Below are 288,358 nucleotides of genomic sequence, written 5' to 3'. Positions count from 1 at the left end.
AAAATGTCCCAAACCAATATATGGAGTAATAAAAATGATGAGACAATAATTAAATAAAATGAGAAAAAAATAAGGATCTTTGAAGCCATTAGAAAGCAATATTCTAATAACAGGAAGAATTAAGATACAGAAGGGTCATCTGGGTTCAAGAGGGACCATCAATAGTGCCATTTAAGAAGAGTGCAAAGGAGATAAAGCCCAAAGCTCCTTGTCATTAGATATGATAATTAGGTCATTGAATAGCTTCATTAAATAAATTTAATAGAGTGTTGGAGAGAGAGAACCACTTGAAATTGTCTGAGGTGTAACAAAAGTTGAGAAAGTGAAGTGCAAGTAGAGATTATTCTTAAGGAATTCCATTTATGAAGAAAAGAAACGTAAGTGAAATTCTAGATAAGGCACAAATTTTAAGAAATGTACAGTTTGAAATATTTTTAGGTTTATTTAATGAATCAACAGAAGAGCCATTAAAGTAAAGGAGTCAAAAAGTAGTTCATGAAATAAAATCATGAAATAGAGACTGGGGGTGGGGGGGGGACACTGGTGAAGGATTGACCTTGAAAAGGAGAGGAGGCATCTCATACTGAGGCTAAGTAAGAAGGACAGTGGAGACATGCCTGTGTTGGAGAATGAGGTTTACTTGATGGAGTTCAGACCGGGTTGCTACAGTTTGTTTCACTCAAATAAACATAAGATGAGGATTGAGATTTTATTTAGAACACTTGATTTAGATAAATTTTTAAGAGGAATGGGAGAAGGGCTCTAGGGGAAAAAAATGTGGAGAATCTTTGAGGACACAGGTGTAGATCACATTTAGTGTCCTGTAATACTGAAAAGAACAAACAAACATGGTGAGTTAGAACAAGAAGCATTAGATTATTAGATCAAGGAGCATTAAAGGCCTAGTCAAAGTTGTGAATTTAAAATCATCCTTGTCAGTATGATGGTGTACTTTTTTCTCCAACTACATGTTGATATAGGAATGGAATAGGTACAGAGTTTGGAACTGACCTGGGGGATTGGGTTTAATGCTCTTAATGCCGTTTTTACCCTTCCTACTTAGGTGAAAAATTAGTTTCCACCCCTACAGCTGCTGGTACTCACATGTATCCATTTTCAATGTCTGGATTTAAAATTGTTAGACTGATTACTACCTACTTTAACAATCTGTTATTGATTTTTTACCTTAAGTATATCTGAAATCATCTATACCACTCCAATTACAAAGCTGCTACACCTGCAGCATACTGGGGACAGGTATCTTTCCTATAGTTTAATGGATTAGTCTTCTAACAACTGTTTTCATATTTAAACTTTCTTCTTCTTGATTGTGAATTTTTTAATACAAAACCATTGAGAATAATAGCACTTACTTTGTAATATATAGTGCAGAGCTTTTTATAGAAAATGAGACTAAAGTGTACTTAAACCCTTACCTATTTTTTTAATCTCATCTATATCATTTCCCTCCAGGAGGTAAGCAATACCCAAACTTGATGTTTATTGTTTCCATGCATACTTTAAAAAATATGTACTAGTATATATTCATTATAAATAAAGTACATACTGTTCTTTATGTTTTTTGAAAAATCGGTTGTATCATTTTATGCACCACACTAGGTTTTATCAAATGTATAATTTGATTCACAATAAAATTCAGACATATACATTACTCAGATTTTTTTCTGATTAGACATTATTCGATTAATATGTACTGTCTCTCTAGAGCTATTAGCAAAGATTTATGGTATAGGAAAAAGTTAGATAAAGCAATCAATTTAATATAATACAGTACAGAAATAGAACCATATTTGTGTGGTCTGTTATTAACTAAGAGTGAAACAAACAGCTTTATTTCTGGCCTAGAGAAAATATTAGTGGCCTGGATAGAAGACAAAATCTGCCTCAGTAGTTCTTTAGGACAAAGTCTTAATTTAGGGCAACTCCCAATCTCTCATCCATTCTATGAAGGTTGAGAGAAGTGAGGGAGCCACAGAGAAAACCTTTGAAGCAGACAGAATTGATTCAAGAGGCTTAAAGAAGAAGCTGTCTTCATGTTGGAAGAAAGTACATGTTGAAGCTGCAGCAGGTTATCCAGAAGATCTAGCTGTGATGGTTGGTGAAGATGAATGTGTTAAAAACAACAGTGTCAATGTAGACAAAACAGCCTTACTTGGATGAAGATACCATCTAGGGTTTTCATAACTAGAATGAAGGAAATGCCTGATTTTAAACCTTCAAAGAATAGTTTGCCTTATTAGGGACTATTTCAGCTAATAACTTCAAGTTGAGGCCAGTGGTCATTTACTATTCTGAAAATCCTAAAGAATTTTAAAATGATACTAAATTTACTCTGTGCTCTATAAACTAAACAACAAAGCCTGGATGACTGCATATCTGTTTGCCACATGGTTTACTGAATATTTAAAACCCATCATTGAGACTTACTGCTCAGGGGAAAAAAAGAAAAACGAGATTCCTTCCCACATATCATTGCTCACTGATAATGTATCTGGAAACCAAGATCTCTGATGGAGATGCTCAAGGAGGTTAATGTGGTTTCATGTTTGCAAATAAAACATTCTTTCTGTAGTCTATGGAACAAGGAGTAATTTTCACTTTCAAGACTTATTATTTAATAAACACATTCTATAAAGCTACAGCTGCAATGGATAGTTATTTCTCTGATGGATTTGGGCAAAGTAAATAAAAAACTTTCTGATTATCTAGCTTCCATTAAGAAAATTTGTGATTTATGTAAGAGAGTCAAAATACTAATGTTAACAGAAGTTTGGAAGAAGTTGACTCCGATTCTCATGAATGACTTTGAGTCATTGGGTTTAAAGAGTTGGAGGAAGGAACTACAGGGTGGTAGAAATAGCAAAAGAACTAAAATTAGAGGAGGTGGAGATATAACTAAATTGCTATCTCATGATAGAACCTTAATGAATGAAACTTATTCTTATAGATAACCAAAAAAGTTGACTTTTAAAAATAGAATCTACTTCTGAGAAAGATGTTTTGAACATTGTTGAAATGATGACAAAGTGCTTAGAATACTACATAAATTTACTGCTAAAGCATTGGTAGGGGATAAGAGGATTGAATCCATTTTTGAAGGAAGTTCCTCCTGTAGACAAAATGCTGTCAAAATGGTATTACATGCTACAGAAAAATCTTTTATAAAATAGTCAATGAATGCAGCATACTTTGCTATTTTCTTATCCTAAGACATTATCATAGCTCCCCCTGTCTTTAACAACTATCACCCTGACCAGTCCATAGCCATCAAAATCAAGGCAAGACCCTTTACCCGCAAAATGATTACAGATCAATTCACTGAACTCAAATGAGCATTAGCTTTTTTTTAGCAACAAAATATTTTTAAATAACATATACACATGATCATTTTAAACATTGCACACTTAATACACTAAGGTATAAACATAACTTTTATATGCATCAAGAAACCAGAAAATTCATATGGCTCATTTTCTTTGCTTTATTTTAGTGGTCTGGAATACAACATGCAACATCTCCAAGTTATGCCTGTATTTGGAACAGCTTTATTCATAAGAACCACCAAAAACAAGCCAAATGTCCCTGAGGAAGTAAATATATATATATATATATATATATATATATATATATATATATAAACAACATGAGATATAGCCATTCAGAATACCATTCAGCAATGTAAAGGAAAGAACTGTTAAATCACCAGAAAGTCTGGATACATTTAAAAACCATTTTGCTGAATCTAAGAAGTCAGACATAAATAGTGCCTACTATATTTTCAGGGATATCAATTCCAACACAAGTAAAATTAATATATAGTAATAGCAATATAGAGAGCAGTATTTGTCTAGAAAAGAAATTGGAAGGAAATACAATCCACAAACTATACAAGGAACCCTTCAGGAATGGTGAAAATGTATGTGTCTTGATTTTACACTTAAAATGGACTCAGTTTTTCATGAGATAAATGAAATAATATTGTTGCCAAAAACGATTAAAGGAAAAAGAAGCAAAAGTTCCAAGTATACATTTTACTCAGCTAATCAATAAAAGAACTTTAAACAACAACTTTATTGAACAATAATAAAGCTTTCAAATTGGATTAAGGAATAATAGGAACTAGAGTGAGTGAAGAAATTTTCATATTACATTGCATGTGTGAAAACCAATACTTAATACTGAGACTTCTGAAACCATGAGCCCCCAAATAAATCTTTCCTCTACAGTTGTTTTGGTCAGTCCTTTCAGTCACAGAAGCAAAAACAATTGACTAAAACAATAGTTATCTTTTAATTTTTAATAGATTCTATTACAATTTAACTTTTTCTTCCATAGTAATCTATTATATGATTTTTAAATTAATTTCTCCCCACTAATGATTTAGTGCTTTGAGACCAGTGCATGACTTTTCTTGCTGTTTGCTTAAACTCTGGACATTCACCCACATCCTGTAGTGGCACCCCCTCCTCCACAGAAAATCTTAACTAAGCTTCTCCAAAAATTTTCACCATAATTGATTATAGGACTATCACCAAAAGAGTCTCTACAAAAGAGTTCAATGTAGGTAAACTTCCTATTTTCCCGTTGCTCTATTTTACTTGGTCACTGGCCTGGTAGAAATCAGCACTCCAGGTGCTTACCGCCCCTTTACTAGTTTTTCATTTATCTAGTATAATAGTCTGTGGAAGTGTGTTTACAAATGCAAAATGTAATTAAAAAAAAAAAAAAGACAAATCCTTTAACAAGGCCTCTGGGCTTGAGCTGGAGCTTCACAGACATGTCTACATTTCTAAGAGAAGTTACCAATTGGGCTTCATGGTAACAGCTGACAGGAGGAGGAAAGAAAGGGGAGAAGAAGCTCTCCCCTTCTCAGGTGTTATCCTTGAAGGGTTAACTTGCCCAAAACACTGAAAGAAAAAGCTGCTTTAATGTGAACTTCTGCAGACTTGTGAGCCCCTGCCCTTACATGCTGGGTATAAAGTTCTGAAACTACCTGAGCTGGGGGTTCAGGGAATTAATTGATTACATCAAAAGCTTGTGTCCTCTGAGCCTGGCCACAACCAAATAAAACTGTTTCCTGCTATCTTTGTTGCTTTGCCTCATCTGTCCCCTACAACATTCCCTTGTGTGTTGTTTTGTTAAGCAGTAATAATTCTGGCTATGCAGTGAACTGAACACTTCCCAATAACCTTCATCATTTTCCCAAGAGTGTTTGCAGGGTATTTTTATGCAAATAAGATTCCATGTAGCCTTGTCTTTTTAACCTTGAGTTTACTAGTAAGTAATATCCTTTTCCTTTCCCAAGTTATAAAATTAGAGTACATTCAATATAATAAACCATGGAATTTCCTCCAAGTGCCAATGACAAAAAAAAAAAAAAAAGGTAGGGGAGATGTATGTCTGAGACAGACCTGACAGTTTAGCCTGTATATGTATTGACATGGGAATTTGATTTAACCAATCTTACAATCATGGGATGATAGAATCTACGAGAATCAGATTGGGCCAATCTGATTTAACTATTTCCAGAGTCCTGAGCATAGTTTGTTTTTCAATTGTTAGACACCAGCAGGTATTAGAAATAAACTTTTAAACTTAAATGTATATCTTTGTCTGAATTTCACAGTAAGACCCAGTTTCAAATAAGGCCTCACAAAGGAATGGGGTAGATTCCTTTATTGAGCTTCATAAATAATTATTTTTCTTTACAATTTTTGACATGTAAGAACTCCTGAGAGTTTTCCAGAATGCCTAATAAGATTGTTAAGCATGCCAAAATGCTAATAATCATTCTGTCTGGAACTACAAGTGGAAAGAGAAAAAAAAAATCCCAAAGGTTGTTAAGCTATAATAAATTTTTAGAAATAAAAAACAAGGATTTTAACAAAAAACATTTCAATGATGTACACATTGAAAAGAAACTATGTCTGAGTTTATTCCTGTACTTTAATACTAATGAAGTAGATAAACTGAATATAATATAAATCCACATAATAAAGAATAACTCTTTGTGTATAGGTGTTAATATGTATGCAATGCATGCAGACATCCATCTGAATAAACATTAATCATAAGAATGAGCAGATAGAGAAACATTTAATTTTCAAATTTATTTTATGATATGTTTATAATGATGTTAATTAAAACCTCAGAAGATACCTATACCTTTGTTTTGAATTCATGGTGATACCTGAAAAAGTATCATCAACTACTATTTAGATTTCATGCTGGAAAGACGAAAGATTTTGGTGATGTCAACTTCTCTTTAATTAAAAATTATTTCTAATTAGTCCCTTTTTAAAATGTGTGGCCCCCAGGACCAAGCTAAGTACCTGACACAAAGGTCTAATGCCACAGTAAATGCCTGATTAATTAACTGAATAAATAAATGGAATCAAGCAACTTCAATTTTTTAATTGGTTGTCCTTCATGCCTAAATTATTCTCTAAAAATAATTTAAGCACTGTCAGTAGTCATATTTGCATTTATAACAATTTGAACAACATGAAATAAAAAGAATTTTTAAAAATCCCTATTTATCCTAAAAAGTCAGTGGAGCACAAGTTTCCAAATTCAAGATGAAGGATACTGAATCAATCTATTAGTCTACAAAAATTATCTTTTTATTTTTTTCTATGAAACTAATGCTGGAATAATATTAATAATAAAATTACTATTGCTTTTAAAAGTAATATAATATTATTTATGGTACTAATATTAGAAATATAAATACTGTTTTTTCAACACTCACAAATATCCAGATAATTTTAATAAGAGTAGATAACTATTTCACTTTGCTTTTACAATGATCATTTTTTAATAAATACTCACTAAAAGAAATTTAATAAGTGAAGGTTAGGAAAGGGGAAATTGTTAAATCTTCAGTTTATGAATTGCTAATCCCTTCTGTGAAAGAATCAGCATATTTTTTATCAGAAGATTGAAAGAATTAAATCATAAGGGGAAAGGTTTTCATTATCTTCTTTTCAATATTCAAAATGAAGTAATGATTTATAAATTTTATGGTAGAAACTTTGACCACATTAAAAAAAATCTTTCTGAAAGGTGAGTCAGTTGACTGATAAAAACTTGAGCTTTTCCATATGGAGTACATTTTAAATTAGGGCTTAGATTTATCTACTGCATGGTTTTTATATAGAAATGCAAATTTGTAGATTTCTTAAATCTTGTTGAATTAATATGTCTGAGAATATTTTTCTGTCTGGGTATATTTAAATATGTCAATTTCATGTAAATGTCCATCTTGTTTTCATTTTAAGGGCAGAATGGAGTAATATACTATTTAATGAATTAATAAATCTCTAAAATAATCAATACTGGGAAGAAATCTGGTATAATATTAATAAAGTAAGATGCCTACATATTAGGCAAAATGACATTGGCTGTAGTTAAATGTCATCTTTATTTTTGTAAGCACAAAATCTAAAATAGAGAGCAGAGATGTTCACAAATTTACCCACCAAATATACAAATGTTATTGAGAAAAACATATTCAGGCACATTCCACAAGAACCTTATGAACTTTATCATGCATAGATAATGGAAAACACAGAATTCATGAAGTGACATTATGATTTAATTTGTAAATATGCAATGACAGATTTGTCATTGGTGCAGAGCCTAAAGATTTGTAACCAAAGTCATTCCTCTGAAAGTTTGCCTAATGGTATTTTTAGGAGGATGCTATATGTTAAATACATTCTGTCCCTGTCTTGTTTTTTAGTTCTTCCCTCAATTCTGTGAACTATATAATTACTTTCCAAAGAATTACTTATTTTTGTTCATGCTATCATGCTCAGTTAATCAGGATATGTTTCTGTTTACCAACTATTTATAGTTAATACCTAAATTAATAAGAAGAATAGGTTACAGGCAAAATAACATTGGAAATGTGTATATCTAGAATTGATTTTCAGGTTGAAATGAACAAAAGTACTGAAATTTTGGTTCGAGTCTTATTGCTTCTTTTGTTGACCTCAAGCCATACACTTACAAAAATGTTAAGATCTTCATAATTGGAAGAATTAATTGGAAATTAGAATTAACTGTATAACTCATAAATTAAGGAGGGGAAATTGAAAAATAGGCCAGAGAAGTGATAATAATCAATGTTATCTTTAGCAAAAAAAAATATTTTAATACACTTGTCATGGTAAAATTTTCAAAATCTTTCAATTAGGTTTTTGAAAAGTACAGTACACTTTTCTTTATTTATTCTAATTAGGTATATATTACAGCAGAATGCATTTTGATTTGTACAGTACATTTTTGGTATCTATAGTTACTCTGCTGGGCAATAGCACACCAGAACTTCTTGCTTCTATCTTACTATAGTTTAGTACTCATTGATTAACATTTAAAACTAGGGAAAGTTACATTCTTTGAGTGGGAAGAAGTATGTATATTCATTTGCTTCTGCCTTACCTGCAAGGTGAGATGAGCACACTTGATTAGATATTGAGTTTTGGAAGAAGCAAGATTAGGTTAGTGACAAGGAGATTTAGGGAATAGAAACTAGACCTCCCAGAATAGGGCTGGAGCCTGATCACATGTTAATATCTAGATGATTATACTAATCAGTGTTTTCCACCCCAAACCTTCTTTTAAAAAGAAATTCTCAACAATCCAGAAAACAGGGATCTCTCACAGCACATTGTCCTCCTCTTCTTTCATCAGATAAAAAAAAATTCTTTAATGGGCACATAACAATAGTTCAAGGAAAGCAATGGATACACAAAAAAAAAAAAAACATGTATTTTCATTCAATATTAACTTGGTTAATTTCATTGTTAAGCTTTTGATTTACTAGAAATAGAAACCAATATTAAGCCCCTTATATCAATCTTCAGGATATTTGGTGTTGGGTTGATTAATTGGAGGTAACAGAAATACACCTTTACTGGGACAGTCCCCCTTTTTTTTTTTTTGGTTAACAGTGACCCAAAAAGTCATGTCCATCTGAGGCATCAAAAGATGGCCTTTATTTAAAAAAAAAATACAGGGGGGGGGATGTAATTTAGTTAAAATGAGATCATACTTGATTAGAGTGGTTCTGAATTTAATATGGCTGGTGGCTTCATAAGAAGGTAATTTCTACTCAAAAAGAGACACATGGAGAACACACCACAGGACCAGAGGTAGGCAAAGCTGAGAGTGAAGCAAGGATGACCAAAGTTGTCAGCAAGGCCAAGAGCTAAGTAAAGGACATGGTGCTGATTCTCTCCTTGACCCTTCAGAGAGAGTACAGCCTGCCAACAACTTGATTTCTAGAACTGTCAGAGAACATATTTCTCTTCTTTTAAGTCACCCAGTCTGTGGTATTTTGCTATAGCAATGCAAAGAAACTAATGCAGCTTCCTTTAACAGCAGATGTCTGCTTTTACCCCCATCAGTGGATCAACTGAAGTATAGCAGTGTTTTTCCTGAGCAAAGAAGAAGCATAAAGACAGTTTGCTTCTGGGAGAATTTATTGTGATCACTGGTTCTTTTATTAGAGATTGAACACATTTTCAGTTGTGATGGGTAAGGGTAATTGATCAAAGAATGGTACATGGGGGAATGTCCTCTTTGGTGAAAATTATAGAAATAAACATGAAATGAAGGTCTTTTGATGTTGATTAGACTATGTTGTTTATAAAATGAACTGCAAAGTTTTGTTATGGAACGAGGAGGACTGAGCTGGACAAATAAGTGATAAAACCATTGACAAAGACACAAGTGGAACAACAACAAAAAAAAGTTTTATAATAAAACAAATCTCATAGAAGGTGCTGGGATAAACAGCATTCAAAGCAGAATGGAGGATATATTTTACACAGCATAATACAGGCATTTAATAAATATGAATATGTTTCATTATTACTTTTCTCTTGTTATCATTAATGTTATTAATTTATGAATCACTGCAATCTTAGAAAATAGATGATAATTGTAATGCTTAATTAAACCAGGAAAAGTATTAATAGAGTAAATGAATAAGTAAAACCTCCAAGTTTATTTTATGAAAACCTCAGCAGTTTTTCGTTATTAAAATCCATACTAGTAGGTTCTTTTGTAACAGATGAAATTTTTTATGTTTACCACATCAAATATGATTATTGTCCCATAATTCATGTAACCATGTTAGGTAACCAAATATATGTGTTTTTTGGCACATCATTATATATTTGACCGAAGTTCTACAGAAATTAAAGGACACCAAAGACTGTTAAATATTTTAGAAGAAAAAGACAAAATTGAGATTTAAATAGTACTTTTTTTTTACATTTTCTTATTAAACTGTGTTTTTTAGAAAATACATTTCAAGAAAAACTAGATTACAGGTTTATTTATAATTCAAGATCTCATCTCCCCCCGCAAAGATGCAATTATGCTGTAGCAAATTATGTATTATAAAAGTGTTTCAAAACTAATGAGTACTTCCTAGGTGCAGGGCACTATTCAATGCTTCTTTCATGCATGTGAGAGCTCACTTATGCTCAAAGTTCAGTTGAAAGGATAACTGATATTATCCTCATTTTACTATAGTATACTGTGGTGTAGGTAGGTTAAAATAACTTCTCCAAGTTTATAGAAAATTGAAGTAACATTCATTAATATTAATTGGTTAAAACTATAAAAAATAAGAGTTCTTATTACATTAATAATCTAACATGACATTTCTCCAAATATGTTCTACTTTCCCATTAAAAGTTATTTTTGTGTTTGTATGTACTGTATAAGTATATACATATGCTTCTACATAAATACATACATATTTACATAGCAATTTACTCTGCGTGTGTGTGTATGTTAGGGCTTTAGTTTCTAAGGCTAACATATATTTGATTTATCAAGCAGAGATTATAAACTGTTACTTTGTCAAAATATTTATTGAGGTCTCACTACATTCCTTATACTGGAATTTTAAAATGAAATGAAAGATAAGCATAGTATTGACAGCTAGATAAGTCATGTATGCTGGTGTCATGAAGATACACTTTGAACAAATAAAGGGAAATCTTGAAGAAAGTGACTTTTAAGATAATGGAAAGAAAAGGAGTAGAAGAATGATTTACTTAGCCGAAGGGAAGAGAAGATGTTCAAGGCAGAAGTACATATGCAAAGATGCTTAGCAATAGAGTGAATGACAGATTCAGGTGACATTATCCTCATTTTACTATAATAAACTGTAGGCAAGGGTCTAATGTGTAATCTCAATGTGGATGTTAGACCAATAAAAAGAAAATAATAAGTTGAAGGGGGATAACATGAAAATAGAAGGGAGATCAGGGAGTAGGAGAAGGGGAGGAAAGGGTAGGGAGGAATTAGGAGGAACAGGAAAAGAGAAACAGTGGAATGTGACATCAACCAAATTATGTTATGTACATGTATGAATATTCCAAATTGAGCTTCAACTTTATCATAGCTATAAAAGATTTATTTAATTTAAAAAAACTTTACATAAATGGACGTAAGTCCAGTTTAGAGTAGAAGAAGGGAAATGGGTAGGAGGAGGAGTGGGAAAGGGGAAGTTCTAGGGAGTGAAGTAGAGAAAATTGCAGTCCATGTATGTAAGATTATGTCCAAATGAACCCTGATATTATGCATAACTAGAATTCACTAATAAAATCATGAAAAATAGTATAAGCTAGATTAGAAGAGACTTCCAGAAGTGAGCTTCAAAAACAAAATAGGATCACAGATCCAATGAGATCTTTGAAGTATTTTGGATTTTATCCTAAGTGTAATCAGTCAAAAGGCAATACCAATTATTCATCATATGAAGATGAAGAGTAGTTGCCATTTACTTCATGGTCTGCTTAAGGAGTCTTATTCACTCTGCCTGGAGAATGTGTCTTAAATTTCTTTGCTTCTCTCCGTATCTATTGCAAGGGCCATAGCCTGAGTCACCATCTATCCTTCATATCTCTATTATATATTTATGGACTAAATGCTCTGTTATCAATTTGGGAAAATCTCCAACTTCTAGTTTTAACTCAGGACCCCAAATTATTTCCAAACATAGGTCAGAGTATATCCCTTCCCTGATTAAATGACCACCCAAGGCTAATAAAAAATCCAAGCACCTCCCAGTGGCCATGGAGCTCTTTCCAGCTTTTGTTTCTCTGGTCTTGCCAACTCTTGCTTTGAACCTTTGTACTCACTGTTCCCTGTTTATTTTTTCTCTAGATATCCTGTACTACTGGTATTATAAAGACACCTAGGCAAAGCCAAAAGCAGATCAGAACACATTTTCCATCAAACAATATAAGATTTGAAAAATTGTTGCTTTGTCTAGTTATATTTTCTCTTAAATTTCCAGAATTCTGGCAAGAAGCATTTGGATATCTTGAAAAATCTCAAATATTTCATATAACGTGGAAAAAAAATCCCACAAAGACTGAAATCGATTTTTCTCAGAAGTTAAAATAAAGTTTGAAATTGGATAATACCTAAAGCTTACAACTACCACAAATTCTTATTTTCCTTTTTATGAAAATGTAGAAATCTATATGGGTGAAAAATAAGGCTTTTTAAAGTGAGAATTAAGAGTTTCATTTCCTCAGTGAATGAGATATTAATTCTGAGGCATACTTTCCACTGCCCTCGTTAATTATGATGTTTTACTCTTGGGACTTTTAAAATGCTCTGTCAAACAATAGATGAGCTGCTAATGTCCTTGGATGTCTCTTTATACAGTGAATGCTGTGACCTGGGTGTGGTTCCTGAGTTGATTACTCAGTCTAAGTAAGTAGCACATTCTGTAAATAGCAAGCCAACACTGTCTGCAAAGGCTGTGTTTTTTCACTGTTCAGTGGCTACAGGAAATCAACTCTGCCCTAATTTCCTACATGATTCAATAAGATGGAAGCTAAAAGAATGCAGGCTAATGTGACCTTTGTAGACATTCCTATGATATAAAACTTCAGATTAAAAATTTTTGGAAGAAGTACACTGACCTATAATATTAGAAATGTAGATGCTTGCTGGTATTAGCAATGAAAACTCAACAATTTTGAAGTTGTTAGTTTTAGCAACAAGAATCCCGTTAAATTCTCAGAATATGTTGATCTTGCAAAGCTAAAAACTAGAAAGAGAGAATATTCAAAAGTACTACTACCTGGTGATTGGTAACCAATTTTAATATAATATGCTGATAATGAAACTCTTTACTATATTATTTTTAATTATTTTTAGTCTTTGCTTTGTTACCAGATTCTTGACTTAGCAGATTTCTTAGAAGCTTTCCTATTATTACATTTACCCATTATGTTCTCAATCTTTACTATATGCACATAGGAGTTGCAGTAACTGTTTAATAAGCATGAAAAATTCATAAAGCAGAGCATAAATTTTCAAAGGAAATATTGGTAATATTGATGAACCAATGTCATTGCCACTTACAGAAAAACAAACAAATCAAAACATCCAAACCACTTTAGCAGTTGCAGACCTCTTGGGTATAGCTAAAATTCTAAGGTAGGAATTATCACTTACATTTCCAGCTAACCATATCTTAATAACAGAATACAAAGGTGGCAGTGTGTCAGAGGAAACTTGGGCCATTTTTCTACCCAGGTAGAAAGAGATAACAACACATTTGTCCCAGTCCCAAAATGTACACATGGCAATGACCACATATTTTATCTATATTGAAATTTATTATGTTTAATGTGGCTTTAGCAAACTGTTTAACCCACTATTTTTTTTTAATGTCCACAAAATGCTATCATTCCAGTGGCAAGCTAATTGTTCTTCCTGTGATAACAAAAAAGCATAAAAACCTAAGAAATTCTAATTTAGCAGGGTAAATATTATTGAATGGAACAAAGTTAGTCTTTCTACTCCTCCTTGTTATTCATTTAAAAATATATTGAAAGGCATATGCCAACATTCTTCCCACTGAGCTTTCAGAGGTGGAAAGATTGTCCCTAGATTCTAGTTATAAGACTTCACTTGACTCCCATCCACAAAGGTGATCCTTCAGCAGTCATGTTTATATTTTGGCCCTGCTCCCTGACCTTGGCTGATGGAGGCAGTGATGAGTTCTCAATCCAAGCTGGAAAAATAAAATTCTCTTCCCTAGTAAACGTGGGAAGGGAGTTCAGAAGTATTCTCTATTTAGCTGAAATTGCAATGTGGTTATCAATATTGATGATCAGTATGTGGCCAGAATCATGGCAGCTGGTCTACAAATAGGGATAATATTGAAGAAGACAGAGACAAAGAAAATCCATGAAGTGAGAAACCTCCCTTGATCTCTGTCAGATTTTCATATCCTCCCTGTTTTTCCTGGTTCTTACCTTCAGTTCCTGGGTTCCCTTAGACATTTCTAAATCCTTATATTAGAATCTCCTCCATTTTTTATGTCCAAATTTTACTGTGTTCTATTAATTATAATCATAGGTTTAAAACTAATTTTAGTCTAAATCCAGAAAACAAAATCCAAAATTGTAACATAGGTGTTAAGTGGTAAAGCAAGCACTTAGAAGGAACTGTACTCTGAACTAAGCTAGAAGGTATAAAGGGTGTTAGCGGCAGGGCAGAAGGTAGAGCTAAAAATGGAAAAAATATTCTTGGAGTGATTCTCTTGTCATGGATTTGATGCTTGGCCCACATGATAAGATATACAGCAGAAAATGAAACCAGGCAGAAGAAAATATATGCACGGCCTGAGAGTGCAGATGGTTGACATATACCAGATTCGGGGTTCTCTCTGTATCTTTATAAGGTATGTCTGGGGAAAGAATTCCTACTAGCAATTACCCTATCTCTGAGAGGCCAGACTTGGTGAGGGTAAAAGGAGGAGGAACACCGTCTAACCCCACAGACACATGAGCATGCGCGCGCGCGCGCACACACACACACACACACACACACACACACAGACACACACTCTTTTTTGCCAAGACATCAGGCCAATCACCAGAATAGTGGTTGTTAATTCAGTTATCTGTATTTTTTGAGATGCTGCAGATGTACAAAACAGTTAGGTCAGCATAGGTGTTATCAACAGAAAATAAAATGCTTACAAACTTTGTTAAGATAATCTTTATCATTGCTGAAGAAGTAAAATTCCTGTTGTAAATACTCTTTGCCAATTTCTGTTAAGGAATGGATTTCTGTAGCAGTTCTAGAATTAGGAACTCCCCCATTTCGGTTGGTTGGGGATTTTCTGTGACTTTAGGCTTTCCAATAGATTGGTCATTCTGACCAAACTTCACACTACAATTTTCTTCCAGAATCTGTAAGATTCAAGTTAAATATCATTAGGCCTGCTGTTAGTTGGTAGTATCTGTTTCAAATGACTGACTGTCACATCATCAAAATCTACTACTACTACCTCCATTTCATGCATAAAACTTTAATACCACAAGAATATTAAAAACAGCATGTTGGCTTCTAAATTTTAGCCAGTTTTACCATGTTTTGTCCATTGTGATATGAAGATACTAAATTTGGATACCAAATATTTTGTATTAGGAGAAATATGTAGAGCAAAAATAAAAATGAAATTTTAAAAAAGTAAAAGTAAAGAAACAAATAAGACTACTAACATGAATTGAAGGAGTCCATATCTCATCCCAGGTCATAAGAACAGACAAGTTCTTTGACCCTTATGTGTTCCAAAATATTAAAGCCTTCCCCAACATTCTGCTGTCCCATCTTTCAGGTGAAACATAACCTGATGTGGATTTGGGGCAGCTTTTTCACTAATGTGACCAAAAGACCTGAAAAGAACAATTTCAGAAGAGGAGAAGTTTATTTAGGGCTTTCAGTTTCAGAGATCTCAGTCCATACATGGCTGATCCTGTTATTCTGGGGACAAGGTGAGGCACAATGTCAAGGTAAAAGGTATGATGGAAGAAAGCAGCTCAGGACCTGACAATCAGAAAGAGAGCGCGACTCCGCTCAGCTCACAGAATATAAACGCCAAAGGCAGGCCCCAAATAACCCACCTCCTCCAGTTACACCCTACCTGCCTACAGTTACTACCCACTTAATCCCTATCAGAGGATTAATGCACTGATTAGGTTAAGGGTCCCATAACCCAATCATTTCACCTCTAAACTTACTTGCATTGTCTCACACTTGATCTTTTGGGGGGACACCTTATATCTAAACTATAACATGGATACAGATCTAATATTTGCATTATTTCCAGTTCATATATCATAAAATTTTAAGTCTAAATGTTTCTTAGAAATTTTTACCAAAATTTTAACTCTACCTGAGTGTAATGGAGGTCTAGAGAAGTTATGAGATACTTAAAATAATCTATATGTATTCTGGCCAGCTCTACATCACAATTTATGTTCCTGCTACATCACTTCTAGAATTCTACAATCATTTTGTCAAAAGACTGCATTCTTCAGCCAGGGGTAGTGGCACAGGCCAGTAATCCCAGCAGCTCAGAGGGCTGAGTCAGGAGGATGGTAAATTAAAAGCCAAACTCAGCAAAGGCGAGGAGTTTAGCAACTCAGTGAGACCCAGTCTCTAAATAAAATACAAAATAGGGTTGAGGATGTGGCTCAGTGGTTGATTGCCCCCGAGTTCAATCCCCAGTATCAAAAAAAGACTGCATTCTTCAGGGATCTATCCCTTCACCAAAAATCATGGCTATGAGAAAATCAGAATGAATTAAAATTAATATTTTACTTATCTATAGAACTTCTAGAATCATATATCACTATGATACGCTACTCAGAACTATAATTAACCTGTGTGAATTTGCTTTGATATTGCTTCTCCAGAAGTTTCCAATAGCCTTAATCACCTTGAAAATCAAACTAAATCACATTTCTAAAGCCTAGAATTCAATTGCTCTCTCATTAACAATGTACTTTCACCTGTCATCAATAGTGCCTGAAGGTGTATTGAGCACCTTCCAAAAATTATGACATCTCCCAAAATAACAATATCTTCTGAACCAACTAATGTGGTATTTCTTCTAAATTCCTTCATCTAAGGTCCTACTAAAATCTGTCTTTTCTGTCCTTTCCAATTTATATCTCATTTATTTGTCCTGGGATCACAACTCATACAAATCCTTTCCAGGTTCTATTGTTAAATTTTTCCATTTCTCTGTTTAAAATATTACAAGTTTTAGCAATGTTGTTCACATACATTGTATCAGATAGCCTTTGACTTAAAATACTACTTTTTTCCTCCAAACCATGGTGGGTTGTGATACTCTAGCCATACATGATTGAGACCAATGATCAAACAGTGCAGGTTATGAGCCATAGTTTTTCTTCATCCCAAGCAAAATGACCAGTATGATAACAGACATCATTAGTATCTTTACCCAAATTCTCACTAATAATCTGTTGATCCTCTGTGACTGGCTTATATTTATGTTTAGGTTAATTATAGTTCTTTTATATAAATGGTGTGTATATGTTTATCACCTAAATTCTAAATTATCACATAGCCACATCAGGCATTATTTCCCTAACTCTCTCCAGTTCATTTTCAGGCAATATAAGAAATGGCAGGTGCTCTGACTATGAAATGAGTTATAAAGCAATGAAGTACATGACTCCCACTGCCACCCCCACCATCAAACACATTTTTGCATGCATGCATGTGTGCATTTGCAAATCTTCCCATCACTTTACAGCTAGCTCTAAAAATTCTACCCATGGAGTGAAGAGCTCCAAAAGAGCAGAAGTCATATTCTTGTCTTGGGATGACACACAGATCTGCATATAATCTTCCTAGGGATCTATAATGTTACATTTCTGTTGGTTTTTAAGTTTCCTCCCTTCATATTTCAGTGGTCTTCCAAACTATTTCCTGCTATTACAAAGAGCACTATGATTGCAAATTATTCTTTTATAGAAATTACAAGGCCCTAGTCTTTATTCCAAAAAAATATATATACAATGAATTTTAAAATAAAAGGTATTTTATAAGCATTAGGAGTCTCAGGAGAATGTGCTTCCACCCTAACCTCTATCTTTAATCTTTTATATTAAAAAAATCAAGTCCCTCCAAATTTTTTTCTTTGAAAAAAATTTGAAAATTGATGAATTTCAGTCTCACTGAATTATAAGCAGTTCCATTTTTATTCAGTGTCTGAATTATATTAGTTTTTCAAAACTATTAACATATTGAACAATAAGTAAATAAATTTGTTTTTACGAACTTTGGAAAAGATTGCTGAAAAGCTGACAGGATGAAGACAGTAATAGTTAATGAATATAGAGTGCAGGATGAATTGCATTCTTAATAGAAATTTATAGCAAATAATCTCTGAAGACCATTTCCTTTTATCAGGGAAAATCATCAGAACAGACTTTTAAAACAAAATAAAATTTTCCATAATTCTTAATTTAAGGGACCAGATAGAATATTTTAAAGTAAGGCTATAGTCCAAGTTACATGCTTAAAAACATACTTTGTTAATCTGTGACTTGAAAGAACCACATGTACTTCACTTGCCCTTGAATTCCAGCACCTCATTTTTAACTGTACTTAGTTTACATTTTACTTACAGAGATTAATCTTCTCTTTTGCTAAGTGCATTGGAAATCATGAACACTAACTATGTAAATGATGCTAGGAAATGTATCCCCCAAGTATGAAATAAAGCTCTAACTAGATAATGCTAATAAATATTAATATATGGAGATAGCAAAGGAATATTAAATGATTAAGCTGCCCAAAATAAGAATAATAATATACCTAAAGTCCTCTAGGCAGTCATTCAGTATTTTAGGGCTCTACAAATATTAACAAAAGCAGAGCCTGCAGAGAATTGTATGTCCTAAAGCTTTATGACTTGAATTGCCTTAAGAAGAGAAATGGACAGTGGCTACAACTAAACAGATGAGAGATTGACTCAGTTGGTTAAAGCTCATAATTAATTACAATATATATATAGGCTACATTTCAACATTAAATAGGCAGCTATTCTTTTATAGAAATTACCAGGCCCTAGTCTTTATTCCAAAAAATATATATATAATAAATTTTAAAATGAAAGGTATTTTATAAGCATTAGGAGTCTCAGGAGAATTTGCTTCCACCCTAACCTCTATACCCATTTTTTCAGATAATTGGATTATAAATACTGTAGTAAAGGTTATGGGTGGATGTTAAGCAGAACCTGGAAACCTCTACCACTAAAAGTGGAAGTGGAGGTCACCAAAAAACAATCTATGGACACCTTATATCTTTGTAGGTTCACAGAGCAAAAGATGAAATGAGTGGCAAGTTTCTGAATTCCCTATTGCAAGTTAGCATCATAGAACCAGCCTTATATTTATTTTTTATTGGTTTCCGTATTTGAGGAATATCATGCCCAAGCCATAACAAATAACATCAATTCAAGAAGCCATTCTCTCCAAGAACCTACATTGGGATTGTTTGCAATATACTCTAATATTGCTATCAAGTGACCTAACTGATGACTGGGTCAATGGGGCTTCCAAGAAATAATCTGTACCCTGTCATTTTTATGTTCCATATTAAAGAACACAAAGAGAGTAGATAGCTGATCAATGTTCAGGTTCCTCGTGGCACATTCCACCCCAACCTCACCTCAATCCCATCAAGAAAAAGATACAAAATTATATTGTACATATAATAGTAGTAGTGTAAGAACAAGCTCTAAATATTATTTTCAAGGTTATTTTGCACACCTGCAAGAATTTGAGAGGGATGCCTGTCCATGAGCCACTTTAACAGCTACTCTTTAGTCTGTACTATAATCAAGGAAACTGAGTTGGGGATATTAGAAGTCAGTATGCTTAATCACAGAACTACTGTTGCAGTTTAAGTTGCACTTCTTGCTTGTGAGGATTATGTAAAACCAATAATAAGAAAATGACCTGGAAACAATTGAATAGCTGTAGCATGAATGTAACCCTGCTTGCAAAAATCAGAGAACACAAAAAAGGGAAGAGGGAATTATCAGAAGAAGTAGTTCAAAGCAAATAGCACAAAGCAAAAGAGTCCATAGATGTGATTTCAAGTAATTCAGTGAGTTTCTATACAGTGCATAGCTTTCAGCCTCAATAAAAAGCCAATTATTAATCCGGCAATTACCCAGCCTTATCACTACTGCCCACACATGCTGACTATGGCTGGAGTTCTAGATGATATTCTTTTCATTAGTATGGCCAACAGGAAATTTAATTAGAGATACATTTCTTGAATGGACAAGAGAAAATATAAGGATTAACACATTAATTCTAACATTTAATTACATTTAAATGTTTACCATTCTGTATAGAAAACACTGACACTCTAACTGAGCCCCTTTTTATCAGTTCTTTCTTACATAACAGTGAAAACACTATTTTTGAAGGGGAAAAAAGGTGGAATTTCCTTCCTGCTAACTTGTGTACTGACTGAACAGGAAGAAATAATCAACCCAGTTTATTCTGGAGCCTATCAGTTCCTGACCACATTCCGTAAATGCAGACATTTGGAAAACAAACTGATCCACAGGTAACAGAAACCAAAATATGTACTGATGGAGAGATAAGAAACTGTGACTAAGTGAATCCAGGTAAGTCTAAAATAGAGTAATGGAAAAAAAAATCATAATGGAATATTTAAAGAGATAGTCATGCTCCCATCACACACCTCGATTAGCCAAGCCAACAACAAACTTCCTATGCCACAGTGTAATTTCTGCCTATCTCTAGTTTCTCTCTTTTTTTCCCCCTCTCTTTTCACTAAATGGCATGCGTGCATAGGTAAGATAATGTGTGTGCTTTTATGGTGGATTTTTCAGTTGTCCTCAAAATAAGGCCCAGTTCTATGGCTTTTCCAACCCACTCAAACCTTTACATGTGCATGCTATAAGTTCACTATTATTGTTTTGACATTTAAGAAACAGATGCACATTTTTCACTTGGAAGGCAGACATCTGTTCTTCAGAATTCTTTCCAGAAGCTGGAGTTTTCTAAGCAGGAGCATATTAAATTAAAGATGCTCTTTATCACCTCGCCCCCTTTTCATATCCCTCAATCCAAAATATTTTAAGAAACAGAAAAGAAAAACTTACCAATAAGCTTACAAGCATGAAGACTCTGCTGGCATTGATTATATATTATATAAGTCCACACAATGTTCCCTGCAAAGTAATCTATGCTAATGCAATTTACTAGGAAAGAGGAAGAAGGAAGTCGAGCTTTGAGCTGTGATAGATGGAGAGTTGCCTGAGGAGCCAGTTAGCCCAGCTCTTCAGAAAAATTGCATAATTCCCATGAAAAATATATTCTGTTTTTATTAAGAAAAATCTAACCTAAAATGTATGTAATCGTTTGTGTCTGTTTCTGGCATGTTGAATGCCATGCTTAAAAGGGAGAAAAAATTTACAAATGTGCATAGAGGGAATTCTTTTTCTGTGTTGTTTTGTTTAGGCTTTATTTTGGGAGGTGGTTCTGTTTTGATTTTACTCTGAAAAATAGAGATTGCCAGCTCCATCAAAGAGTAGTTTGCAAAATTCAAAATTGCAAAGCCCTCAGAACATATCTAGTTCATCTGGAATTTGTTAATACATTAACTCACTATTCTCTTGGGGGAAAATGGTATGTTTTAGACAAATTTTGGATGTAAATTCTAAACAGGTGGACAGAGCAGCAGGAGGGTGATATCAGGCTTCCCGCAGGGGGCCCACACCATATAGTTGTAGAAAATGAATCACAGGGATTGGTGCTAAAGGAAATCAGATTTGCCAAGCTGAGTATTTATACATGAAAGGAGCATGAATGCTCAGTAAATTATAGATCTGCGATTCAAAGCCATGCATCTACAACTTACAATCATGCAGACTCACTGCAGGCTACTAACTGTCCTTAGCAAGAACAATGCACATATTTTTAATTTAATTTTTAAAATCTTGGACACTAGTTTAAGTGCTCACATGACAAAGAATATTTCTTCCTATACACATATTGTACATATGCCTGGGAATAAAGTTGCTTTTTAATTATAAACAACATTTGTCAGCTTCCTGCTGGTGACACCATTTGTGACATTGGCAGAAATAGAGTTCAAATGGAGAGGTGATGAACTTTTTATCCATTCTGGTTAAATAATACAGAAGAGAACAGAGGATTTTCTGTGTCATTTTTAAGCAAGGTACAAATTGTCCTGAGAATAAGTAACAGATGTTGTTTATGGGTGCATACTCCCAGTAGAGACATAGATATTTTTGTAGAATTTCCATTTATTGCTGGCATGCCAAGAAATGGTAGGGTTGTGATTGTTCTTGTTGTTTTTTTCCTAATTGACAGTTTATTAGAAACTTAAGAAAATTAATTCTTAAATGAGTTTTAGCATTTTCAAAATCATTGTAGTTCAGTTTTCAAATGACCTTGGCTTACACATCTACTCTAGGTTTGATGAGTTCATTTATATTTCCCAGATGTAAAAGGATGCTCAGCAACATTTGCCCAACCTCCTCACAGCCATACTGACTGTCCCCGGTGTTTTGCTCTGCATGACAAGGAATATAATGATAATAATGTAATTAAGATTTACTGAGCATTTACTACTTACAAGGCACTGGATTAAATGTTTTACATTCATTATCTCACTTAATCCTCACTCTAACTCTGGGAGTTAGGTAGCATTATTATCCCCTTTACAAAATGAATGATGAAACTGTGGTTTGAAGAGGTTAATTAATTTGTCTATGATTACTCATTTCTCATCCTTGGTAGAGCCAAACATGAATTTAGACCTCCCTGACAACAAAGCTATATAAGACCTCTCCTTACAAAGTTTATTGACTGTTTCCCAAACTGATCATTTCAATTTTCCCTAATTGCAGTTGTAAAGCATTAGCATGCAACAGCTCTCTCAAAACAAAACAAAACAAAACAAAAACAATTAGTAAGCTCACTTCCACTTTGACTTCATTTGAACTTCTTTCCATAGACCCTGTGAAAGAGGCCTGCTGACATCTCTCCAGCAATTTCCTTGACCAGGAATGGGTGATCAGGGTGGTCACTTGGTACTCATTCATCAGCCCCGAGGTGGTCAGCTTTCAGGTTCTTCTTGCTTGGGTTTCACCCCTGGGCAGCCCAATGAGACAAAACCTAAGAAGCCACTTATCTTTCTACCACTGGTGACCCTCATCTTGTTAGAGTCATTCATTCTTGCTTAAGCAAAGTATAGGCTTGCAAATCCTTTCCAAGAATAGCACTTGATCAAACTAATTACCAATGCAGTTAGTCCATCCGCTTTATCATAGATGTTTGCAGGTGGGAATTGGACAAGAGTTGTGAGGGCCTTCTAAGTGTCACATATGCGCTTTCAATAGAACTCTGTAGAAAGAGGACTTCCATATAGGTTTGATGAAATAGGGAAGAAAACTTTCACCTTTGGAACACAGAAGAGGATGCTTCTTCAATCACAGTCTTTACAAACACAGCATCCTCATAAAAATTCTCTCATCCACTGTCTTTTTTTTTTTTTTGATACCCAGATAACACTATCTTGATGTGTCAGAGTAACAAAACCCAAAATAATTCTTAGACTACATTCTAAAGAATCTACATTGTAAATATGCATAGAATAATTTGACAAACAAGTCAAATTGTATCAGCAACTGGTGAAAATTTCAATATGTGTATCTTGTTATATCTACCGCTATCTATCTATATATTAATTATCTCCATTTATAGATCCTTTTTACTTAGCTGTGTACCAGTTTCTTCAGTTTACTAATCATATTTGGAAACTATTCTTTAAATTTACTCAGTATTCCATTTGTTGATGTACCACAATTAATATCTCCTCTGTTGTTCATGTAATTTACAATTTTTAAATAATACATACACAATATCAATTTATAAATATTTAACACATTAATTAAAAATACGGGATAGATACATAGAACTACAATGGTTAAGTCTACATGCATGAATTTTAGGATTTTGAATATATATTATCAAGTTTATCTCTTTATAAGTTGTATGATCCTATTTTCTATACCAATAGAACAACTGGATATAACAATTTTAAATATATTTGATATTTTACTAGATTAACTTTTATAAACAGGGATTACCACATTTATATTTAAGGCTTTTGCCTTCCTTTTTATAATTTAAGGTTTACAGCATTAAAATTTAACAGATAATTTCAAGAGAAGAAAACAGGTGTATGCCATAAAAATATTACTTATTTGTTGGAATATAATTCTAATATTATTTTGAATGAATAAGTAAAATGAAATGATCCTAGATATTAATTGTTAAAATAACCTATAGTTATTTCTTATTAAATTCAGAAACTAAAAGTCCTCACACAAAATGCAAAGTATCTCCTACCCATTTTATTAAGAAACTTCCTTTTCTTTAGATTGTCATTGCCCATTTTCTTTCTTTTCCGTATTTTTTTCTTTAAGTATGCAGAAGTCATTCTGATAGAGTTATTAGTGTGTCAGCATTTCCATCCTTTTTGAGAGGTTTATAAATCAGCCATAAAATATGTGATGCTGGCGTAAACTTGGCATATATTCTTAGCCCAGAAGCACTTTTTTTTTCACATTTTTTAAAATGAAATGGTTCGGCTGCTATGAACCTACAAAGGCAATATCTAAATGTTTCCTGACTCTGTATGTGTTATGCCTTTTTCCAAAAAAAAAAAAAAAGATCTGTTTAAAAAAAAAACGAAAGAAGAAAATTCAGAGACAGTTCAAGATAACAGTTCCAGGGAAGTCATTACAAGTTTATCCTGTCAAAGATTCCCATGTTAATAGCTTCATGTATACATCAATGCATACAGAATAGTAACCTTAGAACTTACTCCACTTCCACTTAGGCAGCCACCTAAAGAAAGTAAAGGAAATCATTCAAGATAGAACAAGCAGCAGAGAAGCTGCGGTCCTTATTTGAACATTGTAACTATGGAAATTCTGTTGATCTCCCACATTTTGGTAATCAAAGCTTACAGAATTTGGCTAATAAAGACAATATCAGGAGAAGTAGCAGCTTATTACTGAAAAGGAACAGTTCATATAACTTACAGATCTGTTAACAAGCAGAGAAGCTTCACAGTGCCTCTGGTCCTTGAGTGGTACTAAAAGACAAGAAGAATTACTTATTGTTGCCATTTTACATACTTCATACCTAAGAAAAAGCACAAGCCTTGTTGCATTATAATCCTTCTAAAATACAAAGGCATTATGTAAATAAATAAAGAAAAACTTCTTCACATCCAATTTCCCCATAGTTTTCTCAATAAAAAGCTTTCAGTATAGTATATTAGTATTGAAAAGCAATGATGAATAATTAAAATGATTTTTTATTTCTTTTCTTTTTCCTACTTTTAAAGCAAAAAGTGTCCAAGTAATGATAAATAAAAGAGAAATTTTACAGTGCTACCACACACCTGATAATTTAAAGTTAGTAATAATAAAAAAATATATGGTAATTGAAGAAATTTAGGTTTGTTTCCTCTATATTTTATTGACCTAAAGAGACACAGGGATGAATGTAATTAGTAATCACGCCTCAATGTAACTCTCTTTTTCAATGAAACATTTAGTGTCTTACAAGAAAATTATAAAAGTGCTCCTTGACAAAGTCCCTTAACCTCACAGAGATTATATTTCACTTCCTTGGACTGCCAGTTTAGTTTATCAAGAAGATATTCTAAGGAATATCTAATTTTATATTTATTCTTCAGAAAATGTCCTCCATATTAAAAATCATAGGAAATAAAAAAGAAACCCTTGATAAAGGATAATATCTTCTAAAGGCAGAAGGAAAGAAGTTTCAAAGTATAATGAAATATTACCCAGTTCTTTGTATCTCAGAGGACAGATAAGGTTTTCCAGATGGTTTTTGACTTGTTCTCATTTCATAGCGAATCAACCATTTCAGAATTACAGTATTCTATTCTCTGACTAACAATTACTCTTTGCCAAAGTCCTTTTGTCAATTAATGATATATAGTGCACTGCACATAAATCATTTTTGAGGGTCATATGAAAATAATTATGATTTAAGTTTTAATTCATGCTGTTGTGATCTATATAATTTCTGGCAAATACAACAATTTAAATAACTTGTTCATCCTATCACATTTGTCTTCTCATTTCTTCATAACAGAAACACTAAGGTCTATGATACAAAAAATGTTCAACTTGAATTTCATTTGATTTTACTACAGAAGATCTGATATAAAGAGTCTTTTTCAGTCTACAGAGACTATTTCAATTTTGTAGGTCTCAAATGAGAAAATGACATACAAAGTGAGTTACATCAATTATCTTGCTTACTGTCACTGAAACTCCTATTTCTATGTTTAGGAAAGACAAGAGAATAAGGTTTATGCCCATAATATGCAAAATTTTATGTGTGTGTGTTTGTGTGTGTGTGTTAAATTATTGTTATTATTATTTAAAGGGGAGAAAAGGCAGTATAGCAGAAGTGAGGACCATGGGAATTTGGGCCTTTCTTTATCAAACTTACTTGTGCTTTCAGAGTCTGCTCCATCCTAATTCTGTAGTACTGCTGTTTGGTGATGGAGTGCTGTTGTACATGCTCAACTTATGACTAGGTCAGATAACATCCAGTTCATGATGGACCACTCAGGTCACATGATAGCTTGACGACCCACAGTTACACATTCAGTTTCTAATGAGGTCCAGGAGCAGGCCAAGATTGTTTCTCAAAGGGAGAGAAGTTATCCACAGAGGAGATGAAGACTATGGCCCAAAACCCCCAGGACCTGTATGGCAGTTTCTACATGAGGCCTGTCAAATGCTCCTAACAGCATCCCTCTCTGACTCTGACACCACAAGCACCACTGGATCTGTTAGGTCTCATTGCTCAAGTATCAGAGCAGTTTGCACAGTAGCCTGAATCTGGTTCAGAACTTTCTCTCACTATGGGATCTTATCAAAACTAGCACTTAACAAATGGGCTAGAGTAAGGCACACAAATGAGGAACATGTTGTTCTCAAAGATCCAATAAAGCCCATGCACAAAGTGCTGTTTCTCTTATCTAGTACCTACAATCATATCCTCAGAAGTAGAGTCATCTTCTTTTTAAGGGAGATAAACTGAATTTTAGAGGGTTTAAGTACCCTGCCCTGGAACACTCAGGTAAGAAACAGCAGGACTAAAATTAGAACACAAGGTACATTTTACTCTTTTGAAAGCTTGAGTCCTTTGAGTTACATCATCCTCTTTTCCTTTGTACTTTCTCCCTCTGTGACTCTGAGAGAAACAGAGAATCTGACAATGCTTCAGGAAATGTTTAATAAATATTAGTTTAACACCATATACATATGCCTTATATTGATATGTATATAGTTTAACACCATATAACATGCTAGAGGAGTTGCAGCAAATATGACAATGATAAATACACTCACTCATTCATTCCACATATATTATTGATAATTTTCAATGTGTTAAGCTTATGTTTGGTATTCGGAATGTTAAAATTACCAGATACAATCATTTCTATTCTGAATAAATTGAGTCTAATGAAAAGAAAAATATTCAAATTAAAATGACTTCTTTATTGTTTGGTGTTAAAAAATAAACTAGTCTTATCTGTAGTGTTGGGAGAAGAGGGGAAAGAGCATGGTGGTAGTGGTGGTGGTGGTGGTATGTGTGTGTGTGTGTGTGTGTGTGTGTGTGTGTGTGTTTGGGAGCTAAAGTGAGATCTGTTATTAAAAGACAAAGAAGAATGTGTAAAATCTGCTAGCACTGTAAAAATAATAAGTGACTCTATTATTGTAATGTCAGTACAGGGAGGAAAGGGCCAAAATGAACATGGAAAATAGTCAGGGGCTAGAACATAAAGGGTAATGTTTGCAAGACATATTAGAAGGCTGAAAATATTTTGAACATAGGGATAGAAAAAGAATAATAGAATTTGGAAACTGAAAATAATATTCATATGGCAATGCAAGAATTGGCTTTGAAGGCATATGATCTAATGTAGATGGAATGTGCCCCATATAGCAATTAAAAAGACATAACCAGAAAATTCTTTGGTACTCTTGTAATGGTAGATGAGGTCTATGTATCCTGCTTTCAATCTGAAATGCAAAGAGGAGATCAACGTTGATGAGCTAATGTAATCATCCAGTCAAGATTATTGTATGAACCATATGTAAGACAGTAGGCTTAGAAATGAAAAGGAGATGTCAGATATAAGAAATGTTTACACTTTGTCTGTACAAAGTGTACAAGAAGCACACAATTTGGTGGCGACAGGCTTATAGATAAGACTATGTCAGAACGTAGAATATCATGGAGTTAAAATGCAGCCATAGACACAAGCCTTGGAGGACAGAGCAGATACTGTCCTTGCACCATCCCATCTGTTCTCCCCTGTAAATGGTATCCACTCTCAATTCTCCCTCTGTGGACTTTCTCATAGCCTTTCTTCAGAGCAGTTTGGAAATATCAAAAGTCAATGCTCTTAAAATCAACCTTTGGCTAATTACACAGGATAGTTCCAGGATAAATACCTCACCATACTCATTCTCTGGGTGAGATTAAATTATGAGGGCCATTTCAATCTGTCTTCCAAAATTCCCTAAGGGAACTGAACCTTAATAACCCAGAAGGGTAAGCTAACTCATCAAAACCACTTTTCTCCCTTCCTTAGAGTGATTTCTGGGATCATCTGTTTAAAAAAAAAAAAAAAAACTACTTTCACTCCAGTCCTAACCTCAGGTTCATCTTCTGTAATTTTCAACAAACAGGTAAAGAAATTGAATTAGTATTTGTCAAACTTTCCACAAAGAAAAGTCTAAGCACAGATGATTTCATCAATAAATTCTACCAAACATTAAAAAAAAATCAATATTAATTTTATGAACTCTCCCAAAAAAACAGAAGAGGAGGGAACCCTCCTCAACCCTCCTCAGCTTGTTTTACAAGGTCAATATTACCCTGACACCAAAATCAGACCAAGATATCATAAGGAAAAAAAGTCTATATCTCCTATTAAATATTAATGCAAAAATCTTCAAAAAATATTGTAAACCAAATCTAACGATATATAAAAGGGAATATAAATCATGAACAAGTGGACTTGACGTCAGGAATTCAAGATTGGCTTAACAGCCGAAAAGCAATCAATGTTCTGCACCATGTTAATAGAATAAAGGACAAAACCTGTGTAATCATCTTGATAGTTGTAAAAAGACAAATCTAACAACTTCACTTTCTAATACTGTTAGCAACCGTAATAGAAAGGAACTGTCTCAATCTATTAAAGAACACTTACCTCCCTCCCCACAACAGTAACAAAAAACCACAATCCACATTGACATGACATACAGTGGTGAGAGGATGGATACTTTCCTCCTGATTTTAGGAGTGAGATGATGTCATCTAGTTTCTTCTCTTTACATCACACCAGAGATCCTTCCTGGAGCAGTGATTTCTAATGGGTACAGGATTTCTATCGAGGTTGAAGAAAATAATCTAAACTGAGACAGTAATGATGATTATAGAACACAATGAATATACTAAAAATCTACAGAGTCATGCACTTTAAAAGGTGGATTTTATTACATATGGATTTTATCTCAAAAAATAAAAATGGTTAACCAAATTTAGTATCACATTTTTATATTTAAAAATATTTTAGTTAGGTTTTTCACTGCTGTGACTAAATGAGCTGACCAGCACAACTGTAGAGAGGAGGAAAAGTTTATTAGAAGGCTCAAGGTTTCAGAGTTCTTAGTCCATAGAAGGCTGGCTCCATTCCATGGGGCTTGAGGTGAGGCTGAATATCATGGTGGAAGAATGTGGCAGATGTTGATCTCACATGTTGATCAAGAATCAGAGAGAGAGAGAGAGAGAGACTCCACTCTCCAGATACAAAATATATACCCCATAGCCACACCCCCAATGAACCACTTCCTCCAGCCACAACCCACCTGCCTTCAGTTACCAATCAGTTAATCCTATTAGGGACTAATTTACTGATTATGTTAAAACAACCCAATCATTTCTTCTCTGAACCATCTTGCATTGTCTCACACATAAACTTTTGGGGGACACCTCACATCCAAACTATAACAAAAAGCAACCAGCAAAATAAAAATTCACCTATCTGATAAGGTACTCTCAAAAACAAATTTCAACTGGCACCATATTTATATATCTAATTATGAAATATTACATGCTTTACCCCCAAGATTAGGGACAAAGAAAGAATATTTGTTACATTTTCAACAATGCACTGGATGTAAATTCTCTTTATTCACAGATTCACCTTTGGGAGGATGAGAATTGACTGGTACTGGGCATGAGAGAACTTTCTGAATGATGAAAATTGTTCACAAAACAACTGGTGTGCTGGGTACACCAGTCTATTTATCAAAAGTCCTCCAATTGTACATGAAAGAGATGTAAATTTTACTTTAGTTTTAACAATCTCTGTATTAAGTCACTGTTCCTCCTTCTTACTGTAAATACAAAAGCTACAAGCACCTGAAACCTAAAATAGCCATCAAAATTACCTATAATTTTCTACTCACTTATAGTTGCCAACTGATAATTAACCTGTAGGACAACTGGGTTTGAACACAGGTATGTAAATCTTATCTGAGGGTTAACTGAACATGGTGCATGTGTGTACATTTGTGTTTCTCTGTGTGTGCATTTTAAGCATGTACTTTTGTATAACTACATGAATAATATACATGAATACAGACTTACCCAGTCTGTATTCCTATTAAGTGACATATTTTAAATAAGTCCAAGTGTGTTTACAGGGAAGATATGGAAAACTGACTTGAAGGTCCTCATCAATACACAATAAGGCGATCAATGTGCAGACACTTGACTCCATACCCAATTTATTTTTAGGGAAATAAGCACATTTAGGGTTCATGTAAAAGAATACTTTTTCCCACCTTCCTGGGAAAAAGTGATTTCTGGGATCATCTGGGCTGCTTTTCAAAGGAAAGTGCCCCTGTGCTGTTACAGTAGATACAGATTTGGTTCTTTTATACCAGTACTCCTACCTGGAAATTTTCCATCTATCATTCTAAGGTAACCTCTAGCTTAGGCAGTTAGTGTTTACACTCTTACACACACACACACACACACACACACACACACACACACAATGCTAAGCCAAGTTTCTTATTACTACTACTCCCTGTCTTGTATGATTAGTAGTTTGTCTTAGTGTTAAAAATTGCCCTGTTTTTGTTTATTTGCATATACATTTCTCTAGTGATCCATTCATCCTTTTACTTCCAGTGGTCATTAAGTACAATTTTTCATATATTCAGTACATGTCTTGTATAATTTATCATTTCACTTTGTTTGCAAAACCCTGATTCCTGAAGTCTCATATCTTCCTGCTCCAATATTTTAGCCTACAGTGTGGCTCTTCTCCTGGAATTTCTCTTCTCCATCATCTTTTCTCTTTCTTTTCTGATGGATTCTTGGTTTTCTTGTTATAATGTCTTGTTCTACCTTGTGAAGTTTCTCAACTTACTAGATTCCTGATAAAGCATGCAAAGATGGTGATTCTCTTTTGAGAAATTTTATATCTGATAATGGCTTTATCCTATATTCACATTATATTGATAATTTTTTCTCAATATATAATTCTGTGGTAAAACTATTTTCCTCAGAATTTTGAAATAATTAATCTTTTTAACTTCTAGTTGCCTATATTTTTGCTCTGATTCTACTGAATTTGCATGAAAACTTTGTTCAAGAACTGGCTTATGGCTCTGTAAGCTTTGAGGCTTTTCCCTTCATCCCTTTGATTATAAAAATTTAATGATGATTATTCACTTTAATCATCATCATTTTAACTTATTTGTCACAATACTTATTTGATGATTTTCTCCCATTTCTTTTCTTTATTTTCTCTTTCTGGAATTCATGAGTCAGATATTTGTACTCCTAAATCAAGTCTCTGATCACTTACAATACATGGTTTACCCCTGTTGTCCATCTCTAGATCCTTTTGTATTTTCCTCTGCAAGAGTCCCCTAAATTTTACTATTCTTTTTCCTCCTTTAAGTTAGTTTTGCATATTCTCTGATGCAATAGAAGTAATCTGGTAAGAATGCAATGTGTTTTAATCAACAATGCTACTGACATGTGCCCATCTGTTCAGATACAGCCTTCTTGTGCTACAATGAGAAGTCTACATGCTACCAAATTCATATATTCATTTTCCATTGATGCATTTGTTTAACAAATATTTATTGTGTCTATTACTTGCCTATCACCTATCTCTACTCTAGATGTGCAAGCAAATTAAAAAAAATTCTATCTACACAAATCCTTAATTGAGAGATCAGGAGACAACAAATAACAACAAAAATTATGTTATATACTAAATCAGAACATTAGAACCCCAGACCTTTTTACTTTTTAAGGAACTTTGCTCCAGCAACTAATCCTTTCTTTTCTTTCATCATCAACCTCAATGTTTATTGAATAGTTTCTATTAGCAAATAAATGCTCTGTACTTCAGAATGTTCTCACACGCCAATGTTCTCCTTTTATGTATCACTACAAAACTGCTAGAATTTATTATAGCTATTCATTGTCATCACTTCCCACTTCCTCACTTCTTTTTATTTCATCACATCATGAAATGCTATTGTCAAGGTCATTCTGATTTGCCAAAAATCCAACAGACAATTCTTAATCTTATGGTCACCTCACTGTAGCTTTAGAGATATTTGATCAAGCATTCTCTTTTGAAATATCTTCTTTTTGAAATACTGCAGGTTCTTGTTTGACTTATTTGCTAAGTACCTCTAAACACTGGAATGCAGGGGCTGAATTCTCAGCCCTCTTATTTTTCCTAGGCAAATGCATCCAATTTAACCATCTGTCCATTTTTGATACTTTCATGTATTAGCTTTTTGTCACTGAGACAAAATATCTAATAAATAATTCTTAAAGAAGCAAAGATTTATTTTAGTTCATAGTTTCAGATTAGCTGGTTCCCTTGGTTCTAGACCTATGGTGTGACAGAACATCACAGCAGGGAGAATGTGATGGAGAAAAAACAATGCTTGCCCCCTGGAGATAGGGAAAGAGAGAGAGGGTGAGGGAGTGTCAAAGGACAAGATATAGTCCCAAAAGGCATGCCCACAAGACCCATTCCCTTCAACTGGGCCCCACCTCCTGGTTTCCATCACCTCCCAGTAGTCCCATTCAGCTACAAACCCATCATTGAATCAATGAGATCAGTAGCCCTCATGATTCAATCACATCTCTTAAGCCCTGTGTCTAGGACCTAAGCCTTCCACACCACGTGAGCCTTTGGAGGACATTCCAAATCCAAACCATAACAATTCATTAGGATTGTTAACAATAATAGCTAACAGTAATTGAATTTTTTAATGAGCCAGAAACTGTTCTAGGAACAATTAGAATGTGAATTAATACATTTGATTTCCCAAGAACTCTTTTTAGAGATGAAAAAATTAAAGTATTGAGTGCTTAATTCAATTTTTAATATAATATAGCTAATAACTTATTTCTGTTTGGCCCCATCTGCCCATATTCTTACTGACTGCACTATTTCTTCTGGTTTATAAACAGCTGTCATTCTAGACTAATACAAGAAGTTTAATTTACATGGGATTTGTTTCTAGTAGGAACCAATGCCATCCCATTTTAGAAGATTATATAGATATGTGCTCAAAACACAAATGAAATAGCAGTTGATTTCCAAGATAGTCAACAAACATACACACTCCTAAAATAATATTTGTTTATTTTTTTGTGTTCACTCAGTTGAAAATATTATTACAATGTGAATATTAATGTTAGAGAACTGGGAGAGAAGAAAGAAAAACCTACAACTAGTGGTAGTTGTAGAATATAAGTTTATAAATATGAAGGTAAAAATTCTGTCATATATATATAAATGAAATGACTACCAAGAACAACTAGTGGTAGTTGTAGAATATACGTTTATAAATATGAAGGTAAAAATTCTGTCATATATATATAAATGAAATGACTACCAAGAACAAAACAACAATTTATATCAGCTTGCCAATCAATGAAACAGAAGACCATAATAGTAAGCTAAAAGCATATCTACAGAATAAATGAACATGTTTCTTGCCTCACTTGACATTTGTTTTTGAGTCTATGTAATGTGGAATGATATCACAACCGAAATAGTAATAGACTCTATCAATAACTGAAAGCAGCACAAATTGAGTACAAACAACATGAAAAGAGAAAGTCACCAGTTCACTTAGTCAATAAAGATCACAGCTTTCCAGATCATGCTTGAATTGCTGTTATTAATCACACTACTCACTTACAGCAGACAATATTGTACAACTGATGATTGATAATCATCTTGGGCATAATGTCAGGTCTTTCATGAACCAGGAGAACTTGGGGCATGTATCTGAGATCTCAGAGATTGTCAGAATCCACAATTCAATATATGGTCAAGTCAGTTGCTTTTTTTGTTATTATTGAATATTAGGAGAAAACAACTGGAGAACAATTCCTTAGATTTCTTAGGTCATTTTTGAAATTCAGGTGAATTTATGACACATTGATCATGAACATAAAAGTCATTAAAGGCAATTGTTCTATAATAAAAATTGAGTGCACATAATGTGCTTATAGCACAAACATCTGCCACTCATGCAGACATCATCCAGTAAACCCATCACCTAACTCTATTTTCCCTTCTGATTGTATCAGGATAGCTAGTGGCATGACAGTGATTTGAGTGACAGGCATCCACCCTGGTGCACAGTGATGCATACTTTAGTTTTGTTTATGGGAATCATCCCTCCTTGAAAAATGTAAATTTTTAAATTGGTTTTTATTGAAAAGAGGTATATAAGGCGGCAATGTTGTTGCCTTCACTCCTTAAAAAGTCAAAGTTATTATAGTCTCCAGCTTTCATAAAAATTTTACTAACTTTTTAAATTGACTTTTTGATTTTGTAATGAAAAAGAGCATGAATTATTTAAAAGTTCCAGACAGGTTTCTTTAAAAATATATATATTAGAGCCATACAGTACAATGGAAAAGACAATGTTAAAAAAAAAAGAGTACATTTAAAAGAGGTTAACATCCTCACATCTATCTCTACAGAAACACCCAAAGTCATTTTTTACATTTTAAAGTCATATTGGGGGCAGGTTTATTATGTCATTTAGGACAATAGTAAAATACCTGTTGTGGAATCCTTATTGAGAATGTTAGCATGTTAGATTTGCAAAGGACATTTAGGAACATCTACTTTGATCCTGGAAGCAATGTGGAAATTCCCCCAATGGTATTTCTATCAAAAGAATCTCCAGCATTTGCTCAAACACTTGGTAGGACACTGATAATTGCATTATGCAATAGTCTGGACTAGAAAGTCTCCTGTTATAGAAAAAAAATTTTCATCTTAGGACAACCCTCTACCTTGCCTTCACTTTCACACAGAAGCCCTCCAAAGCTACACATCCCAACAAACTGCCTTGCATTAGGGGCCCTTGAAATTTTCATACACAAATAAACAACAAAAACATATTTGCATAATTATCTGAAATAATATTTGATATTTCATGGTGATCAGTTGTTTCAGTTGTTCATAAGACCATCATAATGAAACATTGACAAATGTAAATCTTGAGAGAATTTTTGATAAAATAATTTCTATGTCTTTATACACTGAAATTACTTTTACCAGAACAAATGATTTTCCAATTGTGTCAAGACTGCGTGAAAAATGTTAAACACAAATGGGAAAAGAATGCATGAGGATAATTCCTGCACTTTCCTTTCCATCTCAATTGAGGGCATCTTCATTCCCTTACAAAGTAGCAGATGTAGTGGGTCATATATCAGACATTGTAAACATCCTTCCCACACCAGAGCTGCTTTGTAGGCGAAATGTGGTCTGATGCCAATAAACTCAAGTTTTGTCTTCAATTATATCAATCTTAAAGTTGACTTTATACATTATGTGTTTATTTGTCAAGCAGTAAATTGATCTGTGAGGAGGAGAGATCTTTTTAAAAGGAGAAAATAAAACGGACTCTAACAGGCTTAGGTTACTGTGCTCTGCAAAAAAAGAAACAGATTACTTTTGCTTTTATTTATTTATTTTAAACCATCTCGAAGAGAGCTGGGCCCTGTGACTATATTTTTGTCTTTGAATAGTTGGCATTTTCTGAGTCAAGTTATTAATCAGGACAATGTTCCAATGGATCACTTAACATTTTGGCTCAAAAGGAATAGGAATGCAGATTATTCCCACCATGTTACATCAACGTTTATTAAACTGAGAATGATGACTAGCCTCAGTTCTTCAGACTCAGAATTCCCCTTGAAAAGTAAAGGCAAAGCAAAAAGGGTTTGACTAAAAATTTTACTGAGTCATGTATTTTATATTTTTTTGCAGAAACCTCTTGTTATCTTTTTTTTAAGCTAGTGAAATATTCTTTCCACTTTGAATTAAGAGGAGTGAGATTGTAAACAGGAAGTAAGATTGTAATGTGAAAGGACTACCCCTTCCTCTGCCAAGCTTAGGTAATGAAAAAAACAGGTATGTTTTTAAGAGAATTTATATCTTTCTGGGTTGCTTTGGGTAGAGGAAAGAATTAATTCTCTCTAGCATCATAGAAAAGATTTCCACTCACCATCATAAAATATGTGTAATTATGTAATTAAATTAAGTATTGGGGAAGTATGAAGAAAGGAAAAATTACAAAACAGAGATTTTTTTTTAAAGACAGACCTTTTTTTATAGGAGAATGATACAGTGTAAAACGTGGAAACAAAATAAATTTTTCAGAGTGAAAAAAAAAAAACAACCAGAAAATGGCGAGTAAAACAAAACAAAACAAAAAGTATGTAGGGTACTAAGGATATGCACCCAGATGCTATGGTCAAGAATCTGAAAGGGAAACGAGCAAATCTGCCATTGATATATTATGCAAGAGAGACAAGGTTTATTCTGGAATAGCTAAATCACACATCCTGGGCTAGAAACAGAAATACACTGCACCTTTTCAATATGAAAATGAAAAAAAAAACACATCTGTTTATTAACTTGTTCAGTTGTTACTTAGAAGTCATTCCAAAGCAATTTCTAACTTCTTGCAACAGATCTATGTACTTTGAAAGGATTCAGAAAAGTCTGACAAACTATAGGATGAGTAACTTTTCTGACTTTCCATGAGCTAAGGTTGTTTCAGGGGATACAGAACTTGCTGTGTTAAAACTGTGAAATGGTCAAAATCCCTAATGAGTCTATTGAATCCTAGAGAATCCTAAATATAGCCCATATATACCAGTGGTAAAATAGAACTAAATAAACTCTTTCGTTACCTAAAAACCCAGGTACTGATGTCCTTCTCTATTTAATCATCTGCATGAAATAGAATGAAGACTATTAACTGCTGAAAAATGGGAACTAGCTTAGAGAAAGTACTTGTGTATGTGCAGGTAGTGTTTGCTTGCTTAGTTGTTTCTTAGTGGGTAATCTTCCTGGTAGTAGTCTATTCACAATAAAAACTTTTTTTAAGGAAAAGAAGTATTTCATGTCTCTACCCAGAGAATCAATAGAGGAATTCTACAGCCAGTATACGCTTTATATGGTTTGTTATGTAAGAACTTAGAATTTATCAGGATAAAACATACAAATAGTAGAAAAAAAAAGAGTGCAAGGCTTGTATTCAGTGAGAATAGGCAGGTAGGGAAACACTGTATGAGATACAGAACTTTAAAGTCGTATTCACTACTGAGAGAAGAAAATCTTTAAATAACAAAGGAAAGAAGGTAAAAGAATGTGAAGGAATATGGCAACTCATAAAACTGGAGAGCTCAGGTAAGCAAAAGTACAGGAAGAAAGGCTATTTATAATGATTGTAGGGGAGCAGCAAAGAGCAGCAAAGAGTGAATGAGAATGGAAATAATTTGGTACTTAGACACTGTAAATAGAGGTCTATGGTTCTGAGTTCCATGAGTTCTGTGAAACAAGAAAAAAATATTGCATCCCTATGATCTCCTACTAATATGCTCATTGTCTAGACCCTATAGGAAGAAGGAGGTAAGGGAGCCTGTGAATATCGTCTGTGCCAGCGCTCTTCCAAAGCACTGATAGGTGGGCACAGGATGAGGAAGCGTGGCACACCTGATATACAGGTTTCCTCATTCAATCTTCACTACAAGGCATCCATCATCCGTGGGTCATCTCCTCAGGGAAATCTTCCTTAAGTTGCTGATTCACAACATTCCACTATTCTTACTTTTTGTCTTCCTATCTACTGTCATCCTCTTCTTTCACAGGCACATGCAACTCTCAAAAACATCATATAGGTAAAAGATTGATGAATAGATGGATGAACTAATACAGGATATTTTTAATGTTCTGTTTCCTTCAACAAGTGGGACTCTAAATTCCATCAGGACTGGAACCTCTTCTGGCTTATTCATGTTGTATAATATTCCATTTCATAATATTTCACAATAACTATACACCTTCTAGTGGTGACTAGAACCTCTTTCCACCTTGGAGCTTTTAAAAGCAATCTTACTGTAAACATTCGATACGTGTCTCTTTATGAAAATGTGAAAGAGTTTCTCAAAATTTTTGCCTGGAAGTAAATGTTTTCATGTTAGAATATATGCATTCTCAGCTCTTCTAGTCATGCCAAATTGTGGCTTTGTTATTTGTTGTTTTAATAAGCACTACCTCCAGTGATAGAAGAGGTGGAAGATAGAAAAATGGCGCAGCAAAGAGTCACCCACCTTAAATCACTGGAACCTGTGAGTATATTATTTTACATGGCAAAAAGAACTAGGAAAGGTAAGTACATTGAGAACTCTAAGATGAATAGGTTATCCTTGGTTATCCAGTGGCTCCAATAAACCAAGGCCCTTCAAAGCAGAAGAAGGAGGTACAAATGTGTTAGAGTGACTATGTGAGAAGGTTTCGACCTACATTTTCTGACTTTGAAGAAGTCAGAAGGAGCTGCAAGCCAAGGAATTTAGGCAGCCTCTGAAAGCTGGAAAAGGGAAGAAAATAAATCTCCTCTAGAGACAGCAGAAGAAAAAGCAGCTGTGACATCACCTAGCAGTTAGGACAATGAGACCAATATTGGGCCTCTAAATCACAGAACTTAAGGGTAATAAATTCACGTCATTTTTAGTTTGTGACAATTTCTTACATCAACAATAGAAAAATAATACAATGAACAGATTTTTGTCACATCACACCTTCAACAAATCTTGGGTTTTTCAATCTTGGCTAGTTTTCTGTGTATAAAATATCTCCTTGTGATATTATTCTTCATTTATATATTTATGCAATTTTATTTATTTATGTTTCTCATCACTTCCTAACATGTTTTCTATTTTCATTATTTTGTTGTTTATGTTCTTTCTTTTCTTGCTAGACTGTAAGTTTTATAAGGGTTAAGATTTTCAATTATTCTTTTCACTGCTGAATGCCCAGTACATAGAGGATCCTCAATAGCTATTGGATAATTTATGAAAGAATTAGGCCTGGTTCCCAGCTGTCCTTGAGTTTTGATTAATTGCAAGGTACACATTTTCTATGAGTTACAGGGCAAAGGTATACTGCCCTAAAGAGGGTTTATATCTTTTTCCTATTAGGTAACTGGAGACACTACCCATTTGAGACAGCATTAGCATAATTGCTCAATCTCTTCAGATATACTCTTGGTATTTCGTATATTCTAAATTTATACTTCAAATTTATAACATCCTGCTTATTGTCATAACTTTTCAGGCACTTTTCCTGCTCAAAAACAAAATTCAATAGTTCATCTTTTGATGAGATAGGAAATCAAGGGTGAATATTTCTTGTCACTCGAAGGCTGAGGATAATAGGATGCCTCTTTGGAATAATACATTTTACAGTGAGGTTGCATAGTCACCTTACAATGAGGACTAGAGCTTTGTTTCTGGGCCCTGTGTCTCTTGAACTCCTGAGAAGTTTGAGTACCTCAAGTTTAAAATTAGCCTCAAGTCAGCATCAGTGTTCAGCAATAGTGTGTTGGGTTCCAACTTTTCCTTAATCACCATCCAGATAGATATTCTTTAATCTCTTAGAATTCATTAAATACTTCTAAGGGAATATTTTCCCTATGTTTATAGCAGATGCATTGACAGAAATGGAAGTTCCCCAGACCCCAAAAGATTACATCAGTACTCTACCTAAAAGAAGTGGGGCAATGTTGCATGACTAGACCCTGAACTGAGGTAAATACACAGCTATTCAACTAAAGCTGATTGCAAAATATTTCAATTTGGCTGAACTTTAAAATTTTTTATAATATTACAATTTTGTTATATTAATTTATAAACTATTATACTCATTATTTCTGCGTTCTTACTTTCTTCCTTTTCTATGTCATTAGAATGTGATTTCTGTGAAAGGAAGAGTTTTGTTATGTTCTTCTCAGTGACATAAATCTAGTAATTATAATGGTGACTAATACATAGTAAATATTCTAAACTAATTATATGAATGAATAATCTACTTCAATGTTTGATTAGAAGTGAATCCCCCCACCATCAGTGTTACTGGAGTACAATTCAGATTCCAAGATTTCTGATTATATATTGGTACTGACTTCAAAGGAGTTCATTTTGTTCATATGATGATATAACAACAGAACCAATTTGCATCCAAGTGTAGAAAGCATGCTCTCTGGCATTTTCCTAGTAGAAAGCTTTGAAACTCACAATTATTACACCTTCCAGTAGTAATGATTTTGCCATAAAAAACTAAAACAAATTTTTCATAAATAGAATCATACTGTTGACCCTCTACAGCTTTGTGAATTTTAAAAAGGAAGAAAAAGTTTTTCAGAATTCTGTTTAAGAAAATCTAATGCCTTGGGGCTGGTAAATGTGCATCACAAGGATCATAAAATAGTTTACTTCTGTCATGTCTCTCTTCCCTTACTTCAGTATTGGTTCACTACAAATTAAATTCAGTAGCCTAGACCCCTGGTGATACACAGACAATCATAAATGAATTCTCAATTATTTAGATTCTAGCTTAGGATTAATTAGCAACTGCCAGTTAACAATGGCAATGTTTATATTTGAAAAATACAACATATATCTTTGCTCTTTTCCTAAAAATAACGTAGTCATCTCTAAAACATAAAGAATTTTGTTGCAAGCAATGACAATTTACAAGTTGAAATCAATTATAAAGTATGTTAATCCACATAAAAATAATTTAAAAGAAATATGTAATACTGTAAAACCAAGAAAATTCCATGGTATAGAATTTCCTGAGCACTAGTTTGTGAACTCTAATGATATGCTAAATATCAAATATTTTAATTCAAACTAAGTTTTTGGAATGGTACTATTGTTGAAAAAGTGTACTCAATTTTTTTTTCTGCAGTAAAAATAGCTTGGTCTGGTTCAATGAGGTAATACCCAAATCTGTTCAAAAGCTTATGTTCTAAAGGAGATTGTGTTAGCATTTAGTCACTATAACCAGAATACCTGACAAGAACAGGAGGAAATGTTAGCGGAGGAAATATTTATTTTGGCTCATGGTTCAGAGATTTTAGTCCATAGTCAGCAGACTTCATTGCTCTGGGCCCAAGATGAGCCAATCTCTCATGATGGAAGGCCCTGGAAGAGGAAAGCTGCTCAGCTCAGGCAGCCAAGAAACAGGCAGATCACAAGGGGCCCAAGGGCATGCCCCTAGTCACCTTCTTCCTTCAGCCAAACCCTACCTGCCCACCATTACCACCCACTACAATATTCCTTTCAAATTATCAATCTGTGAAATAGTGGTTAAAACTCTCCTAACCCGATAATTTCAGCTCTGAAAATTCCTGCATTAACACATGAATTTTTTGGGGAAACACCTTATATCTAAACCATATAGAGATAAAATTAATAAAAACAAATGTGGAGATCTTCCAATTTACTACTTAAAAGTAAAGAACACTTAAATATTTGCCATGACTTTAAAGTTATTATTTTATTTTATTAAATGTCAGCAAATCCCTGTTTTAGCAAATTTAATAAAAAACATTTTTTGAATATTTCTAAAAGTGATACAATTTATAAAATCAACTTTCAAAGCTAATTTGAAAAAAAAAACTTATTTGCATAAGTTCTACAAAGTGTTCACAGGTATGGAATGCAGGCATATCATTTCTGGAACTTTATCCTGAAGAAATGATCTATATAAAATAGTTATATTAACATTCTGTTGCTCAGTAATAGAGAAATATTTAACTAAAGCATGGCACACTCACTCAGTGGAATATTTTGTAATAAATATAAATTATAATAAGTTATGTGACAGCATGAAAAATGATTCAACAAAAAATGAGAAATACAAACACTATAGGGACTAATCATGAATACCTAGATATTCACTTGAAGCTTTGCTTTACAGTGATCTGTAGGTAGATTATTAGAAAATGTAGTGTATAATGCTACTTTGGAAGTAAATTGATAGAATGCCCAGTCGAAAATTTAAATTTATTTCTACCTGATTCAAGTTTTCAAATATATACATATTTGACCCTTTCCCTAGGCCAAGTTTTATGCTCATACAAAAACAAGTATAATCTTTAATGAGGTTTAAATTCTAGTGGGGAAAAAAGAACTAACCTGATAAGATATATAAACCATGTAACATAAATGCTCAATGTGATTTTGGAACATTTTATTCACTCATTTATTACTGTATTCTTTGATATGGCATTATGATAGCGAGCTGAATTTCAGAGTCAGAAAAATCTATAATGCTGGTCAAGTTACCTAAACTTTCTAAACTTTTTGTCTCCTTGTTCAATAAATACTTCCAATAATATCATCAGATTTGAAGTGAAAACTAAATAAGAAAAAAATTGTCAAGAAAACCTGCCTAAATGTATATAGATATAGATACAAATGTATATAGATAGATATCTCTCTCTATATATATATGTGTGTGTCTATATATATACATATATACATACATGTTTGAATATTTATATATATATATATATATATATATATATATATATATATATATATATGTATATATAGAGAGACACACACATGTGTATATATAGACACACACAAAAAAAAACTCCCTCCAAAATGTTAATCTTCTTCCATCTTTTCCTCTTGATACTAGTGTCATCTTGAAATAGGATTGAAATTTCTTGAAACAAATGTACAACTTTATGTGTTTTTAATTTTAAAGTTCTTAACATGTATTTTCTTCCATAAAATACTATACCTTTTCTTACTAAGTGAAGATTTTAAAAGTTTCCTTCAAACTTCTTGAATATCAAAATGTAACAGTTTCAGGAATTCAGCATAAATGAAATGGGGATAAATATATAAATTTTTTTTAAATACACTAAGTGTTCACAGCTAACATTAAATACTAAAGGAGATATCCAGAATACATGCTCAACCTCCAACTTGATTTAAAAAAAATTAAAAGATGAGGAAAGTTAGCAAATAGCCACCCTTTTGAACAATATTCCAATGGAATAAAAATATTCATTCTTCAAAGGCAAGACCAATTTAAGACCTCTACTGATTTCCATTCCTGGGTATTCTTAAGAAGCACTGAATTAACCTTTCAAATCTAATAACTTTCAATTCTAATACCTGAAAGTACCTTTTAAATGTATTTTTTATGCATGGAAGGAAACAAACGTGTTTTCTCATTGGTTGGTTCCCATTGAGCGAAAGAGAGAGACAGACAGGAAAAGAAGGCACTAGCCTCATTAGAGGATATAGATGATTTCAGTATCACTAAGAGTGTTATAATTCTGAAAGAAAACATTCATGAATAAATGACATGTTATTTATTCAAGTAAGCTTTCCCTTTTCCCTTAAGTGATATGATTTAAAAATTATATAATTTTTATAAATTAAGTAATTCCTCTTAAGTGGGTACATATCCTGACTTGGATGTACATATAAATTCGTATTGTGTGACGTATTCTATTTTTCATTGCAAAAACCCCTTGATGACCATGAATGAGTTATCATGTTAAATGTATAAATAATCAAGAATACATTTCTAACTTTTCCAACTATTTATTTTCATTTTTATAACAATAGAACAAAATACTGGTCAGCAAAATACTCTTTCTTGGTTCTCAGAGAAGTTCCAAGCCATTTGTTCTCATAATGTCTCATTTATAACTGAAAATAGAAGAAACAAATTCACATAGAATTCAAAAGCGTTAATAAAAGAAAATTATGATATAATTGGCTCTTCCCTACATAATTTTGGGGATGGAGACTTGACCTTCCTGACATATAAGCTACAACTGGAATGAAAAAGGATTTTGAATGGTTAAAATGGTGGCACATGGTACAACCTAGAAATAAAGTTCAGCAAATCCTGCAAAAAATACAATAGTAAAGCTTTCTGCTCTATTAGTAGCTGGATAAAACACATTTTATTCCTGTTTCTAATAAAAATTGGAATTATAAGCTAGCTGATTTTCTTCAATGGAATATAAATGAAACTGAATTAGGATTAAAAAAAATTGAATTTTGGTCCTGGCTTTCCCATTAAGTCATAAGCTTTATGTTTTATGCAACTGGTATTAACTTTCTGGACTCAGTGTTTAATATGTTAAGTGATGGGATTACCTTAAGGTGTGCCTAAGGTACTTTCCAGATTTTAAATTCAGTAGCTCTATAATTCTAATACCAAGGCTGATACTCTCAGGGAAAACAAGTGGGTCTGAGCACTAGTTCTGAGACTTGTTTCCACCTGACATACATTGATATACTAGATACTTCCAGAATTCTTGCCCTTACTACTTCTCCTCCCATTCTTTCTTGCATCTCCCCACCTCTACACCCGTGCTTACTGAGCCTTTCAGTAGTATTTGAGGAAATAATTTTTATTCTTGAATTAGTGTATTTTTCTTAAAATACTGTTATTTACCCTAGAACATCACTTTCTTAAATCAGTCTTCCTGGCTCAATATGCATCTCCGTCAACACTTTTGCTTCATCCTCTTTTATGAACTTTGAAGGTTGAAGTGTCTTAAACACCAATTTTCAGATCTCACCACTGTTTCATCTACACTCATGACTCAAGTGATTTTACCAATTCTATAGCTTTCAACATACTGAAGTAACTCACAATAACATCTCCAGTCTGAAGTAACTCACAATAACATCTCCAGTCAATGAGTACCCATTTACCTTCAGTGTAAAAACCCAACTGCTTACCTACTATCTTTATTTCACTGTTGAGTAAGTATTTCAGACTTAACTATCCAAAAGCAGTATTTTGATTGACACCATCTACCTACTTCAAAATCCTTCCCATCTAGGTAAAGGATGACTGTATTCTACCAGTCTAGTCAAGAAATTCAAGATCATCCAAAACTCATTTCTTGAACAGAAACTTTATAATTAGAAAATCTTATTTTAATATTATATCACATTTTTTCATAATATAATAATGGCTATCTCTCAATGGATAATTTATATGTGCTGTCCCTGCACACCCCCCCATTGATCCCCCTGCCTCTTCTAAACTAAGTAATAACACTAAGATACTTCATTCACTATTTCCTTGTGATTGTGTTATGTATTGTATATCATGTATATGCATTCATGTATGTGTGTGTGGGGGTGTGTGTATATATATAATTTTTGAGTTGTAGTTGAACACAATACCTTTATTTTATTTATTTATTTTTATGTTGTGCTGAGGATCGAAACCAGGGCCCCACATGTGCTAAGCAGTGAGCACTCTACTGCTGAGCCACAACTCCAGCCCACATTCATATATATTAATTATTTACTAACTTCCTAAGAACACTTTCATAGTCTATGCACCTTTATTTTGTTACTTCATATTATGTAGGTGAAATTCATCCAGATTGTTATACAGACTAAGGATAATTCATTTCAACAGCTGCATAATATTCCCATGTGTGAATATCCCACAGGGTGCTCTCCAGATTTTAAATTCAGTAGTTCTGTAATTCTAACACAGATTCTGATTCTCTGGGGAAAAAAGTGGGCCTGAGTGCCACCATGACCTAATGGTTAAACCTTAGAAACCAGTGAGGGGCATAAAGGATTAAGAAAAGGTAAACAAAACATGTAGAGAGAGAAGGCTGGGACCAGGTAGGATACTGTCCTCTGATGAAAAAACAATGAACCACAGCTAGCTCAGCATATTTATTATATAGGTCTTATCATCAAAAGGGTTTCTGTGAGAAAGTTTCTTCAAAGTAGGCAGCCTTGAAATTCAAAGAGCTTGCAAGCAATTGTAATTATTTTACTATGCTCATCATTCTCTACTTCCAGCAGCTGGTATCTGAATTCAGGTTTAAGACTGATAGTTCCATGCTTTGCACAGAATCTCCTCAGGCAGGACATCACCATAGCAACCGGGCGATCTTGTTCTGCACTTTTGCACAGAAAGTTCCCAGAGCAAGTGCAGCCACAGTCCAGAGGCTGTCAAAGACCATGAACCGAGTTACCACTCTTTTCACCTGAGCATTAGCACACAAGAGTGGAATACATCCACTTTTGTGTCAATGAATTCTAATATTGTTTCCAGGTTTTGGTCACTATGAACAGTACATCAGTGAACAATATTGTTCATATGGAAAATTTCTCTCAGGTGGTAGCAGATGCTATCAGTGTCTCACCCAGATTCTCAGGAATTCCTTTTGCTTGCTGTCAGTGGTGCTGCTGCTAAAGGTTTACACTTGCACTAGGCCCTGGAAGATTGTTCTGGGGAAACTGGTGTAGGATAGTCCTGACTTACCAGATGGCTCTCTTCCTCACTACTCTCATCTGAGGCAGCTGGGAGTCAATGAAAGTGTATAAATGACATGCTTCTTTGTCTCAAGTGAAGATTACAGAGACCCACCTGAAATCACATCCTCCTGCCTGCCGCCCCTAGCTTTTCTGCTTGCCTTGTCCTGATCCCCAGGTCCCTGGGTATATACCACCTAAAAAATCACTGCTCAGCAATCCCTGCCTTGAGGATCAGACCTAAGGAAAATGTTCTACCTACACAACCCAAGCTGACAACAAATGGGGCCTTTATTTGAAGAGGGTTATTAAACCATAAAGCACCAAAAGTCTAATTGGGATAGATTTGAAATTCGTTTTCTAATTATCCATTTGTTCAACTAATATTTGAGGATCAACTGTGCATCATTATGGTTGTCTTAACATCAGCCATGATGTTATAATTTTAAGATTAAACTCAAGCATTTCTCTTACCTGTTCATATTGTAGCCTTGTTTAGATTTCAGAAGAAATACCTCCAGTTCTTCCATTATCTGAGCTGTGACTATAATTGATCAAAATGTTAGCTTATTTCTTGTGAAACGAAATAACTTTCATTTTAAATTTCTTCATTGAATAATCATATTACCAGATAACAAGCAGTCATATAAAAATAAATAAAGAGAATCAAGCACCTAACTGTCCAATTAAAGAGCAAAATAGTCAAATGGAAGATTACATTTCTGGAATGTATGAGTTTAATAATCGAAATCTGAATAAACATGCAGAATAAAAATATCAGATTATTATCAAGCCTTTAGAATAAATTCATTGATAAAATTATCTTCCTTTTATGTAATAGATATGACCTAGATAGTTGCATGCAAATTGAGTTCGTTGAATCAACCCATGTGCTAATGCTTTTTGTTAAGGAAATTTTTTATTCTTTTACCAAAGAATCGTCCAGAGTTTTATTCTGACTTTGCTTAAATCAAGGTGAATTTTCATAATGACATGTTTCAAAAATAAAACATGATGAATAATTGGAGAGCAAATCTATAATAATTAAATTCAAAAGTTAATTTGGCAGCTGTATTAATACAGTAGGAGGGGAAATATTTTAGTTCAAATTAATTTATCTAAATTTGTAAAATGTCCTATTTATTGATGAATATTTTACTATTTAATATATCTCAATCCTTTGTAATTTATATTTACTTTCAAGCAAATAGGAAACCAAATGAAGTAAAAAAATTTTTTATAATGTACATTAATAATCCCTTCTTTCCCAAAAATATTTTTATTGCAAACACACAAGCATACATACAAAAATAAAAATATTGTTACCTTAAATACTACTAATATGATGTTTTTAACTTGAAAAATTGATAAATTAGAGTTTATTAAAAGTTGACCTCTAGAAGAGCAAATAAGGTGAAGGGAAGATTATAGAGTTAGCTAGCTGTTGTGGAAGAAACTTGATTTGATAAGTAACAGCTAAAATTTCCAAATGCCAAAATCTCTCATAATCTAAAATAATCTCAAATATTTTCATCACCAGGATATATTTTCATGTTAAACCACCAAATTCTACTAAATAATTTCTTTGCTTTGGAATTCATTACTATTTCATAACAGAAATTAAACATTCTACTATCGAGTTATATGTATTCGTTCAATAAAAATATTTATATGCTAATTTCATGAATACAAGTTTCATATCATGATGAAGATAGGAAAAATTTGCCACTGTTCAGAATTAAGAACATGAAGTATTAACCAACAATATCCAGACAGTGATTTTAGAAATTCAGCTTTATAGAGTTTCTTGAACAGCTCTTTTTGATTTTGCAAGCAAGTTGCTTCAAAGGGACAGCTATTTCCCTGGAGTTCACTTAAGTATCTGCAAGCATGATCTTGATGGGTTCTGTGTTAGAAGTCTACTGATTATTCAGTTAGCTTCCCCAGGACACTGTCGTTAAGGGGTTACATTGACTTTCCATTCAAAGGCAGAGTTAATGCAGAATACAGAGTGAAACTCCCTTTGAATTTTCAGTCACTGTTAGCTTTTATAGCATGAAATATCATGTACTGTGGACATGAAAGGCATAGAAGCTGAGTCCACATGCAGTTTTCAAACAAAATAAAAATGAGAATTGTGAAATACCACATTGCTCTTACCTAGGCTTTAAAGCTATAGTACAAAGGCAGTGAAAAGAAATAATAATTAATGTAAACTATTTAACTAAACTCAACAGTAATCAGGCTTCCTAGTATAGCAATTAGATGGCAGTGTCCTGAGTTTAACTTCATTTGTATTTCAGAAATTGTTCCTTATCATACAGTCCTATTAAGCATTGTTTTGATTTTTTTGAGTGAGTAATGTCTCAAATTTTAATATATTTATTTTTATAAATATTATTAGAATAAAACATCTCATATCATTATTAAGTTTCACTGATAATATCATGGAGTTATCTAATTTATATAGCTACAAGTTGTCAGAAAACAACCTTTTATTGTTTCTTTTCAATCAGAATATAAAAGTTGGTTTCCTTGTTAGTTGGTTTCCTATTAAAAGAAATTTTTTTTTCCTGGAGAAAAAAAAATAAGAGAAACTTTTTGGGAAAATCTAGTGTTAAAAACAGGTGAGTCTACATGAAAATAACCCAGAAAAGATATATTTAGCTACTTTACCTTTGTTTAATGATTTCAAATAAAAAGTGTCTACAAGATTTTTTTTTGCAAACACTCCTCACAATTATGGGAGATCTCTCAGAGGCAGCCAAGTTCTTCACAGTTCTACATAGGGACTGTAAAAAGGTTCCCTTGTCTCCACTGTGTCCTCTTTCCCCCTCCATCTCAGGAAGTTCAGGTATCTCAGAATGCTTTAGTTAATCTTCCCCAGCTTTTTCTTAATGCCTACTAGGTAATTTCTGCTTTCAGTTCATTTCTCTTGTTTACTCTGTACTAAAGTCCTAGAGTTAAGGTCTATGCAATAATTAAAAAGACACTAGATTACTTTCTGATTTTTTTTACTTCTGGGAAAAGAAAAATATGTTAACAGATGAGTTTATATAATGATTTCTTTTCATACAAGGATTGGACATGTACTCCTTAAATGTGTATTTTAGGAAAGTCAGAGTGACCAATAACTGCTTCTGTGTGATAATTGCTATAATGGTGGAGATTTGAAATTTTGGTATCTCTAGAGGAGCACAGAAGAGGAGCAAGTAACTCCTCCTGGAGAAATTGACAAGTAATACCATCCTGACAGCAGATGATACAGTTGTATCCTTATCTGGTGAGATTTCATAATCTATAAAATACAGGAGTTAGGAGCACGGCACTCTGAAAGTCCCAAATCACTTAAAGGGTTATTTTAATTTTAGGGAAGTGGGAAGATTTTGAGAAGAACATTCTTGCTCTTGTTATTTTGGACATGAAGATAAAATGCAATAGAATGTGAATTCTGAAGTTGCTAATTTTATGGCTGAAGTCCTCAAGAGAGTAAACTCTTAGGGATTAAATTCTGCTGATTTATGTTTTTTTTTTTTTTAAAAAAAAAGCTTGTAGAGTTGATAGTTTCATGCATGTCTAAATTGTTCTGAAATACAATGTAGTGTTGTTGGTGCTACGGTTGTTTCCAAAATAAGAGAAACTATTATCTCTTGGATATGACTCAGTATTATTTCCATAGCATGAAAATGTTCACAAGGATCTGCTGATGAATTAAATTGTTTCCTGAAGACTCAGTTTCTTTGTTAAATTTCATCTGTAAACATGTATTCTAGTTTCAATTGATGTATTCTTTGCCATAATTTGTATTTTGCACCAGTAACCTATTACTTACCTAAAAATTACTCCAAAACTTAGAGAATTACTCTAAGTAACTCTAACCAAATTAATTATATTTTGGATGTGTCAGCAATTCAAAGAAAGGCTTAATAGTGTGATTCATCTGGCCTATGCTAATATTGAATGATGTTTCCTGATGTTATTCAGCTAGCAGATGAACTTGCCTTTGGGTCCAAGGTGACTTCATTCACACATCTGGAGCATTTGCAGGGATGGCTGAAAGGCTGAGTTTAGCTGAGACTGTCTACCAGAGCAACTTCACATTGCTTCATTTGCATATACTTTCTGTGAATTAAAGAGGAAAAATTTATTTTGGCTCACAGTTATAGTCCATGGTCAGCTGGCTCCATTGCTCTGGGCCTGAGGTAAGGAACAACTCATGGTCAAGAAGCCATACCACTTACTATTTCTCCCACCTCCCAGTAGTCCATTTAGCTATCAACAGAGTAATATACTGAGGAAGTCAGAGCCATCATGACTCAGTAATTCCTCAAAATCCCCACCTCTGAACATTGGTGCATTGAGGACCAATTCTTCAACATGTGAGAATTTGGGTGACGTTCCAAATATAAACCATAACAGTACTTGAAATTTTTATATGAATCTGAACAAGGGGAAAAATCATAATTTCTCATTCGTATGGCATGAGTGGAAGACGAAGTCTTCTTAGAATCTAGTCTTGCAAATTCCAGATTGCTTACTTTCAGCCTAGTTGGTGGGGGAATTAGATTCCACTTCTCAGTCAGAGAGACTTTACAGCCATCTTTTGTCTACCACAGTCTGAGATCTGGTCATCAGTTATTTTTGTTTCTTCCATTTTCAGAGGAAATTTGATACAAAAGGCACTTGACGCCTTCTCAAAAATCCTTGAAAGTGTCATCTCATTACAACATTGGGCTCAAGTTCAAATACCAGGATTTTGGCATTTAACTCAAGCATAAGTTGGAAAGTATACCCCAACTGTATTCTAGGTATATATTTCTGCATAAAATCTATTCAAAACCATAAAGTTTTAAACCATATTTATTATTATTTTTCAAGATTCTATGGATTTACTAGTTTACTTGGTTCCTTTTTATTGTTCAATACCTCTCATGCTGTCACTTTCAGGCAGGACCTGGGAATGGAGTTATCTAAAGGCTCCTTGACTTATTATCTAGAATGGAAGACTTTGAAAATCTAATATATGGTCACTTATATCTCTTTATGTGGTCTCCAAATGGCTACCCTGGGGTTCCTCAAAGCAGAAGAGCTTGACATCTTACATAATGGCTGATATCTCCATAGTGAGTATTCCTGAGAAAGGGAAGAGCTAAAGATGTCAATTTTTAAAGACTAAACTGAAAATTGGTGCAATATTATTTTCACCATATTTTAGGGGTCAGAAACTACCCAAATTAGAAGAAAGAGACATGCACCATACATTCATGAAAGAAATGTCAGATAATCTGTGGCCATCTCTAATCTGACACAATTCTACCTCTAGCCAAATGTGACTTAAACTCCACCAAAAGCCATGATACACTCACACCTGTAAAGACTCCCTTTAGTCTCATGGAATTACCTTATCACTCAGGCTCAAGAAGTAGAATCTTGTGACCTAAATTGTCTTCAGATATGGATAGGAGTCATAGGCATGGTTCCTCCAGTACATTTCTTCAAGTAAAGATCCACTTAATCTGAAGCCTTTGAAACTATTGAGACAAGTTATCTGCTTCTCCTATGTACACACATACAACAAACATTGATGGCAAAAGATTAATGATAATAGCAGTAGATACTCTTTTGCTTGGTGAGGAACCACACAGCAGTCATTATGGTCTGTGAAAATTCTGAAATGCATCTAGACACTTGTTGGCAATTTATTGAGCAGAGAACTTCCATCCTCTACAGGTATGACTCCTTGGCTCTACTTTCTGGGTTCTTTTTTATGCCCTTGGATTCACCTCTTTCTTCACACACACACACACACACACACACACACACACACAATGGTCAGATATTTGGGATGGAGATATAGTTCAGTGTTAGAATACTTCCATAGCATACTCAAGGGCCTGGGTTTGATCCTTGGCACCACACACACACACACACACACACGCACAAAAGCAATGATATAATTCTCTTTAAAAATGTGTAGTTTTCCTAAAAGCAATATCATAATTCACTCAATCAAAAATGTACTTATAAATTTGGGTGGGACAAGCCCTCTCCATCAATGGCTACCTGGGCACTACTGTGAAAGAACATCATAGAAAATAATTGTAAATATTGTCTGGAAAGGAAGGTCTACAAGTCATAAACTTAATTTTTTGAGGACTTAAAAAGAGGATTTTCAAAATGTTCATCATGCATAGCAATTAGGGAAATGAAAATCAAAAATACTCTAAGATTCCATCTCACTCCAGTCAGAATAGCAATCATCATGAATACATGAAATAATAAATGATGGAAAGGGTGTGGGGGAAAAGATACACTCATTCACTGCTGGTAGGACTGCAAGTTGGTGCAACCATTATCAAAAGTGGTCTGGAGATTCCTCAGAAAACTGGGAATAGAACCACCATTTGACCCAGCTATACCCAAAGGACTTAAAATCAGCATACTACAGTGACATAGCCACATCAATGTTTATAGCAGCTCAATTCACAATAGCTATACTATGGAACCAACCTAGACGTTCTTCAGCAGATAAACGGATGAAGAAAATGTGGTGCATGTACACAATGGAATATTACTCATTCTTAAAGAAGAATGAAATTATGGCATCTGCAGGTAAATGGGTAGAGCTGGAGAATATCATGCTAAGTGAAACAAGCCAAACTCCAAAACCAAAGGCTTAATGTTTTCTGTGGGAGGTGGATGCTGATCCATAATGGGGAAGGAGGGGCATGGAAGAATGAAGGAACTTTGGATTGTGCAGAGGGGAATTAGGGAAGGGGAGAGGGGTGGGGACAGGAAGGATGGTAGAATGAGACAGACATTATTAGCTATATACATGTATGATTGCAACAATGGTATGAATCTGAACTATGTACAGCCAGAGGAATGAGAAACTGTCCATCATTTGTATACAATGTGTCAAAATTTATTCCACTGTCATGTATAAAGAATTAGAAGAATTTAAAAAATGAAAAGGAGGCTTTTCAATGATATTTTGTACTTCTTCTTTATCCAAAGACCACATTTTACTGTGGCATTGAGCTCTTCCTTGAGCCCATGGCTTACTCTGAAAATATTTTATTAAGAGGGATGGTGATTCAGACATAGTTTTAATTTTAGTTCTAGCATGGCCTACCTTCTGTGTTTTCTCTACATTCTGGAATGTTTAACTTTTCTATTCTCTTTCCATACTCTATTTTGACACATATACAAACTTAGCTGACATTCCTGAATTGCCTGGAAATCTCCCCATTGAGATAGATGATTCATAAACATATCTTTTCTATTCTCCATATTATTGCCATTAACAGAGCTAACCAACTTTTTGTCACTATATTCAGTGAATGTTCTTTGCTCTAAGCTCTGCTTCATTACTGTCCTTCAATGCTTTGCTGAGTTTTTTCAAGATTCTTTAAGCATTCAAACAATGTCCTCAATTTTTTTTCCAATTTCTATCTTCCATCAATGTTCAAAGCCAGTGCCATATGCTTTTGGTTTGAGTAAAGATAGATCCCCACTTCCTACTGTCAAATTCTGTTCTGATTATGTTTTACAGAAAAAGACATGATCCAAAAATTAACAGAGTAAGATAAAAAGACCATATCTCATGATTTTGTGGCTCAGGAGTTCAATCACAAGCGAGTTTGATCACAAGGTTGTTTATTCACTGTGAATTTACAACATAGATTCAACCTAAAATCACTGGCACACGTCTTATCAGCTAAATAAGTACCATTGGCTATATCACTTACTTTTCGGATTAGTTGTTGAATATTTTTGTAGTTAGTGATAATTAATACAGAAATTGGTACTAGAAGTACAGTGGATGCCTTAAAAAATCTAAAACCTGTGGCACTGGTTTGGGGACCAAGTACAGAGAGAGGCTGGTTGAGACTTTAAGGTGAGAAAAAGTATAATCTACTTCCACGTGGGAAGAGCAGCAAATAATTTGCAACAATTATTTATATACAATACATTTCTACTGCACAGAATCATTTTCATAAAATATGTAATCTAATATAGGCTTTTCAGTATCTTTTCTAATAAAATTGTTTTTAAACTAGAAGTTAATTTCCAATAAATAATTTTGCTGTGGATAAAGTTTATATTATTGATTTTCATGAGCAAATTCTTTGAGTCATAAAATAATTAGCCTGAAAATGCATGTTTAAAATCAGCTCTCTAAATATTTCACGTGTGTGCAGTTGTGATTCTGTTCTTAAGTTCAGGTAAATCTTTGAGAAGATGAAATGTTACATAGGAAAAAAGAAAATAGTTTTGCTCACAATTAAACTTGGGAAGGTTTTCCATACTACAGAAACATTTCACATAAGCCCTGTATTAAGTTCTATAAATTATGTTTTGGTGGTAAGACTTTGTCATCTGCAGCCTAAAGTTTTACCCTTCCCAAATTCAGTTCTTACCAAGAAATTTCAGGTTACTTTACCATTACTTTTTAATTCCCTGTATTCTGACTTTGGTCTTGGCCAATAAAATTAGAAAATAGTATGTGTGTTCTGGACAATATGTTTGGCTTCATATATTTATGGTTATTGATTTAAGAACATGTCCATAATAACTTACTGAAGAAGAAGTGAAATAAAGGACATAACTGAGTGGCCCAAGTCACTCCAGCTAGAGTCAGACTGGATCATCTGACAGTCAGTGCACCTCAGACATGAGTCTGATCCTAAAATCACTGGCACACAGCCTCATCGGCTAAATAAGTACTATTAGCTATATCACTTACTTTTTGAATGATTGGTCATTGACCATCTTTGTAGTTAGTGGTAATTGATATAGAAATTTGTAATAGAAATAGGATGGATGCCTTAAAAAAATCTAATCTGTAGCACTTGTTTGGGGACCAAGTGCAGGGGGAGGCTGGATGAGACATTAAAAGGAGATTAGAAAATGGGAACTGAAATAGAGCAAATTTTTTTCTGATAAATATATGATTATGTCAAAATGAACCCCACTATAATGTATAATTAGAATGGACTAATAAAAACATTTAATAATACAAAAGACAAAGACATGAAATGGGGAAAAAGAGATTAGAAACATTTTCACTGGAGCCACCCTGGGTAGCTAAAATATGTTGACCTTGTTATGATTTTAGATTTTATTTCCTTTACCTTAAAAAATAAAAAAAATGGAATCAATAAACATTTTATCCATCATTTTTAAGTGTCCATGAGGAATTGGTTTCAGGATCCTCACAGGTACCAAATCCTGAGGAAGCTCAGGATTTGTATTGTCTATAAAAAATGGTACCTTATTTGCATATAACATATTCACATTCTCCTGAAAACTTTAAATTATCTCTAGATTATTTATGATACTTAATAGAATATAAATTCTATATAAGTTGTTAAGATGTATTATTTAGGGAATAATGACAAGAAAAATAGTCTATATATGTTTGGTACATGTTTTTCCCCCTGTATATTTTCAATCCATAGTTGGTTGAATCCACATGGATATGAATTCCATTGACATAGGGTTGAACATTATACGATAATAAAGAGATGAGTTAAGAATTATGTTGGCAGTGCACAAAATGAATTTAAAAGAAGACAAGGGAACTAGAACTACCAAGTAATAAGGCAAACTGTTTCTCATTTCTAACTTTTTATGTTTGCCATGGCCTCAGAGATAGGGTCAAATCAAGGGTGTGACAAAAAGTCAATTTATTATGACCTCTTAAAGGATTAAGTAGTTAATAATAAATTACTGCACCTAAAATACTGAATGACATGGCTCCATAGCAGTCTTCACAACCTAAGTGCCAGAACCTTGTAAGGAGAAATGCATATCTCAAAAAGAGAAAAGAAAGAGTAATGTGTGTGGCTTTGAAGCTTAAAATGCCCTGAATCGAAGTTTAAAACAGCAATTTTAAGAAGTGCATTGGCAGAAAACCAGTAAGGTGATCTAAAATGGACTGAGACTTTTAAAATGTAGATAGGCTTCCAAGAACCCAAACAAGTATTTTAGAAGCAAGCTGAACGATCCACACAGAGTATATTCTTACTTGCTATCTTAAGAAGTGGCAGAGGAGCTCACAGAAAAGGAAAGATATTTCAAAGCCATAGAGAATAATAGAATGGGAAACTCTTCCTAGGGTATCATAATTGTATCTAAGAGCATTCTCCAACACCAGAATAGAGAACCTGGCTGTAATCCTGGTGTAAATTCAGAATTCTTAAATGAGTGACTATACTTTGCCTTTTCAAATAATAGTTTTTATTACTATCATCCTGCTACTGTTTGTTTCACTTCTGTTTTCTGGACATCAGTGATCAGTGGAATCAGTGGGACAGAGATTTTTTTTTTCCTGTGTCCTAGGTCTCCAGATAAAGAGTCGCTACCTTGAAATTAATGTAGATTATAAGATACTAAAGTTGGAATTCGTGTGTTATTAAATGAGGAAAACATTTTGTATGAAGACAAACAGGAATAACTATGCCTTTAAGAACAAAGGTCTACAAAAACAAGGGTCTTGTAAAATCACTGTTGTAAAAAAATTCTTTACCTCTCTGTATTTACACTCTGATATATAAATTTGTGGTGAACTTTCTCCTGCTCTGACACTTGGCTCATCCATGTCATCTGTTTTAACTAATGGAAATGTGAGCCCAGAACTCAAGAGGCCGATAGAGTTGTGTCTTTTCTCTCTTGTCTTTTTGCCATCACTCTGTCAACCTGGCCAGTAAGATGATAGTTGAGTGGAGGGCAGTTGAGTCAGTTCAGTCTTCTCAGCTGAGTGTAGCCTGTATCAACTGCAGTCAGGCTCATCCCCAGATCACTGAAGAATCCAGCTTAGACCACATGAGCCCAATGAAAATAATCCTCAGCACAAGGCCTCTGGGGAGAGGGTTTTGCTTTAGAATAATGATCTAGAGTTATTTATTATCTAGTACTTTTATGGCAATAGATCTGATACACTATCTTTAAATTTTTGTGTGAAATATTTTAGAAAAACATAAAAACATTGGTAATCCTAAAAATAAGAACTTTATACCCAAACAAGTTAAGAAATAAACATCCCAAATACAGATGCAGCCTTTGTTGTATAACTTAACATCCAGCTCTTCTGTTCTCCAGAGATAACAACCATCTGACATTTTTTATTATCCTCAAGCATTTTCATATACTAAAATATAGTTATTTTTCCAAGAACAAAATATAGTATTCTTTTTCATTTTTAAACATTTTTATATGATGGTAACATTCTTTTTTAACATCAATGGCTTTTTATATTCAAGTTGCATATTTTTAATTTTGGCCATTATAAAACACATTGCTCCAGTTCAATATTGCATTACATTACGGGTATGACACAATTTATTAAGGAATTTTTGTCTATATGGACATTATGTTATCATTTTACTGAATACATTTTTATACATTGGTTGTATGTAGGAATTTGTTTTTAAATTTTATATTCTGCTGTTCTGGGTACTGAAGTAATGAAAAGTGCTTACAATGGCAAGTATTTTATTCATGTTTCATGATTGTGTCATGTATTCAGCTAACATACACTAAATGGAATATTATTTATGTTGACATAGTTTATGCAAACTAGCAAAGTTCACAGAAACACAGATCAGCTTTGATCACCAGGAACACAAACATTGTTTTAAATAACATATACTTAAGTATTTTATATAGACTTACATGCACTATCATCCCTGAAAATAATTTCATTTATTGTTCACAGGAAGAATCAAAACAGATGCCTTCCAATTTGCTATTTAGCTTAGGCCTGTGATCATTGTTCTAGGTGTCAATTAGTACACAGAGAAAAAGTGTTTTCTGTGAGATTGGTTAGCACTCAGCACTAAGAAGGCAACAGTGTTGAGATTTAAATTGTACAGCAAAGGTCTCTCTAATGGACTATAAATAAAACTATAAATAAAATTAATGTACACATTTATTTATTATTTTATTATTCAGAATATCTTTTGATTGATTCTGTATGAGGCTTCTTTCCCTAAATGGATACAAATATGTTACTTTTACAAAGCAAATCAAGTGAGAAATGCCAAATCAAATGACAGAGTAGAGGTAAATGGTTTTTTACCTCTGCTCCTTATCAAGCCAGTACTGCAAAGTGTTGGCCTGATCTTAACAGCACAATACCTTTCTTGAAAATATTCACACTTCAGGGGACTTAAATTTTTAAACATGAGAAATAAATGAACTAAATGTCCAGATAGACCTGTTAGAGAATCAAATAGATTCCTTTATATGTCTCAAGATAATGCTACTTTAAAAGACTGAGATTTGTAATTATTTTTGTAACAAACCAAATACTGATCTAACTTAACTCTCCCTATTTCAATTGTAACACAGTTTCTATTTTCATGGTCATAATATTATTTATAGGACTTACGGGTCTGAAAGTATTGAGGAAAGAAGTCATATAATTATCCTTAGAATACTCTTAGAATTTCCTCAGAAAACACTTTTAAAATACTTATCTATTCATTCTTTGATGAAAATGGTTTATAAGCATTTAGATTTTATACTGAATGTGCTTAATTTTCTCAACTTGTATTTTAGTCCGATTTTTTGCTGCTGTGACTAAAAGACCTGTAAAGAACAATTTGGGAGGAGGAAACTTATTTGCAGGTTCACGGTTTCAGAGGTCTCAATAAATGACAGCTGCCTCCATTGCTCAGGGCTACAGTTGAAACAGAACATCATGGCGGAAGAGTGGGATGGAGGGAAGTGGCTCCCATGATGATCAAAAACCAGACAGAGGCTCTACTCATCAGACATAAAATATATACCCCGAAGACATGTCCTCAATGATCCACCTCCTCCAGCCATACCCCATTGGCCTTCAGTTACCATTCAGTTAACCCCTATCAGTGATTAATTTACTGTTTAGATTAAGGCTTTCATAACCCAATAGTTTCTTCTCTAAACCTTCCCACATTGTCTCACACATGAGCTTTTGGAGGATACCTCACATTAAAACCATAACAATTTGTTGTACTATATATTTTAATTTTAGAACTGTTTTTATATATTTAGATTTAGTTCACTTTAAATAATCACAATTTTAAAACAACCCTACTTCCCTTCATTCATCTGGCTATATATAATATTTTATAAGGATTTACCCTCATTTTATCTTGAATCTGATTTCTCAAACTTTATGTTAAAATAATCCTAGGTAAACATTATTAGGAGTACAAGTTACCTAAAAATTTCAATATAATAATGTATCTGAATCATTACTACAAACTGAGCACTGAGTAAGTTCAGTAGTTTTCAGGTTGTAGACTTTACATCTTTCTCAATTTAAACATTAAAGTTTGGTTTATATTAATAATAAATGTTGGGGGATCCAACATGGTGGCGAGTGGGGAGGCAGCACTTTCAGTACCTCCTCAACAACGGGGTCAGAGAGACGCATGGATACGCTTAGATTCAACCTGCTGAGAAACTCCTAGCAAAATTCCACTAAAGAGAGACCGGCTGGGAAATGGAAGGATTTTTGGAGGTGACAGTTTGCCCTAGACGAGTGAATCTCCGCCACGCAGCGCAGAGGTCCAGCCCCGCCAGCCGCTGCCTGCGCGACTCGGCGAATGTCGGCTGCCTGCACGCGGCCCCCGCGTCAGGGCGGATAGCCTCCGAGGCGCAGCGCAGCAGGAGCGGTGCAGGGACTCTAGGAAGAGGTCTCTCGCCAAGCCTTCATGAAATAGCGAACCGGGAGCTGAAACCAACCAGAGACAGACCAGTCCCACCCCTCCCTTCAGACACTCCGGCAAGGAGCCTGGGGCCTGCCATAGCAGAGAGGTGACATCACCAGAGTTCCGCCGACAGAATTCCTTCCCAGCGGAATCCACGTTAACAGGTGTGTGACTCCCACCCCCTCCAGATACAAGCAGCCAGGAAACCTCGGGAATCTCTCTGGGGGCGTGTCTGTAGGGAAGCAGAGGGGATTCCACCTCCCCTTAACACCAGCGGCGACACCCAAGATCTTAGCCGCCAGTTTCTGGGGGCGTGCCCACCAAAGGGGTCCGGAAAAATTAAACTGTTGGTTCCCAGATCACCCCACCACAGCACTGGGGCTTAGATGAATGACAGAGAGGGTGTTCATCGTTCGGGATATAGGACATGCGGTGGGGCTGCAAGTGTAATCAGATCCTTGGGGAACCGCCTCCGGTGAACAGGACCTGGCTGGCTGGCTGGGAGGAGGAACAGGGGGAGGGGCCGGATAAGTGAAAGGGCTCTGGACTAACAGGATTGAGAGACTCCCAGGAGCCACCTTACAGGGATTTCTGTCAGCACATAGAGGGCAGAAGCTCGGCTCGGAGGGCACAGCTCCACCTATTGGAAGAGAAGAAAATGGGATTCAGCCATAGAACAGGGGATGCCAGCATGGCAGAGATCTGATGTCATCGGAGAGCGGCCGAGGAGAGAACTTCATTGGTGCCAGCAGCGAGGGAAACAGTTGGTCCCCTGGTAGGGAGGGTGAGTCACAGGTACCCGAGTCTCTCTCGCTTTGTCGTCGAGCCAGAGGGGAGGAGCGGGGCCGCCGCCAGCGCCCACAAGGTAGGCAGACCTGCGACCAACCTGCAGATCAGGCCCAGCGGTCTGCGGGCGTGGTAGGAGGGGCAGGGCAGAGCCGCCGCCCGCGCCGGCAAGGTAAGCAGACCTGTGACAGACCGGCGGATCAGGCCCAGCGGCCCGCCAGCGTGGTACACACTTCACCCCAACTGGAGTAGGGGCAGAGCAGAGCCTTCGCCCGCGCCCAGATCAGGCCCAGCGGCCCGCCTGTGTGGTGGTCAAGTGACCCCAATTGGAGTGGGGGCGGAGCGGAACTGCCACCGTGCCCGCAAGGTGGGCAGACCGGCGACCAACCTGCAGATCAGGCACAGCGGTCCCTGGGCATGGTAGGAGGGGCAGGGCAGAGCCTTCGCCCCCACCTGCAAGGTAGGCAGACCTGCGACAGAACGGCAGATCAGGCCCAGGGGTCCGCGGGCGTGGTAGACACCTCACACCAATTGGAGGAGGGGCAGAGCAGAGCCCCCGCCCACACCTCCAAGGGAGACTTTTCAACTATACAAGAGCAATATAAATATATGGGGGGGAAAAATTTTCAAAAACACAACAGTTTCACCAAGAAGAAAGAAACGCAAGCAGTATGAAAAGACAAGGAAAGAAAGGACTACAAGCAATGCAGGTCAACTCAACTTTAGAAGAGGTAACAGCTGCAGCAGATGGAATGTCAGATAAAGAATTCAGGATATATATGTTTCAGATGATCTGGAGTATCAAGGAAGACATTAGACAGCAAAATCAGACAATGAAAGATCACTTCGACAATGAATTACACAAACAAATCCAGGAAGCAAAGGATCAACTATACAGGGAGATAGAGGTTAAAAAAACAAACAAACAGAAATCCTAGAAATGCAGGAAGCAATAAACGAACTTAAAAACTCAATTGAGAATACTACCAGCAGAGTAGAACACTTAGAAAATAGAACATCAGACAATGAAGACAAAGTATTTCAACTTGAAAAGAACATAGACAGCTCAGCAAGACTCTTAAGAAACCATGAGCAGAACATCCAAGAAATATGGGATAACATTAAGAGACCAAACTTAAGAGTCATTGGGATACAGGAAGGTACAGAGCTCCAAACCAAAGGAATGAGCAGTATATTCAATGAAATAATACAAGAAAACTTCCCAGACTTGAAGAATGAGACAGAATCCCAAATCCTAGAAGCCTACAGGACGCCAAATGTGCAAAATCATAAGAGATCCACACCTAGACACATTATAATGAAGATGCCCAACATACAGAATAAGGAGAGAATTTTAAAAGCTACAAGAGAAAGGAAGCAGATTACATTTAGGGGTAAGCCAATCAGGATAACAGCTGATCTTTCAACACAGACTCTGAAAGCTAGAAGATCCTGGAATAACATATTTCAAAACTGAAAGAAAATGGGTTCCAACCAAGAATTGTGTATCCAGCGAAATTAAGCTTCAGGATGGAAGATGAAATTAAAACCTTCCACGATAAACAAAAGTTAAAAGAATTTGCAGCTGGAAAACCATCTTTTCAAAACATCCTCGGCAAAACATTACAGGAGGAGGAAATGAAAAATAACAATGAAAACCAACAGTGGGAGGTAGGACAGTAAAGGGGGGAAAATAATCAAAGAGGAAAACAAACCATGTTTAGTAACAGAAATAAACAAATATGGCTGGAAGAACAACCCATATCTCAATAATAACCCTAAATGTTAATGGCTTAAACTCACCAATTAAGAGACACAGGCTAGTAGAATGGATCACAAAACAAGACCCAACAATATGCTGCCTACAGGAGACGCATTTGATAGGAAAAGACATACATAGGCTGAAGGTGAACAGTTGGGAAAAACCATATCACTTATATGGACTTCGGAAACAAGCAGGTGTGTCCATACTCATATCAAATAAAATAGATTTCAAGCCCAAGTTAATCAAAAGGGATAAAGAGGGACACTACATACTGCTCAAGGGAACCATACACCAACAAGACATAACAATCATAAATATATATGCCCCTAACTATGGTGCAGCTATGTTCATCAAACAAACTCTTCTCAAGTTCAAGAGTCTAATAGACCACCATACAATAATCATGGGAGACTTCAACACACCTCTCTCACCAATGGACAGATCTTCCAAAAAAAGTTGAATAAGGAAACTATAGAATTCAATAACACAATTAATAACCTAGACTTAATTGACATATATAGAATATACTACCCAACATCAAGCAGTTACACTTTTTTCTCAGCAGCACATGGATCCTTCTCAAAAATAGATCACATATTATGTCACAGGGCAACTCTTAGACAATATAAAGGAGTAGAGATAATACCATGCATCTTATCTGATCATAATGGAATGAAACTGAAAATCAACGATAAAAGAAGGAAGGAAAAAGCATACATCACTTGGAGAATGAACAATAGGTTACTGAATGATCAATGGGTTATAGAAGACATCAAGGAGGAAATTAAAAAATTCTTAGAGATAAATGAAAACACAGACACAACATATCGGAATCTATGGGACACATTGAAAGCAGTTCTAAGAGGAAAATTCATTGCGTAGAGTTCATTCCTTAAAAAAAGAAAAAACCAACAAATAAATGATCTCATACTTCATCTCAAAATCCTAGAAAAAGAAGAGCAAAACAACAGCAAAAGAAGTAGAAGGCAAGAAATAATGAAAATCAGAGCTGAAATTAATGAAATAGAAACAAAAGAAACAATTGAAAAAATTGACAAAACTAAAAGTTGGTTCTTTGAAAAAATAAACAAAATCGACAGACCCTTAGCCATGCTAGCAAAGAGAAGAAGAGAGAGAACTCAAATTACTAGCATACGGGATGAAAAAGGCAATATCACAACAGACACTTCAGAAATACAGAAGATAATCAAAAATTATTTTGAATCCTTATACTCCAATAAATTAGAAGATAGTGAAGGCATAGATAAATTTCTTAAGTCATATGATCTGCCCAGATTGAGTCAGGAAGATATAGACAACCTAAACAGACGAATATCAATTGAGGAAATAGAAGAAACCATCAAAAGACTACCAACTAAGAAAAGCCCAGGACCGGATGGGTATACAGCAGAGTTTTACAAAACCTTTAAAGAGGAACTAATACCAATACTTTTCAAGCTACTTCAGGAAATAGAAAAAGAGGGAGAACTTCCAAATTCATTCTACGAGGCCAACATCACCCTGATTCCTAAACCAGACAAAGACACTTCAAAGAAAGAAAACTACAGACCAATATCTCTAATGAACCTAGATGCAAAAATCCTCAATAAAATTCTGGCCACTCGGATACAAAAACATATCAAAAAAATTGTGCACCATGATCAAGTAGGATTCATCCCTGGGATGCAAGGCTGGTTCAATATACGGAAATCAATAAATGTTATTCACCACATCAATAGACTTAAAAATAAGAACCATATGATCATCTCGATAGATGCGGAAAAAGCATTCGACAAAGTACAGCATCCCTTTATGTTCAAAACTCTAGAAAAACTAGGGATAACAGGAACATACCTCAATATTGTAAAAGCAATCTATGCTAAGCCTCAGGCTAGCATCATTCTGAATGGAGAAAAATTGAAGGCATTCCCTCTAAAATCTGGAACAAGACAAGGATGCCCTCTCTCACCACTTCTGTTCAACAAAGTTCTCGAAACACTGGCCAGAGCAATTAGACAGACGAAAGAAATTAAAGGCACAAAAATAGGAAAAGAAGAACTTAAATTATCACTATTTGCTGATGACATGATTCTATACCTAGCAGACCCAAAAGGGTCTACAAAGAAACTATTAGAGCTAATAAATGAATTCAGCAAAGTGGCAGGATATAAAATCAACACACATAAATCAAAGGCATTCCTGTATATCAGCGACAAACCCTCTGAAATGGAAATGAGGACAACCACTCCATTCACAATATCTTCAAAAAAAAAATAAAATACTTGGGAATCAACCTAACAAAAGAGGTGAAAGACTTATACAATGAAAACTACAGAACCCTAAATAGAGTAATAGAAGATCTTAGAAGATGGAAAAATATACCCTGTTCATGGATAGGCAGAACTAACATCATCAAAATGGCAATATTACCAAAAGTTCTCTATAGGTTTAATGCAATGCCAATCAAAATCCCAACGGCATTTCTTGTAGAAATAGAGAAAGCAATCATGAAATTCATATGGAAAAATAAAAGACCCAGAATAGCAAAAACAATGCTAAGCAGAAAGTGTGAATCAGGCGGTATAGCGATACCAGACTTCAAACTATACTACAGAGCAATAGTAACAAAAACAGCATGGTACTGGTACCAAAACAGGCAGGTGGACCAATGGTACAGAATAGAGGACACAGAAACCAATCCACAAAACTACAGCTATCTCATATTTGATAAAGAGGCTAAAAGCATGCAATGGAGGAAGGATAGCATCTTCAACAAATGGTGCTGGGAAAACTGGAAATTCATATGCAACAAAATGAAACTGAATCCCTTTCTCTCACCATGCACAAAAGTTAATTCAATATGGATCAAGGAGCTTGATATCAAATCAGAGACACGCCGTCTGATAGAAAAAAAAGTTGGCTACGATCTGCATACAGTGGGGTCGGGCTCCAAATTCCTCAATAGGACACCCATAACACAAAAGTTAATAACTAGAATCAACAAATGGGACTTACTCAAACTAAAAAGTTTTTTCTCAGCAAAAGAAACAATAAGAGAGGTAAATAGGGAGCCTACATCCTGGGAACAAATCTTTACTCCTCACACTTCAGATAGAGCCCTAATATCCAGAGTATACAAAGAACTCAAAAAATTAGACAATAAAATAACAAACAACCCAATCAACAAATGGGCCAAGGACCTGAACAGACACTTCTCAGAGGAGGACATACAATCAATCAACAAGTACATGAAAAAATGCTCACCATCTCTAGCAGTCAGAGAAATGCAAATCAAAACCACCCTAAGATACCATATCACTCCAGTAAGATTGGCAGCCATTATGAAGTCAAACAACAACAAGTGCTGGCGAGGATGTGGGGAAAAGGGTACACTTGTACATTGCTGGTGGGACTGCAGATTGGTGCAGCCAATTTGAAAAGCAGTATGGAGATTTCTTGGAAAGCTGGGAATGGAGCCACTATTTGACCCAGCTATTCCCCTTCTCGGTCTATTCCCTAAAGACCTAAAAAGAGCATGCTACAGGGACACTGATACATCGATGTTCATAGCAGCACAATTCACAATAGCAAGACTGTGGAACCAACCTAGATGCCCTTCAATAGACGAATGGATAAAAATAAGTGTGGCATTTATACACAATGGAGTATTACTCTGCATTAAAAAATGACAAAATCATAGAATTTGCAGGGAAATGGATGGCATTAGAGCAGATTATGCTAAGTGAAGCTAGCCAATCCCTAAAAAACAAATGCCAAATGTCTTCTTTGATATAAGGAGAGTAACTAAGAACAGAATAGGGTCGAAGAGCATGAGTAGAAGATTAACATTAAACAGGGATGAGAGGTGGGAGGGAAAGGGAGAGAGAAGGGAAATTGCATGGAAATGGAAGGAGACCCTCAGGGTTATACAAAAGTACATACAAGAGGAAGTGAGGGGAAACGGAAAAATAATACAAGGGGGACAAATGAATGACAGTAGAGCGGGCAGAGAGAGAAGAGGGGAGGGGAGGGGAGGGGAGGGGAGGGGGGATAGTAGAGGATAGGAAAGGCAGCAGAACACAACAGACACTAGTATGGCAATATGTAAATCAATGGATGTGTAACTGATGTGATTCTGCAATCTCTACATAGGGTAAAAATGGGAGCTCATAACCCACTTGAATCAAAGTGTGAAAGATGATATATCAAGAGCTATGTAATGTTTTGAACAACCAACAATAAAAAAAATAATAATAATAAATGTTAGTATTCATTAACAACACAGAATCTAAGGGTTTAGTGTAGTGAACTGTTTTCTTCATATTGTGATCCAAATCTGTTTTTCTCAAATTATATGTATTTCTGCAATCTACTTTGAGTGTTTGAGTGTTCAGTCCAGAGAGGCCCTGAGAATCTGACAGCCAGCTCCACCTTCTCACCATTGGCCTTGGGAAATAGAATAGCTGATCTGCCTGCAAATGGTGTCTCTGGAAAACAGTGGGATTTCCTATCCATCCTTCTAGGTTCCCAAGAATCGGCCAAGTAGTAAGTTCTCAGAAACCTGGCTGCCTGGGTATATTAGAGACAGGCAGCTTCACTGAGCCACTCTTAGTCCTGGAAAGCATCTGGGCAGCACACACTTCAACAGGTCAGTCCACTGAGACCCCATGAAATCATCCACACAGCCCTCAGACAATGACAAGTACCTTGGGTGGGCCCTGGTGCAGACTGACCCCTGTTCAGCTGTCAAAAATTAACAGGATTCCCCTCTGTGTTATTGACCATGCTGAGTCCTGGGCCTAGCAGATGAGCCTCACCACCACAGGACCCTCAGAAATTGATGGGGGGTCATGCTTCCATTGACTATATATAACATTTTATGAATATTATATTGTGCCAGCCAGTCTCCAGTCTTCAACTGCACAGGCTCCTAAGAATAGCCCACCACATGTGACCTACAGAAACTGGTTAGGAGCCATACCTGTTACCAAAGGCATCACAACCAAAGCCACCAACAATCTTTCCTAAGAAAGCTACATATGGTGGTATAATCCCACAATCCCTACAATTTATAGATATTGTTGATATTACAGCTGAAAAAGTTACATAGACACTAACTACACTGAAGTATATAACTAGAACCAAAGTCAATGAAACCTATTCAACTTATAACCTCAGATAGTTCCTGGAAGAAAATCTCTTCACCAATAAAGATATGCATAGACTGAAATTCAAAGGGTAGAATAGATGTCATGAAAATGTAAACTAAAAGTGAGCTATACTTAGATAAAATAGACAATAATAAAGACAAAAAAAGTTTATATAATGCAAAAGATATCAATTCAACAAAAGGCACAACAATTGTAAAAAATATTTGTGCCCAATACTGTAGTACCCAATTATATAAAGAGATTATCTACAAAAGTGACAAACTCTAATACAATAGTAGTCAGGGAATTTTGACGTACCATTTTTATCAATGGACAGATCAACCAGATAAAAAAAAAATCAAGAGAAATATTGAAGTTAAGTTATACTATAAACCAAATGGACCTAACAATATACAATATTCCATGCAACAGCTGCAGAATATACATTTTTATCATCACCACATAGAACATTATCCAGGACACACCATATGTTAGGCTATGAAGCAAATCTCAACTTATCAAAAAATATTGAAGTCATAATATGTATCTCCCCTTACCACAATGGAATAAAACTAGAAACAAACAATGAGAGGAACCTTAAAAACTGTACAAATACATGTCAATTAAACAGCATTCTCCTAAATAATCAATGGGCCCATGAAGAAATCAAAAAGGAAAATTTACAAATTCCTTGAAACAAATGAAAATGAAAACATACCATAATGAAACCTATGGGATAAACCAAAAGTAGTGCTAAGGAGGAAGTTTATAGCAATAGGTTCCTACATCAAAACTATATTAAGGATTTCAAATAAATATTTAAATATGCTCCTCAGGGAACTAGAAAAGCAAAAGTAAACTAATTCAAAATTAAATGAAAGAAATAGTAAAGGTCAGAGCAGAAACAAAAAAGACAGCAATTAAATATTAATAAAAATCAATAAAATGAAGCTTTTTGTGTTTTAAAATATGAACAAAATCGGCAAATGTTATCTTGAGTAACTAAGAAAAAAGAGAAGACCCAAATAAATAAAATCAGAGAAAATAATGACAATAACACAAATAATATCATACATATACAAAGGATCTTTCAAAGCTATTATTAACAACTATATGCCAAAAAAATGGAAAATCTAGAAGAAATACATTAATTTCTGGATAAATACAACCTACCAAACTTGAACCATGAAAACACAGAAGACCTGAACATACCAATAGTAAGTAACAAAATTGAATCAGTGATGTTAAAATGTCTCCCCAATATACAACCAACAAAAAGCCTGATAATGGATAACTTCCTTGCTGAGTTTTACCAAACCTTTAAAGAAGTAATGTAAATTCTATTCAAACTATTACAAAAATAGAAATAGGGAGAACCCTTCCAAATTTATTCTGAGTCCACCATTGCTCTGATACCAAAATAAGACATGGGCAAAAGAAGGAGAAAATAAAAGAGGGGTGGGTGGGGAGAGGGGGAGAAGAAGGAGAAGAAGGAGAAGGAAGAAAAAGAGATAGGGGGAGGAAGAGGAAGGGGAGGGGAGGGGAAAAAGAGGAGGAGGAAAAGAAGGAAGAAGTTGAAAAAGGAGGAGAAGGGTAACAACAGACTAATGGTCCTGATAAAATCTATGTAAAAACTCTCAACAAAATGGTAGTAAGCCCAATCCAATAGAATATGAAAAAGATTATACAACATAAACAAGTGGTATTTACCCCCAATATAAGAATTCTACAAATAAATAAACATAATACATCATATCAGCAGAAGAAAGGAAAAATGATAATCTCAAAAGATGCAAAACATTTATTTAAAAATTTGATAACATTTGACATCCCTTCATGATAAAAACACTCAAACTATTAGGTTTGAGGACAGTAAGATACAGGATATGTGACAATCGACTCCATTATACTGAATGAGGAAAATCTGAAATGATTTATCTGAAGATCAGGAACAAGACAAGAATGTCTATTTTAACCATTTATATTCAATATAGTATTGGAAGTCATAGCCAGAACAGTAGGCAAGAGAAAGAGACAAAGAACATACAAATAGGAAAGGAAAAGATCAAATTATCTATGTTTGCAGCTGACATGATTTTGCAAATGAAAAATCCTAAGGACTCCAAGAAAACATTGGAACTGATAAATGAATTCAGTGAGGTTGCAATATGCAAAATTAATTCACATGAATCAGTAACATTTTTATGCACCAAAAATAAACTTTAGAGAAAGAAATCAAGAAAACAATCTCACTCACAATAGATACAAAAATAATAAGATACCTAGGAATAAACTGATCCAAGGAAAGGAATGAAAATTACAAAACAGAGGTGAAAAAATGAAAAGAACTACACCTAGAAATGGAAAGACACCCCATGTTCATGAATTAGAAGAATTAATATTGTTACCTAAACTACCTAAAGTAATCTATAGATTCAGTGAAATTTGCATGATGTTCTTCCAAAAAAAAAACCCTCCTATTTTTATGTAACTATGAAATATCCTAAATAGCTAAAGCATTATTGAGTAAAAAAGAACAAACCTGTAAGTATTGTATTATCTTATTTGAAAATATACTATAAAACTATAGTAATGAAACAGCATAGTGCTAGTGTAAAAACAGATATATTGACCAATAGTATAAAATAAAGAACCCAGAAATATATCCATGTAGTTACAGACAACTGATATTTTACAAAAACTTCAAGAACTTACATTGGAGAAAGGACAGTCTTTTCAGTAAATGTTGCTGAGTAAAGTAAATTGAAGAAGAAAGAAACTGTACCCCTATGTCTCTGTAATCACAAATCAACTCAAAAAAGATCAATGACTTAGATGTAAGACCTGAAATTATGAAACTACTATAAAAAAAACAGAGAGGAAATGCTTTAGGATTTTGGTCTGCGCAAAAATTATTAGGATATGACCCAAAAGCATACGCAATAAAAGCAAAATGTTAGCTTCAGAACACTGAGGAAACAGTGAAGAGACAGCTTACAGCATGGGAGGAAATATTTGCAAACTTTTCATTTGATAAGGAATTAATATCCAGAAAATATAAGGAGCCTGAACAACTCAACAGCAAAAACCAAACAATCTGATATAAAAGTAGGCAAATGACCTGAATAGACATTTCTCAAAAGAGGATATATAAATGGCCAAGTAGATGAAGGGATGCTCAATATCATCAATCATCAGAGATATGCACATCAAAACCACATTGAGATATCATCTCACCCCAGTTATAATGGCTATTTTCTGATAAGGATATGTAGAAAAGGAATATATACAGTTGATGGGAATGTAAATTAGTTTACACATTATGGAAAAATAATGCAATTTCCTCAAAAATTAGAAATAAAATTACCACTCTATCAATTCCACTACAATATACGTATCTGAAGAAAATTAAATCACTGTTGAGAAAAACATCTGCACTTGCATGATTATTGCAGCAGTATTCTCAATAACTAAAATAGGCAATCAACTAGGTGTCTATGGACAGATGAATGAATGAAGAAAGGGTGTTATACATCCATGAAATACTATTAGGTCATTAAAATAATGAATTCTATCATTTGAAGAAACAAGGATGGAACTGGGGGACATTATGTAGAGTATGTCAAGCACAAAGAGACAATTGCATGTTCTCATAGAACCTAGATAATAGAATAGTGATGATCAGAGACTGGGAAGGACGTGGGAGCTGTTGAAAAATGAGGAATGAAGAGAGGATGATTAATGAGTTCTGAGGTACAGATTTGAAAGGAAGAATAATTTCTACTGCTCCCTGATACAGTAGGATAATTATGGTTGACAACAATTAAGTGAATATTTCTAAAGAGCTAGTAGAGAGGATTCTGAATGTTCCTAACACATGGAAATGGTAAATATCTGAGAAGATAGATATGCCAACAACCTTGATCTGATGAGCACACATTATATACATGTAATGAAATGTCATACTGCACTCGAGTATTTTTTCATATTTGTTTTTAAAAGTCAAACATTAAAAAAAAAACCCTAATGACATTGAGAAAAACACTAGATCAAACTTCTCCATGTGAAATGAGAAAACAAACAAATTTGGAGATGCATAAAAATATGGTATAAAATTACCTGCATATTATGGGTATAAGGTTTATGTGAAGCATAAAAGAATTTTGTATTTAGACTAGGGTCCTATCCCCAATACCTGACAGCATATATGTAGACATTCAAAATAATTCTGAAATACTGAGATATCATCTCACCCCAGTTATGATGGCTATTATCAAAAATACAAAAATAAAGAATTCTGATAAGGATATGGAGAAAAGGAAATTCTCATATACAGTTGATAGGAATGTAAATTAGTATGCACATCATAGGAAAATAATGCAAATTCCTCAAAAACAAGGAATAAAATTATCAAGTGCTCTATCAATTCCACTACAAGATATGTATTTGAAGAAAATTAAATCACTATATTAGAAAAACATCTGCACTTGCATATTTATTGCAGCTGTATTCTCAATAATTCACTAAGATAGGTGACAAGCATTTTAGATAAGGCACACTCAGCCTATGGTTATTTCATGTTGTCTGAAATCTATGGAGTTAATTATCCAAATCAAATATTCCTGAATAAATGTGAAATCAGTTTTTAAGAGTTAATTAACCACTTAAAATTTAATTAAATTATTTAATTAAATCAAATGTACTCTGCCATTTCTAACCTAGTTTATTTAATTTCCAAATCCTGATAAACCGTGAGGGGAATATTAAAAATTGGTAAATAAACAAAATTATCAAAAGGCATAGATTGAAATGAAAACTATATTTGGAAAGAAAAATGGAATCTTAAGGCAACCATGGTGATGTTTTATTAGACTATATAGCGATAGCTGCCAGACTTTATTATGAACAAATGCATGCGGGTGGGTGTGTATGGAGCTATTCCTTTTAAATAAAACAGCAGTGTAATCCCCAGACCCAATGCAAACCCCTGTAAAGCACAGGTATGATGTGAAGCTCAAGTGAAAATTATCCTCCATATATGCAAAATAGGCCAGGCTATTCACATGCATTTCTGACCTGGAGTTAAAGAGGACTATTTTGCTTTAAAGGGAACAGACAAGAAATATTTCCAAACCAAAATCTGTAAATATAAAGAACTAAGAAAAATATCTAGAGTTGTGTTATTTTCACGGTGATGTGTCTGTGGTGAGGGGGGCTCTCTCTTTGCTTCCTGGTGTCATGTCCTGATTTGCTTTCCACTGCAATGCTCCTCTGCATGTGTTGTTCTGCCTCATTTTGGGCCCAGAGCAATGGAGCCAGCAATTCTGAGACCTCTGAAACCATGAGCCCCAAATAAACTTTTTCACCTCAAAAATTTTTCTTTTCAGTTCTTTTGGTCATATCAGTAGAAAAGCTGACTAAAACAAATATATATTATTCTGATTCATATGAAAGCACTGACATAGCAATGCATTTTGACATAGCAATGGCAATTTCATAGGGTTCCATTCCAACAATGCCTGTGGTGTAGACTCTGAAATACGCTGCCTAGTTGCACCTTGTGAAGGATTTGCTGCCTTCATTGCTGACAGTGCTATAAACACTTAACTGAGAGCCCGTTCCCCAAGATCACACAGTTCCTAGATCCATGACTGATGCAAGAAGATAATCTCCTAGCCATCTACTACTCCCAATGAGGGGCAATGGTAAAAGGTACTTCCAGTTCCAGAGATTTTGATGAATTCAGCAGATGCTGTTGTCAGATCTGCATCATGGCTTGACTCCAATCTGCCAGTTCTGCCTCCTTTCCTTCTTTTATACAGTGTCGTCCTAAGGGCACTCATGAATAAATATCTTGTATTCTTGTCTCCCAGAGAACTAATACTTCAACAATGCAATTTAATGTGATGACACACCAAACTCTATTACATATAAGTACCTAGAATTGTGTCTGAGTAATGTAATGATGCCAAGGGACAGCTGAGAAATCATTATCAGGAGTCAACCCTCATGGGTCAATGTTGCTTCAACATGACTGTGCACATTTATTATTGCAATAGCAATTTATTAATAATCTATTAATAATATACATTGTGTTATTATTGGCTATGGTTTTCCATTTGTTTTATTAGTGCATTTTAGTTGTGCAGAATGGTGTGATTTGTTACTGCATGCCAATACATGCATACAATATAACTGCATTAATTCAGTTGACATCATTCCCCAGTATGTCCACTTTCCCTTCTGTCCTCCATCACCCCCACCATTCCTTTCCTCTACTCTCTTGATCTCCCTTCAATTTTCATGAGATCCTTCCCACCTTTCTTTTTTTTTTTCTCTCTCTCTAGATTCCACAGGAGACAAAATATGTGACTATTGACTTTTTTGAGTTTGGCTTGTTTTGCTTAACATAATATTCTCAAATTCCAGGCATTTTCCTGCAAATGGTAAAAATTTGTTTTTCTTTGTGGCTGAATAAAAATCCTATTAATAAATAAATAAATAGTCATTGCATCAAACATGCAGGAAAAGGGTTGATTTCAAGCCTTATAACCATTGTGTTAGTCTTAATTATACAAGACCCAATCATTACTTCAATAGAAAAGAAATGGATAGAAAATACTTTGTTTAAAAGGGACTTTGTCGGGCCTATTACTCAAAAGAATAAAAAACTCGACAAAGCTACAAGCTGCAGATGGTTTCCTGGTATCTTCCAATAGGAGTGCCAGGTTTTTGTTGTTATTGCAGTTTTTCCACTTGAGAAAGACAAAAGGGCAAAGGACAGCAAGGATGTCTGTTTCCAACTCCAGGGTAAATGAGGGATTGGCTCATTCTGCTGAGAGTGCACCAAAGAGAAGAAAACCCATTACTGCATGGGGGTGAAGAATCCAGGGAGAGGCCAGATTGCCAGAAGTGTGGATCTAACAGTTCTGAAAGCAGGCAGGAGACAGGGCCCCCCACAGCTTAGGACAGAAGGACTCCTTCCCTGCTCTGCACTGATCAAGAGCAAGGTTGAGGACACTTAACAGGCTGGACTTCGTGGGAATTCTCAGCTTTCCAGATGCTGTTTAATGCTGCCAGGTTGCATTATGTTAATTAAACCTCTTCCTGCAATGTGGTTATTCCAGGAGAAATCTGCCAGTGTCCAGCAAAGTGCGTATACCCAGAAAGAAAGGACAGGGACTCTGCCGAACAATGAGGGGAAACCCAAACAGCAGGAGTTGGCATTCGTTTTTGCTTTTTCGTAGTTTTTTTTTTTTTTTTTCCAAGTGTACTCAAAACTAGAATCAGTGGTTTCTGTACTTTCAAATGAAACAGAAAGCACAATTCCTGTAAAAACTCTGGGAGTAGTGGTTACCTTGGAGCCAAACTTACTAATTAGAATTGTTTCAAATGACCCTGGGTCTCCTGCCAAGGACACCAGTGAAGAGAGTAGTGTAGCTGAGTGCTTTTCTTTGCAGGGTTATTCTGCTCCCCTTACCCCTTTAGTGGTGTTTCACAGAGAAGGTTCACACTAGCATTGAGAGAAACAAAAAGACCTGGAAATTTTTGTTTAAGAAGATCCCATTTTTATAAAATAATGACAAAAAAAAAAAATACTTCTTTGTGTGACTCAGAGAGATGGTGATAATGATGAATGGGGTGGGGGGAGAACACAATCCATAATAGATTGGATCATTTTAGGAATTATATAAGGCTAGAGGAAAACAAAGTAGTGAACAACATGAGTTATGATATTGGGTCAGAGGTGATATGGGAAAGGGAGGGAAGAGAAAAGATAATACAAGGAAAAAATAAAACAAACCAAGAGTTATTTTTTAAAAGCTATCAAGCAAATTGTTCAACTCAAATTCTGTCTATGAGACTGAGGGTATAGCTCAGTGGTAGAACATATACACCTACAAGGTCCTGGGAGCAATCCTCAGCCACAAGAAAAACAAAAATCTTTATTTAAATACTACTGTGTGTACATTAATGAAAAATTTTACAAGAAATTTAAGTGCCTCATATAGTCTGACTCATTGATTCTTAAAGGAATGAAATTATTTCTATGATCCTTCATGTTAATATTTGAACAAGTAAGTATCTCAACAACCATTAATAGCTAAGATGTAATTATTGGAGCCAACTAAATGTTAGACATTATTCAAAATGTGGGACCCAACAGCTTCCTGCCAACTTCCTCCTTCATTAGAGCAGTAGACTCATATTCTGCATCATGGGCTGAGGACCAGAGGCCTTTCCTGGTAGAATCAACTCTAATAACAACTGACTATCCTGGAGATGAAGGACACTTTTCTGGAACAACAGAAGGAAGGTAGTGTTTATATATCCTTAGTGCAAATATGAAAGATAAAAAGTTTTGTAACAATGCACACAGACACACTCCTATATAGACAAAATTTTCTAAAAAAAAAAACATAATAAATTTTTATGAGGTATTATTTGATTTCTAAAACCTTTCATTTTCTTCATGAATGGAATGTGTTTTCTTTTGGTTGAGGTAAAGTATGATCTATTCTTCACAGCAATTTAAAAATCACAGAGAAAATCATTTTCCTCAAATGTGAATCCGCCTTATTTTTGTTTCTGTTTTGTTTTGTTTTCCCTAAACTTTGGTATGCAGCTGAAGGTGCAATCTGGCTCTTGGCTGTGCCATAAAAAAAAGTTAGCTTGAGGTTAGGAACCCAATCCAATTGTCCTTTCACTGGTAGAACTCCTAATGAGATCAATCAGAGCTTTTCTACTGACCTAAAGGGAGTGAAAATGTGTCCTGGTGCTGGAGATGTAGGCAAACACAGCAGCTGTTTGGTCTTCATTGATTACTCAAACCCAGTGAGGAGCATTTGAGTTTCTCTAACTCCCACTGGGATGATGACCTTAAATTCAGGCTGCAGAATATAAAGAAGAGAGGCCTTTTTGGAAAAATTCTGGGTCCTTTATACTGGTTTCCACAGATACATTTTGAATTCTCCTGTGTTCTTCCAAAGCTATGACAAAAATTAAATTCAAATGCTCTTCTGAGTGTAGCAGGATAAGAGTACAGGAGATGGCTGGGCTGATGGGAGGCAGCGAGCAGGGAACAATGAGCATTTGAGCAGAGGAGAAATTACAATGTGATAGAAAATAACTTTCCAATGGATATGTTTTTTTTTTTTTTCCCCATAGGTTCCATTATTGCTATGATTAATCCAATAAAAATTACAAAATAACCTAGTGAATTACATTTTACATTTTTATTCTCTAATGCATTTTAGGTATTCTCCAAGGCAACAAAGTAAGCCTACAAAATTTTGGATTTCTTCCTACAGTATGCCTTTTCAAAACAAATATAATATCTGAATTATTGCTTGAATCATGTGCCTTTGGTGATGTGGAAGCATAACTGGGAAAAAGTAGATTCGAAAGTATTCCAGGACTAAACTCTTGCTTTCCAATTATGGTATGCTTAATTAACTAATTTTGTTGATGATACTTTTTTCTCTGTGCATTATAGAAATTATTTTTATTGACAGCATTTTTTTGTTATTTTTCTCTAAGATTTAATATTTGCTCAAAAAGGCACACTTGAATTTATATTTTTGAAGGTTAAGTGATTTGTGGAGTCTTTTTGTTAATTGTGAAAATACCAAACATGAAATATACTTATTATTATTTATAGGGGCATTGCTGTTCAGCAGATCTGTAGAATACGTTCATCCCACATAACTGGAGTTTTAGACTAGTCCATAGCAACTCCCGTTCCCCCTCTTTCTAACCCCTGGTGCCACCATTCTACTCTGACTTCATGGGTTTGGCTACTCTAGATACCTCATGTAAATGGAATCATGCAGTGTTTGTCCTTCTGTGACTGGTTTATTTTGCTTATCATGAAATAATTAAGGTTCATCCTGGCTGTTGCATGTTGAAGGGTTTTCTTCATTTTAAAGGCTGAATTATTGACAAAGAATTAATGATAGAAAAACAGTAAAAATAACCAATTTTGATTATTAAGAAGTTAAGAATGCTACAAAGATTAATTCAAGGGCAAGAAAAATACTCAGCCTTGGAAAACATAGAACTATATACTAGACCAAGTAATCCAAGAGATCAAAGACTGAATATTTCTGTTCCTTTGCAGCAGGTTTATCAATTAGCTTTGATTTTTTTTTGTTACATTTTGTGTGTGCCCTGCTTGAGTCCATGATGATAGTTTATTCCGCAATTAACTATTCAGTCAATGACCCTTATTCTTGTTATTTTCATCACAAGCTACAAGAAGTCTCAAAACAACAGTTTCTTCTTTGTACTTTCATTCTTGAACTCACCTGGTTACAAAAATGGCACCCCCAAAATCCACATTGAATTTGAAATTAAAAACCTCAATCTGAAATTTTAATTTGCTCTCTTACTCAATTGTGCACTTACTAGACATAGGACTTGGGAATTCGGAGCTACTATTTCGGAGGTTTTTTTGTTTGTGTTTTTAATCATGCATCTATTAACACACTGTTCTCACAGATTTTCACTATTTTATTACTTTATTTTTTGAGACAAGATATCTTACTGTATTGACCCCGCTAACCCAGAACTCCATCTTTCTGTCTGAGCTTCCTGAGTATCAGGGACTAGAGGTGCTACAGAGACTGACTTTCTATAAATTTTAACTAACAGCTCCTGACACACTACAATGTGAATGAATATCAAACATCTTAAGTAAAAGAAGGCAGACACAAAGAATTCATACTGTATGATACAGCTTATAGGAAATTCAAGAACAGGCAAAGCGGATCCATGGTAAGGAATGTCAGAAGAGTAGTTGTTGGGAGTTGGGTGGGAAGTAGGTAGGGAATTAAGAATTGACTGGGAAGGCAATGGATGTTAAATGCCTTGGTCTTGTGCTATGCATTTGGCTGTATAAGTTAAAAATCATCCCATGCTTTATTGCTCTGCACATTTTCTTAGCATGAATTCTATCTCAATAAAATACTGTATGGTTGTGCAAAAGGGAGAGGTAAATGTAGAATAGCTGAGAATAACTTGAAGAAAGGTCCATGTTTCCTACATGTGAAGAGAGTACTGGACATCAAAAATATAATTCCAGGTCTTAGCATGCCTCCGCCTTGGAAAACATAGAACTATATACTAGACCATGTAATCCAAGAGATCAAATATCTTCTCTAAGTCAGATTTTTTGTTGACTAAAATAGGTAAAGTCCTCCTACATTGTTTTCATGACTCCTCAAAATCCCAAATTACTTTGCAAGTTATACTAGGGGTTCATCAAATAAATAAACAAAATCTCTTTTTAAAATAATCCCTATCTGAAATATATAAGAGAATAGTTTACAAATAATTTCAAATTTCATTCAAAGTCTCTGAAGTATATTGGTGTGTGCTGTTTGCATTTACAATATGATGTAAATATTATATGTAAATGATTTTATGTTATTTTGTCTTCTAATTCCAAAAGCTCTCAATCCCTGCTCCTCTCTTCAAACACACACATACAGAGTGCTGCTAGAAAAGTACACTTTTGAAGAAAGGGCACACTGAATGCAAGTACTTGTAAAGATGTGGTTCTAAAATAGAATATAATTATTCATTAATAATCACAGAAAATGAATCTGAGGCATCCAGTTCATCTCCATGCCATTTCAAGACTTTTCTCTCCATTAAGATACTCATATAGTAATATAAACAAGGGATATTGCATTTTATTAGTTCACATTTTAATATGACATTTATATTTCATTTTCTATTTCACTAGCTGTCATGTATATTCCTATTGTTTTCATATTCCTCCTTTTTCCAATAGTGTTTTTCTTAATAAGTTTTTTTTATAAAGTCAATTCTAAAATGTTTTGATGTTCTATATAATCAATTTTCCACAGTTCTGTAATGATTTCTTCATAACATCCTATGGTTGGTTTTATTGCCTTTGTTTTCATTTATAAAACTATTATCAGAATTGAAAATATAAATGCAAGCATAGGGCTTTCCATATCACTGCAAAGATTTAAATTCAGAATTTTTGCAGAGCCACATGTGAAAACATGATAATATAGAGTCAAAGGATGGTGACTTTCTGATGGAGTATTGCTTTTATAAAGCAAACTTAGGACTGGTTTTTTAAAGGACATTCGCAATCATGTTCCTGATTAATAAGAAGATTATTTATAAAGTCTCCCAGTATCATCATTGTCCACTATAATTAGTCAGTACACCTATATGTCTAATAATAGTCTTAAAACTATCAAAAAATATTAAGAAGAAACAAATCCACATATTACCCTAGTATTTGGGACAATTTTTAGTTGTTTCTTTTACTAAAAGATAATAAATACAAATGAGTCATGTACAAGTTAAGTTATGCTGAGGGCCATTGCTAAATAAGAATGATGCATGGCATGACCCAGGTCATTTGCAGTGTCATTGCATGTAAGGTGACCTTGCTCAAGGACCAAAGCGGATTGGGGTTTAGGGCGTTCCCGGTTTAGGGTTTAGGGCGGTTCCAGGTTTAAGGTGTACCCTGCTGGCAATAGGGCGTATCCTGCTGCCTCAGGCGCGCCTGTTCCTTGAGTTCCCGTTGAGTTCTCGTGGGATTGAGAGAGTATTTGGGATTTCGCCCAGAACGTGAATTGGGCCCAGAACGTGATTTCGCCCAGAACGTGTTTGTAGAGTGCCGGTGTGAGTTCGGGAATAAAGAATTGCTGTTCGAATCTACAAGCTGTGTGGTGGCTCGTGATTGTGTGCCCAGCCAGACTGCGGCATTTGTGCCCAGCCAGACTGCGGCAAAGTTAAATTGATTTCCTGACTGATAGTCCATCATTAAAGGCACTCATACACAAAGACATATGCACACACACACACACACACACAATGAGAATTTCAGACAAGAAAAGTTTGGAGCAAATTATAATGCAGAAAATAATATACTACAGGCAGAACTATTCCTAGAAATTATAAATATTCAGACTATGCATTTGGATATAAGACTCCAGGCCATTTGTTCTCAATTTCATTAACCTACTGCCTCCTTTAATATAATGAATATTTCACAATGCCACCTTTACTCTCCTAATGTGAAATTCACAGGTATTATGATCAACCAATACATGTGTTGAAATATATATAACATATAGACATATATGAAATGCCTAATTATAATATGAATAACAATAAACAATAAAATAATTTATAATACTATCTATACATTCAACATGTAAGTAATATGCATATTTAGACAACGCCACACTTGTAACCCTAATGAAATAGGTAGGTGCTTGCATCCATAGGTATAAACACTATGAATGGTACAAATACATTGTATATTAATTCATCTTATATTATTGCCTCAAAACTAGAGAAATGATGCCAAGGGTGTTATAATTTTAATGAGCAACTCTTGGTAGGTTCTTAACAAAAAAACGTACAAATCTTTCTTGAATTTACATGGCATTTTCATTTCTGGAAAAAATGTGCATGTACTAAAGCCAGATAGAAAAATGCTTCATTTTATTATTCTAACTTATTTATAAAAAGATCTTTCACTAACACGGTTGCTCAGTGGAGTTTTAGAAAGCTTTACAAAATAACCCAAAGGACCTCTAGGGGATCATACATCTAGTTTAGAACCACTGTTCTAAATAAATCACAATAGATTTGTTTTCTACTTTTTGTTTGTTTGTTTATTTTGTGTTGCTATTACTAAACACCTTAGACCAGGAAATTTATGAAGAAAATAAATTTATTTCTTATAATTCTGGAGACTGGGAAGTCCACAGTGGAGAAGTTATACCTCTGTGAGCCTTCTTGCTGCCAAATACTCTGCAGAGTTCCAATGTAGCTCAGGGTATCACAGTACCAGACAGGATAAGCTTGCTGAAGTCTCTTTTTCCATATAAGTCCACTAATGCAGTTAGGGAAATGCACCCTCATCACCTCATCTAATCACCTCCCAAAGGGCCTGCTTCCAAATGCAATTGACATATGGCTTTGGGTATTAACTTCCCATTGTAGGAAATTGTGGATATAGATTTATACCATAGCAGTTGCTATAGCCAAAGCATTGCTTTAAACAACAACAATTAAGTTAAATTGTTATAAAAGAGAATACCTATACTTTCCTGTTTCTCTTGTTTTGGGTTTTAAAGCCTTGAGTATAATGGAGAGATGATTCTACATGCATATTCCACTTTCTTTGACTTCATCCAAATCAGTGCTTGCTATCACTAGGCACAAATCATGTCTTATCTTTTGATTTCTTTTTTCCCCCAGAGGACAACTAACCATGTAAGAAGCTTATAGGTTTTTTTTTTTTAATCATAAACATGTACCTAGAGATACTCTTTCCCATTAACTCTGTGTCTTCAATAACAAGAGCTAAAACTGTAGACCACTGTCCCAAGTTTTGCTCTAGGCAGTATTATAGATATTCATGCACAGAATTCCCACAACCCTCTGAGGAAAGTGTCATCACACACTCTTGTTATAGTTAAGGAAAATGAAGAGTAGCCTAATGTTACACAGTGGTAAAGTAAGATGGAGAACCCAGAAGTCTGGTAGCCTGGCAGTCCAGTGCCAGAGTCCATGTGCTGACTTTCTTATGATACCCCATAGCAACCCTTTCTACTACATGTGGAGGAAGGAGAGAAAAGAGAGTTATGAACTGCTTATTTGTCTTAAAGCTTCAGGGTTTGGCTGTGATTTTCTTTAAACATCATCTCTATAAGCTTCCTTCTCTTATTACTACTGCTGTTCTAAAATAATACCCAGTACTCCTGGTACTTGGTCCCTGGAAATTACCCTGAGTTTGTTGATCTGATTGATGGCTCTGATTCTAGTCATATGAAGCCTTCTAGAATGTGCATTGTCAGACTGTGTTTCAACTTATAAATCTTAGCCCTCCACTGTTATGTCCTTAATTAAATTGTTCAATGAACATTTTTATTCCCCAATGAGCTCTAGCACAGTAAATTTATAGGTATTTTGGTAATCCAGAAATATCATGGGTCAAAAATAAATTCTATGATATTGCATTTGTCTTAGCACTTTATATCTATCTCCTAGTGCAGTGCCCGAAACCTAACAAGTAGTCAATAATGTTTCTGTTATGGTTAAATGAAAAAGGGAATGAATGAGTTATATATAAGATTTGATAAAATAATGTGGTTTGAATTTCCTCATCCTGATACTATTGCCCCGAATACTCTCTTCTAGTTCAAGTTCCTTTTACCTTTTATTGCTGTTAGGTTTGCAAGGCAGTCAACTGTCTGTGGTCTCTTCCAGACATGATCCAACTCATGATGCCCCATAGCAACTTAAATTAAGTACAGCATCAAATTTGTATGGAAATCATCCCTTTCTAATTCCAAAGTCTTTTTCATTATATTGAATCACCACTTACTACATATTTGTAATGAAAATCAAACTACTTAATAATAATCTTGCATTTTAAACATAGTTTTGCCACTGCAACAAAGTTTTGTATTTAGAGGACAAGTTGCTCTCCAAGTTTTAATATATATATATATATATATATATATATATATATATATATATATATGTGTGTGTGTGTGTGTGTGTGTGTGTGTGTGTGTGTGTGTGTATTTAAGGAACAACATTGTCAGCTCAGTGCATCAATCAGTTTTGTGTTCCCATAACAGACTATCACTAGCTGTGAAATTTATAACAAACAAAAATTTATTCAGCTCATGATTGTGGAAGTTGCAGTTTCAAGATAGAAGGGCCATATCTGTGGAGGGCCTCCTGGTTATATTATCATATGGCAGAAAGCATCACATAAGAGGAGATAGCCAAAGGGACAATGCTTGCTTTTATAACAAACCAATTTCCAAAATAATGACATCAATCTATTCATAAGGGCAAAGCTTCCTGACATAGTCACCTCTTAAAGGAACTAGGGACATTGTTGCATTGAGAATTAAGTTTCTAACACATGAACTTTGTGGAAAACATTCAATCCATAGCATTTAGTATTTAAAAATCATTTCCTTCATGTATATAATTTTTTTCCCCTTTGGTACCAGCGATTGAACTCAGGGGCACTCAACCACTGAGATATATCCCCAGCCCTATTTTGTATTTTATTTAGGGACAGTGTCTCAGTGAGTTTCTTAGCACCTCACAATTGCTGAGGCCAGCTTGGAGCTCGCAATCATCCTGTCTTGGGATTACAGGTGTGAGCCACTGCGCCCCGCCTTTCATGTATATAATTTTTATATGTCAACCACAATAGAAAGCATTTAAGAGTTTGTAAAATATAAATTTCATTATTAAATGTCATGCATATGTAAAGATTTAGCTTTTTTACTTGTTCTACTTAGTTATACATGACAGCAGAATGCATTTTTGACATATCATACATAAATGGAGCATAACTTCTCATTCTTCTGGTTGTACATGATATAGAATCATCTGGATCATGTAATCATATATGTACAGAGGGTATATATGTCCAATTCATTCTGCTATCATTCTGACCCTCATACCCCCTCCCTTCCCTTCATTCCCCTCTGCCTAATCCAAAATACCTCTATTTTCCCTAGCCCCACCCCCTACACCCTTATTATAAATTAGCATCCACATATCAAAGAAAACATTTGGCTTTGGGTTTGGGGGGATTGGCTTATTTTGCTTAGCATGATATTCTCCAGCTCTGTCCATTCACCTGCAAATGTCATAATTTCATTCTTCTTTAAGGCTGAGTAATATTCCATTGTATATATGTTGTAAGGAAAATAAAAGGAGACACAGAGAAGATGCAGAGGCAGGAAAAGAATTGGCTCCTTGTCCAAGCAGCCCTATTTAATTATACCAATAGGTTACATTAGGTCATTAGTACTACAACTATATTATTGTTGTATCAGTAAGGTACTTTATTCTGCAATTGCATTCCACAGTTATAATCTGCAATGTCAGGAGTTTTGTGCAGCTCTAAGAAGGTCCATTGTCTAAAGTTACTGTTATGCTTGCAGATCCAGAAGCATCAGAGCTTGGTGAAACATTGCGGTTACCTAGAAAGCAAGAGTTCCTTTACTCCCAGAAGCTATGCCTGCAATCAAGGTCCAGGCTGAATGAGGCTCTAGCATAGAGGCTTCTCAAGCAGGGCATTGCCACACCAGCTAGATATTACACATATATTTAGTTATTTTATTAGATCTTAGGAGAGATTGTAGGGAATTCTAAGGGTGGGAAACAGAGTACCTGTTACGCCGTGGGAGTTTGCTCACCAGGGGAATACTTCCCTGTACATTTCCATGGTCAAAATCCCTACAATGTGTACCACATTTTCTTTATTCGTTTATCGGTTGAAGGCCATCTAGGTTGGTTCCATAGTTTGGCTATTGCGAATTGAGCTGCTATAAACATTGATGTGGCTGTGTCACTGTAGTATGCTGATTTTAAATCCTTTGGGTATAAACTAAAGAGCAGGATAGCTGGGTCAAGTGGTGGTTTTAGTCCACGTTTTCTCAAGAATTTCCTTACTGCTTCCCAGAGTGGTTGCACCAATTTGCAGGACCACCACCAACGTATGAATTTACCTTTCTCCCCACAGCCTCACCAACACTTATTATTGCTTGTATTCTTCATAATTGCCATTCTGACTGGAGTGAGAAGAAATCTTACAGTAGTTTTGATTTTTATTTCTCTAATTGCTAGAGATGTTGAAACTTTTTTCATAATTTGTTGATTGATTGTATATCTTCTTCTGTGAATTGTCTGTTCAGTTTCTTAGCCAATTTATTATCATTTATTTATTTATGTATTTATTTACTTTGGTGTTGAGTCTTTTTGAGTTCTCTATGTATCCTGGAGCTTAATGCTTATCTGAGGTGCACATGATAGATTTTCTCCAAATCTGTAGGCTCTCTCTTTATGTTATTGATTGTTTCCTTTGCTGAGAAGAAGCTATTTTAGTTTTAACCCATCCCATCTATTGATTCTTGATTTTACTTCTTGAACTATAGGAATCTTGTTAAGGAAGTCAGGTCCTAAGTCAACATGATGAAGATTTGGGCCTACTTTGTCTTCTATTAGGTACAGGGTCTTTGTTCTAGTGCCTAAGTCCTTGATCCACTTAGAGTTGAATTTTGTGCAGAGAGAAACAGGTTTAATTTCATTTTCTTACATATGGATTTCCAGTTTTTCCAGCACCATTTGTTGAAGAGGCTATCTTCAATGTTTTTAGTGCCTTTGTCTGGAACGAGATTAGTGTGTTTGTGTGGATTTGTCTCTGTGTCTTCTGTTCTGTACCATTGGTCTACATGTCTGTTTTGGTGCCAATATCATGCCATTTTTGTTACTATTGCTCTATAGTATAGTTTAAGGTCTGGTACTGTGATGCTTTCACTTTTCTTGCTAAGGATTGCGATGGCTATTCTGGGTTTCTTATTTTTTCAAATGAATTTCATTATTTCTTTTTCTAGTTCAATGAAGAATATCAATGGTATTTTAACAAGAATGGCATTAAATCTGTATAACACTTTCAGTAGTATGGCCATTTTGATGCTGTTAATTCTGCCTATTAAGGAGCAATGGAGATCTTTCCATTTTCTAGGTCTTCTTCAATTTATTTATTTAGTGTTCTGTAGTTTTCATTGTAGAGGTCTTTCACCTCTTTTGTTAGATTGAGTCCCAAGTTTTTTGTTTGTTTGTTTTAGGCTGTTGTGAATGGGGTAGTTTTCCTATTTCACAAAATACAGCACTCCTTCATGTTCAAAACAGTAGAAAAACTAGGAATAGTAGGCACATACTTAAACATTGTAAAAGCTATCCATGCTAAACCCCAGGCAAACATCATTCTAAATGGAGAGAAATTGAAAACACTCCCTCTAAAACCCAGAACAAGACAAAGATATCCTCTATCACCACTTCTATTCAACATAGTACTGGAAATTCTAGGCAGAGCAATTAGACAGATGAAGAAATTAAGGGGATACAAATAGAAAAAGAAGAACTGAAACTATCACTATTTGCTGATGTCATGAATCTATGTTTGGAAGATCAAAAAAATTCCACAAGAAAACTTCTAGAACTAATAAATGAATTCAGCAAAGTAGCATGATATAAAATCAACACCTATAACTCGAATGTGTTCCTATACATCAGTAGCATGATATAAAATCAACACCTATAACTTGGATGTGTTCCTATACATCAGTGATAAATACACTGAAAGAAAAATTAAGAAGATTTACCTATTGATACTACGATATAACAGTGTAAGAATATGTGCTATGGAGCTGCTACACAGTGTGCCCCAGATATTTTGTCAGAAATCATAAACTTTTGAAATGATAAGCCAATTCTAATATAAAATTATATATAAGCCAGTAAAATAAAAGATAATTATATATATTAATTATCAAAAACAATTTGTTGAAAACCATAACATAAATCTAGAAGAACAATATTTTACAATCTGTTTTTCAGTGTATGCATAAATTGGAGCACATCTCTTAGTTAAACCCTAATAGTCTTTTCTCCAGTTTCAGTTACAACATTTGGTCTTTTCAAAAAGAAAATCATATTTTATAAGAAAAGGTAATATCTCAAACAAATTATAAACATCAATAAAAACTCCCACCTATGAAGACACCCTAAGTTAATGCTGTGGAAATAATTAATGGAAGGAAAATGAACAATAATCTCCAATATGGTAATGAAAAAAAAAAGATTCTCATCCGAGGAAATAAAGTAAACCTCAAAATTGACTCTGGTATAGGGAGTCTTAGAATGGCATTTGAAACAAGGGACACAAATGCTTAAAACCTTAGATAGATACACAAAAGAATTTAAAATGGAAAAAAATAGATAATAAGTGTAAGAATTTTAGATATTTGCAGGAATACCTTTAGAAAGAAAATTAAAATAATAGAAACATTTCATTGTATGATTGTGGACCATGCTGGGTTATAGCTCTCACTTTTGTCAAACTCAGAATTACAGCATACAATATTCATTGAGAGCTGTGTTCTGGCAGGCGGACTTGGAAAGAATGTTAACTAATGATGCTTACTAAAATTCTTCCAGAACTGCCTTGTCATTTTATAAGCCATTTTTCCTTTATTATTGTTATCTTGAAGCACTTACATTTGTTCTCCTTCAAATTTGTTTTTTCTCCTTACTTCCAAAAATCTTCCCTGATCCAAAAAGCCTCTATTCATAGTCACTTCTTCAATTAAAATGGAATGGATAGGCACTGCTGTGTCCACAGAAAGGCTTTCAGGCTCTTGTCACATCCCTCAAGGCTCGCAGATGTATTTTCCATTACTTGAAAAAAATATTTTCTTATAAAACTTCTGGGTTAACCAATTCCTAGTCATTTAATAAAATTATTTTATTAATAGATGGTCAAAAAACTGAATCACTCTGTGCTGAATAGAAGGTACAGTGTCAATATACTTCAGTCTCCTAATATTCAATAAAATTTATTTTCTAACTATTTTTAAGTAATTTGGGGAGAACTTTAGACTTTGGCTACCTAACCAGGAAGGAGAACCTTACACATTTTTAATTTTTTTTTTCTAAATTAGAGATATCTGGGGTTTTTTGAACTGCAAAAGAAGTATTGGATTAGTACAGGAGGAATGTCCTGGGTACAGCATTCTATCTGGAAAATCAGAAATATTCTCTTCTTAGTTTTTTTTTATTTTAACTTTAGAATTAAAAAATACAAAGTTTTTGAAATGATAATATTAAGCAGTGAAATGATTGAAAACATGGAGTAGCAACCACACTAGACCAATGAACTTGCCAGAACTACCTAACATCTCTGTGTATCAGGTGACTCATAAAATGATAAAACTGACAATTTCCATATTGGAGTGCTGCAGAGAGAATTAATTATACATAATTCATATGTATGTGTGTTATGTTCAAGGTCTGATATATAATGCATGCTTTATAAACACTGCCATTAAGATCCTGAGAATGATTCTCCAACCCAGAAATAAAACTTCAACACTATTAAAATATGACAAATTGAAACGTATTTATAGTAGTTCTTCAGTGTTTGTGGATGATTGATTTTAGGACTGTGGGGATACCAAAATTCAAGGGTGTGCTAAAGTCCCTTGAATAAAATGATATAGTTAAAAGAAGCATACATTGTCTCTTATGCTTCAAATTTTCTCTAGACTACTTATAAAACCTGATACCATGTAAATTTATTATTAGGAATGTAGACACTCATTATGCTATATTTTTTAGATAATTATTACATGAAAAAATAGTGTGCATATGGCCAGTACAGATGTAATTATTTTTTCTCCAAATGTTTTGGATTTGCTCTTGGTTCAAGCTGTAAATGTAGAACCCATGGACATGAGCCAAGTATAAGTTTGTATTTTGGATGGAGAGATGGATAGATAGATACAGAGATACAAAATGAAGCCTTTTAAAAAGATTTTCTATCAAGATTACAAGACATGAGGCACATATGTGTACTTTTTTTTAATATAACAAATATATCCCACTATTTTCTTCTTTTTTTTTCTTTCTAGACTGGACAATCTGAGGACATATCTCAGCTTTATGAAATAGGGGTCACCATGGGGAGAGCCATGCTGGAATTTATCTGTAAAGATGGCCCCATCTAGCCAAGGGCAGAGTTCCTATGTCCAGAACTGATTTCCCCAGAGTGGGCTGACTGGATATGAAGTTTCACTGAAATTCACACCCAATAGCAAAGGGCAGGGAGGGTCACCATTAACCACAATGTGTTCAATTCTTCAGGTGAGCTCTTTATAGAGACAGCTATATTTAACCTGGATGCTCTTTCTGCAACCACCAGGGATTCATATTAGTTGAAAATAGAAACCAGGGAGCTCTTGGATATAACTTAATAACTGAAGGAATTTCATATTTCTCTGTGTTGTTTGCTTAGATAGTCACCATTGGGAAAGGATTGCCCATGGGATTCAAGAAGCAACTCCTAATCACCAAAGCACATTTAAAGGAATGCTTACTGCAATGAGAAATATAGAATCAAACCATGTTGCTGCTCCAAAGACCAATCTTCAGAAAAATTAGAAATAAATAAGTAAGACTATTTTTCCATTTAATTATTCAATGAAATTTTTGAATGCCATTTTTCCAAATCTAGCAATTTTATTTATTTTAATAGAAAAAGTATTACATTTATATTTGTTCTATTTACAATTTATTTATATATTTGTTTTTCTTTTATTTATTGGTTCAGGATGATTACATTTGTGGATCTAGTGCATTTGATGCTTTGCTAAGTATACATATTCTTATTTAAAACCTGTAACAAATAAGTATACTGTAGCTTCTCAGTTTACAGAAAAGGAAACTGAAGATTTGCAAGTAATGTCCAATGCAAAGCCAACTACGAACCAAAAATTTAAACTTGATCCTGTTCTACTCCAAAATGACACTCTTCATTTTACACTATGCAGCTATTGTACCTGTCATGATTATTTTTTCTGAATCATATTTTGTTTTGTTTTAAAAACTGCTTGTTTTGAGAGTGGTCAACCAGGTTACGTGTTTATTTACCTTTCCTCTAAGTAATTCAGCCATTAAACTTTTTTTATTTTTCTGCTACATTTTGTCAGAGTATCATTTTTCCTTTTCATACTCTGGATTATGAGAGGGTATCCCTTAAGCAAGGATTCTGACTGAATCCTGAGTACAGAGACTTAGAAAGCCAGATTTGTGGCTATCAAGTGCCGATTGTGGTTTCCAAATAACTTTCTAGGTCCTTTGGGGAAATCCATATTGGAATATTTTCTCCATCTTTTATTCCATGAAAATTAAGGTTTTTATGTCTTTAAGTCATTTTAGCAAAAGGTCAGAAAGCTATACAAAAGGCCATTTTCAATAAGAAGTTTCTGTGCCCAAAGGGCTGCCTCTCGTCAAAAGAAACTTCCATGAAGCTGTGGCTAAATATGCTACTTTCACAGTTTCACAATGTTTGCAACAAGACCTTGTTCCCACTTATCAATCCTGAGGCATGACTACTCAAATAATAACAAAAACACAGTTCCTGGTTCTCTAAGTATTAAATGGAGGTTTTGCAAAGATTTTAAATACTATAAATAATATCAGTTTTCAAAACTATATGGTTTGAATACTATTAAAATGGAAAATGATATGATAGAAGGTAATCTATGAAATCTAAGAATCCCTGGGTGATATTTGTGAAATCTTGGACTAAAGGCCAAACAACATCCACAGAACCATGGATCTCACTCACTAAGAAAGAGTCATCAGTTTTCAAGTTTCTAGATGAACCACTAGTATAATTACTTTGAAAATAGGAGGTAGACTATTTGGGATTATTAAAATTAATCCTGTCTATGTCAATGAAGGCAGGGCCTCATCGTATTAGTCATTCCACCCCTAGCATCTTTTCTTATAAAGGAATGATATCAGCACTAAAAATATAATAGCCATAGGCAGTATTTACCACTTGATTTCAACATAGGATGAAAGACTGTCAGAAAGCAAGTAGACTGCAAACAAATAGCTCTTTTTCCAATTTGCCTACTAAAGTCTCTGGTGATATTCAATCCCAGCAGAGTGTGTTAGTAGTAGCTTTGCTAGCACTAATGCCCCATGTTTAAACCCCAGGAAAGATCTGTCTCTGTCAGACTGTGATTCTTCTCCTCAGTCTTCCAGCTTTTGGTCACTCCCTCATTCATCTTAATGTCACACTGAGTGCAGAGTACACATTGCAATGTTCTCAAATGCTCCACCCTAATAATCTTATATTAACTTTTAAGAAGAAAAAAAATGAACATTACAAACATTACATCAAGGCAAAGAGCATCAGTCATCATAGAATCTCTCCCGTAAATACACGTCTAGATTCCTTAATAAGTTCAAGTCACTGGGTGTCATTAAGTAGCCTTTTACTTGAGAGGGGAGAAGGCTATAAAACAGATGGGTTAAGTAATTCACCATCCTCTCACATGAATGCCCTAGAAGTCTACCTCAATAATTCATTGTGTCAACTTACTACAGGTTCTCAGATAAGTGGCATTCACTCAGAATAGTAAAGAAAAATTCCAAATAATTTCATAGTTCATATAAATTATGTAGCTAGAACTAAAGGAAATTGTAAGACATTCAGCCTACACAGTGTTAGCTCAGTTCAGTGACATGATGAGACCAGGGTGCTCTTTTCATGTGTTAACCTACACAGAAATGAGAACTTTGAGACCAGGACAGTTCAGTGAAGCCTAGAAATGTGATCATCACTTTAAATACAGCACTAACAAGTCTAATATTTTGTAGAGTCATATTTAGAATTTCATTCAAACTTTTACAATTCACCATGTATAATGAATATGTTTTTATTTTAAAAATTCAAAAATATATATAGAACGGTTTCTGGACCCCAACAGCTAATTGATTTGGAAATAAGATTAGTATGCAAATAGCATCAACACAAAGCACAAGTTACATTCAAGAAATAAAGTATTATGCACAATAGGAGTAGAATTAGAAAAAGCTTATAGATAGTTGGGTAGATTATTAGCTGTGCTATATGATGATTCAATTTTGAACATACAGAAAAGAGAGAAAAAGATCAGAGAGTCTAAGTTCATCTTAATGCAACTATTTAGTGTGTTTCTACAAAAGAGCAAAGGGACATGTTTGGAACAGTATACACTATTTTCTACACTGATTACTATGTGCTAAGCATACTCCTAAGAAAAAAACCAATTTAATTGAATACATACAACAGCAACATGAAGTTAAGATGTTGATATACTTCATCCTTTCAATGACAGAAATGTGTTGATCTGAACATCCTTACTCCATAAAACTTTCTTTTAAATATTAAGCACACTTACTTTTACATCTGTATAACAAGGAGAATGGTGGGAATGGTAAGGTCATTAAGAACATAAATGTTTCTGTTAACATTCGTAGGAAATACTGAGTTTATATTTCGGTAATTCAAATTATAAGATCTGATATGAATATTCATGGAGTTGACTTAGAGGTTGAAGAAAACTCCAATTTCAATTTGGAAACCAGCTTAATAAAGTAGAGTTAGAACAAATAAGGTAAGATGCAAAACAAGATGAGAAGTAGGCAGATGACTGTCATTTCCTTGTAGTCTGTGATGCCCTGTTGGGACATGCTTTTGCACAGGCTCCTCTGCCTTTGATGCTCACTGTTGTGGCTAGCACACAGAAAGTTTTTCAAAATGTTTCCTGCACCTGCTAGAAGAAAATGTAGGCCCAATATTCCAGCATATTGGCTCAGCAACTGACTTCCTCAACAAGACTCCTAAGCATAAAAATTCAGTAAATGGGATGACATCAAACTAAAAAGCTTTTTCACAGCAAAGGAAACAATCAAAAGAACGAAGAGAGAGCGTACATAATGGTAGAAAATCTTTGCCATCTGCACTTCAGATAGGGCATAATCTCCAGGATATATAAAGAATTTTAAAAATTTAACACCAAAAATATCAAATGACCCAACCAATAAATGGGCAAGGGAATGAAACAGACACTTCTCAAAAGAGGAAATACAAATGTTCAACAAATATGTTGAAGTATTCTAGAAATTAGATAAATACAAATTAAAACTACACTGAGATTTCATCTTACTCCAGTTAGAATGATAATTATCAAGAATATAAGTAACAATAAATGTTGGCAAGGATGTGGGGGAAAGGGTACACTCGTACGTTGTTGGTAGGACTGCAAATTGGTGCAACAACTCTGTAAAGCAGTATAAAGATTCCTCAAAAACTAGGAATGGAACCACCATTTGATCCAACTATCCCAATGCTCAGTATATATCCAAAGGATTTAAAATCATCATCCTACATTGACAGAACCACATAAATGTTCATAGCAGTGTAATTCACAATAACTAAGTTATAGAGCCAACCTAGGTGCCTTTCACAGATGAATGGGTACAGAGAATGTGGTATATATACACAGTGGAGTATTACTCAACTATATAGAAGAATGATTTTATGACATTTGCTGGTAAGTGGATGGACATAGAGACTCTCATGCTAACTGAAATAAGCCAGTCCCAAAAAGTCAAAGGACAAATATTTTCTCTGATATATGAAAGCTAATCCAAAACAAGGAAAGGGGAGTTAAAAATAAAAGAATAGAAAAAATATCTAGAGTAGCAAAGGGGAATGAAGAAGGGAGGAGGGATGGTTAAAGGAAAGACAGTGGAATGAATCTGACCTGATATTCCTATGCACATATATGAAAATATCACAGTGAATCTCATCAGTGTGTACATCCACAAGACAATTAAAAAAGAAGACTATAGTAAATCACAGAAAAATTAGTAGAGCAGAGGGAAGGGAACAGGGCATGGAAGGAAGGGGGGAAGGCAGAACTGGGGACCGATTTAGAACAATTTATATTCCATATATTATAATTATGTCAAAATGAATTCTATTGTCATGCATAACTAAAAAAAATTTAAAGAAATAAAATGTTTGGAAAACTGGATCTGAAAGAACTAACATTTTCTGCATCCATATAGTATGTGCTAACAAACTCTACCTCTTTGATTACACATTGTTTTATTTTCACTTTTTTTAGACATGAAGAACCTCACATACTCAATAGATAGAAAAACAAAGAGTCAACTTCAGATTTTTCAAATCCCAAATTGGTTTAAAGTTAACTGTGTCTAAGAGAAATATGTGTTTTGTCATTTGAGTTGCTATTAGGGTTGTCCAAGTTTCATTAAGGAGGCCTGAGGTTTATGTTTGAATGGATGAGAAGTCTTTACCTAACATGAACTAATGAGTGGCCATTCTTACATTCCAATTGATCTTATCATGAAACAATATTTATGTGGAAGGAAAAAAGTAACAACATAGTGAATAAAGTTTATGTTTATTAATCCACTTAAACAAAATTAACCAAGTAGTTTGGCAACATATATGATTGTTGACATAGTTTTGAAATGACACTGTAGGTAATTGTCCTAAGTGTGCATCCTCCATCTATCAAAAGAAAAATGCATCAAGAGTCAAGACTAACATATACACAAACACATATACATACACACATATTTTGTCTTGGTAATTGGGCTAAAAGTTTTTTTTATTATTATTTACTTTTTTGTTTGTTTTTTTTTCTTTTAATTGTATCTAAAGAAATTTACTTTTTGTCATTTGGGGCTTTGGGATGTATTCTAGACAAAAATCACCTGCTTTGGCCCCTGAGAAAATGGATTTAAATCTTCCTTCATAGTTTATAAATGAGGTAAGGAAGCATGTTAATTTAGGTGTATAAAACTCCAGACAGAGATGAACTATCTGATCTGCTCTCTAGCTTCTCTCCAAATCACAGGACATGAGAGGCAGGTCATACATTTTCAGAGGAAAGGGTGGGGAAGGGATATTTCCTCTTTTGTAAGAGAAAAAGGAAATCCATCCATTTAAGGTGTTTGGATTTGATCTTGATCCTTCTGATGTAGTAGTCATTTGCTAGATAGGAAAGAAAGTTGTGCCCTGACCCAATGGAAATCATGCCATCTGAATTATGACCCCATTCCTACCTCCAGCAGCCACATGAAAGAACCTCTGCATTAGTAACAAGTTGACAGGAAGCGTTTGAAAAGGAAGGTGATATAATACTCTAACATAAAAGATGGAAGTAAGAGACAAAATCCAGGGTAGCACTTGATTCTCTGTTAAGAGTTCTAATGAGACGAGAGTTTGAGAAAAGAATAATAGTATAAAAGCTAATATCAATGAGGTAATCAATTTTGACTTTTATTCTAGCCATTTGCCCTTTTTCAGTATGCTTTCAACCTTAAAAGTTTGTGTTCATGGTGAGTGTGGTTTTAATAATACATATGGAGTATTTTTGAAAACCAGAGAAAGAAATTATAATTAGAGTTTTTTAAAACAATTATTTAGATGTTAGTGCCTCATAAAGATACTATTATTACCTAAAGTACTTTAAATTGATTTTGTTATTTCATTCTAATGCCGTCAACATTATTGATCCATTATAATTTACAGATAATATTGATGTTGTGTGATTGTGACACAACAATAGAGAAAGGACTTCACATGATTTATTTTTTAAATGCAAGTTTCATTTTCTGTAGCATGACTTTCGTCAACATGTACTAACCTACATATTCAAGTAACATAGTAAAAATCAGTGAATTATGGAAGTACCAGTTTGATATGTAATATGTTTGCAAGAGCTATGTGAGTAGATTGATCTTTGCTGCTTTCTTCAAGCTTGACATGGTAGTTTAAATACTATGAAAAGAACATAGTTTTTGTAAAGTATCTCCAGTTTCATTATTTAAATGTTTGTTGCATGGTTTTACATTTTAATTTTAAAACTTTTTTTGCCTTTGATAGCATTTTAGATCTTCAGAACAAAATGTGGCACTACTGTTACTATAAAAACAAAAATAAAAATTAATATTCAAGTTCTTATTATGTGGAGATGTTAATTTTTATGATAACTAGTTAAACAAATGTGAAACTTGTTCTTTTTCTAAACAGACACTTCAGTTCTATATGTTATTGTAATTTATGTAACAGAAAACATGATTCTAGGGGTTGGGGATGTAGCTCAGTGGGTAGAGTGTTTGCCTTGCATGCACAAGGTCCTTGGTTCAATCCCCAGTACTGAAAAAAAAAAAGAATAAATAAAATTTTGATTATTATTTCTATTAATTAATTTTATTTATCATTTTGCACTGGTGAATGAATCCAGGGGTGCATAAACACTAAGCCACATCCCCAGCCCTTTTTATATTTTTATTTAGAGACAGGGTCTTGCTAAGTTGCTTAAGCCCTCCCAGAATTGCTGAGGCTGCCCTTGAACTTGTAATCCTCCTGACTCAACCATAACCCCTTAACCCCCCAAAACTCCCCCGCCAGCTATTGGGATTATAGGCATGTGCTACCATGCCCTGATAGTTAAATACTTTAAGTTTTCAAGTTATAGAAATACAGTTAAATAGATTAAAAAAAAAAAAAACAACAGAAGTGAGATTTCTTGATTCCATAAATCTCTGAAGTTCAAAGTTGATCCTCAGGAGGGATTTATAACCTGGATTTTATTTTTTGTTTTTATTGCCCCCCCGCCCCTGCCCCCCAATTTTTACTCTTGCTTTTCTGCACATCTGCCTCATTTTCTTCTTGTTGGCTTTGGCAGTGCCCAACATTCATCTGCTACCTATGTAATCAAGGCAAAGGAAGATATCTCTTTTCCTGAAGTTTCAAAAAATGTCACCATTTAATTTAATTGGCCAAGCATAAATCCTATAGTTAACCTAGATCTCAAAAATGAGGTCATCCTACATAAAGATTCAAGGAAGGGATAACTTCCCAAAGGAATATACAGATATTATTGACACAACACATATCTGCTACATAATCTCACCAGAGATAAATGCAACCTTTTATTATATTTCAATAATGGAATTTTACCAGCATTACCATTCTTCAAGGAGTGTCTAAACTATTTTTAATTGTCATCTGTAGTTTTGAAGGTTATTGTCTTAGCCTTTTCATATTCAATTGTATTTAACTTAAAACAGTATTTTATGTGAAGAAAGTAACTGTATGATTTTAGGGATAATCATTTTAGTGCAAATGGTAATTCTACCTGGAAAATCATTTTAATCATCTAAAAAATCCAATCAGGTTAACCTAATTAATGAAGTCAGTGCTAATGAAGGGATGGCAATACATTGCAATTGTTCTTCCAGAAGTAGGAATAATTTTTTTTGTTGTTGTTGATATATACATAGTAACTTATGCATTCTTTCATGAGTGACTTACATGAACAAGATACCTAGCTGGTCAGAATTAGGTATGAATCTGTGACCACTGTGCAAAAAAAAAAAAAAGCTAATGGCCCATACAAAGATCAAACCCCGGACCCTAGCTTCATTACACATAGATCCAAATTGACTGGGCTTACCAGGCAAAGACATGCATGAGTTTCATTAAGTGTCCCAGATTGCCTGACATAGGATCCTGCCTTACTGGGTCACAGCAGAGTTTATGGAGTCCAAGCTGATGACTCATCCAGAGGCAGCCAACCCATATCTCAGCTTCCTGTGGAAGGAAACAGAATAGCAGGCCAAACAAGCCTTAGAGGCTGATAAGGTTTTAATCAGCACCTTCTTCATCACCATTTTCCAGCACCCTCTTCTTTCCTTGGCAAATTGATGTATAACAGTTAAATAATTTCTCAGGTAATGGAGCCCAGAGCCAGAAGGTCCCCGAAGAATTAACATAATTGTCAAGATTATTTTGATATTATTAATCTTAGGGTTCTTAAATGTTTTCATAGGATGATGTATTTAACAAAATATAGCTCTGATTTAATCTTACTAGGATTTAAGTTTTTACTTCTGAATTCCAAGTTTATATGAGAAAATTTGAATGTCTTTAAAATTTTTTCAAAATGTTTCACCTGCTGCAAATCTTGTTCGGAAAGTATGCTAAGTGACTCCTTTCAACATCTAATGAATCTGCTCCATCTTCTCTGCTTCTAGTTTCTCCCTATATACTGTTTCAAGCCCTTGGCCTATATAATTCAAAAGATGTATTTTATATTGCATATTTTGTACACTTTATATTTAATATAATTTAGAAACTAATACTGTACATTTAAAGTATTTATTTATATGTAATTTAAAGATTTTTATAAGCTTTGTGCTAGAGCTTTCCAACACATGAGCCCTGTAATCATATCCACTTCAGATCATCACTTATTAAATATCTTTGATTATTAGTATTATGATGAGAATTTATATACCAATTCTGTCTTTTCAAAATTTATATATTATCTTACAAGTCTGGATGCTAAACCTTACAGGGTGATCTCTAAGTTAATTCAAGCTAATATGGGAGAAAAGAAGGAATGGAAACAAGAAGGAGGGAAGGGAGAAATAAAAGAAGGGTGGAAGGAAGGAAGAAGAAATGAAATGAGAAATTTCTTGTAGATTTAATCCCGTATACTTTTAAAGAGAAAAATAATACAAACCATACAACTTTTAAATAGCATAATAATATAAACCATACAAATCAGTCTAAAATAGAAAATTCTAAAAATAACTATAGCCTGTCTCTAACCTAAAGTTTTTGATAAAGTCAATATGATATAAAAACACAGCATTACATGCAGTAGATATTGAATGAATATTTGTTAAGGAACTTAGACAAAATATAAAAAAAATTGAGACATTTCTAAAATAGAGTCTCTCTATCTCTCTCTCTCTCTCTCTCTCTCTCTCTCTCTCTCTCCCCCACTCACACCCCTTCTCTGTCTGCTAAGCCAAAATACACAAGGAAAGCACACGACTGTAATAAAAAGAGAAAGGAAGTAGCCATTTTACTCAAAAGAACTTGGCAAGTCACTTTCCTCACCTTGTTTGGGAGGACTGTTTATGTGTACGCAGAAACCTGTGAAAATATTCTATGTTATGCAACTGAAAACATTATAGACATCCTGAAAAATAGCAAAAGTGAAACACAATGCTATTTCAATCACAGAAAGTTAAACATGAGGATTTATAATAATGTAATTTATATGGATTGTTATAAACATATAATTCTAGACACATATAGGAACAAGTATAAAATACCATAATTAAAACATCCACTAAAACACATATGGACTTAAGAGTCTTATTGAAATTCCACTATTAACTTTTAAAGGGTCTTAAACCACCAGTTCAGCTGTTTAAATAATGGGAAGACCTGTAATAGGAACATATTAGGTCATTGTATTACAAAAACCTATAATTTCATACCTCTTTAATGTTAGTTATTCTGGGATATTCCACACATATTTTATTAATAGCAGAGCGCTTTCCTACATGTTATTTTAACTACAAAACACCTTTTTGGAGCACATGTAAATACACTTGGTTGGGTAAGTAACATCAGTAAAAACATTTTTAAACGTCCTTAAATCTGATTATATGAAGTGTGCTTATGAAGGCAGTTTTTTTTTTTCTGTCAGAATTCCACATGGTCATCATTCTAGTGTCTGTGTTAATAAACTGTGATCAAAGGGCAAAAGTTGGAATGTAGTGGAATTATAGAATAGGAAAACCTCAAGTACTCATGACCTTTGAGAGTGGAATCCTAAAAGAGTTAGATTATTTTGAAATCAGTTCCAGTTGGAAGGTCACTTCTCAAAACTGTATCCGAAGATATTGAAAGATAGCCACTTTGTCTATGGAGACATGGATGGTAGGGAATGGACATTTGGATGCATCACAGGGTACAAGGTTATTGTGAATCAGAAGTCTCCACAATGACTCTTCATTGATTTTATTTACATTTATCTCCCTCACTGACCCATTTGGCTTCCTGAGTACCCACGTTAATTCTAGGCTTCCTATTTTCAAACTTATCACTCTTCTCTGCTGGAATGACCTCTCTCATCCATTGCCTTTCTGGATCTGTCCATCATTCAAGGAATCAACTGAAAGATCACCCTCCTGCCCACTACCCTGTTGAAAGATTTCCCTAACCACTTCCTGCCTTCCTGAATTCTTTCCCCTTTCCCTTTCTTCCCCTTCAATCCAGTGTTTTGTGGCTAGGTTTAGAAGAGGAATTGTAAATATATTTTATTTTTAGGGGTTATGCTCTTACTATATATTTAATCCAACTTTTAACATCCATCCATTGGTAGAAATTTTCTCACACACCTATGTACCCATTCAACACAACATTAACTTATTATTTTAAATAGGATTGATACAGAAATAGGGACCAAAATTTCAACTATTAAACTCTTTTCTAAAATAAGAGGCACTTTTATGAGTTATTTTATTGAAAATCTGCAATAAATCTCCCCCCAACAACCACTGCAGGACCATGTTGTCTGGCTAGAGACCAAAGCAAAGGCCTAGGTCCTGACCCTTCTCCATCACCTACCAACTGCTCAGTCACAGGCACCTCTCTCTACCATCTTCAGACATTGGTATTGAAAACAACAGGCAAAAGTAATAACCAAAGTTCACACAGGGCAATAGATGTGAAAATTGTTACAACATTTCAAAGTGTTATTCCAATATCAGGTATTAGAATCTCTCCCATATGTGCACATAAGACTACCTTCAATTTTTCACATCATTAACTTTCTAAATGCAAATTAGAAGATCCACTTGAAACTTGTCCCTGTAACAAGGTCACTATCATCTTTTCATGTTGTTTTTATGTAAGAGAAAAAAAGGGATAAGATGGAGATAGAAAGAATGGAATTATACACAGCCTCAATTACCACATGCATACATTTGGTCATGTTTTATTATTAACTCCTTCCCTTTAGGATGGTTAATATCCTTACATCTCTTCCCTGCAGTTTTAAAAATTATCAAGAATCAGACACTTAGGCTGTGCTGGGGAATAATTTTTTACACGTTTCAGGTGGAAAAGGCAAATTCCTCCTGGGAATGAAACTTTTAAAATTTAAAACACTGAAGCTGGGCATGATGGTGGACACTTGTAATCCCAATGACTCAGGAGGCTGAGGCAGAAAGATTGTAAGTTCAAAACCAGCCTCAGTTACTTAGTTAATGATGTGAAAAATTGAAGGTAGTCCTGAGAAATTTAGTGAGACCCTATCTCAAAATTAAAAAATAAAAAGGGCTGAAGTTGTGGCTCAGTGATTAATCATCCCTGGGTTCAATCTGTAGTACCAAAACAAAACAAACAAACAAACAAAATACTATGGAAATGTCTCAATATTCTGAGGGTAGAAAAAAAAAGGAAGTCCAATGTTGAATCACACAGTGTGGTAAAGGTTTGGCGGACTCAGATTAGGGGAGGTACTACAAAGTAAGTCTGAGAAAGAAGAGATGAAGTATGATTTTATTTGGGGTCAATGTAAAAGGCAAGTTAATGACAAGTTTATGGTTGGGAAAATAACTAAAGAACTTTTGAAAATGGTGTAACTCTAGAATATTTATTGAAACACTTGCAAATATTTGGAATTTAGCACAATTTTATCCTCCTCCAAATCACACAGTTTCTTATGGTAGTGGTAATGTGTAAAGTAAAGTAAATATAAAGACAGCATCAAATTTATGACAGCATGAAATGGGAAAGTAAACTAGATGGAGCAGGAGTCAACAGAATTCAGAGCTGAAGGAGGCCAGGGTATGTATGTGTATGCAATTATTAGTAATACAATCTTGAGGAAGTTTTTAATCCTTCCTGAGATATGGATTTATCAGGAGTAATTAAGGATGATGATAACTTCCACCATGAGAAATTGTTGACTAAATTAAATATTACTATGTATGTGTATATATGACTAATAATGATCTATATGGTTACACTCAATATATTCCAGTATCCTTAAGTCTTTCTGTCCTCTGTGAGTTAAATGATTGCTAAACTCCTCTTCTTCCTCATATTCTGTCTTCCAACAAAATACTTTTCCAGGGAAAAAAGGTAAGGACAATGCTCTAGAGAACCACATGTTGAGTGAAGTAATCATGACTCCACTCTGTTAAACCTCTTCTGAGTTTGAGCTCCCTTTACCCTATCTCTGACCATGTATTTGTACTTTTACGGTGAACTGGGTATAACTACACATGCTGATCTCATGATAGCAAAAGAGGCAATTAATGAATCTCTTTCCATCTTCTTAACAGTATCTAGGATTCTGCTTCCCAGCTTTCAAGATGAGAAATGACCCAATGAACTTGTCTGCATTACAATGTTATTAAATGGTAATAGTCTAATACATGAATTTTTCTGAGGGATATAGTGTATTTAAAATAATAAAATAGGCAACATTTACTAAGCACTTTATGTGTGGCAGGTACTCTTCTAAGTACCCTTTATTATAGTATTTAACCCTATGGTATCTATATGACAAAGCTACCCTTAATAGCTCTGTTTTGTTGTTGTTGTTGTTTTTCATTTTTATTGTTTTTATACTGGGGATTGAACCCGGGGGGACACATCCCAGCCCTTTTTATTCTTTATTTGTTAAATTTTGAGACAGGGACTCCCTACATTGCTTAGGGCCTTGCTAAATTGTTACCACTGGCTTTGAACTTGCAATCCTCTTGCCTCAGCCTCCAAAATCCCTGGGATTACAGGCACACACCACTGAAGCTGGCCTTAAGCATGTTTCTAACAATATAATCCTACCCAGATCCCTGTGACTTGGACTGTTACTTAATATTTCTAAGCTCTATATTTCCATATCATGTTAATCTCCGTTTAAAAATCCCTCACACTCATAGAACTTAAAAGTCTTAGAAAGGGATCTACATTTTTCTAAGTCCAGGGTGAATATCTTCTCCATCTCTATTTTGTAAACTTGTCAAAGGTGGTCCTAATTCTGTGCCTCCTCTGATGCATGCAATCACCTTGCCAAATTCCATTTATCTTTAGGACCAAATTATATCTAACTTTCACAGTAAAGAGTTCCGAGACAGCACTGAAGACAAGGTTAAATCTGCCTGTTAAAACCTGTTACCGCATACTCCATCAGCCTCTGTCATGCCACACTCCATGGCATACGAATCCATGGTAATTTATATAGGGGTTTATCTTTTCCCATAGATAGGCAAATCATAAGGGCAAGAGTGTTTGCTTTGTTTTTCTTATTTTTACCACTTTATTCCATTTCCTATCATGGCATACATTGTATCCCATAATGTGGTTAACTTTAAATGTCCACCCGACTAGATTAAGACACACCTAGAAAAGCAATGGAGCGTTAATACAGGGTGTGTTTGTGAATGTGTTCCACAGGAGATCAGCATGTGAGCAAGTGGATCGAATTGGGGAGATATGCCTTTGACATGGTAGGTACCACCAAATTGACTGATGGCCTAGGTAGAACAAAAGACAGAGGAAAGATGAATTCTCTCTCACCTGGAAGTGGAACACCATTTTTCAATTTATGGACATTAGAACTCCGGGTTCTCTGGCCGTTGCACTATGAAACTTACTCTAGATGTCCCTTAAGCTCTCAGGCCTTTGGCCTCTGAGAGTTTCTTCTTTGCTTCCTTGGATCTGAGCCTTTCAGATGTGAATTGAGCCATGACACTGGCATCCAAGAGTCTCCAACTAAATGACCTATTATGAGATTCCTCACTTCCATAACAACATGTGCCAATTTCTTTACTAAATCCACTCTCACGTATCTTTATCTGTTTATGTCCTATTAGTTCTGTCCATGTTCTCTTCATCCTTTCCATTTCTCTTCCTTTAGTTGCAACACTCAATCCATCTTAAAATACTTCCAAGACTCATCTGGACGTTTTGTCTCCAATATGCCCCTCAAGTATTTTTTTTTTTAATTTAAAAACACATAATTTAATTACACATAATCTAATTTAATCTTTAAAAAAATTAATTAGCACATAATGTATTTACGCATCACAGTGTAGCATTTCAATTCATGTACACTCACTGTTTAACGATAGGATCACGGTAAATGGTAACTCTGTCATTTCAAACATGTATCATCACTTAGTGTTGGAAACATTTAAAATTCTCTCCACTATCTGTTTGAATTATACAATTAATTGTAGCCAACCATAGTTCCACTACAGTGCTATACTGAAAACTATTCCTGCTATCCATCACTATCCTGTACCCATTAAACATCCTCTCTCCATTCCACCCCTTACCTTCCCCATCTCTGGTAACCACTACTCTACCTCTACTTCTATGACATCAGTTTTATTAGCTTTCATATACAAGTGAGAACTTGCAGTATTTGTCCTTCTGTGCCTGAGTTCCACTTAATATAATGCTCTGCAGTTTCATTACTATTGCAAACAACAGAATATCATACCAGTTTATGGCAGAATTATATATATATATAATTATATATATATGTATTATATATGCATGTGTATATATGTGTGACATACACATACACACATGCCACATACATGTATATGGATATCACATTTTAACAGATTTTTTTTCAAAAATCATTCAAAGAACTTTTCAAAGAACTATTTAAGTGTCTTCAAAATGCTGTTTCATATGTTTTCTCTTGTCCTTCCCCACATTCACTCCAACCTCTCACTGTGCTATGCGGTCTTCAATTCCCTACAAATGTCCGCATGTTTTATGGGTCTCTTTTTCTCTGCTTGAATTACTTTTCCTACTTTAGGAATATAGCTAGTACCTATTATTCTTTAAAAACTGCCTGTTGATTCCTCCAGAAAGCTTTCTCTTACTCCATTCTCTAGGTCTTGGTGCTTTCTTAGTGCCCCACAATTGAGTTTAAAATTTTCCTGTTGTGTTTTCATTGTCTGTGAGTACTGAGATGGGGGAGATCAGATTTGATTAAAACAAAATCCAATTTTCATTGCTTGCAGTTTTGTTTGGTATTCAATATTTCTTTCCTGTTTCAATATCACTTTAGAGAAAATCCAGACAACTCAAAAAGTGACTGAGAGTTGTGGCTTTGTTTTGGTTTCATAATGAAACACTTGTAATAAAATGTTCTTCATGGCATGAGGACGCCTATGGAACTGTAAAAAGACTCAACTCTCTAAGGCTATTTTTTAAGCTTTAAATTGTTGGTTTTTGAGATAAAAGCTTTAAAAGCTTCAAAAATGATTTGAGGCATTTCCTGCTTTTTAGAACTCCAAAAAACAGTATTCCAAACTGAATGGTACTTTTCCACATTAAGGGACCTCAAAGGAATCTCCACAGCAGCTAGTGCTGGTTTGTGAGACACCAGTGGTAACCCTTCCTTCCTCCATAAATCAGGTGGTAATTTCAAAAAATCAGTCTTTTCTTCTCAAGTTAGAGAAAGAAATAGAGATAGAGATGGAGCTGAAGATAAACAAATAGTGAAAGGGAGATATCCTTCTTTCCATCTGCTAGATTTTCTATTTAATCCTCTATATTTGTACTAATTACAAAACTAATTTTTTGAAATGCAAAAGAAAGGCACCTGATTTTTTTTCAGCCTAATCTCTGTCTTTTCATAATCACTGTGACTGAATTTATTATTTCACTCATTATTTAATTTTCATATATCAGAATAAGGTTGAGTCTATATTAAATATGCTTAAATTAACAAAGTTCACATATATTATTAGATGAGTTATTTATTAAAGATATTTATTTAGAGATTAAGTATTAACTATGTAAAATCAAAATTATATGTATAATTGTATATTATAATTTTATGTACATATAATGTTATATAATATATAAGTTATATTTATATTATTTGCATAATGTAACATAATTGTATATATAATTATACATAAATAATATAAAGACATATATTTATACATATTTTCTGTGGAATATCTCTTTATATGCAGAATTTTAAGTAAAGTTTTGCCAAGATAGAAATCTGCTGATCATATAAATCTGAGAAAAAAATCTTTCCCTGAAAAATGAAAAAAAAAAAATCTATCTTTACTAATGTAATTGAATTTCTTAATATTTCATACTTTCAGATTTTGCAGTAAATAATAATATGTAGGTCAGTTTTCTTTGTTGGTCAAAACTAACATGTGGAAAAATGTTTGAAATCATATTTTTTTAAAATATTTATTTTTAGTTTTCGGCAGACACAACATCTTTGTTTGTATGTGGTGCTGAGGATCGAACCCGGGCCGCACGCATGCCAGGCAAGCGCGCTACCGCTTGAGCCACATCCCCAGCCCTTGAAATCATATTATTCCTAAATATTTAATAATTGTTTTATATTTTCAGCCATGGTCATATATTTAAATGATCGGAAAAGAAAACGTAGTTCTTAAAATAAGTCATGTGCTTATTTTGACACATGTTTTAAGGTCCTGAGCATATTTCTAAATTTTATCTGCTCAGCAATTAGCATGGCAAATAACTGCAGCATAAAAGTAATACCTGTTTTAAAAAATATGATTGACAAGTTATCGTGTGTCCAGAGTGATAAAGCTGTTATGAATGGGAAAGAGAAGTTTCAGTTTCATAAATGGGAATTATGACTTATGACGTTTGAAATGTTGGATTAACAATTTACTTTCTTAATCTGTGCAGTGAAGATAATAGTACATAACCTATTTAACTTTCATTTTCTCCATTTTTTTTTAGTTCATATGTAACACAAAGCAAGGGGCTTATAGGATACTTTTGTGTTACATTATTTTATTGAGGTAAATTTGCAATGAATATTAAACTGTACATATTTTAATTTAAAATGTACTGTATTGAGACATATGTATACCTCTGAGCAACCAGCATCATGATGATGAAGACAGTCCATCAAAATCATCACCAGTAATGTTTCTTAGTGCCCCTTGATAATCCCCCTTATTCCCTGCCCTTCCCACTCCCCTCAGCAACCACAAATCTTATTTGTCTCTTTATCTTAGTTTGTGCTTTCTAAAGTTTTATATAAGTGGAATGACACAGGACTTACTCTTTATTATCTGCATTCACTCAATTTAATCATTTTGTTATCTATCGTAAATTGCATTAACCAATAGTTTCATTCTCTTTCAGTACTGGGGTGCATCCCATTATATGACTATCCACAAATCTGTTTATCTTTTCACCTAATGAAAGATGTTTGGTTTATATTGAGTTTTTGGATGTTGCAAAACACAGCTTTTTTGAATACTCTTGAACAAACCTTCACATTGATATGCGCTTTGACATATTTTGAATATCTAGGTATGGAATGACTACATCATATAGTAAGCCCATGGTTAAATGTTTTTAGAATATTAACAAACTACTTCCCAGAATGGTTTCATAATTTGACATTCTGACTCATAGTATGAAAATTCTAGTCACTAAAAAATCACTGGCAAAATTTTGTATACTTAAGTCTTTTCATTTTCTACAGTTTAATATGTATGTAGTGGGATTTCACTGTTTGTATGTCTAAGTTTTTTTTAACACTTTGAATTAACTACAAATTAACATCCAGTTGTAAGAAATAACTGGATCATATAGATCCTATGCATCCTTAAGCCATTTCCCCTAAAGGTAATGTGTTGCAAAATGATAGAGTAATATCATAAATAGAATAGGGGCATTGGCACAGTGAAGGTGCAGAATATTTCCAACACTGTAAGGATCCCACCAGTGACCCTTCTATTTCCATCTCACTTCAATTTCATTGTTTTCCATTTTCCCTCGTGTGTGTGTGTGTGTGTGTGTGTGTGTGTATCTGTCTGTCTGTCTACATGTTCGTGCAGTGTTGGAGATTGAACCCAGGGCCTTGAACACACCAGGCAAGCACTCTACCACAAAACTATAATCCCAACTACTATTTTTATTTGTTTCTTCTGGTTTAAATTTTCTGTATCTTTTTTTCTTAGCTTCTCATTAACAATTTGAGCATATTTTTGGCTTATATTATTATTTATTTATAGTATATTAGAGTTTATAGACTGTTATTTAACAGTGTTTTAACCCCTTGAGTGAAGTGTAAAAATCTTGCTTTCATTAGTTTCTTTTTACCCTACCACAATAGAAAAATAGTTATATTTTTTTATGTAAGTTGATCACAGAAACAAGAGGTTTTATAACTTTTGCATTAGCATTTAAAAAGCTCATGAAAAGGAGGATAAACTATCTTTTGCCCTATTTTTATCTATTCTGATGTTCTTTCTTTCCAGAAGTCCCAAGATTTTTTCTGTTATCATTTACCTCTGTTTAGAAAATTTTCTTTAGCCATTACTTTATGAACAAATTTGATAGCAGTGACTTCTCTTAGTTTTCCTTTGTCTGAGAATATTTTAATTTCTTATTCATTCCTGAAGAATATTTTGCTGGATATAGAATTTGTGGTTGATATTTAATTTATTTGGGGTCTTAGAAGTTCCACTACTTTTTTTTCTGGACTCTGCTATAATTCAAATTGATGTTCTATAATTAATATGCTATTCTTACATTGTTCTTAGTTTTCAGAAGTTTAACTGTGATGTATTGGCATGGTTTTGTGATACCATTTATTCTGCTTTCTGAAGTTATAGGTTTATGCATTCCTTCAAATTGGGGAAATTTTCAGCCATTAAGGCTTCAACTCTTGTTCAAATACTTCAAGTACTTTCCTCTTCTTTCATGACTCCAGTGATGTGAATATTTGCTTTTTAGTTACTGCCTGACAGGTCTAATTTTTTTTTTTCTAATCTGTTGTTCAGATTGGTTAAATTCTATTGATTTGTTCTCAAGTTCACTGATTCTATCCATTGTCATCTCCACTCTAATGTTGAGCCCATTCAGTGACATTTTTCAGTTTTTAGTCTTTCAGTTCTATAATTTCTGTTTAGTTCTTTATGAATTTTATTTCTTTAATAATGTTTTACAGTTTTTTCATTGTTTCAAAGTAATTTTTTCTTGAAGTATTTTTATATGGCAGCTTTAAAATTATTGTGAGATATAATTACAGTCTGATTCATCTTGATGTTGCCCTCTGTTGATAATGTTTTCTCATGTGATTTTCCTTTAGTCCATATAAGTGATTTTTTTTTTTTGTATTCTGGACATATATGACATAACATGAGGCTCTTGATACTCTTTAACCTTTCCTCAGCAAGCCCTGTCAAAGTGTAACAGGAAAGCCATTTGTATGTGCATGCTCACCTTCTTCCTGTACCCTGCTGACACCATCCTGCAAACAGGACAGCCTGACTCATGCTGCTTCACTGTAGACAGGCTAGGTGGCAGTTTGGCTACTCCAGACCTGTGGAAATCTTCCTAACAAAAGTAGGACACTTATTCACAACATTTTACCATCTTTGAGTGAAGGTGCGTGATGATCTCCCCCTTGGGCTCTGCTGCCTTTGGGTTAAGGAGCTCACATCTACATTGCTTTATATCTCCAGATCCAGGATGGAGTGGATGCTCAGCTCTCTACTTGGCCCCACTGGCACCAGAAGAAGGGAAACAGGGGAGCAGTGTGTTATCTGAACCTGCCTCCACCACCTCTTTGCACCTCTTGAAGTAGATGTTCAGCAACCCACTAAACCTGTGAGCTATGCTGGGATGTTAGAAAGCTATGGTCAGAAACAGGAGTGTCACCAGTCCTACTTCAGCCCTACCTCACTCATATAGTGTGATTGTTGCCTAGTGGATATGGAAATTCTGCTCCCAGTTGAGTCTCATTAATACCAAGGGTAGGAGAAATGTGTATTACAACTTGCTCTTGTTCCTTGTTTTGTTTTTTGATACTAAGTAGTGGGGGGACTTACCTCCTCACTAACAATGGAGAGGGGAATGTGAATTCTAGTGTAAGTCCTCATGCCTACACTGCCTCATTGCTGTTGGGTAGGGAATGGAGGTTTAGCAGGTCACTTGACCCCATTAACTAACACTGCCTTGGTGAAGTAATGAGTGTACAGCTGAATCCATGAGGAAGATTTTAGAAGATCAGCTTCCTGTTCGCTCTGTCAATACCAGACAGGGGGTTGGGTAGAAGGTCAACTCAATACCCCTCTATTTCTTGGAATCCTGTATCTTAGAAAACATTGCTTTTTGTTTACTTTCTAGTATTTCTGGCAAGAGGGTGAACATGGTCTCTATTATTTCACTTTGGCTGGAAGTAGGAGACTGAAATAAATCTTCGAAATGAATCACTAAATTTTTTGAAAAGATGGATTTAAGTCTTGCTAAATTTGTTACAGAATCCAATGTCACTGACATGCAATCAATTGTAATAAGGTGGATTATAACAAATCATAGGATAAGAAAACTGTCATGGTATCGTCTCATAATTTCAAATTTTTAAATTTTGGACTTCTCCTCAGTGAGATCCAATCAATACCAAACTGATGACTCATGCCTATAGTTTAGTAAGCAGTTTGTTTTAATGCAAACAGATAATAAAATGGGAGTGGAGAAACACTAATTGAAATAATTACCTGAAATTGGTTATATACAGTTGTGGATCAAATTTGAAGTTTAGTTATTGGTATTGCAAAAATGTAAATTTCTTAACTTTATTAATTACATTATGTAAGAGGTTAATTAGAGCAAGCCAGGTGAAAGGAATATATAAACTTTCTATACCAATTTTGCTGTTATAAGTCTAAATTCATCTCAAAGAGAAAGATAATTTTAAAAAAAAAACTGTTCCTAACATTCTTATTATTAGAATTAATAACTTAAAATGTCAGAGTCATTTCCATCCTTAATTCTTGCCCATTCTGTAACCAAAGTAGATCCTTTTAATTCTGGGCTGTCTTTTGTCTTTTACATCACATTCTTTGCTCCAATTCTCATGAGCTCTAGCTTGAATAATTACAATGGTCTCTGCATTAGTGTTCTATTTCTATAGCTGAGGAGAAATATCTAAGTTAAGTGGTTCCATCTTTGAGTTGGCTAAAACTAACTCATTTCATCACCAGATACTCACTTCTTCTGAATCGTGATGTCCTCAATTTTAAAATGAGAATAACTGAAGCTGTATTGTTTACAGATTGACTATGAGACACAAATAGGTGGACAGATGGATGAATGGGTAGATGGATGGACAGATGCTAGATCTTGCAATATGCAATTTACTTGGTCAGAAACAGGAGTGTCACCAGCCCTACTTCAGCCCTACCTTACTCATACAGTGTTATTGTTGCCTAGTGGATATGGAAGTATAATACAATTAACACCCAAACAGCGCCACTAAAATAATAATATGTTATTATTGCAGGAAAAAATAAACCGTTGCTTTCAGGAAGATCATTTTAGTCATGTTTTAGGTCCACAGACTTCCTGAAATCTGCTTACATAAAAATAGCTTTAGATAGTATCACTGAAACCCAAAGCACACTGACATGCTTCAAGCTGAGTCCATCTTGGGATTTGCAATGGTCTCTAATTTCTGCTTGGTTCAATTCCATCTGCATAATGTAACCATACAGGGTGAAAGCTGTTAATTCTCATTTTGTCACTTTCAGTAATTTCTTAAAGCCATATAACTATAGAACTGCCTACCAAGTAAAATAATTAATAATTAATCCCAAGTAAAATAAGTCACCCTTAAATGATTGAATTGCCTTGCTGAATACATGTAATAACATCCATTAATTAATGCACCTGTGAGTACATGAGTAAAACTAAAGTAATAAATGTTTCATAAAGAAATTTTTGCACATTTGATTGCAGGAAACAATGGGATATGCTCTTAAAATTATTCATGGTCTTTAAAAAATCATCATCACCTATATAATTTTGTCACATTGATTATGAGAATGAACACAAACATTAGCATGGTTTGCAGACTTTAAAAATTAATAGTATTTTTGCAGAAGACTTTTTTGCTTCACTAGTTATTGACTTAACCCAGCCCTCTCTGCTCCCAAACTTCCCACTTTTTTTGGCTTCATATAGATGAAATAAAACCCCAAGTTTATTAATGATAAATGTCAATGGCATATCTTAAACTATTAGTTATGAACTGAGCATATTTGTTAACAGTTAGCTTAGAAAAGGCTTGAAAAGCAAAAGTAAGTCTTGTATTTTAGTAGAATTTTCCAGTTTACAATGCAAGTAACACCCAAATAGCACTACATGTCAGCTGGGTAAAGGGTGAAAGATTAATGAATTATTGAGAATTATGGCCAGAACTTTAAAATCATAATGGTTTTCATACTGTTTGGCTATTCCTTGCTGGACTCATGTGACCAGTATGGACCACATTTCCACAGATTTTTATTCAGTAGAGAAAAAACCTATACTGAAATTCTAAGTCTTAACAAATTGCCAGAGGATGAGACTAGAGATGTCAGAGGATCTCTGCATATTCAAATATTCAGAAAACAGGCCTGAAAAATATGAAGAGTAAGGCAGGAATTTAAGCAGGGGGCGGGAAGGAATGAGTTATTGTTTGCATCCAGGTAGTTTGTCAGTTTCTGTGAAGTTAAATAAGAACCTTGGCTTTAAATATTGACAGATGAATGATCTGACTCTTGAGGGGGAGTTATTATCCAGTAAAGGCTGTGTGTTATACAAGCACTTCTGTTTTGGTTCTGGGCACTTGGCATAAGGACCCTCCACTATTATCTGCAGCTTGAGGATGCACAGCTGGAATGGCAATGGATTTGTTATTTGTAAAACATCCCTGAATTTTACCACAGGCCTTCTACCAACATGCAAGCATCTGTGAATCAAACTGTTCCCCAGCTGTTCATCCACTACCTGCAGGTTCTTGTAGTATAAAGTCCCTATTAATACTGCTGGTTACACTACACCCCTGATGGGTCTGTACAAAATCTTCCTCTTACCCTACAGTTTAATGCATGAAATTCCCCAAAGATAAATCCCTTAAGATTCTTTTAAAAAAATGTCTTTTTGGAGTTACAGCCAGGGTTTCTGGGGCAACTCTGCATTTTCATTTGAACCCTTTTAGTTTCCCAAGTTTTTGCAAAAGGTTCTCCCTTCCAGGAAGATACACCCTTAGTGCTTTACCACACAAAAAATAGAGAAAATTTCCATGAAAGCAAGATTCCAATGCTTAGAATAAAAATAAACGCCAGACTGAAGTTGTTTTAGGCCTTATCTTCAAAAGCACAATTGCTTCAGGACCCTTTAACAAATAGCTTTTCTTATGAAGGCTCAGGAAATTTTCATTTCTTTAACAGTGACACACATATTTTAGGTTTTAATTAAAAGCTTTGAGTGATAATAATTTGTATCATTGCACCACTGTACTTTTATTTTAAAAACAAATTACATTTATAAATCATTTGGCAAAGGGTATTTAAAAGCTTTACTTCAGGAAATGGAAAAACGAATAGACTTTCATATCAAAACCAAAATAATAATATGTTTGAATTCACAAAGTACATGTATTTTAACTTAAATGTCAACTAATAACAAATGAATGATTACAAGATTGTTGAACTCAATTCAGTTTTCCAAATGTTAATGGAACACATACAATGATTGGCTTCAAAACTCAGATATTATCAATGATTGCTTTGTTTAATGGCTCCAAAATTTCATTAATATCTTATTAACAACTATAATCCATGAACTCTCTCTTATTAGTAGTTTGCTGTTTTTCTGTTTTTGCACATTCAAGATCTAGGATTTTTTGTGGGGGAGGGGTGCTGCTGGGGATTGAACCCAAAAGATCAAAAGATCTAGAATTTATTAACATCAAATTGAGTGGTTCTTGTTTTTTCCCCCCAATACCCAATGTATGGTTTTCTATGGGGTTTATGTTTCCATGAATCTATAGATTTTAAACTCAATTCAATAAGAATGTACTCAGAATTATAATGTGTGAAAACTTAAATCTGATATTATGTGATTCACTCTACTAATTAGAGTTTCACTTCTGTGTGGATTTCTAGATTCCACTTAGATGCTGGTATATTTTTAAAATTTCATACAAGTATTTTTTTTAGATTTTGTATATGTATTTGCATTCATAAATGAACATAAATACAATGTGCTTTTAAAAATAAAATTTCTTTTATCTAAGCCACTTTCAAATGGCAAAGAGATACACTTGGCTTTGAAAGGAAATAATGTATGTCAAATATTTACTGTCTGTTCACAATATGTGAAAAATAACATCAAGTAGGAAGTGTTAGACATCATGTTATTAGTAGGTTCAAACCAGAGCACATAGAAAACAAATCACCAGTTCATAAGCAGAAGAAGAATTGAAGATGCACAAGGTGTCTGTAGATGGCAGGGGATAGCAGAAGTTGACCTACAGACAAAGCTTATCCTGGCTGTGACCTGGTGAGCCACAACAAGCAGTATTCCTCCAGAAAAATAGCTACTGTCTTCCCCAATTATTTCTTTTCAACATATCATGGCTTTATATTCCTTTTTCCCAAACCTAGTCTCCATTGAAGCACTTATTGGGGTGTCCACCATCAACCTACTCATAGTCATAGAGAATTTCTGCATAATTAATGACCCCACTGGTCAAGCTTATAATGAAACATAGTTCTATATTAGATTTCCTTCTGTTCAGAATGCTTTTTCATATATGAATAATGCTTTTTTCATACATATGCATATGAAAATATATGTATTTTTTCTAGTCATTGCTATGTCTTTTCATGCAAATGTACAGAAAACCCTTCCCTGTCAAGTGAAAACTGGCCTTCCCCCATCATTTTCTATATTTTCTATGCAGTAAAAACCATATTTTTCTGAAACTTACAGAAAACTCAATCAAAGAATGACTTATCTTAGTTAGGACTTTGTTTTTCCTAGACCTAGATGTATGTAGGCAATTGGTATATTTGCTTCAGGACCCTGGTCTTGTCTTTTTCAAATAACTACTAGTGGCTACTCCAGCTTCAGCTCTCATTTCCACATTCTAGCAAGAAAGAAATAGTAAGTGACCAAAAAGGGGTTACATCTTCATAAGGAATACAAAACTCTCTCCAAAATTTCAGAAGACTTCTCATATTTTATTGTTCAAAATTGTGCCATGTAACCATCCTAACCTCCAAAGGGAACTGGAAAATATTTTTTCCAAGAGTCTGTGGATCAAACTGTGGAACAACAGTGATCTCCTGCTAGCAATAAAGCAGTCAGGAGCATCTGCTAAATTTCATACCCTCCTTTAGTTTTATATTCTTTGCTGCCCTTATCAATTAGTATTTTTATTATGTATTTATTGGCTTATCTCCCCCTTACTAGAAGGTAAGCACCAGAAGAGCAGAAACTGCACCTGTCTTTTTCCCTGCAGCATCCCTACAATTGAGAAAACTATCTGGTCCCTCTTATATGCTTTATAAATATTGTTTTAGCAAAAGAATATTGACTTTTGAAGTTCAATTAAATAGCAACTTTAACTTACAAAATTGAAACTTATTAAACAAATACTTCCTGTCTTAAAATTGTCACAGAAAATATCTTCACTATTTTCAGTTAATTGTGTCAATGTTTATTTAAATTTTTGTTCTGAAGAATTTATCATGTAGAATCAGGGATTGCAAAGATTCAGTCAGTCAATACACTGTTTTGATTTGAAAGAATTCTAATACTTGAAATCCAACATGTAAAACTAACCCTATGAATTCACCACCCATCCTTATTCCTTCCCCTCAACACTTCCTCCCATAACAGAAATATCTTGGAGTCTGGTTTATCAAAGAAGCTGTTCCCTTCCTTAGGCAGGTGTTAGGAGGGTCAGTGAGAAGAATGAAGTAAATGTGTCCTTCTACAGGTTCGTACCATCATCTAAAAGAACAGCCACAATACACTGGGCTAGAATACATTTCCCTGAAACTGTCTCTATTAGTACAAAGTAGGAGTCACAAAAAAAAAAAAAGAAAGAAAAAATAAATAAATAAACCAATATAATTTTGAACAAATACTATATGCTAAAATATCTGCCAGATATCACATCTATAAATATTTCACAGACCAAGAAACTCATTTGTTTAATCAAGTTCTATAATGCTGTGAATGAATTAAAGATTATTGGTTTTGGCATTATAAATTCCCATGATTTAATTTCTAAAGTGCAGCATTCTATAATTGGCAATCTGTTATAGGTAAGCTAATGAGACTAGGCTACTTCTTTATTTAGCTTTAAAATGAAATTGTTACATAAACACCTGGTCAATATAGCATGCATATAAGTAGTTTAGTTAGAAGGTACTTAAGTATCTTACACAAGTATAGCTGGGAAATTTGGTAGTTCCATTCACCTGTAAGCAGAATGAAAACTTCCAGACTTGTAGCTCCTATCATCAAATTCCATTCTTTCTGGAAGTAAGTACCTGGAAAGGCAAAAGAAAAATAATTAGTTGCTCATTTTTTTTTTCCTAGAGACTCCAAGGAACTGCCAGTGTCATTTATTCAGTTCTCATCACTTGGAAAACAAATTCCAAAATAATAAAGACTTAGCAATTTCCACAGGTCCACAGGGAATTCTCTGGTGGTTTCCAAATCTGGTAGGTATTTTCAGAGAAAAAAAGATTATGAAAAACTGATGTAATATCTTTATGTTTCCATTATTGTATAATAATTATTAAAAGATACTATTTTAAAATCCCAGGTAATTGCCTTTCCAGTAAGATGCGTGAGAACTATCATTACTTAAGTTGCACAAAATCACAGGATTGGCCTAGAAGAAGTGTTAATACTACAATCCAAGTGTCCTGACAACAACCTTGTGTTGAGAGCATTCTTTCACTAGGGTTCCTAATAGATGGGCAACTGAAAAGGATCATTAATTCTCTCAGGCTTTGGGGTACCATTTAAATACCCAGGAAGAAACAACTTGCCAACTATCATGCGAACTTCCTAAAAGAGTTAAAAGGACTAAGAGTTTATTCCCATGAAGTCCTTTATACACCTTGAAACCAGAGTTGTCTTTAAGTTTAAAATAAATTTGGTTTTTATTAAATGTATGCATTTGTTTGCTGTTTGCTTGGAAAATCAGACAAATCATTTTAACCTGGTGTTTTCCGTGAATTCATCTGTTTGTATGAATTTTCTAGAATGGAATACTATGAAAATGATGGTAATCACAGACAATATTGGAATTTTAGAGTTTGGGGCTTTTCTATTTTAGATTATATTAATGCGTTTATTAGTGAAGGATAAGGGAGTTTTTTCAATATTCAAGACATCTCTGTAAATGACATAATTGAAATTCCTGACAGTGTAACTAATAAAATGTTAGCATGTAAATATATTCTTATATACTTACTGTTGTTTTAAACCAAAACGAATAACTCAATTCCCATGCCAAGTGATTTAATGATAAACATTTATATTCTTAAAGGTTATTTTCACTTAACACTGATGTAAATTTTATAGATGTGTTGTTGATACTGAAAAAATAATCATTTTTTTTGCATATGGCCAGATCAAAAATAAAATATGTTTCCATTTGTTTAAAGAATGAGAAAAAAAATCATAATGACAATATTATTAAGAATAGTCTATAATCATTGCCAGCCAGTTCCAAAATACAAAATTTTTCTAGAGTTCTTTTTAAAATTATACTCTAGATTTGAGGAATATATAAGAGAAAATTAACAAGGATGAAGGAGAGGAAGAGAGGGAGAGAGAGAAGAAAGAGAAAGAGGAGAAGAGGAAAGAGAAAGAAGGAGGAGGGGAAGAGCTCAGGGAAGGGAGAGGAGAGCCATGGGGAGCCAGGGGGAGCACTGAGTTTCCTGATACTTCTTGCTACATTTTACTTTTCTAAAAGAAGGAGATCTAAGCAAAGCAGAATTATGTAGTTTTAAAATTTTTATTTCCGAGGAACTCTGCATATAATACATATGACGCCTAATACATTAAGCGAAGGCCATGATCTCTTCTTTCTTCATCTTTTCTTCCTCTCTCACATCACTTTTTTTTTTATTCCCTTAGTTTTCTCCTTTCTGTTCTTTCAAAATTTCCAGTCCCTCATTTTCTAACCAAGTGTAATCTAGTCATCTGAGGCACAGTACCGTGCTGACTTAGGTCTTTCTGCTTCTTTATCTTTCAGAAAAACTCCACTTGTATAATTGAAAACTCAAATCCAGTAAGAAATATGCAAGTCATTAGTGGTTCAGATTTTGACCACCAATACTTTTGGGTTGTTTTTTCCTTTTAATAGATGGGTGATCTGCTGAAGACCAGTGGAATGTTTATCTTGTGGACAGATTGAGAGTAAGATTGATAGTTATGAGAAAACTTTAATCAGAGCATTTACAATTAAATTTGGTTCTCATATTTGTAGGTGACATATGAAATACTTCTAGTTAAAAGATTTGCACTATTTTAAGAGCACTAAAATTTTCTTCTTGCTGCATTTCAAGTTTGGGAGATTAAAAATATTGGTATATTTAACTTTGGAAATCTATTTTTCTCCTTTTGTAACATTTTCAGGTTAACAACTCTTATGTGTATTTTATTTTCTAATAAAATATTTCTAATATACCTACTGAGTTTTAAGTACTAAGAGAGTTTAATGTTACAAGAAATTTGTGGCTTATCCTTGAAGTAATTTTAGTGTTGCTTCTTTTTACTGAATATTTAGATCACTTATCATTTGTATTAATACACGTATTCAAAATGTTATATGTCCCTAAGAATCGGATTAAAAAATTATTTTATATCTGAAAATTACATTTCAAATTTTACTTTATGCAGCACCTTTTGCAAACATATTTCATTCTTTATCTATAGACCAGTATTAAGTCATTCAAATTATTTGTTTTTATTGAGAGATGATAAATAAAATAAAAGGAGTACTTGTCAATCTGCTTGATTCTTCTGTTTTTATTTTGGGAGGAAATTAAACTTGCTTAACATTTTTCATTTTGACAGATTGCAGCTAAACTTCTTCAACTTATGCCTTTAGTTTGCAAACATTAGGGAAAGTGCCCATAAATATTCAGCAACTGGAATAAATTAAGGCCAAATACACTTGAGAAAGATGATTTGATAATATTCCTTTTGGGGTGATATTCTTTCTAAATTACATGCAAGAATGTATCTGTATCATTTAAACAAATTTTCAAAATATTTGACAAAGAGCAACATTATCTTCTGTTCACAAGTGTCTTCTCTAAAAGAATTCACATTGTTTCTGGTAATGAAGCTTCTGGGTTTTAAGTCCTTTTAAGGATTTTAAAAATTTTTATATGGAATCAGACTGTTTTTCACATATTGTTAGACAAAAAGCCATGAATATTAAGCCATTATTTTTACATTAGCAAGTTTTCCCAAGGTGAGTTTTTATCATTTTAAGACATTTTGTTTTGTGTGTTACTCCCTTTTTGTCTAATCACCACTAAAATTATGAGCACTACAAGAATAATACATACTGAATAACAAAACAGCTTGAAATATTCATAACTAAGAAAGCAACTGTTAAATGTTCATAAACAAAGTTGTTTGGAGACTCCTTTATTAATTTTTAATTTATTTTCAGTCAATTTCTTATTACTTCCAAATTCCTGTAGGGGATTCTGTTAATTAGTCATGTGTAAAATATTCATTAAAACCAGCCTCCTATTTTCTTCTTTTATTGCAAATTTACATTTCTAATCTTATAACCAAAATAAATGCCATTGGGTAGAGGACCACATTAATTTTGATCAGCCATTTAAAATAGAAGCTTATACAACAAAAGATATGGTAATATAAGCTAGACTAATATTGAGGTGCTATGTTGGTAGATTCTGACATAAAATAGCAGGTGGTTATCTACTTCATTTCTGAAAAAAATAAAATAAAATCTACATAAAGTATAGCTTGTTTGAAATCAATAAAGTTATCTAACATGAATATACTGACTTCATGCTTTTATACCCATGCACATTAAGAATATTTCAGAAATTGCATTTAGTGTAGTTAGGGATTCACGGTTAATCAACAGTGGTTGTGTCAGCTCTAAAGTCAAATCAGTGAGTTTCTCAAGCTTTGTTAAATCAGTATTTAAGCCTCATGCTTTATTTTTAATAAGTTTTTTTAGAGGCTATTACTTTTAAAATATTTTAATGATCTTTATAATATGAATCATGTTGTTTTAATTCTGTTCCACAAATAGTAATACAGTGTAGCAAGTGACACATTTATGAGTTTGACATTATTAATGTAGCTGTTGATTTTTCCCCAATATAAGGATATACTAGTAAAACATTAGTGGAAATAGCTCTAAAAGAAATATACATGCCAGCATTGTAAAAAAAAAGTTTCCAATAGCAGTTATAGTGTTACACAGGAGAAATTCTTGTTCTTGTTAAAACCCTTTAACTTTGGATACATTTTACACTGTCCTGAATAACTTCAGATAAATTATATAACTGCATTTCTTCTGGAAATTCATGTCTAAATTTTAACTCATGTAATTGAAATATGTAAATACAACTCCTTATGGTTGGTCATTCTTCTAAAAATCCATTTAACCTAATCACTCTTTTTGCTTTTTTTTTTATCTTGACTATAAGATATCAAGGAAAGTCATTCCATAGTAACACACACATAAGCTAATTTATCAGTCAGGTATTGTGATTAAAAAAAATAAAATAAATTTCATTTAATATTTCTTGCTGGTTAAGGATCAGCTTGCCCTCTGGAATTTTCAAAAAAATTATTCACAGTCATGATTTCTGAGCCCCATGACTTTTTACTCTTCAGCTATGTAATTCTTCAGCATCAGAGTTTCCTAACCTAAATAAAGTCTTTTAAGAGATCCCAGAGTCATGTCTCACATCCTGAATATTGATCACACGTGTCCTCTATTCTCCAATTTGAAAATCAATTTCACATCTCAGATGATGAAGTAGGAAGTGAGCAAAGATCATGAAATTCAACCCTCTTTGCAGTGAGGACCTTAAAGTCAAGCACCTGTAAATTCAGTGAACAGGAGGCCAGCTGGACCTGCGGCCATTCTACATACTCAGTGTCTATGAAAATAAACTGAAAGCAAAATAGGAGCTGACTAGTATGTAAGCCTGAGTACCAGAAGAAAATTAAAAACATCAAGCTCTGCTTTGGGTTTAAGTTCTAGCTGAACCCTTTCCTTTAGGCCAATTTTTGAACATGTTTCCCTCATTTGAAAAAGAAAGAAAATCTTCTGCAGTGTTTCCACACTGCTGGGAGGCCCCAATAATACATATGTTAACATATTTTAGTATATAAGTGTATGTCATATTAATATTCTAAATTATACCATCTGTCCCTTGTGTGGGCTATGATTTTTTTTAGTTTCTTTTTTTCTAATTAATACATAAAAACATAAAAGTTTTGCATGGGTCCCTGTGTAATGGTTAGTGCATGTATACAGTGTATAATGTTTAAATCAGATTATACATAGTTATCTCCTCATTTATCATTTCTTTGCACTATGGGTAAAAATACTGTCTTTTAATAAATAATACCTAAATTTTATATTACTCTAAAAATGTACTTTGTATCACCCTTCAATATGAAAACAAAATAAAACAAAATGGTGTCATTTAACCTAGACAAATGATAAAAAAATTTTTTGCATTTATTGCATGCATTATGAAAAATCAATGAATGCAAACTACATGATTCTTATATATGTTTTCTCCAATAGATTTATGTGAAAAATTACTAATAAAGCTGTTATTTTAAAATAGTTTTAATATTATTATCCCCTATGTTTTTCAATGAAATGATTAGTGAATAAACTTATGTAAAAAGTCATAAAATGAGTTGGTATGAAGAAGTTAGTTGATTTTTTCTTCTAATCTTTAAACAATTTTTATCTATTACCTCCAAATATATTCACAGTAGGTCAAAACAATTAAATACAATTTAATATTAGGCTACACAATTGGGATGCTGTCATAGTAATAATCTTATTTTTATTTCACTATGCAATAGAAAAATGAAAGTTATTTTCCACTCTTCTTTCAAACACTAATCACAACTTATGCACAGAAAACATAGGTCCTGAAAAAAAAATTAAAAAAAAATATTCACATTCAAAACACTTTTTGAGTTAAGATTCAGGTTGAAAAGGGAGGAATTTGGAAGAGAATCAAAGATTAAGAATTCATCATTGCAGAATGACATTTCTTTTGACAACATAACTCAATTGCTACTCAAAAATAAATCATTTATGATTCAAATGCTGTGAATATTTATTTAGTGTCATACCTGTCATTTGTTTGACTTTTTTCCCCATGGATAGAGAAGAACAACTGTATATCTCTTATTACACAGTCAAAATGATTCCTGGTAGCAGAAAATCACAAACAGTGAGTGCAATAAAATGGCCAGCAAAACTTTTCATTCATTCAAATAAATCTCAAGGAGTGCCAATAGAATTCTCCAAAGACCACTCTACTTGCTCTGAGGCCATCACTTTATAAAATATAATTCAAATGCAGCATTAGAGAAATCTATCTAGGCTATGATGAAAGTTTTATTAGATTTAATAAAAGTGGAAGGAGTCAAACCCCCAGCTATTTTCACAACTTAAGTCTCTGTGGAGACCCAAACAGTCCCTTGCATGGATACTGTCATGCCGGTGCCAATATTTTCCTGAGGAGTTACCCACCGTGCTGATATCATGCTGGACCAGAAAATAGTTCAAAATTAAGAAAAACTTCTAGGAAGTTAAGGTAAACAAAACAGACTAGGTTCTGGGTGGAAATGAGTCATATCTTAATGAGACTACTGTTTCCTATAAGGTAACATTCTAATATTGTAAAACAACATTTTAAATTAACTTACTCCTGAACTCATATGTCTTCTATTTGATGACGTTTTTGGAGATCAGATTTAATGTCAAGAACATCATGCAGGATGAGTGATTTTTTAACAAAGGATTAACACTCTCTAAACTGCAGTGATAATTCCTATCTTGTACTATATTGGATAAGGTAGACTGATGTTTCACATGTAAATCACACTGTCAAATAAAGCTTTATATTAATGTAATGGATCACAATTCTTATGGTAGTGATTAATATGTTTTGACCAATTTAACCAGCCCCATGGTCATCCAACTTTAATGTATTTTTTGTAGTTAATCACCCTACCTAAACCAGATAAAGTGTCTAAGTTTATCAGAGAATTTAATCTTAATGGGAATCTATTGAAAATTAAAGTAATGAGTTAGCATACAAGTCAGATTATCATGTTAAGATGGAGTATACAGTGAAGCAAGTTAGCAATTTCAAGATCTAGTTCCTTAATAAATGTGGCACTTGATATCTTTTAGTCCATGAAAGGTATGGGCTGGAGTAGAGGTCCTCCAATTTTCTGTCTAGCAATAAATCTTTATATTTATAGTCAAAGTCAGATCACCAATAACATAATGTTAGGAGCCAAACATTATTCTTTATCCACTAACTCAAATGGTCTTCAAGCCCCTCCTCCTCTAAAAAGCTCTGAAGCAGCACAAACATCATCTCTGACATTTTACAGATAAATGAAGTTATGGAATTTGTCATGAATAAAAATATAAGATGTTCAACAGGGACTGGAATCAAATGTTTTTTATAATCTCAGAAAATGTATTTGCTTATTCCTCATTAAGTGTGGTAGGAATGTGAGTACTCTTTCAAGATTTTACATGTTAGGCATTATTTCTCCTTATCAAGTTATATTTGTATTTCAAACAAAAAGTCAGAATTTAAAAACTACATGTAATTATTATGATGTTTAAAAGTATTAATTTTTCCCTGGGTTCAAACAATAATAAATCATAAAACCTCTAGACTTATTAGAATCAAGTTCAAGCATATACACATTTTATTTTAAAACCAATTAATTCATTTAATAAAAGTGTACTCATACCATTAAGCTCTTTACTATTAAACTCCTTACTCATACTATTAACTCCTTCTAAATATATTTATTTGATTCAAATAATAAACATTTCTTGAGGTTAACATATGATACTAATATAAATAAGTATTTTAGAACAATGGTCTATAAAGCTCTATTCCTGAATTTTCATGTTATTTAAAACAGTATGTGGCCAGCTTTGATAAAGTTTATAAAATTTGAAGTACAATGATACAGACAGACAATCTTTTATATTCAAAGACATTTGATGTTAACTTTGGAAAATTTTCTACTACTGATCTCCTAGCAAAAAAAATAATAATCCACTGGAAAGAACTGTAGGTAGCTGATAGGATGTAATGAATTATGACTTGTAAAAACCTATTTACTTCTTTCAGTAAGCTCAGTTTAAGAGAAAGTTCATCACAATGTGTAAATTTTATTTTGTTGGTGGAGTGACAAGTATTATTATACAATGGCCACAAGGTTATTAGCATAAACACTGAGGACTATTTTTGATTTGATAAATAAATATTCTTGTGCAACTTTTACATTTATTCCAGGTTGGACTCTATTCCTTATTTCAGTAAACTGAAATTTTCTTTTAATTTAGAATACCAAGAACATATCCACTATATTTTAATATTTACTTTGTATCAGGTTTAGGGTGCATTATTATGATAATAGCTTTGGGGACCTTTACAACTTTTAAAAAGGAAGGGAGGAAGGAAGAAAGGGGGCCACAGGAACAGAAAGAAAAATAAGAAATAGGGGATCAGAGAAGAAAAGAAGGAAAAATATCTGACATCCTAATAAATTTACCTCTCATTCCCTCATATTCATTCCATCACATTGAGCAGGTTGTCAGTTGACAGACTGAAGTAATTCACAGATTCTGCAGATTCCAACCTATACTCACAGGAATGAATTCTGGCCTTCCTAAGAACTCTCTGAGAAGATGAAACTTGGCAGAACCCATGTGGAAATTCATTTCATCTGTTTTCATTTTATATGGTCTATCATGTATTTTTGATGACTAAATGGAAAGAAAAAATGAAATTCTACCATATGAATTTTTATTAAATATCATTTTAGCTATCAGTTGTCACACCTGCTATTTGATACATTTCAGTCAATTGACACAATTATGTATTTTTGCAACCTATATCATTCTCTGAAGGCTTGTTTATTTTTCAATAAATCCAATTTATTAAAAATTTATTTAAACATTTTAACACACACCAAATATTTGTTTCCAATACATTCAACTAATATTCATTCTGAATATATGAGGTATTGACTAATGTGCCTATTTTAATGTTATACTGAGTCCCTTTTTCCAGGATAGTGTCATGACAGCTCTGTGGGCACTATTTAGAAACATGCGGGTCAGCAGATGTTATTAGATTTGCACACAATTTCAGGAAGTCTGAGGCTTCCTTCCACCTCTTCATAAGCTCTTCCCAACTTCTGAAGCCCAAACTTCTAAATTTCATCATTAGACTCACAAATTTATTATTTTTTCAAATTATAAATACATATATATTTATTTATGTAAAATAACATATAATATTAATTTATTATATAAAATATACACATATAAATTCAGACTTTAAAGATGAAACAAAAATGCAATGAACCGGGCTGGGGTTGTGGCTCAGCAGTAGAGTGCTTGCCTTGAACATGCAAGGCCCTGGGTTCTATCCTCAGCACCACATAAAAATAAATAAATAAAAGAGAGGTATTGTGCCCAATTACAACTAAAACATAAATATTCTTTAAAAAAAAAGATGCAATGAACCATATTTTACTGCTTCCTTATTGAAATGGTTTCAGGAGACATGGCTTGTGTTCTAGTGAGTTTCTCAGTAAAATTATTTTATGTAAACCTAGTTTCAAAAAGAGTTCATGTTTTCTTCTTCTTTTTTTTGGCAAAATTTTTGTCAGATCCTATTAGATAGTCACTATTTTTCCCTCCTGAAATAACTCATACTGGAAATAGAACTGTCAAAAAGTCAGCAGTCAATATATTACTTTATACACACACTGGTTATTGTCTGCTTTAGAAAGATGGCTCATCAACCACACTTTCCACGTGGTAGAATCTTGCCCAAACAGGAATTCACCAGTGGAACCCTAAAAACAGAACTACTCACAGACATTTATTTCAGTTTACATACATTTCAACTTCTTCAGTTCTAATCAGCCTTAAATAAGCTTTTAAATGCTTCCCCTTATATTTAATTATTCCTAGATTAAGAACTTTGAAATTTTACACTGTCATAACAATATTTAAGATTATTTTCTGAACTTCTGGTTCTATATTTGCATGACAACTTATTCAGATCTCCTTGGCTGTATAATATGATAGAAAATAAAATAAAAGAATCTTTCCTCTGTTAACAAACATTTTCCCTTTTGGGGTTTTCCTGCCACATAATCTTTTTTAACATTATAACTAATATTTTATGAAAAAATATGTAATTCATTTCCCAATATTCATTTATTAAAAGTATATTTGAATGAATATTACTTATGAGCACCATGCTAGGTAATATAGATGTCCTTTTCAATAGTTACTATCTGCTTTCTTGCTTTATATAATAATTCTCTCTCTTCAATTTGTGGAATTGACAAGGAACCACCCAAATTTCCTCTACTGTTTTTTTTAAGTCTACTACAAATATTTTTTCCCAAGTCAATTGAAAAAAGGTAGTCCTTGCCACAAAGAATTATTTAAATTTGAGTAGATGAGCACAGAATCAGCCCCCACCCTCACAATCTGAGTTTAGAATCAATCCTGGAAATCATGCTCATTTTATCAGGGAATATAGATGTGGACATTTCCATACATAGTCTGCTTAGTCTTTGATAGTAATAGGGGTTAAAAAAAGACTGATCTAATATTAATCTTCCCAGTATTCCAAATTACATCATAGACAGTGATTCTTGAGATGAAAACACACCTCATTTCACAGACCTACTCTGTAAGGTTTATATTCTGTGCAGTGACATAGTATTTAGGGAGTGAAAATGACAGATGTATGGTACATTAGCAAAATGAATAGTCACTTCTTCCCACCAGATGAAGTGCTTTTATCACAGCAATTTATCATGAACTAGATTGTGATTTAAGAGGAAACATTTGACTATAGTATATATTGCCAAGGGAGTTGGCAATTTTGAAATTATGACTACAAAAAAGGTAAGCAGAAGCTTTTTAAGCTACAGTGTGTTCACAAAGCATTTTTGTTTCTTTTTTAATATTTTGAAATTAAATTTCATCATTTAAAGAGTGAGATATTATATATGTATATACATATTATATATGTATTATATGTATATACATATTGTATATACATATTATATATACACACACATATGTGTGTGTGTGTGTGTGTTTACTCAGAATATTTCAGGCAAAAGTTAGGGAAGAAAGAATCTTCACCCTGACTTGGTCAATAACTGCTTATAATTTTCACTCTGCAATTGCACACTTTTTTTTTTTATCATGTGCCTGCTTTCATAGCAAGCATGAACAATTGCCATTGTTGCTATTTATACATTTTAGGAATAATCACAAATGCTTAAAAAGCAAGCAGAGAAATTTTGATGAATTCTATTTTGCTTTATTTCATTTTCTTATTGACATTTAGAAGTGTTATCTTAAGGTCATGTGTGTCCAAGAAAACCTCTAGAGATAAATATCTATGATAAATTCTGATAAATGCCAAAATTATAGAAGGGCTGTTTGCACTGAGTCAGAGCATACCTGCAGCCCTTTAATCTTTCACTCCCTTTATTATGCATGAAAAGTTCCTCTACTAGGTTCTAAAGATGAAGAAATTAGACACAGTCCAGGAACTTAAGAGCTCACACTCTTTTGAGGTAACAATAGATGATTTGAATACAGTGCAGACATATTTTAATAAAAATACATTTAATATGCTGTGATAAAAAATAAAGACCAAGTATGTCAATTTTTGAGAAATCCTCAGGAAACACTGCCCAGAGAAAGATCTCTGTGAATGATAGACTAGCAGGACACAGAATGTTCCCCAAAGTGGAAGCCAGCCCTTCCCTGGCCTACATCAGAAGGGTAAATCTAGCTAGTTGGAATACTTCCATTCTTCTGACAATCCATCATATTTAGAAAGTATTGCATGAAATGATACTAGGCAGTAGTGAAGGAGATCTGTCGGCAAAAGGGATTCTCGGGAAAGTTGAAGAGAAATCTAAACATGTGCACACGGAGACAAACATCTTTTGGCCTTTGCACATTTTTTGAGAGGATAGGACAAGAGAGGCGATAGTTCTGTTATCATTCTAAAAAGAAATAGGGAGGAAAAATTGGGGGGGGTTCACATTAATTGAACACAGTCCAAGTCTTACATAGAGTTACATTTTGCATTTATAAACACATGCTTCTTTTGGGGCAAAGCAGGGGATGGAACAAGCAACTTAGAGTGATAACTGGTTCTCTACTTATCTGTTTAGTCCTAAACTTTCAACCTAAAAGATTGATTCCCTTGTGATATCAAAACTTAAACATCTTTGCAAGGGCTCAGTCATCATTAGCTAATGCAATAATTTTTATTAGTTACATTATTACATGATGCAATAATGCCAGTTGTCACATGTAGAAGAGTGTTGATGTTTGAGAGAGGACTAGAAATAAATAAAGGGTACATATCAAATGAATGATGAAAGTGGAAGTGAGAATAGACACCAAACTTACTTATTTCATTAATTTTGGCTAGTTCTGATTTTTTTTTTTTTTTAAGATAGGAGAGAGAGAGAGAGAGGGTTTTTTTTTAATATTTATTTTTCAGTTTTTGGTGACACAACATCTTTATTTTATTTTTATGTGGTGCTGAGGTTTGAACCCAGCGCCCTGTGCATGCCAGGCGAGCGTGTTACCGCTTGAGCCACATCCCCAGCCCTGATCTTAAGCACTATTTTTCAGTCAAATTCTATTTCTTTACAGAGCAAAATTTTATACCTAAACTTGACTTTTTATTTCTTTATTAATTAAGACTATTGTGGAAAGGGAGCCAGTTAGAAAATTTCTATTTTAATATTGGCAGGACTATTACAAAGTAATGATGAAAAATTGTGACATCATTGAAAATTACTATGTGCAGGTATAGTACTTGATAAGTATCATCTTATTTAATTCTCATTGCAAACTATAGACCGATAGATTCTTTATACTCTGGAACAAAATTAAGACTCTGTTGCCCAAGGCCACAGAACTTGTTAGTGGCAAAGCTGAGATTCAAATCCAACCTTTCTGAATGAAAAGCCTTTGTTCATTCTTAACCCCTAAGCGTGGACTGACTGCTCCCAAACTTGGGGTGTGACACCTCTATGCCTATGACATAGAGGTAATTATTCCAATGTTTTATTTTTGAATGTTAAAATAATCTGTTGAAATTGCTATGCTTTGAATATTCTCTCCAAAATTCATGCTGAATGTAATTGTCATTGTAACAGTAGTAAGAGATGAAGCCCCTAATAATTTTAAGAGGTGATTAGGACATGAGGGCTCTTCCACATGACTGGATTAATGTTTTATCATGGGGGTAGGCTAGTTATTAAAGGTGGATGTTGGGCTTTTTGGTCCCCAACTCTCATGTGCTTCTCACCGTTGATATCTTTTTCTGTGCCATGATCTCACCAGTTTTGGCCCATTTGTCTTAGACTTCCCAGCTTCTTGAACCAGTCAAATAAACCACTTTTTGAAAGTTTTTCCAGTGTATGGTATTCTGTTCTAGAAGCAGAAAATTAACCAAGACAGAAGCATTTCTAAAATTTTTATACACCATATCAATTTTCTTTATTAAGAAATGGTAGTGCTTTTTTTAATTGTAGGTGGACACACAATATCTTTATTTCATTTTTATATGGTGCTGAGGATCGAACCCAGTGCCTCACACGTGCTAGCCGAGTGCTCTACCACTGAACCACAACCCCAGCCTGGTAATACTGCTTTTTATCAGACTAACTACAGACTAAGTATTTACAAGGATTAATAATTCACTCAAATTTATCTGAAAGCACTCCTATAGCAACTTATAACTTCCTTCCTTTTATATATAAATTTGTAAAAATTAATATTTTAAAATTTGTTAGAATGGTAATATGAACAACTCCTCTTGAAATTTTATGGGAACCAGTGTGTTAATATTCATAAGGTACATTGTAGTTCCTAGTTTAAAGGTGTTTAATTTAAAGAATATATGGACTCCAATAATGAGGTCAGGTGTGACATTTATTGAACTGAAAGCAAGTTGTTCATCATGTGTTATTAATCATGAGACTTTTATTAATGTGAACTTAAAAACAAACAGGTTCATTGCCTTCTAGGCTTGCTTGAATAGTTAGATGAGAGAACAAACTGTGAAAGTAGCATCAGCCTGAAGAACACAATAGTAATGACATAAGCATAAGTGTCATAACTGCCATAATTTAATATTTGCTGACTGCCTTCTGAGTGGATATGGATATAAGCACTTTAACAGTTTAAAAGAGAGAGAGAACATCGTGTGTCAGCAGCAAAGGAAAATAAGTTACATGATGATTTTAATAGTTCTAGAATATAGATCCACTTTAATTTATAGCAAACATCATTTATTCACAGTTGCATTATTCATAGCATTTTATTAATTGCTTTACTGTGAGCATTTGATACAGACAAAAGGTCATGGGTAAGTACGCAAGTTACAGAGCACACAATAAAGCAGGCACTGCCACATGTCTTGTGTTCTGCCTATATGTCTGATTTTTGTCTCTTGGCAGGAAGTAACAATTATCCTAATTTTTTTTTTGTAATTCCTTTGTTTATTATGGTTTTAGTATAAATAAATATACCATAGAACAATAACTCTTTGGTTTTGAGATTTCTATGAATGGTGTTGTACTTTGTCATCTTCTGTGGTTTTATTCTCTCTCCTCATTGTTCCCATGACTTACTCGTTTCTTTTTTTCATCCATAAATTGATCTATAGATTTGTTTTGAATCACTCTTATTGTATTATCCTTGCCTACTTTGAGTTTCAATGTTTTATCAGCTCCCTCCATTCTTGAAATGTTTGATTTAAATGATAGGTTTCTTGGAAATGTGATTAAATTCACCTGTAAAATTATATAGGTTTAAGGTTATCTCTGTGGGAAGACTTCTAAATTTTATGAAAATTGACATGAGATTTCCCTGTGTTGTATCGCTTTAGTCAGTCAAGGCAAATTATTTGTGTCTTGAAATGTATCATTTTGGGCAAATATTCCAAATTAATTAGTATAAAATGGTTTATGCTATTATCTTTATGTTCTACTAAAAAAAAAAAAAATCACTTCCCTTGGTAACAACAAATAGTAGCAACCTGAAGTGCATACTAAAAATTTTCATTGCTCTACATATAACTCATAATCCTTGCAACAATCTTAGGAGAAATATTTATCATTAATTGCATTTTAGAGATGTAAAACTGAAGTAGAAATGAAATTGTCGTGCTTATAAATGACACAGTCAGAATTTATAACTAAGATCTTTTGCTTCAGGATATTTGCTAAATGTTGTGTGATTTCATTTTTTTTGTTTTGTTTTACACAAGAAAAGTCTTTTTTTTTTCTTTCCAACTTTAAAGATTCTGATGAAGGTCTTCAATTCAATCAGGTTACTCTAGTCCACTGTGGTCAGAATGGCAGAGTCTATACAAAAATCACTGCTCCCAGTCTCAGATTGAAGTAGAATTAACAGATGTTCCCAAAATAAAAATGCTGAATTTATAGAAGATGGTCAAGGTTCTGAGCCGAAAGAGGCACTGGACCGGGAAAATGTCTCTGAATATGAAGAACAATACTAGACTTGGAAGAAAGTCTCTTCTTTTATAAATGGAACTTCGTGTGTAATAAAGAATTTAACCTTACCCAAAAATAGGTCTGGGCTATGCACTTAGCTCCTAGGAGATAATCCCTAAGCTCTTAGAATGATCTACTCAGTAAAGTGTCTTTTTTTTTTTTCTAGAAATGTTAGACCGCCACAACTAGTCATTGTCATCAATGTGATTTATGAGAAGCTGTTGGATCACACATTAGCCTGACCTCTGTAGGTGTTGGGAAGTAAGTCCAGCCTAGAAGGTGAACATGTCTATATGAGCTCAGGGAGAGCTCTGGGCATCAAGGCTTGTGTGACTGCCATGGTTGCTAAGACTGGGTAAATGTTTTCACAGAGTTGCCAGGAGGTGTTAACAATTCCCATGTCTCCACTGGGAATGAACAACTAGAAGCTCTACATTTGGAACTGTCCTGGAGTTAGCTTCATACTTGTCTTCCCATGGCTGATTTTTTTATCTGTATCCTTTCATAGTCTAACAGATTTCAGTGAGTTCTCTGAGTACTTTGGGTGAATTATCAAATATTAGGATGGTTTGGGGAATCACTGAACTCTACCACTGAACTCATACCATTCCATATAAAGGTACAAATGTATCTGCCAAAAGTCCTGTTGTCTTAGAATAGGACAGGTCCTCTTTCAGTAAGTGCCTTGTCCTCTAGCATTGTAGAGAACACTATAGAGACATTGGTAGCATACAGTCCATCAAGGCTTTTTTTAACATGTTTGATTTTCTATAAGGGATTCAACTCATACTTCCGTATTTGTGCATTTGTATATGCTGACATCAATTTATCATTGCATGATTATCTTTCCTTTTAGACTAGTAAATTCAGGAAGTTATAATAATGTCATTCCTATCAGTTTACAGAATCTCTATTCATTTATCATTTGGAATTGATTCATTGATATGGATATTTAATGTTTATATCATATAAAGTTAAAGAAAGTAAAGTACTCTCATGAATCTTACAATCAATCATGAAATACAATATAAATAATTATATATATATATATATATATATATATATATATATATATATATATTCATTCTCAGATACTAATTTTTTTTTTAGAATAGTCACTGTTCAAGGTTTATTTGATATTTCAGTTGGTATGACACTTGGATAGCTGGTTGCAATGTTCATTTGTAGATCTTTCTTTTACATTATATGGAAATGTACACTACAGATACATATAATACACAAAATAAAATCCTTTAGAACAGTTATACATAAGACATGTGATATAGGATTTAACATTGGATCCCAGGATGTGACTGAATGAAAAAAAAAAAAAACAAAGTTGGACTAGGCATGTCTGATGAAGGTATATCACACAACATGCACAATGTTGTGCAACATTGGCAGTGGTATCTCAGAGATGGTGGAACTATTTTACACTAGTTTAGGACTACACAAGTTAAGTACTATCCAGCATCAGGATATCTGTAGGGTTTTATACGCCATTCCTATTTCTAACTTTAAAAAATTGATGTTTTTCCCAGGCCATCTGCTTTAATCTCAGAACAGATAAAAAGGACAACATGCACACCTCCAACTAAAATCCTGTTGTATCCTAGACAGTGAAGTGGTATGACATTAGAAGCCTTTAAAACTGCAGCTCTTTTAGGATTCCCCAAAGTGTATCTGCACTCTTCTTCAAATGTGCCTCTTCCTCAGGAGTCAAATTCACCTTCACAACATCTGAGATTCCATTTTGTCCCAAGATGCAAGGCACACTTAGAAAAACATCAGATACTAATAAATTTAGAAAGCCCTCATTTGAAATGTGACATTTAAACATATACCTGATGCAGTATGCCAATGCTGAGCAGGTGACTGAGGCAGACAAATTCATGTGAAAGTAAGGGGAGAAGCCCAGCATGGCAGCATATGCTTATAATCCCAGAGACTCCGGAAGCTGAGGAAGGAGGATTTCAAGTTCAAATCTGGCCTGAGCAGCTAAGTGAAGTCCTAAACAATTTAATAAGAACTTGATTCAAAACTTAAAAAAAAAAAGGCTGGGGATATGGTTCAGTGGTAAAACACCACCTTTGGGTTCAACCCATATTACCAAAAAAGAGAGATAGAGGAGAGAGGAAAATGTTTACACACAAAGTACTTGTAAGTGAAAAGTGTCTGGGGAGACCAGCACTAACTCTAGTTGAGGGTGAAGTAAGAGAAATTATAAGAGAGGAAGCTGGAGAGGCAAGGAAGGTGACAGGTTACATAGGTCCCTGTTGGTGAGCAGAAATGTTCAGGCCTTAATTCTGAAGAACATAGACTGACACTTGATGGTTTTGAGCAGAGGAGTGTCATATAATTTACATTTTAAGAAGATCTGTCTAATTGCTGTGTTGAACACTGTCTATACTAGGATCACAGGTGGGAGTAGACCACCGAGCTAAGAGACAAGGGAGAAACCAGGGAGCTCAGTGGTCCCCGATAGCATATTCCAGGTCAGGGTGGGGACATCAGTGGAATGTGCAGTGACTGAGTGACCATGCAGCTTGACCTCACAGAATTCACTGACAATTTAGATTGGGAGTATGAGAGAGGAGTCCAGGGTGACTGGAAGGCTCTCGTCTCAAGTTCTGGAGGTCATCATTTCAAATTAACTAAGGAAATAGATGCATTTAATTTCAGGTTTTCATTTGTGAGAATTTTATTTTGTTTGAAGGGGAAAACAAGCAAAAGAAGAGAATTTTAGTTTTGGAAAATGTTTTAGATATTTAAATGGCAGAGTCAAGTGATTAGCAACAAGACCTAGGGCTACAGTTTAAACTTGACAGGTATAAAAAACGAAGACATAGACTTTGCCAGGTTCCTGACCGTCTTGCTCACTGTGGCATTCCTATTACTTCACACAGTACATTGCTTTTAGTTGCTCAGTAAACAAGTGAGAGTACTCAGTAAATGTTTATGACCTGAAGGAACAAAAGTTTGATTGTGAACCTTCAAATCCAGCCATAATTTTTCTCTGTGGAAGCTGGGCGACCGTAGTTCTTGAGGGTAGTGTCAGGAATTTCTTCAGAATGCAACTCCAGAATATTCTTTTCTTATTTCTACACAATAAGTAGCCTGTTTCCTGTAATGTTCTTGATTTTGAACAGTGATTTCCATGTGACCCAGTTAGGATGTTAGTCAGAAAACAGACCTCCAGATAAATAAATGAGTTAACTTGAGCAAAACAGTTTAGAGTTACCTATTAGAATAACAGATCATTTTGTGTAAAACAGTGACTTTGACTTTTCCATAACTGATATTTGGCTGTTTTTCTGACAATAACTGGCCAAGATGTTTGGCTATTTCTTGAGGTCACTCCTGGAAAGAGGAAGTTTGTTTTCCTGTTGCTCAGACAGGAAGAGGTGGATCTAGTTCAGCAAAATGCAGTACCAATTGGTTAGGGCATGAGCTAAAAAGGAGAAAGTGTATGGTGCTCTTTAAAGTTATGCAGCTATAAGCATGAGATGTGTGTGTGTGTGTGTGTGTGTGTGTGTGTGTTAAAAAGCTGAATTTGCAGTGCCAAGGAAATCTATTGTTATAGATTAGACAACAAATTATAAATGATCATTTGACAGTGAAACCAGAGGCACTGAGACAGGATCTAGACAGAGCCACTCACTGGTAGATGCATTAGACACATTTTAATCTTGCTAAGCCTCAAATCTTCATTTTCATTTCACATTTTCTTGAATTTTGGTAAGATATAATTGACTTACAAAATATATATATATTTAAGGTATACAACAAGATGTTTTGATATACATAGTGAGTGTACTGATTCATTCAATAATATTAACAAATCCATCACCTCAATGGTTACCTTCATATGTGTGGTGAGCATATTTAAGATCTACTCTCTTAGCTAATTTCAAATGTACAATATAGTACCTCATAGCTTGGTATACATGAGGAGTTGGTTACAGGAAGCCCCATCTCAGATACCAAAAATCCATGTATGCTCAAGTCCCTTATATAAAATTCCATAAGTTTGTGTATAACCTATGCACATCCTCCCATCCACTTTAAATGTTCTCTAGAATACTTATTACACATTATACAATGTAATTTCTATGTAAATAGCTGTTATAACATAGTAGTTAGGCAATGATGAAAAGAAAAACATTTGTACATATTCAGTACAAACACCAATTTTTTTAATCAAATCTGCAGATGCAGTGGGCTGCCTGTGTAATTAACTGTAATTACCATGCTGTGCATTAGATCTCTGGAATTTATTCATCCTGCATGACTGAAACATTGCACCCTTTGACCAATATTTCCACAGTTTCCCTAGCCACAGCCCCTGGAAACCAGCATTTTACTCTGTTTCTATGAGTTTGACTTTTTTAGATTCCACATGTAAGTGAGATCATGCTGTATTTGTCTCTAGTGTTTACCTTTTTTCACTTAGTGTAATATCTTCCAGGTTCATTTATATTATCACAAATAACAGAATTTTCTTTTTATTTATGGCTGGATAATATTTCATTGTATATGTATATACCATATTTTCTTTTCCAGTTATCTATTGACAGGTACTTAAGATGACTGCAGTTTTAAAACTTCATTCCTAAAGTGGTGATGCATAATTGTGTCATGGGTCACCTCAAAATGTACATAAATTTCTATCTACTAAATGCTTTAAAAAAACAAACATTTACTCTATTGTAGTTATTATTGTTAATGTTACTACAAATGCAATTTTGTATCTTTCTCTTCTTAAAATTATACCATAATTATTTTTCATGGCATTGAAAAGTCTTTATAAGATCCACTTAAAATAGTGCTTATAATGCTTGTATTTAGTCATTCTGGTATTCAGAGCTATTTTTAAAAACCCATACACCTATTTTTGTTAGTATTATGCCATCATGTTAGCATTTAAAAATATGAAGCTTTGTCATAATTTTATTCAGATAAAAACTGTCAACTCTTTTAAACAATTAATATGAAAAGACAATTACAACTCTAAAAGTCTAGCCAGATATATAGTATGAGTTTGAACAGGTAATATATTGTTTTATTGCAATACTTTTTTGCGAGTAATTCTCACTCTACTGTAAAAATATTTCCAATGAGGAGAGTATGAAAAAAAATAGTATCAAAAATGATATAGGTAAAGTTTGCACCCAAACTTTTATCTGAGATAAAATTAAAGAACAAACCAAGAAACTTCTACTGTACCAAAAACAAAATATATAGCTTGCTATCAATAAAAAGTCTGCAGAGTCAGAAAAAAATACCTAAAATCTTATTTTAAAAGATCTCCTCAAGGTTATCAACTCAGAGATGTATTATTTGGAGACGAAGGATTTAAAGTATTTGGAGTTATTTTATAGTCTGTCTCTGCATCATTCTCTCAACTAATGCAGAGTCAAAAAGAGCTGCTTCAGCAGAAGCAGGGAATAATCTACCCAAAAATATACTCTTGAGTTCACATTGGCAACAGTGACACTTCAAGATAGTACTTTTGGGGGTCAGAAAGTTCAAATATTATTTTGCTTTAAAATTTCATAATAAAATATAGTTTCTTGTTCAGAAAGTATTTCATTATCTTCGTTGATATTTAATTGAAAAACATACAATTATACTGCATGTCTTATAATTTATTGTGTTATTTCATTTTATTTTATGAATTTAAAACTATTTTTAATTAAAAGAGCAGCTGGCACAAAATGTTGGTACAACATTTTGAAATTAGCAAAATAATAAACATAAAACACCAATATATCTATTTCCCCTTAGTATCACTGTCATTAATTTTATATTAACATACAACTTTGACTGGCTTATGGCATGATTTCAGAATATACATAAAAACTGAAAACTACTACATCAAAAGGTTTATAAATACCTTTAAGGCATGTATGAACATTGAGAAATTACTCTCTTAAATCAGTTCAGCTGTTTTTTATTTGAATGCTTATCTAATTAACCAACAACTGCAGAAAATTTGGAGTGGGAGATATTCTTAGGCATTGTTGCTGTTAATAGCTGAAGGGTAGATTTCCACAGTGGGCAGCAATGACTAAGTACAGGATGAGACTCAAAATCACATATCTATAGATGACAGGACAAGACTTATCCCCTGAGGGAGCTTGCTGTCTGTGTCAGGCATTACAGTTATACATAAGTAGCAGCACTAAGATAGACATTGGCAAGAGTCAAAATAGGGAAATAAAGATGGAAGGACATGGAGAATGAAGAAATAAACAATCACAAATCACAGGGCAAAAGGTGTCTTTCATAAATAATATGTGCTCTTATTCTATTGATAATAGACCATGTTTCTGTATCTCTATTTTATTTAAAACTGGAAAGTACACTTCAAATTTTTCTTAATGTGGGCTAGGGTTGTAGCTCAGTGGTAAAGTGCTTGCCTTGCACATGTGAGGCCCTGGGTTCAATTCTCAGCACTACAGAAAAATAAATAAATAAAAATAAAGATATTGTGTCCATCTACAACTAATTTTTTTTTAAAATTTCTTAATATTTTTCCCAAATTTTATTTTGGGAATAGCTATCAATATCAATGTTTTACTAAAATAAATGAATTGTAAAAGAAAAAATATCATTGTTATCCAAATTGTGATGTGCAGCAAAAGATTTGTGTCTTTGATTGATAAAAGCTATCATGAGATTACTTGTAAAGATCAAAGAGCCATCCTTATTCTACTCAAAAGAAAATTTACCAATATGTGTTAGCTAAAATTGCATTTGAGAAGAAACTCAAACTGGTGATTTTATTAGTAAAGTTACAAGTTCTAAGCATTTCACTTAATATATCAATGGCTTAGAGGCCAAAAGACTTTATCAATAAACCACATTTGCTTCACTCAAAGCTTAGGATTCTGTTACAAAAACACCATGTGATAGTAATAAATTAATCAAAGATTTCCATTACCATTTACAGCATGCTGGGATACTTTTTTCATGTTACTCCAATAAATACTATCTTATTTTTAATGACTGCCTTCACGATCTATAAAAGCCACCATGTCAACTCTCTGAAAGCATTTCAATAACCTTTTGGGTAAAATCCTTATGGATTTCTTTGAAATCTTGAAAGTTTGTCATTATTGTTAATAGACTAAGTAGAACACCCAGAGAATGGAGTCATGAGCAGTTAAGTCACTTATATAGGGCATGCCACACAGAAGGACTTGCGTGCAGCATTTATATTTCAATGAGGAAAATCATTTTAATTTAGTTCACAAGCTAATGGAACTCTTACAAGCTCAATATGTGCATAAAATTTGGATATAGAGGGATATAACATTGAACTCATAATAAATATTGAGAAAATATTTTAATTTTGTTTTAATTACTACACTCAATAAGTGAAAAAAAAGGTGAAAATGAAGATTTTAATTTTGGATAATTTTCGTTGTACTTACATATGAAAATACAATATATAAGTTTCAAAAGTTTTGCATTTTTGTCCATAACTCACACACTCTGTCTCTCTCTCTCTCCACACCCTCTGCTTATTAATATACATGTACATGTAATGTTAACATATATGTATATGCATATATGGGTGTGTGTGTGTGTGTATATGTGTGTGTGTGTGTGTAATGTATTTATTCTTTGAAATTGTATTTCTGAGTCTTGTGATAATCTAGTCTTATCCCAAAGTTCTTAGTTCCTCCTGAGCTTCTGACTTTCTTGCTGAGGCTTTGGTCATTAACTACTAGAAGCGAAGAGCAATTTTGGTAGGGTCCAGGCATTGTGTTAGTACAAAAGTGACTTCCATCTCACCGAATGAGGACACTGCCTGGGTCCTGCTGGAGCACAACCCTATCCTCATCTCTAGCCCTGTCAACTCCAAACCAATCTATTGATGTTTCTGAAATCAGTGTCAGTTGGGATTGCATTTATATATACTTAAGAGTACATTCCAAAATAATGACGACTCAACACAGGAGGTAATTTTTTTTTTGAGAGAGAGAGAACTTTTTTTAATATTTATTTTTTAGTTATTAGTGGACACAACATCTTTGTTGTGTCCTCTAATAACTAACATATGTGGTGCTGAGGATCGAACTCGGGCCACACGCATGCCAGGCAAGCGCGCTACCACTTGAGCCACATCCCCAGCCCAATTTTTCTTGCATTGAAGAAAATTAGGAGTATCCACTTTTGCCTCCACTTTTGTGGAGGCTGCATTGCCTCAACCATCTTCAGGTTTATCACTTCAACATTGCAAAAACTGTAGTTCTTTCTTCTAGTCCAAGAGAATAGCTAGAGTTCCAATTTTTACCACTTTGTCATAAGTAGCAGAATGGAGAGAGCAGAGAGAAAAAAAAAAACTCATCTATTTTAAGACTTCTATGAGTGAAATCCAAAGAGTGTACTTACCCTCAATAGCCAAACTTAGTCTCAAGGATAGCAGCTGCAGGGTAGACTAGGAAATGCAAAAGCTTCAGCTTACTAGGCTAGGTTCACTGCTCTAAGTACAAGATACCATTGCTAAGTAGAAATATTTGTTAGAGAAACAATAAGAAGATTCTGCTATGCTCTCCAGCAGTCTGAATTATTTATACCATTATCGACAATTTCTTTGCATCATAATATTTGGTTTATCCTTATGTTATAGTTTGGATCTGAATGTCCCGCAAAGGTCTTGTGCTAAAACCATGATTCCCAAATCAGCATGGTTTGGGAGGTGAGTCTTTAAGGCAACCATTGCATCATGATGTCATCACTGATAGCTGAATGGACTACTGGGAGGTAGGAACTAGTTGAAGGAAGTAGGTCAATGGGGCCTGCCCCGGAAGGATTTATCTTCTCCAAATCCCCTTCCTTTCTCTGTCTTTTTCCTGACTCCAATGAGCTGAGCAACTTTCCTCTGCTAGGCCCTTCTGCCATGACATTTCTGCCTTAGAGTCAGTTAACCATGAACTGAACCTCTGAAACTGTGGGCCAAAATAAATCTTTCCTCTTCTAAGTTGTTCTTGTCAGACATTTTGGCCACAACAACCAAAAGGTGAGCAACACACATTATTTAACTCTAAAATCATTGAAGCCTAGGACATATCTTGTCAACTTTTATAGTATGAGGGGCAGGACTGAGAACTCATTTTGGAATACCCAGGAAGATAGATTAGAGAAAGAATTTCTCTTCTCCCATCACGAGCCAGCTTTATCTGCCACCCCTAACAACCCACAGGACTCCACAGTCACTGATGTTGGACAACCAGGACCTAAAGTCAGATTTCTTGTCTCCTAGGTGACTGTTATCCTCTGAAAAAGGCATTTTCTTAGGCTTGCCCTAAAAGGATGGAGGAAAGACCCAAATCCCCTTGCACATCAATCCAAACCTACACAATATGCATCCTAAAAAGTACCTGACCAAGTAAATATACAAGCTTCTGTGGTGTGAATATAGTTTACTCCTTCAGAAACTCATATTGAAACATAATTCCTAACATGAGCTATTAAAGTATAAGACTAGGTAAGACCTTTAAGAAATAATTAGGGTTCTGCTGTCTTGAATGAATTAACCCATTCATGTGACTTATCAGCAAGTTATCTTAAGAATGGGTCTTGGGGCTGTGGATGTGGCTCAAGTGGCAGCACACTTGCCTAGCATGCATGAGGCACTGGGTTCGATTCTCATCACCACATAAAAATAAAAAAATAAAGATATTGTGTCCACCTAAAACTAAAAAATAAATATTAAAAAAAAGAATGGGTCTAATACAAAAGCCAGTTTGGCTAGGACTCTGGCATAATTCCTGTCTCTCACCCTGCCCTATGCCACATTGAGACTCTGCAAGCAAGAAGGTCACCACCATACTCAGCCCCTCAACCTTGGACCATACCTTGGACCATAGCTGTGAGCCAAAATTATCCTCTTTTCTTTAAAATTTACCTAGTGTGCGGCATTGTGTTATTAGCAACAGCAAAGAGGCTAAGATGGAAGACAAGGGTCAACAAAAAAAGAGAAGACACAGGCCTCCCAGTCTATCCATCATCATCTGCAGAAAATGATTGTCCAGGTCTCTCTGCTGTCCATGAAGTACAGATGTGTCTTCTAGGGGAGAGGGTCTCTCATTCTCTTTTGATGGGAAAAGTAAGACTTTAATTTTGTCAGTTGTAGAAGAAAGAATTGTCAGTAAATTTTGAGGTCAAGAAGTTTCCATTTTTATCCTAGGTATTGACAACAGTTGTCTGGGAAATTACCTGGGTACCTTGGGGTCCACTGTAAAGTCAAGTTTAGCCCCTCATCCTGCTCAAGAAGGCAGAGGGCAAACTCCATGTTCCAGCTGGCTCACTGTCCAGGCAATCCAATGTTAGTCCCTGTGCCATTTGAGATATTGCCACTTGTGCTACTATAGCTTTGGGAATCCAGGATGTCACACAGATTATGCCACACTGTAGATGCTCAGTAATGCTGGCGGGAAACCTGATGAATAGAGCTATGATATCTAATGTTGCACCTGAAGCAGCAGCAAAAAATAAATTGATAGTTGAATTATTTCCTTTTTTTATTTAAATGAAACAAAAAATCCTTGCTTTGGATTTAATAACTCTAGAGTGTGTGTTTTATAATGAAAAACCAACCTTCTTGTGATTCTACCAAGGAAAATACGGAACGAGCTTTAGTAGAATATGGCTAAGAGCCTTTGATTACTAGAGTAACCACTCATCAGCATGGAAGAAGCTTCGTGCTGTTCTTTTTTTTTTTTTTTTTTTTTTAACTTACACAGTTCTATCAGTCTGATCCCAATCATCTAATTAGAATAGCTCCCCTTCATTGTAAAATAAAAAAAAAATATTCATTATAAACTAAATTTCTCTTGAGGACTATGGAAGTAAGCAATTATTTGCAGCTGGTATGCAGGTACATTAAGAGCAGCAAGGCTTGGTTGGACACCAATGTTCCTGTTCTGGGCCTGGTAGATTGAAGCAAAGCATTCAGCTTCAGAAGATGAAGAAATTGAATATCACCTTGGGCAGATGAAGTTACTGGAAGTTAATGGAGCTGTGATCATTACGTGATAAATAAGTACTGGGACAAAGTTTTTGAGATATAGCAGGGAATTCAAAAACATTGTATGTACTATTGTTCCAAGTAACTTAGTTAATGATTCTATTCTATACAGATTATTGCTTTTATTGGATAATAATACTTAATAGATAATTCAATTCCAAAATGATCTTATACTCTAATAATAAATCATTAATTTGAGATTTGGACACTACACATTCAAAGTTGCATCTGACAACATTCTACCTACCATAAACAGATTTCTCTAGTGCAATGCTGCCTTCAAAAAAATCCATGAAGTTAGAACTTAAAGACTCCAATAAGAATAGTTTCTTTTGTTAACCACGTTTTCCCTTAAAAAAAAAAATCTTAGTACAGTGAAAGTATGAAATACACTTTAAATTCAACCACAACTGTTTTTTAGGTGGGAGCATTTTATGACAGATTCACAAAATTAATCCATACTTTTGACAGTCTTGTAAGTCCTTCAGAAAAAAAAAAAAGAAAAAAGAAAAACAAAAAAATCAGGATAAATTTTAGCTATTCTATTGACAAGGACAGTAGGGAAATGGAACAAAATTAGTATATTTACAGGACAACCTTTAAGACCATAATCATATGGTTCCTCTCAAATGCACTGGTAATGGACCACAGAGAATTGTAAACAAGATACATCACTTAAATATTGTACACATCAACCTTATCAATCTTAGCACTGAAAGTAAAAGCAATTCATAAAATTAATTTTAGCTTTTCAAAGACAGAAAGATAGAGAAATCATAATTTTAGTTGTATGCATTATTATAAAGTTCTCAAAAGTGATTCCTTTTAAGTATGAGTAAAACATATTTTATTCTCAAAAATATGGGAGTGTTGAGGAACATATTTAGAAGATATGTTGCTAAAGATAGAATGCTGGATTTATTAAAAATAAAATAAAATATAATTATGAAAACAAATTTGGATAATAATAATAATGCTAGCTGTTTTAGTAGAAATATTGGTATTTAGCATAATAAAAATCTAATAAAAACTACATTAAATCTTTAATATATAGCTCAATTTTTTAATGAACTGCCTCAATTAAGGAAAATGTCAACTGCTTGTACTATAATCTTTTTTCTACATGTTAATTTAATTAGACAAAATGAGAAACATACTAAAATAGAATTTCAACCTCAGGATTAAGGGTCCATTATGTTGATAATATTCAGCTGCAACTTTGGTTGTTCATGCCTACACAGTTTCACAGCTAAATTCAATTATAGTTTAGAAATTTTCCCATTTTAAATTTCCTTAATATTCATTAAGGAAATTACTTGTAAATATTTGCTCATCTACTTATTTAAAAAACCTCTTCATTCTTTCACTGCATTTTGTTACAAAAATAAAATGTTAGATTTTTTTATATCATTATTCTTCATACCTTAAAAGTTATTATGCTTCATAACAAAATTGACTTTCAAAAGATGTCATTTTTCTTTTTTCTTTTCTAGAAGTCCATCCATAGAGATGTTTCTGGAAACATCGCTAAATCTGATCAATGTTTTAGATTTCTATAACTCTCTTATAAGTTAATGAAAAACAAATGTGTCTATATAATTTCATATGCAAAGAAACCAAATGGTATTGACAACTTTAAAAATGATCAACCTATGTACTATGTTGCTAGGATAAATCACTAGAATAAGTTTCTAGAATAAAGATTATTTAGTATAATTAAAAATTTGAAAGTCAAAAAAGTAAGATTTTGGCAGAAAGTAGTGCAACTTTTTTTGGTAAATAGCTTTTTATGACATATAAGAGTAAAATAGTTAAAATAAACTCTTTATGAGAGTCCCTGGTTCAAAAATGTTAATCGATAAGTTATGTATCAATAATGCCTTTATGACATCATAGATTGAAAGATCAAATAGTTACATTTAATTTGCCTAATTATTTTAGGCAAAATTACATTTTCAGTTTTTTGGAGACAGTTCTATTTATGTTTATTTATGGTTTTAAATGAAGACATGAAGCAATCTTAGGACCTGACACCTACATTTACAATAATTTTTTTTAAATAAGAGAAATCATAAATGAGTATCAGTTAACACATTTTATTTAGACTTCCAAATAGCTTTCTATTTTCTAATCCATTTCCTCCTCACAAAGGACTATTCACAACACAGATTACAATAGAAAAATTTAATCTTAGCCGAGATTTTTGACAAAGTAGAAAACCAAGAGTAAGAATGTACAGTGGGGCTGGGGCTGGGGCTCAGGAGTAGTGCACTTGCCTGGCATGTGTGAGGCACTGGGTTCGATTTTCAGCACCACATATAGATAAATAAAGGTCTATCAACAACTAAAAAAAATTTAAAAAAAAGAATGTAAAGAAAACTTTCAAAGTAATAGGAAGGTAGGAATGCTGTTCCCTGGAGACCTGAGCCAAAGGCCTGTATCTTCAATTTGCACATTAATAACAATGCATCATAGTTGCTCTTGGGACATAATTATAATATTTAATTTTGCTAAGGAAATGAGCCATTGTAGATAAGTGTAAAAAGATGTAATAAGCTAGTGATTGAAGAACATAAAGGTAGATGAAATTTAATGTAAAGTACAATGTATTACAAATCTAAAAAGAATAATTTAAATCACTTATACATCCTGATGGATTCAGTAACCTCTCAGGACATTATTCTAGACAACTTGATGAAGAAGAGCAATCAAGTATGAATAATCAGAGCTACAACATGAGGAAAGCACAGTTAAAAGTGAAACAATATTAAATAGAAAGTGAGTAACATGGTTTCTGTTTCAAGAGCGCAGTCCTTTTATAAAATGTGGACAGATTTAGATTTTTGTAATATGCAAAAGTCCTAAAGAAAGGAAAAGAAATTAATGAAATAATTTAGACAGGTGTTAAAAGGCAAACAAAATTAACATAGACTCAGGTCTCTCTCTCTCTTTCTCTCTCTCTCTCTCTGTTCCTAAGTGTTGGTGCTCATTTATAAATCTTTATGAAGGGAACCTTGAGGAGAAAAGAAACCATACAAAACAAGGACATTTGCAAATGTTAAACAGAATAATGGAAAGATTTAGTGATTTTTTGAAGCTCATAGAACAATTGAACAACCAGGCTGGGAAGGAACTTGGGCCTCCTCCCTTCCATGCAACACTGAAAATTAGCAGATGCTTTTTGCACCACCTTCCACTGAGAAGGTTACCAGCAGGAAAGCCCGTCAAATGTTCCTACTCGTAATCTTGGAAAATCATTTTAAAAATGGTCTTTGAAAGACTAACTTGAGGTTCATAATTAGATGATTAAATTACAGATACCTAAGTAGAAATGTATATTAAAATATTGTAATGTATTTTTATTACAAAATGTTGACAAATATTAATACAGATTATAAAGATCCAAATTTCCAGAGAGCTATGTTTGAATATTGCAACATCTCTTTCCATAGTGGAAATTATATTATATATTACATTATAAATTTAACACTAGACAAAAAAGAATTTGTCCCCCACCCCCAACCCAGAACTTAGAATTACTGTAAATAGAACTGTTTTGCTGACTTTTATTTTAAATTTAAATTCAATAGATAATACTTCGATATTCCAATGATAAAAAAATGCATCTGTATACTTACAGGACCTCTGAGACAATCAACTTCCAGCTAATCTCTGAAAGTAAGAGACCACATTAAGAAGAAGCATTTAACAAAGAAGTCCATTTTGTGATAACTCAGTTCTTATCCTTATGGGAGTTCCCATAGTCTGAATGGGTTCCAGTTTCACTTTGCTAAACGATTTTTGTTTTAACTTTCAATATTACTTTGTTGTGATAAAGTCTTCTTTCTTTATCTTTCTGGAGTACTTTTGCCATTTGTACATTGTTCAAGCTGGTTTTGATAAAAATTGAGGCTCAGGGAAAAATAATGTGGTAGATGGTAATCCAGCTGTGCTATAGGAACTGTGGTAGTGTGAAGTCATGAGAAATGACCCAAATTAACAAATTGATGATGAAAGTCCAGTAATTTGAGAAAGTCAAATGAACTGTGATGACTAAGGTTTGGAGGTTCAGTATTATGGTTTGACAAACAGAATCCAATCACATTAACACTTAGGTGAGAATTAAGACACTGTCTCAAAGGCCTCAGGAAGGAAGTTCCAGGAGCAGCATTATGTTTCTAGTAGAGGCCTTTGCAGTACTTCGGGGAAGGTCTTTTCAATCAACTGTGCACTGATTTACTGTATTTAGATGAGCTGAATGTTTAAAGTATGGATGTTTGATAATTCTGACAGGTAATGCACTATCTCAATTTCCATGTAACAGGTCAACTGATACCCAATAAAGTTAAAGAATCCATTCAAGATAAAAGCTAGAGCTAAACTGAGGTTTTCACATTGAATACCTTCCATAGCAAACTCAAATCTGTCCAAGAACTTTTCGAGGAAATCCTGTATAATTCAGCATTTGTAAACAGACCTCAGATAGAAGTAAGCATAAATATGATAAGATCTTACATTGATGATAGAATACGCCAATACAATGGTGTATTTCCTAAAAATCACAATTAGGTAGGCAGCTTAAAGTGACTTGACTTCCATGTGCCATATTTAGCCACATTTAAGCTCCAAGTGATCATTCTATCTTCAAAAGCCAAACATGCCCCAATGGCACCCAAAGGAAATGTGTTGATAAAAGTTTAGACATACAGTTCAATATTCCTTTGTAAAACACCTCTTTCAAACACGCTTTCTTTCATTGACAATTATATTTTTTATTGAAAATTCTCAATGCTTCTGTGTAAGTAATGTAAAGATGATGGATTCAGAGTTACACAGTGATTACATGTATTCCTTTAGGGAATGCAGGCTTCTTCGATCAATATATTTTTAAACAATTTTGATATTGCAACTTGCCATCTGTAAACCAGAAGTATAGTAGTAAACACTTGTGTTCACCTGTATGCTATCATTTTCTTAATGAGAAGTATGAATAGATTTTTACCTTTAGAAAGAATGCCCAGGTGAAAGGAAGGCTTGAAAAATATTTTAATAAGAAATTCAAGTTTTAATTCTGTTTCGCTAATTTTTAAGCAATGTACAGAGAAGAATTATATTTTAAAAGATTTGGCTGTCTTCTCTATTCTTTGGGATAAAACTAAAGATTAAGCATGTGTAACAGATATATGGGGTAAATTATTTTAGAATAATGATTTTTTTAAAATAGATGCTGTATTTCAGTTTATAGCTTGTCTCAGAAAATAATTCACTTCTATATTTAAGCCTTTTGAAGTTAGTTTCTCTGTATATACAGCACATGGAAACTCAGCTTCACATGAAGGAACTAGTTTCACCTAAACAGAGTCAGATCTGTTTTATCGGTGTACTTCCAATTTTAAAGTATGGATGTTTGATAAATTGATTTTATTTAAATTTACCTTTTTTGTTGCAAAAAAGGCTCAATTTTTTTCTCCTTCAAAGGTAGTTCTTACCATAGCTTTCCTCTTTGTGAGAATAGCTCATTCTTCCACTCACATAACTTGAAAATCTGTATACTCTCTACCTCAAACATGTACTTACCTCACCATCCCTAAATCTTCTACTCTTGTTCAGGAATTTGTTGTTTACTGCCTGTACTCTTTGTATTCTATTCTTGCTTCCTTGCCTTTGGTATCTTCTTAAAATCCATCATTTGTGTTGCTATCAGATTTTTTCTGTTGAATTGCTATCCTATTTAAAAAGAGAGGTATCCTCCTGTAATCCCATCTGCTCAGGAGACTGAGACATACTGATGAAAAGTTCAAGGCCAGCCTGGACAACTTAGTGAGATACTGTCTCAAACAAATTAAATAAACAAAAAGATCTAGGGATACAGCTCAGTGGTACAGGTGCACCCCTCCTCCCTGACTCCCTGTTCAATCCCCAGTAGGAAGAGTTTGGAAGAGCAGAAAGAGAAAGATAAAAGAAATCTTTAAAAGAAAAGTTTTGTGTTTGTTGTTGTTCTTGTTTTACCTTAAGGGTTTTCAAGGTCCTTAAGTAGCACTATCTGATGGCTTCTCATTCTTTCAACAACCTCCTGAGGGTAGGGACACTAAGGAAGGAATATAGTAGGTAACTAAGAGCAAAATAGCCTGAGATTGAATCAAGCCCAGCTACTAAGAATAACTGTGACTCTGAGCAAGGCATGTAACACTCTCTTCCTTCTTAGCTTCACATATTGTGGTATTACTCTCAGGAATTTTTGGTCGTCTTTAAACTAAATTAGAAAGGATCCAGGAAAATGCTGCGGAGAGCCAGGGAAATGTGTCTATACTTAAGCACTTAATGTCTTTGTGATGTGTCATTATGACTCATTTTGATTTTTACCACCACTATTTTGTTAAACTCCATGGAGCTGGGGGGACCACAGCTGTTCATAGTTTTGAAGATGCTGTCTATAAAATGTCCATTCACGGTTGACATTGGGTGAATCAGACTTTGGGATTTGACAGGGTAAATCCAAATATTTCCAGGCACAATGGCTACTGTAGATGGTATGAACATCAGTCATTTCTTTTCCTTAAATTGATTTTATTTAAATTTACCTAGAATTTGATTTCTTTAACATACAATACATTGAACCCATTTTAAGTACACAATTAGATGAGTTTTGACCAATGCTTGTACTCATGTATTACCATCTCAATCAAGATATGCAATATTACCATTACCCCCAATTTTGCAGTCAATTCACTCGTCTTTCCCATTCTAGGAAACCACTGATCTGCATTCCCATTATTACATTTTATTTTACCTGCCGGTTATACTTAATTTTTAAGCTAGAATTGTTTTTATGTTCCAACCTGAATCATGTTTCTACATAATGAACTTATTCAGTAACAAGCAAAAGGAAAACCATCCATGATGCATAAATTGTTCTGGGGTGAGAAAGTAGATACAAGTGTATTTTAAGTGAAACAGTTTAAAAATGGTCCGAAGCTGTTTTATTTTTGAAATTTTGCTTTTGTTGCTGTTTGGTTTTTATCATTCTATTTTTTGTTGTTGTTGTTTATTTATTTATTTTTGTGCAGTTGTTTTAGCTGTTTGTTTTTTGTTTTTTTTTTTTTTTTTTTGTCTATCTGTTTGTTTGTGTGTGTACAGTTGTTTTAGCAATTCTAATCTCTTCTCCCTGTAACCCTGAGTTCCAGCAAGGTGAGTACTGAGTATTGGCAATGCTGTATTGCATGAACCCAGGTCTATTGACTACTTTTTGGTCAATTGCTCCTTATGGAAGTTAATTATTGAACAGTAGGAGGCTGTATCCTGGAGTACAGTTTGCAGGGAGGACCCCTAAAATCTAGCTAGCTCTGTATGCCCTCAGGAAGCTATTCCATGGGTCTCCGGGAGATTTTTGACTATTGAACACAGGTCTTGAGGGTGACACTCTGAGATCTGCTCCTGGGGTCAAAAGATGCACAGGGGATCTACAATAGTCCTGGCAGCTGTAGTCACCAGGCAGGGAATGCAGCCCAGGTGGCCTGGGGAAAGGGTCCAGAGGCCGGACGTGGCCTGCAGACTCAGGACTTGACACACAAACTCACACAAAAGAGGCCGGAAAGTGTCCGGAGGAAGCCCGTGCGTCACGGGGGACGGAGCCCAGCCGGACCCTGCCGCGCCCGCCCCGCCATCCAGGGTACAGGGTCCCGCACAGCCAGCCGCGCTCACTGCCAGCCCCACCGCCGCGGCCGCCGCCAATGAAGCTTCTCCCGCTCCTAGGTGAGTGCTTGGCGTCTCTGGTCACCGCGGTAGCGGGGGAAAAGTCACTTGTAGGAATGGGGAGTTTTTACAAGGTGGACCTCACGTGGTATGCACATCTGGCAGAGTCTCTGAGGAGGACTGACGCAGGACTTCTTAGGATGTTTTTCTCCTTGGCCTTTCAATTCTAGAACTTGGTATTCAAGGATCAGGGATATTACTTTTTTACTCATACTGGAGAAGTCCCCAAAGCCCTCAAAGACTCAGACTTTGACCTTTTTTTTTCTGATCTCCCCCCACCCCCCAAGAAACCTGGGACATCCAAGCCATTAGCACTTGTGGGAGGCTTCCTGACATTTTAAGGGGATTGCCTGCCCAGACTTTGGGTTCATTGAAAATACCATTTTGATGATGCTGCCCTGAAAGATAATAAATCACATCTCGGAAGGCGAATTAATTCTGGTTTAGACAGTATATACAGTCCTACGTGGGCCTGGGATTTAGAATTGAATGTTTAAGGATCTCTTGGTGCCAGATAGGGACAATTTATCTCAGATGTCTGTTTTCAGAACAATGACTTCATGATTCATAACTGTTGGTCCCCAAGCCTTCTCTTGAGAAGACCTGGAACAACAATAAAAAAAGGAACACCCTATGCTTTTTCTTATCTTAACAGTCCATAAAATAGCATTTCCAAGTTTATTTTCAGCAACTTTGAAATAAAATCTTGTTCTGTTTTTGTTGGTCGTGTTTGGGTGATATTCCATTTCTGGAAGATCAATCTTTGAACAGTATGTTGTATTTTGTTTTAATTTCCCCTAATGTAAGAAAATGTAAAAAAAAATGTGTTATAAGATAAGCAGAATTAACAATCATTAGAACACAGAGGAAAGAATAAACAACAATTACATTTGTCTTCCTAGATAATAAGGTATCATCTTAAAATAACACATATTTGAATATAAGACCCAAATAACAGATTTCCTTGATTTCTGAAAAAAAAAAATTACAATAATTACTCCCAAAAGAGAAAAATTGCTTTACAATCTTGCAGTTACCTGTGAGGAATGGTATTAGATCACCTTGGTACAATGATCTGGAAACATAGTTTTTATTACAAAACTGTGCTGCTTATTATATTTTAGTTTTGTCAAGCTTTACTTGATAAGGATTGAAATTGAAAAAGGTCTTTTTCTTTTTGCCTGGTTGCTTTTGTGCTGTTATTTAGCTAAATGCTCCCTTGGGAAATTTTCATGATCCATTTATCTAAATGGAAAGAAAGAGGAATATTTGTATTTATTATATTCTAACTCAACAATGAGGGGATGTTTTTGAAAAAAAGTTTTTTTTCTGTTGTATCTAGTGGGTTTTTCCACTTTGTTGAATTGTGCCCATACTCAAAATTGCACCAAGACACCCTGTCTCTCAAATGCAAAATGTGAAATCCGCAATGGAGTTGAAGCCTGCTACTGCAACCTGGGATTTACAGGAAATGGTGTCACAATTTGTAAAGGTACGCCATTTTATTATCTTTTATCGATTTTACTGAAAAATTCAATTTCTGATATGAGGTATTTATGGTCTTCCAGAAATTAACTTGTTTCACCTTATCCCATTAGATTGCAGGCTATTGAAAAAAAGCTTAATTAAACAAATTTGAATGTCCTATGTAAATTTATACTGTATTTTTTATTTTTGATGACACCATGTGCATCCATCTTTCGTTGTGAATATTAAAGATTGTTCTAGAACCTAAATTGGAACATTTAGGTTCCAAGAGCAGAGTCACTACTTTGAGGGCACAGGAACAGAGGGTTCATGGTAAGGTTACACTCAAAGAGGTGGTACTTAGAGACTTTCCTAACATTTGACTAACTAAAGTTGAGGACATTAAGAGATTTGAGGTTTTCTTTTGCATACTCTTAAGTGTGGGAAGTAAAAGGGAAGGAAGGGAGGCAGAAAAGAATAGAAGGAAATTTTGAAGACCTTCTAATTCTGAAGTAGAGTCTTTCATAGAACTTGAAGGTAGAGCCCAGAGATTGCCAGAAAGGGTCCTCCAAGGGTGCCCATTGACTTAGTAAACAGAACATCAATTGATAAACAAATTTAGGTGATTCCTTGTGTGTGGTTTCCACCAGCAGTAGCACTCCTCAGCTCCCTACAAGCCTCACTCAATCTTCATTTATTTTCTTTCATTTTCAAAAGGATCTAATTTTAACTAGGTCCATAGCACAGAATTCTGTGTAGGTAGGAAAGAGAGAGAGAAAGAGAAAGAGAGAAAGTTTCAAGTCATATAAATTAGTTTTATGTATAATTAAATGGCAAGTTCAAATTACAGCTGTATGGTATTATACTTCTAAGTGTATTTAAGATAACATGGACTTTTTCCAATTAAGCCAGGATATTGTGCATTGTTAATATTGTATGTGGTTGCTTATAGCACAAACAAGTTGTATCTCGTGATTCAATTTGATAGGCTTTTAAAACGATTAAATACGTAGTATATAGTAAGACCAAACCTCATCATAATTAGTTTAATGTTTAAAAAATGTACAGCAAAGCTACAGTTTGCTTAATGGTTCATTAGATCAGGCGTTTCTGTTTTTACATACAGCCAGAATTTGTAATATACTATTCTACGATCACTACAAAATACTTTCCATAAATAATCATAGATTTTTATTGTGTATTTAATTGAATGGCATTATGGGAAGTTGATGGCTGAGTGACCTTCAAAATATTGCATCAAATATATTAGTATGCTTTTCCACTAATCATTACAAATTGTATCATTGTATTTCATAAGCAGCATTGCCTTTTTGTTATTTAGATACTTTTCAATTGCCATAATTACCGTCATTAACATCAATAAATTTCCACAATTTGGACATTCAGCAGCCAACCAGCTTATAATCATGCTTTTAATGATTTCTTTTTTTTTAAAGCATCTTCCATTATCTAATACAGTTGTTTTTCACTCAACTGCCTGAGTCAATAGCCACTTAAAATACAGAAAATATTTTCCATCAGAAAAAACAAAACAGCAAAAAACCCCAAAAGACATTTAGACCTTTTGACCTTCAATTTCTCCTCACTCAGAACACAATTTAGAGTGGAAATCACTTTTCTTATTATGTTCATGTTAAATCCCCTTTGTATTTATAGAAAGTTATATATTCACTTGTTTTAATATTTATTACCTGAGGTTTGTAATGTTTTCCTAAAACTAACACGGTTTAAATAGTGATTTTTTAATCTTTTTTTTTTTTTTACCTCTTAACTAATTCACTAACATATTTTTGACATATTTTCTCAGAGGGTACACTTATATGTTCCTTAGAATTAAACCTAAAACATTGTATTCTCAATCGCTGAGTGGGTTATATTTTGAGTTAGAAAATTCCTTTCTTGACTTTTTCATCTCTAGACACATTCCTCACAATCCTTATCTTTCTCTACAATTTATATTGCACTAATAAGGAATGTCTGGATAGGAGTTTATCTGTAAAGGTGTCTACTTATTTAAAAATAAATGTTGTTTTCTTTCTAACATCATCATCATTATGACCATTATAAAATTTGGGTCTCTTAAACATACCTAAGATATAACCCAATTTCACTAAATGTACAAGAACAAGTGTTGAACTAATCTTGTACAAATTGGATTACAGGATTCCTTGGAAATAAATATTAATAGAAGTGAATTGATGTTATTTACTCAGTTTTCTGTCAAATATGTATTGACCTTATTCATCATCATTATCATCATTATCATCTCAAACTAGAAATTAGAAGCAGATATAAAGGGAAGCATTTAGTTCAATGCATGTGCAGGTGAGCGGATGAATATACAAGTCCCTTTACTTGCAGATAAACTCATTAGGTGCAGCTGTGTTCTTGGGAACCTTATGGAATCTGAATGAGGAAAAAATGATTTCCCAAATGAGGATAGAAAGGGTCAGGAAAGATGTATTGACAGCTTGTGCACAGGTATAGGAATCTTTTCATAGCTTGAAACATGATTATTGTGAAACAATATCGCAAGGAAAATAATGAAGTATTGGTGCCAACACACAGGAAGAAACACCTTGCAATTAACTGGAATTTTTTTCATCATATCTAATAACATACATATTTCTAGTGTGGGATGGTGGCATACACTTGTAATCTCGCAGCACATCAGGAGGCTGAGGCAAGAAGATGGCCAGTTCAAGGTCAGCCTCAGCAACTTAGCAAATATGTACTTCTAGAATTCAACTAGAAGAAAGTTATAACAAATTAGAGAACAAGGGCACTAGTAAAGGGAGAGCAAATGCTGTTGCAATAGCTATCTAACAGGAAGAAATAGCCCATGGATTCAGAATGTTGGAGAAGTATTAGTTCAAATAACTCATCAGCAAGATTCTTTTTATTTTTTTCTTCAGCAGGATTCTATCTGGGCTAAAATATAAATGCTGAGGACAAGTGATTGCTTTCATGCTAGTTTGTTCCTTAGCAATAAAGAGGACACTCATCACTAGGCATCAGAACTGATGCAAGACACACAAAAATGTGTGTGTGTGTGTGTGTTACAAGTGTACGCATATCAGTTAACCCAATTAACTATACTGTCTAAACCATGCTTCACAAATAGTAAGTTTTAAATATTTAATGAAGTCATAATTTCCACAATAGAAATGTAAACAGAAAAATAATTCTAACTGCTCATCTTTGAATTTCATTTCTAGAATATTTTACATTTAACTGTGATAGATATGGACAGGGTTGAGCATTCCTAACCCAAACATCAAACATCTGATATGCATAATATTATGAGCCCAAACATTAGCACAAGTGGATAATTCCACACTTTACCTCATGCAATAGGTTGCAGGTTATGAATTACCTTTAAATCACATAGATGTGTAACTTCTGTGAAGTTGCATACCTAGAATATAGGATGGATCAAAACTACCTGGTTCAAGTCACTCCAGAAAAGCCATTTAAATTTAAACACTTCTAAATCTCAAGGCTTCAATGGGTATCTTTTTATATTTTCTTTCCGTTCCCATCAGGAACGCTCAGCTCCTCTGATAATTCACCTAAAACTTTTCCTACCCTTATATATTTATTACTTTTTTGTGTTACTGAAACTTGGGGTACAGAGTTGGTAATAGGCTAGCACATATTTCCTTCCTCTCTTCCTTCTTCCTTCCCTCTTATTTCCTTTCTTCATTTTTTCTCTCTTGTCTTCCTACCTTTCTTTCCTTCTTTTTTTTTAATTAAAATGTTTAGGAGGAGTTGGCTCTTTATCTTTAGATAGTATTTCAAGAATATTAAAAGAACTTAAATATATGACTCAATAATATTACACAGGCATGTTATGCATCATAGATATGTAGCTAAAAATCTTTGGGGAAGCAAATACTTTTGCAAAACGAATGCATTTTACCTACTTCAGAAGAATTTCCCAACTGAATGAATACTGCTAAAAATTTGGAAAAGTAGGAACTCTGAGGTACATGTAGATAGTATACCAGATTTCCTTAATATAAGTTTTATATTTCTTTGGCATTTCTTGTAACTGAATGGAAAGTGAAACCTATTTAAGGAATAGTCATCTAAATTAACTCAAGGTTTCCACTGCAGGATGCAGATTTCCGTAAAGTTTATCCAAATAAATAAAATATCTTTTTCAATTTTATAAATCCTTTCCATGTACTAGAAATATGACCTCTTTCTTCTCTTCAAAAGGAGGTTACACAACAGAGAGAATAAAACTGCTACAATAATTAGGTGGAATTTCCTAAATCATATTCACTCCATGAAGATTGAAAGTTTCATTAATACATTGAAAGAGAAAAATGGAATAAGCCACTGCAAACTTTTATTTAGGCTAGTATTTTATTTTGGGAAGGATAAGAAAAAAAAGGCTTGTGTTATTTTTGTTTTGCTGATAGGTTCCACAGTTTTGGAAAACTTTTCTTTTTTGACCTGTCAATGTCAGTTTTGCAAGCTGTTTCAGGAATTATTTTCTGGGCTGGGGGTGTGGCTCAAGTGGTAGCGTGCTCGCCTGGCATGCGTGCGGCCCGAGTTCGATCCTCAGCACCACATATAAAGATGTTGTGTCTGCCGAAAACTAAAAAATAAATATTAAAATTCTCTCTCTCTCTTAAAAAAAAAAAAACCTCTTTAAGAAAATGAATTATTTTCCAAAATCATCCTGTTGTAAGTGTATCTCACAGGACAACTATAATAATTAATGCAATACAAATAAGAAAAATACATAGATATTTATGAAGGGTTTACCATAAACATGTAATTTGGGGTTTCTCATTATAGTTTATTCCAAATAACACTAATGAGGTGTCATAAAAATTCTCTTTCACATAGAATTCTTATTTTTGACCACTTTCTAATGAGTATTATCCAGATGGATTCATTGCATATTTAGAAAAAGAAAAGTACTATTGATAACTAATAGGACAGGAAATAAAACCAAAAGAGTGAAAATGAACACGTAGCTTCTGAATCTTAATTTAAACAATCATAAAGAGTTTTTCAAAATTCTATGTTAAGTCAATAAAGTTTCTCACAATATTTTTTCTACTTATCACAATAAATACTGAGTTGATATTAAAGTGTTGCCTTTTCTCCAAGTGAGCATATCATTTTAAGCGTATCATTAAGGCCAAACATCTGTTTTGATAGATAGATAAATAGATACAAGAGAGATAACTGTTACTATGTAATAACTGATGATATTATATACATCAATGACAATAAATATTGTATATTGTTTTTCTAGAATTTATGTTCATTTTGTACTCAAAGTGAACATGGAAACTGTACCATCTTGTGTTTTCTATCCTGCCATTTTTTAAGGAACTGCTAACAAATTAAAATTAAATGAAAATATGTTTTAATTGTGGATTTTTAAAATATATTTAAATCCTCTGTTTAAAGGATTAGATGCAGGGGCACTTGACCACTGAGCCTCATCCCCAGCCCTAACTATTTTTTTTCTTTTGGTGGTACTGGTGATTGAACCCAGGGCCTTGTGCATGCGAGGCAAACACTCTACTAATTGAACTATATCTCCATCACCCTAGAGGTGCACATTTAATACCACAAAATAAATCCCTGAGTTTCCATTTTCAGCTTTACTTATTATAGATCTACTCTTCAGTCAATATTTTAAGTTTGCAAACTGTATTTGGCAAAATTGGTAACATTTTCTTTGTTCTGGCACTATCCTTTGGTCTCTTTTTTTGGACATCAGTATACTTCACAGCCAAATACTGATTATTTCAGAAAAAGTATCCAGTCTTCTATTGGTCTAACTTTCTGTTATTTTTCTTCTTCTCAATTTAGTCTCTTAAACGCTTAAATAATGCAAAATTACAACTGAATAACAAAAAAAAGTAATATACTGTTGTTGATTTTACTGTTTTTCTGTGAGCTAAGCTAAGCTCCTTATGTGTATTTATGAACTTAATCCTAACAACAACTTTCAAAAGTAAAAGCTGGTATTATCCCCAATTTATAGATTAAATAATTTTCCAGAGAAAGCATATTCAAAGAATTACCTTGTAAAATTCTCAAACTACCTTTTGAGGTAGAACTATAATAAGAAAAGTGAATCTCCTTGAGATAAAAGTGAATTATTTGGGTTCTATCCTTTCTGCACCTGATTTTTACCACCACAACATTATCAAAACAGTTGAGTTTTTTTCACATTAATTTCTGGTACAACAAGTGCAGGGAAGCTACAACTGTTTATGGATTGTGATGTTTTGTGTTTAGGTCCTGTTTTTCACCCACTGCCCTTAAGCCATGTTTATTGACTAAAGCAATGAGATTAGAGGGAGCCATGAGGAGTCCACAAATGAAAAGTAAACTCCAAACAGACTCAGGTGTCATAAAAGGGAGCCTCCACCCACACACAGTTGGTTGCAGCAAATCTGGAGCTTTTTCCTTGTGATGCTGGCTCTCTTTCCAGAAATGGAGTAGAAATCTAGGTGATTGGTTGAAATATTACTTTCTAAGGGCTACACAAATTGGGCACTCTATTACCCATTGTTGGTTGCCCCCAGATAAGGGGGCAAGGAAGTACGCTTGTTCCTTTAAGGAACTCTTGACAGTGAAAGTTGATGCTACTGATTATTTTAGAAAAATTATCCATCTTTCTGTCTTCTTCCAACCTATGCTACCTGCAATATGCCCTCCCATGTGCACAGAGAATTCTGAATTTTCTTATGATAACGTGCCTGTCTCACAGTCAAAACCTGGCGCAAGCTACCTGTGATAATCCATGTTATTTTTTGATTATAAACAGGGGAGTCATTTAAGCATGACCAGTCACTAAAGAAAAGCCAACCATAAAAACACAAAGATGAATAATAAAAAATGGCCTGTAAAGTGATACTTTTAGGAAGAGCAAAAGAGATTGAGAGTAAAACTCCAATTTATTTATGCTCAAAGAAATTCTGGAAACCTTTGTACTCAAACAACAAAATAGCATAGGCTCTAAGTACAAAAGAACTATCATATCACAGAAACCTTCCGACTTGCATAGATCCTTGATTCTGTTCAACCTCTTACATCTCCAATCTCTTCTTGTTCTCTTTTGCAGCAAGAGGTATCAAGACAATAGCTGGTAAATTGTAGTGTTGCAAACAGTACTTGAAAACCACCGTAAGATTGATGCTAAAGTCTCCTATTTCTGGATTTCTTATCCTGCAAGGACGGTTAGCACATAGAATAGGGAAGCTACAGATATTGAATTTATTTGCACATCAATGTAGAATACACTAGGACTTCAGTAGTCAAGATATTCAGAAAATATCAGCTCAGCACAGTCCTCCTTTTTATAATATACCGATTTCACCCATTTGTTATCTTTCCTTTTATCTGTGCCCAGACCTTTCTTAAATGCATCTTCAGCTTTATTTTATGGGTTAGACAAAGCCCTAGTCAAGCTAATTGCATCATTTTCCTGCGCTTTTCCACATTTTAATGTCATTTACATAGGAATGAAACCACATCTAGTAACCAGGAATAGTCAGTGTACCAGTAAGAGCCTCAGTTCCATTTGATTGAGTTCAAACTCTTTTTTTAACATACTTATAACTTTCATGATTATAATAGTGCAGTTGTCCACGGTCTCCTCTGTTTTTATTTAAACTAATATTCTGGAGCTGGCATGACAACTGTAGGAGATGCTTCCATCTTTTCTGGTACTCCCCACTCATAACTATCACATTATGATACTTCTTCTTGCTAAGCCAGAATGTGAGATCTGAGTTCTTGTCCTAATCTTACTAGGTAGGTGCCACAAATCATTAGAAGCTGGAGCAAAAATGACAATTTTTTTCTATGTTTCTCTGGTGGCTTCCTCCCTTAAAAGGAATTTCTGAATCAATCTTCAAAGAACCCTCCTGTATTACAGTGCCCCAAAGTAAGGTATTCAATATAATCTGGTCAATGAGGGAAGCACTATATTGGAGTCACTTGAACAATTAAACCAGGTGGAAGGATATAACACAATGATTTTTTGTATTTTCTTTTAGGGGTTTAGTCACTGTTACATACAATTGAGAGTATTCTCATTGAATAATGGTGCACACCGGTTTGGGGAGAGGGCAGGAGAGTTGTGTTTTGAGTGATGTTATAATTACCATGTAACTAACACCTGAGGGCGGGGATGGGAAATGCTACATAATGGAACTTACACATGGTTGAAATTCCAAAAGATCTTAGCTGAGTATATCCAGGGATAGTGAAAGTGAAATTGATCCAAGGTCCTCTTAGCTAAAAAAGGAGTCTAAAGTCAAATTTCTCCATTCAAAGGATAATACATATTGTCAGACATCAAATAATCTTTATATTAGGTTCAATAAATGGAGCAGCATAATCAGAGGAGAAAATGGGCCTTTTCAATATTGGAAATATTATAAACTCTGACTCATTGTCTAAGATACAACTGATATGTCACCTTCTTTATAAGGCCTTTTTGGATTTCTCTCCATTATAAATAATAGGGTTTTATTTTTCATATTCTCCTAGTAATTTCATTTTGTTTTTACTTTAATACATTTTATTGAAATAAGTTTCAATGTGGTGTGCCTGCTTTTCAATAGTGACTGGGGAATCTCAACAATCACCATTTTTTATACTTGTTTGTATCCTTGGAAACTATCCAAACACCTTTGATCCAACATGTAAAACACTACAATTTTGGACGGTGCCCCATTTTTATTGCTCATACCTATACTGAATCTATTAACACACTGTGATTTTTTGCTCTATTTGCATTATTGTGATACTTTGCTTGGGCTAAATTTTATACATTTAAAAATGTCCATATACAGAATAACTTTAGATATAATCCCATTCCTAAATATTTTGCTGTAAATAAAAATGACCTCTATACCCAGGTGAAAATTTAAATAAATGATCAAAGTTAGAGTCAAAAACTTTACAGAGGTTTGCTCCATAAAATATTTGTTTTCCTTCTTCATTTTGAGTGATCAACTATGCAAGACTGAACATGTTCATGAATTAGGAAGCATTATGTTCTAAGGCACTGTCGGTTGTAATATTGACAGTAATACCTTGTGATGGTCTTCTATTTTTGAGGCACCTTGGCCAGTCTCTTTAGGGAATGCAAAAATCACTCTATGTTATTTCTTTTCAGGTCTAATATATAAAATATGTCTTTAAAATAAACTAGGAAATATGAAATCATTAGCCCTTAGGAAAATGAAATTTTTACTTCTAATCATAATAGTTCTTTGATGGCTTATTCTTCAGTTAAAAAGGAAATTTAGTCTTTGCTATTCATTATACCTGTCTCATGCTTATCACTCCTTCCCATGAACCAACCTTTATGAACAGCTTTATGTGGAGCTGTATTTATTCCTGAGTAAGCAATTGAAGATGAAGGGGTTTTTTTTGCATTAATATGTATAAAGCAAAAGTCTTGCAATTCTTACAATTTGATACTAGAATAATTCTATTTTATTTTCAATCCCTAAATTTGTTTAAAATGGGATAAATGATCAAAAACAAATAGGGAAGAAATAACAAATTCCCTCTTTACTATTTTAAATCATTTTATGAGAATTTGATAATCTCAATATATAAAAAATATAAATATTGTCTTTATCCACACAAAAAGTTTTGTTATTAACCCTCCCAAAGTAAATTTTACTCTTCACCTCTGTTTTATTCAGCTTTTTTGCTGCTATGACAGCAAAAAAGACCTGACCAGAACCTAACCAGAACAATTATAGAGGAGGAAAAGTTTATTTGGAGGCTCACAGTTTCAGAGGTCACAGTCCATGGACAGCTGGCTCCATTTCTTGGAGCTTAAAGGGAACCAGAACAACATGGTAGAAGACTGTGGTGGAGAGAAGCAGCTCACATGATGATCAGAGAGGAGAGAGAGAGAGAGAGAGAAAGAGAGAGAGAGAGAGAGAGAGAGAGAGAGAGAGAGAGAGAGAGAGATGGATCCACTTGCCAGACAAACATATACCCAAAGCCACACCACCAAAGCCACATCTCCTCCAGCTATACCTCCCCTGCCTTCAGTTACCACTCAGTTAATCCCATCAGGAAATTAATTCACTGATTTAGTTAAGGCTCTCACAACCCAATAATTTCCCCTCGGAACCCTCTTGCATTGTCTCACATTTGAGCTTTCTGGGGGACACCTCACATCCAAACTTTAACACTTCACATCCAAACTTTAACAGGAAGGATTGTTTTTATTCTGCCTAGCATTGCTAAAATCAACTAAAAGATTTTATATTTAGGAGAATGTCAGAAAAATGATTTGAGAAACTCTAACTATATAGTCTCAGTTAGTTTTCTACTTCCTGACTGTTTGAGGTAGGATTTTATATCCTGTGTTTTATCAACCATCTAGCATCTAATTGGTCCCAAGGATTTGAAGTCATAATATAATTTGTTTGTTTCATTAGAGATTACCACTACATGTTATATCTTATAAAATATTTGCATATATGTATCTAACATTTGGATGGACTTTTAAAAGTAGATAAAACTATACTTTCATAGGTATAAAAGTAGAATTTCTGAATTTTAAGATGCCAAGATTATTTAAATATTTTAGTTTATTTACCTATTTTGGTCCATAGATGACAGGTATCAACCTTAAATTATTATAGTTTCATGCGTAATTGTTGGTAGGGGGAGAATGAGGATATTATGAGAGGGAAGGTATATTGAGAACATTTGGAATATAGGAAAGACCTGTATTCATGAGAACATAATGGACAATGGTATTTTATATTCAAGTCAAAGAGTTTCCATTAAAAATGTGATTACCTTTAGTGTTGTTGGTCAGACAAACTCAATTCCTGCAAATTTCCTATACATGGGATTTACTGTGAGGCTGTGTTATTTTCCATATTAACATGATTTGATTTTTTTGGTGCATTCTTGTGTTCAGATACATAATTTATATTACCAAGAAATCTGGATTAGTATACAGATTCATAGATTTTCTTTATAATATTTTACAAGTTTCCAAATAAATCACCATAGGCAGAATGTCAGAACTGTTCAAACCTTATACTTATTTTAAGGATGAAATTAACACTTTGGTCCTTTATTTGCCATGGGAAAAGATAATGACTTTCTCTAGGAAGATTAGAATCTAACCAAACGTTGTAGGCTAAATATAGCATACAAAACCTTGTGCCATTTGTGAAAATGCTATCAGGGAGAAAACCCAATGACTGAGTTTCTGTGCTGTATTTTTTAGGTACACAGATTTAATTTAGAGATTATGGTTTGAAAATAAAATTTGCTGTATGAGTGTTTTTGGCTGATAAGAAATTGATTTTGTGACCTTGGTACACATTAATTGAAATATCTGGCAACGTGTTTCAACTAGGTTAAAGGAGCCATACATACTTGGAACCATATTATTCCTTCACATTGAAAGTGTAAGTTAATCACTTCATTACCATTATAAGGAAAGAAGCTACATCTTGCTAGTAGGGAGGAACTAAATAATCCCCTGCTATTGCATAACAAGTGGGTCTTATGTAACTAACATTATATTTTAAATATAGTGAGACAACTATTATGTTTAGTTGACTCACTATATTGAAGGTGGAGTCTTCTAATTTATTTAAGAATTATATCACTAACGATTAAATACAATATTTTATATTTTCTAACATATCAAATGTTCTGTTTATAAAATAATAAGAAAGTATGTGCTGAGAAGCATATTGAGACAAATAAAAATTATTTACATTTTTGAACTAGTCATTAAAATTTAGTATGTAGTTTTCAAGACATCAAAATGTTGGCACCTACTTAAGTGGTCAGTGTTCTCCATGCATCTAAATGTTAGGTTATTTAACAGGTATTGACTCTGGTTGTATTTACACAGGAAAAATGGATTTGAAAGAGGAAAAAAAAAAGGTGAAATTTAAAAAATCTACCCAAAGAACTCCAAAATACATAATTTCCATGAGATTCTTCAGGCTTGACTAGCCAGATCATTATCCATACAATAATTATCCAAACAAATGCACATCACTTTATGTCTCTTTTGTATGTTTAACATACAAACTGAAATGTAGGTCATGTTTATGATTTCATATTGTTGGCCCTCTGCTGGACAAGAATACATCCTATGTCTTGAAGAATTTTATATTAAAGGTACAAATGAAGTCATGTTTAACCATTAGAACTAGAATTAGAAAGGAATACGCACAGTCTTTGGTCTTTGATAATTAAAGTTGACATGTTCAGACAGATCAATCAGTCTTGATCAGATTAAACAGAAGCTAAGGTCATTCTAACAGTTGCTTTGATAACTTTGTCTTTGTGACAATATTTTGATATTCTGAAATAAAAGAGTTGTATATCCTTTGTATCAGAAAGGTTCTTATGGCAGTTCCTGGTGCCATATGGAGGATAAGTTCTGAAGATTATTTCTGGACCTTTATAAACACAGAAACCTATTGAGAATACTCAAAAAGAACAACAAATCTCTGCTGTATACGCGATGTAGGAAGGAAAGCAGATGCGTGATTATGGTGTTATGCTTGTTCAACTAATGTTATGTTCATTGCTGCAGTTTCATAGTGGAATACCATGTGGAGAAGAATGATCTTTTAAATGTGTTTTAGACTTGGAATTTCAGTTTGTTAGTGGACAAATATGTCAAAAATATTTCAGTAAAGGCATTAATTGTTGTTTTATAGTCAACAACTTATTTATTTATTTATTATTTCTTACATCACAATAGAGGAGTGCATTACATTCATAATTTTTTGCATTGCAATTCTTAATACACCTTTATACCACAATTTATCAAATCTCTGTTTGTATATAAGGTAAGTTGTCAACAACGTCTTTATACTTATCCTGTGAAAAACATCAGATGGTTCCTTTCAGAATAAATAAGTATAGAGTGAATCTGCATTGAAGCAAGGCTTTAGATAGTAGTCCATAATACAAATCACATTATTATGTTGTGGACATAAAACTTATATCTTATCAATTACCAGTGATACAAGTTTAATAAAAGATTTTAATTATTCCAAATTTGTAATCCAAGGACCTACTACTACAAATACCTGCCTACTATATTTACAGATTAATTCTTTTCCTCATTGAAAACAAAGTGTGTTTCCAATAACATTTAAAATATAATGGAAACATGAAGAACTTACAGAGTAGAATTTCAAATAAAATTCTGAAACATAAGTATTTAATACTAAGGTATCAAGTACAAATAATAAATACTAAAGAGAAAGAAAATAGCTATTGTTGATCTGAAAGTAGGTATCAGAGGGTGAAGCATTATGATGGAGATTCACTGTGAAAATACAAGTCTAAGCACTTAAATTCAGAAAATGGATTTTGATGATTTTAACCAAAATTGATCAAAACCTCATGAAAATAGGTCACTATGTTCAGTGGGAAGTAGAATTATGGTTTTGTACGGGAGGCAGAACTATGAAAGAGGCAGATCCTCTGAGGAAGGCATCCATGGTGTGAGTCTCAGTTTTGGCATTTATTATTTTATATATTTAGTAAATATAAATAATTTTATCAATATCAAAATGGTTGTTGAGGACTAAGATAATAAAAATAAAGCACTTAATCATAATACTAACCACATAGAAATGCCTCAATAAATGTAGACTCTTACTACTGTATATCTGTCAATAACTTTCTCTCTCAAAATTGTTTTTGGTAGATACATTCTCTTTTTATCTCCCTATACCATTCAAGAAACAGGAAGAAGCTTACTTGAGCAGCAAGGTTCTGTGACTATGTCACCTATGTAGTAACACTTGCTCTTCTGCTTTTCCCAGATTCCATGAACAGCAACACATATATTCACAACAGTATACATGAAAATGGGAACATATTAATGCTTACTTGTTATCTGCTTGCTAATTCTTTACTTACATTTTAGGCTTACTGTGTCCAAAGGGAAGAAACTCAGAAAAAAAATTACTTCTCAATAAGCATTCTTTAAAGAGAGAGTTTCTTGAAATCTTCATACAAATTACTGTCCATGATGGAAGACTATTTTTAAAATAGAAGCATGTTAAGCTGCAGTGGCGCATGCCTGTAAGCCCAGTGGCTGGGGAGGCTGAGACAGGAGAATCAAGAGTTCAAAGCCAGCCTCAGCAAAAGCAAGATGCTAAGCAACTTAGTAAAACCCTGTCTCCAAATAAAATACAAAATAGGGATGGGGATGTGGCTCAGGTGCCAAGTGCCCCTAAATTCAATCCCTAGTACTACCCCCTCCAAAATAAATAGAAGCATGTTTACAAAGAATATCTGAGACCTAATTTCTCACAAATCATATTTATATGTTTATGTGTATATAGATATAAATATGATTTATTACACCCATACACACATGCATTAAACACACTAATAAATCAAATTATCCAATAAAAGATATTTATCATTGAAAGCATGGTACATAATGAATGATATAAAATATATAAGAAACATTTTTAAAATGTAAATTCTCAGATAATAGTTATTTCCTAAGAATATTTATCAAAATTAATCAACAAATATATTAACATCCATGACAAATTTTATTATTTGAAAACAATAGTGCTTACATGAACTCCTGTACACACCTCTTTATTAGAAAATTCTAAATATTTTTGTTTACTTTGAACATGTCTCTTGCTGAAGGGAGAGAGATAAATGATACTTCCTGTGTAGAAAATTTCTTTAATTATCACCATGCAGTTAAAAAGCCTTGAAGGATGCTTTGGCATAAAGCTTACTGGAATATCTATATTAGCCAAATAATTTCAGGTAAAATGGAAAGTAAACTTATTTTGTAGGGTAAAAGAATTGAATAATTGGCACTATTTTGATTCAAAGACTAGAATTTGCTATCTTACATCTCAAGTGATCTGTATCAACTCCAGGTAGATTCTTAAAACTCTTGAGAAAAACCACTGACCCATAAAATAACCTTATTAGAGAGAATTTAGGATTTTCAGTGTTGGGGTGAAAAGACTTGTATACATCGACAGGATCTGGTTGAAAAAAGTTATTAGAATTACCCTACCATGATTCTTTTTTCCTATGACTTTTCAAGTATCCATTGGTATAATCTAATCCCGAACAAAGATAGATTGAGTGGAATTATGGCTAGACACTTTCATTCAATTCAGCTACATTTCTGAGTTATGGTTTAACTTATGTCAACTCAAGACAATCACATACTTACTTGTGGCATTAGAACCCTTTGTAGTTTCTTAGAAACTGCCAAAGTTTGGAAGTAGCTTAATTATTTAATCATATACCCCAAGGGCCCATTGTGATTGAGGTCTTGGTTGCCAGAATGGTGCTATTGATAAGTAAGGGCCTGGTGGGGAGTTCATTAGGTCAGTGATAAGCAAGTATGGGACTTCCTACTGGGTGAAGCTTTTTTCATATATGTATATATGCACATCTGCCATAATGTGACAGGACCCAGGAAGTGTTTTACCAGAATTGAACTAATGCAGGTGCCACACCCTTGACCCTTCAAGATTGTGAGCTAACTAAACTTTTCCTCTTTAAAATGTTACCTGCTTTAGTTATCATGTTGAGTTACACAATGCTTACTACTATGGAAACCTTTTCAGTATATAAAAAGTGGGGATGCCAATATGAATCCAATTAACTAAGAATGAACATGAAGCCTTTTGAGACTAAAGCTCAGTTTTGTACTTTTGAGAAGTTGAAACAGACTTCTTTGCACTTGGCCAATGGTGGAAACTCCCATTGAGCTTTCCCCAGTCTAAATTTATCACTATAATTTTTAATCCATTTCTTCAAAAGCTGGTGATCAATTTACTTTTTCTAAAATGTCCTGAAATAAAGCATTTGTGTCCTTCATATAATGCATTGTTTCTGACTTTCATTCAGTAATTTGGTAAGAAACTACTGTATTATGACTTAAATTGCTTTGCTTTTATAGTTGTTAGTTTTAATTCTAATATATTTTGCAGCTTTTATTCTAATTTGTCAATATTCCTAAATTATAGAAAAAAATAGTTGCCATTTTAAAATGTTTTAAATAATAACATGAAAAATAATACCCTACCATAAGTCTAAAAATAAATTCTATAATTAGTCTGGATTACATTTTTTAAAATAATAGAGCACTAAGGATGAATGAAATTGGAAGCTTGCATGAATAATTTACCATTCATTAATTCATACCTAATTCATTCAGTAAATACCGTGCAGCACCTATAATGCATTTGGCACTTTGCTAGCTTAAATATAAAGCAAAAAACAAGCATACATGGTCTTCATTGAGTCTCAGAGGATAAAAAAAATAAAACAAAAATATACAAATGGGTTCTTAATGATTTGAGGGAATGTTCATAAGGAGGCAATGTATAAGCTGAGAATTGAGCTGGGAATTGACTTCCTGAGGCATGTGCTTGAGGATGGGAATGGTGAGAAGTGACTGTTCAGGAAATGGACTTATAGAGGTCCATTTAAAATGAAATGAATGAAAAAGAAATGCAAATTTCTGGAACAAAAAAACTGTTGAAGTACTAAGTAAAGGCTGTAATCAGAGGGGACATATCTATAAAGTTGTTCAGCAACCATGTCTATGTAGGACTCTGATATTTTCTATAGGAAAATTGGGTTCATCTCCAAATATTTGCATTTCTGAATATCACATTAACTTCTACAAAGGAAAATGAATTGGAAACCACCCATGTGTGGATGTTGCCTCATCAGGTAGGAGGCTATCACATTGGTCAGCAAGAGACAGTATTAGTTTAATCAAAATGGCTATGCAAAAAGTTAGGAGACAAATGGGAGAAATGCATAAATGTAGAGATCTATCAATCTTGGTGATGGATTGGATATTGCAAGTAAGAGAGAAGCAAATGTGAGAGATGTGTCTTAAGACTGCATCATGAACAACTGGGTGGCTATTGATACCATCATTTAGAAAGGGAAATGTAAATGGAGAGAAATAATTGGTCAGTTATGGACATAGTAGGACTGACATACTATTTATTAAAATGGAGACACTAGTTCATGTTGCTCTGAAACTTAGGAAAGTTTCCATGTACAGATAATTTTTGGAGTCACTAACAGAATATTGGTGGTAATAATAGACATGAAAGCAAATATTATCAAAAGCACTATATAGGGAAAGCTGAAAGAATGAGAATAAAAAAGCAAGCCTAAATCCTAAGAGTCAAACCTTTAATCAATAGAAGCAGTAAGGGAAATAGACAGGATTCCATAGTATGACCTTAGAGGAGGGAAAGTATATGATTAGCATAAAAGAGAGGGTATGTCAAGAAAGAGTTTACAATTCTAAAAACAACTGAGATGTCTGGTGGAAACTGAGAAACACCTAACAACTTTATAAATGTAGAGATGAAGGATGACTTTAGCAAGAACTGTTTTGTGGTAGTTATGGTAAGCAAATCCAATCTATACTGGGATTGGACAACTTTGAGAAGGAAGAAAAAAGATGAAAGCCAAGTGCCTGAAAATCCTCTAAGTTATTTGGCTATCAAAAGATAAGCAGAAGGGGGCTGGGATTGTGGCTCAGTGGTAGAGCGCTTGCCTAGCATGGGCGCAACCTGGGTTCGATTCTCAGCACCACATAAAAATAAAGGCATTGTGTTGTGTCCATCTACCAATAAATAAATAAATAAATAAACAATAAGATTCTCTCTCTTTTAAAAAAAAAAAGATAAGCAGAAGGATCAATGTGGAAACTGACCTTCTTAAAAGGCTGTTGGAAATAAAACAGTAAAGAGTAGGATATAAGAGGAAATGGCTAGACAGAAGAGTAGACCCAACAAAGACAAAAATGTATGAACTACAGAGCACTAAAAAGTACCCCAGTGCTTATTAAGGGTCAAGAGCTGGGAAAGCTTCTGGCTTACTTGTAGGCACAGCCACAGTATCCTCATGTGCTATTTGGAGTATCCTCATGTGCTATTTCTAATGTGTGAGTGGTGAATACAAAAAAGAAAATAATTGTGAACTATCTAGGAAAATAATAGGAGTCTTGCAATATTGAAAAAGAAATTATTACAGCAAAGAAATTACCCATATAAAATGACCAAGAAATATTTGCCAGTGCTTACAGCAAGACATCACATTGTAAACTTCCAATGGTGCCTCACTTTCTGCCTTCTCTGGTAGATAACCACCCTGTCATCCCTTAACAGTACTGACTACACATTGCCTTAGGAATTTTCTCCACACAGACTACTGAACTATAATTATCATGGGAATACACCTCATTCTAATTAATGTTGACTAATTTCTCAAAATTTTTCAGACTGAACATCCAATATATGTACATTTGCTTATTGTTGTATTTGCATCATTCCACATTATGAAATGCCCCAAAGTTGAAATGTATAAAATATAACTAAATTAAGCAATATGAGCATTGTTTTTCTTTGTATCAATAGAATTCTCTGCATATGCATTACTGCACATTGCCTCAGGCATCTAGAAACCTCTGGTACCAATGAGGCACTCTGACAAGTGTACCACAATTGCCTGTTGCTCACATACTGTATTGCTGTCTTAAGTCATGTATAGAAACTGTCATTATTATGTTTTCTGTTACATAGTGAGTTAGATATTGAGATTTGTTTCTACTTTTAACTAATGTTCTTGGTTAAAAAAAATTCATCTGAAACTGGAAGTTTAAAATATCACTTACATCTTCTTCCAAAATATCCTGTTTAAAGGATACCATCATGCCATGATTGATCTATTTTTGTTACATGACACACATGTTGAGATTAAAGTGTCTTCAAAGCATCTTATTGCTACAGAACACCTCCCTTATGGTCAAATTCATTTTTAGAATTCACCCAGTCTCTTTTCCAAGATACATGTTTTTCATCCCTTTGATGATCTTTTGAGACTTCAACTTAGATTGTTTATAGTTATTTCAAATAGGACACCAGCTGCTCTTTAGTTTTGATGAGTCAACAACTTGGAAAATATTTGAATCTGAGTAGAAACACAGTGTGAATTTGGATTTCAGTTTTATTTTATTAGTATCAAAATATTATTTTCAACCCCAACTTGTAAAAGTTTGAATAAGAAACATTGATACATACTGCTTTAAAAAAATTATCAGTCTTTCTTGTATACTTCCTTAATCAAGAGAACTAAGTCAATTAGTCATAGTACTGCTGTTTAAGAACTTAAATATACAGCCAGGCACATGGTACATACTGGTAATTCCAGCGACTCTGAGGGCTGAGGCAGGAGGATGGCAAGTTCAAGGCCAGTCTCAGCAATTTTACAAGACCTTAAGTAACTAGAGAGGACCTGTTTGAAAATAAAAATATAAAAAATGTTGGGGATGTAGCTCAGTGGTAAAGTGCCTCTGAGTTCAATTCCCTTTATAAAACAAAACTTAAGTGTGAGTCACGGTTTTCATAAATTGCTTAAGCTTGGCCACTCCTGCCTTCTAACATCTAAAAAGAAGTTATGTAAATTGTCTCTGGTTTTCCATTTTATATGGGAAATGAGAGTATATAATAACTATGAACTAATCTCAAGTTATCATTAGGGGAAACATGCCGGTACCAACTCAATGCTAAAAAAAAATAGATGCTATTGTTAAATTGGTAAGTTTTATGATTTTGTTCATAAGTATATTTTGAGTGAATTTTTTTTATAAAAGTGATATATACATATGGTAAGAATTTCAAGTCATTTAAAAAGTCAAGGGAAAAAGCAAGACTTCACTTAAATCTCCGACTCTTAAACCCACTTTTAGAAATTTATTTAACATCATTCATGTTATCTTTCTTTTCATGAAAACGTATTAAAAAAGGATATTTAGATGATGTAGGGAATATAAGATAGACTATTATAACAATTATCATTTATGTCTTATTTCACTGAAATAAGTCTACTCTCATTTTACTAAAAGTTAACAGAATAAAAAGAAATTGGAATGAAACAAATTATTGATTGCAGATTTCTATCTTTAATCAACAAAAAATTGATTAAAATGCTATAATATATTTAAGCAAAGTTATATAAATATAATTAGAGTGCTAATTTTTAACTGAATTTGACTTCAGACAGTACTCATTGATCAGTTGCTATAAAAGGCAAATGAATATCATACTAACAATTTCTTCTTCTTTCTCTTCCCTTTATACCTGTTTTTTATTGCTTATACTGTTTTTACTTTGTCAGAGGTTATAGAAGTAGTACTCTGTTTTACCATGTTTCATACAGTAGTTTTGTCTTTATTTTATTATAAAGGATTAGTGCTACCTTGAGTCTTTTACACTATAGTCTCTATTTCTGTTTGTTTGTTTGTTACATGCAATGTAGTTATTAACTGATTCTCTTTTTTAATAACTTTTTATTGATGCATTACAATTGTACATAGTATTAGGATTCATTACGACATATTTGTTCATGCACATATTAGACTTTCATCAATTTCATTCTCCAGTACCGCCCTTTTTTTTCCCCTCCCTACTTCTCCCCACTTTTCCACTCTACTCGACTTGGTTCTGTTTTCATGAGATTTTCCCTGCTTTTCTCCCCCTTTTTCTCTAATTTCTACATATGGGAGAAAAATAAGATACTTGTCTTTCTGAGTTTGGCTTATTTCTAAGTGAAATTAGCTGAGTTTCTTCACTGAATTTGTTATTTTCAACAAATGTAGAAACTAGAATGTTAGCCACTGTATTCTGCTTTCCTCTGTATTTTAAAATGTCTTAAAGTTCCCTTTATGCTTGAAAATTTTTGTCCAGATATACTGTTTTTAAGCCAAACTGTCCTAATCAGAAATTTGTGAACCATATTTTGTGTATTTGGGCATTGACTGCTGTCATGCCAGAGACAGAGGTTTGCTAAATTTCCTGTCTCCTGGTTGATGACCCTTTTCTGCCTGGTGGATACATTCTAACTTTACTGAGACTCTGTCTTCAAATGCATTTTCTTATTCTATTTTTTAGTAGGATCTGTAGGATCTGCAGTTTTGAGTTTACAACATTACTTAAACAAGTAAAAATAATAATTATCATCTTCATATACTTCAAAATACAAGAAGTTAAATAGTTTAATATTAATCACACACTTCTTTTTTTTTTCATTGATATTGTATCATAGTATTTTTAACTCCTTTGCCCCAATTAGTCATTAGTTTTGTTTTGTTATGTTTGGTACTGGGAATTTAACCCCAGGGGTACCAGGAGTGGTGGGGTGGCACTTTACCACTGCAGCACATCCTCAGCCATTTATTTATTTATTTATTTATTTATTTATTATGGTCTTGGCCTTGCCAAGTTGCTGAGACTAACTTTGAACTCATGATATTCTTGTCTCAGCCTGAGCCACTGGGATTATAGGCTAGTAATTAGTAGTAATAGTATAATAATAATAATAATAATAAGAAGAAGAAGAAGAAGAAGAAGAAGAAGAAGAAGAAGAAGAAGAAGAAAAAGATGATTTTTTTTTGCTAGAAAGTTTCCTACTATCTTTGCTCATATTGACTCATATAATCTTGCAATATCTGTTTTCAGATGTGGACATTTACACATTTTGCCTAATATTACTCTGTAAGCTATTAGCTGAATGGTATTTCAAACACATGGTTGCTATAGAAAACATGCTCTGAATCACTACACTTTTGTATTCTCCTTTTGAACTTGTCATTCTTTTAATAATGTTGCCTTATATTTACTCAGATATTTCCATTTCTTCTCTGCATTGCTCCCTGTTGTCATTCATTTCTTCTGAGTGCAATATTCTTTGTCCCAAGACTCACCACTGATAAAACTTTTGGTTTTGTTTACCTGAAAAAGTCTTTATTTTTTCTTGTATTTTAATATAACATTTTGAGTTAAAAGATGGTTTTTCCTAAGAAATTTCTTTTTCCTTTACATATCACCTATCTTTTCTGCATCCCTATTTATAATATCATCTGTGTATTAGACTTTCTGAAATTTTGCTTTGATGTTTCCATGTTTAGATTTCTTCTTGTTTATTTTTGCTTTGTATTCTCTGATTTTAAACATTCATAGCTTCAGTTCTATAAAATCTTTATCTGTTACCTCAAAATAATGACTCATTTGCTTTCCTTGGGGTTCTAATCAAATGCTCTTCTTATCCTTCATGTTTTCTGAACTTTCTTAAAAAATCATTTTGCATCTCCTTTCTCCAGATTTTTCACTTCTATATTTTTCATATAGATTCATCTAATTTGTTGTGTGGCCAATTCACTAAATTATTATTATTATTATTATTATTATTATTATTACTTTAGAGCTTCTACTTTCTCTGGAGTCTTTCTTAATAGAACTGTGTTCCCATCACATATTTAAATTCAACCTCTTTTCTGTTTTAAACATACTTATTGTTTTCTCTGTATCAAATACATTCATTTGTAAAGGAATCTGTTAGTCATTGTTTCTGCTGATCTTCACTAATGCTGGTTGTTTGTATGCGTGTATTTTTAATTTCAAATGTGTAATTATTTTCACAAGTCTTCATGTGTGGGAATTCTGCGATGCCTATCTCAAGGATGTTTCTATAAAAAGGAATATTTATATCTTCTAGTCACTCTACCCTCTTTCCTACCATCTCAGGGATACTTTTTGCTATTTGTCAGCTTGAACTTTCTATAGAACAGACATGTAGTTATGAATTCTTAAATATTTACACCCCCTACCCCCCAAAAAAAAAACTTAAGCCAAGACAAATTATTTATCCTTTTCCTGGAGAGGATCTTTTCCAAGACCATCTTATTGCTGCATATGTAGCCCTTTAATGTCCTAACTCAGACAGTTGTCTCAATCCTAGCTCCCCCTTGCAGATTCAGTCTTTGTCTCCTCTCCCAAAGAAGCTATTGAAAACCATCACCTCCCAAAATTCTTTTGAAGTTTTGTTTTACACTCAAGTTTATGCTTTCTCTTTAAGTTTGCCCTCATATTGTAAGAATAGAAATTCAAAATTCATTATAAGTCGTCTGTGTTCAAGAAGAAACCTAGCCCAAGAGAAAGTATCATCCTGTGGATGACAGAGGAGCATGAGAAAATAAGCTTGATGACATGGTTGGTGACTAAATTAATCAGCCCTGTAGCTGCTCTACTGCTGCACTTTTTCTCTCTTGTGAGATTATTAATTGCCTTATGGCTTAAGGCACTTTGAAATAGGTTTTCTACAACTTATAGTCAAAGCACTTTGAATGCTTTGTATAAGTCCATCTGCATCTGAGCTGTGAGCCTACCTTTCAAGGAGAATGTTGAAGCATGTAGTTGTCAGGCCCTCACTCAAGGAGCATACATATTTTACAATGTGGTGTATGCAAATATGGAGAATATAAGTGAAATTTTCCGTATAGAAAGCTGCTTCAGTGAATGAGATGAAATTTAAGTTCAGGATTACATAATAAATCAGAAAAATTCAAAAACTCAAATTTAATTAGAATATATGAATGAAAAATTATATTAAGGATCAATGAAGCAAATTTTATCATCATGTTACTTAAAAGATACTGAGGGTTAAACTGTAACGGTACACATAAAAGACACGGGAGGCAGATTACAAAGAAGACCAGGAGAAAAGTGGTAAATAGTAAAGTTGAAAATGAATTACAATATATATTGAACATAAAGTAAAAATAGTAAAATGTTCCCTGTGTCTGGCAAGGACAGTAAGGGACATAAAAGAATATTTAATAATTTAAATCATTAAATTTGTATTTAACCTTTGTTTTACATTAATAATTACTGAAACTTAATTCACAACACAAGACAGATATTTTAATTATTCTCAGCAGCTTCCTTTGTAGAACTGAGAAAGACTAAGGCATTAAACAGATTTATTTTGTTTCTGTAAGACTATATTCCTTGTCATTTCAGGGCTTTTTTTGAGAATTAAAATTATACAACTTGGTTTTTATATTTAAAGAGTGCAAAAAGATCATCCGTTCTACAACAAATACTGCAAATAATATAAACTAACATTTACTATGCACCCACTCAATGCAATAATCTTCTAAATTAACTTATATTATCCTAATTAATTTTAGGAAGATGCCCTTATTGTAAGCATTTTGTGGGTTAAAAAGTAGTCACATAACTTTTTACTTGAATTAATTTTAGAATAAATTGACACAAAATAATTTGAGATATTCTGAAAGGAATGGACATGATGAAAATCATAGTTTCATAACAGGCAGCATTTTTCCATATTGTCTTCTCCACCAGAGTGAACACTTCATATTAATCAATATATTTTACTTTCAAATATTGGACTTTTCATCTCTTTCAATCTACTGACTTTATTTTATTGATCAGCTTATCCTTCTTACTCTGTGTTCTTTGAATTTTGCATAATAACATGGGTTGCCTGGGAGAAGGGCTTGCCGAGGGGAAGGAGTGGAAATGAGAAGCACAGAGAGCATGATGCTTTCAGCAAGAATTCCAACAGATACCCAAAGATTGATACAATTCTGGAAAATGGCTATTCAACCTGAGACTAAAAAAATTACTCATGGCTACACTGCACCAGTATGTGATGGCTGGGCATACAGAGATTAACCTGCAGGCTTAGGGCTTCAGTGATGCTCAAGCAATAGGTTGACACTCTAGCACTAGAAAATATAAGGAACATTTAGGGAAAGACTTTCAGTGCAAAGTTGTTAAGTCCTGGAATGTGTTACAAAGAGAAGTTGTCATATCTACTTTGGGGAGGTTTTTACAAATAGTATAGTTTTTCATCACTCTGGGATGATTTAAACAACACAGATGAACCACATGACCTTTCTGATTCATTTTCAACCAGTGAAGAAATAGAATATTTCTTTAGAACTGCTCATAAATTCCATTAGTCTGTAGTTAGTATGCTCAATGGTAAACTGGTTGCTAAAGACTTTTTCTAAATTTTCTGACTTTATTAATAAAGCCTGAACTCCTTAGTGGCTATAAAATTTTCTGTTTTAAGAATTTAAAGTAAAACTCTTTTAATTGTAAAAAATCAGCACTGTTTAATTATAAAACACTTAAATGGGCTGCATTTATAGGTCTCTGCTGTAGAGAATGTAATATTGTAAACAGCATTTTGTTTTGTTTTGCTTTTACTATTTATTATGTGTCTATACTTTACTGACAGTGTGTTAGGCACTAGAAAGAAAACCAAGTTCTGACTCTTCAGAAGAAAGGCCCAGTGAAAATGTCAAATAGTAAATAAATTGATTTAGACCCCAGCCAAAATAAGCACATTGAGAAAATGTAGCTCATAGGAGAAGAAATGCCCTTGCCACCCAGTTTGGTGGTGTATGTGTATGCATGTGGTGACTGTGTGTGCAGATCAGAAGTTAGGAAGGCTGCTGGGAGATGAAACATGAGATGTGTCCTAAACATTACTATTCACTATTTTAATATAAGGTTAAGAAAATGATGGTTAGAGACAATGTGTAGTGGTTTAGAAGAGGCGCAACATGAGATGTTTGGAAATCTTCAGGTACCTAACAGGTCTGAAATATTGGCGAAAAGGTTGGAAAGAAGAGGGATGCAGCCCAGGTCTACTTACGAAGGGATTTCAATGTCAGCCCATGGAAAATGACAGAAATACCAAACTAAGGGATTGGAAGTTAATTTTGACACCAAAGGCCTTTAAAGTAATGAAAGTATATTTATATTTTATGAATGTAACTCTCATGACTGTGTGAACAATGTTTAGTTTTAAGTGCTAGCCTTACCAATTAAATATTATCATAAAATCTGAGCTTGCTTTTCTAAGACTAGTTACATGAGGGAGATAAACATGCTGGGGTTAGAGAAGGCTGCAGTGTTTTTTGTTTGTTTGTTTGTTTCATTTTGTTTTTTGGTTTATTGAGACATACTTAGAGATGTGATTTCATTGAATTTAACTTGTATCCAATTCTAGAATTTGCAATCCAAAATGATAAATATCCACAGCCCAGAATATTAAAATTTGAGGTACTAACATTAGATTATCAACCTATTTACAGATATTCAAATAGAGAAGGAAAAAAAAGATGAGATTTTTGGCATTAACTTGTTTTTAAGGCCTTTTCTACCTTTGTAAAGTTTGAAAATTTAACCTCTCTTGACTCCAATTTTCTAACTGGTGAAACAGAACTAATAAAATGTAACCCGCGGGAATTTTTGTAAGGATCAATTGAAACAGCACATGTAAAGCACTTACAGATTTCAACACCGGAAAATACTCAATAAATGTTAGTCTGCTCTTGTGCATATTTGTAAAGGAGAGTAAGGTATCTTGGGGAATCCTTCTCAAAGGGGAACATTATATCATACATGTTGAAGACTATAGCTATGAGAAAACTATGGTAATTAAAAACAGATACCTGGCAACAATTGCCTGAGGGATTACACAAGAGAGGAATTCAAACATTGATTATTGCAAGTGGTTTTCTACCTGGAACTTTTAGCTTTTCATCTTCCATGTTCTTGTGGTCAAAGACAAAACCTTTCACTTTTGCAATGTCAGCTACATGGTAGGCCATACGATTTTAAAACAAAAGCAGTTGTGTGAGTAAAAAATTCAATTATAGGTGATCTATTTTGATTCTTTACAAAAGGCAAGACAATCCCCCTAGAGTCCTCTAAACTCCAGAAAGCAGGAGCATAACAATAAGCATAGAGATTACCCAGTCAGCAAAATAGATTACCATGGGTTACTTCAAAACTGGAAGATAACTGGAATTCTGGGATGATTTTATACATGAGGTAGTGTCCAAGAGCCAAGTCCTTTTATTTTATTAGAGGCCAAAGAAGCTGATCTCCAAACCTCTTCCACATGTTCAAGGTAAATGAGGTAGAGCAGAGTGAGGAATCATTACAGAAATTTACATGACTGCAACATCTGTTGGGGGATACTATTAATTTGAATATTAATTTAGAAATGCACACACATTTGTTAGTTTCTTTTTTTAATTAATACGTTTCTGTTCTCATCCACTGGCCTATATTCTTTGTATTTTCTGCTTACAAAGGCTTGATGGAGTGACTCTCTGCTCTTTTTGTTGTGTTAGTCTTTTCCAATTAATTTCTGATAAAGAAATTATATGATACTCAATGTTGTACACTTCATTTGCTAGCATACATGTTTTATGGCCAGATTCTGGTAACACCAAAAGAAAATAATACCTTTTCCAAAGTACTCACCATTTCACACATGTATCAGAATTGCACATGGATATGGTTCTGGCTTCTCCATTCAATTTCATCAATCCCTTTGTCTATCTTTGCACCAGCATCACATGGTCTTAATTAACATACTTTTATGTTAAGTTGACTGATAAAGCCATCCCACCTTGTTTTTCTCTTCTCAAGAGTATGTTAGAATTTATCTCTTTGCATTTTTAAAAATCCACCTTAGTGAGTCACAATTTGAACTAAATAATATTCACCCATCTTCAATCAGCCATTTAACAAACACCACAATAAATATGTAGAAAATTTCCATCACCCCAGAAAGTTTCTATATATTCATCAGAGCCAGTCTCGTCCCAGTCCCCATGCCATGTATGAGTCAACCACTGACTGACTTTCTGTCACTAGCTGTATATATCTTAAGTATGTAAAATCATAAAATATGTACTTTTAAAAATTTGTCATCTTTTTCTTCACATCATCATTTTGTGATTTATTCATTGTGGGATGTATCGGCAGTTTCTTTCTTCTTCTTTGTCATTAGTGTACATCATGATTTATTAATCATGTATCTACTGATGGAAATTTGGGTTGTTTGGGCCAATTATAAATAACACTGCTACAAACATTCACATACAAGCTTGAGTGTAGATGTATTTTTATATTTCTCTTGAGTAAACGCTTAGAAGTAAGTAGAATGGCTAGTTCATTGGGTAACTACATATGTAACTATATAAAAAAGTGACAAAATATTCTGCAAAAATAGTTGAACCACTTAACTTGCCCATAGACAATGTGTGAGCAATGCAGTTTTTTCACTTGATCTCTTATTTCTTTGTACTACCTAATTACATTAGATAAAACTTGAGTATAATGTTAACTGAAGAAATGAAAGTAATCATCCTTATTTTGTCATTCATCTTAAAGAAAAGCATTTGATTTATTTTTACCATTATATAAAAAATTTTTTGTAGACGAGGGAGTTTTCTTCTATTCCAAGTTTTCAAAGAGTTCCTTTAGCATAAATGGATGTTAGATTTTGTGAATTACTTTCTCTGTGTTCATAATTATATAATTCTTTGAAGTTTGTTAACATGAAGAAATATATTGATTGATTTTTGAGAGTTAAAACATGTTGACTCTCTTTGAGATTAACCCAATTTGGCCATGGTGTATTATGTTTTGTATGAATAGCTAGGTTAAGTTTGCTACAGTTATGTTCAGAATTCATGCCTCTGGGTTCATAAGGGATGTTGGTCTGTAGATTTCTTGTAATGTCTTTGTCTGATTTTTGTGTCAGGGTAATGATGACCTAATAGAATGAATTAGAAAGGATGTCCCTCTATTCAGTCTTCTGGAAGAGTTTATGTGAATTTCATATTTATTTCTTAAGTATTTAAAAGAATTCACCACTGAAGTCATTTTTGTCCTTGAGTTTCCTTTCTCAGAAAAATTACCAAATAAAATTTCAGTTTCTTAAAAAATATAGGGATACTCAGATTATTTTTTTCTTCAGTGTGCTTTTGATTGTATTCTTTTTAAAGGAATTTGTCCATTTCATCTAAATCAGAGGTTGGAAAATTTTTGCATAAAGACTCAAAAAAGTAGGTATTTTAAGCCTTACAAAACAAAATCAAAGCTCATATGTATGTATTTTTAAGAATAATTTAGTAAGTAAATATGAAAGCCTTTCTTGACCCATGGGTCATAAAAACAAACTAAACCAAACTTAAACTAATATACGGAGCATTTTCCACCTCAGATGTTGAATATTTTATCTCCAAAAGTTTTTGTTTCATTTTGTTTTATTAATATTCCATGTCTATGTGCAATTGTTCAATAGGAGAAAGTACTCAAGCCCAACCTTATTAAACATTCCACCTAATGTCCTATTTCCCTTATGGTTTGTGGGGACAAAAGAGGTTGGTACCTGTACAAAGAGCCCTGTTCTCTTTTATCCTTTCAACTGGTTTTTCTCCAACATGCAGTAATCATTAGTCCTTTCCTGAATCCTCAGGAGACCTTTGCAGTTCCTGGTATTCTTTCTCACTGTAGTTTCCCCCCCCCCCCATGTCTTGTGTACTCTATTCACCTTGGTCTTCTGTGTCTATCAGTTCAATCTTCTCAATTTGAGGAATCCATTAGGCTCTATCTTGATTATAGACAGAAGACTCTCAAAGCAGTAAACTAGGGAGGTTTTGTAATTTGTTTCATTTTCCACTCTTTGAGATATTAACATCATTTGATGGCCTATTGTCCAGTGACTTGGAAACCACTGTTTATGTATTGTTCCTCCTGTTTGCTGTTGTCATTGATGGTGGTTGTTTGGGGAAGAGCATAAATTTTATCCCTGTACCAAAAAGGGAAATATTTTAAAAACTGTTATATAAAAGTTCATATAGGACTATGTAAGAAGGTCCTTGTAAAACAAGAGAATTGGGATGGAAAGATAATTGTACAAGTGGCAAAGAAGTCTCTTACTATTTAGGCATCTGTCACTATCATTCTGGATGAAATAAAGCCATATCAGGTTCCTCATTTTCAAAATGAAAATGTGGTATTCTTGTTGGTTTGTCTTCTTCCTGTTCTGAAAATTGATGACTTTACTTACTCTTTGTTTCAACTATAGATTTTCATCATCTGTGTTCCTATACCCTAGTAGCCATGTCATTAATTTATCTTGAGATGCTTATTCTAAGCAGTAATTTTTTAAAAAATCAAACTTGCAACTCTGAATCTCTTTTGCCCCGTTTTATCAGAGTTATAGCCAGAAACAAATGATGGCCAAGAGTGAGAATTAACTAATAATCACTTTTTAAAAAACCTGCTTATTCTAACTTTCTGCTAGAGAGAAATTATTTATAATTTCATATTTTTCACTCTGTAGATCTAATAGGACTCAAAAGACAAATATTTTCGACTATTGCCGTTTGCTGGCTTTGTTTTTCTTCACTATATGAAATACACAACTAAGGTATACAGTATAATGGCTCCCTCAGATGCCCATGTCCTCATCCTCTAAAACTCTAAATGTAATATTTTACATGGTAAGAGAGAATTCATGTTTTGGGTGAAATTAAGGTTGCAAAACCCAATGATGTCCAAATAGGGTAGCTATCCTGAACCATCTGTGTTGGTCTATTGTAATCTCATGTATCCTAAAATGTGCAAGAATATAGAGTAATGGAATATGAGAAATTATCTACCAGCCATTTCTGTGAAAGTGGAATGGGATCATGAGCCAAGGAATGCTGGAAGCCTCGGAAGACAGAAGAGGCAAGAAAATTGATCTTCTCTAGAGCTTCCTGGAAGGAACCTAGCCCAGTCAACACATTTTAGCTCAGAAGCCTATTCTAAGACTGTTAGATAATACATTGTGTTGTTTACAGACATGGAGTTGGTGCTAATTCATTATAGCAAAAGTATAAAATCAACATGGTAACTGAGAATGTTTCCTTGGGTAGAATATTGTGTAAAGGTATAAAACATCAGTGCAGATATTTTCATTGTTTTTTTAATCTTGTAAAATTTGGAGTCACATTTTTTAAAAAGAGACATTATAAAAGAATACTCAAAGCCAAGTGACATGATTGAGTTGCCATAAATATCTGGAAAGTAGAAGAAAATAGATTATTGTATGATTGTCCTAATCTATCTATGCCTAATCTAAGCAGAAGGTTGTGACTTTGACCCCATTTTCTTTTGCAGGAAATTATTACATAATGATTTAAAATCAGAATAGTTACCCAGAAACAGAAATAAAGTACAAATTTTTTTCAGTAAAGACAAACTGGACAATAAGAAAATTTATGTACATGCTTGAGAGAATAAGAGGGAGATGGTGTGATGTAGGTTGGGCGCTGTGGCTGTGCAGTCTGGGATGGGTGCTGAAGGGAGCAGTGTTTGCAACTGAGTGTGTCCAATATATTGCATCAAGCAAAGAAAAGAGACTGTTTTCCTCTAAAGATTACTACAAATATATTCTTAATACTTAAATAATGAAATCCAAGCTAACACTGATGATTACTGAAAGGTTTTGTCAGCTGTCCTAATCTTAATTTATTTTTAAAAAAATAGTCAAAAGTCTTCCTGGAATTATTGAAAAGGTGAATTATAGAGCATGAATGTATATGAGAAAAGCAATATATAACAACAAAACCACTTTAGCACCAGTGGATATTTTAATACTTTTTACAAGTAGAGAAGGATAACACAAAAACAGGACAATTTATTATAAACATTTTAAATGACAAATTTTTTGGAAAAACATGCATATTTCTTTACTTATGTCTTTTAACAGTTAACAATTTTCATGTAGGATATATCTTATAGCATTTAGGAAAGACTTATATATTACATTTTATTCAAATTGTTTATATATACATATATATATATATATAATTGCTGCAGAAAGTATCTCTTATTTGAAACTTTTAAGTGTAGTCCTAAAAATGTCTTTTAAAATTACTTAGGTTAGCGAGAAAGGTTTAAAAACAATATTTTTAATTATAAACAGAATATCACTAAGAATACTTCAGAACTAAGGGTAATCTCCATCTCCATATACAGCATATATATGTATTGCCTTTAGTTTTGAAGAATTCTTACTTAATGTTTACACAAATATTTGTATAAGCATTACCTATATATGTGTACATATACATATATATAAAGTGGATTAGAAGATGTTTACACTGTTATGAGACTAAAATGAACTATTTTTTAAAAAACACAAATCATTCAGTAAAACTAGTTCCTGATTTAACTCTAAAATATGAACCAAAATCAAGAAGCTATTTTTAAGAAGGTTTTTTTTTTTTTTTTTTTATTTTAAATGTTTTGAAACTAGCTCCTGAGAGGAGAGGGGATGAAGGGCTAAATTAGGAAGGAAGACAAATGGATAAAGCAGAGGAAATGATATTTGAGACAAAAAAAAAGAAATTCTAAAACCTAAATAAATGTTCCACCTGTCTACTTTCCTTTAAAACTAAAGAAATATGGGCTTTGCAACTGAAATTCAGCCTGATGTTCATAGCCAAGACGCTTGCACCTGCTCAGAGCAGAGTCAATTGGCAATCTTATTTCTCAACCAAACTTGCCACACTTTGTGGGTCGACTAGAATAGGCAGCAGCAAACAGAGGGAGTTGTACTGTAGCACAAAAAGCATTTGCTGGGAATCACTTGCAGTTGTTATGTTGGCCATGAAAGTTGATATAATTTGAGAAATTAATCAGAAGCGATGCAGAAAACAGAATTGCCCAATATTTAGGAAAGTTTTGACAATAAACAGCTTATGTTTTTGAAACCAAATACCAACACTATTTTCTATATCTTTCAAGCAATGAAGTTCATTTCCCAGCATGTTTGGTTTCTAGTTAAATAAATGCACATCCATGTACTAGTAGTGAATGTATACAGTACTTAAGTTTTAAAGGTTATTTTACAGAAATAGTATGATTTGCTCTGTTTCCTTTTGTAAAGAGATATTCTTCATGAGCAGGGTCTTATTCTTTTAAATATTTTTGTAGTTTTCATTAGTTCTAAATATATGCTAGAAAGCTTATGAATTAATAAGATTCATGAGACCTATTAATTCTAATCTTAGAATTGTATAAGTTTCTGTTTACTGCCTTACTGAAGATTCCCTTATAAGTGTTACACCTAAGCATTCATACTGACATAGGACCCAGTCCAAATTTTTCATTACACTGGTATGGTATGGTGATAAATACACATTTACATGAAAGAGGTAGGTTCCATAACTTCAGCAGTGAGTTAAAAATAATAACTACTTCCCACGTGGTCATTCAAGTTGGCCTTTACAATCTGCTGTTTGCACAGCATTAGGCCACCTGATGTTTAGTGGTACTCAATCCTTAAAAATTATTCTAATAATCATTAGTTCCATTTTACAGAAGAGGAAATTCTAATAAATCACATAAAAATCTTACATCATTCTTTGTGACTCTTCAGGCTGGGTTTTTGTTTTGGTTTGGGTTTCCTGTTGGTTGCCTGTTGTTGATATTATTGTACTGTGAGCGCAGCTAAAATGAAGCAAACATTACCACTTCATTAAAGACTATTTCTTTTGGTATCATGTTTATTCATATATTACAAATACTGCTTCATGTTTTCTGGAGTCAGCTTCACAGGGAGATGCAAAATTCAGTTTTGACACTATAATGCTGTGTCCTTCTGTGAGTTGCTCAATATCTCTATGCTTTCAATATTTTCATCTATAATGTGGAGACAATATCATTTCAGAGGTTTATATTACTATTTCAATGATAGTTAATTTTGCCTAGCACCTACATGTTCAATCAATGTAGTTGTTGTTTTCTCATAAAAGATAAGTGGAAATGGATACAGTAGAATCTATAACATTTTCAACTATTGGTCTTTAGAGCAGTTTTTTAAATGGGGATTCTGGTTAGATTTGTTCTTGGCAAATGAGTTTATTTCTTGCTACAAAATTGTTGAGTTTGTGAAATAAGAAAATTCTCTTTTTGGTTTTCTTACATTAATACTCAATATTTGGGCTCTTAGGAATACTAGAACTAAAGTGTTAGCATGTTGTTCTAGAGTATTTATCTTTCAATTACTCTGCAAGGTTTGCATACTATAAATAAGCAAGCACAAGGAGTTAATGCTCAAATACTTTTTTTTCTAGCATAGTTATAATGGAATGATCAGCTAATTATTCACCTAAATTTTATTCTTAAATTTATACAGACTATAGTTTTGTTGAGTTGTATTTAAGTGCAATTGTTTTTAAATTAAAAAAAAACAATTTTAGGTTTTTACACTAAAAAAGAATCTCCCAAAATATATATTGCATTTTACAAGAACCAGATATTCATAAGCATGAGTGAATTTCTATATTGTGAATAACACAAATTCCTATTTTTAGAAATTAAGATGCTTGAAATATTATGGTTTTACAGTTTTTATTTATGCAAGTCCATTTACAGCCACTCTCATTTATTGCTGAAAATAATTCTGCAGAAATTTAAAGGTGAAGTATTAATATCATAACTTTGTAGGTGAAAAAAGAAACAGACGCAAAAGAGAACTAAGTGATTTGTCCAAAATAAAAAATAACTACTTGTGAATAAATCTAGGACTGGGGTTTATCTTCCCAATTTAAAGTCTTCATACTTTTTATTTCACCAATAAACAGAGTTGTATTCTGATTGCATGTCTCTACCAAAATATCTACTATGAGTCATTTAGCCAGAACCAGGAAGTACCCACTTTCAGTAAGTCTGCATGGAAAACTCATTAGGCATAACTAACTGCTATCACAGCCATCTTTAAATGGACGTTTGAAAGAAATAACTTTGATTCTATAACAGAAAACGTTACAGAAGCAGAAAACACTATTTTATTTGATGAGTTTAACAATATATCAACTAATAAATTGGCTGTCATCTTGCCCAGTGTGAAGATAATGGGGACGAGGACATGTAGATGCCCTTTTTGGCATGTCAATTTGCAATTACCCTGTGACAGCACACAGTGATTGATGAAACATTGTAGAAAGAAAGAGACTTAAATGGAAGAATTTTATTAGCTTTGAAATGATATTGCTAACAGTAGTGCTAGGGGGAAAATAAACATAAAAACATTTTAAGTAGATAGTAGAGATGCAGCCTAATCCAAACTGCCTAGAATGTCCTTGCTCTTTTCACTTACTTTTGCATCATATATGTGAATATAAACAACTTAATTCTAAGGTTATTGTGCGACCTTTTCTTCCTTGTACTTTGATCAAAAATAGTGTCTGAAATAAAAATGAGACAGCGCTAAGTCTTCAGTGGCTTGTCATAAAAGACTGTTATTAAACATAAAAAAATGCAGTAACTGCATACTCTGAGCTAGAAAAGCATGAGAGTGATAAAGAAATGTACATTACAGTAATATCAGGATCACTCTGATCTTGAACATTCATTTACAAGTTGGACAGAGTTTTTGAATCAGTCTCTTTTGCACTTAAGTATTCATATCTCAAGTTATAAAATCAGTTTTACTATCCCATGTTGGGTCAGATCACTGGTCCAGAAAATAAGGCATCATGTCTTTTTCCTGAGTCTGTGCTATTAGTTAAATCATCTGCACACAACCCAGTCTCTAACCAGTGGTATAAGGCTGCAAAATCATTGGAGGAAAACAATTTTTAACTGTCCCTTTAGGCAATTATTTTAGGGCTGGAAGCCTAATATTTGATTACACTCAGTATCATTTTCAATTTACATAGCTATAAATTGTTCGTACCTTTTTTGAAAAGCAACAATTCTTAAATCAATGAACTATTCTAAGAATTGAAAAAATGTCCATAGGTTGATTATATGCTCCATAAACCAGTATTTCTTTACATACTTTAATTTTTCCCAGAGCCTTGATTTTATGTGCAAATTTATTTTCAGAAGAAATCATGAAAATTTGTCAAATGACTGATGAATTGAGACCAACAAGACATAAATGATAAAAAGAATAGTTTTTCAACATGCTTAAGGTTAAAGGCAGATTTGTTTTAAAATACAAACAAATGTTATAGATAATCCTGCTAGTATGAAACTTAGGAATTTAGTATCCAATATTCATTTTCTACAGCCCCAAAGTAGACCTTAAATCCATAAATCAATGAGATGATTTCATTGCTAAAGAGACCTCAAAAGGCAGAGAAAGACAACCCTGACCACACCCTGAGAGTGAGAATTCTCCTGTTTAGACAGGGCCTCCTTTCTGGGTTCAGGGGATTTGGGATTATCGAAAAACAGCAAAGGGGTGGAGGCAAAGGGATTATGGATTTGAAATTGCCTATTGAGCATGAAAACCTGTGTTGTAGTTTGAACATTAGAATTCCATACAAAGTTTTAAACAGCTTGTCGATAATAAATGTTTGACATTTTGAGATCTAGATGCAAAGAAAAAGCCTTGATCTCATGGTTTCCTTATTGAACAAGAATTCAACATGTGAATCTCATGGTTTCCTTATTGAACAAGAATTTATTATGTATCTACTAGGTGTCACATATATACTTATTCCTAAGAAAAATATACGTATCAATAATTTATGTCCTCTTAACTTGATAATCTCACCATTTAAAACGGAAGACAAATTTATGAAGAGTTCATCAACTTATAAAAATGAAATGATTTTGTACATATCATAATTTTACCTGTTCGATATTTTTAAGAAAAGGTAAACTTTGGCGGTCATGTTTCTCAAGTAGTTTGGCACCACATCTTATAATGAGAGCTTGTTATTTAATTAGTTTTACCTAGTCATAGAATTTAAATATATCCTTACCATTATTGCACTGTATTTTGTGTCTAGTGAGATATACATGAAAGAGCTGAAATGGTTGCCATCTTTGAAGAAGATAACACATTAAAATTTTCCCGTATTTAATGTAGGCAAATGTTGAGGAAAGTGAGTGAGTTATTTAGTAGTTATTGAATTAAAATACAGAGAGAAATCAATCATTGAACCCAGGGGAGTAAACATGACCTCTAAGGAGAACAAAGGAATTCAGATTGAGGCATGTCAGAGGCACATTGAAGGATAGTTGAATTAGAGACTGAGATCCTGCCCATGATCTGCTCAGCAAACCCTGTACCATTATGCAGGACTGCTTTTACACAGAAGAAGGGCCCAATTCTCCATATGCTCATCTAGTCAGGAGCCTGAAAACCAGCATCCACCCAGAAAGGACTCACAGTTTTTTAATACTTATGCTGGTTCCATATATGAACATCATGGCAACATGAGGTCTTCAGTCATGTTGCAAGTTTGTTGTACAACATCACAGAAAAGTATTGTCTGGCATCTGCCACATAGCAGTTCATCATCAAATGGTGTCTAACAGTGTGAAACTTAAGACTGAATATAATCTTCTTGTTCACATTATAGTTCAAGACCTATTAGGTAGTTATGCAGTCAATATAGTTGCATTTGAAGCAGTATAGAATAAAAAAAAAATAACAGTATACACAATACATATTGGAAGTGAATTTTTAATGAAAAATAAGTTATTTCAATTTATTTATAAATATGCCTACATGTGAATACATAATACACATTTCTTTCTATAGGCCTGTTTTCATTCATTCTGGCTACTATAACAAAATACTATAAATTGGGTAGCTTGGCAACAATGGAAATATATTTCTCATAGTTCTGGAGGCTGGAAAATTCAAGATCAGAGCACTGCTTTCTGGCATCTTCTCACTGAATCTTCATATGGTGGAAGGGGCAAACCAGATCTTTGGGTCCTCTTTTAAAAAGGCACTGCACTCACTCACTGCAGAAGGCCTTGCACTCCAAAACTATCACCTTAGGTTTAGAATTTCAACATGTGAATTTGGCGGGGCTGGAGGTAGTGTGCATAAACATTCATTTCAATAAGGATTGTAAAAAATTCTGCAGAGCATCCTAGGCATCACACAATAGAGTGGAAGACTTAAAACAATAAATATCTCAAATTTCCTTACTCCTCATTTCACACCCAAATGACTCTACCATTTGTATGGTCTGGGACACAGAATAATTTTGTTAGGTCACCCAATAATGTTGTCAAAACCATAATTATCATTTCAAGGGGAAGGAATAGTGTTTACTGGTATGATAATTTTAGAGGTTAGCTATTATTTATAACATATAATAATGTAAAATCATAAACTTCCATGGGCTCAGAGAGCCAAAAATCTGAATTGTCCTTGGAAAATTTAATAACTTCAGGAAAATCATGATACAAACAAATTCTTTTTAAAACAGACACATTATAATTCAATGAAATAGTTCATATAAGGATGTGCACTCAAATAAGCATCTTTAAAGAAAAGTGCAAGAGATACTTTGACCAATCAATAAGCAATGGGCAACAGGAGGAATCATCTTTGTTTTTCATAATGTTCACCTATTAAATTCTAGATATTATCTAAAGTTAGCTAGTAATCTTCAAAAGGTTACATTCAATATTTGCACGTTCTTAGATAATTTGTAATATTTTATTGGGCATTTAGATCTTGCTTATTCTTAACATTATATTACCCACATGATATTCTTCTATTTAAGTTTTGCCATATTGAAGCACTTCAGGACAAATTACCTAGAAGATGAATTTATGGGAGAAAAATATGACCATTTTTACATCTCTTGGTATAATATTGTTTATATTTCTGATAGCAGGATATGTGGGTGCTCAGATTATACTGATTCTGGTTCAGTGTTCTCCAAAATCATTATATTCTCCTATGCAGCATTAAAAGAAATTAAAATGCCAAAGTAACATGAATTCTGACCAATGAAATAAAAGGAAATGCAAGTTGAATTTCATTACTTCTGTATGTTTCTTGTTATTTGGATGGATGGATGGATGAATAGATAGATAGATAGATAGATAGATAGATAGATTGATTGACTGATTGATAGATGGTTGTCCCCCAGTCCATTCATGATTCTAGCACTGCCTAAGAGGAAAACACACAAGGTCAGGGTAGAGACATGGCTAGAATAAGATATTGAGGATGATATTTGTGAGTTTTAGCTCTTTCTATCTTATGATTCATTCTGATTTTTAAAAATATTTGTGTTAGCCAAGGGTAGTAGTGTTCAGTATCTGTGAGTGTCATGACCAATTTGACTATGAATCACAATATAACAAATCTCTAGTTTAAAAAAAAAAGTTTAGAAAATCACACCCTCTCTGATACTCCTGTGTTTCTCTTATACAAGCAAAGCAATAAAACTTCTTTTTCCTTTTTCTCAAAACCATGTTCTTGTTATTGAATTGGCATCAGAGACAAGGACCAAGCCAAAGATCAGTTTGATCAACTTGGTCTTAAACACCTGGCAGGAAAGTATAGCCTAAGCACAGTCCTACATGGACATTTAAAAGGAAAAACATTTTTTTAAAAATGTAACTTAAGATGTACACTTGTGTCAGCCCTACCAAAAGTAAGTAAAGCTGGAGGATGTGAAGAAAGGGTTCTTGTGTGGGAGTGTCTAATGATAATGATCACAAAGTTCTCTACAGTTGCAAGTTTGTTCTGAATCAATTTGAGCCTGATCTTATAGACCAACAAATCTTCTTAACCACCTATATTGGGTAAACTTGATCTGATTTTCACTGGTACAATATGATTTATTGTCTTTATAGACTGGCTGAAGTACTAATTACTTTTATGCTAATTGCTTACAAAAAAAAGTAATGCTGAGTTGTCTTGTTTATTGTCATCTTAGCATGATTCCTGCCTTATGTATGCCTTGTCCAGTCACCTGTCATCAGCCACTGGGGACCTCTGAACTGCTCTGATGCTGAATACCTACCCTTAACTGTCCATGCCCCACCTGATAGGGAACAAAGTCTTTAGGTTACTTCCCCCAACTTCAACCCCTTTCAGCAGGAAGCAGTTTGGAGGTGTCATCACCCATTTTCCATAGAAATGGAATCTAGAAATAGACAATGGGGAAATGTAACAGTAGTCCGCTTTATATTTTGTATATAGCCCTTGCTCTCTGCCATTGCAAGTTATTTTTCAAATGGACACATTTTTTTTTTTTCTCTTCTCTCCCTGCTCTTCCCTATCTCTCCTGCTCCCTAATCTCAGGGGAAATAGGATTACCATTTTTCCCTATCCTAGGCATATTTATCTGTCCTTGAGTACACACCCATCATAGGATTAAAGTAATCCAGACTTTGAAGATGGTACCAGAAGATCTCAGAAATGACTATCTCCCAAATTAACAAGTGAATTACAATTTCAGACAGAGTGTATGTGGAATGTAGCCCTTGAATCACCTCTTTAAAATCCCCCTCTTCTTGCTGATGGGCAGAATTGTAGCCTGTGGGACAAGAATCCCCTGTATTTCTCCTTTGCTAGCAAATCAATAAAACTTCTTTTTCTTTTTTCTCAAAAAAAAAATAGCATTGTTAAATACACATTACCTATTTTAGCTGATATTTAACATTGCATTTATTACTTTGATTTGTGTTTCTTTGGTTCTTAGTAAAGATGAATATTTGGGGCTGGAGATGTGGCTCAAGTGGTAGCGCTCTCGCCTGGCATGCGTGCGGCCCGGGTTCGATCCTCAGCACCACATACAAAGATGTTGTATCTGCCAAATACTAAAAAATAAATATTAAAAAAATTCTCTCCCTCTCTTTAAAAAAAAAAAGACGAATATTTATTTACAGAACAATTAGGTACGTCTGTTTTCTTCTGTGAATTATACATTTATTTCTATTTTTCTGAAGGATATGTTATTTCATTATGATTTCTGATTTCTTCTTTAATCTATGCATTATTTAGGATTTTAAGATTTTATTTTTGTAGTCTAAAACATTAGATAATTTTATTTTTAAAATATTAAATTTTATGCTACCAATGCCTAGTTTAATTCACTATTGTCCATTATTGTTCTATGTTATGCACTTTGAAAAATAGTAATGGGGCAACCTACTTTGTCATGGAAGATTTGAAGAATAAGAGGAAACTAAATTGAATTGAGAGATTTGAAAAGTAATTATTAGTCTCTTGCTTTACTAAAAATAAAAAATTAACATAGACTTGACTGTCAGGTAAATACTGTTTTTTAAATAGCAATGAGTCTGATATCAAGAGAAACTTGTTAGCTTATGGAGAAATAAGTTTTGAGTCTCTTTCCTTTTCACGCTCAGATGTATAAGCTGTCAAATCTCTATGAATATATATAAAATGAACAATGGTAGGTGAAGTTGGCATAATCAATGTCAGATTCAGGAAGAGAGTTTGCTAAGGCAGGGATGTCTACCTACCTGAGCTTAAACTGAGTGCTGAGAAAGTTAGGCAAATTTTCAGAGTGATGCAATGTAACAATGAGGATAGAAGTTAAATAGCTAGTTTAAATTAAAAGAAAATGCAAAGTTCTAGTAAATTTTATCCTTAAACAATATTGAATACTTACATGTTATAAAAATGAGAGTCAGTGTTATAATTACAAATTATAGAAGGCAGTATCAGCATGAATTATGTATTGTTGGATACCAAAGTCACTTTCAGGTAATAGTACAATGTAATGTGAAAAAGGATTGCAGTCAATATTTATGATAGGGTAAAGGAAGTACGGTGTAGTAGTATGGATAAATGCATAAATGTTTAGTAATAAGTGTAGATTGGATATAGCTTTTTCCAAAGTATCTTATTATATTGAAGAGTTGTCTTGTGACTTTCAGCAGCTGAAAATCAGGATACCAGGGTTCCACTAATAATTAAATTAGGCTGTCAGTGATATAGATATGGAAAATCCCGTCCACAGAGACACTTCAGAAACTGTTTTAAGCAAATGAATATATTTTGAATATGACTCTTCATATTCATTTCAAGTGATGAAAGAAATAAAAGATTATTCAATAAATGATAATGAAATGACTTGCTCATTTTGGGAGAATCAAATCTCTGCTTCACAATTTACACTGAAGAAAATTGCTTATGATGTAAAGATTTTATTGTAGAAAAAGCAAAGGTAATTTAAAAAGTACTATTGAACGTTTTTATAAGTTTAGGGTGGAAATGCTTTATAAATGTGATAACAGAACAAAATAAAGAAGGAGAAGAAAGTAACAGTTAACTGTAAAAAACTTCTGGAACTTAGGGGGAAAAAAACATACCACCAAGTAAGTTAAAAATAATTTTAAGTTCAAACATATTTATATTATACCAATGAAAGGCAATCATTGATAATTTTTAAAGGCTCTTTTAAGTCAACAAAATTATTAACGTATGGGCAAAAGATAATGAAGAGCCATCAGCAGCAGAAGAAACACAAATAAATGACAAATATGTGAAAGGTGCCTGTCCTTTTGATATTTAAATAACTGTCTGAGCACAATTATAAAAATGACATCTTATGTCTCTCATATTGGCTTGTGTGCAGAAGGATGGGAAAATAACCACATATCATAAATTGTTAGATCTAGTCAATATCTCAAGGAGTACTTTGGCCATGTTGATCAAGATTCATTTTTTGGAATGTTATTTATGTTGTTTTTTTTAAAATATCCCTTACTACATTAAATGTTTTTTTCCTAATTGTTGAATTTTAGTAATTATATATTTGGTACCTATTGATGTAATTTCATATTTTTACCAAATGGAATATATAAGATTCAGAAAGAGGAAAATTAAAGTATTACTTCCCTTTTGAATTTCATGTGACTTGTTTCTCTATAGTTACTAGACTCTATTTTGGCTTCAGGTTATATATTCTTAACTACTATAATTTTTTTATAAATTGAGAATTTTTTCAACATAAAATGTCACTCTTTCATTTTAAGTCACTTTCATGACTTAAACCTTAAATTCTACTTTGATGTTACTTGTCTGATTCCAATTTCCTTTGTTTACTGATTTATTTTCAACTTTATTCTAATTTAAATTTTATGTTTATTATTGCCCCAAATTTTCTCAAACACATTGAAAATGGAAAAAAAAATACCTGTTAAAACACAATTAAATATCACTTTGAAACATTCATATTCAGCAAAGTTAATGAATAATGGAAAGTATCAAGTAGAATGTGAGACTGTAGGAACCTTCATGTATCCAGGAGGTAGTGTAGAATGGAGCTGCCACCTGGTAGTTCACATTTAAATTAAGAATTTACATGTCTTTAACACAGTGTTCCCATTTCTTTTATATATTCTTTTATATTAAAAGTGTCTCACACGGGATCATAAGGACATAATATAAAAATCTTAATTACAACATTATTTGAGGTAATGAGAAGTTGTTAGCAATCTAGTTTCTATTACTAGGAAAATAGAAAAGTGTAACACAGTGGATGGAAACTATGGGATATTATAGAAGCAGCCAGCAAAATGGGCATAGATAAATTCTAGTAGGCCTTAGTTTGCATGCAGTATATGAATAAAATGAGAAACAGAACAAAGGCTATTGCAAGCAGTATTTACATGAATTAACAATGCAGAAAAACAAACAACCTAGATTTTGTTTTTAATCTAATTTGATATCTGTGTCTTATAATGAGGAATTAAGTCTTTTCCATTTAGTGTAATAGCTGATATACTTGAATGATATTTTCATTTCACCAAAATTATTTCATGTTAACTATTTTATTTTTACTTTGTATTAGTTTCATTGTCTTTATCTTAAATTTGACCTCAGCTCTCATTACTTTTAATTCCTTTAGTCCTGAATTTTTTTTGAAACCTCAGGGGGAATTAGCAGTGTCTTTTCCATTTCTATCAAATTCATATTTTTGAAGTTTACTAAAGTTAAATAACAATAATTCCTTTCCTGAGTGTGCTCTACATGCTGACCAAAATAATATGAAGCCACGAGGTCTAGTATGTCCAGGCAATTAATTTCCCCATTCAGGATATATTTTTTAAGAATGTTAATTAGCACTCGTACAGTAGTTCCCCTTATCTGTGGTTACACTTTCTCCGGTTTTAGTCACCCACAAGCAACCATGGTGTGGAAATATTAAGGGAAAATTTCAAAAATAATTAACTCCTAAGTTCTAAATTACATGTCCAGGTGAATAATCTGGGGAAATCTCATGCTGACTCCCTGAGAATGTGAAGCATCCCTCTATCCAGCAGGTCCCTACCCACCTATTAGTCCACTGGTAGCCATCTGGGTTATCAGGTTAACTGTGGAGGGGCTGCAGGGTTTGTGTTCAAGTAACTCTTATTTTACCCTACTATAGTGCCAGAGTGCAAGAGTAGTGATGCTGGCGATATGGATATGCCAAAGAGAAGCTGTAAAGTGCTTCCTTTATGTGAAAAGGTGAAAGTTCTAGACTTAAGGAAGAAGAAAATCATAAGCTCGTGTTAAATATTATTTTGAGGTTACTGGAATCTATAGTATAATGAGGTATTTTGAAAAAGTCAATATTCACATAACATTTATTACAGTATATTGTTATAATTGTCTTGTTTTATCATTAGTTATTGTTATTGATCTCTTACTATGCCTACTTGACAAGCTTTATTCTAGGTATGTATTTACAGGAAAAATTGCTAGCATATATAGTGTTCTGTACGGTACACATTTTCAGGCCTTCCACTGGGAAATAGAAAAGTGTTTCCTGTGACAAGGAGGGGTTAATGGGTTACATGCTTATAATGACTTATAAATTTAATGTCATTTGAATTTATACATGCAAGGCTTATGGTCTTAACTCTCTTCTTAATCTTTACCATGTAGAATTCTGTCTTCTGACTTCATTATTATTGGGATAAAATGCTATCCTGAATATTTCCTTCACACAATGCATGGGTGATTTACTCCCTAAATCTGTGTATTTCTACAAATATCTTTCAATGCCATGAATGAAAGATTTTTTGAGCTGGTAAGAGAATTATAGGGACACACTCATTTTATCAGTGACTTACACATGCTACTCCACTGTCTTTGGATGCTATACGAATCTGATAACTATTCTGTTCTTTTTTCCTTTGTGAACTAGCAACTTTTTTTTTTTTTTGCAACTAAGAGCTTGTAAGGCATTTCTATTAATGCTTTGATTTTCCTCACTGAATATGTATTACATCAATTATTAGAAACAAAAAATCAATAAGGCTAATTTCTCAAAAGCAACTCCTAACCATCACTTAAATCTCAGACTGCAAGAGTATTGCTCATCTCAAATATTAAAGTTGATAGATACAAAAGAATGAAAAATTTCAGAATCATTGATTCATAGTTTGAAATAAATGTGTTAGGATTTTATCTAGCCTCTGTGTCCAATGAGCAAGAGAAAGTTTTCTAGTGTATAGAAAAATAAGATTTTTTTTCCTTTCCATTTGCCTCCTCTTATATTCAGTTTTGCTTGTTTTTATAATATGTGTGCATTAATAGTTCTGACAAAGAGAAGACCAAAAATGATACTAGTATAAAATGGGAACATTTTCTTAAGTGCTGCATTTCCCTCAGAAAATGAGTAATTGCAAAAACATCAACAGAGACAATTCTGTGCATGTATTGTTTGTTTCCTCTCTCCCAACCCCTGCCTATGCATCCTTTTCAAAATCTGATCCATAGTCAAAGGCACATTTTTCCTTTCAAAAAACCCTCAAAATAATACTTTGCAGCTTCAAACAGTTTAAAAATCACATTTCCACTAAAGAAGCTTAAAAATAATAATACCCAACATAAAAACTTATTCTTGTGTGACTCTTCTTTGTTTACCTTGATCATCATAACATTTTTCACCTGCTCTGTCTCATTTTTCCTTGAATACATTGGATGGACTTATTAAACCCAGGGTCAAGAATGTGAGTTCATACTCTGTGCTTTAGACTCGACAATGGAAAAGTGGGAAGTATTATTCCCTTCAATACTGGACTGGGTTTTCATCTGTGTTCTTAGTTACTCCTGCCTATGTGAATTTATACGGGAGGAGGGATAAGTTAGATGCGTATCATTCTTGTATTTTTAAAGATTCAAGTGCAAAAGAAATTCCCAGAGGAGAATAAAAAAATATAATTCTGTACCTTTCTTTGCCTTTTACAGAGGATGCTAGAGACATCAGTTCCACGTGGAAACAATAACTCCATTACTTCTCTTAACTGATTGAACCCATTCTAGTTCTCCTTTTTTCTGTCCCTTATGCTGACCTTTCTTCCCCCCTTATCTCTTCACCTACATGTGTACCTTGGTGTTCACCAAAAACAAAAGGAAACAAACAAACCAAAAACAGATAAAACAAACACAAAGCCACAGGAAGTACAAAATTAAGAAGGCTAATAATGACGATTTTTCTAAGTTCATTGGAGATTACTTATCAGAGGATTTCCAGGGCTATTGAAAACAAATGAGCCCAGCAAGCTGCATGGGGGAGAAAAAAGAAAAAGAAAGCTTTCTGCATTGCTCCACCTTTGACATAGAGGGCCTGTTTCACAAGGAATCACATAATGGTTATAGTCATTTTAGTGTTCAAATTTACAGAGCAATACTGGCAATCATGTCCAGAGGGAAAAGACAAGAGTGATGCTGCTGTTAAAGTCTCGTGGCTTTCAAGTTGTTATAATCAATTTGAGCCTAGCCAATATCTCAAGTGTTAGGAAAAAAAGAAGGGAATATTTTCTCTTTTTAAATTATTTTTCCTTGTCTTCAGTCAATAGATTGAAAAACAGAATACAAACTAAAGTCTTACTCAATTTTTGGAATACCCAGGTCTTATAAAACCTACAAAATTCTGATTTAGTAAACATAGAAAGTAATGTAACCATATGATTGCCAAAAGAGTGCCATTTCTAGGGAGCCTGGTACCACTCGTGAATTTGGAGAATTAGATGCCCATTCTAAGTATCTTATTGAGAAACACATTTTTTGACATAGTACCCTTCACTCTAGAATGCTAACAACAACAACTTTGTCTTTAAAGTCAGACTAAGTATGAAACCTGTGTTCACCAGATTCTGTTTCTACACTAGCATGATTTAGCACATCTGAGATTGGTTTTCTTCATAAGTAAAATGGAGAAAATGTTGAACATTGTGTTATCTTAACCACTGAGAAATTAAAATGTATCATTTAGAAGAGTACCTGAAAAACAAGTTCCCTTTTTTTAATCAGGTTATTGGGTATAAATCATGCTGATCCAGTTGTTGATATAAACACAAGGCAACTAAATGAGTAACTTATACCAATTACAGGAAGAAGCTGCCCAAAATATACTGGGAGAGGATAATTGAAACACACACATCTGTTTATTATTTCAAACCCCCATGAATATCTTATCAAAATGGTTCAGCTGGGCTGAACCATGTGGAACCCTAAGGATTCTTCGAGCCAATGCTGAAAACACACATAGGTGAAGGTGCTTCTTTGATTTATTTTCTCTACCCTCACATCATCGTAGCCTCAGTCCTTTGTACTTAACAACAATTTGGTTTGTGAGAAGAGGCAAACCCAAGGAAAAAAACCTACTAAGAACAACAACAGAGTAGGAAGGAAAAACCTAAAAGCCACAATGTCCTCAGCTACATTCTATTTAACTGAGATCGAAGGAGGAGTTGGAAAGAGAATGAGCTGGTCTCTCCAGAGATAAATGTAAAGGAAACGAGCAAGCTGGCCCCTAGCACTGGAGTGAATCCCCTGTTCTTGAACTCTCTCAAGAGGAGACAGCTGATGGCTATGTGGTTGACTCTCCAACAGTTAAGACTTCTATCTAAATGTCCTCAACTAATTGAGGTGCCTCCCTTCCTTGACAAAAGTGACCTCACTATTTTAATCTGCTAGAAATCTCCTCCTTTGCTTCTCCCAGTCTTGTTAGTGGTCAATGCATCCACCAATCCCTTCAGCTTAGAACCTGGAAGCCATTGCTTCTTCTCTTTTCTCTCCAGCCAACTCAAAAACCCAGTTAATCTCTAAGACACACAGATATTTTAAATATTATTTTATTATGAAAAAAGTCAAATAGACAAAATAAAAATGTTTGCATTTAGCCATCATCCAGATAGCACATTTTCAATTCATAGCTATCTACTTTAATCCTACCCACTTACTATCTCTTTCCAAATCACTGAATTTTAATGTCTAAATATTGATGAGGTATAGCCTAATTCTTCTTGACTCTGCCTTGATTAGTTCCTCCACATTCATATGTTCTATCAAGTTTGCCTTTACCTGACTCATAGTTTTCCTTAGATTTTAAAAATTGTTTTTGAAGCTCAAATCCATCATATTTACCATGTAAAACATTTTGATAGACATTCTAGACCAGATCCTCTAAATATAGTTCCAAATTCCTAGTATGTGTTTTCTTTCAGTTTGACCATTCTTACTTTCATAGAATTTTTGCTTGATAGTCTCTAGGCTCAGACCCAGTGTTCAACAATAATACAATTCCTAAAGTCCATCAAGGCTTTGAGTAAACTCTTCCCTTTGTTCCTCGATCCTTTTCTTTGCCTAAACCCTTGCTTATACTGAAATGCTTGGCTCAAGCATCACTTTTTAAAAAACTTTTTTTCTTAGTTGTAGTTGGACACAATTCCTTTACTTTATTTATTTATATTTATGTGTTGCTGAGGATCAAACCCAGCACCTTGCACATGCTAGGCGAGCACTCTACTGCTGAGCCACAACCCCAGCCCCTCAAGCATCACTTTTTTCTTGTAATCCTTCCCTGCAAATAATTTTGACTTTTTAATACTGAACATGACCTGAATAAACCATTCCCTTCTCTGAGTTTCCACTCTACTATAAATGCCTCTTTTATTTTTATGTATACATTACAGTATAATAATCTGGGTCTTTGTCCATCTTTTCCAGTAGCCATGGATCCCAATAAAATAGGGGCTCTGTGTGCACGGCTTTGTTCCTGCCTTTGTGCTGTGGCATCAGACCCCTCTCTACCTTATGATAGCTACCTTCCTGGCATACTGAGTTGAAATCCCTGGTTCCCAAAAAATTCTCGTCCTCGGGATATGGCCCAATTTATTCTTGGGTAAACAGAAGAGCAGAACAATAGGGGAAGACTTTTGAACTCGCCCCCAGAACCAGCAACTTTGAGACATGCAAGAGGAGAGGTTGAGATCTCCAAAGAGACCCCATGTGCAGCATGGACCAGGCAGGGCACTTAGAGTTTGACTCCACCAGGTGTCAGGCAGCAGAAGATGGGTAGCTTTTGAGACTAGGAAGTACACCTTACCTAAAAGGTCAAAAACTGTTCAGCTCAGTGTGTTAGACACGAGCCAGGAAGAAATTTGCTGAGAGAATGCCAAGTGCCAAATATTTCTTCTTATTAAGTTTTTGATAACATTTTAAAAATCTATCTCCAATTTAACCATATTAGAGTGAATTTTTCAAGAAACATCTTAATCTAAATAAGCATTCTATAATCCCTCCCAAAATTACATATAGACTTACTTCAAGTAGGTATTATGACTAGGAAATTGTTCTAAACATTAGAAATAAGAGCACAAAAGAAGAGGGCTTTTATTTTCTTATATTATACCCATCTAAAGAAACTTTCTCCTTGAAGCTTAATTATCACAAAGCTGGACACTGGAAAGTTTAATGCCATTTAAATAATTCATATTTATATATTACTTCACAAAGATAATTTCTTGCCTATCTCCAGTATCTTGAGGGAAGTGAGGTTACGTTCAGATAAGTGGTATTTTACTGAACAAGATTTCACTAAGACCATTGGGAATATACCCATATTATATATCCATTCCAGAAGATTGAGAGATAGGAAATATTTTTATTTCCAAATTCTCAGTAAGGAAACTAAGAGGTCAAGTGTCCAAAACCATACAGTAGAGAGAGACAAAAAAAAAAAAAAATCAGTATCAATCATTTTTTTCCCACCTATTTTTACTCGAGACTAGTAAAAATATGTTGGAGTTAAATAACATATTCGTCTGTTAATTTATTTTTAGAAACATAGTCAGTCAAATGATATAAAGTGCTTCATTTTCTTGGACTCTGACCAATACTTCAGACCTGCTGAGTCTTTTTCTCTTCATTTTTACATATCGTTTTGCAACGATAGTCCACAGGGATGCAATCCTCATCGTTTTCTATATTACCAATAACTGATCTGAGAGCACAATTTCTTTCAAAGTTTAATATAAACTTCTCCCAGTATGCTGTGAAGGGACTCAAATTTAGAAATATAAATGAAAACTTTTATTTTAATAAAAACTCAATTATATGCATCGGTGTTAACTTACCTTTAGAATGTGAACTCTGACAGGAGGGCACAGATCCTGACTTTCTGATTAATTTTTACTTATTTCCCAGTATAGATATTCACATTTGGGAATTGGGAAATTCCATAAATATTTGAGTAACTAGATGATTGAATCAAACTCAATGTGGGTGAACTATTTTTCTTTAACCTGATTTAGGTGCTCGTGTTCAATTTGTGAGTCACTCTCAATTAATTTTATGAACTTAATTTAGATTGAATGCTTACATACATATAGTCAAATATTCATATTATATAAATATATATATTTCTACTTTCTGAATGTGTAGAACAGATAACTAAATGCATAATGTTATTAAAAATATTAACTTTTCAGCATTTTATTGTCATATTTTTAGCAACTGGTTTTAAATTCCTCCATCGTCCATATACTGTTTTGGAGAAGAAAAAAATCCCTGGCCAAATACCAAAACTGAGTACACTGTTTTTAAGAAGTCTTTGATCCTTTAGGTGAGGTGTATACTTCCCAGTCTCACAAGCTACCCAACTTTAAGTTACCTGCCTGGTCCATGATGCACAAACTTTGGCCAGTTCAAACTCTGCTCTTACATGTCTCAAAGTTGCTGGCTCAGTGTGTGTTTGAGGAGGAGGGGGAGTTCAAAAGTTCTCTTACAGCTCTGCCCCTTTATTTACCTACGAATAAATTGTTACCATATCTTAGGGACTAAAATTTAATGGGAAAGGAATTTCAATTCAACTTGCCTGGAAAGAAGCTATCATAAGAGAAAGAAGTCTTATGCTACAACCCTCCCCCCACCACCACACACATACACACACACACACACAAAAAAAAAAAAAACCAAACTTAAATGTGAGGTCTACGCTAGCTCTGCTGCTCTGCTTCATTTTCTCCTCCATTAAGATAATACCTACCTTCTAGAGCTTAGGTAAGGATTAGGTGAATTAATATTTGTAAAGGATTTGGAAAAATCTCCAACTCATAGCTGTATACTATATATGTGTCATAGCCAACCTCCGTATGTATTAAATGCCATATAACTCACTCTTTAAGAAAATAAATTTGATTTGATTAAAATGAAGAATAAACATTCAATGAATTTTCCAATCTTGACCTATTTGTATAACAAAGTCCTCCATAGTTTCACTCTTTGCTTTCAAATTAGGCCTCCAAGGCATTCAGAAAAGTCTCAGTCATCCTATGATCATAACTTTGTCCAACATTGTTCTTCCTCAGTTTCACTCCTTCTCTCTATTATGTGTCTCATATTGTTCCATTTAGGTCTATCAGTTTCTTAGAGCTGCCATAGCAAATTACCAACAATTTGGTAGCTTAAAAGGCAACCCTTTATTCTCTCACAGCTTGGGAACTGGAAGTCTGCAATCAAGAAGTCAGTCGGCTGGGCTGTTTTCCTCCAAAGTGTACGCAGAACAGTCCCTCCTAGCTTCTTTCTAGGGTTCTAGTGACCACAAGCCATCGTTGGTGTTTCTCGGCTTGCAGCTGCATCACATCAATCTCTGCCTGTCTTCACAGGGCCTGCTTCTGTCCAGATTCTCTTCCTTTTATATGGACACCAGTCATTGGATTAGGACCCACCCTAACCAGTATGACCTCATGTTAACTTGATTATATCCTGAAGGTACTATTTCCAAAAATAGTCATACATACGAACTTTGTGGGATTAAGAATCGAACATTTCTTTAGGGGAGACCCATGCAGCCTGCAACAGGGTCTCATATCATGTTAAAATGTTCTTCTTCTCCAGTCCATTTTGATCACTTCTGAGAACATATTTTCTTATCTACTTATTTCATAGATAATATAAATATGCTTTCTGATTTTTAAAAAGGGTTTCTGAATCTGTACCTTTTCTGGTAAACTTTAAAAATGTAAGAGTAAGGATCATGGTACCATGATGGTTCCTTTCTATGTGTGTGTGTGTGTGTGTGTGTGTGTGTGTGTATGTGTGTGTAGAGAGAGAGAGACACACACACACACAGAGACACAGAGAAGAATGCATACATTGTGATGTATACAGTGCTGAATAAATGCATTAATTAATAAGAGAACCAGTAATACAAAATTATGCTACAGAAAAAAAGATGAAAATAAATACATGGTAGAGTATGTTGATTTATAATCTTATGGCATTCTTTTGAATTAATACAAAGAGTATTATAAAATCATATTTGAGTATATATTTATTGATATCATTATAATTAAATAACAAAATTTTAAATATTACAATATAGATTCAGTAGTCAAATTTAGTGCTTTTGAAAGAAAAAAATACCATTTTCCTTTGCAACTATAAAGAAAGCTTTACATTATAAACTATGTATGGAAGGTGAGGTCTTCAGTATTTTCTTTGAAATAAATGCTGCTTTATCTTTAACCAGTTAATAGTAAGAATTCTCAAATGGTGATGGAAAATAGTATGAATTCCATGACAACTATAAGAAAATAACATTTTAAATTGATATATCCACAGATGATAATGAGTGTGGAAATTTAACCCAGCCCTGTGGTGAAAATGCTAACTGCACTAACACAGAGGGAAGCTATTACTGTATGTGTGCCCCTGGATTTAGATCCAGCAACAACCAAGACAGGTTTATCACCAATGATGGAACCACCTGCATAGGTAAGTTCAATTATCTAACATAACATTTTAACCTATTACTGCATATTTTCTCCAGAGATTAAACAATATTTAAACTAAATTCTGCTGGATTAAATAATATTTGAACTAAATTCCCTGATTGAACCCTAGTTGATGAATGCTTTTAGAAACTTCATTTTTTCCTTATCAGTAACAAATCCTTATTTATTCAAGAAATTAAGAAGAGGAACTATTTTCAAAGCATATTCTCTAGAGACAAAAATCTTTTAACTTTGAGAATAATAAGTCATCCTAATCTTGTTTCTAAAAATTACTCAATTTACTGGCTGATAAAATTAATTATGATTGATAATATGAAAAATTAATAGACAAATTGAGATCCTAAGAAATTAATCATACTATCAAAGAAAAATATGGGACTGGAACTCAGGACTACATATGCAAATCAGTCAGGAATAATATGATGCTACTTTACATAGTTAGATAAAACAGAGGTATTCAAATTAGTCTAGATCACACTAAAAAATCTTTGATTTTTGCTCTAATAAAATCCTCATCAGCAAGCTAAGAAGTCTGGCAATATTAATAGTAACACATGATAAGTTAGGAAACAGTAGTCAAAGAAAATTTATCAGTAAAATGTCTGTTTCAAAGAAATCATCCAGTCTCATGTACCTATGCTTTACACTTTCTTATGCAAATAGGAAGATTTTAGTCTCTTCATTTTATAACCAAGGAAATTGAAGGGCTACTCCAGTTCACACATTTAAGATAAAGGGAGGACTAGAATCACAGTCTTATATCTAGAAATCCATTATTCTTTCCACAGGAGACTTAAATAGCTGGGCCATTTAAATCTCACACTGAATCATGTAATATAGTGGATCAAGCTTTGCAAGGGCATAAAGGATTTAAAATATGAGAAAATAATGCTATTCTTATTGAACAATAATTTCATCTTTAATGGTTGCAGAAAATGTTTTATTGGAATACAGCATTATGATGTATTTAGGATCTAGGAATCTATGAAGTACTGCCCAGAAAGTTTATAGTACCTTTCTATTTGCCCTCTCAAGCCTATATTCTTGTCTCTTGTCTGGATAGAATATCATAATGCATTTGCCCTTTAATAATTACATGCTGATTATGTAACTCTGTAAATTTAGTAGAAATGTTTCAATTAGCGAAGAAGCCCAACTTATTGCATCTCAATCACTGTAATTTAATACGGTTTTATCTATGCGTTCAATTTTCTAACACCTCTTGTCCCTAGAAGACATGTGTCTTCATCTGATCATTTTTATTATTAATATCACTCAATTCACAAAGGGATATATTTCTCCCTTCATATTCCTTATTAAGCGAAGAATTCCTGTTGTAGAAGAAACTGAATCCTAGACAGCAGAGAAAATATACACACACACACAAAAAAAAAAATTGAATGCCAGCATTTTAAAGAGGTGTACTATATTTATAACATAAGCCATATTTCTTCTCCCAGTATTCATCTCTGTTGAGATCCTGTGGAATGACCCTCAGTTTCTGCTAATTCCCTTTTTAGTTATTTTAAGTAGTCAGAAAACACAACAACTATATCAAAAACCAATACCCAGTTCCGAGTCCTTCTGTTGCTACCTGCTTTGTTTGATGGATTATTCAATGGAAAACTCATTCTCTGGAAAAAAAAATGTTATTTCTCACCATTTTCTGTTGTCCTTAAGGATTAAGCTCTTTTGAGAAGCTGTGCTATTATTTCGTCTTTTGCCAATCGGTAGTGATATTTTTTGTGCACAATGATAATCCTCAGGGAATTTGAACAGAGAACCATAAATCCATTTGCTTTTTACATTAGTTTAACACATTGTAGTGTATTGCTTTTTGATTTGAAAATTTAGCAGATCCCCAAATTTGACAACTCTAGTAATTAAAATCATTAAAAACCTTAGTAAGTTGAAAATGAAAGACTCCAATTTGGGGCAAGAAAAGACCCAAGTGAGATTATTTACCTTTAGTCCATATGCATATGATATTTTCCACAAATAGGATAATTTTGTCACAGAGGCTGTGGGTGAGATTTAACACTGTGCATATTTTTCTTCTCCTTGGAATCACAGCAAAACAGAACATCAGATGCCCAATTTCTAAGAGACCTAGATCTAGATCAGCATTTCACAAATGGTGAAACTGAAGCATCCAATTTTAAGTGACTCCCAAGGCCCAATGAGTAGAAGCCACGAATTCTTTCTTTTTACCCTGTGCTTTAGAGAAATGTTTACCTTTTAATTTGTTGTGGACTACTTTCTATGGGTATTCTATGTAATTGTAGATTTTTTCCTAGTATTGGATAATATTAAAATTAAATTTGGTCTTTGTAAATTATTTCCAATAATTTTATATTTTTATATTTTCTTTGCCACCTAAAAATTATACATTATAAAACTCTATCATTAATAATAAGTATCATATGATCATAACCAGGATATGATAATGTTTTGAAAGACAATTATGATAAAATACTACTGGGTTGGCTAGTTGTAGGCATGAAAAATAAACATAACCTTATTAATGAAAAATAGTAAATGAATTATGATTGTTAGTGATGTGCTTGCACTTAGTAATATTAAATTATTAAACGAAGTCAAGTGATAGATTTGATAGTAGGGAAGTGGGTCAATTACTACACCTGTTCTGTGAATCCTAGCTTGATTAAAATAGTTACATCATTGCAATTTAGCTTTCATTAAGATGGAGGAGTGGGTTCTCTTTCTCTTATAGCTTTGGGGATTCCGGGACATGTCAACCTAGAAATAAATGCATTAGCAACCTGTACTGCCAAACCTACTTATTAGGGTTCCTACTCTGAGAAAAACACACGTGAATAGAATCATTTGTCCTGATTTTCCAGTTCCAATGTCAGGTATCTGCTGTATCCTAGACATTACTACAAGCACCCTCACCTGTATTTCCACATCTGTTATAAAACAGCACTCTTTTGAGTTAAAAGTATTTCTTTAAAGTATTACCCAAAGTCACATAGCTAGTAAGTGTGAGAATCCAGTATAAATTAAGGTCTTCTATCTAGTAAACTCAGTGCTTTTTCTTGCAGAAAGGTGAGACCACAGTAGATTTTGTTTTTTTTTTAGGTTCAAGCCATTTAGGCCCTGCGAGAGATTGAAAGAGAATTAAGTGATGATGTTGCTGCAAAATGACAAGTTATATTCCATTTGACCACACCAATGTCATCCCTTTATGACATGGGATTTTTTTAAAAAGAATTTTGGCTTCTTTCCATATTATCAGATAAAAGGGGGGCCTAAAACAAGATGCCAAGGATAGATGAAGCTCTTTTGACAGGCACATAACCAGTTGGGGCAGTTAACCCAACACTACTGGGTTAAACTCTAATAACTCTACCATTGAGGCCCAGAGTGATTATATCAAATTCAATAAGCCTTACTTCATATTTTAGTAAAACATTATGGAAACAAAAGCATAAATCAGGCAGTAGATGGAAAATCATTGCTTTAATGGGAAACTTAATAGTTAATCATAAAGTTGAAGTTAAAATATAAAACTTTGCTAGTGTCTCAAGATATTGCTACTACTACTACTGCTCTCATTATTATTAGATCACCATATTGTCACTTGATGAATTCAGAGGCTAAATGCCCATTTGATGCAAGTTACTGGGATATCAACCAACCAGGTGGGTAATGATCAGGGTGCTTGAACTAAAGCTAACACCCCAACTGAAACCCCAAGGGATATAAGGAGGCACAGGGCAAAGCTGAAACAGAGTCAGTTATTACCATCAAGGTCGTGTGTATTTAAACCCAAAGTACAAGTGAGTGGATGGAAATTGAATTCATATGGCCAAGATTTGTATGTTACTCAGAAATTGGATTTGGGATGAAATTATTAAGAATGTTGCACATTTAAATAAATGGTTTTGGAACTGAGAGAAGTCAGCACCTCGTTTACAGTACCCATAGAAGTCATCTAAAACTATATAACACAGGTATGCAAAGAACATATTAATTGGTTCACCCAACGGAATATATTGTGCTATTTATGATACTTCATCCATCTATTAACAACTTCACTGGGGTGTTTTTCCAATTGGGGTGCAGCAGCATGTGTTACTTTCAACAGCTGTGCTCCAGGAAAAAAAAAAAAAAGACCTATCCTGGCTTTAGTTCCATATTTTTTTTCTTACTTCTTTGACCTAATGAAAAATAATAACCCTAGTCTGCACCCCCATCTGCACTGGTTTGGTCTTTAGCCCAGCCAAGAATGCTTTTCTTGATAGTTCTCCATAGCCCAGAGTCATAGTCAACCTGTTTGTCTCTTACTTTATTTCCTGTCCATTCGTTTTTGTGGGGCAGTTGTTTCTGAACACACATAGACAGACATAAGGGAAAGCAGGGTGAAGAGGCTACAGCAGCACTCCAGATTCTTTGGGTGGAGTGCACTTAAACTTCTACATGGTCTAGATCATGAACTTGCCAGAAGAACCAGAGGATACTAACCTTTAAAATTGAATCCCATCACCTTTCTAGCTAATGGAAATTACTTCAAGAATATAGAAGAAGTTTTGCTGTCAAATCTGGCCTTTAGTGGTATGAGTGTGGTTGTTTTTGTCTTATCGCAATTTCAAGTGATAAATTAGAAACAGCTGCATTTAAGGTAACCAGCTAGATGTCACTTTAAATTACTTCTGTTTAAATACTGGTAAACACTGTGGTTTTTTAAAGATCAAATTGTAAATTTAAAGTTACTGGTTCATTCATTATTAGAAAATATCTCTAAGAAATTGCAGCTGGGCTTCTAAACACAAAAGCCTTGGCATTGAACCGGGCGTGGTGGCATGTGCCTATAATCCAAGCGGCATGGGAGGCTGAGGCAAGAGGATCAGGAGTTCAAAGCCAGCCTCAGCAAAAGCAAGGTGCTAAGCAACTGAGTGAGATCCTGTCTCTAAATAAAATACAAAATAGGGCTGGGGATGTGATCCAGAGGTTGAGTGCCCCTGAGTTAAATCCCCCATTACCTCCACACACCAAAAAAAAAAAAAAAAAAAAAACCTTGGCATTAATTTAAGACTAAACTACAAATAATTTAAAGTATATTTTTAAATTTGTTTTTTTTTTATTAAATTACACCTAAATGTTACATTTCAATGATGGAAATTATTTAAATGACTGTGTTGATGAATCATTGCTATTCAGAAAGCAATTTGAGAATTTGGCCCATGAATGACATTTTCAGTACACAGTGAAAATGAATTGGCCAAATTAGAGTTCAAAAATATGTTGTCTTGTTTTTTTCCTGCTTTTTACCAAATGATAGGATGTTTCTTACTTTCTTGTACAGTTTGATATGAAATCACCAACCATATGTAATACTGCTATCAGCAAGGTAAACAACTATTTGAACACTAAATTAAAAAGCTAATTTTTCGAATATTTCCAGATATAGATGAGTGCAGTGAATCAGTTGTGTGTGGTGCTCACGCGGTGTGTGAAAATGTGAATGGTGGGTACAACTGCTTCTGTGAGGAAGGTTATCAGACATCCACAGGAAAGGCACAGTTCATGCCTAATGATGGCTCTTACTGCCAAGGTAATTTATGTTATTAAATTTTTTTGTGTAGTCAAAGAACTATGTAAAATATTTACAACACAATTGTGAAGTATCAAAGAGTTATATTTCCAAGAAAATGTGCCAGCATTCATTTGTGTCTATAAAATGAATTAAGAAAAGGGTATTGTTTTATTTAACAGAAGAGGTAGGCAGCATGTTTTATGCATTTAATATTCATTCCTTAATCCTTTAAACTACTTTCTTCCATTTTCTACAAACCATTATGTATTCTAAAATTGAAATGGAAACTCTAGTGTTAAAGAATATGATTTTATGAATTTTTATGAATGAGTGACCAAAATCATTGTCATCAATATGATTAGCTTAAGAAAATATTTTTTTTAAACTTACCATGTAATCTATTTTTTTCCTGCAGAAAATGTGAATGCAAACTGCCATTTAGATAATGCCTGCATTGCCAAAAATATTAATAAAACTTTAAAAAAAGTAAGTAGACAAGCTGAGTTCAAATTTATTCTCTTTTGCCATTTTGGTCTCAATTAAAATAATTCCAATGTCTTATCTCAAGAAGAGTAAGTATGAGTTGAACTTCAATCTAAACTTGTGATAATTGTTTACATATAAGGTCTAAATATTGTGTAACCATTACAAATAAAATTAGTTTTAAAATCTCCAAAGTGTTGAGGTTTGGAGATTTTAAACTTCTTCAAGTTTAATTTATGTAATTTGTTCATTATTCAGTATACTGGAAAATTACCTTCTTCCTATAAAGAAAGTTATTAAATAAAATAGTAAAACTTTTCTTTGACTCCTGATCCAATCCTATGTTCTAAGAAGACATAGTTGAATACAACTAGATTTTGTACTTCAAAGTGAATACTTCAAAGAGCAAATAAAGTCAGACATTCATAAAATTATTGTCATGTGATTGAAAATATGAATCTCAACAAGAGCAATCAACTATCAGCTAAAGCAAATTTCTCTTTGATCACATAGTAAAGAATCTTCTTTGGCTGATTAAAATCTAATTTAAGTTATTAAGTTATAATTTATCACTTAGGATATCAATATTTATAAGGAGTAAGGAGCTTAAATATTAACATATTTTTTGGTTAAGATATAATTCCATATTGGAATATAGGAAGTTACTTTAAAAGTTATTTTTTAAATTGTCCATTCAAATACATTCTGTGTCTTTTATGAAGAAAATGCTATGCTTTTTAAGTTATCTACTAATCCCTTGAAAATAATTCAGATTTAATTGATGCATGTTTTGGTTTAAGTTTAATCTGGTAATTAAATATATATGTATCGGACAAGAAAACCAACATTAGAATAAATTTAACATATGAGTTTTATTCTTGAAAAGCTATAAAAGTCTAAATTGGATCCCTTGTCTGGACTCATTTTTCCTTAGATGGGACTAATAAAAGAACCTATGGCTTTGTTACAAGAAGTCTATAGAAATTCTGTGACTGAGCTTTCACCGACGGATGTAATTACATATATAGAAATATTAGCTGAATCATCCCCCCTACTAGGTTACATGAATAACACTATCTCAGCCAAGGACACCCTTTCTAATGCAACTCTAACTGTGAGTATGTTGAGCTTTAACTTTTAATATAATTCATCTTTACATTTTTTCCCTACATTTGGGATTAGTGAAGAATTCCAATATTTTTAAGACTTACATTCTTTTATAGGAATTTGTAAAAACCATGAATAATTTTGTTCAAAAGGATACATTAATAATCTGGGACAAACTGTCGACGAATCACAGGAGAGCTTATCTTACAAAACTGATGCATACTGCTGAACAAGTTACATTAAGGATTTCTCAGAATTTCCAAAAGAGCACTCAATTTGATACAAATTCAACTGATGTAGGTAAGACTTGAAGGTCAATTTCAAAGCAATAGTGTTTTCAGCCAAGCCAGTCTCCAAAGGAGGGATGGGTATTTAAAACAATGTTGGTAGGTTTATCAATGTAGAAGTGAATAGCGATGTATAGTGCAGGAGCTATATGAACAAAATACTGCACAGAAGAAAAAATGACTATAGAGGTGCTGCTTCCTTCCTGACACATCCATCTTTTCCCATCCCTGAATTGTTTAGCATTTAAATATACAGAGCACATTACCTTCCTGTTATTTGCAGTCAGTTATGTTATAACTTCTTAGAATCTATTTTGACCAAAGATAGTGACATCAGATCTTCTTAGTATATTTAAATATCTGTTTAGGAACCCTTTGCTTTTTGATAATATAAAGTAGTAAATATGGTAAGTTAAAAAGTTCCCTGCTTAATGAAATTTCATACTAAAACCATTCATGATCTTGGGTCAAATTAAGGATACCTATAAAGTTGTCCTAAGGAAGCAAGATATATTTTTTTAAATAATCATTGCATTTTGTTATTACATTTTCTGGGTTATGACCTGTTATGTAATAGTACATTACAAAAATAATTATCAAGATTTCACCACTTATCAAAATTAGCTTTGTAAGCATTTTGATTGATATATGGGGGCCCTAAATTTCTAGATATTGCTTCAAAAAAGGTAAAAATCACCAGCTAAGGGAATTATCTCACACGAATTTAATTCATTCACTCTTCAGATAGTAAGGTATGTTATAGATAACATACTCTAAGTAGATGTTGCTTATCTTGGGTTTAGTAATTATGTATGAAGGCCCTTGAATGCATATGTATTTTATCATTTATTTAACTCAGTATGAATTAAACCATGAGTGCTATAATGAAATGAAAAATTAAAACGTCATATTTTTAAGATATAAATTATACTGTTTGCTTAGCACTTTGAGACATGCCTCTAATAGCCTGTAATTCCAGAGACTGGGGAGGCCAAGGCAGGAGAAAAGCAAGTTTCAGACCAGCCTCAGCAACTCAGCTAGGCCTTAAGCAACTTACTGAGATGATGTTTCAAATAAAAAATAAAAAGGGCTGGGATTTAACTTAGTGATAAAGCACCCCTTGTTCAATACCCAATACCAAAACAATAACAACAAAAAATTATACTGCTTGGATATGTTCAGAATATGTTCATTCAATAGGAAGATGAAATATAATAATGATGGATTAAACTGTCTCTCAATAAACAAATACATTGACTATGAATAGTGAGTAAACTAATTTTGGAGAATTTATGATTTTCATGGTTTTGTTTCAGCTTTCAAAGTTTTCTGTTTTGATTCATATCACATGAAACATATTCATCCCCATATGAATGTGGACGGAGATTATATAAAGATCTTTCCAAAGAGAAAAGCTGCATACAATTCAGATGGTAGGACAATCTTATATACAATGTATCAATGAATTTGCAATAAAAAGTTGTCATGAATTTGATTATATCACATGCACATATAATGTGTGTTTTCCTATATAAAAATATTTAATGTTTATTTACAGAATATCTACATTTTGTATTTAAAAGTTTCACTTTTAGTACCTGAGGAAAATTTTAGCTGACCTGGGTCTTTATTCTTCTTCATGAAAACAAATTTGAGATTGTGTGAAACAAAATATAGATCATGTTTATAAAATACTAAGTTATTTAGACCTCTCTTTTCACTTGTCATTTCTTAGCCTTTGTACAGTAAACCCTTAACTAACCTAAAGACAGCATTATTTAAAAACTTGAATCAGAGAATGCTAGCACCAACAGTCAACTTAATGACTATATAATTTATATCTCATTTTATAGATAATGAAACTAAGGTGCAAAGTTAATGGATTCATCTCCATGCTTATCAGAAACTAATACAGAATCAGTACTAGACAGGAGGATGTTAAAAAAGAAATCATCTCAACAATATTTTCCCTGTCAACTAACCAGAACCAAACAAGTAGCTACTATTTAAATTTAACCATTTATCTGCTCTTTCAGAGCAGTAAAGCTTAGAAAAATCTCTGCTGATAGAAGAATTTTTATTGCAGTTGTTCTCATGTGGGTAAAAATATATTACCTAGGAAAACATGAATCAGAATATATCTTCAGATAATATGTGGATGGTCATAAATACAAATGAAAAAAATATACAAGACACACAGAGTCTCATGTGTAGACACTATTTCATAAAAAAGATGAGATTTCTTTCTTATTAAGAACATGGTATACATCCTTTCTCAGAAGAAAGCCTTTTTGTTTTGATTTGTTTCCACTGCACTAACCAGGGATTTTTTTTTCTTCATTCATCAATATTATCCTCTCCATTCTTCCTGTCATTTTCTATACAATTGTAAGAAACGTATAGTCATAAAACAAAGGAAAAGCCAGATGGTGCATGCCTGTATTACCAGTGGGTGGGGAGGCTGAGGCACAAGTTCAAAGCCAGCCTCAACTACTTAGCAAGTAGATAAACAACTCAGACCCTGTTTCTAAATAAAATACAAAAAAGGGCTGGGGATGTGGCTCAGTGGTTAAGTGCTCCTGAGTTCAATCCCCAATACCACATCCCCCAAAAAAATAATCGAAGGAAAATAACTAAACCACACTGCCTTTGAACCCTTGACACTAAGTTATACCACATTCTAATTAGCTAAGTCTCTCTCTATATAATACTAATGGCAATTCCAAAGAACACAAACTGTTGAAAATTCAAAGACATTGAATAGTGTTTAGAGGTTGGGAAAAAAAAAAAAAAAACATTGAAAATAACCATTATAGTGACAGATGATGAAATTGTCATGGAATTAGTATCTCAAAAGGATACTGTCGGATTGCATGGTAGCTTTGTTATATTTAATGATCGCACATATAAACTGACATTGAAAGGCATAGTAATATCAGCTCTCGATAAAGCAGAATGAGAAAATGTGTTTTCCTCAAGGTTGGATCTTAAATATAAGGGCAAATCTAACAAACTGATCATACCCTCTCAGTGATATTTATGTGTGATTTCACTTATTGACAGCATTCATAACTAAAACACATGTATTATTTAAAACATGCACATTGCCATTTTAGGAATATGTAGTAGGTCCATGGGGAACAGCTGATTTTTAATATTTTTTATAGGCTGAATTTTAGAAGAATGAAGGAAAGGAGCTGAGGATGAAAAGAACAAGATTCAATACTCTGACCAAGGTTTTGTAATAAAAAGATAATAGACTTTTATTGAGAGATTCCACATGCTTACTTTTAAATTTCTTATGAAATTCAAATAATATTTAGACAACAAAATAAAGAAGCATATAAAGTCCTGTTGAGAAGATGCTTTTAGTTATTCTCAAGAGAAGTAGCAATAAAGAAGTGTGAGAACAATGATTCTCTAAGGAGTTCATTGCATAGTCTAGTTTGAAACAATTGATCTTGGTTTTTAACATATAGAAAAACATAATTTCTGTCATACTAATAGTTTTCCAGTAGTTTGTACTGCAACTCATGATTGGATCATGGTAATAGAAAACTTTCTAAATATCATCTTAAGGAAATAGAGGCCAAAAAACAAAATAGGTAAATCTAAGGAAAAACAGTTACTGAATGACAACCCTTTAACAAATTTATGTAATTGTTAATTTAAAGTACAGTCCCTCCAGAATTCAGCGTTTTTTTTTCCCATTGATAAAATGCTCAAGTATTGGTTCTAGTCATTGAATTAAAGGCTATATCCACTTCTTAGAAAAGGTATGGTAATATTAATAGATATTAGAAAGATCATAGCACAAAAAGACTAACATAAAACTTTATTAAGAAGAAAAATGGGGAAGGATGGGTAATGATTTAATAGGAAATTACCTACTCTTTTCATACTACCCCAGGTTTTTAATTTCTTTCATTAGTGATTGACCCCTAGTTTTTGAAGATATAGATTTGGTAAGAGAGCTCAAACCTAGATCAGGGCTAGAGTGAGTGAAAAATCATAAGAACTGGAAGAGGTTCAAAAGTTTGAGAATGAACAAATATTGAAACAATATTCTTAAAGGTAATCAAAGGGATTTTGGAGTATTCTCTATGGTACCCCTTGCCCAAGGTAAAAAAAAATAGATGTTAAATAATATTTGTCTTTAGATAAGATAGCAGTAAGTAATAGAATTTTTGGTTCCACCTGCTCTTTCGATTCTTCATTTGATTTCAGAACATCTCTTATTACGACCCCAAAGAAATCACTATTATCAACTAGATGTTGTATTGGCTGAAAAGGTTTTTAGGCCCTTGTCTCTCCACAGTAAAGCCTGGGATATTTGTCTAAATCTCTTGGAGTCCTAATTGCACTAGTCCAACTGTGTTACACTAACACCCATTTGTTTCTTTGATATAAGTGTTCTAAGTTGACAGGAAAATGTTCTATGTGCTATATGTGGTTCAAGCAATCTGTTAACATCTCCAGTGGTGCCTTTTAAAATTACCATAAGAAATATGCATAGGGATACAGTTTGGCAACTTTTGCCTTACATAATCATATTGAAGAATACTAATAGATATTGATAATAGTAATATTATTATTTATTAATTCTTAATTAATATTAAGAATCATATTGTTAGTATGATGTGGAGGTTTCCAGTTTTATTATCACAGGACTTTGTTTTTGATGATGGTATCATTATTTTATTTATAAATCTGCAGTATTGGGTTACATTCTAATACACTGCATTGTGGAATGTCAGGGGACCCCATAAATGGCTGCGTCTCAGGTCAATCCACTTCCTCCTCTGGCACACATTAAATAAGAGCATGTTCAGTGAGAATAACGTTAAACTCAGTGGCAAGTCACCCAATCTTAAACTTTCTTAACCCATTTTGTCCCACTGGCCCAGATGTGGAACATCCACAAAAACTTAAATATACTATATATATAATATGAATTTCCATAATAATATAATTATGTTATAATGTAATTGCAAGGTAATAATATTAATATTACATGTAAGCTCTAGATTATGATTTCCAACCTCTCTTAATGTACTTGTGTCAACTTGGTTGGAATATTTGTGGAACTGAAAATTTGAGACTTAATGAGTAAATTCTATAAACCTGTGATAATTTTCTGTCAGTATCTCTCCAGTTCATATATTTGCACATGGAAGTAATAACTCAAACTTTTACCTTTCAAGTGAATATGCTTCACATTCTGGTTGATCAAGATTTAGATGTAACTTAATCTGGAACTATTTTTCTCTAACTATTGTGTGTGTAAAGGGAAACCTACAGTTCATGATCATTTTCAGATCCATGGAGATCAGACAATAATAGCAGTCTTACCATCGTTTGATAATGTATACATGGGCTTAGTGTGGCCCAGTATCTGTGTATTTGTAAGGCTTCCTTAGAGTAAAATTTTTGTTTGTTCGATTTTTATGTTTAAAAGCTTCAACATAATTATTGTTTCATAAGAATCTTACTAAGCATATGAATTTTATTAATAGGCAATGTTGCAGTCGCATTTTTATATTATAAAAGTATTGGCCCCTTGCTTTCATCATCTGACAACTTCTTATTGGAACCTCAATCTTCTGATAATTCTGAAGAGGAGGAAAGAGTCATCTCTTCAGTCATTTCTGTCTCAGTTAACTCAAATCCACCCACATTGTATGAACTGGAAAAAATAACATTTACATTAAGTCACATAAAGGTAAGTTGTTTTTTTAGATGGTGATACATTCAGAGAAATACTTTTTTGTTGTGGTATTGTCACTTTAATACATGTGAGTTTTATAGTTTAAAAATATGGATGTAAAAATAAGAGAGTAAAATGTTTTCAACTAACTTTTCTATAAAACATTTTTATACTCATAGTGTTCTTTGAAGTTTCTGATCAGTACCAAAGAATTTACATATTTGGTTCTCTAAAATTGTTATATTTCAGTTTTATTCTTTTAAGTACACTATTCATTTTGGAAGTTTTCATGCCTTCAAGAAATGAATCATGAGAAAGTATCACAGTTGAAAATATAAATGCACTTGTTCAATAAGTGAGGTCCTTAGTTTATAATTGTAATTTAAAACAATGTTTGTAGGAATTTGGGTGTGGAGTAAAACAAAATCATACAGACTTTTATAAAATTTCATACATAGCCAAAACCACTTTACTCTTTTATTTTTATTCAAAATCATTTTTAAATTCAAATATAATTGAAGCTATATAGTAAAAAGCACCATTTGAACTAGCCAAGCTATTTTAGTTCCCAGTGAATAGGGAAACTCAAAAATCATGGATTGTTTGCTACCTTAGTACAGTTGATGATTTTCCTGGGCTTTCAGCAGAATTTTGGTTTTTATACATGGTCAAAGAAACCTTCAAAACTCCATCTGAAGAACCTTGAAGCTGGCCATTATATTCATGTGTTCATGTTAGTGGGGAGAAACTTTCTAAACCAAAAGCATACATATGCATACACATAATGCAGATGTGTCATTGTTCAATGAAGACTTCTAAATGAAAGCAACTAAATGTATAGAAAATTCAAGTAAATAATAGGTAAACAATGATAAGCATTACAGAGAGAAAAAGAAGTGTGAGATTTTTAAGAATGGAAAATTGGACATAGTTTTCATTTTTTATTTAAATTTATATTTAACTAATACATAAAAACATAAAAATTATATATATATATTTATGGGGTATCATGATATTTCAATAAATGTATATATTACATAATGTTTTAAATCAGGTTAAACATATCTGTCTCTTAAAATTTCATTTCTTTATGATGAAAACATTCAAAATCTTTTCCTTTTGATTTTTGACATATACAGTATACATCATTTCCATGGTCACTCAAGTATGCAAAGTAACACAACAGAAATTCTTTCTCTTCAAGCATAACTTAGCACCTATTAATAAACCTTTCCCCATTCCTCTCTTCCTCCTATTCTCCTCTCTTTTGGCAGCCACCATTTTATTGTCAACTTCTATGACATCATCTTTTATTCCATGATTAAGTGATATTTTATGATGCTTGTCTTTCTGTTTCTGGTTTACTTCATGGAACATAATTATTTCCAGTTCCATACTTGTAATCACAAATGGTGGGAATTCATTCTTTTTGTGGCTTTATAGTATTCCTTTGGGTGCATGTACCACATTTTTTTATCCATTCATCAGTTGATAGATCCTTAGGTTGTTCTCATTTCTTTGCTACTGTGAATAGTGCTTCAGTAAACATGAGAGTGCAGATATCTCTTTAACATGCTTTTGTCATTTCCTTTGGATATACAATCACTAGTGAGATCATTGGATTATATAGTAGTTCCATTTTTAATTTTTTTGAGGAATCTCCATACTTTTTTTCCATCATGGCTGTACTAACTTACATTTCTACCAACAGTATTCAAGGGTTCCCTTTGCTCATCCTTTCTAGCACTTATTAACTTTTGTCTTTTCATAATAGCCATCCTAACAGATGTGAAGTGATATCTCACAATGATAATTAGTGAACTTGGAATTTTTTTCAAACAAGTTGCCATTTGTATATCTTCTCTGAGGAATGTCTATTTATGCCTATTTCTCATTTTTAATAAGGCTGTTTTTATTGTTCCTATTTTTTTTCTTTTCTAGTTTTTTATGTATACTTGATATTAGCCCCTTGTCTGATGTGTAGTTAGCAAACATATTTTCCTATTCTGTACCTTGTTATTTCACTCTATTGTGTACTTTGCTGTAGAGAAGACTTTAAGTTTGATGGAATCTTATTTGTCTATTTTTAATTTTGATTCTCATCCTTTTGTGATCAGAGATACTAAAGGTTTTTGTAGCTTAAAGTTGCAAAGACGACCCACTTCACTTTTTTTCTTTTGACAAAGAAACAAAACATAAAGCACACATGTGAAAAGAAAAAATAACCCTCTTCACAATAATTCATGGAAAGACTTAATTGTCCTTGATCTGCCCACCTGTACAAATGTTTTGTAAATCAAAATAATGACCCTTACTTTCTATTTATTCCCTGCATCCTCTGTCTCTGAGAATGACAATTTGACCCCTTTTTATTTTCCCTGAGAAAACAGAAGATGTCTCATACATAATAGCATTAGTGACTTAGAGTCTCCCATAATTTATCTGTGACTTGACTAACTGATATGCACCTTTTATTACCTCAGAGGAATATTAATAGTAGTAATAATATTGAAAATAAAAATAATAGTAAATAGTACAAAACAGTGTTATCATGCCATTCCTAAATTATTCAATTCTCATAAGATCCATATGCATGATATACTATTATCACATTTTATACATAAGGTAGCTGAGACTTCAGGAGATTAAACAATTTGCTTGTGGTCAATTGGCAATCAGTTGGAGAGGATGGCATTCCTCTGCAGACTTCCTTCAGAACCTTGCTCTCAATAGCCCTCATTCTTTTGCCCAATCTGGTACTCTTCAAATCCTTGATGATCTAATTCCCAAGAGAATTGGCTTCAGCCATTACCTCATCTTTCCTGGATCTCTCCACATTTACTCCAGTGTGTTAATTAATGAATATACTCAAGTCTCTGACTTCTTAAAGTTTCTTTGCCTTTGTATCTCACCAAACCTCCGTAACTCTTCATTTTATACTTCTAAAAATAAGTCTTACCTCCTAACTGTCATCTTTGAAAGATTCAGATTTAGTTCTTTTACCTGTTTTCCCCCATGATAGACAAACTTCCTGAGCCACCCATCATCCCATGCTTACCTCCAATTTCCAATAAAATCAGTTTTCAATGTCTGTAGTGTTGTAACTTGGAATGTGTTATTTGCAGCTGAAACATGAGGCTGAATCTTTTCCTACAAAGTAATTGATACATGTTTGCTTATATTTCTGTATATCCATTACTAATTTGTTCCCAAACTCTATGATGGTACCGTATGCCTTTGAAAACACAGAAATACATGTGATTCTCTGTTAGAAGTTTTCTTTCTGTAAAGTTGCTGTCCCTATGATCTATGCTATGGTTGCTGTGCCACCATGAGCCTCGCTGTCCTCTCACCATCACCCTATACATACAGTCCCCTCTCTTCTGCATCAGGCTCCATGTTTCCCCAAGCCAATCTCATCCTTTTTCTTGGTTTATTTGTGTATTTTGGTGGCATGTTCTCTGGTGGCTACTTGAGAAAAAAAGCATAGAAAGTCACATTTTAAGCCCTTGCATTATCTGGTTATATATCTCATAGATAGAGATGTAGCTATAGTGAGTATGAAATACTCATTGATACTTGTGTGGGTGGGTGTGTGTGTGTGTGAGAGAGATATATATCTATATTATATCTATGTATATTATATCTATATTTATATACCTATCTATATATATCATATCTCTCTCTCTCTCTCTCTCTCTCTCTCTCTATATATATATATATATATATATATATATATTATCTTAGTCCTTGAAGCTAAGCTCCAGCCCTTTATGCAGGAAAGAAAAACTAATAGGCTTTTATATATCAAATATATCATATTATATATTAATATATCATCTATACCTACATATCTATCTATACTATCTATCTATGTATCAATATTTTGTTTATATCTTAACATTGTGTCTTCTAGATTGTAGTGGCACCCCCTTCTCCACACAAAAAAATCTTAACCAAGTTTTGCCAGAAATCTTCACCGTAATTGATTTTAAGACTATAAGCAAAAGAGACTCTACAAAAAAAAGTTCAATGTAGTTAAACTTCCTATTTTCCTGTTGCCCTGTTTTACTTGGCCACTGGCCTGGAAGAAATCAGCACTCCAGGTGCTAAACGCCCTTTACTTGTTTTTCACAAACATGAATTCAGTATAGTACTTTGTAGAAGTATGTTTGCAAATGCAAAATGTGATAAAAAAAAGACAAGTCCTTTAACAAGGCCTCTGGCCTTGAGCTGGGGCTTCACAGAGATGACTACATTTCTAAGAGAAGTTACCAATTGGTAACATCTGGCAGAGGGAGGAAAGAAAGGGAAGAAGACACTCTCTCCTTCTCAGGTGTTGTCCTTGAAGGGTTAACTTGCCCAGAACAGGGAAAGAAAAAGCTGTTTTTATGTGAACTTCTGCAGAGTGTGAACTTCTGAGCCTCTGCTCTTACATGCTGGGTATAAAATTCTGAAATTACCTGAACTTGGGGTTCAGGGGATTAATTGATTACAGCAAAAGCTGTGCCCTCTGAACCTGGCTACAGCTAAATAAAACTGTTTCCTGCTATCTTCAGTGTCTTGCCCCATCTGTCCCTACAAGATAATATCATGATGCATGACATTGGGTTATGAATTATAAATGTTTTTTCTCAGAACTTTCTAGACCTTGCTCATATCTTCTAACTTCAAGGCTAACCTGGAGAAGTAGAACACGATTAATATTTTAATTAAAATTTATAGTCTTTTACATGTTCTCATTCCCTCTCTTTATCCCCTCCCTCTCTCACTGTTTCTCTCTCTCTCTCTCTCTCTCTCTCTCTCTCTCTCTCTCTCTCTTTCAGACTTCTCAGATCTTAAAATTATTCTCAGTATTCCAAAATCTTTGAGCTGGACTTCAGTATGGGTCTTTATTCGTTAGTTATAGTAGAAATTTTGAGAGTCTGTATAGTCTGAAAATGTTTCAGCATCAATTCTAGAAAATATTCTGTTAATTCTTTGCTAATTTCTCCTCTCCTTGTCCAGTTTCTCTGTTCTCTTTTTCTCTTCCTCCTTTTCTTTGTTAGACTTTCAAGTCAAGCTTCTAGTTTAAAAAAAAAAAAAAAGTTTCATATTTTTTATTTCTCTTTTCATCCAAATGTTTTTTTTAGTTTTCCTTTATATACAATTTTCATGGAAAAGTTTCACTCTTTTTTGACCTTAATCTTGTTTAACAAATGTAGTATCTCTTCTGTCAGATACACTTCATGTATGTTTTTAAACTATTATCTGCAGCCTGCATGGCCTTCCTCCTGATTTCCTGTTTGGCTGGATAGCCTTGGTCCTACCTCTTTGGTGTTAGAGCTTGTTCTCTGGTGTCTAGTGGTTCATGGCTATCCATCCTGTTTAATACTGAGGCAGAGCATGCTCTAGTAGGTTTGTGGCAGTGATGTGCTTCACCAGAGAGTTTTCATGGGGAGGTTCCTGGCTCTGGCATTGGAAGATCTTAAAGATCAGTAACAAAAGCCAATTTCTCTTGAGCCTATCCGTTTTCCTTTCCTGCATAAGGTTGGTAGCTTAGCTTCAAGGATTAAGAGAACTAAGGAAATGTGGGTGGTGGCCGGTGGTCGGGGGTAGAGGTCCAGTGTGTAAACAGACCTCACCTGACTGCTCTTTTCCTGAATGGCATCTGTGTGTTCAGTGGACTTTGGACCCCCAGTCTTACAGTCCCTCTGTTTCCACTGGCATTGGATCAAATTTCCAGTCCATTAGATAAAGGTGTTCCATTTTCTCCATGTAGCCTGATCTAGAAACCTTCTAGTCATCTCTTCAACTGAGCTCCATCCTTGTCTTCTCAGACTCACCCCAACCTCAGACTGTGTCAGTGCTCCAACTGTTGCCCATAAGAGTTCAGCTATTTATTGAACAACCATTCCTTGTCTGTGTGATGGAGCTCTGGTTTGATTTCATCAGCTCTATTCTCTCTCCTCTTCATGGTGCTGTATCTTAACTGGCTTCTGGACACTTCTGAAGGGTTCCTGTCTTCTCACTTCAGGGTTTTCTATTTGCCACTTCAACTGTGTGGAACCTTCTGTTCCCCAGTCTGTAGGGCTCACTCCTCCTTCATGGAGTTATCTGTTTAGACACCACCTCCTCACACCAACTTCCTTTCCATTTTCCTCTTTCCCAGATTTACTTTTTACATTTAATAACTTTTCATCCCCAACTAGGATATAAGGTCACGGGTACAAACATTTTCATATGTTTTGTTCAGTATTATATTTTGAATACATAGATAGGGCAAACATTCAGTAAATAATGAACATTTTTTAATAAAGATACATATGATGGTTTATACATTGAGTTGAAAAATATACCCATGATCTCCTTTAATAATATAAATGATCACAACTCTGTGACATAAGATTGATAAAACAACATTGTTGCAAGACAAATTTCAATTCTTTCATATAGCAATAACCTGCATTTATTAGAATTCATTTTATGCTTTATTTTCTAGACATTATTGTAATTGTATTAATGGTATTTTAAATAAAATTAAAGCAACATTATGTAACTTTTTCTTTTTTTCCATCAGTAAAATGTTTCTTTTTCAGATCACAGATAAGTATAGGACTCAGTGTGCATTTTGGAACTATTCACCTGATACCATGAATGGCAGCTGGTCTTTGGAGGGCTGTGAGCTGATTTACTCAAATGAGACCCACACCTCCTGTCGTTGTAACCACCTGACCCATTTTGCAATTTTGATGTCTTCTAGTTCTTCAATTGTAAGACAATTTCCCACTGCATATATATAAATCTGGCTATGTTTCTTTTTCTGCTTTTATTCCATACAGTTCAAAAGAATAATTAATTTTATGTTTTTCTTGGATATAAATAGCATATATAATATAATTATAAAACCAAACATATTTTATCTTTCTTTTAGTCTCTTTCTCTCTGCCTTATAAGATATATCTAGTTTGGACTTTAGGTTATTTCTAATCTATGATTTATCTAATCTGTAATATCTAGTAGATTACATATTAAATTAAATATCCATCTATAAATTCTTAGTGTTTTACGCCACTTGAACATTATAATGATTTATGGAATCTAAGGGTCTTTGTCTTTGTATTGAAAATTTATTTTTAATAGTAACAGAGTACCCTCAAATATTTAATATTTATTCAAAAATGACACATAACTAATATCATGTTTTTAGCAATATAGAATCCTGCAAGATTTTAAAACATGAAAAATCTAAGATGACTAATTTCATAAAGTGTATTTTCCTTTAGTAATATTTTACTTACTTATTTTATGCTTTGTTATTTTATATCTCTGAATCATATCTTCATGAGATTATATATTTGCATCCATTCATACTTAGAATTCATTATTAAGTTTATAAAATGACCCAACAAGCCTGCCTACAGTAATGTCAATTTTAAAGATTATTTTTTCAGGGTGTTAATTAAGCAAAGAAGTCTCTATTCTATATGTAAAGCTAAATACTTATCTAATTAGAATAAAACATTTTCCATTTCAGAGTCTTTGGACTATGCTATTTGGGTCTTCTACATATTCAGCTTTTCTTATACCTTTGTTTAATGTGTTTTAGATGAATCACTGCATAGAAATAAGAGTTGGACTTACCACTGATAAATCCATTTTAATTAACCATTTCCCATTATAACAATAAATTGTCTTTCCAATATCATGAAACCAATGATGATAATATCATTAAACCATAAACTAATAAATACTATGTTTAAGGGGAAAAATCACTGATTAGAGTACTGTTGAAGTGAGTGCTATGTGATTTATATCACATTCTTCTGGATATTGAGTATTTTCAAAAGTACAAAATTTTTCTCATCTAAATGCACATTTGTATTTTTACATTTTATGAACATTTTGATTAATGGTTCACCAAAAAAGGAAGTTCATTACATGTTGTAATTTCTTTGACAGGTTACTGAGTTATTCTTTTAACAGCTTTATTATTATTTCTCCTTAGGGCATTAAAGATTATAATATTCTTACAAGGATCACTCAGCTAGGAATAATTATTTCACTGATTTGTCTTGCCATATGCATTTTTACCTTCTGGTTCTTCAGTGAAATTCAAAGCACCAGGACAACAATTCACAAAAATCTCTGCTGTAGCCTCTTCCTTGCAGAACTTGTTTTTCTTGTTGGAATCAATACAAATACTAATAAGGTGGGTAGATTTACCTACTCTCTATTTTATTTTAAATTTTTCTCTTTCTTAAATATTTGTGTCCTAGAAACATGAATTGTAATGAAGGTCTTAATGGGTCAAACATACTGTATAAATTTTTCTTAACCTATCTTTCCTAAGTTTGATAACACTAATGTGTCTAAGCAACTTGAGTCCATTAAGCAAAAATGTTCCTCATTATGTTGAATTATTGGGACAAATTAAAATTTCACAATAAACTAAAGAATGTTTTGTGTTTAAATGGTCATTAAAGATCAAGAAGAGAAAGAATTGGAAACAAAGTTCACCTTAGGATCCAACAGAACATAAAAGCAACTAGACTTCATAGAATAAAATATAATCAATTGATTCTACCTATTCTCTACACTTTATTAATGCCCCTTTCCCGTGATTATGGATGCAGTCTTACCGAACAATTTCATATTAGGTTCATCTAGGTCCTCCTAGAGGCAGACACTGAAATGGGATCACATATGCAATAATTTTTTTAGTGGAAGTGACTATGAGGATAAAATGGGCCACAGGAGCTTGGAGAGCAACAGCGCACCATGCAGGTTTGAGCTGAGAGAAAGGAGGAGAAAAAAGGAATTGAAGAAAAGAGGAAAAACAGGAATGGTTGGAGAGTTTACACAACAATTCTAAAGAAGTTCAGCACAGTTGCCAAGGAGTTCTTACAGGGGTCCATGAACCAAAGTCACCTGTCCAAGGTATCCTTACCTCTCAGGAACAGGAACATGGTAGTAGCCCTGCTCTATGGGTGGCTGGTTGGCAGGCAGCAGCCAGCAGGAAGTGTGAACGTGGCAATGGATTCCCTACAACAGCAGCAGCTAGAACCTATGTCTCTGCACTCCTTGAAGCTGGAGATTACAGAAGTGTATTGTCATGATCAAACAATGGCAAAGTGCCTCCAGAATTCCATTCTCCTTAAAAAAGTCCCAAGGACTGAAACTAAAAATCAGCTATCAAGGTTTTCTTCTGGAAATTGGGTGTACATCGTATCTATTTTAAATACTATGCAATGGACTATAAACTCCTAACATAATTTTTTGTTTGTTTGTTTTATAACATTATTAGGACATCTTTCAATTTAACACACCTCCCACCATCCCTCAATGCCTATTTCCTCTTTCAGTTGTCTCCCAATATCATCCTTTCTCCAAAAATAATCCTTATAGTGTTTATTACAAATATTTTTTTCTTTTTTTGAGCCTGAATAAAATAAAGGAGAATATAGATGTGTCCAAAGCAGAAGTAACCTTAAATATAACATAATCACCAAGATTCCATGGTTTACATGTGAATAACCCACAATTTTCTACACAATGTAAATTTATACAAAGAATGTCTTTGCACAAGGGCCATAACTTAGCTCTATCACAGGACTAGTTAATGTCTTCTATTGTTGAAGCACAGTTCTTCTAAATCAACTAGAAATAGCACATCTTTAAAAACTGACATGACAGGAGTATTTTAATGTCATCCATCATGCATAGTGGCATAATTTATGGAGGAATTCAAGATTTTATGTTATGATAATTTTAAAAGCAAATGCTTATGGATTCTTTCTTTTATTTCTAGCTCTTCTGTTCAATCATTGCTGGGCTGCTTCATTACTTCTTCTTAGCTGCCTTTGCATGGATGTGTATTGAAGGCATACACCTCTATCTCATTGTTGTGGGAGTTATCTACAACAAGGGATTTTTGCACAAGAATTTTTATATCTTTGGCTATCTCAGCCCAGCTGTAGTGGTTGGATTTTCGGCAGCATTAGGATATAGATATTATGGCACCACCAAAGTGTAAGTTAAGTTCTTAAGCATTTGAAAGACATTTCTGAATATATTTAGCATGTCTTTGAAAATGTTGCTTGTTAAAGTACGGAAAAACATATTTATGGACTTTACTGTTTTTTTTTTTTTTTCCAGATGTTGGCTTAGCACAGAAAACAACTTTATTTGGAGTTTCATAGGACCAGCATGTCTAATCATTCTTGTACGTATATATAAAATTGTTATTAAAATTTAAAAAAATGATTAAGGGGTGCTTAAAATTTCCAGCAATCAGGGATTTTATTTTTAAGGAGAAAGGATTTTGAACACTGTACAGTATATGATTTATTAATATTTTACATATATTGCATTGCAACTGAGAAAAATATATACCTTATAAATTCTAAGCAATTATAATTCATTTGCCCCTTTTGGGGGAGGATTGATTTCTGCATAACATAGGAAAAAGCATTTTACTTATCAGGAGCCTCTTGGTATACTTCAATACTGAGAGTGTGCCAACCAGCTGATAATCTGGTATTGCAGATGTTTATGTTATTTAATCTTTTATCGATGATCGGTCATCTTTGAAGATTAGACTGTCATCTTTATAGTTTTATCATCTTTATGTACCCTGTCATCATAAAGTGATTTTAAACTAAATTGCAACGTCAGAAACAGGAACCCACTATTTCTCAGAAGCAGACAAGTCATATATTGATAGTCCTATTTCAGCAAGGAAGAGGGCCTTTTAATTCTTATTGAAGGTGGTTTCAAACCTACAAATTTGGCAGGTATTATATGTTCCATTCTAAATAAAGACATTTTTATATGTCTCAAGAGCATTTCTAAGTGCTGAAAGTTTTCAACAGCCGTTCTGAATATAATAGTCTGACAATGAATCCGGGAGGTATGACAAGACTCTAGAATGGAATGAATTGTCAGTAGAAGAATTGTGACAATATTTTGGACAACTTTGTTCTATGTTTTGACCAAAAGCTAGCCATAATTTCTGTTTTATTCTTTTCCCTGAGTCTTTTATGGTTGCATGAGAACTGATAAGTGGAGAAAAGCTTGAAATGCAAAGCAGAGAATTTTCATCAAGCTTTATTTTTTAATGGTGTGGATAAAATCAAGTGCATTCAGAAATTATACTCCCTAATCATCACAGAAAATTGTTTCTAATTCTCACAATTAATCTAGCAATATTTTAAGCCACTGGGTAGATTTCAGTTAAAACAATTTCAGCTAATTTATTATAACTACAGTATTTTCAGCCCGCAAAAGAATACAGACTGAATAGCATCCTGTTCTCCTATACCCTGGATACTGGGGATTGAATTCAGGGGCACTCAACCACTGAGCCACATCCCCGGCTCTATTTTGTACTTAATTTTGAGACAGGGTCTCACTGAGTTCCTTAGCACCTTGCTTTTGCTGAGGCTGGCCTTGAACTCTCTATCCACTGGCATGTGCACCACCATGCCGAGCTGATATGAGTATTTCGTGTGAAGACATATTACAGATATTCTAACTTTACTGATTATTCAGTAAATTCTTTCCAGCATGGACAATCTCTGATAACTGTTTTATACCAGTAAAAGTTCTATGAAATAATGATTCTTAAAGATTAGGTGAAAAATAGCAGGCTGGAAATTATGCTAAAAACAGGAAAAATGGGAGCATGTTTCTCTAAAGTAAGAAAGGGAAAGTGCTCTCTGAAATAGTTTTTTACTGTTATTTATATAAGTAAAAAGATAACTTTGGATTATCTTATAGTAAGGTGTTCAGGCTTCAGCTGGGCTTATCTAAAAATGAGTCCTGAAAACTTTCCAAAAGTCTAAATGGACATCATCATACTGTTCCAGGCTGGAGTTAATGAACCAATTTGTCTTCTGTACAGTTGCAGTATGATAATCATCCCCAAGTTAACCAGAAGGTCAGGATACTTAAGAAATGGGCAAGGCACCTCAGTTTTACTCTAAAACTAAATATTGCTTTTATTTATAGTATTTTTTAAATAGCAGAAATTCTTTTTGAAGCAAAGTGAATTAATTAACTCTGGTTATATCCATTCAATACCAATGCTGGAAGGTAGATAATGTGATGTTAAATGAATTTTTTTCTCTTGTTCAAGGATAGTTTCTAGTCCAAAGATAAAGTAAAAAAGATTGGGGATCAAATATTTTTGGCCCGACACTTCCCATGGGTCTCACTAAGAGTCAGTAGAAACAGCTGTAGTCCAAAAAGAAGAATGGAGAGAGGGTCTCAAGAACTGATGGCCCAGAGTGAGGCATCCTTGGTTTTTGAGGAAGTGCAATGTCCTCTATAGGAAGTTCTTCTTTTCCCCACCTAGTGAGGAAGAAAATTGGTGCTCCCCATCTCCTGAAGAGAAGGTGAGGAGGGGCACTCCAAAGATGTTGCAGGAAGTGGATCTGACATGGTAAAAGAAAAATGATCATCCTGCTCCCTGATTGCTGGTGGGACTGTAGAACTCCCATGTCTCCTTGGTATATTAGAACAGAGTAGGAGGAACAGTTTTTGGAAAGAGTTTGACATGTGTCTCCTGATTTGAGGCCAAATGTGAACATATAACACCTACTTTTGTCTAGAGTTTCCCTTAGGCTGCATGCTTGCTTTGGAATCCCCAGTAGCAGGAAAGGAAAAAGATATCATATGGTGAGCCTAGGAGTAAATTATGGGAAACGCACAAACTTCAGCTGTTCTATGCACACAGAAAATTTAGAGAAGTAAAAAGGAATTGCACGCCTGCCCAGATCAAATGAAGTTATATACATACACCTAAGGGAAGGGGTTGAATAGAGACACGGAAGCCTCCCTCCGAAGAATAGAAGGGATTAAGATAGAAATGAACTACTATATAAATGCCACAAACTGATATTACTACCTAAGTGGAGACCATTTTATAAGCCAAGAGTATTGACAAGAATAAGAACCAAATTAAACTAAAGCGATGTCCTGAAGCTTCCCCATCACTGATAGGTGACCAGAATTTTCTAGCCCTAAGAGGAGATGAGTTGAGTCTGGACCATGGAAAAAATTATCCAAAAATCAACCAGGCACACTTACTCCAACGGCTCAGTGTATCTGCATGGATACAAACCACGTGTACTCCAAAGTCCTGGGATGGAAAAAGGAGTAAAGACCAGATTTTCTTTTTCATCTAAAATTACTAAAAGCAAAGGCATGTAGATTTGTCAGAGTCTAAAAGGGGAAAAAAACTTGTCTTTTATGTTATAAAACAAGTTAAAAATTTCTTTCTAAAATGGGTTCAGATGTTCAAAATTGATCACTTGACATTTGGGGGATATGAGTTATCTCCTGACTGGAAAATCACCATCATATGTTTGGGAGTATTCTAGTAGGTAAAGATGATAAGACAGATAACTAAGTTCACCATGTTAATTGGGTGCCCTGAATATAATGGACATACCAGAATTATCCCAATCTGCTAGAGTATCAGTGAGAGAGCAAGACAAAACAAATGAAAAAGAACAACATATAATTACATTTAAGTGATACTGGTAAGATGTGGGAGCCACCAGTATAAGTCACCATAAGTATTCAACACAGCTTCATCAGATGGAAGACCTTGTTTATGGGCATAGTGAGTAGTAGATCCTACTTTATAAAAGGAATGGGCAGAGGATTAAAAGGGTGAATGTAAGCTTCTATCAAATAACCCTGTAAGCCTGCCAGATCCCTTTTGAGCAAGAAAGAAGGGCAATTGAAAGCCAGGTCATACCTGACATAAACTAAAGTATCACTGCTACTCTATTATTAGCAAAATTCAAGAATTATCTTTTCATAGATTCTTCACTCAGTAATTATAAAATTTTTACCTCCATATATAAACTCATCTGTTTCTTCTCCTCCACGTCTATATTCTGTCCTTTGTTTTCTTAAGTGCCTAGTATTAATAAAAATAATAAGAATTTTTTTAAATTTTCATTTTATTGAGTATCCACTACTTTTGAAACACATAGTTAATACTTTAATTCTCAATCTCCCTAAATCACTTATATTTTTATTATGCCATTTTATATTGAAAGAAACAGGTCTTTTGATTCAAGATATTAAGTGATTGGCCTAAAACTATTAGTCTACAAGTAAATGTTGGCATGAAAGCTTGAAACTCTTCCTTGCCTTAATATAGAACCCACCTTTCATTTTACTTCTTTTGCAATTGCCTTCTGATCTATCCTTCTACTCCCATTCTTTCTCATTTCAAGTTAAACTATGCAGAATATACTGCCCAAAACCAAATTCACATAATGGGAATATTAGTTTTAATCCATAATATGTCTGTCCATGGTCAGTATCAAAACATTCTTTGTGTATTAGTATATTCAGTGGTTTAAATACCTCAATGAGAGCTGTTATGTGTGTCGCATTTATGTGTGATTTAATTTCTTTCAAAGAAGAATAAATGGAGGAATAGAGTATTTACACTGCTCGCCCAACAGCTAGTAAAAACCCTAACCAGAACTTCATTCTTGGATTTGAATTCATTGTCTGCTTTCTTAATTCCAGTGCTGCTAGTTCCCCTTTGCCTATAGTTCAATGCTGTAGGCTAGTGTATAAAGTTCCCAGTAACCTGCATATTCTCAGCCTATTTCACACTGCATATCTTCACACCACAATCTCTTCAAGAATTTTATCCTTGTTACACTACTTCCTTTCCCTTGGATGTTTTCTTGATTCCTTGCACTCAATAATCCTGCCACTTACTGCACAGAGTCATGAAAACTTTCTCCAACATGTCCCATAGAAATTTGATTCTAACTCTATACAGTACTTTTAAAAAAATATTTATTTAGTTGTCAATGGACTTTATTTATTTATATGAAGTACTGGGAATCGAACCCAGTGCCTCACACATGCTAGGCAAGCATCCTACCACTGAGCCACAATTCCAGCCCTCTATAGTGCTTTTAATGGTTTATTTTGTAGCACATATTAATTTTCTATGTGCATGACACTATTTTTTGTTCACTCTAGAATATAGAGGTAACTAGAAAGACCTCAGTGATAATTTGTGTATTTTAATGGATCCATTAATAAAATCATAGTAATATATGAAACAGCAAGAAAATACTATGTGATCTTAAGCTATTTGTGAAATCTGTGCCCTGGTTCCTAATAGGTAAATGAAGACAAATAATGTTAGCCCAATACAACAAGATGATAGTAAAAGCAAAAACAAATTTTTGAAAAAGCATCCATTAACAATTAAAAATGGAAAATGTATAGCGATTTGAAGGACAAGCTTATCACCCTTGTATTTTTATCTTTAATAATCAAATGAAATAAAAGACAAATTTTAAAGCCAAAAATGTCATAGCCAAAAAATTATATGCAATTGAATGTGTGCAAGATTGAATATAGAACGTGTGTATGTGCAGATCCTTGACTTTTAAAATATTGGTGAATATGTGACAGCATTTAATTATAGAAAGATACAATTATAATATATGTGCCTATTACTATATAGAATTTGTTATGTCTCAAGTATACTCTGCCAGGAAAAATTAACTAAATAAAGCAAAGAAAAACCATAGAAACCTAATGTAACTAAAGAGCATTTATTTTCTAGAACAAAGATAAAATATAAGTGAACTTTCAATTTTAAATAGATAATCAGTGGCAACATTTTATGGCTTTGAATGAGGGATAAGATTTCTTTTATACTTTTGTTTAAACAAGGCTGGGAAGATTTGTACTCCAGAGAAGAAATCACGATAGAACACTGCAATCTCTTTCATTTTTTTCATGAAATCTTGCATTTCATCTATAGAGTAAGGACTGGGTACCTTAAATTGTATTTGCTTGTTTGTAAGGATGGAGCCTGGGGTATGCCTGATTTGGGATTATAATATAAAAACCCTTTGAGACAACATATAAATGAGTAAAAACAAATTAGTTCAGCACTGGTGGCTTTTTCTACCCCCAGGTATGTTGTTTCAAACAAATATTCAAGGTTTTAATCTACTCTGATAAGTGTTAGCTACTTAGCTATTTGAACAGCAACATTTTCTGCATTGATCATATGAAAGTACTTCCTCAGGTGTTGACTCATTAATATTAAGGATCTCTTAAATTCTGAAAAATGAACCAGTGACCCCATTGATTCTATCTATGAATCACTACATTTAAAATTTAAGATTGTAACTCTACATGAAAAGGCCTTTCTATGCTTTTGAAAGAGTGAGCTGTACAAGAAAGAGACTTCTAAATCTTTGTTCAGCAAGCTGCAAACTGAAGATAATTTCTATAATTTTTCTTCAATATTTTTAATCTTTAGTGCTGAATTCTTTCAACAAAAACTACATAAGCTATTAGATTCAAGTACACAAATATAAAAAAGAGTTTGTTAAAATAATTTAACTTTTAAATAGAAATTGAACTTTCCCATAGATATGTTCAGTATTAAAGAATAGAATTTGCCTGATTGAAGCAAATACTAATTAAGCTATGTCCAAATAAGGCATTTCTTTTAAAAAAATGAGCTTTAATTAGAATTTAAATCAAACTCTTATAATTGAGTGTTGTTATATTGCTACTCTTACATACTTTTTTCAAGATTTGCCCAGAACTTCCTTCACTTTTTGTGGTGGTCTCCTCTATAATTGCTTTTTCTTTGTCTATAATGTCTTCATTCCCTTTCCCCAGGAGATACCTACTGAAACCTACTAAGAATGAATTCCTATGTAACTCTTATAAGACAGGCCATGTCTATGTAGATATTTGTTATGTGACATATTCTGTTTATATTTTTAATTGCACAAATTTTAAAAAATTAAAGGAAATGTAAGTACTACAAAATTGTGTAAAAATTGTGCATGCCATCTTGTACTCATAGTTTAACTATTTCTTCATATGTACTCTGTACCTTTTCAGATCTTGGCTCTGTGTATGTATATATACATTTGACTCCAAATTCAAACTAGGTGAATTATCTGTAACCTATAATATATCTTAGTGATATTTCCTCATTAGCATCTATCATTTTACCATTTTGTAATTGCATATTATGAATGTGCAATGATATTTAACCACTTCCCTAGAGGTGAATATTTAATTTGCTTCCAATGTTACCTTATTACAAATAACATTACACAGATAATCCTTGTTCCAGTACAGTTACATCTATGCATTAAATATAATTGTGAAGAAGGCTTTCTAGAAGTAGAAATGCAAGTAAATGTACAGGTTTTTAAATTACAAATTGCTTTCAAAATAACTTCTTCAATAGACTTTTACACCAATGGAAGGAGAGGATGCTCTTTTTCTGACATTTTGCCATCAATAGATTTTTGTCTACTATGGTGTCCTAATGGCTTAGTTGAATAATATAAATCAATAGAAAGGATGATAGGCCAGGATTTCATAAGAGTGATACAGTTGATGTATTGGAGCAAATCTTTGTTGTGAAGGCTATCCTGTGCATTAGAGGATGCTCAGCAGCATCTCTGGCCTGTATTCACTAGATTCCTGTGGTACCAACACCTAGGCATGGCAAACAAAAACATCTCCAAACACAGCCAAATGTCCCCTGGAGTAAAACTATCTCTGTGCATCTGAACCAGTAGTCTAGACTTAGACGTTAAGTACCTCATGTAGGAATGCATTTTGGACTCTTCCACTAATAGACTTAAGAAAAATAATTATAATCAGGGTGTGGACACTATACTTTGGATGGCCACATAAAGTGCTATTAGAAACACTGCCCACTGTAATTTTAAATATTGTGGATAACAGCATCAATATTACAATTAAATATTTTAATTTAATGGCATCACACTTTTTAGGTGCATCTTTCAGTGACCTCTATGGTTCCAGGCACTTTAATTATCTGACCTTTCCCCATATTTTATAATTATAATAAGCATTTCAGTGTCTATAACATTTCTTTACTTTTTTTCATGTTATTCTGACCTCCTTGAAAAAAATAGCTAGAATTTAAAAATAAAATCAATTGGAGTTTTTTTAAAAAACAACAGAAAAAATTACATTGATAGTTTTAATATGTTCTCATATATGGCAGTTATGTTCTTATTATAAATACTTTCAAAAATAGTATCCTTGGGACTCAGTAGAAAATTTCACAAGAATTGAATAACTTTATAGATATTAGAGATCCAAAAATATTTTTTTAAATAGAAATAACTAGTACCTCCTTATGAAGGTAGCTTTATGGTGAAAGGGGAAACACTGTGGATGATGCAAGAGTAATACAGTCATTAGAAGTATTACTCCCCTTATGCTTGTATAATCTTTTAATCTTTCAAAACCTTTTAATATATCTCAGTTAATCCTCAGTTTCTCTAATACAATAAAATAAAAATAGTAACAGCATTTAGTAAATGATAATGCTTTACTAGATTTTCACACTGTGTACTATAATCTTGACTTATCTGTTTGTAAGTACCTAAAGGGACTCTGCTATTTATAATTTAAAGAAGAAATTCCTTAAAAAGTACTGATTACACTAAAGCATATTATGTACATTATTGCGTAGCTAACGGATAAAGCCTTCAAGCATCTGTTCACTAAGAATTCATAAAAACACTTAAACTTGACCAAGAGCACCGTGCATGTGCTGATCATCATTAGGGGATCATTTTATCATCCTGAGGGTAACACAGTGCACTTGCAACAGTGAAGCGTTCTTTGAATCAGTCTTTATTACACTTGCAGAATTCTTACTCCACATCTTCTAATGCAAAATAAAACAAAACAAACAAACAAACAAAAAATACATCCTATGGTAACTGATAAAGAAGAGAACCCAACTTGTTCAGTTTTACATGCAGCTTTTAGTCCTTAGAGTTTAATTCACATTTCAGTGGACAATAGCTACCACTATGCCTGTACTGTATTCTATGTAGGTAGAAAGCAAGGCTGCGTGAACTGAAGCAGTGTACTCAGGATCAACCAACCACTGAGTAGCAGGAGCCAGCTCAAGGGTTCAGGGCTCACATTCTGCACTGTTTCCTTGCCACATGTCCTTTCAGCTCTCTTTGCACACAAATTTGAAGGGAGTAGATTGTTAGGTTTATGAAAACCTTGTTCCTGCCTTCTGGTTTCCAGAAATGGCTTCAGGATGAGTTGTGGGAGAACTAAAAACTCAGATCTTATAAATATTATTCATAAGCTAGGTACAGTGACACACACCTGTAATCCTAGAGACTCAGGAGGCTGAGGCAGGAGGACTGCAAGTTTGAGACCACTATGGCCATCTTATTAAGATTCCATATCAAAATAAAAAATGACTAGGGATGTAGCTCAGTGGTAGAGCACTATGGGTTCAATTCCCAGTAACCCCCCACACAAACACATATTTCATAAACTTTAAATTCTCTATTTGACTTGGTGAAGGCAGCAAAATACTTTTTATCTTGTTGAAAATGGAAGAAATAATTGCTAATATAAATGTCTCTGCCTCCATTTAGTATTGGTTTACTTAAATGTTTTCTAATAAGAATCTCCAACAACTAATCAAACTATCCAACTTAAAATTCTGAATGCATCAGAATACAAAGCAATACTTATAGTCTAGGTATTCATTTGCTCTTTTGAATGATATTCATTAATAAGTAACTTTCAATCCATCAAATTATTCAAATTCCACTTTGTTTTTTTCTTGTAGCAAATAATCTGAAAGTTTGAGTTATTACTTCACCCATTTTTCATTGTCCTTCATTTCATACTTCTAATTTGAAGATCTACTTTATTTGAGGAAAAATATGTTCCATTAGATCCTTTAAAAAGTCTGTATAAGTTTCTGTAGCAGTAACCCTATCAATAAAGACATAATTAAATAAAAGTTTGGGTAGTGTGGAATGAAAATACTTGCAAAATTAGGTACTACTCTTTGGATATTTTGTAGGTCAAAGATTTTTATCAAGTATTAATGCTCTCATTAAGTTTGTGTTAGAAATTGAGTGGATACAAATGAAGGAGAGACTTTGCTCTTAAAAAGTATATTAAGGCGATATATATAGAGAGATATATAGATAGATATCTATATATCTATCTATATATCTATATATATATCTATATATATATCGCCTTATATATATAAACACCTCTCTCTCTCTCTCTCTCTCTCTCTCTCTCTCTCTCTCTCCATATATATATATATACACCTCTAAGGTAACATATTAGTAAGCTTGAAGTCATGTTTAGAAAATCACATGTGATCATCTTTTCACCCTGCTCCAGTTTATATATTTCTTGGCTTAGCCTTGTTCTTGGGATCAAGTTCATAACCCTTAACACGGCTTATGGTTAGACTGAGCTTATTAGTTTATATATCTTCAAGATGTAGACCTTTTTAAAATGAAAGTGGCTGATAAACCACTTCAAGTTTGTTTTATTAATTTGGACTTATAAAACACATTTTCTCCAAAACCCATTTTCAAAACTAGATTTGTTTTTCTTTTCTTTTTTTTTTTTTTTTTTTTTTTTTTAAATTTACTTTTTTATTGGCAATCTTCTAGGAATATTTCAGCATTATTTTATTTTATTTATTTATTTATTTTTTTTATTTTATTTGTTTATTTTTATTTTTTTTTTTTTTAAATTTTTTATTGTTGGCTGTTCAAAACATTACATAGTTCTTGATATATCATATTTCACAATTTGATTCAAGTGGGTTATGAGCTCCCATTTTTACCCCATATACAGATTGCAGAATCACATCAGTTACACATCCATTGATTTACATATTGCCATACTAGTGTCTGTTGTATTCTGCTGTCTTTCCTATCCTCTACTATCCCCCCTCCCCTCCCCTCCCCTCCCCTCCCCTCTTCTCTCTCTGCCCCCTTTACTGACATTCATTTGTCCCCCTTGTATTATTTTTCCCCTTCCCCTCACTTCCTCTTGTATGTACTTTTGTATACCTCTGAGGGTCTCCTTCCATTTCCATGCATTTTCCCTTCTCTCTCCCTTTCCCTCCCACCTCTCATCCCTGTTTAATGTTAATCTTCTTCTCATGCTCTTCGACCCTACTCTGTTCTTAGCTACTCTCCTTATATCAAAGAAGACATTTGACATTTGTTTTTTAGGGATTGGCTAGCTTCACTTAGCATAATCTGCTCTAATGCCATCCATTTCCCTGTAAATTCTATGATTTTGTCATTTTTTAATGCAGAGTAATACTCCATTGTGTATAAATGCTCTTTTTAAAAATAAAAATTCCTTGTATCAGAACACCATATGGCTGACAGTATCAGCCATTTGAATCTTTCTTCACTACTTGCAATACACAAAGGAGGTAGCTGTCCCTAACCACACTGATAAGTGTATTTGAATGAAAAGTAAAGCTTATCCTCCCTCTGCACAGGATCAGAAAAGAGAGGTTGAACATTGCTCATTATCTATCACGACTATCCGCATGTGGAAGTCAGAATGATCACTGCACATGTGACTGGTTTACAGGTCCAATGAAACTATATCACAAAATAATGCTGACCAACTGTTGAATAAAAATGTAAACATATCAACACTTTAAGTATTCGATACAATTTAGAAGAACATAATTCTAGATGGTTGTGATAATTGATGCTTGTTAAAAACTCATATATTGGGCTGGGGATATAACTCAGTTGGTAGAGTGCTTGCCTTGCCTTGCAAGGTCCTGGGGTCCTGGTTTCAATCCCCAGCACCACTCCCTCCCCCCAAAAAAAACATATTGTGCAATTTTTGAAGTATTTTAATCTAATGCACACAATAAACTTAGTAGATAAGTAGTAATAATATTACCCATGCTTTACATACCAGGAAAGCAAAACACAAAAGAATTCTAAATTGCCCAGGTAACTTCAGTTGGAATTTGAATCCATGAGATGAATATGGCTCTAGAAACCAATTATTCCAGTAATGTTGAAGGTACAAATTTTGCTTTCTTAAAATCATCATATTATATGAAACAGTGGTCTCCATACTTATTTGATTAAATAACCCATCAGTAAAAAGTATATACTTTAATAAGTGTATGTTTGCTTCTTGAAAAAATGTATACATTTGCTAGTGTATACATATAATATATACATTATAAAACATACTTGAAAATATAAATTTCAAGAATGAAAGGTGAAATAACAATATTTAACATATTTCAATATGATCCTCACTAAAACATTAGCATTTCATTTTTTAAAAAGAATATATATTGCACTTTAAATACAGCAGTTCAAAGATGTAGATGTAAGTTCACTTTATTTTTTCACTTGGTTTTAATGACTATCAGAGCTGCAACCTCACAAGGATGAATTAAATCCATACTTTCATGTTATTGTGTGGCAGATTTACTCAGAGTTCTCTCTTCTAATACCCATCCCTTCAGTGATGCTTTCCTTTGCTTTTTAAAACAGTATTTCCTGAAAGAGACATACATTTAAATTTATAAAAGAACACTTGCATTTGGCATCATACTGTTTTCCACGTATGGATTCAGTTAACTTACTTCATCATGAGGAACAGAGCTTCTCTTAAAAAGTATGTGATTGTTTTAAACACTATAACCAGGAAATGTTAGATACTTCTAAACATACAGCACTGACTTTAGAGAAGTTAAGTATTGAACTGTTTTGCATGCTTTAAAATATGATTGAAAACTGGATGTAAATCCATACTTTGATAACTTAACAATTTGAATGTTTACATAATGTGCTATGAAGTCTGATTAGATCTCCATGGACTTTAACCTGGCTGACTGGCATGGACTTGTGACATGGAATTGTGACCTAGTCAGCAAATAGCTCACTTGTAGGCTCTTTATCAGTATTAAAAAATAACCCGCAGTGCACCTGAAGACATCTTAAGACTTTGTCCATTTCATTAGGGTTACTTTATTAAAACTACATAATGTGATCTCAAAGTCCCCTTAACAGGCATATATGTAGTACGGCAAGAGGACTGGAAGGCAACATAGGGGGTGAACCTTGCCACCATCAACCAATGGCTCATCTTACATGACTCCATAAGACATAGAGAAAGTGAGGGTACCAGTGTCATTCATATGTTATGTTTTCCCCAGGAAAATTGGTCAGAATTCTGAAATGTTCTTCATTTAGTTTATCTTGGCATCCCATCATGGAGATCAATGGCATGAATCTAAAAACAATACTTGGACTCTACCACAAGTATGTCCTTGCTATTCACCAGCACAGGATAAAGTATCATATTCACAGGAGCGGTGAGGACAGGAGTCTCCAGTAGAGGACTGCTGGCCCTGTCCATTAGGTCATCCACTACTAGCAACACTTCAGCCTTGGTATCTTGTTCAGTGAACTTGGTACCAAGTCCAGTGAACACAAGCCAATGCCAAATGGAAAATCCTATCACCATTTTTTTTAGTAGTTTACTCCTCTCTTTTTAACCACTTCTAAAATTAAGTAACTGTTAGCCACTCATATAAATAAATGTCTACAAAATTAAATTATTTAAGTTTCTGTAGTTTGATAGTTTATTATAAAGTGTAGTTTGATAGTTTATTATAAAGTGCTCAGGAATGTAGACTCTATAATGTTAGTTATGAATTTTGGCTCTGCTACTGCCTAATTATAACTTGGGCAAGGTATTTAAACTCTTTTGCCTCTTTTGCCATAAATGTGAAACAAATATAATAATAGCATTGACAACAATAATGGTAATGGTAATAAAAGATGAAGAAGTATTAGTGCTCAAAAATATTTTGTTTCTCAATGTTACAGTAGTTTTTAAGTACAAGCAAAATGTACATTATCCTAGAACAACTATTTATCCAATCGTACTCTTCTGCAGACAGTGCTTGGTGGGAGAACACTGATATTTTCTAAAGTATAAATCTCAAGGGATCATTGCAGTATGGCAAAAACTGTAATATCCCAGAGTGTTCTATTAAGGATCCTCTCCTCTTGTGATATTTATAATCAATTTCAATACATCTATTATGTTTTCAAATTGTGTCAAATATTTTGACATGTTTCTAGTTACTCAACATTTTTTTCTTATGATTGTAGACAATGTCCCCATTTTTCTGCAGTTATTCCCTTCCAAGATGGGGTAGACTCAGCAGAGGAATATAATTTTGTTCTTAATAATCCCAAGGCTGCTAATTCTGAGCCATGTAAGTGCTCTAAGTTTCATGATGTTGAGAGATACTTCCTAGCAGTGTTGCACAGGTATATGTGGGGGAAGAACTTATTCCTGGTTCTTCACGATTCTGTCAATAGGTCAAGAAACTCTGCAGCACCAAATTATGTGAATTTTATGAAATTTATACTAATGCCATTTTACACCAAAGCTCTGTCAATTTTATTTCTAACCACTACTCTATTAACAAAAGCTGTTTAGTCAGTGTGAGCCCAATTCTTTGCTTCCTGGCCCAGCTCCACCATGCACACCGAAGGGAAAGAGTTCTGCAAAGTTGGACGTAGTCTTTACTGGACTCAATTTTTTCATTTGCCCTTTCATCCATTGAGTGACTGTGGAATATTTTATTAATCTTAACATATACATATATATTTCACAACAGTTGAAGCATCTGAAAAATCTCCCCCTCATCGTTTGAGATGCCTTTTCAAACGGCTAGATATCAGCCCATTGGAAAGCGTGACAGCATTGGGGTTTTCCACTAGGTCAGTATTTTCAGTTATAAAAAGAAGAAGATGTAAATTTGAGATTCACAAATTCACCAATATTGGATGCTCAATTAACTTGAATTTAGGATATACAATAAATTATGTAAGGTCCAATTATTATAGGGAACATGCTTATATTAAAATATTATTCAATGTATATCCAAAATTTGAATTAACTGGTATCCAACATTTGTATTTACTACATCTGGCCATCCTATGAAGAAAAGTATTATACAGAAGAAAGTGTGGTAGGTACTTAAAAGTACAAGATGCAAATATGACTTCCTGAAAAAGAAATCGTTTATGAGTTTTAATTGTCATCTTTTTTTTTTAAGAAACATGGAAGAATCCATGAATAATGAAGAAATCTTTATATAAATTGTCTACTCATCAAATGTAAAACACCAATAGTAGATAAGTTAAAAGAGTCTTTATTTTAAAATGGATTTAAAATTCTTATTTAAGAATATTAAATACTAATTATTGCGTATTTTGTTCCACATGCATAATGTACATATAATATATGTGTATAATGTGTATGTATGTGAACATATTTAGATTTCCATGTTTCACTATCTGTATTTATTTTCTCTTGCTACCATAATGAATAGCATAATTTACCAGTTTAAACAACACAAACTTATGATCTCACAGTTCTGTAGCTCAGAAGTCTGGGAACATCATGGCTCAGTTGGTTTCTCTGCTTAGAGGGAGGGCTTAAATCACTGGCTAAACTCACCGGATCAGTTTTTCTAGAGATTTTGCAGGAAATTTATTTCCATGTTCTTTTAGGTTGACAGCCAAATTCAATTCCATGTCATTGAAGGACTGAGGCTCCATTTTCTTTCTGGATGTTTCATGGGTTGTTCTTAGTTTGTAGAAGCCTCCCGTATTTCCTAAAACTTGGCCCGTTTGTCTTCAAAGCCAACAAACATCTAGTGGGGTCTTTCCGTGCTGCAATTCTCTCTACTTGCATTTCTCCACTTCTGCCCCATCTTTCCTGCTCTCCCTTATGCTAAATCTTTTCTGCTTTAAGGGCTCATGTGGTTATATCCAAAGGAAATGATTCACAATCATCTCTCTTAAAGCCCATAATTTTAATTCTATTTTGCAAAATCCCTTTTTAAAATATTGACAGATTTTAAGATTAGAATGTAGACTATTTTTTGAGGGGGTACATTATTCTGCTTACCACACCCCCAATTTTTCAGATACTCTATGTGATTGACATCGAAACTAAGGCATTTAAAGGGATGATTCCAAACAGAAGACAAAGCTTCATCTATTTTATTCCAGTTTGAATTATGCACAGTTAATAGAGCATACTTTTTAAATTTTGATGCTTCAATCGATAGCTCCCTCACTATTTGTACAGTGGTCTAAAAATTGAGAATGGATAGTTATTTTATATGACCCCTTGGTAGCCCAGTTGAAACCCACCCTTTGTTCATGGAAGATGCAGTTTGTCCTAAGCCAGTTAGTTTAAAGGCAATAAAACTATTTAAAAAGACATATAAGTTCGTATCATGACACATTCTTAAATGAACCAGATTTCATTTGATGTATATGAAAAATTAAAGCATGGATCTAAAAGTGCTGTAAAAGAAATTTTCTCATTCTTTTTGGTAAGATCTGACAAGGGCATATAGATGGTTTCATTAATTATTGAGAAACAGACTAAGAAAATGACTGACTGGGATGCTTCATCTGGAAGTCTGAGTTTGGGGCCCTTGGATTGTCTGTACCTGAAGGTCTAATCCTTCAGAATTAGCTCATGCATTTCCACTGACTCATCTACTTCGATTTCTTGTATTCAAAAAATAAGGCTCTTAAAAGTTTTTAACACACCATCAAACAACAGAATGTGTTTGCTAAACTGCATCTACCTGAAGTTCAAAAACAGATCTCTGTATAGATAAATATCAGTTACCATGAAGCAAGAGAAATTATTTCAAATTTAAAATATTGTTTTTTTCTCTAGGATTAAGTGTTCATGGTTTCAAATGATTATTTTTTTCTTCACAGCTATTTTCATTCTTTTCTGTATTTTAAAGTACAGTAATAAATTTCAGAATCCTTACGATTCCTATCTAAGGTCCTTGTCCTGCTTATTCCTGTAAAGGTATCACAGACTCCTAGATAACACTCTAAAAGTGTGTTTAAAATTTGAGACAAAATAGTAACGAATGAATGTTTGTTTTCAAGTCATCGATTAGCCTCTGTGCTTCTGTGACACTAACATTTGGAGATAAATAATGAAGGAATACAGCTGACAAAGTAAGCACACATAGCTAAACACCAGTAAGCAAAACATATTGTCTTGAAGACACCATTTTCTCTTCTTTTTTCTTTCTTTCTCTTTTTCTTTTTGTGGTGGTGATGGAGGAGGAGCTGAGCATCTAACCTAGGGCTTCAAGTATGCCCAGCACACTCTTTACCCCTGATCCATAACCCCAACTGCAAAGGCATTGTTTTCTTAAGGTGATATCTCCTATTTCAAAAAATGACTCAAGTACTCAAGTCTGCTGTTAAGATGTAGCCACTGTCATGAAGTGGAGTGCTAATAATATCTTTCCAACTGTTCAACCTGAAATATAGATTTTTTAACTATTCTCAAAGCTATTGCCTCTCTGGGTTAATTGTAAACTATTTTGGGGGGTTGTTGTTTTTTTTTTTTCCAGAAATAATTTTAATTCTATATAATTTTGTTTTGAGCTATTTTTTCTTGTCTCATTTCAGGCCGTTTTTACTTACTTCATACAACTTTTCCTTTCCAAAATATGCTTTCCATGAAAATATAGAGTTTTAACTTAATTTTGACATAATGTCATGTGCCTTTAGATGCCTTTAAGTGATACTGATTATTCATATATGGTTTTTGGCTCTGTTAGAAAACGGATTTAAAGTAGCTTATCTATTTATGGATAAAGAAAAAAATGCAAGCAATGTAAAAGGAGCAAATGTAGATTTTACCAATCACCTCAGATTTGCTGGATCATATGACCCAATATTGTACTATAATATTCAGCAAATTTGAGATAACTGAACAAAATTCTAAATAATAATTTTTGAAAAAATGATTATTCTAGTAAAAATCATTACTATTCTGATAATTTTTTAAAAGATCACTTTGACTTTTATTAAGTGGTAAGGAAAACTTTATTTAGGGCTATTGTGATAGATGTCAAAACTGGCAGAAAGGGAGAAGGATTAGCTTAAATCTCAAAGCAGTAAAGACAGCTGGGGATTTATAGCCTGGGAACATGTTGAGGGTGATGGGATAATTACTAAGAGACATCAAGGGTAGGGGGAGATTTTGCTAAACTGACTTAATAAGGTTCTTGCTGAACAGCAGCCTGGAGAGATCAGATATCAGTGATGAGAGATGAGTAGTTTGATTACATATTGAGAGTGATCAGATATCAGAGGAAGGAAGATTATCTGTAAACTGACTTAGCAGGATTACTTACTAAACTGGTCTCTACATGGATGGACAGTGAATCCCATCGTCAAGGCTTAGTTAAGAAGGGGCTGAGAGGAGCCTGTCTAACATCTGGTCAAGGGGACAACCTTTGTCAGTTTCCAGTAACTAAAGCAAAGGAAGAAAGTGTTGTCATATGGAGTTTGCATTGTCCAAAAATAGTAAATACCCATCATTCTCTCCACTTCCATAGAATTTAACTCAGGTCTGACTTCATAATTTGCATTGTCAGCTTTTTAATAAAAATACTCTGAAAGCTCTATGTAAGTAAAGTGGCATTTAAACCAAAGCAGTGAGGGAATGACCACGGCAATGCTTTGGAAACAAGCAAATACAGCTGCCTGGGGGCGTGCTTGGTGTGCTGGAGGAACAGCAAAGAATCAATGTGAGCAGACTGAGGCAGAAGGACCTGAGGAAAGAGGAATTCCAGAGACCATGTCATTTCAGGCCTTTCAGATCAGTCTTGAGATCTTTGGCTTTAACTCCAAATGAGATGGGTAGCCACTAGAGGATCTAAAATATGGTCAGACATACATTTTAAAAAGATCAGGGTACCTGCCTAGAATTTCAGCAACTTGGGAGGCTGAAGCAGGAGGGTCACAAGTTTGGGCCAGCTTCAGGAAGTTAGCAAGGCCCTCAGCAACTTAGCAAGACCTGGTCTCAAAATTTTTAATTTTTTTTATAACTGCAAGATAGCTCAATGATAATGTGCCCATTGGGTTCAATCCCCAGTGCCAAAAAAAAAAATTAAAGTAAAAAGTTAAGGCAGAGTACTGTGATGAAATAGATTGTAAGAAGGTAAGGATGGCAACAAGGAGATCTGTGGGGAGGCTTTTGCAGTAGCCCAGGGGAGGCATCATGATGACCAGTTTCAGAGTAGTAGTTGTGAAAGTGGGTAAGTATTCTTCATATTTTGAAAGCTTTTCGAAGGTAAAGATGAAAAGTTGGCTAATGGATATGCCTTGAACCAGAAAAAATAGATAACTTGCATTAGTGAACAAAATAAAGCAGCAAAAATGAGTTGGGGGGAAGAACAGTAGTTTGTTTTTTTTGACATTTTTAATTCACAATGACTATTAAAATTCCAAGTGGAAGAATCAGATTGGATCTAGGTACATATGGTATTTTGGACCATTGGGTCTGATAACATAAAAAGTGAGTGAACAAAATAGATCTGGAAAGCAATGTGGAGATTCCTTAGAAAACTTGGAATGGAACCACCATTTGACCTAGCTATCACTCTCCTCAGTCTATACCCAAAGGACTTAAAATCAGCATACTATCATAACACAGCTATATCAATGTTCACAGCAGCTCAATTCACAATTTCTAAACTGTGGAATCAACCTAGTGCCCTTCAATAGATTAATGGATAAAAAAAAACAACTGTGGTATGTATACTCAATGGAATATTACTCAGCATTAACAGAGAATAAAATTATGGCATTAGCAGGTAAATGGATGGAGTTGGAGAATATCATGCTAAGCAAAGTAAGCTAGTCCCCATAACCAAAGGCATACTCTCTGATTAGTGGATGCTGATCCATAATGGGCAGAGGGGGCATGGGAAGAATGAAGGAACTTTGAATTGGGCAAAGGGAAGTGGGGAGGGGAGGGGATATGGAAGTAGGTGAGATGTTGGAGTGAGATGGACCTCATTACCCTAGATACATGTACAATTGCAAAAATGGTGCAGTTCTACATCATGTACAATCAGAGAAATGAAAAGTTGATGAAAAGTTGTGCTCCATTTGTGTACAATGAAATGAAATGCATTCTGTTATCATGTATAACTAATTAGAAAAAATTTTTAATGTTAATATAAAAAATAAATTGGATCCATGACCAAGGTTCCAAGTGATCGCTTATTTTCTCTATACTGTTTTCCCCTGTCTCTTCTGGTTGTTCAAGATTGGCTTAGAAGGCCTATTTTCCATTGCTGTCCCTTCTGTTCTTTCCTGTTGCTGGGCAAATGCCCACTGTGTGCGGACCTTACTGAATTGTATTGCACTTGCCCATTGACTGGTCATCTCCATTATAGTCCATGTTTCTTAAGGAAAAGGCCCACGGTGCATTCAAAACTCTTGAATGAAAGAATAAATAAAAAATCTTTGCACTTAAAAGGTAAAATCTGAGTGATATTTGTCCCTGCCAACCTCACCCACCACAATGCATGCTACTTTACTTTTGTTCACTAACAAACTAGACATCTTTATCAGCTGTTTAAAAGGAAGATACTTTCTCAACTCCCTCAAGTCTCTTGGCTTTTTTCTGTGCTGTTCCTCATGGAAAATCTTTCACCCTCCATTCTTTGATCTTCTAATGCCTTATAATTCATGAGGTCCTGGAAGTCCTAAGAGAGTGTACTTCCTGAAACTTCATGCTAATCAACCTCAGTCTTCTTTTTTGTCTCTCCTAACAGTCCATATTTGTGAATTAATATCATAGTTTAGGAATTTACAAACATCTCTGATTACTTATAGAGTCTTTTCCTTACTTGAATCTATGAAGACAAAAGATCGTGTCAATTTTATTGATTAATATGTATGTACCAAGCCCTCACTACTGTAGTACTTATTAGATCCTTCAGAAAGTTCTTAGAATAAATAAAAATTTATAATACATATGTTTATATTATTATCCATGTATATAAGCAATATAACCAATGTATATGTAATTTTTTTGATTATATAAAACTGTAACACCTTTTGATAAAAATGCTTTAATTTCTTTTTTCTAACTTTTGGAAAAACATGAGCTTATGGAATAAGAATTCGCCTCCTACTTGCCTTGTAGCACCTGGATTTTATAAGTATGTAAATATTTTCCCTTTTTACAGAAAAATTAATGCACTTTCCAGATCTGGACCTCCCTCAGGGAATGTTCCCTTTCCTCTCTTCAATATTTTAGCATGTGATATAGAAAAGTATGTCCAAAATGTGTAAGCTGCTTTCCATATTCAGTTTTAACAACAACAACAAAAAGTCTAGGAAACTTTAGAAAATATTTTAAATTACTAATTTAAGTGGAAAATTGTAGATCTATAAAACATTTTTAATCATTTAAAGTTATTTTATCTTACAGCTGTTTCTTGGTTGAGATAACAAATTCAATATAAAAACCTCATAAAAACTATTTAAAGATTTTTCAAACCAATAGTGATTCGGCATACACTTTTATACTAACCGAACTTGAAACATTTATATTATTTAAAAATACAAATGCATTTTTTTGTAAAATTAAGTACAGTTGTTTCTAAATTTATACCAAATAGCTATAGCTATTGAAACCTAGAAAATAGTAAGTATTTCTCTTTTGTAGGTATTAAAGAGTTTATAAAATTAAATATTATTAAATTGTCACTTCAGTTAATTATTTGAACATACAAATAGGGCAAAACTATTTCAACTAAATCAATTTAAATTATACTTTATCTCTCCTTTGCTATTGCTAATGTCTTTTCTTTGTATGGAAGCATTAGTGTAATTAGAGTTAATTAATCATATAATTAGAAGTAATAGACAGTTAGAAACAGAAAGAAAGTACTAGACCCCTTATTTCTCTAAGATTTCCTCTCAAGGACTCCCCATAGAGAAATGACAACATGAAAATCTCCGATCCATTATTTTATATGCTTTTTATAATAATAATCACCTAATCTCATTTGAGAAGTTATATAAACTCCTTAAATATAGAAAAAAATAGTTTTGTATAGCAATAAGCTTCTAAATTACTAGTAGAATTAACAGAAAATTATAACATTGTGCTTGGCTGCTGTCATTTCAAAATGGCTTTTGAAAAATCTGTTTGAATTAATAAAATACATTCAATAAATGATTAATCTGATAATATTTCCATAGTACTTAATATTTTAAATGAATAGCATTCTTATATTAGAATAGATATACATTCAAAGCATACCTCTCATTTAATCCTCTAACACTGCAAATATAACTTGAAATTTCCAAAACCATAGGAAAAAGAAGGAAAAGAAGAAGAAATTTCGTAATGTGGTCACATTGAGAAGGGTAAAAACACTACACATTCTATTTAGCCCATACTATAAAATATAAATAGAATGTGTTTATTAAAATTTATTTGCCTCCCAACAAATATTTATTTCATGGACTGATACATTGAAACCTTTAAGGTTAAATCTGGGGAAAGGAAATCTCAATATAAATATAGAAGAATTATCCAGATGAACCAGAAAAAGAAAATACATTCAAAAAAAAAATTAGCAATAGAAATAGAGATGTCTTGTTGAGTTTTCTAATGTGCTTTCAATTTTTCTTTTCCAGACTAAAGTTTTTAAGAGCTGAATTATTTCTAATAGTTTTCCTTAAGGAAACAGTGAATAAAATTTACTTCCTCCAGTGTTTATGAAGCTTTCCAATCAAAATTTGTCTTATATTGTTTATGAGTCATATTACTGGCAAGAGATGATACTCATCAATATGTAGATGTTGTTGTATCAATTAATGAAGTTTCTTGAACCAGCAGCTTAGCCCAAACTAGCAATTGCACTACTACCTTATGCACTAACAAACAATGTTCAGTGATATTGTAAAGATAAGCCACACTTGCCTATCAGAGGGTTTATACAGTGTAATATATGAAAATATGTTTTTTGGTTTCTCTTATTGAAATCTTTACTACTTATTTATTTCCTTTGTGTGTAAACAGTTTATTATGAAAATAATCTAATTTATGAAATTAATATATTTTTGCAGGTTAACCTCTTGGCTTTTGGAGTTATCATATACAAAGTCTTTCGTCACACTGCTGGGTTAAAACCAGAAGTTAGTTGCTATGAGAACATAAGGTTAGTGTTTCTTGATGCTCATGAACTTTAGTAATTAAAAGATTAAGTAGCTTGAAGTATCAATAATTTTTGGAATTACTGTTTTTTTTAATTGATTGGTTCACACTTCCTTCACCATATTTAAAATACTTATTGGTAAAAATATTTAATGTATGTAATTAGACTGTAAATACCACAGATTAAACAGTAAGTGAAGGAGTCTTTTCAAATATATTTCCTTTTGAAAGGGAAGAGATGATGACTATGTTTTAAGGCAAAAAAATAGGCCTTAAAATTTTCTTTTATAAAACATTTCTCAGTACTTAGTCAATTTTTCTTTTTCGTAATTCCTTTTGCATTTTGACATGATTTTTTTTCTTTAACCCTCTCTCTTTAAAACTGATTTATTGAGACCTCAAAAATGGTTTGTTCAGGAAAAGCTGAAGTGTACTATAGGGAACAAGGGAAACAGCTGACTGTTGGTGTTGCTTGGGAACACTCCTGTAGTTTCAATCCTCACCCAAGATTTATAGTGGGGATTTAGCAAATGTTTGATCGATTACTTTCTTTTAGTCTTCACCATTCATAGCTTCATGTTGTGTGCTGGTTTTAATAAAGTTGAAAATGACTCATTTTCTGGGGCACATTGCTAAAACACCTTCTGCAGTAAAGAATGATTGGATTGAAAATGAATGAGAATAATCACTAGTTACTTCATGTTCAACACACTGCCTTCAGTGAGCAGGATTGAATATTATACTACCCAAAGTCAGGGGCAATCAGTTGAAAATATGTAAGTCTGAGTATATTTTTTTCTATAATTTTTAAGAAATCAGTACTCTGACATCAGTTTATTTTGAGTTAACTACATTGCAAAAGCAGTTTCATATTCTACACTTTTCCTCCTAAACCTAAATGAAAAAGAGAAGCCTCCTTTGATGCCATGGCTATGTGCTGACCCAAGTCCACACTCAGTATAATTTTCAAAGTTTCTTGGGAAAAATACTTCTTGATAGATATATTTTATCTTTGGGAACTAACTGACATGTTACATTTGAAATCAAAGCATACCCACTGAAGTATAGCATATAAAAATGTTTTAAGATTAAGTAATTCCTGTAAAAATGCCATATTTTAATAGTGGGACTTTGAATTTAGAATCACATCCTGCCTCAGTGCAGTAGCAGACCCTTAAGACTGTCCCATCTAAGTACAGCACACACTTGTCAGTTTCAAAGTCATCAGTGGTCTTTGTCAAAGATTTCTTGGTTTTGCAAACAATTCATTTCCCATACACTTTGAGGAATTTGAAAGATGCATGGAATATACTTGGCTTTCTTAATGGAAACCTTCCAAACACATTTACAGGTCCTGTGCAAGAGGCGCCCTTGCTCTGCTGTTCCTTCTTGGCACTACCTGGATCTTTGGGGTTCTCCATGTAGTGCATGCATCTGTGGTCACAGCTTACCTCTTCACAGTCAGCAATGCCTTCCAGGGCATGTTCATTTTCTTATTCCTGTGTGTTTTATCTAGAAAGGTAAGCAATTTATTATTTTGCCAACACCATAATACATTTACATAGCATCAGCTAACAATTGATAGAAAGTTCATATTCTCATAGATTTATGACATAACTTTATTAATGAAATATAATGCATTTTAGAATTAAAAGAGAACACTAGGGAAGTATGCTTTTTAAAAAATTGCTATTAGATATGTGAATATAGATTAATTATTAAACTCTGATAATCAGAAGATAATAATGCTTTAGAAAACCAAATACAGTTTGTGATTTGAATATAATTTGATATGATTGTCATGATTACGATTAACATGTCTTCTTTTCATTTTCTTTTTTTCAAGATTCAAGAAGAGTATTATAGATTGTTCAAAAATGTCCCTTGTTGTTTTGGATGTTTAAGGTAAACATGGAGAATTATGGATGATAATAGCTGAAGGAAACCAAAAATCCAAGCTATGGATGACCAATGCATAAAAATGACTCAGTCCTATTCGCCAGTGATTAATCATTAGATGATCACAATTTTTAAATCACTTTTTCTGTTTACAGTCTAAGAAATATAGATAATAGGAGATAAAATAACATACCATGTAGTTATAGTATGTTTTCCTACATGCCTTAGTTAGTTATGTCAAAAATAGTATTGCAGATATTTGGAAAGTAATTGGTTTCTCAGGAGTGATATCACTGTGCCCAAGGAAAGATTTTCTTTCTAACACAAGAAATATATGAATGTCCTGAAGGAAACCACTAGTTTGATATTTTTGTGACTCATGTTGCCTTTGAAACTAGTCCCCTACCACCTTGGTAATAAGCTCCGTTACAGAAAAAGGAACATAAGAGAATGAAGGGGCAGAATATCAATCAGCAAAAAGGAAATGGCTGTTGTAACAGTGAAATGTACTTTGAATAAACATGCTTTTCTGTAAACTAGATGAGAGACTTTTGAGATAAAATAAATAATTGAATAAAAATCTCTTACCATTTTGTGAATTGCTCTGAACTTAAAATTTCTACGAAAACAACTTAGACCTCTATTTGCTATATCCATTTTCTTTTATAATATTCTAAGAAATAACTCCACAAGTGAAAAAAAAATCTATTTTTAAGTTAACATTAGATTGAGGTATATGGTATTTCTATACTTATTTCATAGATTGTAACTTCAGATGCATAATCAGTAAAATATAAAAGTGTCAAAACATAATGTTGTTATGCCTGGAAGTGTAAAAATGGTATGTATAAAGCTGAAGGATTTTGTTCTATAACTTTTTAGTGTAGTGAAATTATCCTATCATGGTAGACTAGTACATTTGAATGCTTTATTATTTTTAATTTTAGAAATACTATCATTCACATTGCAATAGTCCCTTTTAATTTAAAGGGCATTGTAAATATGAAAGTATTCATAAAGTGAATTGCTATTTTTTTCTGTTCAGAAAAGTACACATTTAAAAAATGTTATTTATAACAAAGAAATCACTGAGAACTGTAGAAGTTTTCACAGTGGATCTATTTTCTAACAGTTTTCTATTATCTATTAAAGCAAATCTGCTTCAATGTATGGCTTCTATCTATTCTCAAATCTTCTTATTAAAATGTAGAAGCAGTGAGTTTATTTCAAAAGGTTGTAATTGTTCTGTACCTACCAGCCTGTAAAAGTGTATCAATATACTGAATATTGTGATTTTATATCATTTCCTTTAGCTATTAAAATGAAGTTTGTCAAATTTTGCTCTAACAAATAAAATGTTACCTAAATGAAGCAATTCTGTTCCTGCTTTTCTAAAATTTCTCAAGAAAGATGATCTACCTGCCAAGGTCTTTTTTATGCTTTTAGAGAATCCTATGAATAACTTTTAATTATAATTTCTTACTATCTAAGCCTGTGACCTATTATTATCATTGTCCTTACAGACTAGTTTTAAAAGGAATGTAATATTGAAAAACTAATCTATTCAATCAATGTATACAAAACCATGCATGGTAGGCAGAACACAGGCCTTCCAAAAACATTCACATCCTAATCTTCAAAACCTGTGAGCATGTGAGATTACAGGATGAGGGGGAAAGGGGTTATAGATGGAATCAGGGTTGTTAATCAGCTGACCTTGGGATGAGGAGAAGATCCTTGATATCCAGGTGGGCCCAGTGTAATCACAAAGGTCCTAAAAGTGAAAGAAGAAGTCGAAAGGGACAGAGTCACTGTGATACAGTGTGACAGACTTCACCAGCCGATGCTGGCTTTGAAGCAGACAAAGTCCACAGACCACAGAATTCAGGTAGCCTTTGGAAGCTGACAACGAATGGCAGGGGACCCACTCTCCCCTGAGCTTCCAAAAGAAATCAGCCCTATAGACCTTCCTTCTAGTCCAGGGTTACCTGTGTTAGACTTCTAATTTCCAAAAATGGTAAGGTAATAAAATTTGTATTGTTTTAACCCACTAACCTCATGATAACTTGTTATAGCAGCAACAGGGACTTGGTACGATGGAAATATTCATGTAATAGCATCTTTAGAGTATTCAGGTGAAGATAAAGCTTAACTCCAGCATCACCCTCACTTATACATGGTTGAATAAAGCCTAGGAACAGGTATATTGCACAAATGGTATGACTTTATTTCGTGTAAACCAGAGAAGTGAAAAACTGTGCTTCATTTGTGTACAATGAGTCAGAGAGCATTCTGCTGTCATGTATAACTGATTAAACAAAAAAGCCTACATTCTTTAGCACAGCAGTCAAGCTCTTCTCATAACTGCTCACCTCCCCAGTTTTCATTTTCACCCTATTCCCAATTTCTTCAGTCTCACCAAACATTTTACTTTTCCCATGACTTACAGCTCACCAATTTATCTTTATCTGGAATTTGCTCCTGTGACAATCATTACTCTGGAAAACATCTACTTGTCCTTAGTGTATCTTTATCTGTGATAAATGGACATCAAAGAAATATAACTTCCCTGACTGAAAACTCACCATTAACTACAGAAACCATAATCTCTTAAGAAAAAATACCTGTTGGTTAAATGACTACACTGTGGTTAGGAAAGACTTATTTACATGTAATATACTAATTATTAAAAGTATAATAAAGCCTATGAGCAAATAGTTCCCAATCTACACACTAGTCATAACTAAGAAGCCTTATATGCTAATTTGTTGATGACATTTCTTTAGCCCTTTTTGATTCAATGCCAGCCATTCAAAATGAAAAAATATGTGCTAGTTTTAATTTTCTATATATGCCATCTACCTTACTACAGCCATCTTAAATGCCCTACAAAGTATCTCCCTTTAAGTATCAATATTATTGTCTAATTTTCCCACCATGAAAATTTGAGGAAATCATAGATTATGAATTGAATTCAGAATTTATTCAGAAAGAATCCCATTGTTCAGGTGTTCTTCTTCTGCCTGATGTCTTCTCCCATATAAACCATACGTACCCTTCAAGAATCCCCCCCTCTATGAAGTCTCTCTGATTTGGTCCTCATGAATTTCCACCATATTTAAAACTGTACTACTTACAGGGTACAGACTAGACTTCTTTGTGGAGTCACTATTCAGAGCTCCAGCTTAAACCTTAAGTTTTGAAATATAGATGTGAGAGAAATAACTTAGTATAGCATTGAAAGGCAAAGATTTCTTCTTGAAAGCTGATATAGATTTCTGTTGTTGAGTTGTGCTATCTCATTTAATTGTCACAGTAATATAGGCAATTCTAACTTCCTTGGTCGGTATATGAAAAGTGCTTAGTGTCACACAGCTAGGAAACTTCATAGTGTTAAAACCCAACATCCAGGTGGATAGAAAGTAAAAGTCTAGCTTCATGCCCAATATTTTTCCATCCCCACAGACACATATTTATGTAGTATAAAAACAATATTTCTGTTGCCAATTGTGTTCTCTAGTGGATGTAGGAAGCCCAATGCACTCTCTTTTTTGTGGGGGAAGGGGAAGTTGGGGATTGAATCCAGGGTGTTTTACCACTGAGCCATACCCCCAGCCCTTTTCATTTTATTGTTCTGAAACAGAGTCTTGCTAATTTGCTCTCTAAATTGCTGAGACTGGCTTTGAATTTGCAATCCTCCTGCCTCAGCCTTCTGAGCAGGTATGAGCCACTACCCCAGTTCATAATGTGCTTTAACACAGGATTTTGACATGTCTTTTCTACATATGCATGTAATTTGAAATAAGTGCATATCATATGCTTTAAGGGAAGTGATTTCCCATTTGCCCTTTTTCTATATATTTATTTCTAAACCTGCCCCCCACTCACTCCCTCAACCAGGCAATTCATTGAAACATACTGCAGTGTATTCTTCCATATTTTTTCCTGCTAATATCATTGTCTTGAAATCATTCACATGAAATCTCATCATGAGGACATTTCTGTCATTTGCTTTTCTGATTTGCTAGCTCATTTATTCTTTGTAGCAGCTGAATTCTATTCCATATTGAGTATGAACCATGAATTTCATAGCTAGTATACAATCTGGCTTAATGCAATAACATACTAGAAAGCTTTAGTGCCTTTTAGAAATAACATTGTCCCAGACATACAGGTTGGTTTTGTTGTAGAAAATAACAAATAAGGGTTTGTTTTTTCTATGACAAATGTGAACCATCAATGAATGTCTATAAGCTGAAACTCTATAACTGCTGTGTTTTGGATATGTTCCCCAAAGGCCCATGTCTTAATGTCTTTGTCCCCAGCCCCTGGTGCTGGTGGGAAGTGACAGGTCCTTTGATAAGTGAGGCCTAATGTGATGAAGCTAGTTCATTAGGGATGGGCCCTTGAAGGGGACTATGGGAATCTAAACTCTTTATCTTCCCCCGCCCCTTTTTGTTTGTTTGTTTCCTGTCTGCCAACAGGTAAGAAGGTTGTTCTACCATACACTCCCTACCATGATGTGCTATCTCAACATAGACCTAATACAGTAACAAAGGCCAATTGATCATGGACTGGAACCTCTGAAACTGAGTCAGAATAATCTTTTTCCTATTTGTGAATTGATCATCTCCAGTATTTTGGTACAGTAGCAGAGAGCCAACTAGCACAATAACCCTCTCACCCATGTAAAGATAGCTTGCTTGTTCTAGTAGGTATTCAGTGAAAATGAACAGATTTGAGATCCACAAATCTCCTTGAGCAGTTTCATTTAAATGAAAAGAACTTGAATTATTTACCATAGATTGTTGGTTTGAACAAGCACTGAGATCAGTGTCAAACTGAATGTGTGGAACATTTTACTTGGTATTTCATTCAGATGTTACATATCATAGGTTTGTATGATAGTTATGATTAATATAAAATGAGAGGGTGAGCTTAGCTGCAACAGATCTCTTCTGGTGCCAATGTACTATATTTCTAATTTCAACCTCCTACTTTGAGGCATTATAAATAATAAAATCTACAAAGTATATTACAATTTCATGTACTCAAAAAATAATAGAAAAAAAATAATAGGTTTCTTTCAAAATTGTCCTTAAGAAAGGTGGTTTCGTTTCCTATTGGGCTGCAATTTGCCATATATCAGCATCTGAGGGCCAGGCTGCACAACCTGAAATGATTATTTTCTTTCTTTTCCTTAATGTATCAGAAGTGGATCTAAAAGAACCTCCCGTATGCAGGGGGGTTAATTATCCTGGCAGTCAGTTAAGCTTTGGAAGTTTTAGGTGATAAGAACAGAGCCCTATAAAAGACTCCCTGCCACCACTGCCTACTGTGAAGGAACAGCCATGTGTTGCCACCACTGCAAATATTGTTCAAATTACCCTAAAATTCCCCTGCTTTTCTGTATAGCCTGGTTCCTGGAGAGTGGCGCTGTGCCGATGAGGTCATTTATTCTGTCATTTCAGCCCACTTGGCAATCATAACAACTACATCTTTCACTCAATCTAATGCAGGAGGTTTTTTTCTGCAAGACCTTATGTGACCAGAGTGAGGAAAGTAATTATTCAAAACAACAATGCTTCTTGCTCCCTGAGGGCCTCCAACTTCTCTGCAGAACCACCTAAATGTTCCCCAATTTGATCTTCCCACTCAGATCAATTTCCCAAATTCTCTTAACGGAATGTGTAAATAAACACCTCTCACAGTTTAGAACTTTACATTCAGAGAGGCAGTGATTCCTGTGTATACAAGTCAGACTGTGGCAGGACTGCCCAGATTAGAATTCCCTCTCACCTACAGTAAGCTATGTAGTCCCAGGCAGGGTTCAGCCAGTGCTTCAGTTGCTTGCCCATGGAGACAGTACCTACCTCATAACATTGTTGTATGAATCAAAGCTCTTAATACAGGGGAGATCATCGATATGATGCTTAGCACATGGCAAGTTACATCTAAAATTAGCTATAATTCTTAGAATCTGGATGAACAGTGATGGATTGTGTACCTACTAGATGCCAGTCACTGTATGTGTGTATATGGAGGATTTCACCAATAAAGATTCAACACAATAATATAGATAGATATAGGAATGAGATTTTCCACATTATTGACTTATCAGCAAGTTATTTCTGAAACAAGCAAGGAAAAGAAAAAGGAGCAATGATGAAGTCAAATTGTGGGTTTACTTCCTCTATTTTCTACAATTTCACAATCTACTTTCCCCAACTCCCTTTCTGCCCTACTCAAAACCTGTAACTACAAATTTCATTGCTATCCATTGCTGAACTGGTAGTATGTCACAGAGAATTTTAAATGTTCAGCAGTAGATATGTTTTTTTTTTTTTTTTTTTTTTTTTTTTTTTTTTTTTTTGTGGTGCTAAGGATTGAACCCAGGGTCTTGTGCATGTGAGGCAGGCACTCTACCAACTGAGCTACATCCCTAGCCCTAGGAGGTATGTTCTTTAAGGTGAGGTTGCCGCCCAGATTCCACATTGCATTATGTATGTACAAACTCTGCCCCTGCAGAGGCTAATGTTCTTCATTTTTTATTAATTAAAGTGATTTTTTTGGACAAGTTTGCATCAACATGTTTTTGTTTAAATAGAGATACTATTTGCATTTAAATGAACTTGAAAAATATTTCATCTTCTTTAAACACACTACATATAAACAAAGATACCTTCCTATTCTCAAATTTCCATATATTGCCATAAAGGATGGAGAAATTCACCCTGGCATTATGTAGGCACTTCATATTCTTTGTTCAGGATATTTTACACTAATTTCATTTGATTTTTCCTAATGTAAAGCTATAGAAACCATGCACCTTTAAAACATAAATCTACACAAAGCCCTGGGTTCGATCCCCAGCACCAAGAAAATCAAACAAACAAAAAACACAACCACAATTCTGTTATCTTTAAAGGCAAAAGCAAATGAGCTATTGTTATACTTGGGAAAAAATAATACAGGAATCTTCAACAGAAAGGAAGAAATATTCTTTAATAAATGCTTGTTCCTTGTATGTAAAATGCATTTGGTTTTAGCTATTATTTATGCTATTTAAATATTCAGATGTGTTTCCTGAACAATAAGATTTCTTTTTTATTATGTAAAGGTAATTTCTAGTTTCCATATTTAGTAAGCCAGATATTGCAAATTTTTTTAGATAAATGAACTAGGAATTTTATTAGTTACCAATCTGAGAATTCAGATGTTTTGCTAAACCTACCAACCTCATCTGCATAACTCATCCTTCTTATAAAAAAGCCTCAGAGATTAAAAATATGGTCCTTCATTCTTCTCTGTGCTAAACTGTTTAGCACTGTGTGATTTTCTTTTCCAAGTAGATTTGCTTACCTAGATTGAATAAGCTGAATAACTCTACATAGACAAACTTTTTTTTTATTTACCACAACAACACTTATCACATAAGAGGCTCTATCTTGCCCACCAAAACTATATTTCCTTGAAACAAGGAGTATAATGTTATTGCTTCATAAACTTCCATTTTCCTTTTAAGACTAAGAAAAAGCAAGTGAATTAATAAGATGTTTTTTTCGTTTTGGACATGATATGAATTTCATTCCTAAATAATAGTGTATATGTTACTTTCTTATAAAATGAATATAAGGCATTTTACAAAGGAAAATAAAGTGTAAAATGTATAATATGATGATGAAGCACATAAAGAGTTGAATCAAAGGAAAAACAATACACAGTCATAAAATGAAGGTTAAAAACTTCAGTAAAATATGAGAGCTCTATCCATTTAAGTTCTAACCTGATCTGTTACTATGGAACAAACCTATTCATTGGTTGGCCTTACTAGGTGAGTTATCACCCCAGATTTCTCATGAACTGCAGTCAGATATTAACTTGGGCTTCAGCAAGCTCAGATGATTGTTCACTACAACCTGAACAGGAGCTGCCTACAGAGCACTCAAGTCTTTCCATGTCCTGAGTTTCATACACCATGCATTCTGGAGGCCTTCAGGAAACATTCCAAAAGCAAATATTTCCAAAGGATTGTTATTAGTATAGACTGGACATCTTCTCACTACCCAGTTTACTTCAGCCAAAGCAGTCATTTTCAAAGCCCATCCAGGCTTAGGGGACAGGAGAAATGGGCCTGGTAATGGAGGAATGGCAAGGTCACATTGCATAAGTATATGTGGAACGGGAAATATTATTGAGGTTATTTTTGGAAAACCACCTGCCATAAGTTTTATGTTCTTGCTCTTATTTACTTATCATAATAATATCTTTTTTTTTTTTGTTTTTTTTTTTTTTTTTTTTTTTTTTTTATTGTTGGCTGTTCAAAACATTACATAGTTCTTGATATATCATATTTCACAATTTGATTCAAGTGGGTTATGAGCTCCCATTTTTACCCCATATACAGATTGCAGAATCACATCAGTTACACATCCATTGATTTACATATTGCCATACTAGTGTCTGTTGTATTCTGCTGTCTTTCCTATCCTCTACTATCCCCCCTCCCCTCCCCTCCCCTCCCCTCTTCTCTCTCTGCCCCCTTTACTGACATTCGTTTGTCCCCCTTGTATTATTTTTCCCCTTCCCCTCACTTCCTCTTGTATGTACTTTTGTATACCTCTGAGGGTCTCCTTCCATTTCCATGCATTTTCCCTTCTCTCTCCCTTTCCCTCCCACCTCTCATCCCTGTTTAATGTTAATCTTCTTCTCATGCTCTTCGACCCTACTCTGTTCTTAGCTACTCTCCTTATATCAAAGAAGACATTTGACCTTTGTTTTTTAGGGATTGGCAAGCTTCACTTAGCATAATCTGCTCTAATGCCATCCATTTCCCTGTAAATTCTATGATTTTGTCATTTTTTAATGCAGAGTAATACTCCATTGTGTATAAATGCCACATTTTTTTTATCCATTCATCCATTGAAGGGCATCTAGGTTGGTTCCACAGTCTAGCTATTGTGAATTGTGCTGCTATGAACATCGATGTAGCAGTGTCCCTGTAGCATGCTCTTTTTAGGTCTTTAGGGAATAGACCGAGAAGGGGAATAGCTGGGTCAAATGGTGGCTCCATTCCCAGCTTTCCAAGAAATCTCCATACTGCTTTCCAAATTGGCAGCACCAATTTGCAGTCCCACCAGCAATGTACAAGTGTACCCTTTTCCCCACATCCTCGCCAGCACTTGTTGTTGTTTGACTTCATAATGGCTGCAATCATGAAATTCATATGGAAAAATAAAAGACCCAGAATAGCAAAAACAATGCTAAGCAGGAAGTGTGAATCAGGCGGTATAGCGATACCAGACTTCAAACTATATTACAGAGCAATAGTAACAAAAACAGCATGGTACTGGTACCAAAACAGGCGGGTGGACCAATGGTACAGAATAGAGGACACAGAAACCAATCCACAAAACTACAGCTATCTCATATTTGATAAAGAGGCTAAAAGCATGCAATGGAGGAAGGATAGCATCTTCAACAAATGGTGCTGGGAAAACTGGAAATTCATATGCAACAAAATGAAACTGAATCCCTTTCTCTCGCCATGCACAAAAGTTAATTCAAAATGGATCAAGGAGCTTGATATCAAATCAGAGACGCGCCGTCTGATAGAAGAAAAAGTTGGCTACGATCTACAGTCGGTGGGGTCGGGCTCCAAATTCCTCAATAGGACACCCATAGCACAAAAGTTAATAACTAGAATCAACAAATGGGACTTACTCAAACTAAAAAGTTTTTTCTCAGCAAAAGATACAATAAGAGAGGTAAATAGAGAGCCTACAACCTGGGAACAAATCTTTACTCCTCACACTTCAGATAGAGCCCTAATATCCAGAGTATACAAAGAGCTCAAAAAATTAGACAATAAGAGAACAAACAACCCAATCAACAAATGGGCCAAGGACCTGAACAGACACTTCTCAGAGGAGGACATACAGTCAATCAACAAGTACATGAAAAAATGCTCACCATCTCTAGCAGTCAGAGAAATGCAAATCAAAACCACCCTAAGATACCATCTCACTCCAGTTAGATTGGCAGCCATAATAATATCTTTACATTAGACAAAGCAATGAATTTCATAAGACTGTTCCCTGTAGGGTCTATAGTGCAAGCCAATGAAACCACACCAAAGAACATTTCAGTCAAAGCAATAAAGGCCATACAAGTCCAAAGGTATATGGACTGGACAACTATTTTTTGATATTATAATTTAATCCCATGTAGATTTTTGAAATCTATATCAGTGTCTTATACATTTTGGTATTTTGAATACCAATATTCTGATTAATGGTAATAGAGCCCTGTTAGGAAAAAAAAAAACACTCTATAAGTAAATATTTTTTGAGAAATCCTGCATAGTTCATTGTTTCCCACTCCCTAATTCCAATATCAACATTAGTCAGCCTGTCGATTGTTAACATTATTGTTTGGAGAATTGTTGCTGTTTTAGAAAACACAAAACCAAAATTTTTAATTTAATTTAACAGCATTTTGCCATACCCCTTTTTGAACACAGAATACTTTTTTTTCCCCTTGAGTAGTCCAATTAAAGTCTGAGGGAAGTACTGACACAGTACAATAGAGAGTTTACACATTCTTCCATAGTCACTCATCATAATTCTTGATTGTATCAGTTGAGTTATCCAGAATATTGAGTAGCTTTTAGTTCAGAGATTAAATCAAGTGCCTGTTAGTATGAAGTAATATCCCTTTGCATTCAATTAATCCAGCAGTATAGTTGACACTCTTTTGTAACAACAAAAGAAGATCTAGCTTCATTAATAGGTAAGCCAGTGAGTTCCTTACCTACAGAACATAACAACTGATTGAATGATTTGAAATCCCAGAGTTTTAGTCCATATACATATTATGGTGGGAATGACTTAGTAAAAAAAATCCTGCCATGGTCAATATACAGACAAGTATAGGGTCAGGTGAACTTTTACAAGTACCTTGATCTCAATTCTATATTCAAAGTAATAAAAGTAAAATCTCAAGTCAATGTAAAAAACTACAAATGTCTTGGATAACTTTGGAAGTAGTTCCAAGTTCAGAACACAATTGTAAATATTTAATTCTCTAAATATCTATAATTCTAAAATTCTAATGATTACTTTTTCTCTTCTATGAATGGCATATAAATTATTTTGTATTTTTTTAATTTATTTTATTTTTTTAATTTACATATGACAGTGGAATGCATAACAAAATAATACAACCAGAGATATGAAAAATTGTATTATTTTAATACAATTATAATTTTAACAGTGAAAGACTTCTAATAATGCTATATCCTCTAAGCTAATATGGATTGATTAATATTCAGCATGACAAATGAATACACACTCAAGCATTTTTAAGGTTGTATAATCACATCCACTTCTGGCACTGCTCTCGGCCACTGGTGCCATTTACAAAATCATATTTTAACATAGTCTGGCCAGAAATAAAAGACAAATATTCAATATCAGAAAAGTTAGGAAGAAATGTTTATAAATATAAGAATCTATTTCATATTTGATATGGTTAGTGAAACCAAAAGTCAGTCTGTCACTTCAATTCTTTCTCTTTCCATGACCCCCCAGGTCAAAGGCTGTGACCTACAATAGGTTGTGGCACTAACACTAGATTCCATCTAGATGATCTAGTGGCAGAATGTTTTTAAGACAAGATGACTGACTGAAAAACTATATGTGCTACCCCAGACTTTAAACTCTCAGGTCCCTCCCTGCTTCACTACAACAGCATACAAAAGGGGAAAGGATGAAGTTATGTTTAAGGGAAAACAAATTTATGAATTAGTGTGGAAATGAAAGAAGCTTTAAATGAAAGCAGTTTGCAGGGATGCCTCCCCTGAAGCTAGACAAAATTGAAAAGACATCTACCGAATCTTAAAACAGCATTCAATGATATCTTCTAGTCTACCCTTTTAATGGATGATTTGTATGCAACACTTCCAAGTGAGATGAGAGTATTACAGACTACTGAATCGGACATAATAACCCTACAGACCCAGCAGGGGCAGCTTGAGAGAATAGAGGAAGTGTGAAATATCTTGTGTTCAAAATGTTTTTCTTGGAAACCACCTGAACACCTCAGCCCATGAACATTGCATAAATTTTCAGGTGGCCTGACATATCTTAGACCTCTCACTTTTAAAGAGAAAATAAATACTACAAAAAAAGTTAGTCTGCTTCCTAACAGAATTAGGCTGCCTCTAATGTGATAAATCTCTATGTAAATGATGATTTTGTTTTTAGTTAAATGTGTTTTCAAGAGGTGATATTCTAAAAGCACTGTAAGCTAATGGAAACCAGTGAGGAGACCCTTATAAAGTGTAGCAATGAAATCCCTGGGAAAGACCAATACAATATCATATTATAAGTAAAAATAAAAATAACAGCTATCTTTAGAAGAATTGCCCTCCTGTTGGAAGAATACATCTGTGAAGGAAAGACCATGTGTGTTGTCTTATCTTTCCTACAATGTGAGAGATAAACCCTATCCTAGATAATATAATATAGATAGGCTTTGACAACTAAGATGCCAGTATTGACCAATTTTAGCACTTTTCTTAATAAAATGTTTGGCAACTTAGTATTACAAAATACTTAAACACATTATAACTTATGATCCACTTTCTTATAGGAAAAAGTATAATTTCTTTAAAAATCTCAAAGTGTACATATTTTTTAAGACCTATGAACATTGTAGTCATCACACATATTTAAATTTTATTTCATGAAATTTCAAATTCACCTATTTTTTATGTTAAGTGATAAGTACTGAAGAACCAACCTTGCCCAAAGAAAGATTTGACTTTTGCTCTCAATCACTAGGAGGTGATCTCTAGGTACCTGCAATATCATATTGGATAAGAATGTGTTTGTGGGCGCTTAGGACCTTTAGCTAAGAGGGAGTTTAGCACTGTGATTTATGATGGAGATTTGAACCATGGCATATTCATTCTGAATCCAGAGGAATTAGATGCTCAGGGTATTAGCCTGACTTCTGGGAAGGGCTGGTGAATGCATTATATAATTAAATCCCAATAAAAACTGCATGCCAAAGGCTTAGGTGAGCTTCCCTGGTTGGCAATACTCTATATATGTTGTCACACATCCTGGCTGGAAGGTAGTGTTCCCTATGACTTCACAAGAGAGGACCCTCTTGTCTTCCCTTAGCTGACTTTAATTCATGTACTTTTACTAAAACAAAACTGAAATCATAAGTATGGTGTGTTCCTGCATTCTAGTTGTTCAGTGAATCATCACACCTAAGTGGTTGTGAGGATCTCAGAATTTGTGCTATATTAGGTAAAGTTATCAAGAAAAGCAGTAATTTATTTAGATTATAAACAGGTTTTATTTATAACCTGATATATATTTATATGTATATATAATCTGACATATATGATATTTTATAAAGAATTGGCTCACACAACTAACAGGCAAGTCCAAAATTTATAGGGTAGATCAGTAAGCTGCAAACTCAGGCAGACTTGAGTCTAAAACTCAAGATAGGTCAACAGACTGAACTCTCAGGCAGGAGTTAATGTTACAGTCTCAAGGCAGAATGTGTTTCTTCCCAGGGAAACTTCAATGTTTTTTCTTGAGGCTTTCCATGTTATGGAGGGTGATCTTCTTTCCTGAAAGCAATTTGATTGTAGATGTTAACCACATCTATAAAGTACCCACACGGTGCTAGGCAGGTGGACACTTTCACCAACAAATTCAGCAGCCAACCTGAAGTGAGGGTGGTCCTGGGGATCCTTTGAACTAGTGCCTGGTGTCTTTAATGACAGAATTTTTGCAAGGACTATGTCCTCGCACTGTGTCAATGGCTAATCTCCAGAAAGAGACCTACACAAATATATTCAACTGAGATGTTTTATAAATGCACAAAGGTAGTTCAATAAAAAAAGACAATATTTTCAGCAAATAGTGCTGGATCAACTGGATACTCATATACAATAAATAAATAAAAGAACCTAGAAACAGACATTATACCTACACAGAAATTAATTCAAATTGGATAATAGACCTAAATATAAAATGCTTAAGTCTAACATTTCAAGGAGAAAACATAGGAGAAAAATCTATATGACCTTGAATTTGATGATGTTTTTTAAATATAAAGTACAATTCATGAAAAAAAAATATTTACAAATTGGATCTTATTAAATTTGAGAACTTCTGCTCTCTGAAGTTCTCTGTCAAGTAAATGAAAAACAAGCCAAAGTTGTGAGAAAATACTTGTGAATGACATAGGTGATATAGGAATTGTATCCAAAATATACAAAAAACTCTAAAACTCAATAATAAAAATAATATAACCCAATTTAAAAATGGGTAAATGTCTGGACACCTCACCAAAGATAAAGCACTATATGTATTCCAAATAAGCATGTAAAAGATGCTCAACATCATTTATCATTAAGAAAAATGCAAATTGAAACAACAGTGAGAGAGTGCCACATGCTGATTAAAATGACCAAAATCTCAAAAACTGACAATACCAATTCCTGGCAAGAATGCAGGACAATAGGAATTCTCATTCATTGTTGGTGGAAATGCAATGCTTCTGCTCTGGAAAATAGGTTGGCAGCTTCTTATGAATTTAAATACAGTTTTACCACATGATCCTGCAATTGTGCTCCTAGGTATTCATCCAACTGATTTGAAAAATGTCTACACAAACCTGCACATGAATGTTTATGAAAGTCTTATTCATAATCAACAAAATATCCTTCAATAGGTGAATGGATAAACAAACTGTGGGGCATACATACAATGAAATGCTTTTCAGTGATTGAAAGTAATGCCCTCTGAAACTGTAGGAAGACACGAATGAACTTAGAAACATACTGCTAACTGAACAAAACTGGCCTGAAAAGACTATACACCAGATCATTCCACACCTATGGCATTCTGGGAAAGGCAAAACTTAAAAGACAGTAAAGAGATCAGTGAGTTCCAGGGGACAGTGGATAGATGGATCTGTGATAGGTGAAATACAAGGGATATTTTTAGTGCAGTGAAACTATCCTGTCTGATACCATAATGATAGATGACAGTATGCACTTAGAAAAACCCATAGAAATTTGTAGTACAAAGAGTAAGCCTTAAAGTTTGCAGATTTTAAAAGATTATTTAGTTAAGTTGAGAGATTCCAGGATATAATGTAGAATGTGACAAGATCATATAATTCTATGACATAGTACATTGCCTATAGCAAGCTTGAGAATTATAAAAGTGAGGATATAGCTCTTAATAGTTAATCATGTCTAAGAATGTTCTGTTAACATTCAGTAGAAACTCCACATCAAGAGCACAAGGCGTTGTGTGTGTGTGTTGGGAGTGGGTGGGGGGGGGGGTAGTTCATCAGATTTAACAGGGTGGAGTGGAAGGTATGGAAGGGGGAATGGGAATGGGAAAAACAGAATGAATCAGACATAACTTCTCTATGTTTAAATGAATACATGACCAGTGTAACTCCACATCATGTACAACCACAAGAATGGGAAGTTATATTCCCTGTATATATAATATCAAAATAAATTCTACTGAAATGTATAACTAAAAAGAATAAATAAAAAAAGAGAGAGAGAGAACCACAGAAAGAGAAAAGTGATCATACTGGTATCACTGACTCTCGTCCTGATCCTCAATGATATCTTTCTGATTTCATTCTTTCCATCTATGTACATCTATTTTTCTGACTGATCTTTGTTGACCCCACACTTCTTACCTTTGGATTCAGCATACTTTCTACCCAAGATGGGTTGCCAGGCACCCATTGCTCCACACCCATTCCTTTCTTTACAATGGATCCATCTGACCCAATACCTGATTGTATTCCTCAGTATTAAATCTGGGCTGAAATCTCACCCCATTCTTGATATCCCCATAGAATTCAGACACCAGCTCAGTTTCACTACCTCTCAAGGCTCTATCCGTATAACCAAATCCTTTGATATAACTGAAGTATCTAACCTATTCTTCTGAGTCCTCCAAAATTATGTACTTTCATATTAACAATCTGAATATCATTCTACAGTATGCAAAAACATTTCCACTTCTATTTATTCATCAAATTCTTCCATAAAAATCAGTGAAATAACTAATAGTTTCCCAGTGTAAAACTAAGTTCTAAGAATGTTACCTTCTGCTCTCTTAATAGCTAATAACTAAAATTTTGATAAATAAACCAAAAAGCCCACTACTGAGGAACAACACAGTATATTAATCTGGTTTGAAACCTTAATTTGCCCTGTGAAAATATTTTGTTCATATACTAGTTTTGAAAAACATACCAATCACCACTAATACTTGAAGTCCCCTCAAAATATCATTCTTTTCCTAGTTGTTCCTCCTTTCTAACTACTGTCATGCTCTGGAATTATTATGGAGATTATTCATATACAGGAATAAAGAATTTATAATTAATCTTTAATTATGATTGGCCATGGACTTTTCTTATTTTTCTTCCAACATTTCCACTTCTACACCAAGTTCTTGTGTTTTCTGTCAGACATTTTCTTCACGGTTTGATGGGATTGTTTACTTTTGCAGCTTGTCTGAACTCCTCACTGTCATTTAAATATGGTTGCCACAAAAATCTCTTACCATGTTTTGTATGTAATTTTCAAACAAAAAAGAATTTCAGCACCATTATATTGGTCCTTATCTAAACCTAAACTTATTTTCAAAGTAATCAAAGCCCCAATAAATTGCTCCTTTTTTTGAAATTCATTACTACTTTCTTCTATATATTTCAATCAAGTTCATTACTTATTGTTCTCCCAAACAGGTACTGATTGCTAAACTCTCTATTTCTGGGCTTTATTTTGCATTTCTCTGCATTAATTAATGTCCTTCACCAACTTTCAGAATTCAAAACTTACCCTTTTAAACTCTCACTAACAATATTTCAGAAAAGAGTAGACAAAATCAGATGAATTATTTTAAAATATTGTTTTCAGGCTATGTTTCTCTCATTTGAAGTAATCGTGTTTCAAATGGCAGAGGTAAACTATTCTCTGTCCTTTGTAAAACCTAGTGCTGAGCACTTGCAGCATGGAGTATGTTCTAGTTATCTATTGCTCCTACAAACCAACCTAATGTTAGTATCATGAAACTACCTCTATTTCAGTATGCCTACCAATTTTGGAGGTCACAAATTCTAACCAGGACACAGTAGTTGGCTTATCTTTGTGTTTGGTGCCTCAGTTATCAGTGACACAAACAACTTATTACTGAAAAGGCTGAGGTTATAGAGACTCTTCCAGGATGGCCAATTCACTCCCATGGCAGGTGCCTGGGCAGGGATGACTCAATGGCTGGGATTAGCTAGGGCTGTCGATCACAATATCTTTAGGGGGTCAAGGAATGTGGCTTGCGCTTCTCATAGTATGCCTCTTGGGTTCCAAGAGAGAACATTCAGAGTATAAGCATCCCAAGCGACCCCAGGAGAAACTGACAGACTTTTAACTTACCTTCAGCATCTTTTCTGCCATATTCTATTGATTAAAGTCCAGATTTAGAGGGGAGAGCACCAGGAGAAGTTACATTTCACCTCTTCTTGTTAAGATAATACTGAAGAAAATTATGAGGAATAAAAGATTTGCTACATCCACATGGTAAAATACAATCTTACAAAGTAGCATGGGACAAAAATTAATCTAATTAATATGTCATTCTAAATTAAGCTGGGTGCTGTAAACATTATTCTTCTCAGTCTTTCCTATTTCTTTTTCATTACCTAAGTCCTCTGCCTCATTCAAGGAACTTTCTATCTTCTACACTTTAAACAGAACAACTCTTTTTTGAGATGCATTGATGAGGTAGGATAAAAATTCGCTATCTTTGATAAAAATAATTTATTTTAAAAAATAGGGATTCATATTGAATCCACTGTTGACTTTCTGAATATTACTGACCATCGTCATTGAAGCTGTTAAGTCAAGGGTTTTTCTGTTTGGAAATTGATTATTCTGTTTTGTGTCTTCTAGATAGTGATTATATGTCTAGAACTGGGATGGACACACTATATCACCCAGCATAATAAGATGCACAAAGAGTAGAGTGCTAATACCCACACACTGAATCAAATTAGAAAGTAGTTAAAGACATTATATAAAGAACACAATAATAAGATATAGTTAGTTAATAAGATAGTATTTACAGTGTTCAAACAGAATGGGGAAAGTGGGTTTAACATGACACAAATCCATTGAGAAACTGTACAAAGGAGATTGAACTGATTCTTGCAGAATAGGTGATTTGTGGCTCATATAATGTGTCAATAAATGAAAATGAATGAGGTGCACTCCTTTGATGGAATAACCATTATGGGCCAGGAACAGTATCAGAGCAATTGAAAGAAAAATTATCTAAATATAGCATTGACTGCACATTGAAATGTAGTCAATAATATAATTGAAAATTTAAAGGAAGAGCCATATCATCAGGGAAACTGAAATCAAAGGAGAGAAAGTGAACATTGTTTTGGTGCTAACAGATTCCTTTTAGGTTCTTGAGTAGGAAAGTTGCAAGAACCTTCACGTAGAGCCTCCTGCTGAGGAGGCAAAGAGAGACAGCTCAGTGTACTACCTTAACAACTAACTACATCGGGGAGAATACCCAACTCAGTGATTAAACAAGGGATCTGCCCAATATGAGTGATGCAATGATTTAAGCCAATCAGACTGACTGCATAAAGGACTGTGCAGGAAGAAGCAATAGTTAATAAGAGGAAGCTTACAGATAGCAGAATGTCATGAAACCACATAGACCACAATGGAGTCTAAAAAAGTAGACAGTTGCTTTTAATAATCCTCTTGTATTTAATGTAAAAGCTCTGTACTTTGGCTGGATAAGCCTAACACATTGACATTAGGAAAGTGATACTTTAGGAATATTTATCAGGCAGCACTGCTAAATCTTGGAACTAAGTAAAAGGAAGTCAAAAGGAAGTACTAGCAATATACCAAAGCAAGCTAGATGTGAGAACTTGGGGGTTAAAGACTATGGTAATGGAAATGAACATGCATAGACATGAATGTGTGACCCTGAAAGTACAGAAAGTACAGAAAGACTAGACTGACCTTCACTAGAGGCCTTCCCTAATTGAATTCTGTTTCAGTCAGCTCTTTTGCTGCTACTACTAAAAGACCCGACCAGCACAATTGTAGAGGAAGAAAAGATTATTTGAGGGCTCACAGTTTCAGAGGTCTTAGTCCACAGAAGGCCAGCCCCATTGTTCTGGGCTTGAGGTGAGGAAGAACATCATGGTGAAAGAGTGTGGCAAAGGGAAGCAGCTCAGATGATAATGAGGAAGCAGAGAGAGAGAGAGACTCCACTTGTCAGATACAAATATATACCCCATAGCCATACCCCCAGTGAACCACTTCCTCCAGCCACACCCCACCTGCCTCCAGTTACCATTCAGTTAATCCCACCAGGGATTAATTCCCTGATTAGGTTAAGGCTATCACCCAATCATTTCTCCTCCAAACCTTCTTGAATTGTCTTACAAGTGAGTTTTCGGGGGACACCACATCTAAACCATAACAAATCCCATAGGCAAACACCTTGTAGGGAGAAATAAATAAAGCCTATGTCCAAAACTTAATGAGAGGCAAAGAAAGAGGAAGGTTTTGGAGTTGTTTTGTTTTGTTGGTTTTGTTGGTTTTCTTTTGTTCTTCTTTATAATGTGAGGAATATATTGGTGAAAAAACCAACCCCAATCAGGTAATCAGGTTAACTTGGATAACTACGTTTATTTAACCCTCAGGAAAACCACAATTGGCCTATCAGTGGTCAGAGAATGACTTTCTCAAAAGCCTAGTGTTTTCCGATATAATTAAGTCACAATGGACAATAAAAAAATAATGAAGCATATCACCCGCAGTAATATTTAGGTTCTAAACATAGGCAAACAGAGCATTGGCTTAAAATCCGAAGAGTAGCTTGGGGATCTGTGTTGTTCTATTTTCAGTTCTGAATTTTTCAGATCTATGCGCTTGTGGCAGAATGACTACCATCCTAATTCCCTTGCCACTCTACTGAGCTGTAAACCAGCTCATTGCATCTGGTTTTGTGCTCAGCACTGTTACCAGGCAGCACTGGAGGAAAGGAAGAATATGTGATGGAAGTCCTCAAATTTTACTGTGGGTAAGAATTATTAGGACTCTTAACTATAGAATTAGATTTCTAAGCCCCGTCTCTAGAGATTCTGACTCAGTATTTTTTGGATGGGCCCAGGATTTTAATAAATACCCCTCTCCCCCAGGAGATTCTGATACAGACAATCCATGGACAATGCTATGGAAAACTCTGAATTGTGAAAATGAGCTAAATGCTCTATCCAGCATGTCCCCAGAGCAGGCAGTGTGTCACCATTATGCCAAGGAGCACCTTGTATTAATGTGATTTGTTTATATTTTGTCTTGCTAGACTGTGAGCTTCTTGAGGGCATGTCTTGGTCAATTAATTTTATGCCCCCAATGCCTGGAACAGTGAGTTTAATGAAAGATAATCTAAAGTTGATGCCACAAGTGCAAATAGAATGTTTCCCAATGACTAAAAGAGATAAAAAAGAGCATTATAATTTAATTACCATTCACTGTTTGTCTGGTTATCCCTCCTAATATCTACTGTCCAAGACTTATCTAGTTCCCATTCTGACCTTTGGGAAACTATTTCTTCTCTTCCAACCTAACTCAATATTAAAAATTATAAACCCACATTTTTACAGAGAAACAAGACTTTCCTTTCTTCTTTCTTTCTTTTTTTTCCCACTTTGAAAAGTGGGCAACTGACCAACTTTGAGCTGATCTGGCTCCTAGATTTTTGTTTGTTGTGGTAGAATTTGTTCAAACACAGACAAAATCTTATAGCAGAGCCATTCAATTATTCCCAGGATTTTTTAAAAACTGGACCTAAAATAACGTAGTTTTTCCCTTTTTATGATTTATTCACTCAGCAAAATTTTATCACTTCTTTCTTCAAATGCCTCTACTTACAGGAATTCTCAAGGCTTCTGCTGAACTGGTTCTCTCTTTCTCTCTGTTTCTGACCCCCTTCCCTTCTGCTTCTACTCCCAGCTTTCTCCCCACTTCATTCAACCAAAGTAGTCTAACTTCAACATTGGGGCCTTTGCACTTGCTGTGTGCTCTCAACCCCCACCCCCATATACACACAGTTCACCCCCTCATCTTCCAAGTTTTAGTTTAGAACTAGAAACCAATTTCCAAAACAACATTATTGTTATTATTTTTCACTATCCTTCCCTAGAATTGATCACCTATAAGCATACTAAAAAAATTATTTTTATGTTATGATTGCTGTTTGCTTTCTTCCTTGCAAATCCTCCTGTAATGTGCATCGTAAAAATGAAAGGGTCTTGCATATACACCAGATATTTAGAATAATGCTTGGCACATAGTAAACAGACACAATTCAGTCATTCAATTCATCCAACCAATATTTGAATGTTACTATGTGCCAGGTAGTTAAGAAAACAGATCAAGTCTCTGTTCTTATGGAACTTACATACTAGTCTAGAATATGGACAACAACCAATAAATGTAATGCCAAAAATTGGTAAGTACTTGGAAGAAATCAGTGCAGAAAGGGAATAGAGAATGACAGGGATATCATTTTAGATAGGGCAGTCAGGTCTTTAAGGTGTTGGTATTTGAACAGCCTTTAAAAAGTGAAAGGTTAAGGTTTAAAGATATAGATTCTACAGCCAGATGCTAGGGCTTGAATCTCACCATGCTATTAGTTAACTATGTGATAGTAAGATACCTTTCCATTAATTAGTTATAATGGGGAATAAAAATAACATCTTCCTTAGAGATTTAATGTTAAATTTTAAATGAATTAATTTAAAGTCCATAGAAGAGTTCCTGATTGTAATGAATAGGCTTAGCTATTATTGTTGTCATCTTGGGGGTGGATAATTGTAGTAGGGGATTGGCAATGATAAGATGCTTGGAAAATTCAAAGAAGAGCAAGGGGACCAGTGTAACTGGCTAGATGAGTCAGCGGAAGGGTGGAAGGAAATGAGATCTGAGAAATAAATCCTGTGGTCAACCAATATTCATGAAGTTGTAGGGAAGAACTCCAGAAGTCCAAACCACCCTGTTCCTACTGAATTAAAAGAGATATTCTTCTGTTGGAGAGGACAAGATTTTTTATATGCTAATAGAAGTAGGAAGGAGAGATTGGCAGAAATTTTAATGATGCTTGAATTGCTGGGATTCCAGATATGCTTTGGTTTTTGTCCTTCCTAAGAGTTTCCAATCCTCTTTCCATGCTGGGAACATCCAAGGTAATTCCAGCAAATCCACCTTTTACATTTTAGTGGGATGAGAGGGTAGTTTTAAGTTTTCTAAATTTGGCCTGTATCATCTCTAACCAGTAGTGTCAGAATAGTACACCTCATGGTAACCACATGAAATAGGTACTACAATCAGTTTGCTTGCCTTTAAAAACAGGGAAAAAGGAAACCAACAAGAATTCAAATTTTAAAATATCCCAATTTTTACTAAGTGGATTATACAGGGAAATGAACTCAGAATAGCTTCTTTGTCATTTCTCATATATTAATCTGTTCTTGGCTTAAGAGCAGACTGTGCCAGACTGCCCAGTTCTGACCTGGGCTCTTCCACTTAAAATTGTGCTTTGTCACAAATAATTTCTTCATTACAAAAATAACCTAATAAGAGTACATATCTTAAAGGGGTTGTTGCAATATTTAAAAGTATTAACACATATAGAGCACCTAGAACACTATCCAGCATATGATAAACACAATAAAATTCTCCTTCTTGTTGTTGTTGTCATTACAGAATAATGGCTGGGTCAGGCTTCCATACTGGAGTGTTCTAGATTCTTGGGCTTTTATTTTTGAGATTGGATATGAATCAACTTCATCATTTCTTCCATAGTTAGGTAGTATCAAATTCACTGCAGATCTACTAGTGAACAAATTCCAGCTCTCCTTTTACTAGTCAATTACAGTTTTCCTAGGCTCAGTCTTTAGCTCTTCTCACATCACTTAACATTCCCTCTTTGGACAGTTTCACCAGCCCCCAGTGTCAATTATCCAGTCTCTTCAGATAAACACGTAAATCAAGTAGTATTACTGTATTAGTTTCCTATCGTTTCAGAATAAATTGCCTCAAACTTAATGGCTTAAGACAATAGAGATTTTTATCTTATAGTTCTGGAAATCAGAGCTCAAAAATGGGTTGACAGACCTGTGTTCCTTCCAACTACTCCATGGGAGACTTTGTTCCTTGCCCTTCCAGCTCCAGAGGCCACCTGCTTTCCTTGGCTCATAGCCCCTTCCCCCACTTTCAAAGCCAGCAGTGTCACATCTTCATATTCTCCCAACCCCAACCCTCACACTTCTGCTTGCTTCCAGAATCATGTCTCCATCTTTCTTTCTTTTGTAATTACTTTGGGCACAATGAGAAAATCTAGGAAATTTTTTCCATATCAAGATTTAATCACACTTGCAATTCCTTTGTCTTATAAAGGGGAAAATCTGCCTAGATTCAAATTCTGACTTTATTTAACTAATCATTATTCAAGTTCTATTAGCAATGATACATCTAAAATCTTCATATAGGGATATAGTGGTATCTACTTAATAATACCTTTTGAGAACTAAATAAGATAACTCATGTGAGTTCTTAATAAAAGTTAGTTAGTTCCCTCTTCACCTATATCAGTCAAGACAGATTGGGTTTGCTGCAGTAACAAACAAACCTAACGCTTCAGTGGTTTACAGTGACAGAGGTTTCTTTGTCTTTCACACATCTCTTCTAGGTCAACAGGCTCTCTGTAGGCAATCTGGAACCAGGATGAAAGAGGAGCCACTTTCTCAAATCTTGCCATTCACAAAGATGGAAAAAAAAAAGAGAGAGGGGTGTGGGGTGGGGCGGGAACCCTCCTGGCAGTCACACATTGGCCGAAAACACTCAGGCAAAAAATAACACAGCTCACTTCTACATACAACTTATTGTTACAAATTAAACACATGACTTCACCCAACCATAGGACAGAAAGTTCACTCAGTATTTCTAGAAAAAGGACAATTCTGGAATTCTTTTACTCATAGAACTAATGTCACCTATATCTCCAGGTTTAACCTTGGACCTTATTTACTTTTGATATTGCTTTTATACCTCAATCATGTTTTCCCTTTAGCTGCCATTTCTGCAGCTATGCCTCAAATGATATTTTGCTTGAACCATTGGAGTAATTTTACTGGTTTCATTACTTCTATTTTCCCATATTTTTAATTAATTCTTCAAAATGATAAAAATATGATTCCAATAGAGTCAGTTTGTCCTCCAAAAAACTTGATAAAAAAGAAGTTTCAATTAATAGTTAACAGCCTTTGATCTAAAGCATGCATATCTAGATTCACAGATATGCTATAAACACAATATGTGAACTTGGGTTATGAAACCAGTCCATGCACCTGTCAATAAATTATATATATAAACACATTATATATATATATATATATATATATATATATATATATATATATATATATATATAAACACATTTTCTTTATCCATATATTCCTTTTTCCATTTATATATAAAGGAATATATATATATATATATATATATATATATATATATATATATATACACACACACACACACATACACACCCCCAGTGGAATTTTAATCAGCCATGAAGAAGAATAAAATTATGGCATTTGTGGGTAATTGGATAGAAGTAAAGAACATCATGCTAAGTGAAATAAGCTAGATTCAGAATGTCAAGGATCAAATGTTTTCTCTCATATGTGGAAGCTAAAGCAAAATAAAGGGAAATGGTGGTGGTGGTGGTGGTGGTGGTGAAGGAGAAGCTCATGGAAATAGAAGGGAGATCAGTGAAATAGAGAAAGGGGAATGAGGGGGAAGGAGAAAGGATTGGAAAAGGAAGGAACCATGGAATGAAACTGACTAAATTATGCTATGTATATATCACAGTGAATTTCACCTTTTCTGTTTACGTACAAAGCATTAGTTTTTTAAAAAAAAAATATAAATAAATAGAAGGAAGACCAATAGAGTAGAGGTTGCAGAACAGGAGGGGGGTAGGGAAAGAGGAAATATTAGGGACAAAAGTGGATCAAATTATATTCCATGTATACATAAGATTATGTCAAAATGAACCCCAACATTATGCACTAATAAAAAAGATATGAACTTGGGAATATTACTTAAATTTTTAAGCTTCAGCATAGTTTTGAGGATTAGGTAAAATAATGTTTGTTAACTACATATTTACTCACTATAAAACTTGATATTACTGTAGTCCAATAAACATTAGCTCTCATTTTTCCACTACCTAAAGAAGTACAGGTTTTTTTAGCATGACCCTGGAGCCTTTCATGGTCTGAGATCTTAACTGTTCTTCTTTTTTTCCCCTCTATTTCACTTCCACCATGAACTTTACTTTGTAGCTCTACCATCTGAACTTCCATAAATACAGCATAAACCCTTCTGCTCTATGCCTTTTCACAGACTGAACCAACAACCATAAATTCCCACTGTCTCCTTGACCTGTAGAAAGTACCCCCACAGTCCAAAGCCTCAAAGCTAATCTCAAACACCAGACTTCTCCATGATACCTTCAATGATAACTAGTCAGAATGAAACACTTACCTCTTTCCTTTGTAAACTTATTGTATCCCTCATCTGAATGAAATGCCTGGTATTGCGGTCTTCTTTTATTTTTGCATCCCTATCAGATTCTAAGGCTTTTGATTCATTTTGCATGGATGCAGGTGTTCATTATGTATGGCAGCAGGTGTTCCTGAGGAATAAGAATGGTGTACATATTAATTAACAAAAAAGATACAGGCCGGCCAGCCCCCTGGACTATCTTTCCTGTGGTACCTTACACATGAGGATCTGTCCAATAGAACTATTTTCTTATATGAAGCAGACTGAGACACTCTACATCATTCTTGACTCTCTTCTCTGGCTTCTCTCAGGTTCTACATATCTTGTTTAAATTGCATTAGCCAGTTGAAAACATGAGGCTTTAATAAAAGCTTTACAAATGCTAAGGACTGTGTGATGTTTAACTCATGTTGTGTATATGTCCCAGAATCAAGCTTTGCTTCTTGAACAGCAGGACTATATTGTGGCTGTGTTTTGCTATATGTTAAAATATGTCTTGGGAAAGAACCAGATTCTCAGCCTGTACAACTATAAACATTTTCTCCAAATTGCCTACAATGCAATCCACCCCACAAAAAATATATACAAAAACAAAGCTTTGAAGCAAGGTATTTTCCCAACTTGAAATGGAATAAAATATAAACTACCTAGCAACACTCCAGCACTTCTTTTTTTAATTAGCCAATGAAATGTGCCAAGAAAATTTATTTCCTAGTCCCAAGTGATATCTTCTCTGTGAAGTCTTACCTGTTCACCTCAGTGTTCCTGGCAGAAAATTTGACTTGATCATTTGCATTCCCAAGAGAAGAAACTAGGAAGGTATGGAGAAAGGTCTCCATCTCAGGAGTCTGACAATCCCTGGTTACAATGATGCTTTTGTCACTTAATAAGGTACATCTTAGCCATGTAATGTCACCTCTCTGAGCTTTAATTATCTCATTGGTAAAATAGAAGTAATAATATATATTTCATAAGGTGGTTGTGAAGATTAGCAAGGTGGTGAGTATTAGGTACTTAGCAGATGTGTGACATTTAGAATCACTAGGCATATGATGGTTATTAGCTCCTATAGTTCTCTCTGTATCTGCCTGCCTTGCTAGACCATGAGCCCCTTGAGAACAGTGACAATTTTCTGAGAATGGTGATTATTTCGGTCACTGCCTAGCATGGTGCTCAGAAAATATTTGTTTACTGGATAATTTATAAACCCTAGCTGTTTGTGAGTCTTGCAGGCTTTCTTTGACATCCATTATCTACCTGCCAGTGAGTTCTTCTGATTTCACTGCCTGTCACTTCTCATTGAATGGTGACCCGAAGCTGGAATCTAGTAAGTGGACTGTTATTTGAATTGGTGTTAGAGGATTAAGGATTTAAATACGGTAAACGAGATATGGATTGAGGATCCTCTGCTAACGAAATACATTTTATATTCAACTGGGAAGCAATGATATCAAATCAAAAAATTTCAGCAATGACCTCAGAATGCCCTTTAAAATGAAAGTACATTTATCTTGTTCTTTGAATTTTCTCTGCATGTGGGTATGTGTAAATATTCCCAAATAAAGAACTTGCTAAGGAGTGATGTTTGTTTTTTGTATTTTTTTTTTCTGTGAATAAATGTGTATACTCTTTGGGGGAACATGAATAAAGAAATATTAGAAGTAATAGTAATATCAGACTAAATTCAAACTTAAAAGGTGCAAGGTCTCCATTTTATAGTCAATATAATTTAAAGGGACAAACCCCAGTTTGGGTATTCTTGTCTTATAATCAATAAATGCCTCTTTCCCTTATTAGGCTATGTCAGTTGACACGGGCAGTCAACCATTGTCAACAACCAATTTGCTCTATCAGTGAAGCAAATCATTACTAAACACATGGTGCTACTGCTGCAGTTTTTCATTCTATCTTGAGCATGAAGTAGAAAAGAAAAAAAAATAAAGTTTTTTTTTTCTTTTTACTTCAGAAAATAAAAACCTGTAAGATATAAGAAGAGTGGATATCCAGGCTAACAAAAGAGCTTTGTTCTTTTCCTAAAACCAAAGGGAATTATCTACTGATAGTATACACTGTCTCCAATCATGCCTTTGAAAACCCACTCATTAAATGCAAAGGCCAAATAGATATGGGAGAGTTATCACCCTGGCAAATACAGCAAGCAGAAACAGAAAGGGTTGATACAGCCAATTTAAAAGAAGGAAAGGAAATAGAAGATAATTTTACTTCAATGCCAGTTAGTGAGAATCAAGAGGCTTGAGGAAAAACTGAAAAGACTGGGAATCTTTCCCCCTTCCCTCATATAATCTGTGTAAAACAGTGCTGGCCTCATTGGATCTATTCAATAAATATTGGCTAATCATCGTATCCAGTGACAGAAACCTAAAGTTTCCAGCTACTGGAAATATATTCTCAAGCGCAGAAGGGCTTTTAACTAAGGCCAGAAAGACTTTGGGGGCACCCGAGGCATAGAATACAGCTGCTTGGAGACCACACAGATTTTTCAAGCCATCTTGCTTATTAGTTATCTACCACGGCAAAGCTTACAAAAACAGCCGAGCCCGGAAGACAGTCAGCTAAGGGAAAGACTGGCTGGCTCTTTGCCTTCCTAGATGGAAGGGTTCTTTTTTAGCACAAGAACTTTCTGGGTCTGTAGGGCAGGGGATCTCCCAGCTGTCAAAACTCTCTCTTTACTTACCCGGTTAAATGCCAAACCAGAACTGTCTGTCAGGAGCTGCTGCTTGCTGCAGTGTAGCTCACATTTAATCCTCATTGCCTAGGCCTGGGCCATTCTGGAAAGAACCTATTTCTACAGGTCACTGTGGACCAGTTTCAAATTCAGGTAGTGTTCTGAGAACCTAAGGAGCAACAGGTGCAAGGGAGAGTGAACAGCCCTTTGGGTGAAGCTGAAAAAGCTGCAGAGACAAGGGTCAGGAGACAGGAAAAAGCTTTGCTATTTTTAACGTGCTTGCACTGGCATCGAAAAGAAGATTTTTCTTCTTGGAAGACAGACCCAGGAGCAACCTTTGCTACTATGGGAACAGCTGTAGCAGCTCTTTGGGGATGGCTAAATTCCAGGATTCCGGGTTGGCAATCTGAGAAACCTCTCTAGCTTTTGGCCCTGAATTGATCATCACACAAAACTGAATGTTTAACTGGAATAAATAGCACTTCAGGGTCTGTTGTTTCAGGTGCAACTTATCCCTACTAAGTTTAAAGATACAAGAACAACTACCATACTTTTGGGTTTTTTTTCATAACCAAAAGCAATACAAACAGAGATTTTTAAAATCCTTATGGAGATTTTCATCTCAATGCTCTGGGACTTGGGGATTTACACATATAATTCCCATTAACACTAATAGGAGTTAGAGTATGCACACCAATTCCCTTGTGTCAAAATGAGAACATAACCATATGGATACTAATAAATACATTTTTAATTCTGATTTTATGCAGATTTAACATAATATTTTATACAACACTTAGCAAACTCTTTGGAGACAAAGATTGTCTCAATTAATTCTCCCCAACAAAGACATATACTCATACAGACTCCTGCTATTTCTACAATATTGATTTCTTTTGTATAGAAGAAAAGGTTTAACTAAACTATTGGTAGTAGTTTAAATCTATGCAGTGTTACGATTTTTCAAGTGAAAAATGTTCTTTGTTTGCAAACATATCTTCTTTACACGTAAAAACCTCATGACCCCTCAGAGTTTTTTTTGTTGTTGTTGTTGTTTTTTTCAGGTAACATTTTAAAATTGATAGTTGTGACTCAAGCTTTATACAGTGCTTTAGTGCCACCTCCTGGGCAAATCCTTAAAAGCACGAGATGCAGAAATTGAATGAATTTATCTTTTTCAGGCCAAGAAACAATTAGCTGAAAATTCCACTAATGTTCACAATAAAAGCAAGGAAAAATATTTTTAAAAATAGAGAAGAGGAAGAAAATGGAACTGACCAAAGGAAAAGAAAGTTTCTCTTTTTTCTTTAAAATAAGGGTGAAGAGAAGAGAAATGAAAGGGATCAACCACAGCAAGAAGGAATATGGCTATAGTTGATGTAAATATACCTTTTGTGAGTGTCATACTTATAATTCAGTGGTTTTTTTTCTGTTGTGGAAATATTTTTAGTGAAAATCCCGAGATGATAAAAAGTGATAAATTTACTGTGTATAACTGAAAATAAAATTAATTATTTAAGATGAACTACCTCAAAAATCATGAAAACATAAATATCCAAGGTCATATTCTTTGGAATTCACTAAAAGGAGATCCAATACAAGTAACAGGAGATTGTGCAATTTAAATAGATTTAAATAATAATAGGATTGACTTTTTAGAAATGAAATTCCCTCACAGAAACAATCAAAACAGCACATATGGTGTTTGAGAAAGAAAATTAAATTTTAAAAATTTAATTACCTTGAGCTCAGTATAGAATAAAATGCTCAGACACAATCCTCAGCAGAAGTAAGTGTTGATATATCTGAATTTAGCAACACAGCTTCTAACAAAGTGCATGGAGTCTCTGAAGGCGTGATGTCTGAAAGGCCAGGGCTTCAGTGAGCACTCTGCAGTGCCCAACATGCAGCTCAGCATCAGGTCTTCCAGCCTGGGCTCAAGATACTGTCTCCTTAGAGAAGGAAGGACAGAATCCCTCCTCATCCACAGATTCCACCTAAAGAAACAGTCCCTTGTCAATACAGCTCTGTGTTTACTGAATTTGAGTGTAAAGACCTGTCACATATGATTTTAAAAATAAATGGGAGCCACTGAGCTTCATGACACTAGGCTTAAAGATAAATGTGGAAAAGAGAATTTGAATTTTTAAAAATTCCATTGTAATCAGTAACAGGCTTATTAGAATGCTTTTTATTTTTATTTTGTTGGTACCAGAGAGAGGAAATTTGAGAAGAAATGTTTGAAACATACAGAGCATACAGCATAGTTTTGTCTTTTTCGTAAGCCAACAACCTTGAAAAGACAGTCACTAAGCAAACCAGAACTTAGAAACAGAACATTTTTTGAGTTACATCATTGATTGTTTTACCATCTTATCTTAATGTTCTATAGAATCATTTCACACATATGTGCACAAACATATGCACAAAGACACACACAAAAGAATCTTTCCATTCAATCAATTTAAAGCAAATTTTAGGCCACCTTGACCTCTCTTCCAGAATCTAGGTTAATGTTATTTGTACTTGAATAGTGCCTGGAACAATTGCAGGTTAAGGGTTCATATATTATATCGAATCATATTGAGATCATTTATTTTTTCCACAGTTAGAAAAGCTGTTGGAAAAAGAATAAAAACTGTTTCTATAAATACCACCAAAGAAGACAGCTAAAATGAATACATGTTTTTTTTTTCCTTAAACCAAGATTTCAATCATTTTTATGTCTATTCCACAAGAGAAGCCCTAATATTATATAGCTCTTTCCACATTCTCAGGTGCTATAATATTATCTTCTTGATGCACATGCCCAGCTTCTATTAAATACTAATGGTTACTCCACACATACATCCTGAGGACATGGTAGCCCTGAGCAGCTTTTACTCCACAGATAGGAATATAGGATGTGCTTTCTTGATGTGCTGTAGCCGTGCATTAAAATGGGTTATATTTCCTTTAAATGTACCTCATGAAAACAGACTGGCCTGCCCTCAAATTATAAGGATGGGAAACAAGGATATGGTCTTCAAATCATCACCAATTGAAATTTGTTTAGGAATAGATGAGAATAGTTGATTAATCCCCCTATAAGTGTGTCTCCATACATCTCTGTTATGATACATCCCACTTCTCTTTTGTATGTGACAATATGGTTATATACTTCTGCCTAGCCTTGTGATCCAATGGGTGCATATGAAAGCATATTAATTTATAAAGTCTAAGTAATAATATCTCTGAAGTTCCATTCTACTCCTCTTCCATGTCTTCTAACTGTAGTAAATCTCCCCAATACTTCCACAGTAGTTTCTGGAAATGGCCAGAAAGGTGAAAATCCAAAATAAATCACCTTGTAAACAAAAATCACCATGCTGTGTCTGTCATATTCTTGCTTTTTGATCTGATCTCTATTATCCATGTTCATATCCTAGATATTTTAAAGGTGCCTCTCTAATACCTTAGAGAGCATAGCAGTATCCAATTCCCTAATGTTTTGTGGTTACCATTTTGGGGGTTCTAATGGAATCATGTGAACCATAGGCAAAGTGCAGAAAATAGCACTTTCCACCTGGACCATAAAAAACATTATTTATATTCAAATTTGCTCGAGTCCAACAACAAAAACATTTCTCAAGCTGTGAGTCCCCACTATTCTAAAGGTGAGGATGTGAACCAATTCATGAATACTGACTGACATGCTGTATTATCTGCTTTCACTTTCATCCCTCTCTCCCTAGGCCTCATGCCCAAACCAAACTCTTCTCTCCTTCAAAAGTCATTAAGCCATGTCCTATCGGATTAGCAGATACCAATAGAGAAAAAGTTTTATCAGTCAGTGTTTGAACTAACTAACATAAGTAATTTTAGAGTAAGGCTCAGCATGCCCAAGGCCCTAGTTTGATCTCACACACAATATTTTAACTAAAGCTTCAATTTTCCAATATAAGAAAAGATTGTCTAAATAGTGGAGTGATTTCTTGCCCCCAAGACAAAATTGTAAAGTTCCTTAATTCTATCTATCTCCATCTCCCTCAGATGCTACCCATCATCCTCTTTCCCACCACCCACATATGTACATGAACTTGTGTGGTGAGCACACACATACACACACACACACACACACTCACACACACACACACACACAGAGTTTATTTAGCATATAACAGAATGGTTCATCGTGGACCTCCAAGTTTCACTGGGTCACTACTATATTGATTGAAAGGAGTGGTTAATTTCCACTCTAGTTTGCTATATCCCAAGAGCATTCTACCATGTGATGCATGGTTTTAAAACCTTTTTCACTGTTGTGACTAAAGGATCTGATCAGAACAACTGTAGAGAAGGAAGAGTTTATCTGAGGGCTCACTGTTTCAGATGTCTTAGTCCATAGAAGGAGAGCTTTATTCCTCAGGGATGGAGGTGAGGCTGAACATCATGGCTGGAGCGGATGGCAGAGAGAAGCAGCTACTATCATGATGATCTCCCTCTAGAAAGACTCCACTCTCCAGATACAAATATATACCCAAAACCACACCCCAACTCCCATCTCCTCCAGCCACATCCTACCACTTCAGTTACCATTCAGTTAATTCTTATCAGGGGATTAAATCACTGATTAGGTTAAGACTCTTAGAACCCAATCATTTCTTCTCTGAACCTTCCTGCATTGTCTCACACGTAAGCTTTTGGGGGACACCTCACATCCAAACCATAACCGTTACCATGACACTTAAAAACTTCTTCCCAAATAGAATGAATTTTATATATATTCTATATAATTATTTCTAGCATCTTTTTAGTCATATGAGAGAGAAAATCAATTACAATTATAAAAATAGGTTATTAGTGAAGAAACAACCTACTGTTTTCAGAGCTCCAAACACAAACAGATTCAGAAGCAATCATATATATTCATAAAGAAATTTTACACAGGTGTTCATAAAAAAAGACTTAAGGGCTTTGAAGGGAAGTGGAGCAAAATATTTTAGATATCATCTATAATGTAGAACACTTATATTTTTATATTGGTCTTAAAACATTATCTTAACCTGAAGAACATTTTGTGCCTACAAAGTTGTAAATCATAAATTACAGTCATATTGAATGACAGAACGTAAAATAGGTTTTCCTTCCAGAGGGAAAAATGTTATTTTATACAATTTTATATAGTTATAAAACATAAAAACCTTCCTTTATCTTTTTCTATAATGATAGGTCTTAGCGATACGATATGGAACCTACTATTACAGAAATTACACAAGAGTATATACTCATTAATGAATCAAAATCTGGAAAAATCCAAATGTCCTTAAATAATAAATGGATAAACAAACTAAATTATACCTACACTATGGAATACAACTCAGCATACATGTGAACAAACTATTGTTGTATCAGTAAGCCAGATGGGAAAGACTGAATGAAAGAAGCAAATTTGAAAAGATTACATACTGCATCATTCCATTTATATAACATCCTTAAAGAGACAATTACAGTGGTGGAAATCAGATCTGTAGTTGTCAGTGGAAAGGGATGAAGGGAGGATGAGCTATGACCAGACAGCAAAAGCAAGTATTTAGGTATGATGCATCTTTTCAGAATCCTGATAATAGTGGAAACCATATATGTGCTATAAGTTATAAAACTGAAAGCCAAAATTAAAAGGTCAATTTCCTTTATGGTGTGTGTGTGTGTGTGTGTGTGTGTGTGTGTGTGTTGTCAGGGATCAAACCTGGAGCATGCTAGGCAAACACTCTACTACTGAGTCACACCCCAGCCCCTGTGATAATTTTTAAAATAAGATAGATATTATCTATAATAAAAAAACTGAATTTTTAAAACATATGTGACTTAAGTCAGTGATAAGAACTAAATTCATTGATGCAATTTTTTTATTTATGACTTTTCCTTCATCTATTTTATCTACTTTCATTTCTTCAGGAAATGTTCATTGAGGATGTACTGTATCTCATAAAAGGCAAGGAAACCAGCTATGACATCAGAATAGTATCCCTGGTGAGTAATGATGTGTAGAAGTCAAAACTGATAGAATCTGACTATGCAGAGAACACGGAATTTCTAATTCACATCACTGAATTCACATAACTGAAAAGAATTTGTGTTGTGCTTACTTTTGTTTATTTTCTTGGGGGAAATGATGAGAAATAATTTCTTTTAGTTTATTTAGTTTTCTATACCTTTACCCCACATCCAAAAGAAAGTATCAAGCAGCAATTATGTAAACTGGTCTGGAACTATGGTATAAAAATTTAGACATGCATTTCTGAGTCATCTGCATATAGTGAAGAATTTAATCCATGGAAATTAATGATAGAGGGTGTAATATATAGTATAAAAAGAAAAGATTACATAAAACTGACTCTTGGTAATGTCAATGTTTATTGGGTAGGTAGAGAAGAATGGTCCCCAAAAGAAATAGGGAATAAGTGACCTCAGAAGAATGAAGTAAAGCATGTTATATGACCTGAAAACCAAGAAAAGAGATCATTTCAAGGAAGTTACGTCAAAAGGGCAGCATCCTGCTGCAAGTTTGAGTAAGTTACTAAAGTCTCAAGGATTTAGAAAGAGAGGGGATATGTGTGTTCTACAGTGTTTTGTTGTTTTGTTTTGTTGTGGAAAGATGTGTTTGGAATCTTGACAGGAATATTAACGGGTAGATTGAAGGTAAGGAACTGGAGAATTTTAGACAATTATGTTAAGTAGTTTGGATAATAAACTATGAGGAGGGGAAAAGGAAGAGAGCATGAACCTAGGTAATGGCTAATATAGTGAAGAGGAAAAATATCAAACAAGTCAAGCTGATGGAAATATGGAACATCTCCAGATGAAATTTAAAATACTGGCAAGATTGTGGTTGAAATGATAAACCTCGGAATTTGATCTCATCGAAGAGAAATGAGAGGTAGCAGCTAACAAACAGAGGAATCAGTGTACAAGAAGTGACAAGTGAC

The 288,358-nt window shown here is 33.9% G+C and overlaps 1 protein-coding gene across 2 annotated transcripts; it reads left to right on the top strand.

The window, feature by feature from the left end:
- Positions 1 to 150,832: 150,832 nt before the first annotated feature.
- Adgrl4 (adhesion G protein-coupled receptor L4) lies at positions 150,833 to 254,340 on the top strand. 2 transcript variants are annotated; one of them, XM_027935226.2, is made up of 16 exons: positions 150,833 to 150,963; positions 152,306 to 152,455; positions 204,817 to 204,969; positions 210,418 to 210,567; positions 210,965 to 211,035; positions 211,967 to 212,146; positions 212,256 to 212,439; positions 213,743 to 213,859; positions 217,943 to 218,148; positions 224,712 to 224,885; positions 226,121 to 226,324; positions 227,924 to 228,144; positions 228,271 to 228,337; positions 250,983 to 251,074; positions 252,422 to 252,590; positions 252,917 to 254,340. In XM_027935226.2, the coding sequence occupies exons 1-16, from the start codon at positions 150,942 to 150,944 to the stop codon at positions 252,977 to 252,979; spliced, it is 2,223 nt and encodes a 740-aa protein (XP_027791027.2). In that variant the 5' UTR covers positions 150,833 to 150,941; the 3' UTR covers positions 252,980 to 254,340. The 2 variants fall into 2 exon arrangements, with proteins under 2 accessions (XP_027791027.2, XP_027791028.2); XM_027935227.2 differs by lacking the exon at positions 210,418 to 210,567.
- The last annotated feature ends 34,018 nt before the right edge of the window (positions 254,341 to 288,358 follow it).

This window comes from Marmota flaviventris, chromosome 10 (genome assembly GCF_047511675.1).
Source record: "Marmota flaviventris isolate mMarFla1 chromosome 10, mMarFla1.hap1, whole genome shotgun sequence".
In the NCBI taxonomy this organism is placed as follows: Eukaryota; Metazoa; Chordata; class Mammalia; order Rodentia; family Sciuridae; genus Marmota; species Marmota flaviventris.
The sequence above is the reverse complement of the archived record's forward strand: the minus strand, read 5'-3'. Positions and strand labels throughout refer to the sequence as shown.

Excerpts from the sequence above, each read along its gene's own strand:
- Adgrl4 (XM_027935226.2), top strand. The coding sequence starts at position 150,942 with ATGAAGCTTCTCCCGCTCCTAG. Across the intron at positions 152,456-204,816 it reads TGGTGTCACAATTTGTAAAG|ATGATAATGAGTGTGGAAAT; the intron begins GTACGCCATTTT and ends ATATATCCACAG. Across the intron at positions 252,591-252,916 it reads TGTGTGTTTTATCTAGAAAG|ATTCAAGAAGAGTATTATAG; the intron begins GTAAGCAATTTA and ends CTTTTTTTCAAG.